The sequence below is a fragment of the Sorex fumeus genome, unplaced genomic scaffold (assembly GCF_029834395.1).
Source record: "Sorex fumeus unplaced genomic scaffold, SorFum_2.1 ptg000019l, whole genome shotgun sequence".
NCBI classification, from domain to species: Eukaryota; Metazoa; Chordata; class Mammalia; order Eulipotyphla; family Soricidae; genus Sorex; species Sorex fumeus.
The window spans coordinates 6876464-7164821 of NW_026606076.1; the positions used below are offsets into that span (position 1 = coordinate 6876464).

Below are 288358 nucleotides of genomic sequence, written 5' to 3' on the forward strand. Positions count from 1 at the left end.
GTCTGGCATATCGAATACTCTCGGTAGCTTGCCGGGCTCTCCGAGAGGGGCGGAGGAATCGAACTCGGGTCGGCCATGTTGGCCGCTTGTAAGGCGAACGCCCTACCCGCTGTGCTATCGCTCCAGCCCTATTTTTGTCAATGTTAAATGAGATGATTGATAACTAGTGTCTAAACTTGGGAGATCATGTTGTACTAAGTTCATTAAAATAAGAGGTTAAACTTGTGGGATGACTATTAGGAATATAGATGTGTGTCTTAAGTCAGAAAGATAATTGATGGAGATATCAGTGGGAAAAAGAAAAGGAATCCAGTTATAGAATGTTTGTAAAAGGAATGTGTATATGAGGTTTGAGGTTGGTTTAAGAAAAGGAACTGATCAAATTGTTTTGTTATAAGAAACTCTTTAAATCACATGCAGAATTGTTCTAGTACCTTTTCAGTAAGATCTAAGGAAAAGACGATAGGTGGATTATCCGGACTCCTGTTACAGTGCTCTTAGATAATTGAATTTTTCAAAAGTTGCAGGGAATCAAGGGTTTTGACATGGGATTGAAAACATGTTAAATGGTATGCTTTATCTCTACAGATTTTAGCTTCTTTTGACTAGGACTCACAGCAAACAGGTGTATTACATCTCTGTGAGTACAGTGAAATGCTTGCTTTTCTCTTCTTTTGCACCTTCAGTATGTTTTTGATGTTTCATGGCTCTATGTTGGTTTGCATAAATCCAGATAAGACTTTCCTCTCTGTAATAGGGTCTACCCCTCATGCAGACAGGAAAAACCAACTGTGGGACCCCAAGGCCCTCTTCCAGGGAACAGTCAGGGGATCTGTCTAAATGACAGGATCAGGGACTTAACAGGTACTGTTTCAAGTACCCTACAAACCTCAGGGCGACCCTAGAGGCAGGCCGGCTCAAGAAAAGACTGGAAATTATCACTGCTAATCTAGGACTCTGCAATGACTAACTCAGTCTGGGCCTACCCTCAGTGCCAAGGAAAAACCTGGAAACCTGGATTTCTCCCACCCCTGAAGAAGGGATGGGATGGACTCCTTTCTGCCAGGGCATCTCTGTGGAAAATGAGGCCCAAAGCCATATCCAGCTCAACGTGAAGGCTCAAGGACATCCATCCAGTTCATCGCGGGACATCTTCTGGCCAGGCCTGGGTAGCTCTGACGTGCCAGATAAGATTAATGCCACTTTTGGTGTGTCTCCTGTCTTTAGCCAATTCCCAGGACTCCTCAGTAAATAATGGGGTATCCCAAATGGAGAGTTCTCTAATTTTACTGTGTTTATGCAAAAGAACAAACCAGGTTTGTTAAGCTATCTTGCAAAGTTTTGAAATGAAGGTGGAGAGAAAACCATGTTTCTATAACTTGCTTTTTGTGAGAATCAGATTCTAATTCTACAGAGATGATTGAATAAATGTATCCTAATCTTGATCTAAAAGGTACCCCCTTTTTGGGAAATTTAGATAAAACTTGGTTTACTGACTGTAGAAAAACAGCCTAATCTATAAAGGAACTCAATGTTATACATGCTGTCACTAGTCTGATCAGAGCATTGGAAGCCAGAACTTTACTAGGGTGGAGCTCATCTCAAAGGGCAGAATTGCTTTCCCCCAGTCTGTGAATTGGTCAAAGTGTCAAGAAAGGGCATCTAAACTGGTTAAATTAGAATGGATTAATATCTAGTTCTAAAACACTGTGAATTTTCTTTCTATACTTTCTGTATTGCATCTCATTTTCTGTGAACAGTCATTTGGAGAGAACAAGGATGTTAACAGCTCTTAATTTTGTTGCATCATGGGATTAACACCAGAGAATGTTTCCTCTAAGCCAGAATGCTCTGCAGAAGAGGAACGATGGATATTGGAGGTTTCCAAAAGGAAGTTGATGGATGATTTACCAACAAGGAAAGTTGATAACTACTGGACCAATGCAGTGGAATATTATTAAAGGGTTATGCTTTAACACTAGTAAAAACCATCTTCCATGGGAAGGGACTCAGTAGCAAGTAAGGTAGAAGTAACTCAGAACTGTGCTTTCTGTGACATTAATGAACCTAGTGGAAATCTTGATTCTCCTCTCCTAACACCTGTTCAGCATCAAGGAACTTAGAGGAGGATCGCAGCTTGACCTTATGCAAATGATCAAATGTTCAAATGTTCAAGGCATAAATATCTGTTGGTTCTTATTGATAGCTTCAGTGTATGGGCAGAAGCTTTTCCAGTCTGCACTGAGAAAGCCAGAGAATGGATTGGTGTTTCTGTGTCCAGTAGAAAAATCTGGACACAGGAAGTCATTTTTCTATCAGCCAAACCTGTGGGTAGAGAACTCTGTCCTTACTGGGTCAGAAAGAAACTTCTACTCCTCCAGGGTCTAACCATTTCAAAGTGATATCCCTCAGTCTAATTGAACCGATCTTTTCTTTCAGATAACTTCAGGAACTCAACCAATTCATTGCTGAGGGCCACTAAAAAGCTGAGGTAGCATGAGATTTCACCCCTTGTGTAGGCAGGGCCAGCGCCCCATTGTCAGCATGAAGCAGCTCCAGAAGATGAACCTTCTGCCATTCTCCCTTAAAGATTCAAGGTGGTGGAATCTCTAGGGGGGGCAATAGGATGTAGGCAGGTAGACAGGGAAGGCCCCCTCCCAAGGCAATGAAGAATGGGGATTTATGTGTGGTGTTGGGAGAAAAATGCTACTTCTCTATACTGATTACACAGGGGTGGTCTAAGACTCCACGGCCAAGCTCGGGGAGAGCCTTGAGCAGCGCCGAAGAGAAAGGGAGGCCCAGGAAAGCTGGCACAAGTCCTGGTTTAACCAGTCTCCTTGGCTAGCTACCCTCCTGTCAGTGTCAGCTTCCACCTTGGAGAAGATGACCATCAGCTCCCGCTGCTCCAGCATGGCTCAGTGTCCCCCTCAAATGCTTCCATGTCCATCCCCAGGAACACCTCCTGATGGTAGTCCTGGTTGAAGTGCCCGTCCAGCTCGAGCTTCACCCCGGAGAGGTGGTTGGGGGGCAGGGTCTCGTGCTCATCTCTGCTGGTTCGGTCCTGAGCAGAAGAGTGGTTGGCAGGCTGTGCAAAGGTGCGCATCAACAGCCCGAGCTCCAGGAGCCAGAGGCAGCAAGCAAGCAGGTTGCCGAGTGGGGCCAGTCTACAGGCCATGATCGGCTGGGTCCAGCAGGAGCTGTGCGCCCCGCAGTCCCCCAGCAGACGGTGAGTGGCCCAAAACTGCTGTCTCACAACGCCGCTGGCACTTCCGAAGAGATGGCTTTGCGGTGACCCAGACGCCCAGCCAGCCCACTCAGGCCGCCGCCATCCTGCTTCCAGGCAGACTGGTTGTCATCCCCTTGCTCTTGGGGACTGTTGGTCCCTGGGTCCTCAACTGCTTTGTGAACTTTGTTAGGCACCAAAATAACACTGTCCAGCTACTGGTACTAAAACAACAGTATCAGATTTTAAGCCTGCTGAGGAAGATTCCTCAGTATGAAGTGGAGAAAGGGAGGAATGTGAGGGACAGACTCAAAATGGACTACCACCAGAATTAATTTAGCTTAGCTTAATAGGAACCTGCATTGCAAAATAACTTGTTTTTCAAGGAACAGGTCTAGATAAGCTTTTTCAGATCCACTTTATAGGAGCCTGCACTGCAAAATAGCTGGTTTTTCTGCCCCTGAGCAAGGAATTCAGATACAGGTACTCGAAGGGTGGGGGTCAGACCAGATAACCGGATGTCTCTCACAAGACCCATGTTGCAAGACCCACGACTGCCTTAAAAACCTGTCAGTTCCTAAGCACTGATGCAAACTGCTGATCTTTAAACTATAGGCTAAGAAGTGATGTACCCTTAATTGCATTGGTTAAGAAAGCATATGTTGTTACAAATCTATTGGCTATGAAATGCGCGGGCTTTGCTGTAACGGCCAGTGAAGGCCTATATAAGATCCCCTTTGAAGAAGTTCTGGGTCTTGCCTCACCTAACTGACCTGCGTGTCTGTGTAGGCGGCTTGACCCTGGCTAGCCAGTCTTACAATAAAACTTGCTTGCTGTTTGCAGTCTCTGGAGTCTCTTTGTCCTTAAAGGGAGATCACGATCTGCGCCCTAACAATGGGCAGTTTTTGTACCTCTTTATTTAGTTCTTATTTGATCACTGTCCTCCTGGCTTCCATCACCAAGACCATTATTTACAAGTTAACATGCACTTGACATACAGATGCCAATGCAATGGCATGGCTGCAGCCCAGGCGATAATCAGCAAGTGACATAGGCGGGCAGATAGGGAAGGCCCCCTCCCAAACCACTGTCACTGTCACTGTCCTCCCGTTGTTCATCGGTTTGCTCGAGCGGGCCCAGTAACATCTCCATTGGAGACTTTGTTGTTACTGTGTTTGGCATATCGAATATGTCACGGGGAGCTTGCCAGGCTCTGCCGTGCGGGCTAGGTACTCTTGGTAACTTGCCGGGCTCTCCGAGAGGGGCGGAGGAATCGAACTCGGGTTGGCAGTAAATTTCCTGGGAAGTAATAGCCCTGACCTCTTGGACAACTGGTGCCAGAACCAGTCCATAACAGACCCTGAGGAGACTGGATCCTTACAAAGATGACAGCAGCAGAGATAGACACCAAGGAAGGACCTGAAAGAGGTACATCAGAAACTCCAAAGCTGTCCCTTTGACAACTGACAACCCCCTAGGGCAGAACCTGCTGCAGCAACAAAAGGCCAGGAAAGGAATTTAAAAGAAGACCATCAGCCACTCCCAACCCCCTTGGCAACCTTTTTCAGCCACTCCCAACTCCCTTGGCAACCTTTTTAGCAACGAACTTTTACCTAGTTAGAAGCCTCTTGTAAGGGCAGGTTGGAGAAACTCTATAAAGTCCACCTTGAACAAAGGAAGCACACATATATGTTTCCCTACCCCTTGTGCTGCTTGTGCCCATGTGGCCAAGCACATGCAGTGCCTGAGCACATGTGTCACCCGCATCTCCCCCCACTTTCATACTTTCATGTCTAATGCTGGGATGTGTGTAGGGGCTCTCTCCACTCTTGGAGAAGCCCAGGTTGCTTCTCTCTCTCTCTCTCTCTCTCTCTCTCTCTCCTCTCTTCTCTCTCTCTCCTCTCTCTCTTCTCTCTCTCTCTCTCCTCTCTCTCTCTCTCTCTTTTTTGCTTTTGGGGTCACACCTAGCAATGCACAGGGGTTACTCCTGGCTGAGGCACTCAGAAGTTACTCCTGGCCTGGCAGTGCTCAGGGGAGCATATGGGATGCTGGGAATTGAACCCGAGTGGCCGTATGCAAGGTAAAGGCCCTACCCACTGTGTTATCACTCCAGCCCCCCAGGTTCTCTCTTGACCACGTTACTCTCCACTCTCTCCCACTTTGTATCCCTCCTTCCCTTCAAAACCTCCAAATAAAAACTGTGTCATTTCACTGCTTGTCTACTTCTGAAATTCCTTTCTGCGAGACAAGATCCCAGGAACCCTGGATCCCAGGTGGCAGAGGTGGATCAAGAGAAAGTGACCATCCTTCACCTCCCCACTTCACATGAGCCACCCATGGGGGCCACCTACATCACAAATACTTTTCCTTTATAGAACTGACATCATGGGAATCTTGTCACATAATAACAGGATTATTTCCTTCTTGGATACACTTTTTTTTTTTTTTTTTGCTTTTTGGGTCACACCACCTGGCAATGCACGGGGGTTACTCCTGGCTCTGAACTCAGGAGTTACTCCTGGTGGTGCTCAGGGGACCATATGGGATGCTGGGAATCGAACCCGGGTCGGCCACGTGCAAGGCAAACACCCTACCCACTGTGCTATCTCGCCAGCCCCTTGGATACACTTTTGTAGTACTCCTGACCCCCTTGTCTGAAGGAAACTTGCTTCACTGAGGGTGATTTATTGACTTTGATTGCTTTACATTAGGTATTGTTATTAGGGGATCAAATCTACTAGTATGAATTGTACTAGTAGATTTGATACTAACGCTTGAGGAGAACATCAAGGCCTCCCCACATTCTTTGCATGCAGATTTCTCTCCATTATGTATTTTTATATGCATAGTAAGGCCTGAGGGCAGAGAGAGGGCCTTCCCACAAGTCTGACATTATGAGGTTTCTCTTCACTATGAATTTTCCTGTACTTAAGTGACCAAGTTACAAACATAAGATTCCCTTCCCTTACTACAAACATAAGATTTCTCTCTAGGATGTATTTTCCTATGTTATTCGTCGATTGCCTCGAGCAGGCCCCAGTAACTAGCCCTGAGATTTTTAAGAAAGTGCTATATTCAAGGCTCTTTAGGAGAATGAGACCCATCATTATTACTGGTATTTGGCATATTGGGTATGCCACGGGGAGTTTGCCAGACTCTGCCGTGTGGGCAGGTTACATTCGGTAGCCTGCCAGTTTGTCCAAAGTAGGAATGAGATAATAAGATGTCATAATAAGATGTCACGCGACCTTGAATGTGGCCGCATGGTTCTGGGAGCTGGTTTTTATAGTCTCTGAGTCTTGGCCATTGATGGGATTAAACGGCACCATTTTCCTATGACTACAAGGAAAACCCTGAGGCGGATTTTAAACCCAGAGTATGGAACCCGAGGGGTAATGTAGTACAGTGGGTTGGGCACTTGCTTTGCATTCAGTCAGTCTGGGTTCAATTCTCAGAATCCCAAATGGTCCACTTGATGTCGGTGGGCCCCACGGGAGACTTATGTGAAACAGGGAGGAGAAAGACGGTCACTTTCTCCCCAACCGCCTCTGCCACCCGGGACCCAGGGTTACTGGGTTCTTGTCTCGCCTTGCAGAAAGGAATTTCAGGAGTAGAGAAGCAGTGAAATAAATAGATTTTATTTGGAGGATTTTTAAGGCGTGGAAGGGGAAAAAGTGAGAGAGTAATGTACTCAAGAGAGAACTTCTCCAAGGCTTCTCCAAGGGCGGAGAGAGCCCCTACACACATCGTAGCATTAGACACAAAAGCATGAAAGCACACATCTCAAGAGGGGAGATGTGGGCGACACATGTGCACATGTGCTCGGGCACCACGTGTGCTCGGCCGCGTGGGCGCAAGCAACACATGGGCTCCGGGCAGCATATGTGAGCCCTCCTTTGTTCAAGGTGGCCTTTATAGGGTTTTTCCAATCTGCCCCCACGTGGGGCTTCTTCCCAGGTAAAAGTTCATTGCTAAGGAGGTTACCAGGGAGGATGGGAGTGGTGATGGTCTTCTTTGAAATTCCTTTCCTGGCCTTCTGTTCCTGCAGGAGCTTCTTTGCAGGTCTGTTGCTGGAGCCAGGTGAGGGTCTTATTAGGCCTTAGTTCCTGTTTTCTGCAGGGCTGGCTTTTGCCATTGCTTTGAGAGGGGCCTTCCCTGTCTACCTGCCTACATCACGCTGAGCCGGGTCTGAGTGCAGAGCTAGGAAGGAGTAAGCCCTGAGCACTGCCAGGTATGGTGCAATAGCAAATACATATGTTATTGATGTAGGCAGGCAGGCCTGCCAAGCCAATGACAAAGATCTCTAGGGAAAAAAATTAGCCCCAGAATTGCAAGAGCTTGATAAAACCCTCAACCGAAAAGCAGGAAAAAGCAGAAACCAAAGCTTGATAAGATCCTCAGCAGAAAACAGGGAAAAGAAAAGAAAAGAAAAGAAAAGAAAAGAAAAGAAAAGAAAAGAAAAGAAACACAGGAACAGACCCTGAGGAGGCTGGACCCCTACAGAAATGATGAAATTCAGCAAAGATAATGACATAATTAAGGACTTGAAAGAAGTTCACTAGAAACTTCAAAGCTGTTCCTTCCATACAATACCTAATCAATCCCTACCTCTGTCAGAAAACTCCAGACTAAGGCATCCTTAGGAATATACATATAAAAGCCAGTTTTAAAGGCCATTTCAAGGCTTCTCAGTCTTTGGAGAAGCCAGCGCTGTGTTACTCTCTTTCTCCAACCATTCAAACTTCCAAATAAAGTCTGTTTTACTTCACTGCTTGTCTACTCCTGAAATTCTTTTCTACGAGGTGAGACAAGAACCTGAAAACCCTAGATAAGGCCTGGGGACTGGCCTCTTCCACCAGTCCTAGTCTTCCCAGGGAGACCTGGGTAGCAGAGGCGGATGGGAAGAAAGTGACTGTCTTTCTCCTCCCTCCTTCCCATAAACCGGTGGGGCCCATCAACATCAGTTTGGTGACCTTGGCAGGACATTGCAGTGAAGAAGGAAGAAAATCTGTGGAAAATCTGCTGTGGAGGTATGCTGTATGTCCTTGAAAATCTCTAGGGGGTTGGGGGAGGAATGTGATAACCTTTGTGTGAATGAATGTATGTGTGCATGACCACTCTGATAGGTCCTCCTATCGGGTGTGACTTTGTAGCTCCCTGACTTGGCATGGATCTCGAGTGGGCTGCCTGTGATTACACGGAGGACGTACAGTCAAGGGTGACACTGGCATAGATGCCGGTCACAAGTCACAATGCTGAACCAGTAGGATTAAGTCCTCTACCAGCCAGGCAAGCACCTGAGTGGTCTCTGCAAATAGGCACCCCTCCTTTGCCTGAATCGAGTCACTGTTCACTATCAGAGGGATGGAAGGGAAACCCACTAGTAAGAAGATCCTGGGAAATTTAAGGCAAGAGATCAGGTCGGGGCAAGGAAAATACTTTCCCCATTCAGTCTCAGTCTTACTAGAAAATCAGCTAGAGGTCAATTGAAATGCTAATGAAGCAGCCAGCAGGTTTAGCTCTAGGCAATTTAAGGCAGAAAAAAAAAAAGAGTAAAAGGCTGGTAAGAAGCCTGAGGAAGGCTGCAAGCCAGCAAGAGGCAATGGAAAATGTAGCAAACTAAGAAAAGCAAAACTTCTTCTCTTCCCACTCTCAATGTTGCAAGGTTTCCTGAAAACCCACGTCACTCTAGGGCCGGCTCCACACGCAAGCCGTGGTCATAATGGATGCCCGAGAAGGCCCCAGCGACACCTGGGGTAGCTCAGAAATCACTGATGGAGATGTCCTCGCTTGTGATTTTCTGACTCAGTAGGCAGACTTGAGGTAAACAGCACTTGGCTGACATGCAGTTGTAATCACGTTGAAAGGAGCTAGGAAGGCTAGGAAGGAGTTAAAATGATTGCTTGCTTGAATTAACTTGCAAAATTGCTTTCTGTAAACAGTTCAGCAGCCTTGGGGTTACAAAATTGGATTGAACCCAGTAGATGTGTAAGGTATGGGTTAGACATAACTATTTAAAGATAGAGTGTTTTGACCATCCTGGAAACTGAAACCATGTGACCGGGTCAAGATGTTTGGATCGAGATACTTCAAGAAAAACTGCAAAGAACCCAGCAGAACACGTATTGGCAAAATATGTGCAAAATATGTGGTCTTTGTTCTCAAACTGTAGAAAAGATGACCTGTTTCTGAGTTCGAGGCTCTCAGCCTCTGCCAGCTCTTGGGTATGTTGCAGAGCCCCAGCATGCTGGTCTGAATAAAACCCCCGCTTGGATTCCTGCAGGAATGTTGTTTGTCTGGTCTCTCCATGCCCCCCAGGGCTAGGGAACTCCCAACCCCAACAATGTCACACTGGAACCCATTAGAGCTACAGCAACCCAGGCAGAAGGGGACAAAGCCCCTTGGGAGAAATTCACTGTCACTGTCACTGTCACTGTCCTCCCATTATTCATCAATTTGCTTGAGTGGGCCCAGTAACATTGTGAAACTTGTTACTGTGTTTGGCATATCGAATACGTCATGGGTAGTTTGCCGTGGGGGCGAGATACTCTCGGTAGCTTGCCGGGTTCTCAGAGAGGGGCAGAGGAATCGAACTTGGGTCGGCCAGTGTTGGCTGCATGCAAGGCAAACGCCCTACTTGCTGTGCTATCTTTCTAGCCCTTGGGAGAAATTACCAGGTGAAAAGTTTACCAAGGAACTATCCTGTTTTTAGGTTTTTCCTTCTTTTTCACAGGTTATTGCTGGCACTCAGGAAATATGGGAAATTCTACATGGATACCCAAAGATTCTCCTTTGGGTTGCTAATTGCAACATCTGAAGAGACTCTAGCTAAGTAGTTTAAATGAGGAGCTTTTTGTTGACCTTTGTAACACCATGTGTTAGGGCACGACTCTGTTGTTTTTTTTTTTTTTTTTTTTTGCTTTTTGGGTCACACCCTGCGATGCTCAGGGGTTACTCCTGGCTCATGCACTCAGGAATTGCTCCTGGCGGTGCTCAGGGGACCATATGGGGTGCTGGGAATCGAACCTGTGCCAGTCACGTTGGCTGCGTGCAAGGCAAACGCCCTACCCGCTGTGCTATCGCTCCAGCCCCTAGGGCACGACTCTGGATCTCCCACCACAAGCAAGGACCACGCAGGAATGCAGTTAGCAAGCAGGTAGTTTATTGAGCTGGCTAGCCAGGGTCAAGCCATCAGGCAAGACCCCGAACTTCTTCAAAGGGGATCTTATATAGGCCTTCACTGGCTGTTACAGCAAAGCCCACGCATTTCATAGCCAATAGATTTGTAACAACATATACTTTCTTAACCAATCCATTTAAAAGTACATCACTCCTTAGCCTATAGATTCAAAGATCAGCCTTGTCAGCACAAGCAATGTTATAGCCGGTATCATTAAGCCTTAGGTAATCTCCCCCAACCACCCACGACATCTGCAGGGGTCTTTGCTAAGACAATACATTCCTGGAATGGGCAATCTACCCGCATCCTGAGTTATCCTTTACCCAAGACGTCTGCAGGGGTCTTTGCTGAGACAGTACATTCCGGAATGGTAAATATACCTGAATCCTGCCATACTTGGTTTTACAAGGAGTTATGCCCAGTTCACATTCCAAGTTCCCCCCCTCCCCCAGGTGCAAAGCAGCCAAGCAGTTTTACAGAAAGCAATGTTGCAAGTTAGCTGAAGCATACAAGAATTTAATGCCCTAATATGGATTCTTTCAGTGAGATATAATCCTCCGCCCTCTCGGAGAGCCTGGCAGGCTACCGAGAGTATCTCAGCTGGCAAGCTATCTGTGACGTATTCAATGTGCCAAGCACAGTAACAACAAGTCTCACAATGGAGACGTTACTGGGCCCGCTTGAGCGAATCGATGAACAACGGGATGACAGTGCTACAGTGCTATATGCATAATATATGTACATATACAAATATATGAAAATCTAGAATATACTCTGACCCTGAGAATGGACACGTACATTGGGTAAGGGGTAGCAAACCATACCAGTCACTTTGTAGTCTTTATTGGTCTTTTGGACAGATCTAAATCATTTTTGTCATTCAGCTATTAGATTAATGGGATTTTACTACTCTTAAATGCAAATATTTCCCTTTTTTTTCTCTAATATTAGTAAAGTGATAGAGTGGGATCAAGAAATGTGACCAAGCTTGTGACTAATTACAGATAAACTGAATGGCCTGCTGGGATGTGGGGAGCTTGGAGAGCTGTCCTATACTCCCACCATTTGTAAAACATTTCATTCAAGGGGTCCCTTCTAGCCTTTCAAGTGTCTATGAACAGTAAAGTTCATTTGAACTGTCTTCAATTGGGGCCAGATAGATAATACAGCAGGGTAGGGCGCTTGCCTTGCACAGGGCCAACCTGGGTTCAATTGCGGTATCCCATAGGGTCCCCTAGAGTATTACCAGGAGTAAAATTCTTTTTTTTTTTCCAAGTGGTTTGAACCTCTGTATTGGACTATTTAAAGAGTTAGGAAAGAAAGCAATTTCTATTATTTTCTTTTCTTTTTTATTAGTGAAACACCATGAGGTACAGTTATAGACTTACAAATTTTTGTGCTTGGGTTTCAGTTATACAATGATCAAGTAACCATCCCTCCATCAGTGCCCATTTTCCACCACCATGGATCCCAGTATCCCTCCACCCCCATCCCCCCCATCCCACCCTGCCTCTGTGGTAGGGCATTCCCCCTTGTTCTCTCTCTCTTCTTTTGGGTCCTGTGTTTTGCAAGAGAGGCATAGAGTGGCAGTCATGTTTGGTCTCTAGTCTACTTTCAGCATGCTTCTCCCACCCTGGGAGGATCCTCACAACACCCTTTATTTGGTGCTCTCTTCTCTATCTGAGATTCCTTTTCCCCTAGCACGGGAGTAATTCTTGAGTGCGGAGCCAGATGTGATGTAGCTAAGCAGGCAGATATGGAAACCCCCCTACCAAGGCAATGGCAAAAGCTGACCTTGCAGCAAATGGGGAAAAAAACAGACTCTAAGGCCAGTTAAGACCCTCATCTATCCCATACCCAGAGAAGCTCCTGCGGAAACAGAAGGCTAGAAAAGGAATTTCAAAGGAGACCATCACCACTCCCAATCCCCTTGGCAACCTCCTTAGCAACAGACTTTTATTTTATTTTATTTATTTATTTATTTTTTTGCTTTTTGGGTCACACCTGGCAATGCACAGGGGTTACTCCTGGCTCTGCGCTCAGGAATTAACCCTGGCGGTGTTCAGGGGGACCATATGAGATGCTGGGAATTGAACCCGGGTCGACCGCATGCAAGGCAAACACCCTACCCGCTCTGCTATTGCTCCAGTCCCAGCAACAGACTTTTAGAAGGGACCCCATGTTAGAAGCACCATGTGGGGGCAGGTTGGAGAAACCCTATAAAGGTCACCTTGAACAAAGGACGGGTTCGAATATGCTGCCCTAATCTCTGTGCTGTTTGAGCCCTTGTGGCAGAGCACATGCAGTGCCTGAGCACATGTATCACCCGCATTGTCCCTCTTGAGACGTGTACTTTCATACTTTCCTGCCTAATGCTGGGATATCTGTAGGGACTCTCGCCACCTTTGGAGAAGCCAGGGTTCTGTCTTGAACACGTTACTCACTTTCTCATCCTCCTTCCCTTTAAAACCTCCAAATACTCTCAGTATGTGTATTGCAAACCATAATGCCTAAAAATAGGGAGAGAGAGTATGGGGGAAATTGTCTGCCCAGGGAGGCAGGAGAAGAGTGGGAAAGGGTTAGTATATAGAGGAGATTGGTGGTGGGGAATGTGCACTGGTGGTGGGATGAGTGTTTGAACATTGTATAATTGTAACTCAAACATGAAAGCTTGTAACTGTATCTCACAGTGATTCAATAAAAAAAAAAGATTAAAAAAAACCCTCCAAATAAAATCTATTTTACTTCACTGCTTGTCTACTCCTGAAATTCTTTTATGCGAGGTGAGACAAGAACCCAGTAACCCTGGGTTGAGGTGGCAGAGGCAGATGGGGAGAAAGTGACTGTATTTCTCCTCCACGCTTCACATAAGTCACCAGTGGGGACATCATGAGCATCATTGGGTGTGACACAAATAAAAAAAAATTTTTTTCAATTTAAAACATAAACTTTCTCCATTCCACCACATTAAGAACCTTCCCAGGGGCTGGAGCAATAGCACAGCAGGTAGGGCGTTTGCCTTACACGCGGCCAACCGGAGTTCAATTCCCAGCATCCCATATGGTCCCCTGAGCACCGCCAGGGGTAATTCCTTAGCGCAGAGCCAGGAGTAACCCCTGTGCATTGCCGGATGTGACCCAAAAAGCAAAAAAAAAAAAAAAAAAGAAAGAACCTTCCCAGGTCATTTTCCTAAGATGCCATTTTTTTTTTGGTCACACCCCGCGATGCACAGGGGTTCCTCCTGGCTCTGCACTCAGGTCGGCCGCGTGCAAGGCAGACGCCCTACCCGCTGTGCTATTGCTCCAGCCCTCTAAGGTGACACTTTCAAAACTATCCTTTATGTATACACAAAGCTAATCGGAACCTGAATACAAAATTTGGTTGGGTGAGAAGATTGGTTCAATGTTCTGCGAACAGTACAGGATCAAGGTATTTTTTCTACACCCCCCTTTAACCCTCCTCCTCCCCGCCCCCACCACGTGACCCGCTTCCCCCTTGCAGCACAGATTCACCTCCGTGTGCAAACAGGTTCTCCTTGCACCTGCAGCCTGGCCCTTTAAGGCGCCAAACGCATGGAAGTGACGTCACAGACCGGGTCCTCCAGGCGTTTTTTCTTGCAGTCGCCGGCCAGGTCCCTGGGGTCAGGTCGCCATTGCTCACGTGGAAGAAGTAAGAAGGGGCGTCCTGGCGTGGCAGGGGGACTCTGAAGGCCGATTTTGTGATTTTGTGCCGGACAGGGGCGCCCCGCGCCTCCCCGGCTCCGCTCTGTGAGCCCTTCCCCACCTCCGCTTGAGGGGCGCTTTTTGCTGTTTTTTTTTTTTTTTTTTTTTTTGCTTTTTGGGTCGCACCCAGCGATGCACAGGGGTTACTCCTGGCTCATGCACTCAGGAATTACTCCTGGCGGTGCTCGGGGGACCCTATGGGATACTGGGAATCGAACCCGGGTCGGCCGCGTGCAAGGCAAACGCCCTACCCGCTGTGCTATTGCTCCAGCCCCTGGGAAGGTTCTTAATGTGGTGGAATGGAGAAAGTTTATGTTTTAAATTAAAAAGAATTTTATTTTATTTGTCCCGCTGGTTTTTCACTCGTGACCTATATCCAGGCGGTCCTGAAGCCGGCAGAGGCTTTAGGGGGACGCGGAGCTCTGGGGGGCTGCAGTTGGGGCTGTACCGTGGCGCAGGGATCGCGGGTGTGAGTTCGTGATCCTGGGGGGGTGGGAGGGGCTCTGTGACCACATCACCTCCAGCTCCGCGATGGGGCAGCGGAAAAAAAAAATTTACAGAGCAAATACTTAAATATAAACACGCAAATCTGCTTCGTAATTAAGTAAAATAAACTTCCGTGCTCGAGGTTTTATTTTTAATTTTTATATTTTTTGGCGCGAAGGTTTTTTTCTTTTTTTTTTTGCTTTTTGGGTCACACCCAGCGGTGATGCACAGAAGCTCCACCTGGTTCATGCACTCAGGAATCACTCCTGGCGGTGCTTGAGGGACCATATGGAATGCCCAGGATCAAACCCAGGTCTGCCCGGTGCAAGGCAAAATGCCCTACCTGCTGTGCTGTCGCTCCAGCCCCAGCACGAGGTTTTAAAATTCATTCAAGAATGAGACAATGAACCCAAAGGCAAAGGTAATATGAGCAACAAAAAGCACATTTTGTAACGCCTCAATGGGTCTTCCAAACTTTGTTAAGGCCTGAGTTTTAAATTTTCATACCTCTCTTGCCAATTGGAAACATCCAGTTTGGCTGTGCCAAATATTTACCAATCTATTACTCTTTTAAGATCATGTAATATATAGGGACATACGTAAGGATTTTGGAATTTTCAAGTTTTCCCCAGCGGCGTGGGTGCAGGGCTGAGCGTGGGAGGAACGGACCTTGGGTGTGCGGGACATGCAGAGGGCGGGGGTGGGGGTGGGGTGGGAGGGGTGTTGGTGTTGGCCGTCCGCCATCTGGACACTCCCAACACCGCGCAGTTCCCTGTCCTGGAGCTGTTGGCCCCTAAATTGCTACTGTAAAAACTTGTAATTCATTTCCAGTGGTATCGCTGCAGCCACACAGGACAAAAGACTCCCTTTACATCTGTCCTTTCATTGGCTGCCGTGATGGGTTGGGGCCACCCGGGGATGTGGTCCTGGCTGGTGGGTAGGGTTTGCCAATAAAAGTTCACTTTTGGGGATATTTTCAAGTGTTTTTGGGAGTTGGGGGAACTATATCCGGAGATGCTCAGGGCTTATGCTTGTCTCAGGATGCTCAGGAATTTTTCCTGACACTGCTCTGGAAGCCCTGTGGGATGCCGAGGCTTGAATTGGGTCAGCAAGGCAAGCATTCTACCTACTTAACTGTGTGACCTCAGCATTGGTGTTTTTTTTTTTTCCAGATAAATAATCTGCAACTTTACCTCCAAGTAGCAAAGCACCCCCACTCTTCATTTTTCCCTGACTGTGCAACGGCCCCCTGCTATTGGGGTGAGTACTGCAGGTAAAGGATTGGGTCTTTTACTGGGCCAGAGCGGGTAGGGCGTTTGCCTTACAGGGCGGCTGACCTGGGTTCGATCCCCAGCATCCCATATGTTCCACCAAGCGCCGCCAGAAGTAATTCCTGAGTGCAAGGCCAGGAGTAACCCCTGAGCATCGCTGGGTGTGACCCAAAAAGCAAAAAAAAAGGGGGGGGTTGGGTCTTTTTGTTTTTGTTTTTTTGAAGGAAGGTCATTTTTTTTGGGGGGGGGGAAGGGGAAATCTCTTCAGGGGTCACTCCTGGTGTGCTGGGAAGAAATTTACCTAGAAAGAGCCAGAGCAATAGTACAGTGAGTAGGGCACTTGCATTGCATGCAGCCATTTCCATCCTGAACCCTTGCTTCCCATGATCCCCAAATCTGTCAGGAATGATCCCTGAGTAAGTAACCAACCTCTGAGCACTGCCAGTTATGGCCTCAGAATGAAACACACACACGGGCTTCTGCACCATAGAAAACAGTCAGACTCAACTGTAATGCTCTTTAAATATTTCACGCTAGAATTTGTCTTTGCAAATTTTTCTTTTCCTGTTTGGTTAGAGTTTCTGTCTTGTTGTTGCTATAGTTTTGAGCCACATTGGAGGTCTTACTCCTGGCAGGGGTCAGGGTACCATAAGGTATTGTACTTGGTTCAGCTCACTGCAAGCTGATAATTGCTGCCCCCAATATGAAATATTTATAGTTATAAAGTAGACTCACTCCAGAAGAGCTTGCTGTCAGACACAGTTCATATCATGGTCCTTTGTTAACACCCTAGATATCAGGATGGTGTGTACATGGTTTTCAAATATATTCCTCCACAACTGGTGTGAGTGCTGAATGAGGCTCATGCAATATTTTTGTTTTGTTTGCAGGGGTACTGAGGGGGCAGGGCCACACCCAGTGATTCTCTGGGTTCCTCCTCATCTGCACTCCAGAATTGCACCTGGCAGTGCTTGGGAGACCACATGGGACTTCGGGAATCACACAGCCCTACCTGCTATCCCTTGACTCGCTGTCCTGTTACTCCATCCTGCTGCTTTGGTTTCTTTAATATTTATTTTTGTGCCACAGTGGAGGTGCCCAGGGCTTCCTCTTGGCTCTGTGCTCCGGATTCCCATCTGACAGGCATCACAGGCCCCCGGGGTATACTGCCCCCTATGCACCTTGGCAATTACAGTGACCTAGGCCCCAGGACATGCATTTCCCTTATTTTGTCCTTCCCGTTCTGGAGATTTCTCTGAAGATTCTCGCTTGCTCCATCACACAATCTCACATTCACTTGCTGCTGTGTCCTCAGTTCTGGGCATGCACCAGTCCCAGGGAGATGGAGCAAAGGATCTCTGGGCCTGGCAGAGGTATTGAAGTTCATGTCTCTTTTACCTGCTTGGAAAGGGATTTGGGGCAGGCCTGAACCATGAGTCAGAGGCCTACAGACACATATGTCCATGCACAGCTTAGAGTCACTTGCTGGACATTGAATGTCCTCTACTCATCCCATGAACATAGAATTTTGGGGGTACAGAGTATGTGTGTATGTGTTTAGTGTTTTGGGCCAAACCCAGCCTCTCTCTTTTATGTCCTGCAGGGTGTATGCTCAGGTGTTACTCTCTGCAGTGCTCACTGGACCAGTTATGGTGGGATTGGACCTGTGTGACTGAGCACTAGGTTGGCAACTCTGGGTCCTTCTTGTAGCAGATCTGGCTGCCTTAGAGTGATTTCTCAGGCCTGTCAGTCAGGAGTGTCTTTTTGGGGCTGGTTTCTCCTGAGGGCAGAGGCCCTGGGCCCCGTTCGGCCCTGGTGACTTCTGTCCTCATTGCCCAGAGAACGGCATGTGGACAGCCCTGACTCCTGGCCCGTGTATGTGCTGGCGTAGGCTTAGGATGTGGTGACCTCCCCTGAAGTGGCCCTGAGCCCCAGATGAGTGGATGTGCTTGAACTCCTCTCCGAGGAAGCTCTCCAGGCATGTGATGCTGGAGACCTACCAGCACCTATGGACAATTGGTGAGAGCAACGTGAGGCTGGGTCGCAGCTGTGTGTTCAACAGTAGCTGTGATTCTGAAGGGCGGGAATGTTTGACAGCTGTGTGGTAGCTGTTTCTTGAGTTCCTTCCCTGTTTTTGTCTTTGGTGCTCATCTGGTGATACTCAGGGCTTACTCCCAGCTCTGTAGTCAGGAATCACTCTTTGTGGGCTTGTGGGACCCTGTGGGGTGCTTGAGATGAACCTGGATCAGCCACATGCATCTTAAGCTCCCAATGCACTGCTTTGGCTCAGTGTAAATAGTTCCCTTCCTGTAAATACTTTCCTTCCGTTGCTAAATGACTTGACTTCTACATATAGCTTCCGTGTGTTGCTTTTGCTTTTGCTTCTGTGTTGGGGGCCCAGTCCACAGTCCTCCTGACTCTGTGCTAAAGGATCACTCCTTGGAGTGCCATGGGGGTGCCGAGCATTGAACCCACTTAACAGCTTTAAAGGTTGGTGCCCCACCCACAGTATTATTAAACCAGGCCCTCAAGTTCAAGTATTTTTGTTTTGTTTTCTTTGATTTGGCTTTATAGTTACAACTGGCAATGTTCAGGTTTTATTCCTGCCGTTGTATTCAGAAATTAGCCTGGCCGTGCTTGGGACCATAGGGGACTGCCTGGGGTCAAATTCATAAGTGTGTGCAGTGCATTTACCTTCCCCGCTGTAATATCTCTTCCACCACAGTTCATTTATTTCTTAGGGTTCACCCCATCAGACGCTGCTCTGTTTCAGTGCTCGGTGTCACTTCCAATGAATCTTGGGAGACTTTATCAGAACTAAGGGTTTGCTTCTGGGCTCTGCACTCAGGGATCACTCCTGGCTGGCTAGAGAGACTGTATGGAATGTCGGGGATTGAACCTGGATTGTCCCTGGCTGACTGAAAGGCCAGTACCCTGCCTGCTGTGCTGGCTGATTTTTTTGTTTGTTTTACCGTTTTAAAAAAATTGACTTGGTTGGAGAGGGGAAACAGGAGCGATAGCACAGCGGGTAGGGTGTTTGCCTTGCATGCAGCCAACCCGGGTTTGATTCCCAGCATCCCACATGGTCCCCTGAGCACCACGAGGAGTAATTTCTGATTGCAAAGCCAGGAGTAACCCCTCAGCTTCGCCGAGTGTGATCCAAAAAGAAAAACAAACAAAAAACAATAGAAAAAAATTGGGGGGGGGGTTCTTGCCATCTTTGGCCATTTTTGGATTTATTAAGGTCTTGGGTTTGAATCACTTAGTGATAACTACGAGAGGGGTTTGGGAATCTTCATATGGTGCCAGGCCTAGAGAGACAGCAGAGTGGGGAAGGTGAGTGTCTAGTAAACAGTGGATGCGGGTCCAGTATATTGTATTTCAGGTGGTCCCTGGGCACCACCAGAGGTGATTGCTGAGTAGAGAGTCAGGAGTAACCCCTGAATATCTTGTGCTGATATCAAACCCCTGTCGGGGTCTGAGCAATAGTAAAGTGGGTGAGGCATTTGCCTTGCATGCAGATGACCTGGGTTCAACTCCCGGGATTCCATACGGTTTCCCAAGAAATACCAGGAGTAATTCCTGAGTGTAGAGCCAGGAGGAACCCTGAGCATCGCTGGGTGTGACCCAAAAACAAAACAAACAGAAACCAAAATCAAACTCCATTGCAAGGCCTGAGCTGTGGTGTTTTCTGGGGGTCCGCATATTTCACTCTTAAATTAAAACACGGGTCTTATCTCTCTAATAACCAGAAATCTCTGACATATCGGGAGTGAAGATTCTGTTCATTGCCTTTTCAGTAGTGTCCCGATTTTTGTAGGGACACAGGGAGCTGTCCTGTTGCCTTTTTCTTGTCACTAATCCATGCCTCCTCTGTGGGATTCAGAGCATTCCCGGGTGAAGACTTCCATGATCTTTTGACTGGAAGGAGGAGCCCTGAAGCCAGGGAGGAGAGGCGTGTGCGTGTGCAGGTGAGTGTCTGAGGATCCTCCCTAGCTCAGGCTCTGGGCAGTGTGTGAAACGCGCTGCTGACCCCGGGGGCCTCAAGCTCCTGGATCTATGGGTCTGTGCCATGCTCACGGTGCCCTTCATTCCCTGGATTGTCCAACACAGAATGATCTGTACTTTGTTTCTTTGGTGTTGACATTATTCTTCACCTGTCAGTTATTGTTGGATACTAACCCTAAGTGCTTCAAGGCTTCATTAATGAATTGCCCCTTTTCCTCCTCCCAGAGAAGTTTGTCATGCCCTTGCTAACATCCCTGTCCACTGTCCTCCCATTGTTCATCGATTTGCTCGAACGGGCACCAGTAACGCTATTAACCCAAAGTGCTTCCTCAGCGAATTGCCCTCTTCTCCTCACAGGGAAGCTTACCATGCTTTTGCTAGCATCCCTAATCTGAGAGCTTTAGCCTTTCATTTGTATTTGGCCTCTCATTGTCTCAGTTCCCCAAGTCAATCTTGATTACTTACAAGCCAAAACTTTCTGGTAATTCTGAACTTTGTATTTGTATTGCTTTGTATTTGAAGTGCTTTGTATTTGTATCTGCTTTTCTATTTTTTTTTTCTTCAGCCTTTTTATGTTTTACTATAGAGCAATGTTTTTGGCTCAACACAGAAAGACCGTTAATGCTATGCTCCTAGTATTTGGGAGTTGATTGACTCTGAAATATATCTACTCCTGGGCATAATTGCTTGGTCATAATTACTTGACTCAGGCTTCAGTTGCTGTAGTTCCTAACACCCCAAAAGGGAGGTCCCACCCTGGGACTGGGATGGACCCGGGGTGAGTGGCAAAGCTACCTGGTATCGAAATGGGACAATCTAGAAAGCCTAAATGCATGATCTTGATGCCACCTGTTATGACTTAAGAGACAGGACCCCTCTGGGGAAGGACAACTGGTCTGAAAACTTCGTCTGGGATTTATGGAAAAAGCCTTGCTTGCTCTCAGAGCCCAGAGAACTAAGTTTTGGGATCCTTGTCTCTTACTGTTTATCCAAACAACTGCAAGTATTGATAACATATACAACTAGAGGGAAAGATAAAAGCAATGTAGATGTCCCTGGGAGACAAAGTGTCTGCTTCAGTTAATCTCCCCAAGAGAATTTCCTCTGCCAAATGTTTATCTCTGTGAATGACCAATCACACCTATGTCCTTACCTCATGCCCCCTCATCTGTTCTGTAACTCTGCTAGCCCCTCTGCATTAAAAGGGCTATTCGTACCACCTCATCTCCCTGTCTCTCTGTCTCTCTGTTGGGAAGGCCTGGAGAGTTGGGGAGGCGGCTCAGGGCCGCCGAATACACAAGGGTTGTCACAGCAACCCCTTCATTTTACCTTGCGAACTCACAAAGTATGGAAAATAACCCATGGGATTCTCAGCCCTGTCCCCCATCTGTGCCTCATCAACCTGGCTGTACATCCTGCAATGTCGGGGTGCCCTTTTCAGGAGTAGCTGAACGTCCCTGTGTCTGCTCTGTCATGCTTATCTTTGCCCTCAGATTATTAGCATTAGCGTGGTTTTTCAGTATATTAACAAACTTACCTTCATTTCGGGCCAGGAGTTGCTCAGCAGTTATTCCTGGCTGTTTTTAGGTATTATTTTTGGCGGTGCTCAGGAATTAGCCCCCTGTCAGCCTCATGCAGGGAAAATACCCTAACTGCTGTTTTCTCCTTCCACTAATAATTTTTTTTTTTTAATGTTCAAATAGTGAATGAATGAGGGAGTCCATAAGAAAGCTGATTGGAGCCAGAGAGGTAGAATAGCAAGCAGACTGCCTTGCAAATGGCCCACCCAGACTTAATCCCATGCATCCATATCGTCCCTCAGACATCACTGGGTCTGGTCAAAAATCAAAACCCAAAAGCTAGTTCGGGGATTGCCAAGCTTCTCGAAGTGATCCTCACAACAGGCCTTCCCTTTCCTGTTGTCCTGTTTGGTGCTGACACCTGTGCAGCCGAATCGAACTTCGGCCGGAGAGAGGGAATGAGAGCTGAAAGACCGGTAGGGGTATGAAATATACAGCAACTTTATTGCAAAGCTCTTTTTTTTTTTCCTTTTTGGGTCACCCCCGGCGATGCTCAGGGGTTACTCCTGGCTCTGTGCTCGGGAATTACCCCTGGCGGTGCTCAGGGGACCCTATGGGATGCTGGGAATCGAACCCGGATCGGCCGCGTGCAAGGCAAACGCCCTACCTGCTGTGCTATTGCTCCAGCCCCTCATTTTCTTTTATTGTATGTAGTGAACACTCTGTGGGAGAGCCAAGGGTTACAAGTTGTGCATGCTACGTTATCTGTTATTCTGTTTTGCAGCTGCGCATGCGGGCACTTCCTTGAACTCTCTCAGGAATGAGAATGTGGCTCTTGGCCCGGCGAAGGTGGATCAGGTGCAGCCTTCCCTTTGGCCCCCCCATTAACAGGGTCAGCTGCTAGGGCATGGTGCTCCTACACACCCAGTTTTTCCTCTGCTCATTCCCTTCTCAGGGAAAACAAGCAGGGCTACCAACGCCAGTCCCCAACAGTTTGGACTGTGAGAACCATAAAGATATCCACTACCTGGCACTGGAGTTGTAGTACAGTGGGTAGGGTGTTTGCCATGCACGTGGCCAACCCTGATTCGATCCCCAGCATTCCATATGGTCCCCCTGAGCACTGCCAGGAGTAATTCCTGAGTGCAGAGTCAGGAGGAACCCCGGAGCATTGGCCAGGTGTGACCCCAAAAAAGCAAAAAAAAAAAAAAAAAGATATCTTCCACCTGCTTGGCCTCTTTCAAATGCATTCCATTTGACCCTTGACTAATTACATATTACATATTGTAATATGTAATTAGATATTCCATTACATATTGTGTTTGATTTTAGAACTCAAACCACAGCTTTAGGATTTGGCATTGCCACAACTTGATTTGGGAACGAGGTCACTGAATGCAAGTGTGCTGGTAAGATTCACACGTTTGAAATAAATACTGTTATGCCGAGGGATGCTCAATGCACGTAATGTTTGTTACTTGAAAGGTGGGGGTCTGGGCTCATCCCTGCTACCACACATAGGGTCTCTGGATCCTGCAAGGAGGAAATCTTAAAGCTAACTCTGGGAGTAGAGCTCTGTCCCTTAGCAGTACTGGGTGCTAAAATCAGTCCATTTAAAATCAAAATAAATTCTTCTTAATTCTTTTTTATTCAATTTTTTTTAACTTTTTTTTTTCTCCCTTTTTCTGTCACACCTAGAGGTGCTCAGGAGTTACTCCTGGCTCTGCTCTCAGGAATTACTTTTCACTGTGCTCAGGGGATTATGTGAAATGCTAGGGATAGAACCCAGGTCAGCCACGTGCAACGCAAATGTTGTTTCTGCTGTACTATCACTCTGTCTGCAATTCCAATTATTTTTATTTATTTATTTTCCTTTTTTTTTTTTGCTTTTTGGGTCACATCCGGCAATGCACAGGGGTTCCTCCTGGCTCTGCGTTCAGGAATTAACCCTGGTGGTGCTCAGGGGACCATATGGGATGCTGGGAATCGAACCCGGGTTGGCTGTGTGCAAGGCAAACGCCCTACCCGCTGTGCTATTGCTCCAGCCCCTCCAATTATTTTTAATACAGAAGAAATACTGTGATTTTTGACTGATTGAAAGTAAGCACAGGTGGTAATTGTTTAAAAGAACTGATTTGTCAGCCTTAGTAATAGTGCAGTGGGAGGGGAATTTGTTTTGCACAGGGATGGAAACCTAGGCTCCATCCCCAGCACCCCATGTGGTCCCCAGAGACCCACACCAGTGATTCTTGAACATCACTTGGTGTGGCCTCCCTCAAAATAAATGCAAACTGCAAAAAAAGAACAAAAACCGTCATTGATCCTGGAGAGGAATCTGCTTCTGGTGAGATGTTTTTAATGGCCCAGGTGCTCTATTTCATCTGTGTGGGGATGCAGCATTACCTTCACACATGCATCAGTATCTCCACACTGAGCGAGAACTGAACCCAGACCCGGGTGTATTTAATTTTGCTTGAAACTAGTGCTTTAGTGTTCTGCAGAGGGACTTAATTTCCGCTTAATGTACCTGTTCATTCAGTTGGTGATCACGATCACGATCACGACCATCCTGTTATTCGTCGATTGCCTCGAGCCGGCCCCAGTAACGTCTCCTTCGTCCTAGCCCTGAGATTTTTTTTAAAAAGTGCCATATTCCAGGCTCTTTCAGAGTTAGGAGAATGAGACCCATCATTGTTACTGGTATTTGGCATATTGGGTACGCCACGGGGAGTTTGCCAGACTCTGCCATGTGGGCTGGCTACATTCGGCAGCCTGCCAGTTTGTCCAAAGTAGGAATGAGATAATAAGATGTCGCACGGCCGCAGGAGCTGGATTTTATAGTCCCTGAGTCTTGGCCGTTAATGGGATTACACGGTGCCAGGGGGCCAGTTGGTGGGTGTGACCCCCGCCTACTGGAATTTGGAGGATCTGGGTGGAGGATGCTCAGCCCCGATCCGAGTAGGCTTGGGGATCTCAGCCCCGGGACCGGCTTGCCTTTGTTCCTCTGCCGGTACCTTCATGTGTGCGGAGAGTGATCTCAGCATGGTGGTGACTGGTTCTGGAGGTCTTTGGCTGCCGGAGCCCTGGTCGGGGTGGGGAGGGGAACTCAACCCGCTCCCCTCCAAGGGTCCCAGCAAGGACAGCCAGGTGCGGGGGCAGGAGACACTGCAAAAACAAAACAAAACAAAACAAAAACCCCACATAGCTTAAAGACCCTGCATTATTCAGTTTTATGCATTCATCATGCAGAAACATTACGTCCTTCCATGGAAAAGCCATACCTGTGTCAGGAGTTGCATTTGTGTGGTGGAAATGTTAGAAACCAACCTGCAGGACTCATTTTCTTCTGACACGGAACCATAACAAATAGAACAATAATTCTAATCCTCCTCTGTTGTTCTACAGGGAAGCAGCCAGCCAAGGTTGGATGTCTCTGATCCTGCACACTGTGGCTGTGTCTTAAGTGAGCAAACGTGTCCTGATCTCCATGAGGATTCCAAGACAGGGTGGATGTCTTCTGAGGGTGAACAGAGTGGAGAAGATGTTCATGCTCTGAAGAAGCCCTCCCCTGGGAGAAATTCCTTCTTGCATCCAATCCATAGACACAACTTCCCCCAGTGAGGCAACCCCAGACAGTGAGGGATGAGCAATTTTATAATGTGTCTATCACACCAACAGGCCCACAAGACAAATCACTGTGGACTGAACCTGTCCCAAGTAGAAGGAATGTGGGGAAGCCTTCCCGTGTTCTCAGCACTGTTAAGTTCTCTTAGAAACCCACAGTGGACAGAATCCACAGGACTGTCAACAGCAAGGACAAACTTTGAGTCAGGCGTCACCCTGGTGTGACCATTCGAACCTCCACATGGGAGAGAAGTCGTATGTATGTAAGGAATGTGGGAAGGCATATTGTCATTCTTCAAGTCTTCATAGTCATAAGAAGATTCATACTGGAGAGAACCTCATGTCTGTAAGGAATGTGTGAAGGCCTTTCAACCTGGAAACCTTCATAATCACAGGAAAATTCATAAATGTCAGACATGTGGAAAGGCCTCTCTGCTCTCAGGCCTTACTGTGCATTTGAAAATGCATGGGGAGAAGTCTTACATATGTAAGGAATTTGGGAAGGCTTTGATTCATTCCTCTGGCCTCACTTGGCATATGAAAATTCATACTGGGGAGAAATATTGTTTATGTAATGAATGCGGGCAGGGCTTCATGTTCCCCCCAAGCCTTAGTAAACATAGTAAAATTCATACTAGATGACTTGATCCCCTAGGAATCACCCCTAAGATCAGAAGAGGCCCTACAGTAAAGCAAATTTCCTTTGTGTGGTTTTTTTTTGGGGGGGGGGTCACACCCGGCGATGCTCAGGGGTTACTCCTGGCTCATGCACTCAGGAATTACAGGCAGACCTTCATTCTTCAGAACTTGTGTTATGTTTTGGGTAGCCACATCCCACTGTGCTCAGGTCTTACACCTGACTGAGCTCAGTGATCCTGGGGGTGGGAGGTGGGGGTGGGGATGCAGATATCCGCATGTGGTACTGGGCTTAGAATCCCACTCAGTCTTGTGCAAGCAAACACTTAACAGCTGGATCATTTCTGTACTCCTTGCATCATATTTGTCTTAGTTTTACATAAGCATCGAAGATAAATATTTTAATTATTTTTTTTGCTTTTTGGGTCACACCCGGCGATGCTCAGGGGTTACTCCTGGCTCATGCACTCAGGAATTACTTCTGGCGGTGCTCGGGGGACCATATGGGATGCTGGGAATCGAACCTGGGTCGACCATGTTGGCTGCGTGCAAGGCAAACGCCCTACTCGCTGTGCTATTGCTCCAGCCCCGAAGATAAATATTTTAGAAAAATAACATGAAAACAGCCCTGGGAAGGCTCTTTAATAGGATGGATTGGAGACAGTTTAAATGAATTTTACTGTGCATCACTGTCATTATCATCCTGTTATTCATCTATTTGCTCGAGCAGGTGCCAGTAACGTTTCCATTTGTCCCCGTCACGTGCTAGTGTAGCTTAATGGCATATTGGGGGCTCTTTCAATTCTTTCAGGGAATGAGGACCATCATTGTTACTGTTTTTGGCATATGGAGTATGCCACAGGTAACCTGCCAGGCTCTGCCGAGTGGGCAGGATACTCTCAGTAGCCTGCCTGGCTATCTCAGAGGGATGGAGGCTTTTGGGGCAGCCTTTAATCACCTTTACAGGTGTTCCCAGTCAGGCATATATGCGGGCAGGATACTCTCCGTAGCCTGTGGGTTCTCAGCGAGAACTAGACAATAAGAGGTCAATGCTGCATGCTTCCAGGAGCTTGGTTTTATAGTCCCTGGAGCTTGGCCGTTGATGGGGTTACATGGCAGTTGGTGGGTGTCACTCTCGCTGCTGGAAGATGGGGGATCTGGCTGGAGGATGCCCAGTCCCAAACCAAGCAGGCTTGGAGACCTCAGCCTTGGGTCCCACACACCTGGGTTCCTCTGCCAGTTCCTTCATGTGCGAGGCTTGTCCAAGTGTGTGGAGAGTGGTCCCAGCATGGCTGTGACTGGGTCCTGGAGGTCTTTATCTGCCGGGGCTCTGGTTGGGGCGGAGAGGGAAACTCAACCCCCCAACCAAGGGGCCCCAATTACTGTGCATAAAAAGACATTTTCAGGTTTTTGGAAAAGAAGGAACTAGCCCCAGAAATTAAATGTTTTACAAATAGTGGCAACATAGCAGAGCCCCCAAACTCCCCCATCTCAGCAAACAATTCCATTCAATTGTGATTACTACTAATAAAGGGCCATCACATTCTTGGTTCCCGCCCCCTAATTTCAGTAGTATTAGGAGAAAACAAAACTTTTGCCTTTGGAAGCAGTTAAATCCTAAAAATCAAGTAGTCAGAAAGGATGTTAAAAATGATTTAGGTTTGGTGGAGTTCATGCAAAATTCAATCAGCCTAGTCAGTGGCTGAATAAATAGCAGTACTCCTACATAAAAAAAAAAAAAAAGATGATTTAGGTTTGTCTGAAAGGCCAAGTAAAAGGCCCTCCCGTTGATCGTCGATTTGCTCGAGCGGGCCCAGTAACATCTCCATTGGAGACTTTGTTGTTACTGTGTCTGGCATATCGAATACTCTCGGTAGCTTGCCGGGCTCTCCGAGAGGGGCGGAGGAATCGAACTCGGGTTGGCCATGTTGGCTGCGTGCAAGGCAGATGCCCTACCCGCTGTGCTATCGCTCCAGCCCCTTGTCTGAAAGGCCAAGTAAGGCTACAAAATGATCTGTATGTTTTGCTGCCCTTTCCTGGCTTTCCATCCCATTTTGCTGTCCGAACTTGAGGCCGTCCCTACTTCCCCCAGGAGGAGAAGTTGCCGCTGTTCTCTGTCCAGCGTGAAGGGACGGCACCCTCTACTGGATAAACAGGTGATGTCGCATCTCTGCCGCCTCCCTTGGGATTGGCGGAGACAGAGAGAGGAAAAATGAAGGTCAGATTAGCCTTGTCCTTCCCCAGCGCTGGCCCCTGTGGTGGGAACCCCTTCTGATCTGCAGTGCCCATGGCCCAGAATAGAGGACGCTAAGGAGCGTGAGGGTCAGAGCAGGGTCAAGGGTATGGTGACAAGATGGGCCCAGGCATCCAGCACCTGCATGCACAGCTCGTCAGCTCTGCAGGTCTGGAGGCGGCACAACAGACTGAGGACCGTGGCCCTTGGCTCTCCTGAGGGTCTGACCCTTGCTTAGGTCATTCCTGACAAGTTCAGGCCGAGCTCCCTCTCTGTCCTTGTTACCTTTTACTTTTTTTCTAAATAGTGTGTTTAGAGGGCTGGAGCGATTAGCACAGCAGGTAGGGCATTTACCTTGCACACGGTCGACCTGGGTTCGATTCCTCTGTTCCTCTCGGAGAGCCCGGCAAGCTACCAAGAATATCCCGCCCACACGGCAGAGCCTGGCAAGCTCCCCGTGACATATTTGATATGCCAAAAACTAACAAGTCTCACAATGGAGATATTACTGGTGCCCACTGGAGCCATCAATGAACAGTGGGAGGACAGTGCTACAGTGCTTTTCCCCCCAGAAACTCATTGTTGACCTCTGCCCTACCCACTACCTGCTTGAATCAACCTGCGTCCTTTTCCTGATGGACTTGTGTGTGAGAACATGGGTTCAGTTTGACTGGACAGTACTGCCCCCCTTGTGTGACCGGCCACTCCAGCAGCTTCCTTTCCACTCTTTTACCCAAGTCCATCCCCCTTTCCGCACAGATTCACCTGGGTGGGCAAAAAGATTCTCTCCACACCTGGAGCCTGGCCCTTAAAGGCAGCTCGTGGAAACGGAAGTGATGTCACAGTCCCTGGCCTTAGGATGTATTTTTTTTTTCCCCCTGACAACAGTCATGTCAGTCAGGCTGTCACTGGTCAAGTTGGCAAACGGGTGGAAGGGGGAATCTGAATCCAGGTTTTATCACAGCGACCTGTGAGCGCCTGAGCAACCTGACTCCACAGTGAGCACTGGTGCCGCATCAGTTTGGGGGGCGCTTTAGTGCTTATTTTTCACTTGTTCCCCCGATATCTAGGAGGCAGGGACCAAGGCGTGGCGGAGGCTTTGGAGGGTGCAGGGGTCGCGGGTGTGCGTGCATGATCCTGTGGAGGCCCTGTGGCCACCATCGCCTCCAGCTCCTCGATGGGGGTATGGGGGTGGGGTGGGGCTGAGCCTTGGGAGTGCGGGATCTGCGGGGGGGGGGGGGGGAGGGTAGGGGATTGGCTTCTTGACCCTCCCAACACAGGACTGCGCTGGGCCCTGTCCTACAGCCTTTGGCCAGGACATCAGGAGTGTAGAACCTCTAAGCTCTGTTGGGCAGGGCCTCAGTCCCCTTAATTCAAGAGACCCAGTTGTCGCCTGTCCTTTCATTGGCTGCCATATGGGGCGGGACCACCCGGTGGAGTGATACTGGCAGGTGGGTGGTTTTTCCAAACCTTTTCTTTTTTCTGTGTTGTTTTGATTTCTGTACGACATCTTTGTGGTTTACTCAAGAATTCCTGCGGTCGGTGCCTGGGGGACCTTATGGATAACTGGGGTTAATCTGGGTGGATTGTGTGCAAGGCACTCACTTTACTGTCTTTTGCCCACTCTGGCGTCATACTCTGGGTTTGCAGTCCTGTTTGTGAAACTGCCTCCTGGGCAGTTTTTCTTGGTAGATGAATGTTCACTGCTCCCGTGTATTCAAGGGGGTAGTGTTCATTGTACAGTGCTCTCTGATATTCTCACTAGCCTTTACCCCTGCTCCAGCGGCTCTCTAACTCTGGGTTACTGACAGGCCAGTTCCTCTCTGCATCTCCAGTGATGCTGGCTTCAGCATCACTGCTTTCAGCATCCTGGTGATTGATTATTTTCCCCAGAATCTCATTGTCCCCTTTAAGGCTCTGACCGGAAATGAAAATGACGTCATGCAATCCGGGTCTTCCCCCTCACCCCCGCTCCCCCCTCACCCTCCACCCCCTACCCCCCAATGGTGTTGGCAGTTTGGGTCCCAGGTGCCATTCAGGGTGAGGAGCGGGTTTGAGGCGGGTTAGGTGCTACTAGGGGGATCAGGCCCTCCTGGAGGGCCGGTTTCCTCGCTGACCGCCGGGTGGTCAGTCTGAGCGCCCTGAACCCCCGCTGTCTCCGCCTTGTGAGCCCCGGGTTGCTCTGTGAAGGTGACCAGGGGTGGGGGAAGGAGTGGCGGCCCCTCACCCTGTGATGAACTTAGTGCTGCTACGGAAAGACTTATTCATTGATTTTTAAAGGAAACAATGTAATTTGTTTGTTTGTTTGCTTTGCTTTTTGGGTCATGCCCGGGGATGCACAGGGTTTACTCCTGTTCATGCACTCAGGAATTACTCCTGGCAGTGCTCGGGGGACCATATGGGATGCTGGGAATCGAACCGGGTCAGCGGCGTGCAAGGCAAACGCCCTACCCGCTGTGCTATTGCTCCATCCCAACATTGTAGTTTTGACTGAACAGAACTTACGTAGAAAGTTGCATAAGTTGTGGGGTTACTCCTGCCTCTGCGCTCAGGCATCGCTCCTGGCAGTGCTCAGGGAAGCATTTGGGATGCTGGTAATAAAATCTGAGTTGCAAAACAAGCTCCTCGCCCGCTGTAATCTCTCTCCAGCTGCTTTGTGTAGGACATTTTAAATTTATCATTATCATTTTTAATTGTCGTTTTGGGGCCAGAGCACACAGGGCTTCCTACTTACTTTTGGGTCTGAGCTCAGGCATCATTACTGGCAGTGCTGGGGGGGAACCCTTATGTGCTGTCACAAATTGAACCGGCTTAGCTGCTGGAAAGAAAAAGCACCCTATCAATTGTACTTTCTCTGCTAACCCTCTATGATTTCATTTTTCCCCAGGGGGAAAAAAAAATCTCTGCTTCACCTGCTGAGTTTCTGAACATCCCCCACTGTCCATTCTCTCCCAGGCCAGGGGCGCCCCCTGCTGTTGAGGTAAGCAGAAAGGGGGTTTCCAGGGACCAGCTGCAACAGGTTTTAAATGTTTCCTTCTAGGCAGGTAGGCGTTTGTCTTGCTCTCAGATGACCCTGATTGGATCCCCTGCATCTCACAGGGCCCCTTGAACATCTCCAGCTTTGGCACAAAACCAAAAAAAAAAAATCGAAAAATAAATAAAGGACTGGAGTGTAGGACACGAGCCTTTCACTCAGCTAGCCTGCTTTTTTTTTGGGGGGGGTCACACCCAGCGATGCACAGGGATCACTCCTGGCTCTGCACTCATGAATTACTCCTGGCAGTGCTCGGGGGACCATATGGGATGCTGGGAATCGAACCCGCAAGGCAAATGCCCTACCCACTGTGCTATTGCTCCAGCCCCTAGCCTGCTTTTTTTGTTTGTTTGTTTGTTTGTTTTTCTTTTTGGGTCACACCCGGCAATGCACAGGGGTTACTCCTGGCTCTGCACTCAGGAATTACCCCTGGCAGTGCTCAGGGGACCATATGGGATGCTGGGAATTGAACCCGGGTCGGCCGCGTGCAAGGCAAACGCCCTACCCGCTGTGCTATTGCTCCAGCCCCCCTAGCCTGCTTTTGATGCCAGACGCCAGGAATTTTATAGAGTCCTCTGATTTTCCACATGTGGCACGATGCTCCTCACTCTCCCCAAAACAAAAGTCTCACTCCAGAATTTAAGAATTTGTCTTGAGACGCGAGCATTTGTTGAATTTCATTTTTAGGGGATAGGGGTATCTCTCCTGCCTCTTTATGTTGTTGGTTTTCCTCTTTTTTTTTTTTTTTGCTCTTTTCCTTTTTTTTTTTTTTTAGCACTTTACTTTTCTTTTTTTTTTTTCTTTTTTTTATTAGTGAAAAACCATGAGGTACAGTTATAGGCTTACAAATTTTGTGCTTGGGTTTCAGTTATACAATGATCAAGTGCCCATCCCTCCACCAGTGCCCGTCATCCATCCCCATGGGTCCCAGCATCCCCCCCACCCTCATCCCCCCCCCCCCCCCGTCCCATCCTGCCTCTGTGGCAGGGTATTCCCCCTTGTTCTCTCTCTCTTCTTTTGGGTACTGTGTTTTGCAAGAGAGGCTTTGAGTGGCATGGAAAGTATCATGTTAAGCGAAATGAGTCAGAAAGAGCGGGATAGACACAGAAAGATTGCATTCATCTGGGGAACATAAAGCAACAAAAAGGGAGAGTGACACACAGGAATGGCTGAGATTAGTACCAGGAATTTTGCTCCATGAATGGAAGGCCAGCCACAGGCTCTAGGTGAAAAGGAAGCTCCTCTTTTACTATGAACTTGGAGCTGGTCAAGGACGTTCCCCCTTTTTCTGTTGTCTCTGGATGCAGGGAAGCCATGCCCTGTCCCTCACTCATAAAGCAGGTGCTCACACCTCAAAGCTCCTCTCTCTGGGTCTATCTCATTACTCGGGGAGCAGATGGGGTAGGATTTGGGGCCACACCTGGTCTTGCTTGAGGGCTGCACCCTGCTCTGTTCTCAAGATACTAGGGGACACTGCCTACCAGGGAAGGCCCCATGCTTCTAGCTGGTCCGTATCTGCTTCAGCTTGGTGTGCTCACTGCTGCCCCTCTGTTCATACCTTCATTGGAAGTTCTTACATGTGAACATTCTGGAATACTTTAAATAAGAGGCTGTCAGGAGGAAAAGGAGTTGGAGACTGAGCAAAATTATGAACTTTCACCATTAAGATTTCTTTTGGACCAAGTGTAATTTTCCTCTCCTTTTCTTTTACACAAAACCAAGTACCAAGAGGTGTAAAATCATACAGTCTGTGAAAACCTGGGCTATCACTTTTACCATTAAGATTTCTTTTGGGGGACTGGAGCGATAGCTCAGCGGATAGTGCATTTGCCTTGCACGTGGCTGACCCGGGTTTGATTCCCAGCATCCCATATGGTCCCCTCAGCACTGCCAGGAGTAATTCCTGAGTGCATGAGCCAGGAGTAACTCTGTGCATCGCCAGGTGTGTGACCCAAAAAGCCATAAAAAAAAAAGATTTCTTTTGGACCAAGTGTAATTTTCCCCTACTCAAAATCAAGTACCCAGAGGTGTAAAATCATACAGTCTGTGAAAACCTGGGCTGTAAGCTCTGAGTTCTGCTGGTTGTGGCCTCCAAAACAGTCAGATCAAAGAACTGACTCTTGAGAATATATTGCTGGATTTTACACCTCTGTTGTTGGCAGATAATTTCATTTTTGCCATTATTTGGTTCTGTAGGGGAGTGGAGTTGGGGGTTTCTGCCAAACTGTAGTGCTCAGTAATCACTTCTTGGAGATTCAGGGTATGAAATTGAGTCTGCCACATGCATGGCAAGTGCCCTGCCCATTGCCCTCCCTTTCCATCCCTGCAAACCTTTGAAATTTCAACCTGTGCTTCTGGCTCAGAGTCACGCTGAGAGCTTGTAGGTGCCAGCAGCCCTGCCATGGCCTTTACCAGGTGGGCTTTATTCTGCGACCTGTCATGCCAGTCTGTGTCCTTTCTCACAAGGTTCACAGAATTTATATAGAATTTGAACTCCTGGGGTCAGAGATGAGCCAGGAATGAGGCCTCGGTCTTGCAAGCAGCCTGCCACACCAGTAAGTCTCTGGCACAATGCAGGGTGCTCAAGTACCACTAGGAATAAGCTCAAAGTTCTGCCAATTGTTGCCCCGAGTTCCAAACCTGTGTCCTACAAAACTGCCTTTCAGAAGTTGACACATTAACAGATACTTTTATTTTTCTGTTGGATTTTGGGTCCTATTCTTGGTTGCTGCTTTTGGTACCCCGTTGTTTTCTGGGGGCTGAACCCAGGTCAGCCATGGGTTCAAGGCAAATCCCCTATCAGACTGTAGCTCCATTCTGTAAATTTAGTGATTTATTTTTGACTGAAGGCCACACCTGGCAATGTTCAGGGGTTCCTCCTGGATCTGTGCTGATTGGTTTCTCCCATGTAAGGCTCCGGGACCCTGTGGGGTGATGGGGAGTGAACCTGGGTCGCCTGCCTGCCAGGCATGCACCCTGTGCTCCGTGCTATCTCTGTGATCATCGCCAAAGTGCTTTTATGTTGGGGAATTCCAGGACGTTGTGGAATTAGATGTTCTTTTTCCTAGTAAGTATAGTTCACTTTTTACTTCTTGTGTCTTTGGTTTGGGGTCACAGACAGTAGTGCTCTGGTCTTATTTCTGACTCTGTGCTCAGGAATCACTCCTGGGGGGGCTTGGGAGACATGTGGGATGCAGGGGACTGAACCAGGATCAGGTGTTTGCAAGGCAAGTGCCCTCCTTAATATGCTGTTTCTCAGGCCCACAAACTAATTTTTATTTGTTCCACTAGATTTTTGTTTAGATCTTGTAACTTTTTTTTTTCTTTTTGGGTCACACCCAGAAATGCACAGGGTTACTCCTGGCTCTGCACTCAGGAATTACTCCTGGCAGTGTTGGGGGACCATATGGGATGCTGGGAATCGAACCTGGGTCGGTCACATGCAAGGCAAACACCCTACCCGCTGTGCTATCGCTCCAGCCCCTTTTGTAACATTTTCAGTTAGAGTGGATTTGAGAGATAGAACAGCAGGTCAGCTGCTTGTCTTGCCTTCCCTGAGAGCGATGGGCAGCCTGGATCTCAGCCTGCTTCTGCCTTCACTAGAGAGGAAGAAGCATCTGGTAATGTCTTCCCTGGGAGGGTCTGTGAGCTGGTGCGCGAGGGTTCAACCAGAAAGGGTATTTCCTACTCTAATGCATGGACTTCTGGTTAGGGCATGGGGGTTGTGCTGGTCTCTGTGCTCATGGCTCTGACTTTTCTAGGTCTTTGTCAAAGCCTCGTTGGTAATCCTCGAGAATAATAGGCTGTAGAGGATGGTGTTGTGCTGTCTGAAAGACTGTTCCCAGGTAGGAGGAAAGTGACACAATGAGACAATGCAGTGATAGGAGCACACAGGCTTCCAGGGCCATCTGTCTTAAGTTGTTTCAGGAAGCAACCCTGGGATGAGTCTCCTGGTCAAAGTGCCTGACTTTCTGCTGTATGAGGCCACTTTGTCTTTGTTTGTTTAGTTGATTTTTGGCTTTGAGGTGACACACAGCTGCGCTCAAGGAGTATTCCCATGTCAGTGGTCAATTATCAGGTCTTGGGGACATTATGGGGTAACTGGGGTTCAATACTGACTTCTTGAGATTTTGTTTTGTGTGTGTGTGTGGGGGGGGTGGTTAGGGGCAGGGCCTCACTCAGTGATTCTTGGATTTACTCCTGATTGCACTGTGGCATTGCACCTGGCAGTGCTCTGGGGACCATTTGTGACAGGGAGATAGCCAGCCCAACTTGCTATCCCTGGACCGTCTGTCCTTTTTTTTTTTTTTTTTGCTTTTTGGGTCACACCCAGCGATGCACAGGGGTTACTCCTGATTCATGCACTCAGGAATTACTCCTGGCGGTGCTCAGGGGACCATATGGGATGCTGGGAATTGAACCCGGGTCAGGCTGCAGGCAAGGCAAATGCCCTACCCGCTGTGCTATCACTCCAGTCCCCCCCCCCCCCCCCGTCTGTCTTTTTACTGCGTCTGATTTTTTGGTTTCCTTTCGTATTTACTTGTTGTGCCTCAGTGGAAGTGCTCAGGGCTTCTTCTTGGCTCTGTGCTCCGGATTCACACCTCATGGGCATTTGGGCCCCTGGGATGTGCTGGCCTCATATGTGCCCTGGCAGATACAGTGACACCAGGTTCCAGGTCATGTGTTTTCCCTATTTTTCCCTATTTGTCAACACCTTCTCAGTTACACAGTCTCCCATTCACATGCTGCTGTGTGTGCAGTTCTGGACATGTGCAAAGGATCTCTGGGGACAGCAGAGGTGTTGGGTGTTAAGTAACTTTCACCTCCTTTGAGAAGGATTTGGGGTAGCCCTAAACTGTGAGCTTACAGTCCTACAGTCACATATATTCACGCACAGCTTTGAGTCTCTTGCTGAATATTGAGTATCCCCTTCTCATACCTAATATCATGCGATGTGGGGCGCAGGGGGTGTATATTTATTTACTGTTTGGGGCCACACCCAGCGTCACTCTTTTTATCCTGCTGGGTCTATGCTCAGTTGTTACTCTGCAGTGCTTGCTGGACCAGTGGTTGGCAGTAGTTGGCCAGGGGTGTCTTTGCACAAGGCCAAACTTCTAATATAACATCCTCACATTGCTGCAGATCTGGCTGCCTTAGAGTGATTCCTGGGACCCGTAAGCCAGGAGTGTTTGTGGAGGTTGGTTTCTCCCGAGAGAAGAGGGGAAACACCCTAAGCTCCTCACGGCCCAGAAATCAGGGTGGGGACCAGCCATGATTTTGTGCCCCTCTGTGTGCTGACTCAGGACTCAGTGACCTTCCCCGACGTGGCTGTGAAGTTCACCACAGAGGAGTGGATGTGCCTGAATGCCTCTCAGCGGGAGCTCTACAGGGTCGTGATGCTGGAGATCTACCAGCACCTTCGGGCTGTTGGTGAGAACTGCGTGGGGCGCACCCAACCAGCACAGACCAATGTGGTCTCCTGGGAGTGTGGTTGGGTCTGTGTGTTCAGCAGGGTGAACTGAATAGTTCCTTCCATTCTTTCCATTGCTAAATCAATATACTTCTTGTATACACAACTTCACTGTGTTTGGTTTGGTTTTGCTTTTATTTTGGGGCCAATCCATATTCCACCTGGTTCTGTGGTAAATGATTACTCCTCAGGGTGCTCAGGGACCCTGGGGCTGCTGTCAATTGAACCTGGTTGCCACCTTCAACGGTTGGTGTCTTACCCCCATTACTATTGCACATTGCCGTGAAGTTCAAGAATTTTGATTTGTTTTGGTTTGGTTTTGGGGTTTCATCCAGGAATGCTCAGGGATTACTCCTGGCTGTGTATCCTCGAACTTCTCCTGGGTGGGCTACAGAACTATATGAGCTCTTGGGGATCAAACCTGTGTGTGTGTGTGCACAATGCATGTGGCATGTGTGCAACCTGCTGTAATATCTCCCCACCATAAATTTATTTATTAGGGCTTCACCCCATCAGGTCCTGTTCCATTTCAGTGTTTGGGGTCACTTCCAATATTTCTTGGGAGACTTCAGCAGGATTCAGGGTTTGCTCCTGGGCTCTGCACTCAGGGATCACTCCTGGTGGCCCAGGGGGATTGAACCTGGATTGTCTGTGAGCAAGGCAAGTGTCCATCTGCTGTGCTCTCTGTCCGAATATATATATATATATATAGAGAGAGAGAGAGAGAGAAAGAGAGAGGGAGGGAGGACATAAGATTTATATATATGTTAACCTTAACTTTAAAAAAATGATGGGGGGGGTCCCGCCACCTTTGTCCATTTTTGGGTTTACTGCACTCAGTGACAACTTTTAGAGAGGTTCAGGAAACTCTGTATAGTGCCAAGGGCAAAGAGATACTACAGCGTGGGGAGGGCAATTGTCTTGCAGGCAGTTGACACAAGTGCAATATCTGGCATCCCATATGGGCCCCCTCACCACCAGGATGTGATTCCTGAGTACAGAGTCTGGAGTAACCCTGAGCATCGCTGGGTGTGGCTTCAAAACAAAATTACACATTGTGCTGGGATCAAACGCATGTTGCCTATGTGTGACACCAGGGCTATACTGTTTGTGGTATTTTCTGGGCTCCTGTATTTCACTCTTAATTGAAACCTGGGTCCTCTATCTCTGATAACCATGAATCTGCAGTATATCAGAAGTCTTAACTTCTGTTCGTGCTTTTTCAGGAGATTGCCAGGTTTTCTTAGGGACACACGGGATTGGCCTGTCGCCTTTTCCTTGTCACTAATCCGTGCCTCCATCTCTGGGAAGCAGGGCATTCTGGGGTGAAGCCTGAGGTTATCTCCTGGCTGGAAGGAGCAGCTCTGAGGCCAGGGAGGAGAAGCGTGTGTGCAGGTGAGTATCTGAGGACCCTTCCTGGCTTGGGCCCTGGGCAGTGTGTGGGTGCTTTGAATGCATGAGAAATGTGATGCTGACCCCAGGGGCCTCAGGCTCTTGGATCCAGGCATCTGTGCTGCGCTCACACTGCCCTTCACTCCCTGGTCCATCATGGAATGATCCTGTGAATTGCTTTCTTGGGTTTGTCGTTATTCTTCCTCATCTGTCAGATATGGAGAATAGCCCATGAGATTTCCGGCCTTTTTTTAACCCCCATCTGTGCCTTACTGTCCTGGCTATACAGCCTCCAATGTTGGGATGCCCTTTCCAGGACAGCAGGATGTTCCTCTACTCACTCTGTTCTGCCTCTCCTTGCCCTCGGATCAGTACAGTGGTTTTTAAATATAGTAAAAAATCATTTTTGTTTGGTTTTGGACCCAGCGATACTAAGGGTTTTTGTTGGTGATACTCAGGGGCTACTTTTGGCTGTGCTCAAGGATCAGCCTCACAGAAGGCAAATGTCATACCTGCTGTTCTCTGTGCTTTCCACTACGATATATTTCTTTTGCCTTTATATTTAAATTGCGAATTGTTGAGCCCATAACAAAGCTATATTGGGCTGGCGCTATGGGACAGTGGGGAGGGCACTTGTCCTGTGCTCAGGTGACCTGGTTTCAATAACGAGCATGCCATATGGTTCCCTAGCATTCCTGGGTCTGGCATACAAACAAACTCAAAAAGCTACTGTGTGATTGCCGGGGCTGGAGTGATAGCACAGCAGGTAGGGCGTTTGCCTTGCACGTGACCCGACCCTGGTTCGATCCCCATCATTCCATATGGTCCCCTGAGTACGGCCAGGAGTAGTTCCTGAGTGCATGAACCAGGAGTAACACCTGAGCATCGCCGGGTGTGACCCCAAAAGCAAAAAAAATATATATATATATAGTGTGTGATTGTCATGTTCCTCACATTGATTCTCTAAATGGATCTTCCCTTTGCTACTTGGAATATGAGAACCATAGAGACGTCCTCCTCTTGCTCTGCCTGTTCAGCTCTGTTTCATTCCCCTAATTCTTACCTTGTGGATTATGTTTGATTTCAGAACTCAAACCTCAGCTTCAGGATGTGGCTCTGCCAAAGTTTGATTTCAGAAAGAGATCATCAAATAAGTGTGAGCTGGTAAGATTTGCACATTCAGAATCATTTTTTTTTTTTTTACTTTCTGGGTCACACCCGGTGATACACTGGGGTTACTCCTGGCTCTGCACTCTGGAATTATCCCTGGCAGTGCTCAGGGGACCATATGGGATGCTGGGAATCGAACCCGGGTCAGCCACGTGCAAGGCAAACACCCAACCCACTGTGCTGTCACTCCAGCCCCCAAAATAAGTATTTTTATGCTGGCTGGATAGCTCAGTGAACCAAGCATAGGATTAGAAAGGTGGGGGTTCAGGCTCCGTCCTGCCACCACCTTTATGGTCTCCTGACATGATGGAGAGGAACTTGGAGACTAATTCTGGCAGTAAAGAACCCATAGCCCCACTGGGGATAAAATCAGTAAGTTCAAAAACTAAAGAAATTCTATTATTCTATTATAAATTCAGTTATACTATTTTCACACTGAAGAAATACTGTGGTTTGTCATTTGATAGAAAGTAAGTGCAAGTATTCGATTGTTTCAAAGGCTGATTTATTGACCTTGGTAATAGTGCAGAGAGAAAGGCACTTGATTTTCTTTTATTTATTTATTTATGTAATTTTTTCAATTTTTATTAGTGAGACACCATGAGGTACAGTTGTAGACTTACAAATTTTTGTTCTTGGGTTTCAATTATACAATGATCAAATACCCATCCCTCCACCAGTGTCCATTTCCCACCACCATGGATCCCAGTATCCCTCCTACCCCCCATCCCCCCCATCCCACTCTGCCTCTGTGGCAGGGCATTCCCTTTTGTTCTCTCTCTCCTCTTGGGTGTTGTGGTTTGCAAAAGAGGCATTGAGTGGCAATCATGTTTGGTCTATAGTCTACTTTCAGCATGCTTCTCCCATCCTGGGAGGATCCTCCCAACATCCTTTATTTGGTGCTCCCTTCTCTTATCTGAGCTCCCTCTTCCCCTAGCATGTGTGGTTGGCCTCCAAGCCATGGAGGAAACCTCCTGGTACTAATCCCAGCCACTCTTGGGTGTTAGTCTCCTATTTTGTTACTTTATATTCCCCAGATGAATGCAATCTTTCTATGTCTGTCCCTCTCTTTCTGACTCATTTCGCTTAGCATGATACTTTCCATGTAGTACCACTTGTATGTAAATTTCATGACTTCATCTTTTCTAACTGCTACATAGTACTCCATCGTATAGATGTACCAAAATTTCTTTAACCTTAAGTCATCTGTTCTCGGGAACTCAGGTTTTTTCCAGATTCTGGCTATTGTAAAGAGTGCTGCAGAGAAAGGCACTTGATTTTCATGGAGATAGAAACCTGGGCTCGATCCCCAGCATGCCATATGGTTCCCAGAGCCCCAGCAGTGTTGGTTCTGAGCACTGTTTGCTGTGGCCCACCCTAAAATAAATACAAACAAGAAAACAAAAAGAATAGAAAAAAGTCTTTGATCCCGAAGAGGAATGTACTTGTATTGAGATGTTTTCAAAGGCCCCTGTGGTCCGTCTCAGTTGTGTGGGATGAAGCCTTGGCTTCACACATGCATCCTGGTCTCCACACTGAGCCTGAACAGAACCCACACTTGGGTCTCTTATTTTCACTTGAAATTGGTGCTTCGGTTTTCTGCAGAGGGAGTTAATTCCATTTAATTTGTATGTTCAAGGAGTTGCAAAACATTTATAGAGCTTAGTGACTCCCCCTACCGCATCCGTCACTTTTGCAAGTCTGCCTTGCAGAAACATTAAGTTGTTCCATGGAAAATCCCTGCATATGTTGTGAGTTGCAGTCATGTGGTGGAAGTGTCAGAAAGCACAGCTGCAGTACTGGATAGCTCTAGGCTTCTGAGGTTTAACAGTGGTTTGTCCTTTCTCTCCCGCTGGGAGCTCAGTTTTATTGAATTACATTTATAGTGCTCCCGATGCACTCCAATTCCATCAGGGAATTCCCAGTCCTTTGTGTCTTTCCTTTATGTATTTTCTCCTTTGTGTTCTTCCCCTATCTGTTAATCACAGATATCTCTAAATCAGACTGTTTAGCTTGTAAGTCAAATCTTACTCATGGCTCTGTATATGTATAGCACTGTAGCACTGTCCTCCCGTTGTTCATTGATTTGCTCAAGCAGGTACCAGTAACGTCTCACAACAAATTGTGAGACTTGTTGTTACTGTTTTTGGCATATCGAATATGTCATGGGTAGCTTGCTAGACTTTGCCATGTTGGCGAGATACTCTCGGTAGCTTGCCAGGCTCTCCGAGAGGGGCAAAGTAATCGAATCCATCCATATCAGCCATGTGCAAGGCAAACACCCTACCTGCTGTGCTGTCACTCCAACCCTATATATATATGTAAATTAAATGTTGCTTTTCTGTTTTCTTTATGTCCTTTGCGTAGTTTACTCTAGAGTAATGTCATTTTTGTATAGACACAGTAAAATAGTTAATGCTATGCTTTTGTGATATGAGATTTAACTGACTCAGAATAATGTTTCCCCCTGGGCATCGGTCATATTTACTTGACTTAGGCCTCGGTTTCCCTTATTTCCTAGCACCCCAAAAAGCGGTTCGCACCAAGGGACTTGGATGGACCCAGGGCAAGCCGTAAGCTATTCTGGTTTCGAGAAAAGGACAGCCTAAGGGCTATAAGAAGTATGATAAATTATGAGCACAGTCATGGAATAAATTCTGACATAACCCAAAAAGAACTAATTGAATTAGGATTCTGTTGGGGTGAGAAAAAACTAAACCTGGCCTGAGGACTGTAGTTTGGGAAATACAGTGAGAGTCTTCAGAAAAAGCCACCCTTTAAGCTTGGTCTAGGGTGTAGATTAAAGCCTTTATCTCGTATTGAGTTCATACAAAAATGACTAGAAATATTAACAAGTGACTCTAATATGACTGTTTAAATGCATTACTAGCAACGGAAATGAGAGAGCAATGTACCCTTAGATAGAATCCCACCCTTTTTGGATCTCCTAGGAGGAATCCAGAGTGGATTCTAGAGTGCTGGAGCCCCAAGATGCTATTCTGTCCTTGGGTGCATCTCCTGGAGGAAGTTCCCCTGAAGTTTCTTTACGTGTGTGCATTGTTTCTGTTAATGTTCCACCACACCTATGTGTAATTGCTGCCCCCTAAGCCTTCATGATTTCTCTATATAACACTGTGAGATAGGGATAAATCGCCACTGATTATCAACAGCTGTGGACTCCATTTCTTCATTTAACGACTGGCTGAGGCCACAGTGATTGACCCCGAATAGAGCAGGGGACCAAAGATCTCTGTGTGACAGTGACTCAGAAGAAGGACACTACAGGGATTGATTTTTTTTTTTTTTTAGACGTGGAGAATCTCAAGAAATAAAGCAGTAATTGGAATCCTCTGCTGTTCTACAGGGAAGCAGCCAGCCCGAGTGGAATGTCTCTGATCTTGCGATGTGTGACAAAATCTCAAGTAAGCACTCGTGCCCTCACCCCCATGGGGGTGGCGAGACAGCCCGTATGTCCTCTGTTGGTGATCAGAAGAAAGAGCGTGTCCTCGCTCCAAAGAAGCTCTCCCATAGGAAAAGCTCCTCGAAGTCTGTTCAGCACAGACCTCAAACACAAACCCCTCCAGCAGGGCAGCTCCTAGACTGTGGGAGGGGAGCACTGTTTATAGCGAGTCCCTCATATCGACAGGGCCGTAAACAAAGTCACTGCGGACTGAACCCATCCATATGTAAGGAGTGTGGGGAAGCCTCCCCATGTTCTCAGCACCCTGATATTCCTTTAGGAACTCACAGTGGACAGAATCCCAGGGAAAGTCAGCAGCGAGGGCAGACCTTGAGTCCAGCATCACCCCAGTGTGACCACAGGAACATCCACACAGGAGAGCAACAGTATGCATGCAAAGAATGTGGGAAGGCCTTCCCTTACCCCTCAAACCTTTTTCGACATAAGAGAGTTCATACTGGAGAGAAACCGTACACATGTGAGGACTGTGGAAAGGCCTTTACTTGACCCTCATGGCTTCCTGCGCATAGGAGAATTCATACCGGAGAGAAACCTTATCTGCGTGAGGAATAACCTTATCTGGGAAGACCTTTGTTTTCTTTTCCAGCCTTTCTGAGCATAGGAGAATTCATACAGGAGAGAAACTTTATTTATGCCAGAACTGTGGGAAGTCCTTCACTTTCTTCTCATGCCTTTCTCGGCACAAGAAAATGCACTCTGGAGTGAATCCCTAGGTATGTAAGGAGTGTGGGAAGTCCTTTGCTCATCCCGCAAGTATTTTGAGGCACAGAAAATTTCGTAGTGGAGAGAAACTTCATGTTTGTAAGGACTGTGGGAAAGGTTTTGTTTACCCCTTATTCCTTATTAAACACAAGAAATTTCATAGTAGAAAGAAGCCTTATATATGTAAGGAATGTGGAAAGGCCTTTACTTGATCCTCAAGCTTTGCTTTGTATGTAAAAACTCATCCTGGATTGAGACCTTTCACTTGTAAGGAATGTGGGAAGGCTTTCACTAGATTTTCATACCTTACTGCACACAAGAAAATTCATAGTACAGAGAAATCTCATAAATGTAAGGAATGTGGAAAGGCCTTCACACGGTCCTCACGTCTTACTCTGCATATGAAAACTCACACTGCAGAAAAGCCTTATGTATGTCAAGAGTGTGGGAAGGCCTTCACTGGATCATCAAGCCTTACTATGCATAAGAGAATCCACACTGGAGAGAAACCGTATGTATGTAAGGAATGTGGGAAGGCCTTCATTCGCACCTCCAGCCTTTCTAGGCATAAGCGAATTCATACCAAAGAGAATCCTTTTGTATGTAAGGACTGTGGGGAGGGCTTTCCTGATACTTCAAGCCTTTATAAACACAGGGACGTTCATGTGGGAGAGAAACCATATGTTTGTAAGGATTGTGGGAAGGCCTTCTCTACAAGTGGGTACTTTAATATGCACAAGAAAATTCACAGTGGAGAGAAACCTCATCAGTGTCAGATATGTGGGAAGTGCTTCACGTTTCGCTCAAACTTCGGGAAGCATATGAAAATTCATAACAGAGAGAAGTCTTACATATGTAAAGAATGTGGGAAGGCCTTTCTGTTCCCCTTACACCTTAATAGTCATCTTAAAATTCATACTGGATGAGTCGATCCCCTCCTAATCTCTAAGGTCAGAGCAAGCCCTCTCAATAAAACAAGTTTCATTTGGATAAGGGGCTGAGAGTGCTACAGAAGTACAGCCAGGAAGGAAATAACCCTGGTAGCATGTGACAAGCTTCCAGTGATGTCAGTACTATAAGGGAAAGGTACTTCCCCAGCTGCTGCTATGCCAGTGTCCTGGCATTTGGACTTCACATATATGTTAGCTTGTAAATCATGGTATTGATGATGGAAAGCCAGTAGGAAGGTGACTAAATAAAAAAGCAAAGAAAATCCCCCTCCTTTGTGATTGCCAAGGCTCACTGCTGTCTCATTCTTTGCTCTGACTCTGGCTTGGCTCAGAGGTCGTGGTTTGTGGAGGTTATGACATAGATCAACCAGGATGTTGCAGCGAATTCCTTTGAAATTGGAAAAACACAGAAACCGCCATTCTTCAGGCCCTCCTGTGTTATGTTCTGGAAGCCACACCCAGCAGTGTGGTTCAGACCGTATTCCTGGCTCTGTGCTCACGGTTCCAAATCTGGGGGGATCAGGGAACCTTTTGGGATACTGGGGTTGGAGTCCAGGTCAGCTGTATGCAAGCAAGCACCTTATCTGCTGTATTATTTCTGTATCTCTTGTGTTCCAGTTGTTATTAGATTTATATAATTAAAAATTACAAAAAGCATCTTAAGAAAATGGTTCTGACATGGTCCTTTAATGCAGTGGGTTGGAGACAATTTAAATGAACTTTACTGTGCATAGAAGGACATTCGCCAGTTGTGGAAAGGATGGAAGGAGTCCTTGAATCCAATGTATGGGATGTCAGGGATCAACATGAATTGGCCATGAGCAAGGCAAGTGCCCCACCTGCTGTACTCTCTTTTGCTTTTTGGGTCATACCCGGCGATGCACAGGGGTTACTCTTGGCTCACGCACTCAGGAATCACTCCTGGTAGTGCTCGGGGGACCATATGGGATGCTGGGAATTGATCCTGGGTCGGCCGCGTGCAAGGCAAATGCCCTACCCGCCGTGCTATCGCTCCAGCCCCCCAGATATATAAAAAAATAACTAGCGGGTCTTGCCATCTTTGTCCATTTTGGGGGTTAATTTTATTAAATTCTTGGTTTTACTGCACTCAGTGATAACTTTGACAGGTGCTCAGGAAACTTGATACAGTGCCAGGTCAAAGAGATAGTACAGAGGGAAGGGCAATTGTCTTGCAGGCAGTTGACGCGGTTTCAAAGACCAGGAATCCATGTGGTCCCCGAACACTACTAGAGTTGTTTTTTTTTTCTTTTTGGGTCATACCCGGCGATGCACAGGAGTTATACCTGGTTCATGCACTCAGGAATTACTTTTGGCGGTGCCCAGAGGACCATATGGGATGCTGGGAATCGAACCTAGGTCGACTGCGTGAAAGGCAAATGCCCTACCCGTTGTACTATTGCTCCAGCCCCTAGAGTTGATTCTTGAGTGCAGTCAGGAGTATTGCCTGAGATCACCAGGTGTAGCCCCCAAACAACAAAAACAGAACTATGTACTGGGATGGGATCAAACCCATATTGGCCATCTGCAGGGTTGGGGCTACACTGTGGTATTTTCTGAGGGCTCCCTATTTCACTCAAACTGAAATCTCCATCTTTTGATTCCATTAACCGCCAATCTGGGACATATCGGAAGTACAGGTTCTGCTTATGCCTTTTCAATAATTGGCCTGTAATTAGAGACATATGGGGTTACTCAAGATTACTCCTGGCTCCAAACTAAGTGAGCACTTGTGATGATGATGCTCAGGGGACCCAATCCAAGTCAACAGCATACAAGGCAAGAGGCTAAGTACTGTATTACCAATCCAGTCCCATGTTTGAAATTATGATTTCATATTTCAATTTGTGTTTTTGAAACTGCCTACTGTAGTTATCCTTGTAGGTGAATGCCCGATGCTCACATGGAGCATTGACTGTTTTAAAAAATTTTTATTAGTGAAGCACCTTAGGTACAGTTTACAAATTTTTGTGCTTGGGTTTCAGTTATACTTTGCTCCTGTTCAAGTGTCTCTCCAGCCCTCTGGGCTGCTGCTGGGCCAGTTTCTCTCTGCAACTCTAGGACTGAGTTTGGAGTCACTGCTTTCACCCCACCTTGATATGATTGTCCACTGTCTGTCCTCCTGAAAGAATCCATATTAGGGCATCAAATTTTTGTGTGCTTCAGCTAACTTGCAACAGTGCTTTCTGTAAAACTGCTTGGCTGCTTTGCACCTGGGGGAGAGGGGACTTGGAAAGTGAACAGGGCATAACTTCTTTCTAAACCAAGTGTGACAGGATTCAGGTGAATTTACTGTCTCTGAAATGTATTGTCTCAGTAAAGCACCCTGCAGATTTGGGTAAAGGATAACTCAGGATGCGGGTGGTTGGGGGAAATTGCCCTTTCCTGGAATGTATTGTCTCACTAAAGCACCCTGCAGACTTGGGTAACTCAAAACGAGGATGGTCAAGGGAGATTACCTAAGGCTTAATGATTCCGGCTATAACCTTGCTTGTGCTGACAATCAATGTACGTAAATGCTGATCTTTGAATCTATAGGCTAAGGAGTGAGATAATTTTAAATGGATTGGTTAAGAAAGTATATGTTGTTACAAATCTATTGGCTATGAAATGCGCGGGCTTTGCTATAACGGCCAGTGAAGGCCTATATAAGATCCCCTTTGAAGAAGTTCAGGGCTCTCAGCCACTGCCCATTTTTGGGGTATGCTGCGGAGCCCCAGCATGCTGGTCTAAATAAACCCCGTTTTTACTCCTGCAGGAATTGTGTCTATCTGGTCTCTCCGCACCTCCCAGGGCTAGGGAACTCCCGATCCCAACATTTGGAGGTTCCACCGAGACCACCAAGGACCCTGCCCCAGGGACGCCGGATTGAGCCGCGGTGTAAGTTAAGGCGCCTCTTTCTCTCTCTTTGTTTCTCCGGTACCGTTTTACTGTAGTTACCGATCGGTGGCACAAGCACAGTGGTGTGCAGCACAGTGGTACAGTGGTGTGCAGCACACTGGTGTGTGTGTGAGCCTTGTGTCTGACAGACGTGTCGGGAATAGACATGGGCCGCAGCCCTGGGGGACGCCCTGGAGGTGGATGAGGGCCAGGGACGCCTGGAGGCCTCTTTTGTGGTAGCCTCGGAGAGGCTACATCTGGTGTGTCAGGAATCATCGGCCGCTCTATTACTTCTCTATTCTTCTTTCCTCTCCAAAAGGCCTTGCGCTTGCGTCATTCTTTTTTGTAGGTTGGATCACGCTCGTCTTTTTTCTCTACCGAGACACCGTCTTTGGAACCATGGGTCAATCTCCGTCCACTCCTCTCTCACTCACTCTCTCCCACTGGTCAGAGGTCTGCTCTCGTGCTCAGAATCTTTTTCTAATTGTTAACGTTCCAGGTTGGTTGGCCCCCCGAGGGATCGTTCCACTTGCCGTTTATCTTCCAGGTCAAGGGAGTCATCTACCAGCCTGCTCCCCGGGGGTACCCGGACCAGGAGCCTTAGGCAGGAGTCCCGGGCTGGGGGGAGAAGGGGCCCCCACTTACTCTGCTCCTCCTCTGCCCCTGAAACCCGAACTCTCTATTGCCACTCCCAGGCCAGCACTGGCCTTTCCCTACTTCCGATCTCTTCACTTGGAAGAACTAAACCCTCTGGAGGTGAAAAATCATGTGCATGCCCTTTGGGCATATTTGGGAGTCCCAGGGTGACTGGTGAGTGTGGTGCACACCCGTGTGAAAGAGTGGACCGGTCCGAGCGAGTGCCTAAGTGTGATCTGTGCGTGTATCCATAGTGTGTGTATTTATTATCTTTCTCCTAATTCTGTTTATTAAGATTGTTTAATACGGGTCAGAATTGATCACTTCTCTGAGATCCACAGGAAAGCTCAGGATCTGGGCTTGATGATCAAGAAAGGTAAATTTGACACTTATTGTTCATCAGAATGACCTTCCTTCGGTGTGGATTGGCCCCCACGAGGTTCCTTCTCTCCAAACCTTGTGGCTCAGATAAAGGAGGTAATCTGTGGAAGATCTGCTGTGAAGGTATGCTCCCTTGGAAATCTCTAGGGGGACTGGGGGAGGAATGTGATAACCTCTGTGTGAATGCTTGTGTGTATGAGCACCGTGATAGCTCCTCCTATCGGGCGTCACAATGCTGAACCACTAAGTTCTCCGCCAAGCAAGCATCTGAATGGTCTCTGCAAAGAGGCACCCCTCCTTTGTCTGTCTTGTGTCACCATCCACTATGGGGGGGACGGGAGGAAAGCCCACTAGTGAGAAGATTCTGGGAAACTAAGGCAGATCAATTTACAGGCAGAAAACCCTTTTCCCCACCCAGTCTCAGCTAGAGGTCAATTCAAATGCTAATGAAGGCAGTCCAGATGTAAGGCAGAAAGAAAAAAAAAAGGGGGTAAAAGGCAGGTAAGAAGCCTAAGAAAAGCAGCAAGCCAGCAAAAGCAGGGAAGATGTAGCAAGCTGAGAGAAGGCAGAACTGTTTTTTTAAGGAGCAGAGTTTTTAAGACCACAGCACTAAGTTCGGCTCAGGCACACAGCTGTGGGTCTGCCCAAAGCCAGGCCCACCCAGGTGGAGATGAGCCTCTGAATAAAGGCCAATTTAAGGGAGGTTAGAGTCCCCTTAGGAGAGGCAAAAGTGATAGACCTGGAGAAAAGTTTTGTCAAGGAACCATCCCTTTTCATAGATTATTGCTTGCAATTAGGAAATCATCTGAGGAGCTTCCAACTAGGTAGTTTTAGATAAGGAGATCTTATTGACCTCTGTAACACCATGTGGCTTGAGTATAGTGGGGAAAGATAGCCAGTGAATGGCAGTTTGCATTACCAGATCATTTTGCAGTCAGATCTTTGCAGGTAACAAAAGAAATAGGAGAGTATCAAAGCAGAGGAGGCAGGAAAATGCAAGATCTTATGATTAACTGTTTGACATCAGAAACAAAGAAGCCTATCCCCATGTCTGATAGGAAGGTACTAGTTCCCTGCCTCAGAATTAGCCTTGGCGAAAATATGGTAACATCTTTGTCATAGTTTATTTTGCCAGCTTATATCAACAAAAGCGCTTTCTTGACCCATTTTTAACAAGTGGGAGACTGACTGGTTAGGCTGGGAAATGAGGAGCAGAGTTCCCAATCAGCCGCCCTGGGAACTGTCCCTTCCTTTCTCAGTCCATCAGTTTCTCCCTGCCATTTTTTTGAAGGGTCAGATTGATCCATCAACTACAGATAGTTCATTGTCTTGTTTGTCTGTCTGTCTGTCTGTGTCTGTCTATCTGTCTGTCTATGTGGAGTACTTGAGTGTTGGAACCAGGCTGAAATCAGAAGTAGAAATTTTAGAGAAGTTAGTGACATGCAACCCAGTTATTTAAGAAATGCAGTTGTTTTAGGAACCTGTTAGACAAGGGTTAATCCTTATCAGAAGTTTGAGCCTACAGAGAAAGCAGAATTCTCAATCTAAATTTCTTGTTAGAAGAACATTGATGATTATATTATTAACAGTTGAAATCCTTTTTGAACTTAAGAATCTTGTACTATCTAGAAGAGCTATGGAACTAGAGCCTGAAACTAAAGGGAAATAAGAGTTCAGAGAAAGCAAGAACTTATCTTACAAGCCTCAGCTAACTTTTATGAAAAATTTGTAAGAGGCAGTTCCCCTTTTCTCACAGAACCTAGCAGGTCTTAGATACGGAGATCTCAGGTGCTAGCCAGGCCTGATCTTTGGGTTGTAGATTCGCAGCTCTAGGCAGGCTAGTCTTTGGTACGAGAGTGGAGAGAGGATTGGAATAAACTGCAACTAAGATCAAGCAGCCTGGCCATAAGGTTTCCTTCCTTTTCCTGCCCATCTCCATCTACCTCCCTGGAGTGGGGGAAACTACAGAACGCTGGTGGTGGGAAAGATAGATTGTTGCCATCCTTTTAGTGCTCACACAACAATTCAAATATTTTCTTATGCTGATATCAAAGTTTGGTTAAAAAAAAAATCCAAAGGGCTTTTTCTGTGTCTGAAAGCATGTTTGTATTTTTGTGGAATTGTTAAAAAGCATCTGGTGTACAAAGCTCATGATTTTAAATAATTAAGGTACAAGAACTATTGAAATTAAGCCAAAGAAGGTTTTATCATGTTTTATAAAAATTGATTGTTTATAGGTCTTATGCTGTTATGTTAATGTACATATTTGTATCTGCATTGGATTAGAATATTTGACCTAGAAGGAGTTAAAATAACTATGAGACATTAAAACTGGTTTAAAAGTAATGGTTTAGTTTAATCATGAGTTTCTAGAGTTATAAAATTGATTGCAAAGTTTGTCCTACCAGTGCTCTATCTGATCTCTGAGACTCTTGGTAACAAAAATTTCTAGGGCTACTTAGTAATAAGTTGTATTGAATTAGTCTCAGATGTCAGCCTGACAATTTGAAGCCATAGCATTGCTTGTCTAGTGCTTGAAAGTGCATGCTATTATTTTGATAATTTTATTTTATGCCAAGCTTTGTCTCCAGGTATCAACCTAGCCCTGACCTGAGATGCTTTCTGTTTCATGGTAATATATGAGTGTTTTAATCTTTTTGTATTTTGTGTTTTCCTGTAAATCAGAATTTTAAGATGTCTCCTGGTTAATTTCTAATGTAAAGTGATCTTTTGCCCAGTGGATATACCTTGTAAAAGCTTTAATTGTGAGCATTTTTAAGGCATTTTGAATATCTATGGAACTGATCTAATGCTTTTGAAATAGTACTGCAGAGTACAGTTTTGTCATGTTAAGTGAGATGGTTGGTAACTTGTGTCTAAATTTGGGAGATCACATTGTACATTGTACTACTATAGATGTATGCCATAAGTCAGAAAGATAATGGATGGAGATATCGTCAGTGGGAAGAAAGGAAAGGAATTCTGTTAAAGTGAAATTGATTTTTAAATGAATGAAAGTTACAGAATGTATGTAAAGGAATGTGTAGAAGGTTTGAGGTTGTTCTAAAGAAAAGGAACTGGTCAAACTGTTATAAGAAACGCTTTAAATCACATGCAGAATTCTTCTAGCACCTTTGTGGTAAGATCTATGGAAAAGATGATTGATGGATTATCTGAACTCCTGTTACAGTGCTCTTAAGATCATTGAATTTTTCAAAAGTTGCAAGAAATCAAGGGTTTTGACATGGGATTAAAAACATGTTAAACGGTATGCTTTATCTCTACAGATTTTAGCTTCTCTGACTAGGACCCACAGCAAACAGGTGTATTACATCTCTGTGAGTAAAGTGAAATACTTGCTTTTCTCTTCTTTTGTACCTTCAGTATGTTTTTTGATGTTTCATGGCACTATGTTGGTTTGCATAAATCCAGATAAGTCTTTCCTCTCTGTAATAGGGTCTACCCCTCATGCAGACAGGAAAAACCAGCCATGGGACCCCAAAGCCCTCTTCCAGGGAAACAGTCAGGGGATCTGTCTAAATGACAGGAGCAGGGATTTAACAGGTACTGTTTCAAGAACCCTACAAACCTCAGGGCGACCCTAGAGGCAGGCTGGCTCGAGAAAAGACTGGAAACCATCACTGCTATGGAGAATGAGGAATCTAGGACTCTGCAATGACTAACTCAGTCTGGGCCTACTCTCAGCGTCAAGGAAAAACCTAGAAACCAGGATTTCTCCCAGCCCTGAAGAAGGGATGGGATGGATTCCTTTCTGCCAGGACATCTCTGTGGAAAACGAGGACCAAAGCCACAACCCGAAGGCTCGAGACATCGCGGGACATCTTCTGGCCAGGCCTGGGTAGCTCTGACGTGCCAGATAAGATTAATGAAGATTAATGCCACTATTGTTGTGTCTCCTGTCTTTAGCTGATCCCCAGGACTTCTCAGTAAATAATTGGGTATCCCAAATGGAGAGTTCTCTAATCTTACTGTGTTTATGCAAAAGAACAAGCCAGGTTTGTTAAACTATCTTGCAACGTTTTAAAATGAAGGTGGAGAGAAAACCATGTTTCTGTAACTTGCTTTTTGTAAGAATCAGATTCTAATTCTACAGAGGTGATTGAATAAATATATTCTAATCTTGATCTAAAAGGTACCCCCTTTGGGGAAATTTAGATAAAACTTAGTTTACTGTCTGTAGGTAAAACAGCCTAATCTGTAAAGGGAACTCAATATTATACATGCTGTCACTAGTCTGATACGAGCATTGAAAGCCAGAGCTTTACTAGGGTGAAGCTCATCTCAAAGTGCAGAATTGCTTTCCCCCGGTCTGAATTGGCCAAAGTGTCGAGAAAGGCATCTAAACTGGTTAAATTAGAGTAGATTAATATCTAGTTCTAAAATACTGTGAATTTTCTTTCTATACTTTATTGCATCTCATTTTCTGTGAACAGTCATTTGGAGAGAACAAGAATATTATCAGCTCTTAATTTCTGTTGCATCATGGGATTAACAACTCCTGGACCAATGCAATGGAATATTATTAAAGGGTTATGTTTTAACACTAGTGAGAACCATCTTCCATGGGGAGGAACTGAACAGCAAGTAAGATAGAAGTAATTCAGAACTGTGCTTTCTGTGCCATTAATGAACCTAGTGGAAATCCTGAGCCTCCTTTCCTAACACCTGTTCAGCATCAAGGAACTTAGAGGTGAATTGGCAGCTTGACCTTATACAAATGATCAAATGTTCATACGTTCAAGGTATAAATATCTGTTGGTTCTCATTGATAGCTTCAGTATATGGGCAGAAGCTTTTCCAGTCTGTACTGAGAAAGCCAGAGAATGGCTTGGTGTTTCTGTGACCATTAGAAAAATCTGAATACAGGAAGTTATATTATCAACCAAACCTGTTTGTAGAGTTAATCCTTTTCATTGTTTTAATGATAGAGATGGGTATGGCATTATGTTGCTTTGGTTTCTGTTGCTTTAACTCTTTTTAAGACCTCATCGAGAAATCTCTCACATCCCTGTTCGAGATAGTCTCCCAAAACCTGAGAGGACTCGACCTTCGACCTGTTGTTCCTCAAGAACAGAGGGCTTTGCTCTGATCTGGTGGAGGGATGCTATTTCTACGCAGACCACACTGAGGTTGTCAGAGACTCTATAGCCAAGCTACGGGAAGGCCTTGAACGACGTCGGAGAAGCCTGGGAGAATTGGTTTGAGTCTTGAAGATCCTCCTAATTCGGGGCAACAATACCGGACTCTACCCACTGAGGGAAGCTACTCTTAACCACGGGTCCTTGAATTAGGCCCCGACCCCCCCACGATCTCTAGGATTAGAGATGCTCATGAAAAGAAGTGGGGAATGAAAGAATCCATATTAGGGCATCAAATTTTTGTGTGCTTCAGCTAACTTGCAACATTGCTTTCTGTAAAACTGCTTGGCTGCTTTGCACCTGGGGGAGAGGGGACTTGGAAAGTGAACAGGGCATAACTTCTTTCTAAACCAAGTGTGACAGGATTCAGGTGTATTTACTGTTCCTGAAATGTATTGTCTCAGTAAAGCACCCTGCAGATTTGGGTAAAGGATAACTCAGGATGCGGGTGGTTGGGGGAAATTGCCCTTTCCTGGAATGTATTGTCTCACTAAAGCACCCTGCAGACTTGGGTAACTCAAAACGAGGATGGTCAAGGGAGATTACCTAAGGCTTAATGATTCCAGCTATAACCTTGCTTGTGCTGACAATCGATGTAAGTAAATGCTGATCTTTGAATCTATAGGCTAAGGAGTGAGGTAATTTTAAATGGATTGGTTAAGAAAGTATATGTTGTTACAAATCTATTGGCTATGAAATGCGCGGGCTTTGCTATAACGGCCAGTGAAGGCCTATATAAGATCCCCTTTGAAGAAGTTCGGGGCTCTCAGCCACTGCCCATTTTTGGGGTATGCTGCGGAGCCCCAGCATGCTGGTCTAAATAAACCCCGTTTTTACTCCTGCAGGAATTGTGTCTATCTGGTCTCTCCGCGCCTCCCAGGGCTAGGGAACTCCCAATCCCAACACTCCCATTGTTCATCGATTTGCTCGAGCGGGCCCCACCTGCTCCATTTTTTTTGAGACTTATTGTTACTGTGTTTGGCATATTGAATGTCACGGGTAGTTTGCCAGGCTCTGCCCTGTGGGCGAGATACTCTCAGTAGCTTGCCGGGCTCTCCAAGAGGGGCGAAGGAGTTGAACCTGGCTCGACCAGAATGGCTGCCTGCAAGGCAAACGCCCTACCGCTGTGCTATGGCACCACCCCAAAAAACTCATTGTCCCATGCTCCACCCTCCTCCCTAAGTGCCAGTTAAACCTCAATCAACCTACTTGTATTTTTCCTGATGTGTGAGAGCATTGGGTCAGTGTTTGACCAGTGCAGCAACAGAGCACTTTTCCATACCCCCAGCCCCCACTCTATGACCAACCACTCCAGCAGCTGCCTCTCCACTTCTTTATCCCAGCCCATCCCCCTGGAGGCACAGATTCATTTAGGTGGGCAAAAAGGTCTCTCGAGTACCAGGCGCCTGGCGCTTTAAGGCTCCTGAGCGGAATGGGTGTGACGTCACAGACTTCCCAGGCATTTTCGGGGTCCAGACCCTGTCACGTGGATCAGCCCGCCTTTGGTCACGTGGGAGAAGGAGGAAGGTGCGGGCTGTTGGGGTGCTGATGGGGGGCTCTGAAAGACGATTTTTGTGGCTGGACCCGAGCGGTCCGCACTGTGAGAGGCGGGACGGGCCAGCTTGGGCGCTTTTCGCTCCTGTTTTTTTTTTCTTTTTTTCCTCCTGTTTTTTTACTAGTTAGCCGATATCCAGGTGGTTCCTGAGACACGGCAGAGGCTTTAGGAGGGACGTGGAGATCTGGCGGGTGCAGAGGGGGCTGTTCCGAGGCGCAGGGGTCGCGGGTGTGAGTGCGTGTTCCTGGGGGCCCCCCTGCGGCCACGATCGCCTCCAGTTGCTCGATGGGGCAGCGGGCGGGTGGGCGCGGGGCTGAGCGCGTGGGCTGCGGACCTGGGGGTGCGGGACCTGGGGAGGGCGGGGGCTTGGCGGTTCCGATCCTCCCAGAACAGGACTGAGCTGGGTCCTGTCCCGGAGTCTTTAGCGCCTAAATTGCTGCTACAGTACTTCCGGATTCACTTTCATGGGTAGTGTTGCAACACTATCTCTCATTGCAAGAGATCCTGTTTCCATCCGTCCTTTCACTGGCTGCTGTGATGGGACCAGGTCCTTGTCGGTGGGTGGGGTTTTGCCAATGAAAATTGACTTTTTGGGGAGCTTTTTTGTTTGTTTGTTTGTGTGTTTGTTTGTTTCATGGGACTTGGAGGGCTATACCCAGAGAGGATCAGGGCTTACTCCTATATCTGCGCTCAGGAATTGTTCCTGCCTGTCACTTGGGGGCCATGTGGGATGCTGAGGCTTGATTGGGGTCAGCAAGGCAAGCATACTACTGCTTTACTGTCTGTCAGACCCCAACATTGGTGTCTTTTCCAGACCAGGAATTTCTGCTCTCTCACCTGAAGTAGGAAACCACCCCCAACTCTTTCATCTTTCCCTGACTGCGAAGACTTCTATTGTCTATTGGGTGAGTACTGCAGATAAAGGGTGTTTTTTTTTTTTTTGAAGGAAGAGGTTGTGTGTGTGTGTGTGTGTGTGTGTGTGTGTGTGTGTGTGTGTGTGGAGTGGGAGATTTTCCCAGGGTCACCAGTGTACTGGGAAGAAATTTATTTAGAAAACGCCAAAGAGATAGTGTAGCAACTAGGGCGCTTGCCTTGAACGTAAGCAACCCAGGTTTGAACCCAGCATAAGACAATACTCAAACCTGGCAGGAAAGATCTCTGAGTAATCCCTGAGCACCGCCAGTTCTTGGGAGGGATGGAGGAAGGGAGGGAAGGGGGGGAGGGAGGGAGGAAGGAGAGATGAGAGGAAACAAAAAAAAATGGGATTTGGCAGCATTTCAGGAAAGGGGCTTTAAGTACCTACTGCTCAACCCTTTAAATGTTTCTCACTAGAATTCTGGCAGGGGACAAGGGTCCTTATGGGGTGCTTGGGTTTCGAACCTGGGTCATCCAAGTGCAAGGCAAACACCTTACCTGCTGTATTACCTCTCCAGCCTCCAAGAGACAATATTTATGGTTAAAAAGTAGATTAACTGGGGCTGGAGAGATAGCACAGTAGGTAGGGTGTTTCCCTTGCACGCGGCCAACCCGGGTTCGATTCCCAGCATCCCATATGGTCCCCTGAGCACCACCAGGAGTAACTCCTGAGTGCAGAGCCAGGAGTAACCCCTGTGCATCGCCAGGTGTGACCCAAAAAAGAAAAAAAAAAGTAGATTTACTCCAAAAGTTCCAACTGTCACACACAGTTAACCTCGTGGTCTATCTAAATAACCTGAATATTAGGATAATTTTTCTATACAGCATGCTGTTGGTAAGTATATACTTGCACAACAGGAGTGAGTGCTGGATGAGGCCTATGCAGATGTGCTAATTTAGGATTACAGTAAATCATGACCCAGATGGACCCAGGTCCAGTGGGTTAGAGCTGGAATGGTGCTTGAGATTCACCTGAGCTCAGAAGTGACCCTGGTCCCCAGGAGAGAATGCCCAGGTACATGTCCCCATCCACTCTGCAAGAGGACGGCTGACAGTTTGTCCATGCCAAGTCTATGTCTAGCCCCATGGCAGATGCACTTTTCAGGCTGTGGTCACTGGGGCCTGCAGGGGCTGCCTCTGCCCAGGAGTTCCTGGCCTCAGAGTTAGTCCCTGACCTTAGGGACCTTCCTGTGGGTCCCAGGTTTCCTGTGGCTCAGACAGGGCTGCAGTTCCCTCCCCTGTAGGCTGAGCTGAGCGCTCTCTGTCCCCTGGAGAGGCAGAAGCATCTGACAGTATCTCCCTTGGATAGGTCTCAGAGCCAGTGTCCAAGGGTCTGGTCGGTCACAACACAACATTTCTGGCTTCAATGCAGGAACTTTTTTTTTAAATTTAATTCCTTACAAGCGGCCAACATGGCCGACCCGAGTTCGATTCCTCCACCCCTCTCGGAGAGCCCGGCAAGCTACCGAGAGTATTGGATATGCCAGACACAGTAACAACAAAGTCTCCAATGGAGACGTTACGGGGCCCGCTCGAGCAAATCGACGATCAACGGGAGGGCCTTTACCTTTACCTTTATAAAGTTGTTCACGTTGATTTATTGCATTCCATATTCCAACACTAATTCCACCACCATTACACTTTCCACCACCATTATTTCCCATTTTCCCAACCACCACCCAAGCTGATGTCCAAGGGTCTGACCAGTCACAACATTTCTGGCTCCAATGCAGGAACTTTTTTTTTTTTAATTTAATTTTATTTTTATAAAGTTGTTCATATTGATTTATTGCATTCCATATTCCAACACTAATTCCACCACCATTACACCTTACTACCACCATTATTTTCAATTTTCCCAACCACCACCCAAGCCTGCCCCAATAGCAGGCCCTAGATAATTTATTTTGCATGGCTTATTATGATTAATTCACTCAAAATGATCAAAAACGATTTCCTTAAAGTTTGTGGGGCTGGAGCAATAGCACTGCAGGTAGGGCGTTTGCCGTGCATGCGGCTGACCCAGGTTCGATTCCCAGCATCCCATATAGTCCCCTGAGCACCACCAGGAGTAATTCCTGAGTGCATGAACCAGGAGTAACCCCTGAGCGTCGCCGGGTGTGACCCAAAAAGAAAAACGAAAAAGGAAGTTTGTGAAGATTGTATTTCACCAGGAGTCATTGAGTAATCTCTTATTTTTTATAAGTAATCTCTTATTTTTTATAAGAGATTACTAGCATGTTGTTCCAGCTTAAGCCTTGGGTATTAATATTTTCTTAATCAAGATTGGTTGCTTTTTACTATACATCTCATCTAATTCGATGTGCTACTCCTGGTTCATCAATGGTTAGAGTGACTCTGACACTGTCCTCTGGTTGTTCATTGATTTGCTCGAGCGGGCCCAGTAACGTCTCCATTGGAGACTTTGTTGTTACTGTGTTTGGCATATCGAATACATCACGGGTAGCTTGTCAGGCTCTGCCGCGTAGGCGAGATACTCTCGGTAGCTTGCCGGGCTCTCTGAGAGGGGCGGAGGAATCGAACTCGGGTTGGCCATGTTGGCTGCATGCAAGGCAAATGCCCTACTGCTGTGCTATCGCTAGTGTATGAGATGAATTTTTTTTTTTTGCTTTTTGGGTCACACCCGGCGATGCACAGGGGTTACTCCTGACTCTGCACTCAGGAGTTACTCCTGGCGGTGCTCAAGGGACCATATGGGATGCTGGGAATCGAACCCGGGTTGGCCGCGTGCAAGGCAAATGCCCTACCCGCTGTGCTATCTCTCCAGCCCCATGAGATGAATTTTAGAATTTAGGAATTCTAAAATTTTGATGGGTGATACAGCTGGGATCAATTTTTTTGTTTTTTATTATTATTTTATTATTTTTTATTTTATTTTCTTATTATTATTTTAAAGGTAAAGGTAAAGGCCCTCCCGTTGATCGTCGATTTGCTCGAGCGGGCCCAGTAACATCTCCATTGGAGACTTTGTTGTTACTGTGTCTGGCATATCAAATACTCTCGGTAGCTTGCCGGGCTCTCCGAGAGGGACGGAGGAATCGAACTCGGGTCGGCCATGTTGGCCGCTTGTAAGGCGAATGCCCTACCCGCTGTGCTATCGCTCCAGCGATATTATTTTATTATTATTTTATTTATTTTATTATTTATTATTTTACTATTATTATTATTATTTGCTTTTTGGGTCACACCCGGCAATGCTCAGGGGTTACTCCTGGCTCATGCACTCAGGAATTACTCCTGGCGGTGCTCAGGGGACCATATGGGATGCTGGGAATTGAACCCAGGTCGGCTGCGTGCAAGGCAAGCGCTCTACATACTGTGCTATCGCTCCAGCCCCTGGGATTAAATCACTATTATTATTATTATTATTTTTTGGTTTTTGGGTCACACCCGGCGATGCTCAGGGGTTACTCCTGGCTCATGCACTCAGGAATTGCTCCTGGCGGTGCTCAGGGGACCATATGGGGTGCTGGGAATTGAACCTGTGTCGGTCATCCTGGCTGCGTGCAAGGCAAACGCCCTACCCACTGTGCTATCGCTCCAGCCCCTGGGATTAAATTTTTAACTTTGGGGTCTGTATCTCTGCAGCTCACTCATCTCTTTTAAGATGACTTCTGTTCAGGCAGTAGGCGGGGCTGGTTGTGTTCCTCTTTGATACTCACAGCTCTGACTTCTCCAGGTCTTTGCACTGAGCTTGCTGCTAATCCCTGGGAAAAACAAAGGCAGAAGATGGTGATGCATCCTCTGATACACCGTCCCCAGGTAGGAGAGAGTGACAAGATAACATATTGTAATGACAGGAGCACACAGGCTTCCTGGGCCAACAGTCTTGGGTGGTTTCAGGAAAGAGATGTGGGATATGGCTCCTGACCTGAGTGACCAGCTCGGCAGTTTGAAGCCACTTTTGTTCTTGTTTGTTTTGTTGGTTTGGGTTTGGGTCACAGTAGTGGTGCTCAAGGATCATACCCAGCTCAGTGCTCAAGGATCACTCCTGTAAGGACTGGTGGACCCTATGGGGTGCCAGGAGCCCAAGGCTGATCTTGGATTTTTTTGTTTTGTTTTGGGTGGTTTTGAAGGGGATGAGCTACACCTTGGGGATTCTCAGGGGTTACTCCTGGCTCCGCACTCCAGCATTGCACCTGGCAGTGCTTGGGGGACCATATGAAATGGTTGCGGACACCAGCCCTACCCATTGTCCCTGGCCTGATGTCTTGTTACCCCATCATGCTGCTTTGTTTTCTTCTGTATTTATTTTTGTGCCACAGTGGAGCTTCCTCTTGGCTCTGTGCTCCGGGTTCACACCTGATGGCATCAGGGCCCCCGGAGTGTGTGAGTGTCCCATATGTGCCCTGGCAGCTACAATGACTCAGCCCCAGGACATGCCTTTCCTTTCTTTTGTCCTTGTCACTCTGGAGAGCCTCGCCTACTCTGTCATACAGTCTCACTTTCACACGCTGCTGTGTGTGCAGCTCCAGGGATGCTCTGGTCCCAGGGAGACAGAGCAAAGGATATTTAGGACTGAGTCACTGCTTCCCAAGACAGATTTTGGGCAGCCCTGAACCAGGAGTTGTAAGTCCTACAGGAACATATGTTCCACAGAGTTTTGAGTAACTTGCTGAACACTGAGCATCCCCTTTTCATTTCTAGAAAAAGAGTTTTGTGTGTGGGGGGGGAGGGATAGGGAGGGATGTTTAGTATTTGGGGCCTCATCCAGGATCACTTTATTGGTCTCTTTGGGTTTGTGTTCAGTTGTTACTCTGTAGTACTTGCTGGACCAGTGATGCTACCTTTGGCCCTGGGGTGTCTGTGTGCAAGGCTGACACCTAACAGGAACTGTGTACTATAGATTTCTCACATTTTATCAGATTCAGCTTCCTTAGAATAATTTCGGGGGCCTGTCAGCCAGGAATATTGAGTGGAGGCTCATTCCTTCTGAAGGGAGACACCCTGAACCCCTCTAGATTCCTGGCCATCCCCTCCTCATTGCCCAGGGAATGGACTGGGGAGGGATCCTGACTCTTGCCCCTATATGTGTCCTGACTCAGGATGTGGTGACCTTTACTGATGTGGCCGTCACCTTCACCCCAGAGGAGTGGACGTGCCTGGCCACATATCAGAGAAAACTCTACAGGGACGTGATGCTGGAGACCTACGAACATCTGCGGGCCATTGGTAAGAGCTGCAGGGGAATTTGCCAGGACAGACCCGCGAGGGATCTTAGGGGCTGGGCAGGAGCTGTGTGGCCATAATTCTGACAGGCCAGTATGTGTGACAGCTGTGCAGTTTGCTGTTTCTCTATGTCCTTTCCTTTCCTCTGTTTTTATTATTGGCCACAACTCATGATACTCAGGGGTTACCATAGCTCTTTACTCAGGCATCACTTTAGATGGGCTTTGGGGTCCATATGAGATGCAGAGCATTGAACCAGACCAACCACATGCAAGCAAAGTGTCCTTCGCATTGTACTGTCGCTTAGGTTCCTGTGAATAGTTCTTTCCATTGCTAAATTAACTTCTTGTACTACCCTTCACTTCAATGTGTTTATTTTGGTTTTGTTCTGGGTTTTGATTTGGGGCCACAGTCCACATGCCTCCTGACTCTGTGCTGAAAGATCACTTGTGGCAGTGCTCAGGGGCCCACGGAGGTGCTGTGGATTAACCCAGTCAGTAGCTTACTGAGGCTGGTACCTTACTCTTTGTGTTACTGTACCAGACCCCCAACTTCATTTATTACTTTTTTTGTTCTGTTTTGATTTGGTTTGCGTGCTAGACCCGGCCATGTTCAGGGATTATGCCTGGTTATTATTGAGGAATTTCTCCCGACAGTGCTCTGGGACCATATGGATGCTAGGGATCAAACCTGTATGTGTGGGTCAGGCATATGCCCGCCCTGCTGGACTATCACTCCAGCCACTAGTTCATTTCTTTCTTAGGACCTCACCCCATCAGTCGCTACTCTATTTCACTGCTTGGGGTCACTTCCAGTAGTTCATGGGAGACTTCAGTAGGATTCAGATTTCATTCTTAAAATGAAACCTGGATCTTATGTCTCTGATATCCACCAATCTGGGGCATATGGAAAGTCGAGAGTCTGTTCATGCCTTTTCTGTAGTTTCACCACTTTTATTAGGAAACACGGAGTTGGCCTGTCACTTTTTTCCTTGTCTCTAATCCGTACATTGTCTCTATGGGAGCAGGGCATTCTGGGGTGAAATTCTGTTCATACTTTTTCAGAAATTTCCCTGAAATTATGTCAGGGAAACTAGGGTTTACTTGTCACCTTTTGTCACTAATCTGTGCCTCTGTCTCTGGGAGCAGGGCATTCTGGATTGAAGCCTGCAGTGATCTCCTGGCTGGAAGGAGGAGCCCTGAGGCCAGGGAGGAGAGGTGTGTGTGCAGGTTAGTGTCTGAGGACCCTCCCTGGCTCGAGCCCTGGGCAGTGTGTGGGTGCTCTGAGCGTGTGTGAAATGTGCTGTTTACCCTGGGGACCTCAGGACTGGAGCGATAGCAAAGGGCTGGAGCGATAGCACAGCGGGTAGGGCGTTCGCCTTGCACGCAGCCAACATGGCCGACCCGAGTTCAATTCCTCCGCCCCTCTCGGAGAGCCCGGCAAGCTACCGAGAGTATTCGATATGCCAGACACAGTAACAACAAAGTCTCCAATGGAGACGTTACTGGGCCCGCTCGAGCAAATCGATGATCAACGGGAGGGCCTTTTTTACATGCATGAACATTGGTGAAAGAACAATAGGGATTCAGGAGAAAGTGTGAGTTTCTGTAGCAGGGATAGATCAAAAATAAGGGATATTTTTCTTTTTTTGGATCACACCTGGCGATGCACAGGGATTACTCCTGGCTTTGCACTCAGGAGTTACTCCTGGCAATGCTCAGGGGACCATATGGGATGCTGGGAATCGAACCCGGATTGGCCGCGTGCAAGGCAAACGCCCTACCCGCTGTGCTATCTCTCCAGCCCCAAGAATAGTGGGTTTTTAAGTGGGGCTGGAGCGATAGCACAGCGGGTAGGGCGTCTGCCTTGCACGCAGCCAACATGGCCGACCCGAGTTCGATTCCTCCGCCCCTCTCGGAGAGCCCGGCAAGCTACCGAGAGTATTCGATGTGCCAGACACAGTAACAACAAAGTCTACAATGGAGACGTTACTGGGCCCGCTCGAGCAAATCGATGATCAACGGGAGGGCCTTTACCTTTACCTTTACCCTGGGACCTCAGGCTCCTGGATCCAGGCATCTGGAACGCATTCACGCTGCCCTTCACTCCCCTGGACTCTCCATCACAGAATGATCCTCACTCTGATTTCTTGGTTTGTCGCCTCATGTGTCAGGACTGTAGCATAGCACAATGCTTCCCGGTCCTCAGTCCCCCTGCCTTATCAGCCTTGCTGTACAGCCTGCGATGTCGGGTCCCTGTCCTTATGCAGCAGGATACCCTTCTGCCCTTGCTGTCATGCTTATCTTTGCCCTCGGATAATTAGCTTGGCTTTTTAGAATATTAACAAAATTATTTTGTTTTGGTTTTGGGCTGTTCAAAGGTATTACTTTTGGCGGTGCTCAGGCATTAGCCCCTGTCAGCCTCTTGGAAGGCAAATGCCCTACCTGCTATTTTCTTCTACCCATTAAGGAATATTTTTTGACTTTATGTTTAAATATTGAATGAGGGAAGCACATAACAAAGCTAAATTGAGCCAGAGAAATACAGAGAAATAGTACACACAGGTGTGCTTCCCTTGCACAGAGCCAACCCAGGTTGAATCCGGGCATCACATATGTTCCCTCAGTTATCACTGGGTCTGGTCAAAAAAGAAAACTCAAAAAGGTAATTTGGGAATTGCCAAGCTGCTCAGGGCAATCCCCTCAACGGATACTCATTTGCTGTGGGCCCCTATGGACTGTGAGAACCATAGAGATGTCCTCCACCGCCTCAGCCTTGTCCAACTACATTCCATTCGATGAATTCTTTTTTTTTTTTAGTCACACCTGGCAATGCACAGGGGTTACTCCTGGCTCATGCACTCAGGAATTACTCCTGGACGGTGCTCGGGGGACCATATGGGATGCTAGGAATTGAACCTGGATCGGCCGCATGCAAGGCAAACGTCCTACCTGTTGTGCTATCGCTCCAGCCCCTCCATTTGACAAATTCTTACACTGTGTTTTGTGTTTGATTTCAGAACTGAACCCACAGCTTCAGGATTTGGCATTGCAGCAATTTGTTTTGGGAATGGGATCACCGGATATGAGTGAGTTGGTAAGATTCACACTTGAATCTATATATTTTTAGGCCGGCGGGATACTCAATGGGCTAATCCTGAGACTTGAGAGGTGGGGGTCTGGGCTCCATCCCTGCCACTATAAATATGGTCTCTGGGTCCCATAGAGAGGAAATCCCCATCCTAATACTGAAGGAGAGGGTCCTTAGTCCCACTGGGTGCAATTATTATCATTATTCATTTTTGGTCACACCTAGCAATGCACAGAAGTTACTCCTGGATCTGGACTCAGGGATTACTCCTGGCAGAGCTCAGAAGACCATGTGGGAAGCTGGAGTTCCAACCTGGGTTCCCATATGCAAGGCAAACGCCCTCCCCACTGTATAATGCTCTCCCCAACTCCTTTTTTTTTTTTTGGCTTTTTGGGTCACACCTGTCGATGCCCAGGGGTTAGTCCTGGTGGCTGTATACTCAGAAATTACTCCTGTTGGCACATGGGGACCATCTAGGATGCCAGGGATCAAACCCAGGTGCCCCTAGCAAGACAAGTGTGATCCCTTCTATACTATTACTCCCTATTACTTTTAATACTCATAAGTTTCGGGAATTACAGTGCAGTGCAAATGTTAGAAACCAACCTGCATGACTCGATTTCCTTTTACATGGACACTGAGGCATAGAGCAATAATTGGAATCCTTCTCTACTGTTCTTAGGGAAGCAGCCAGCCCCGGTGGAATATCTCTGATCCTGCGCAGTGTCACAAAGTCTCGAGTGAGCAGTCGTGCCCTCAGCCCCATGGGGATGCTGAGACAGGCAGGATGTCTTGTGAGGGTGATCAGAGTGGAGAGAGCAACCTCACTCCGAAGAAGCCTTCCCCTGGGAAAAGCTACTCTGAGAGTGTTGCACTCAGTCCACGGACACAAGCCCCTCTGGGGGGGCAGCCCCTGGTCAGTGAGACAGGAGCACTGTTTGTAGCGAGTCCCCCATGCCAACAGGCCCACAGACAAAGTCACCATGAACAGAACCCATCTAAGTGTAAGGAGTGTGGGGGAGCCTCCCCTTGTTCTTGGCATCATGGTGATACCCACAGATATGAAGATCCCCAGGAATGTCAGCAGCAGGGACAAACTGAAAGTCAAGCGTCACCTGAGTGTGACTGCCTGAACCTCCACACAGGAGAGAAAGTATACTTGTGCAAAGAATGTGGGAAGGCCTTCGATGAATATGCACACCTTATTATACATATTAGAATTCATAACGTAGACAAACTTTATGCATGTGAGGAATGTGGGAAGGCCTTCAATAAACGCTCAGGTTTAAGGCTGCACAGGAAAATTCACAGTGGAGAGAAACTTTACCTGTGTGAGGAATGCGGGAAGGCCTTCACCCTATCCTCGCATCTTAAGAAGCACAGGAAAATCCATACAGGAGAGAAACCTTACTCGTGTCAGCACTGTGGGAAGGCCTTCACTTTCTGCTCGAACCTGTCTCGGCATAAGAAACGTCACACCGGAGAGAAACCGTATATGTGTAAGGAGTGTGGGAAGGCCTTTGCTTATCCCTCAAGCCTTTGTTATCACAGGAGAATTCATGCTGGAGAATGGGAGAATGCCTTACGTCACTTCCCAGGGCTTTCTGCACATAGGAAAATGTATGCGGGCATGAAAACTTACTCATGTCAGGAGTGTGGGAAGGCCTTCAGTGAATCCGCCAGACTTACTAGGCACATAAGAATACATACTGGAGAGAAGCCTTTTGTATGTCAGGAGTGTGGGAAGGCCTTTAGTAGAGCCTCAAGACTTACCGTACATCGGAGAATTCACACCGGAGAGAAACCGTATATATGTAAGGATTGTGGGAAGGCCTATATTAGCAACTCCAGCCTTCACAAGCATAGGGGATTTCATAGTGGAGAGAAACCTTTCGTATGTGAGGAATGTGGGAAGGCATATTGTCGTTCCTCAACCCTTCATAGTCATAGAAAAATTCATACTGGAGAGAAACCTCTTCAGTGTGAGACGTGTGGGAGGGCCTTCAGTCTGCCCTCTAGCCTTACTAGGCATATGAAAATTCATACTGGAGAGAAGCCTTATATATGTAAGGAATGCGGGAAGGCCTTCATTTATGCCTTAAACGTTACTAGGCATATGAAAGTGCATACTGGGGAGAAACCTTATGTTTGTCAGGAATGTGGCAAGGCCTTCTCTCATTCCGCATACCTGACTAAGCACAGGAAGATTCATAGCGGAGTGAAGCCTCATGAGTGTAAGACCTGTGGGAAGGCCTTCGTTCGGCTCTCAGGCCTCACTAGGCATGAAAGAATTCACACTGGAGAGAAGCCTTTTATATGTAAGGAATGTGGGAAGGCCTTCATTGAATCCATAGCTGTTACTAGGCATATGAAAAGTCATATTGGAGTGAAAGCTTATGCATGTAAAGAATGTGGGAAGGCCTTTGTGTTTCCCTCAAGCCTTAGAAAACATAGTAAAATTCATACTGGATGAGTTGGTCCCCGAATAACAATCCCCATCATCAGGACAGGCTCCATCAGTGAGACATGTTTCATTTGGACCAAGGGAATTAGGGGTGCTACAACGTGCATCCAGGAAGGAAATCCTGGTAGCATTTGAGAAGCTTCCTGTGATGCCAGTTCTATAAGGGAAAGAGAAACATTCTGATTGTCATCCTGGTCACAGCTATTCCTGTATCGCAGCATTTAGACTTCACGTGTATATTAACTTGTAAATAATGGGTCTTGGTGATGGAAGCCAGGCGGAAGGTGACTAAATAACTAAATAAAAATGTACAAAACCCGCCTCTCCCTCAGGCTATAAAGGTTCACCAAGGTCTCATTTTTTTTTGCTGTGATTCTGGCTTTGCTCAGAAACTGGTTGTGGGGGTTTATGGCAGAGATCCACCATAGTGGATCCTTTGAAATTGGATAAACAGCCAAATCCCCATTTTTCAGGCCTTCCTGTGTTAAGTTCCAGGGAGACACACCCAGTTCTGCTAACGTTAAGTTGCCTACTCGGGGAATCATGAAGTTCTGTGGTTGGTGTCCAGGTCTGCCGTGTGCAAGCAAGCACCTTGCTAAAAGCCGTAGCATCTCTGTACTCCTTGTATTCAAGTTCCCGTTAGAGTTAGACAAACATTAAGGATGAATATTTTGGAAAGTATCATCTTTAGAAAATGACCATGGCAAGAGTTTTTTAATGGGGTGGGTTGGAGAGAGTTTAAATGGACTTTGCTGTGCATTGGAAGATGAATGTCAGTTCTTGGAAAGCATGGATGGGGCCAGGGCCCCTGGAAACATGTTTTTAAAGTAGTGGGATTGGGGCTGGAGCAATAGCACAGTGGGTAGGGCGTTTGCCTTGCATGTGGCCGACCCGGGTTCGATTCCCAGCATTCCATATGGTCCCCCGAGCACTGGGAGTGATTCCTGAGTGCAAAGCCAGGAGTGACCCCTGAGCATCGCGGCGTGTGACCCAAAAAGCAAAAAAAAAAAAAAAAAGTGGTGGGATTATCAGAGACCACAAATTTCCCCCATCTCAGCAGGCAATTCCATTTAGCTGGTGACTGACCAATAACTGGTGGTCGCATTCTTGGATCCCATGCCCCTCATTAGAGTCGTATGGGGAGAAACCAAACATTTGCATTTGGAAGCAGTAAAATCCCAACAATCTAGTAGTCACCAGAATGAAAAAAATCATTTAAGTCTGTTCAAAAGGCCACACAAGGCTACAAGATTACCAGTATGTTGTGCTCCTATGTTGCTCCGTGTATGCCTCCATTCTAAGGATTTGTCCATACACAGGGTCTTAATTTGAACTCAAGAAGCTTTAGTGACAGTGCTCAGGGGATCCAATCCAGATGAACTGCATGCAAGATAAGTGCACAAACCCTGTACTGCCCCTCAGGGCCCATACTCTGGGTTTGAAATTGTCTTTCTGAAACTGCCTTCAGAGACTTTGTTTTGTTTTGTTTTACTATTCTTTTTGTTTAATTTTCTTTTTGGATCACACCCAGAATTGTTCAGGGGTTACTCCTGGCTCTGCACTCAGGAGTTACTCCTCGTGGTGCTTGGGGGACCATAAGGGATGCCGAGGATTGAACCTGGGTCCGCTGCATGCAAGTCAAACGCCCTACCCGCTGTGCTATCGCTCCAGCCCTCCGGAGTTTTTCCTCAGATGCAAGTGATCACTGCTCCCAATTATCAAGGGGGTAGAGTGTTACCCTACAGTGCTCTCTGATTTTTTTTTTCTTTTTGGGTCACACCTGGCGATGCACAGGGGTTACTCCTGGCTCTGCACTCAGGAGTTACTCCTGGCTCTGCACTCAGGAGTTACTCCTGGCGGTGCTCAGAGGACCATATGGGATGCTGGGAATCGAACCCGGGTTGGCCACATGCAAGGCAAACGCCCTACCCGCTGTGCTATCTCTCCAGTCCCCTGCTCTCTGATATTTTTAACTGCCTTTTGCTCCTGTTCCAGTGTCCCTCCAGCTCTCTGGGTTGCTGCTAGGTCAGTTCCTGTCAGCATCCCCTGCGCTGGCTTCGGAGTCACTGCTTTCACCCCATCTTGATTTATTACTCCGCTGAAAAATTCATTGTCCTCCCTTACCCGTTCCCTACCTGCCTGCTAGTATTCCTTGAGCCATTCCTGTTGTGTTTTTCCTGATGGACTATGTGCATTGGTTCTATGTTTGACTGACCAGTACAGGATCAAGGGACTTTTCCTTACCCCCCAACCTCCACTGCGTGACCAAGCACTCCAGCAGCTGCCTCTCCACTCCTTTACCCTAGTCCATCCCTCTTGCAGCATAGATTTACCTAGGTGGGCAAAAAGGTTCTCTCCACACCTGGAGCCTAGCTTTAATGGAAGTGACACCCCAGGATGGGGCCATGTAGGTGTGTCATTCCCAGGACTTGTCGGTCACGTGGGAAAGGGCACCAGGATTCATTCAAGTGGATAAAGGAGGAGCTGGCAGCACCCCTCCCCATCCCGCGGCAGGGGCACTGTGAAGGCTGATTTTGTGGCAGGATGGGGGAGCCTCCCCCGAGCGCCCCGGGTGCGGATCCTGCAGAGGGTGGGGCTTGGCCATCCCGACCCTCCCAACACGGGACTGCGCTGGGCCCTGACCTGGAGCCTTTGACCCCGACATCTCTGCTGTAGAACCTCCAGATTCCCTTTGAGTGGTGGAGCATCAGCTTTGCAAAGGCAAAGGAGCCCGTTTCCGTCTGTCATTTTCATTGGCTTCCGCGATAGGGCGGGGCCATGTGGTCATCTCAGGTGGCAGGCGTGGGGGGGGGGGTGGGGGGTTTGGCAAAAGAAAATGAACTTTTTGGCCTTTTTTGGGTTATTTTGATTATCTTGGGAGGGAGGGAGGGGGGACCACACCTGAATATGCTCAAGGCTTACTCCTGGTTCTTATTCCTGGTACTGTTCTGGGTTCCAAATGGGATGCAGAGGCTTTACCTAGGACAGCAAGGCACTCTTTCTACCCACTTGACAGTCTGTCTGACCCCAAATTTGGTTTATTCCAGATTACGAATTTCTATCCCCTCAGATCAAGTAGAAAACCACCCCCCCCCACTCTGATCTCCCTGACTAGGGGACCTTGGCTATTGGGGTGAGTACTGTGGGTAAAGGGCTTTTTAGTTTTTTCGAAGGAAGATAGTTGGGGTGGTTTTTGTATATGTGTGTTTGTGTGTGTATGGTGAGGGGGAGCATTGCTCAGGGGACACTTTTGGGGTGCTGGGAAGAAGTTTAGAAAGGGGCAGAGAGGTAGTACAGCTGACCTTGCACGGGTCTGACCCTGGTTTGATCCAGTTCATTCCAGTATTCACCAAACCTGCCAAGACTGATCCTTGAGCACAGAGTTAGGAATAATCCCTGAATACTGCCAGTTCTAGCCCCAAATCAAAAAATAAACCCATGCACAGAAAAAATGTGAGAGCAGAGGAAGAGAACAAGGATTCCGGACAAACCATAGTATTCTGGAGCATAGAAAATGTTGAACATTGGGGTTCTAAAGACCCAGTGTTTGACTCTTTATATGTTTTATGCTATAATTTGTTTTTGCACTTGAATTTTTTTCCTCGCTTGGTTAGAGTTCACTTTTTGTTGTTGCTGTATTTTGGGACCCCACCTCACAGTGCTCAGGCCTTACTGCTGACTCTGTGTTCATGGGTCACAGCTGTCAGGGTCCAGGGGATCATCAGGGTACCCAGTTTTTGTACTTGGGTCAGCCAAGTGTAAGATCATCTTGGCCCCAGTTAAAAGTAGACTCCAGAATTCTAGAGTCTTATCCTGGGAGTTAAAGGCCCTTAGCCTTACTGAGTGCTGAAACTGAAAGAAATTCTATTATGTTTCATGTCAATAAAATACTTTAATTTTTTCCTCTATTGAAAGCAAGCACAAGTGGTAATTGTGTCAAAGAACTGGTTTGTCAGCTCACGTTGTGTATTCAAAAAATGAATATGAAGCCTGTCTCTTTCTCTCTCTCTCTCTGTCTCTGTCTCTCTCTCTCTGTCTCTCTTTCTCTCTCTTGCTCGCTCGCTTTCTTGCTCTCTCGCTGCCTGCATTGGATGGTCTGACTTGGGCTGCTTCCCCCACCCTGGGGTGGCTGATGGCCATGGGTGAATGAAGGAAAGAACAAGGGCCAGGTTGGTTGGTATCAACTGCAGTTTATTCCAGTCTCATCTCCATTCTCCTCTGATTCTCCTTCCCCAAATCTCCTTCATTCCTCTTGGATTCTCCTTCTCGGATTCTCCCTTGATTCTTTCCCTTGTCCACTCTTACAGCCTTAGTTATCTTCCAAATCATGAGGGGATTGGGGTAGCAATTACATATAGGCAGGTCATACAATCAACAGATGTAAGGTTCCCTCCCTCAGAGGAAGCTTCTTCTAGGACAAACTCTCATTTAGTAAGAAGACCCACCTAAGGGCGAAAATGCCATCTAGGGGTGCGTTTCTCCTTCCTTTAGTCCAATAACCATATAAACACTATCTTAATTCTGTATCACTGTATCACTGTCCTCCCGTTGTTCATAAATTTGCTCGAGTGGATGCCAGTAACGTCTCCGTTCGTCCCAGCCCTGAGATTTTAGCAGCCTCTCCTTACTCGTCCTTTCCAACAGTGCCATATTGGGGGCTCTTTCAGGGTCAGGGGAATGAGACCCATTATTGTTACTGTTTTTGGCATATCGAATACGCCATGGGGACCTTGCCAGGCTCTGCCGTGCAGGCAGGATACTCTCGGTAGTTTGCCAGGCTCTCTGAGAGGGATGGAGAATGTAAATTCTCTAAAATAAAAGAGGAAAACTGTAAGGTCGAAGTGACAGTACAGCAAAGAGAGTGTTTTCCTTGCATGTGACTGACCTAGGTTTGGTCCCTTGGCACCCCATATAGTCCCCCTGAGTCCTCCAAGAGTGATCCCTGAATTCAGAGCTAGGACTTGGCCAGGCTAAGTTCCCTTAAAAGAAATAAAACAGGGAGTGTGGGGCTAGAGCCATAGGACAGCAGGGAGGCACTGGCCTTGCATGCAGCCAACCCAGGTTCGATTCCTGTATCCCATAGGCTGTCCTCAGCCCCACCATGTGTGATGCTTGAGTGTAAAGCCAGGAGAAAGCCCTGAGCACTGCCAGGTGTGTCCCCAAACTAAAACAAATCAAAAGCAAACTTCACCTGCTCTTCACAGACTCATGCTTGTGCTCTGGCTACTCTTGGCTCAGTGCTTAAGACACAACACACGGGATTGGCATGAAATCAGGGTCAGCTGCATGCAAGGCAAGTACTGTACTTCCTGTATTATCTCTCTGGCTCCTGCACACACTTTTTTTTTGGGGGGGGGCGCACACCTGGCTGTGCTCAGGGGTTATCCTGTCTCTGCTCCCAGGAATTACTCCTGGCGAGCTCTGGGGACATTATGGGATGCCAGGCATTGATCCCGGGTCAGCTGAATGCAAGGCAAGCACCTTACCCACTGTATTATCTCTCGGCCCCTTCTTTTTCTCTCTTTGTATTTTCTGTTTTGTTTCTGGGCAACACCTGGTAATGCCTACGGGTTACACCTCGCTCTGTGCTCAGGAATTATATCTGGCAGTGGTCAGGGGACTATATAGGATGCCGGGGATTGAACCCAGGAAGCCATGTGCAAGGCAAGCTGTACTATTGCTCCAGCCTCCCTCCCTTTTTTTTCAGTTTAGGGGCTATACCAGTGCTCAGAGATCACTCCTACTAGGGCTCAAGGGACCATATGGGGTGCAGGGGTGTGCCCGTATATTTTCTGATAAACCTCCCACTTTTCTTTGCCAAAACAATGAGTAATTGGCAAATAATTTTTGCAGGAAGATGGATTTGAGGGTCACACCCAGAGAGGCATCTACTTGCCCCTAAACTGTTTGGGGATGGCGATCAAACTGGGGGTAGCCTTGCACACAGCCAATCCAAGTTCGATCCCCAGCATCCCTTATAGTCCCCCAAGCCCCACCAGGAGTAATTCCCGAATATAATCAGGAGTAACTCCTGAGCATCTCTGGGTGTGACGCCCCCCTCAAAAAAAAAAAAAGTTGTAAAAGAATTAACCAGTAGATGGGGCCAGAGAGAGAATGCAATGAGGAAGCTGCTTGCTATTCCTAACCCAGGGTGAATCCCCAGCACCAAGGATCCTGAGTACCACTGGGTGTGGCTCTACACACACACACACACACACACACACACACACACACACACACAAGAAATTAATTTACCAGTGAGGAAGGTGCTGGCTTTGGGCTGAGTACAGTGGAGAGCACTTACCTTGCACGTGGCTGCTGACCGGGGTTCAATCTCCAGCATCCCATATGTCTGCCCCCCCCCGCCCCCCAGTTCCACCAGAAGTGACCTCCAGGCTCAGAGCCAAAAGCAAGCCCTGAACTCTGCCAGGTGTATTCCCCTCCCCCCCCCCAAATGGTACAGGGGCTGAAGTGATAACACAGCAGACAGGACATTTGCCTTGCATGCGGCCGACCCAGGTTCAATTCTGAGCATCTCATATGGTCCCCTGAGCACCACCAGGAGTAAGTCCTGAGTGCATGAGCCAGGAGTAACCCCTGTGCATCACTGAGTGTGACCGGAAAAAGAAAAAAAAATTTTAAAAATGGTACAAAGGGCACTTGTTTTACTTACAGCTGCCCCCGATCTTAATTCTACTCCTTAATAATATTAGTCATTTTGTATGGACACAGTAAGAGATACTATTGAGCTTATAGGATTGCTCTCCTGGGGACATCTCACTATAGATATCAGACTATAGTGCTCAGGGCAGATTAGTTTTTCCTAACCCTAGCATGGTCCTAATGTAGTTGTTACTCTTTAGATCATGGCAGAATTTGTCCATGACCATGCTCTTAACTTATATGACACTTTGGCCTGGCCCGTTTCGACGCCAGGGAAGTCACATGCAGTCCCTCATTGGGACCCTGCTTTTGGGATGCTAGGAACTAAGGGCAACTGAGGTTTAGGTCGAGAAAGCAGATGCCAAGGTGTGAATTATTATTCGGAGTCAATTAACTCCCAAGTTATAAAGGCATAGTATTAACTGTCTTCCTGTGTCTATACAAAGAGGACTTTGCTCTAAATTAACTATACAAAGGACATAAGGAGAAAAGCAGTATTTCACTCAGAGGTTTCTGAGGAATCAGAGTCTGATTAGGAGAAAAAAGTGATAGGGAAGCAAAGCACGGAGAAGGAAGTTATAGATAAACACAGAGGAATGAGAGTGCCTCAGGAGCACTGTGGTAAACCTAACTTCCCGTGGAAAGGGAGGAAGGACATACCAATGTTAAAATGTTTAGAGCTATATTCCAAGAAAAAGAGGAATGGGAGTGCCTCTGGAACATTGTGATGGGTGTAATCCAATAAACTTAAACTCCCTGTGGCAAGGGAGAATGGACATACCAAAGTTAAACCTAAAATGTTTAGAGTTACATTCTAACACAGGTGAGAGTGTATTAGTGGGAAGATAGGGGAAGTTGAAGATAGGGGAGGTTGTGCTGCATCATCCCAGACTCTCAGAGAGAAGATCGTCAGCACTAATAGGTCCTTTGAAGGCCCTCTGCGGATATCCCAGGGACTTGTCGGGGCCACCACACCATCAAATCTCGGATGAAGTCCAAAATTTGGAGTGTTTATTCACACCAACTGGTGGGCTGTCCTGCTAGGCAAGAGCAGCAGCCTCCCAGCAGAAGCACAGGCTAGAAAAAAGTTAGAAAAAAGCACATTCTGGTGCACCTGTTATTTTCATAAGCACCCACAAAATTTATTTAACTCACCAGGCCCACATCTTGGTATCCTATAAATTTATGTAAGCATGGTGAGGCAAGCATAGTTACAAGAGTAAGGAAAAGCAGCTACTGATGTTTTATCACCTCACTTTTGGGGAACCCTAACCTATTGTTCCTATTTGCACTCTGTGACGATCTGGCACCCTAGTGTAGTGGTTCAGGAAATTCAGTATGTTTATGGAATAACTCCGCTAACCAAGAAGTAAATTTGTAAACTAAATTTCATATTCTTACTGTAACAAACACCAAATCATCATAGCTGAACAATAGACCAACATGTCTGAAAAAGAGGCTTTCTCCTGCACACCTGCTATACAGTTTTTCTTGCCTGCTGGTTCAAATTTTGAAGGATTCTAGCTTAATAATTCATATAGTACTAAAATATTGGGGCTGGAGCGATAGCACAGCGGGTCGGGCATTTGCCTTGCACACTGCTGACCCAGGTTCACTCCTTCCGCCCCTCTCTGAGGGCCCAGCAAGCTACCAAGAGTATCTCATCCGCACGGCAAAGCCTGGCAAGCTTCCCGGGACATATTCAATATGCCAAAAGCAGTAACAACAAGTCTCACAATTTGTTGTGAGACGTTACTGGTGCCTGCTCGAGCAAATCGATGCACAACAGGAGGACAGTGCTACAGTGCTACTAAAATATTAAAAGACTATTCAGCTGCACAGCAGTTAAGGGACTTTCTGTTCATGTGTCTGATCTATGTAGAACCCTGTTGAATTCACGGCACTGTAGACCTTGAGCACTGTTTGAAGAGTTGCTGAGCACAGCTCTCAAGGAATAACTGGAGAGCACCATTTGCTCTGAACACACACACATACAGACACAGGATTTTTTACTTACACGAATATTTTTTCCCAGTCATCACCAATCCCTGAGTCCCCTTCTGGGCCACCCCGACCCCATTCTGGGACATGTGATTCACTTAGTTTCTAGCTCTACTCCGATCATTGTGAAAAGGAACAGTTGAAGCTACTCAAGACCTGGACTTTCAGTGCGATATAAATGAACGTGGGGACTCAAGAGAGTTGGTCTTGGTTGGCTGTTTGCAAAGTATCTTTGTGAATTTTATTTCCTTCGTGAAAACAAAGACTCTCTGCTCGACATGCTATCTGTTCAGTCTGTCACTCTCCATCTGGCGACCCCCCATCTGTCCGGGTCATCGGATCCTATCCCAGAAACGGGGGAAAAAAATGAACCTTTCTGACCAGGAAAGTACCTGGTGAGAAATATTTGGAGCCTGGCCCTTTAAGGCTCTGGGCAAACGTGCAGGTGACGTCACGTAATCCGGGTCCTTTTTTCCCTGGGGTCTTGGCGTTCGGGGCGGAAGTGCTAGTCCGCCGCGTTGCTGGGGAAGGTGAGGAGCGGGTGAGGGGGCACCCAGGGGGGCAGGGGGGGTCCGGGAACGTCGGTTTCCCCGCCGCCCGCCCGAGTGATCGCTCTGAGCGCCTGAACTTCCGCGGGCACCGCCTGGTGGGCGGCGGGGTCGCCCCGGGACGGTGGCCCGGGGTGGTGGGACGCACCGATCGCTCCTGCCGAAAGGTTTCTTTTATTTGTAAACTGATTTTGGGGGGAAAACGGTCGTTTTTACTAAGTAGAACTTATTTAGGAAGATGCATAAGGGGGGAACGCGGCCGCCGGGGTTCGATCCCGGCCCCCCACAGCGTCCGATCACGGCCTGGAGTGAGCCCAGAGCCCGGAGTAACCCCTGGGCAAAGCCCCCCAGACCCCCCAAAAAAGGTGGGTGGGCAGAGGAAGCACGTGGTCGAGGAGAAAAACGAATTGGAAGCGCTAAGGTCGTTCTGAAAGTTCCAGAAACAAGGACAATAACCGAACGAACAAGAGAAAAAAATTTTTTTTAAAATTTTATGTGTTTTAGACCCTTTCCCGGTGGCGCTCAGATCCGAGGGGATCCGAGGACCCTTTGGGGTGTCGGGATGCGGGGCCAGCGCCCTCCCTGCTGACCCATCGCTGGCTCGGGCCCCTCACAAAGCAGGAAGTGTCAGAGCTAGAGGGAGCCTCAGTCTCCCCCAGATATGATGTGGCGTCTGAGGGCAGCTCAGCGTTATCTTAGTTTCGGGGCGACGACCAGCACCTGGTCAGTCACAGGGGTAGTGGGTCATCCCAGCAGTGTCCCCAGGACATCCCGTTCCTGGCCCCCTGTCATTCCTTAGGCTGATTGTGGAGTAGGGCTAAAGCATGGGATTCCCTCATCAAAGGGACCTGGGGGTGCATTCTTTTTCCTCGTGGGGGGTGTTGAGCCCCAACTGGCAGTGTTCAGGGGTCACTCATGGGGTACCCCATATCTGGGTCAGCAGCATGAAGGAAAAAACACCCTCCCCTCTGTTCTGTCGTTCTTGGGGGGTGGCCGGGCTGGATGGGGGGAGGGGCTGGGAATATTCTTCATGTGCTTGGGGGTCAAAAGCATTTGGCAGAGCCTTTGATTTTCACTGGTTCTTGTGCATTCAATGGGTTCTTGGAGTTCAGGGAGGTGGGGAGCTTCTCTTTGCTTTTTCCTTTCTTTCTCTTATTTTGCATTTTGGTTCACACCCAGCGATGCATGTTGGTTAGTCCTGTCTCTACATTCAGCAAGCACTCCTAGTGGTGCCAGGGATGCCCAGATGAAACCCAGATCGGCCGCCTTCAAAACAAATGCTCATTTGTCTATGTTGTCACTCTGGCCCCAAGATGTAGACGTTTAATACAACTCATTGTTGGGGGGTGGGTCCAGAGGGGTGCATCAGTGTTGTGCCATGCCACAGCGCGTCTTGCAACCAAATGTGCAATCTTAGCAGGAAGTAGCTGGGAGACTTCTAGAGTGTGCCCTAAACCCTCTAGTAATGCAATTTAGGATCAGTATTGACCACACACCTTTATTCATTTAAATGAATTATTTAGTCTGGAGGAGTACAGCTGCAAGACTCAGTTACTTCTCTTGCCTCTGCATTCAGGGATCACTCCTGGCTGGGTGCAGGGAACCATATTGGGATGCCAGGATTCAAACTCGGTTTGGCCAAGTGGAAGACAGGCACCTCACCTGCTATATGATCTCTCTGATCCCTTTACATAGAAATGTATTTATAGTTTATTTTATTGTAGTTTTTTGGGCCACAGCACCACTCAGTGCTCAGGGCATACTCTTGGTTCTGAGCTCAGGCATCATTTTTAGCAGTGAATGGGGTGAGTGAGCGTATGCACTATTGTTGCATATTGACTCCGGTTTAGCTGCTTGAAAGAAAAGCACCCTGTCAACTTACTATCTTTGCTAACCCTGTATGATTATATTTCCTCAGAAAAAAGAATTTCTGCCTCACCTGTCAAGATTCCAAGCATCCCTCACTGTCCATCTCTCCCAGACCAGGGGTGTGCCCTGCTGTTGAAGTGAGTACTTGCAGAAAGGGGTTTTCCAGGGACCAGCTGCAATAGGTTTTAAATGTCTCACTCTTAGGGGTGGTCAGTAGTATAGTCAGGAGGGCGTTTGTCTTTCTTGTGGTGACTAGGGTTATCCCCGATATGCCATAGGGTCCCCTGAGCATCACTAGGTTTGGCTGCAACCTCCCACTCCAGAATTTATCTTGACCCATGAGCATTCTTTGAACTTCTTTTTGGGTGTTGGGGTATTTCTCCTATCTTTTCCTCCCCTGTTTGCTACAAACTTGGAGATAGTCAGAGTCTGTCCCCCGATTTCTGTGTGTCTGGGATGCAGGGGGATCCATGCCATGTCTCCCAAAGGTAAAGCAGGTGCTTAGTCCCCTGAGCTCCTCTCCCTGGGTCTGTCTCACTACTTGGGGAGCAGATGAGGTGAGATTTGGGACCATACCTGGCAGTGCTTGAGGTCTGTGTCCTGCTCAGGGGACTAGGGGTACCAGGGAAGGCCCTCAGGCTTTCAATTGGTCAATATCTGCTTCAGTCTGGTGTATTCTCTCCTACTCCTCTATTCATACCTTAATTGGAAGCTCTTAAATATAAACATTCCATTTTTTTTTTTTTTTTGGCTTTTTGGGTCACACCTGGCGATGCAGGGGGGTTACTCCTGGCTCTGCATTCAGGAATTACCCCTGGCAGTGCTCAGGGGACCATATGGGATGCTGGGAACCGAACCTGGATGAGCCGCGTGCAAGGCTAACACCCTACCCGCTGTGCTATCTCTCCAGCCCCAAATATGAACATTCTTGAGTCCTTTGAACAAGAGGCTGTTAGGAGGAAAGGAAGCAGTTGGGTGGAGGCTCTGAGTGAAATTATGGACTTTAAACTTTCATTTGGGATAAGTGCAATTTTTTTTTTTCTCTTTTTGGGTCACACTGGTGATGCTCGCTCAGGACTTATTCCTGGCTCTGCACTCAGCCTCTGTACTCAGGAATCACTCCTGGCAGTGCTCGGGGAACCATATGGGATATCAGGGACCAAACCCAGGTCAGCTGTGTGCAAGTCAAACGCCCTGCCCACTGTACTGTCACTCTGGCCCCAAGTGTAATTTTTAATCCCCATTTTCTTTTATAAAATCATGAACCCATAGGAGTAAAATCATATAGTCTGAAAACCTGGCCTGTAAGCTCTGAGCACTTCTGGGTGTGGTCCCAAAACAAAACAAAAAACCCAAAGGACTGACCCTTGCGAATATATTACTAGATTTCACACCTCTGCTGTTGGCAGATAAATTCCTCATTGCCTTTATTTGGGCAGGAGGGGGATTGTCTGTGCAGGCTTTTGCCAAACCCAGCAGTGCTCTGGGATCACTCCTTGGTGATTCCGGATGTGAAGTTGAGTCTGTCGCCTGCATGACAAGTGCCCTGCCAATCACTGTGTGCTCTTTCTGGCCCCTGCAAACCTTTGAAATTACAGTTTGCACTTCTGGCTCAGGTTTGCCCCGGGAGGCCGCAGGTGCCAGCAGCCCTGCCTGGACCTCTACCAGCTGGGCCTCATCCCTGTTTCCTGTCTGTATCCTTCTCATAAGGTTCACAGTACTTACATAGACTTTGAATTCTTGGGGTCAATGATAGGCCAGGAGTGCAGGCCCTGGCCTTGCAAGCAGCCTGCCACGGTACAATCTCCTGCATAACACAGGATTCCTCAAGCACCACCTGGGTGAGCCCAAAGATCTGCCACCTGTGGCTCCAAAACCCAAGTCTGACCTGCATTCTCCAAAACTGGCTGGTGGAGGTTGAGTCATGAACAAAAAAAAATTTTTTTCTGATCATACCCTGTAGTTGCTGCTTTTGGTACCAAGTGTGGTGCCAGGGACTGAACCCAGGTCAGCTGTGTACAAGGCCCATACCCTACCAGACTGTAGTTCTGGCACCTCAATTTATTTTTGGTTGGCCACACCCGGAGGAGTTTACTCCTGGCTCTGTTGTCATCGATCACTCTAGGTTTGGGGATCCTGTTGGGTGATGGGTATTGAACCCTCGTCAGCTGTGTGCCAGACAAGCCCCTTGTGATCTGTGCTACCTCTGTAGCCATCATAAAAATGCTTGTATGCTGCGTAAAGTCCAGAAAGTTGTGTTCTTTTTTCTGATTAACTACACAATTCACTTTTTACTTGTGTGTTTTTGTTTTGGGGCCACAGCCAGCAGTACTCTGGGTACTGGAGTAACCTGACTCTGCACGCAGGAGTCCCTCCAGGTGGACTTGGGGGATCTTATGGGATCTGGGGGATTAAACCAGAGTCAGCTGCGTTCCAGGCAAGTGCTCTCCCCAATATGCTGTTACTCTGGCCCGGGGCCTAATTCTTCTGTGTTGCACTATATGTTTAGATATCATAACATTTTCAGTTCAAGTAGATCTACGACCCGGGAGGTAGGAGAGCAGGTCAGCTGCTTGCCCTGCCCTCTCTAAGAGCAATTTCAGACTCCAAAGCAGAAACTTCTGGTCAGGACCTTGGGGTTTGTGCACCTCTCTTACGCTCACAGTGCTAATTTTTCTAGATTTTTGCATGGAGCTTCCTGCGGATTTTTGGAAATTATAGGTGGGAGAAGATGATGTCATGCTGACACACTGTCCACAGGGAGGACGAAAGTGACAAAATGTTATGATGCAGTGACAGGAGCACATAGGCCTTCAAGGCTGACTGTCTCTAGAGTTGTTTCAGGAGGGAGCAGTGGCTCTACTGTTTTTGAGGCTGCTTTTGTCCTTGTTTATTTGTTTTGTTGTATTTGGGTTTGGATCTTACTCTGTGTAAACTCAAAAAGGGGCATGGTACACAGTAGTGGTGGCTCCATCTCTCCCGCTGCCCACGTTCGGTTTGGTAGTCTCACCCTTCTTCCCCCACCCCGGGGAGGTCGATGGCGATGGGCAGGCAAAGGAAGGAACGAGGGCCAGACTGGTTGGTCTTAGTCGCAGTTTATTCCAATCCTCTCTCCGTCCACATCAGTCTCTCTTCTCCACCTCTGCCTCCGCTTCTTCCTCCCTCATGCTACTTCATTCTCCTTCTCCATCGCCCCCTCATCCTCCTTCTCTGGAGTCTGGATTCTGATCCCTCTTTCTCTTCCTTCTGATCCCCCAGCCCACTCTTACAGTCTAGTTAAATCCCAAAGCATGAGGGGTTGGGGTAAGAATTATACATAGGTGTGGTCACAATCAATAGGGGTAGAATTCTTTCCTTCAGGGAAAGCCGCACCTAGGACAGATCCTCTCTCAGCAGGACAACCCACCCTAGAACTGAATCCTATGGGTATGTTTCTCCTCTCCTTGTCCGACAAGCATATAAGCATATATAATATAAATCATTTTGTATGGATACAGTAAGAAATATCTTAAACTTATAGAATTGCCCTCCTAGGGCCATCTCGATCTCAGACTACAGTGCTCAGGCCAGATAGTCTTTCCCACCCCTAGCAGGATCCTAGTCTCGTCGTTACTTTGGATCATGACAGCATTTGTCTATGATCAAACTCTTAACTTATAGTTAAGAATCGTGGCACTTTGGCCTGGCCCATTTCGATGCCAGGGTAGCTCACCGTTTGTCCTGGGTCTATTCAGTCCCTCGTCGGGACCCTGCTTTTGAAGTGTTAGGAACTAAGGGCAACTGAGGCTTAAGTCGAGAAAGCAGATGCCCGGGAGTGAATAATATTCAAAGCCAATCAAATCCTAAGTTACAAAGCATAATGTTAACGGTCTTCCTGTATCTATACAAAAAGGGCATTGCTTTAAAGTAAACTATTCATAAGGCATAAGGAGAGGAGAAAGGCAATATTTCACTCATACATATAAAATCATAGACTTCTGAGGAATCTGACCTTACAAATTTACAGAGTCTGATTAGGGGGAAAGCTGATGAACTGGTTGGGGAGGAGAACATAGGGAAGAATGTTTACAGATAAACACAATGGAATGGAAATGCCTCAGGAGCACTGTGATGGGTGTAACCAGATAAACCTAAGCTAGTGGAGGAAGGACAAAGCATTGTCATCCTACAGTACTCCATTGAGGAGTACTCCCAGCTTAGTGCTCAAGATTCATCCCTGCCAGTTCTCGTACTCTGTGTGGTGCCGCAGATCCAAGACTGACCTCTTTGACTTTGTTTTGTTTGGGAAGGTTGGGGACCACACCTAGTGATTCTTGGGGTTTCTCCTTGCTCTGCACTCCAGCATTGCCCCTGGCAGTGCTTGGGGGACCATATGGGACGCCAGGGTCACCAGCCCTATCCGCTCTTTTTTCGGATTTATTTTTGTACCACAGTGGAGGTGCTCAGGGCTTCCTCTTGCTCTCTGCTCTGGATTCACCCCTAACGGGCATCATAGCTCCTGGGCCACATGGCCCCATATGTACTCTGTCCACTACAGTGACTCGGAACTGAGGACATGCGTTTCCTCTGTTTTGTGCTTCCTGCTCTGGAGAGCCTCACCTGCTCAGTCGCACATCCTCACGTTCACTCACTGCTTTGTGTGCAGTCTGGGCATGTGCCAGTACCAGGGAGATGGAGCAGAGGATCTTTGGGTCTGGCAGAAGTATTGGGGGTCAGGTCACTTTTGCCTGCTTTGAGAGGAATTTGGGGCAGCCCTGAACTTGAGTTTAGAGTCCTCTAGGCGCAAATGTCCACACACAACTTTGAGTTGCTCACTAGACATTGAGTGTCCTCTTCTCATCCCTAGTGATTATGGGCCCTGGGGGTCGTGTGTTTTGTGTTCAGTGTTTTGGCCCAAGCCTATCATTGCTTTTTTATTTTTATTTTATTTATTTATTTATTTTTCGCTTTTTGGGTCACACCTGGCGATGCTCAGGGGTTACTCCTGGTTCTGCACTCAGGAATGACTCCTGGCAGTGCTCAGGGGACCATATGGGATGCTGGGAATCGAACCTGGGTTGGCCGCATGCAAGGCAAATGCCCTACCCGCTGTGCTATCACTCCAGCCCCCATCATTGCTTTTTAAAAAATTTTTTTTTAATTTTACATTATTTTTATAAAGTAGTTCACAATATTTGATTCCATTTAATATTCGATCACCAATCCAACCACCATTACACCCTCCCACCACCATATTTTGGATGTTTCCATCCTGTACCCCAACCCCGGCCCCAAAACAGAACCAAAATAATTTATTTTGCATTCTATCTTATGAATAAACCACTGAAAATGCTCCAAAAAACTTTCGTTAGAAGAGAGTGTGTAAAGATTGTTGTATTTCACCCAGGGGCTATTAAGCCCTTACATAAGCGATTACTGATATGTTGTTAAGGGTTGAGTCTTGTGTGCTTATATCTCTCTCTCTCTCTATCTCTACATTAATCTGTAAAAATATATTTCCCTCTAAAATTGGTTGCCTTTGGGGCTGGAGTGATAGTACAACGGGTAGGGCGTTTGCCTTGCATGTGGCCGACCCGGGTTCGATTCCCTGCATCCCATATGGTCCCCTGAGCACCGCCGCCAGGAGTAATTCCTCAGTGCATGAGCCAGGAGTAATCCCTGTGCATCGCCAGGTGTGACCCAAAAAGCAAAAAATAAATAAATAAATAAATAAATAAAATTGGTTGCCTCCTACTTTAAAACCACATCAAATGTGGTACACTACTCTTGGAGTATGAGTAGTGTGAGGTATGAGATGTCGTGTTCGCGGCCGCATGGTCGAGGGATAGGTTTATTCGTGGGAGGCCTTCATCTCTCAGAACTTACTATCATAAGAGAAAGCATACTGGAGAGAAGCTGGTGTTCTCTGGCCCTATTCCTGACTCTGAGTTCAGGCATCCATGCCTGGGGGACTCTGGACCATTATGGGGTACTGTGGTTAGAATCCAGGACGGCCGTGTGTGACTAGCTCCTTACCCCCTGTATAGTAAAGTAAAAGTAAAGGCCCTCCCGTTGATCGTCGATTTGCTCGAGCGGGCCCAGTAACGTCTCCATTGGAGACTTCGTTGTTACTGTGTCTGGCATATCGAATACTCTCGGTAGCTTGCCGGGCTCTCCGAGAGGGGCGGAGGAATCGAACTCGGGTCGGCCATGTTGGCCGCTTGTAAGGCAAATGCCCTACCGCTGTGCTATCGCTCCAGCCCACCCCCTGTATCATCTCTGATATTGTTATATTTGTGTATGTATAAAGGATAAATAATTTTCCAAAGTGTCATCTCAGGAAAATGGCCCTGGCAAGGTTCCTTTATGGGGTGGAATGGGAGATAATTTATTTTTTTAATTAAATTTTTTTTTTTGTCTATTTGGATCCTACCTGATAATGCTCAGGGGTTCCTCTTGGCTCTGCACCCAGGTATTTCTGTTGGTGCTCCAGGAAACTCTATAAGATCCTGTGGATTGAACCCAGGTCGGCTGTGTGCAAGCAACACCCTTCCCCGATATACAGTTGTTCTGGTCTCAATTGGAGACAATTTAGATGAACTTTACTGTGCATAGAATGTCATTTGAAAGGATGGAAGGGGATTTATGGTGAAATCTTTTTTTTTTATTTTAAAAGCAATCATTTATTAACTGATCAGCACGGGAGTTTTGACCTGCTCCGTTTCCGACCTGGGCCGGTTCACCCCTCCTTAGGCAACCTGGTGGTCCTCCGCTCCCGGAGGGTCACCATATTGATGCCGAACTTAGTGCAGACACCCGATCGGCATAGCGCACTACAGCCCAGAACTCCTGGACTCAAGCGATCCTCCGGCCTCAGCCTCCCGAGTAGCTGGGACTACAGGCGCGCGCCACCACGCCTTTCTGGGCTGGAGCGATAGCACAGCGGTAGGGCATTTGCCTTGCACGCAGCCAACATGCCTGACCCGAGTTCGATTCCTCCGCCCCTCTCGGAGAGCCTGGCAAGCTACCGAGAGTATCTTGCCCGCACGGCAGAGCCTGGCAAGCTCCCCGTGATGTATTCGATATGCCAGACACAGTAACAACAAAGTCTCCAATGGAGACGTTACTGGGCCCGCTCAAGCAAATCGATGATCAACGGGAGGGCCTTTACCTTTACCTTACCATTTATTAACTGACCAGATTATAAAAATATGGTAGATACCTTAGTTCATCCGTCTAATCAGCCGGTTGATATGGTCTTCTCTGTTGCCAGCATCTCCACCTTCTACAAAATGGGTGGCCTTTTTCTTCATCCCACTCCGGGGAGAAGATAATTTGAAGGGCCAGAGGAAGTTGTTTGCCTCTTTGAAGCGCTTCCCAACAGTCTAGATCTCATGAATCAGATCCTCCATGCAGACGATGCCCAGAGTTTGCACGATCAGTGCATTATCTCTTAGGGCAATTCGCTTCTTGTGGAGTTTGCCATAACCACGCTTGTAGATCAATTCATTTACTGACTTCAGGTTTGGGTACCCCCATGCAATATAGGGTTCCACGATCCTTACATGTTAATCGAAGCCTGGTTGAGTTTAACAGAGGTACCATTGAAGATCTGGCGAAGGCGGAGAAGCTGTAGCACCTTTCAGACCTAGGGCTCACCCCACTGATACCTCTGATTCTGAGGACAAAAGCCAATTTGGGTTCTGCAGGGATGTAAAAGTTGCCAGCTTTCCTCGCCATCCTAGCCATGCGAACCTCTGTCCTGTACATCTGCCTATACTCCTTGTGATAATGCTTAGCTTGTTCGTAGATCATCTTCCTTCTCACCTTTCAAGGCATCTTTTGAGCAAACTTCTTTTGCAGGCGTTTGATCTTCAGCTCTGCAAAATTCTTTCGCTTTTTCTTCAGGGTTTCTGGCACATCAGGAAGCTTCTTTTCCTTCTCTCCGGTGGCTGCTGCTGCCAGCTTAGCAGGGACCCTCATTTTCTTCTCTTCTGCGCCCTCCATGGTTCCAGTCGGAAAAGGTAAAGGTAAAGGTAAAGGTAAAGGCCCTCCCGTTGATCGTCGATTTGCTCGAGCGGGCCCAGTAATGTCTCCATTGGAGACTTTGTTGTTACTGTGTCTGGCATATCGAATACTCTCGGTAGCTTGCCGGGCTCTCCGAGAGGGGCAGAGGAATCGAACTCGGGTCGGCCATGTTGGCCGCGTGTAAGGCGAACGCCCTACCCACTGTGCTATCGCTCCAGTCGGAAAAGAGGATGATGAAATCTTTTACAAGTGGGAATATGGGTCAGCTCCCAAGCTCCCCAGATCCCGGCAGGCCATTCCATTTACCTGTGAATACTCAAAAGGTTGGTCACATTCCTGGATCCCACCCATGTCACTTCACTAATCTTAGAAGGAAAAAAGGAAACATTTATGTTTGGATGGAGCAAAATTCCATCCATCTATTAGATGGTGCTCAGGGGACCATTTGGGATTCTGGACATTGAACCCAGATTGACTGCATGCAAGGCAAGCACCTAACCCACTAGCCTGATACTCTCAGTTTGACATCGTGTTTCTCAAACTGCCTCCTTGGGTTTTCCTTGTAGCTGAGAGTCCACTGTTTGTGTGTTGTCAAGGGTTAGAGCGTTGGCCGGACTGTGCTCTCTGATATTCTTACCAGCCTTTGCTCCCGTTCCAGTGTCTCCAGCTCTCTGGGTTTCTACGAGGTCAGTTCGTCTCTGAATCCTGAAGGCTGGCTTCAGAGTCGTTGCCTTCAGCCCCATCTTGATTAATTACTTCCCCAAGATATTCATTGTCTCATACCCCACCAGCTACCTTCCTGAAGAGTTTGATTTCTTTTGACCTGAGAACTCTCGTGGCATAGAGCAATATTGGAATCCTTCTCTGCTGTTCTATGTGGAAGCAGCCAGCCCTGGTAGAATGTCTCTTTCTGCACACTGTGATAAAGGCTTAAGTGAGCAGTGTTGCCCTCATCCCCATGGGGATGCTCAGACAGGTCCATTGTCTTCTGAGGGTGATGAAAATGGTGAGAGTATGCTCGCTCTGACATAGCCTTTCTCTGGGAAAAGATCCTTGGATGTGTTCAGCTCAGTCAACGGACACAACCCCTCCATAGTGGGACAGCCCCCGTCTGTGGGAGAGGAACACTGTTTATAGTGTGTCTCTCACACTGACAGGCCCACAGGCAGTCATTGTGAACTGAACCTGTTCACGTGTAAGGAATGTGGGGGAGCCTTCACATGTTCTCAGCACCATCACGTTCCTTAGAAACCCACAGTGCTCAGAATTCCCAGGAATGCCAGCACTGAGGACAAACTCTTGAGTCCAGTGTCACCCCGGTGGGACTATGTGAATATCCACACAGGAGAGAAAACGCTTAAGTGTAAGGACTGTGGGAAGGCCTTCGATGGATCCTCTTACCTTATACACAGGAGATTTCATACTGGAGAGTCCGCATGCATGTAAGGAATGTGTCGAGGCCTTTATCTGACTCATATGCCTTAGTATGCACAGGAAAAGTCACACTGGAGAGAAACCATATGCTTGTATGGAGTGGGAAGTCTTTGCTTGTTCCACAAGCCTGAGTGCACAGGAAAACTCACACTGGAGAGATAACTTACATGTGTGAGCAATGTGGGAAGGCCTTTGCTTATCCCTGAAGTCTTAGTTTTCACAAAATTTGTATCGGAGAAAACCCTTATATATGTGAGGTAGGTGGGAAGACCTTTCATGTCTTCTCAGGTTCTTTCTGAGCATAGAAGAGTTCATACAGGAATGAAACATTATTTATGTCATGACTGTGGGAGGGTCTTCTCTTTCTAATCAAACTTTTTGGTCCACAAGAAAACGCACACTGCATGGATCCATATATATATGTAAGGAGTGTGTCAAGGCCTTTGTTTATTCTGCAAGCCTTTTGAGGCACAGAAAATTTCATACTGCAGACAAACCTTATGTTTGTAAAGACTTTGGCAAAGCCTTTACTTCCCCTTAACTCCTTATTAAACATAGGAAAATTCATACTCGAAAAGAACAATATATTAGGGTATGCGAAGATCTTAACTCAATCCACAAGCTTTGCTTTGCGTATAAAAATTTATCCAGGATTGAGGCCTTACATATGTAATTACTGCAGGAAGACTTTCATACTATTAGCATAACTTTCTGAACAGGAAAATTCACAGTGGAGAAAAACCTAAGTGTAAGAAATGTGGGAAGGTCTTCAGTTTGCCCTCAGCCCTTACTACGCATATGAAAAGTCATTTTAGAGTAAAACCTTATATATGCCAGGAGTGCGGAAAGGAGAGCCCTTTACTGGATCCGCAGGCCTTACTGTGCATAGAATTCACACTGCGGAGAAACTATATATAGGAACGATAGCACAGCAGTAGGGCGGTTTGCCTTGCACGCAGCCAATGTGGCCGACCCGAGTTTGATTCCTCCGCCCCTCTCGGAGAGCCCAGCGAGCTACCGAGAGTATCTCGCCTGCACGGGAGAGCCTGGCAAGCTACCCGTGACGTATTCGATATGCCAAACATAGTAACTACATATATATATATATATATATGTACACACACACACATATATCCACAACACATATATAATCACGTACATATATGTAAGAACAACATGGGAAGTCCACCATTCGCACCTGCAGCCTTTAAAGGCATAAGAGAATACTGGAAAAAATCATGTGGGTAAGGAATATAGGAAGGCTTTTGTGTTCCCCTGAAGCCTTAGTAAATATAAAAGTTATGTTGGATCAATCATTTCCCTAATAACAATGACCGGGGTCAGAACAGGGCCCTGAGGTAAAACAATTTTAGTTTCAACAAGTGGGTGGGGGATTAATACAGAAGTACAATAAGGAAGGAAATAATCCTGTTATGTGTGACAGCTTCCTGTGATACTAGTACCATAAGTGAAAGGTACTTGCTGATTATCACCTGGACCATGGCTATGACAATGTCCTGGCATTTGGCCTTCACGTTATGCTAACTGGTAAATAATGAGTCTTAGTGATAAAGCAAGGTGGAAGGAATTAAATAAAATGTAAATAGGTGGGGGCTGAAGTAATAGCAGAGAGTGTAGGGCGTTTGCCTTGCACGTAGCCGGCCCAGGTTCAATTCTCAGCATCCCATATGGTACCCTGAGCACCACCAAGGGTAATTCCTGAGTGCAGAGCCAGGAGTAAACCCTGTGCATTGCCTGGTGTGACCCAAAAAGCAAAAATAAATAAATAGATAAATAGGTGCAAAAATTGCATTTTGCTGGGTACTGTCAAGGCTCACCATGGTTTCATTCGTTGCTGTGACTCTGGCTTGGCTCAGAGGTCCTGGATTGCGGGGGATCATGGCAGAGATTAACCATGTTGCTGCAGAGAACTTTTTGACCTCGGATAGACAGCCAAACCTCCATTCTTCAGGCCCTTCTGTGTTATATTTTGGGGAGCGACATCCCGCTGTGCTGTCCATATTTGGTGTCCAGGTCAGCCGCGTGCAAGGAAGCACTTTACTTGCTGTAGCATATCTGCACTCCTTGTATTCAGGTTTCCATTCGATTTACACAAACATTGAGGATAATGTTTTGAGACTTTTACTTTGAAAGCAGTAAAATCCTGACAATCTAATATTCACCAGAATGGTAAACACCATGTAGATATGTGCAAAAGGCCAAACCAGGCTGCAGAGTAACCAGTGTGGTTTGCTGCCTGCTAGCCCCTCCTTTCTGGGGGTTGGTCTATATGCTGTGTTTTATGTACTTAATTATATATTTTTGTTTTTGGGGAAACCTGACAGTTCTTAAGGGTTACTACTGATGGTTCCCAGGCCACCATTGGGGATGTCAGGGACTGAACTCAGGTTGACCAATTTCAAGGCAAGTGCCCAACCCACTGCACTACCCTTCTAGCCACGTATTTTTTTTCTTTTTTGGGGTCATACCCGGTGATGCATAGGAGTTACACCTGACTCTGCAATCAGGAATTACTCCTGGTGGTGCTCAGGGGACCATATGGGATGCTGGGAATTGAACTCAAGTCAGCTGCGTGCAAGGCAAACACCCTATCTATTATCACTCCAGCCCCTGGCCACATACTCTTGGTTTGAAATCTTGTTTCTGAAACTGTCTCCTAGGGTTTTCCTTGTAGGCAAGAGTCCACTGCTCTCGTGTTGTTAAGGGGTAGAAGCCTTTCCTCCTGTTCCAGTGTCTCTCCAGCTCTCTAGGTTGTTACTAGATCAGTTCCTCTCTGCATCTGCAGGGCTGGCTACAGAGTCACTGCTATTACAGGATTGGGGGACTTCTCCTTCTTCCAGACCCCCACTTTGTGACTGATCACTAGCCACCACCTCTCCACTCCTTTATGTGAGCCCATTCCACTTGCAGTACACTTTTTTTTTCTTTTCTTTTTGGGTCACACCCAGCGATGCTCAGGGGTTACTCCTGGCTCTGCACTCAGGCATTACTCCTGGCAGTGCTTGGGGGACCATAAAGGATGCCGGGGATTGAACCTGGGTCAGCTGCATGCAAGACAAATGTCGTGTCCACTGTGCTATCGCTCTGGCCCAGCCAGCAGTACACATTTACCTGCTTTGTTCTAGTGGTTTCCTGTGCACCTGATGTCTGGCTGCTTGCAGAAGTGTAAGTGACATCACAGCAGGGCTTTTAGGGTGCTTGCTTCAGACACTGGATCAGGGCTCCATTTGTCACGGGGTGAAGGGAGCAGTGGCTGTCTTGCGTTGAAGGGGGTCTGTGAGGGCTGCTTTTGTGGCAGGACACAAGCGGCCTCCCGTTAGCACCTCACGCCTCCCAATCTCGTCACTGTGAGTGGAGGGGCAACGCCAGCTTGGGGGGCACTTTCGCGCTTCTCTTTCAGTCATTCCTTTGGTGCAGCGGTGACTTTTTGGGGACGCGGAGCTTTGATGAGTATAGCGGGGGCTGTACTGGAGCGCAGCGATAGAGGGTGTGAGTGCGTTATCCTGGGGATCCACTGCGGCCACAGTCTCCTCCAGCTCTGGAAATGGGCACTGGCGGGTGGGCGTGGGCATGAGCGCGGTGGTTACAGAGAGGGGAGGGGAAGGGGCGGCGGTCCCGACCCTCCCAACACTGGGCTTCGCTGGGCCCTGTCCTGGATCCTTTGGCCGAACATTGTTTTTGTAGAACCTCCAGGTTCACTTAGAGGACTGGAGCGATAGCACCGCGGTTAGGGCGTTTGCTTTGCATGTGGCCCACCCAAGTCCTATCTCCAAGCTCCACCAGGATGGATTCCTGAGTGCAGAGCCAGAAGTTTCTCCTTCGTATCCCCGGTGGAGGCTCCAAAAAAATAAAAGACCTGTTCATTTTTGAGGGACAGGGTGGCAGCTCCCCAAAGGCAAATGACCCTGTATCCCTGGGTCACTGTTCAGTAGTAGCCTTGATGTCCAGGGCCATCCTGGGGACGCAGTCCTAGGGATGGTTGTGGCTTGCAAATGAAAATTTGCTTTTGTGCTATTTTTGGTTGTATTTTGGGCAAATCTGTGGAAGATCGAGGCTTACTCCAGGGACAGCACTGTGGAATTATTTCCGTCGGTGCTTTAGGGTTAATATATTTCATATGTTTATTTAATACATTTTATATATTTAATATAAATAAAATGATATATTTAAAATGTTTAATATATGTAAAATGTACATTCTCCCTCCCTCTCGGAGAGCCTGGCAAGCTACCGAGAGTATCCCACTTGCACGACAGAGCCTGGCAAGCTCCCCATGGCATATTCGATATGCCAAAAACAGTAACAATGGGTCTCATTCCCCTGTCCCTGAAAAGAGCCTCCAATATGGCACCATTGGGAAGGATGAGTAAGGAGAGGCTGCTAAAATCGCAAGGCTGGGATGAATGGAGATGTTATTGGCTCCTGCTAGAGCAAATAGATGAACAACGGGATGACAGTGCTACAGAGATATGGTGCTTTAGGGGTCATATGAAATGTCAAGGATTGATTTGGGTCAGCAAGGGAAGTGCCTCTCCCAGGTTACTGTCTCTCTGGCTCATTGTTTTTCCTAACATGTAGAATTTCTGTACCTTAAGATCAAGTTGAGTTGCACCCTGACTCTTCATCTCTCCCTGATCAGGCTACCCCCGACTGTTACACTGAGTACTGAGAGTTGTGTTCAAGTAATGTAGCATGCGTGGAGTGCATTTGATGGCCATGATTCATCTCCCCACCCTGGCCGATGAAGGGTGACAGAGGATCGAAGAAGGAAACAGGGTTCAGGCTGTTGTGATCTGTTGGATTTTAACCCAAAGTGTTTTAGGCTTCATCTGTGAATTGCCCATTTTCCTCCTCTCAGAGAAGCTTATCATGTCCTTGCTAACATCCCTAATTTAGTTAAAAGTTTATCTTTAACCTTTTCTTTGTATTTTACCTCTGGTTGTCTCAGTTCCCCAAGTCAGTCTTGATTACTTATAAGCCATAACTTTCTGGTAATTCTCAACTTTGTATTTGTACTGCTTAGTAGTTGAAGTGCTGTGTATTTGTACCTGCTTTCCTGTTTCCCCTGTAGCCTTTTTATATTTTACTTTAGATCAGTGTTCTTCGGTTAAAAACACAAAAAGACCATCAATCCAAGGATTTGGGAGTTGATTGACTCTGAAATATATCTACTCCTGGGCATAATTGCTTGGTCGTAATTACTTGACTCATGCTTCAGTTGCTGTAGTTCCTAACTCCCCAAAAGGGAGGTTCTGCCGTGGGACTTGGATGGACCTGGAACAAGTGGGAAACTACCCTGGCATCCAAATGGGACATTGTAGAAAGCAGAAATGCATGATCTTGATGCAAACTGTTACAGCTTAAGAGACAGGACCCCCATAGGGAAGGACAAGCTGAACTGGCCTGAGGACTTAGTCTGGCATTTAAGGTAAGAGCCTTACTTGCTCTCAGAGCCCAGAGAATTAAGTGTTGGGATCTTTGTCTCTTAATGTGTTTATCCAAACAACTGCAAGTGTTGATAATGTATACAACTAGAGGGAAAGGTAAAAGCAATGTAGATGTCCCTGGGAGACAGAGTGTCTCCTTGGGTGAATCTCCCCAAGAGAATTTCCTCTGCCAAATGTTTATCTAGGGCGTTTGCCTTGCACGCAGCCAACATGGACGACCCGAGTTTGATTCCTCCGCCCCTCTCGAGAGCCCAGCAAGCTACCGAGCAGAGCCTGGCAAGCTACCCATGATGTATTTGATATGCCAAACACAGTAACAACAAAGTCTCCAATGGAGACGTTACTGGGCCCGCTCGAGCAAATTGATGAACAATGGGAGGACAGTGACAGTGACAGTGAAATGTTTATCTATGTAAATGATCAATCACACCTATGTCCTTACCTCAACCCCCCCCCCCCCCTTCAGATGTTCTATAAGTATGGTAGGTGCTCCGCATTAAATGGGCCGTTTTCACCATCAGTCTGTGGTTCCCCGTCTCTCTGTCTTTCTCTCTGTTGGGAAAGCCTGGGGAAGTGAGGAGGCGGCTCTGGACCACCAACGCTTCACAGCACCCCCGCATTTTACTTCGTGAACTCACAGTGATCAGTTGCTCTTCATTCCCATTCTTCTGCCTATCTATACCAGTCTCCCACTGCCCCTCACTCCCTCTCTTCACCCTTCTCCCACAGCCTTTATTTCTCCAGCCCATTCCCCAGGAGTAGGGGTAGCAAATACATAGAGGTGTGGTTGTACAATCAATGGATGTAAAGCCCTTCCCTCAGTGGAAACTTCTCTTTGGACAAAAATCTCTCCCTGCAAGGAGATCAGCTCAAGGGTAGAATTTCATCTAAGGACGTGTTTTCCTTTTCTTAGTCCATATTCATTTAAACAATCTTGACTACTTAATCTTTCTGTTCATTTTGAAGGGTCACTGTAGGAGATCTATTAAGCTTACAGGGTGGCTCTATTGGGGATATTTCCTATAGATCCCAGACTACACTCCTCAGGACAGGTTAGTCCTTCCTAATCCCAGCAGGATCCTTATCCAGTTGCTTATGTTTGGGTCATGACGAAATTTGTTTTGGTGCTTACCTGTCCGTTTTCAATGCCAGGGTAGCTCACAGCTCTCCTGGGTTCATCCAGTCTCTTGCTTTTGGGGTGCTAGGAACAATGGGCAGCTGAGGCTTAAGTCTCATAAATATGACAATGCCCAGGAGTAAATAGTATCTGGAGTCAATTAACTCTGAGTTACAAAAGCGTAACATTGTCTTCCTTTGCTATAGAAAGCTGAGCGCTTGGGGCATGGCCATCCCGATCTTCCCAACATGAGACTTCACTGGTCCTTGTCCAGGAGCTAAATGGATATTTGTCTAAAGTAAACTGCAGAGGACATAAAGAAAAGAAAAAGTCAAAATTTCACTTACAAATACAAAATCCAGAGATCTCTGAAGAATCTGACTTTACGATTAACAGGTTCTGGTTAGGGGAAATGGATGATTAGTGCATAGGGGAAGCAGAGCACCTGGAAGTTAAAGATGAGTACTAAGGAAATGGGAGTGATTCAGGAGCATTGGGATGGGTGTTACTCAGTAAGCCTAAGCTCCTTGTAGCAGAGGAGAAATGATGGACCAATGTTAAACCTAAATTGTTTAGAACTCTAATCCAACAAGAGTAAAGGGTTGTGTTTTTTTAAGCAAGAAAGTTTTGGTTTTTCAGGAGTAAGGGCATTTGCTCAGGGATCACCCTGGGTGTGCTAGGAGCACATTTTCTTAGGGCCAGAGCCATAGTACAGCGAGTAAGCACTTTTAAGCATTCATGCGATCAACCCAGGTTCCATCCCCTGCATCCCATATGGTCCCTACCAGAGTGATCCCTGAGTGCCAAGCTAGGAGTAAGCCCTGAATCTGCCGGTTGTGACCCCAAAATAAAAATCACACAAGGACACACGTATACACACAGACACACACACATACGCACACACAAGAAAGATGCAAAGGCAGAGAAAGAACAATAGGGATTCAGGAGAAACTGAGTTTCTGTAGCAGGGAAAGATCAAGAATGAGGGATTTTAAGGACCAGCTAGTTGACACTTTGAATGTTTCACTCTAGAATTTGTCTTTGCATATCATTTTTTTCCCCCTTTGGTAGAATTTGCTTTTTTTGTTATATTTTTCACCACAGCTGGCAGTACTCAGGGTTTACTCTTGGCTCTGAGGTTAGGGATCACTTGACAAGAGTCAGGGTCACATTGGGTGTCTAGATATCGTTGGTTCAATGTTTGGTGACGACTACAGGATCAGGGGGCTTCTCCTTACCCCCAGGCCCCCACTGTGTGACCGTCCACTTGAGAAGCTCCCTCTCCACTCCTTTATCCTAGTCCATCCCCCTCGCAGCACAGACTCAGCTGGGTGGCACAAAGGTTCTCAGTGCCTTTTTGGGCACCTTATGGAAACAGAAGTGATGTCATAAAACTGGTATTCCTGATTCATTTTCCATCTCTGACACAGACACTGGGTGGGATCAGGACGCTATTCCTTCCTTGGCAAAGGATAAGTAAATTTACGCCGCTTCGTGGAAGGGGGACTCTGAAGGTGGATTTTGTGGCAGGACACGAGCAGCCTCCCCATCTCCACACGGTATGCAGAGGGGCCGGGCCAGCTTGCGGGGGGCACTTTTGTTATTGTTTTTCACTTGCTCCCCGATATCCAGGTGGTTTCTGAGGTGCGGTGGAGGCTTTAGGGGGACGTGGAGCTTTGGGGGGTACAGTGGGGGCTTTACCGGTGTGCAAGGGTCGTGGATGTGAGTGCATGATTCTGGGGGGCCTCTTCAGCCACGATCGCCTCTAGCTCTGCGATGGGGCAACAGCAGGTGGACATGGGGCTGAGTGGAGGGCTTGGCCATCCCGACTTTCCCAGCAGTCTCATGTTTGAACCATTGGCCCTGACCAATGACTTCTGTAGAATCTCCTCCACCTAAAGGAAAGAGACCTGTTGCTGGTCATCTTCATTGCCTGACGTGATAGCCAGAGTCGTGTGTGGGGAAGGGAACCTGCAGGTGGTAGGGGTTTGCCAATGAAAATTTATTTTGGGGCTTATTTTTGGTTCTTTGTTTTTTGGGGGGGAGGGCACATACCCGGACATTCTCAGGGCTTACTCCTGCCTCTAAGCTCAGGTATTATCCCTGGCGCTCTTGGGGGCCATATGGGATGCAGAGGATTGATCAGGTCATCTAGTTAAGTGCCCAACTCACATTACTGCCTGTCCAGCCATAATACTGGTGTTTTTTTTTTTTTCAAATCAGAAATTTCAACTCCCTCACGTCAAGTTGCAAAGTACCCCTGACTCTTCATCTCTCTCTGCGCAGACAACCCCTGGCATTGGGGTAAATACTGAGGGTAAAGGGGTTTTTAATGTTTGTTTATTTTGAAGAAAGATTTATTTATTTATTTTGTGAGGAGGGAGAGCTGTGTTCAGGACTCACTCCTGGTATTTTTGGAAGAAATTTACCGAGGAAGGGGCAGAGCAAAAGTTCTGGGAGTAGGGCACTTGCCTTGCATACAGCCAACCCAAGTTCTCTGTCTTGCATCTCAGTGGTCCCCAAATCTTCCAGTATTGAAACCTGAGTGCAGAGCTAGGAATACCCCCTGAACACTCCTGATTCTGACTCAGAGAAGAAAAACGCGCGCACACACACACACACACGCACACAGAAAATGTGTGATCTCAGAAAAAGAGAATAATAAGGGTTCATGGAAAACTGTGGAAATGCCAGAAAAACAAAGTTTTAAGGATCTGCTCTTTGACTATTTAAACGTTCTTCACTCTCATTTTGTGCATGAATTCTATTTTTTTGTTGTGCTTCATTTTTGCCTTTTGGTTGTTGCTGTATTTTTGGTCACAATCTACAGTGCTCATGTCTTACTCCTGACAGTTCATATAATGGTCCTTAGTAGACTCCTTGGTTATTTGGATTATTTTGGTATACAGCCAGTTGTTTGCGCTGTTTTCTAGTATATTCCTGCACAATAGGAGCCAGTGCTAGAGGAGGTTCGTGCAAATGTGCCATTTCGGGGTTAGAGTAAATCAGGACCCAGATGGGCTCAGGTCTAGCGGACAAAGCAGGGCTGTGCCTCTGACCCAGCTGTACCCAGAAGTCACCTTGGTCCCTGGGACAGAGTGCCCGGGCGCATGTCGTTTTCCACCCTGCAAGAGAGTGGCTGAAGGTTTGTCCACTCTAAGTCCGTGTGGCTTTCCCCATGGCAGAGCCACAGTCCAGGCTATAGTTCCCAGGGGGCAGCACTGCTGCCAGTCTGCAGGGCATGCTGGTACTCGGGAGCCGCTGTGCTCAGAGTCAGCCTCTGGCTGGGCCTGTAGGGACTTTCCTGTGGGGTCCAGGGGGACATCCGGGGCTCAGGCAGGGCTACTATTTCCTTCCTTGTAGCCTGAGCCCAGAGCTCCTGTCCTGAAGGGCAGCACAGGTGCGAACACATTTTGCATTCCCAGAGGAGACAGGAGCTTCTGCCATTGTCTCCCTGAGGCAGGAGTGTGAGCCTGTACCTAAGGTGTGGCTGGTCCAATCTGGGGGGTGAAGGAAGGTGCTCTTTTCTGGTGCTTACCATTTTGACTTCTCCAGGTCTTTGCACGGAGCCTCCTGCTGATCCTCAGAACAACAGAGGCGGGAGAAGATGGTGACGCGCCTTCTGATAAACCATCCCCAGGTAGGAGGAGAGTGACAGAATGACAGGAGACAGTGACAGGAGCGCATGGGCTTCCTGGGCCGTCTGTCTCAAGTTTCTTTAGGAAGGATTCCTGGGATGAGACTTCAGATCGGAGCGCCCCACTCTGCTTTTTCACCTCACTTTTGTGTCTGTTTTGTTGTATGAGGAATACTAGAATACTGAATACAGCTCAGTATTCAGGAACACTCCTGCCAGGTTTTGTGACCATATGGGATGCTGGGGGTCCAGGGCTGGCCTCTTGGCTTTTCTGTTTTATTTGGGGGGCACAACAAGTGAATCTCAGAATTATTCCTTGCTCTGCACTCCGGCATTGTAACTGGCAGTGCTTGTGGGACCATGTGGGAAGGCGGGGATTCCCAGTCCTACCTGCTCTCCCCGGAACTGCTGTCCTGTACTCCATCCTGCTTCGTTGTATTCTTTTGTATTTATTTTTGTGCTCAAATGGAAGTGCTCAGCCATCCTCTTGGCTCTGTGCTCTGGATTCACAACTGACAGGCTTCAGAGCCCCCTGGGTGTGCTAGCCCCATATGCACCCTGGCAGGAGGAGAGGGACAGAATGGCACCCTGGCAGCTACAGTGACTTGGGCCCCAGGACATGCATTTTCCCTATTTTGTCCTTCTCACTCTGGAGAGCTTCTCCTGCTCAGTCACACAGTCTCATGTTCACACTGTTTTGTGTGTGGAGCTCTGGGCATGCACCAGTTCCCAGGGAGACAGAGCCAAGGATCTCAGAAGCCGGTAGAGAAGTTGGAGTCAAGAAACTTTTACCTTCCTTAAGAGGGATTTGGGCATCCCTGAACCTTGAGTCCCTACAGCCACACATGTCACACACACATCTTTGAGTCGCTCTTTGAATATGGACTGTCCCGTTCTCATCCCTAGTGATCATGAACCGTGGGGCTGCAGGGGTGTGTGTTCAGGTGTTCAGTGGTTTTTCCCGCACTCAGGGACCCTCTTTTTGGTCCTGCCGGGTCTGCGCTCAGGTGTTCCTCTCTGCAGAGCTCACTGGACCAGTGGTGTTAGAATTGGCCTTAGGGTCACTGTGAAAGGGACATACCTCCAAGAACCTTCTAGAATAGCGTCCTCCAACTTTAGCAGATCCCACTTTAGCCTTAGTGTGATTTCTGGGGCCCGTCAGTCATTCAGGAGGGAGTGCACATGGAGGTTGGTTCATCCTGAGGGGAGAGGCCCAGAGATATCTAGGGCCCTGGGGTTCTGGCCTCACAGCAGTGGGAATGGGGTGGAGATAGGCCCTAACTCCCACCCCCTGTGTGTGCCGGCTCAGGATGTGGTGACCTTCCCTGACGTGGCTGTGAACTTCAGCCTGGAGGAGTGGAGGTGCCTGGACACTTCCCAGCGGAAGCTCTACAGGGATGTGATGCTGGAGACCTATCAGCACCTGCGGGCCGTCGGTGAGAGCATTGTGGGGCCGACCTTGTCTGGACAGACCCACGTGGGCTACCTGGTGCTGGGCCGGGATGTTGGACAGCTGTGTGGTAGCTGTTCCTCTAGTTCCTTCCCTGGTTCTCTTTTTAGGGCTCACCTGAGGATACTCAGGGCTTCCACTCAGTTCTATCCTCGGTAATCACTCTTGTGGGGTGATTGGGATTGACTTGGGTCAAGTTTGTGCATGAGAAGCTCCCTACGCACCATGCTATCGCTCAGGTCCCTTCCAATGCTAAATTTATTTACTTTGTGTACTACACATAACTTCAGTCTGTTTAATTGGTTATGCTATTTTCTTTGTTTTGGGGGCACAGTCCACAATTCTCCTGGCTCTGTGCTAAAGGATGACTCCTATGAGTGCTCAGGGACCATGGGGGTGCCGAGGATTGAACCCGCTTGGCAGCTTAAAAGGTTGGTGCCTCACCCCCAGTACTCTTGCACCAGGCCCTCAAGTCAAAGCTTTTTTTTTTTTTCCTCTCAGGGATTAGGGATTATTCCTGGCTGTGTATTCAGGAATCACTCCTGGCCGAGCTCTGGGACCAAACAGGCTGCCTGGGATCAAATCCACATGTGTGTGCAGCACTGTGTCCTGTGTGCTGTACTATCTCTCCCACCACAGGGGCTTTGGTATCTTGAGACTCACCCCATTAGACGCTGCTGTATTTCTGTGCTCGGAGTCACTTCTAATTATTCTTGGAAGACTTCATCAGGACTCAAGGTTTGCTCCTGGCTCTGCACTCAGGGATCACTCCTGGCTGGTCTGAGGGACAGTAGAGAATGTCGGGAATCGAACCTGCATTGGCCATGAGCAACTCAAGTGTCCCATCTGCTGTGTGGGTTTTTTTTTTTCCGCTTAAAAAAAAATTGGGGTCTCTTGCCACCTTTGGCCATTCTAAAATGATTTATTAAGCACTTGATTTTACTGAAATCAGTGATGACTTCATGAGGGGCTCAGAAAACTACATGTGGTACCGGACCTAGAGAGATAGTACGGCGAGGAACGTGATTGTCTTGCAAGCAGCACACGTGGGTTCAATCCCCGGCATCCCTTGTGGACCCTGAGCACCACCAGCGGTGATTCCTGAATACAGAGTCAGGAATAATCCCTGAGCATAGCCCGGTGAGACCCCAAAGTAAACAAAAACAAATACATGTTATGCTGATCAACCCCCTGTCAGCATATGCAAGACCGGGGCTATACTGTTTGTGGTATATAAAGATACATTAATAGGTATATAAATAGGAAGTGCACCCTATTTCACTCGTAAATTGAAACTTGGTTTTATCTCTCGAAAACCACAAATATGTGATGTTTTGCAAACTGAAATTCCGTTCATGCTTTTTCAGAAATTTCCCTGAAATTATGTCAGGGAAACTAGGGTTTACTTGTCACCTTTTGTCACTAATCTGTGCCTCCGTCTCTGGGAGCAGGGCATTCTGGGTTGAAGCCTGCAGTGATTTCCTGGCTGGAAGGAGAAGCCCTGAGGCCAGGGAGGAGAGGCGTGTGTGCAGGTGAGTGTCTGAGCATCTTCCCTGGCTTGGACCCTGGGCAGTGTGTGGGTGTCCTGAGTGTGTTTGAAACAAGCTGCTGACCCCGGAGGCCCTGGGCTCCTGAATCCAGGTGTCTGTGCCACGCTCATGCTGCCTGTTACTTCCTGGACTGTGCATCGTAGAATGACCCCACCTTTGCTTTCTCAGCTTCGTCATTATTCTTGCTCATCTGTCAGTCCATGGGAGTCACAGCTCCTGGTCTGCCCGTCTGTGCCTTACCAGTTTGGCTGCACAACCACGTCGTCACTGCACCTGAAAAATATTTTTTATCTGTTTGTTTAAATACTAAAGAGGTGAGCCCATAACAGAGCTAGTTTGGGCCTGAGCATTAGTACAGGGGGAAGTGCCTTGCAGTGCCTGCGGGTGACTTTGTTCAGTAACCAGCATCACATATGGTTCTCCGAACATCTTCGGGTCTGCTCAAAAAACAAAACCAAAAGCTAGTTTAGGATTGCTAAGATCCTCACAGTGATCTTCTAACCAGATCTTCCCTTGACTGTTTGGACTTTGAGGACCACAGAGATGTCCTCTAACTACACTGCCTCATTTTGCTCTGTTTCTTTTGACACATTCTTAAATTGCATTTTGTGTTTAGTTTCAGAACTGAAACCGCGGCTTCGGGACTTGGCATTACAACATTTTGATTTGGGAAGGGGGTCACCAAGTACGAGTGAGTTGGTAAGATTCGCTAATTCGGAATAAATATTATGTCAGCGGGGTAGCTCAGTGGACCTAGCATGTGATTGTTAAGGTGGAGGGCTGGGCACGGCAGGGAGGAATTCCTAAGCCTGATGCTTGGAATAGAGAGCGCTTAGCTTCACCAGGTGCTGAAGTCAACCGTGTATAAAAAACTGACTTTTCATTTGCTTGACATCGGTAATTGTTTAAAAATAAAAACTAGTTTGTGGGCCCTAGAGATAGTGCAGTAAGAAAGATACTTGCTTTGCACAGGGATAAATGGTCCATGTTCAGCACTCCTTATGGTCACCAGAGACCCGCCAAAAGTGATCCCAAAGCACTGTTTGGTGTGCCCTTTCCACCCCCAGCCCCCAATAAATAGAAACTACAAAACAAAAAGAACCAAAAAAAGTCGTTGATCCTGAGAGTCATCCACATATGGTGAGATGTTTGCAATGGTCGTATGGTCTGTCTCAGCAGCGTGTCACCCCTGTATCACAGATTCCACACTGAGCTTTAACCAAACACATGTGGATGTATTTTATTTTCTCATGAAACAGATGCGTCAGTTTTCTACAGAGGGACTTATTTCCAGTTGTACACCTTCATTAAGTTAAAGGGGGGAAAATGTCACAGAATTTAATGACCCTGCATCCATCAATTTTGCGTGTCCAACTTACAGTAACATTCAGTTATTCCACAGTAAGACAGTCCACATGTTGGCAGTTGCATTTGTGTGGTGCAAATGTTAGAAACCACACCTGAAAGGCTCAGTTTTTTTGACAGCAAGACTCTCAGTAAATACGTCAATAATTGCAATCCTTCTCTGCTTTTCTACAGGGAAGCAGCCAGCCCCAGTGGAATGTCTCTGATCTTGCGCTCTGTGACAAAGTCTCAAGTCAGCAATCATGGCCTTATTACCGTGAGGATGCTGTGACAGGCGGGATGTCTTTTGAGGGTGATCAGAATGGCGAAAGTGACCTCACTCTGATGAAGCCTTCCCCTGGGAAAAGGTCCTTGGAATCTGTTCTTAGTCCACGGACACAACCCCCTTCAGTGAGGCAGCCCCTGGACTGTGGGAGAGGAGCACTGTTTATAGCGAGTCCCTCACGCCAATGGACCCGCAAGCAAAGTCACCATGAGCAGAACCCATCTAGGTGTAAGGAATGTGGGGGAGCCTCCCCGTGTTCTCAGCACTGTGGTGTTCCCTTAGAAACCCACAGTGGACAGAATCCCCGGAAAATTCAGCACCGAGGACAAACTTTGAGGCAAGGGTTATTCCGTTGTGACCATATGGATGTAAATGTAACTGCAGGAGAGAAACCTTATGCTTGTGAAGAATGTGGGAAGGCCTTCGATCGATCCTCATATCTTATTTTACATAGGAGAATTCATACAGGAGAGAAACTTTATGCATGTGAAGAATGTGGAAAGGCCTTTATTCAATCCTCAAGCCTTAATTATCACAAGAAAATTCATGCTGGTAAGAAGCCTTATCTGTGTGAGGAATGTGGGAAGGCCTTTGTTTTCTTCTCACGTCTTTCTGAGCACAGGAATCTTCATACTGGAGAGAAACCTTTTGTATGTAAGGAATGTGGGAAGGCATATGGTCTTTCTGTAAGCCTTCTTAAACATAGGACAATACATACTGGAGAGAAACCTTATGTTTGTAAGGAATGTGGAAAGGCCTTCTCTCAATCTGGATCCCTTACTACACACAGGAAAATTCATACTGGAGAGAAACCTCATAAGTGTCAGACCTGTGGGAAGGCCTTCATTCTGCCCTCAGGCCTCGCTAGGCATGTGAAAATTCACAGTGGAAAGAAACTTCATCAGTGTCAGACATGTGGGAAGGTCTTCACTAGGCTAACAGGCTTTCACATGCATGTAAGCATGCATACTAGAGTATGTCTGCCTAACATATGTCCAGAGTGTGGGAAAGTCTTTACTACATCCTCAAAACTTAGGGTACATAGGAGAGTTCACACTGGAGAGAAGCCCTATATATGTCAGGAGTGTGGGAAGGCCTTTACTAGAGCCTCACAACTTACTATACATAGGAGAATCCACACTGGAGAGAAACCTTACGTTTGTGAGGAATGTGGGAAGGCCTTCTCTGATTCTGGGTGCCTTACTAAGCACAGGAATTTCCATAGTGGAGAGAAACCTCATCAGTGTCCAACATGTGGGAAGGCCTTCACTCTGTCCTCAGGCCTTACTGCACATAAGAAAATTCACAGTGGAGAGAAACCTCATCAGTGTCAGACATGTGGGAAGGCCTTCACTCTGTCCTCAAGCCTTACTACACATATGAAAATTCATACTGGAGAGAAGCCCTATATATGTCAGGAGTGTGGTAAGGCCTTTGCTAACTCCTCAAGACTTATTGTACATAGACGAATTCACACTGGAGAGAGACCATATATATGTAAAGAATGTGGAAAGGCTTTCTCTCAATCCTGGAACCTTGCTAAGCACAGGAAAATTCACAGCGGGGAGAAACCTCATCAGTGTCAGACATGTGGGAAGGCCTTCAGTCTGCCCTGTTCCCTCACTAGGCATATGAGAGTTCATACTGGAGAAAAACCATATATATGTCAGGAGTGTGGAAGGGCCTTTGCTAGATCCTCAAGACTTAAAGTACATAGAAGAATTCACACTGGAGAGAAGCCATATATATGTAAAGAATGTGGGATGGCTTTCTCTCAGTCCTGGAATCTTACTAAGCACAGGAAACTTCATAGTGAAGAGAAACCTCCTCAGTGTCAGACATGGGAAGGAATTTCAGTCTGCTCTGTGCCCTCACTAGGTGTATGAGAGTTCATACTGGAGAGAAGCCTTATCTATGTCTGGAGTGTGAGAAGGCCTTTGCTAGATCATCAAGACGTAAAGTACATAGAAGAATTCACACTGGAATGTGGGAAGGCCTTCACTCTGCTCTGTGCCCTTACTAGGCATATGAAAATGCACACTGTAGAGGACTCTTACATGTAAGGAATATGGGAAGAGCTTCATGTTCCACTCAAGCCTTTATAAACATATAAAAATTCATACTGGGGGCTGGAGCGATAGTACAGCGGGTAGGGCGTTTGCCTTGCATGTGGCCAACCCGAGTTCGATTCCTGGCATCCCGTATGGTCCCCCGAGCACTGTCAGGAGTAACCCCTGTGCATTGCCAGGTGTGACCCTCCAAAAAAAAAATCATACTGGATGATTTGATAACCTCACAACAATCCCTAAGGTCAGAACAGGCCCCTTAGTACAGCAAGTTTCCTTTGGACAAGGGGTTCTGGGGTGCTACAAAAGAGCGTCCAAAAAAGAGATAATCCTGCCTGCTTGGGACAGCCTTCTCCTGATGTCAGTACTGTAAGGGAAAAGGACCTGCTGATTATCACTGGGGCCGCAGCTATGCCAGTATCCTGGTGCTTGGACGTCCATGTATTTTAACTTGTAAATCACGGATCTTGGTGATGGAAACAGGAGGAAGGTGACTAAATAAATAGTTGCCCCTTGCTTGGAGCTGTCACAGCTCACCACTGTGTCATCATTTGCTCTTACTCTGGCTTGGCCCAGAGGCCCCCTGGGGTGCGGAAATTATGGCAGAAATCAATCACAATGCTGCAGTGAATCCTTATGAAAGTGGATACGTTCATTCTTCAGAACTTCCTGTGTTCGGTTTGGGGGAGCCATGCCCCACAGGGCTTAGGCGTTACTGCTGGCTCTGAGCTCGGATACATAACCTGGGTGGGCACAGGTATCCTTAGGGGGGCTCGGAATCCCTTCAGCCATGTGCAAGCAAGCAATTTATCTGCTGTATCATTTCTACAAACCTTGTATCCATATTTTTGTTAAATATACATATGCACTAAACATTAATATTCACAAAAAGTGAGTGGCCCTGGCCAGGCTCTTGATAGGGTGAATTGGAGAATGTTGAAATGGGCTTTACTGTGCACAGAAAGACATTTGCTGCTGCTTTGAAACTATGGAAGGGACCCCTCGAATCAAATGTTTTCCACATGGTGGGAACATGGGAGAAACCATATACATGTACAGAATGCGGGGAGGCCTTCATTTACATGTCCAGCCATGGTCAGCATAGGATATTCCATACTGGAGAAAAACATTTTCTATGTCAGGAATGTGGGAAGGCGCTTGTTTTTTTTTTTCTTTCTAATTTTTATTAGTGAAACACCGTGAGGTACAAGGCCCTTGGTTTTTCCTCAAGGCTTCATTATCATAGAAAAATAAATATTAAAGAGAAACCTTATGTTTGTAAGGAAGGTGGAAAAGATTTCTCTCAATTCGGTACCTTTCCAAGCACAGGAAAATTCAGTGAATTTTCTCATCAATGTCAGAAATGTGGGAAGGCTTTTGCTCTGCCCTCACACCTTACTGAGCATGTGAAAATTCATAGTGGATAGAAGCCTTATATATGTAAGGGATGTGGGAAGACCTTTATTCACTCCTCAGGCCTCACTAGCCATATGAAAAAGGCATACTGGAGAGAAACTTTTTGTGTGTAATGAATGTGGGAAGACCTCTGAATCTGGGTCCCTTTCTAAGCACAGGAAGATTCACAGTGGAGAGAAACATTATCAAAGTCAGACATGTGGGAGGGTCTTCACTCTGCCTTCAGTCCTTACTGCACATATGAGAATTCACACTCGAGGGAAGCCTTATGTATGTGAAGGGTGTGTGAAGGCCTTTTCTACATCCTCAGGCCCTACTGCTCATATTAAAAGACTTACTGCAAGAAAACCTTATGTACGTAAAGAATGTGGGAAAACCTTGTTTCCTCTCATCTTTGGAAACATGGTAAAATTCATATCGAATGACTAATAAAAATTTACAATGTCAGAACAGGACCTCTCAGTAGAACCTCTTTTGTTTGGCCAAGGGAGTGGGGAGTGCAGAAAGTGTACTTCGTGACTGCTACAAAAGTGCCACAAAGCACAATGTTTTGAACATCTCAAATCTACAGAATCCCCAGAACTCTGGCCGGGAGTAAGAGAATGTTTGGGGTCCTTCCAAATGCACAGCGGGTTGGGTGTTTGCCTTGCACGTGGTTGACACGGGATTGATACCCAGCATCCCCTCTGGTCCCCTGACCACCGCCACAAGTAATCCCAGAGTACCGAGCCACGGGTAACCCCTGTGCAACATCCCGTGTGACCCCAAAGAGCAAAAATGTATGGAGGGGGAAGATGTGTGAGAATGACCGTGATGGGGAAAAGGGTCAGGAAAGGGAAACAAAACTCTGAGAAATCTCTTGGCTTGCCTTGGCCAACTTGGGTTCCATCCCCAGCACCATAGAAAGCCTTGCACCCCCCACAGCTTTAGTTCTGCTTTGGCCACCCCCAAATAAAGGCAGGGCACTGGTGTGGCAGTGTTGGGGGCTGCAGAGTTGGGCAAGGATCAGGGGGTCTCTCTGCAGAGAGCTTGGAGAGTCCTAGGGAGCTTCAGTAAGTTCCGGAAGGGGGTGGAGGGCCAGGGGTGGACATTCCTGAGAGAAAGGACCTTGGGCAGGGACAGAAACACTCCACAGTGCCGACTTGTGGCGGCGGAGAGGAAGTATCACGTCCCAGGTTTACAGGGAAGATTTCCAGAGCTGGGTTTTGCTTCAGTGATTAAGGATCAAACCTCAGGCAATAGAGCAGGAGGAAAGTGGGTAGAAAAGCGCTCCCCTTGCAGCAGTTAAACCGGGTCCGAACCCAGGTACCGCATATAGTTCCCTGAGCACCTACAGGAGTAATTAAGGAAAGAATAGCCAGGAGTCATCCCCGAACATTGCCGGGTGTGGCCCCCAACCAGAAACTAGCAAACGAAAACCATAACCTCAGTTTCTTTATCAGCGGATTCCTTCACCTCAGGCCTGGAGTAACAATGAGTTGAGTCTTGCTTCGACCTCATCAGCTACACATAGAACAGAGACAGGACTTTTATTGAAATGTGGGGTGACCAAGACAGGAAACCTTTCAGATGGGGTTCTTCAGGATAGAATATGGGGGAGGCAATGCTTTGTGTTGTTCAACACAGGTCAATTCTGTAGGGTCCCTGAGTGCTCCTAGAAGTTCTGCTGTGGCCACCAGCCCCTCTCCCCAATATGGAACCCAGTGTCACTTGCCAGAGAGTCAGTATGGTGGGTGGGGAGGGGACGAAGATCATGTTTCTTTATGTTGCTTCAAACCCCACTAGGAATAGCAAATTCTGGACACCTAATTAAGAAACCAGAGACTCTTGTGGGGTCAGTCAGTGTGTGTGGGGGGGGGGGGGGCTCTGGAGAGCAGCAAGCATCTGGTTGGGGAGGGGCATACAGAGTAATGCTCAGGGGTTGGTCCTGCCCATTGTTAAATATTCCTGTCGGTGTGCTGGGGTATATATGGGGAACAAGAGTTCCAAACCGATGCAAGGCCTTACCCACTGTTATCCCACTATGGTCCCAGGCTGCGTGCTTGGTTCTTAATGACTCCCAGCATTGAAGACAACCCGAGGGCTGGAAATCTTAAGGGTGGGGAACTTGGGCAACGGCAGTTCTGCGTAATCGCCACGAGATGGCGCTGTGGGGGCGTTTTCGTCCCTCCTAAGGCCCATTCTGTAAGAAATTTCCACCCTTGGGTTTGCTTCCCTGTTAGGTGTGGGGTAATTAAGGATTAAGCATGCAGCCAGGGGCGAGCAACAGTTGCAGAGCCCTTTAGGGCACTTGTTTTGTTTTCTGCAGACTTGGGTACCTTCCCCGGTATCCCATAAGATCCCCCAATTATCCCAAGAGTCATTTCTGAGTACAGAGCCAGTAGTCACCCCTGAGCATCGTCAACTGTGACCCCCAAAACATAAAAAAGGAAAGAAATCAGAGCAGCCTCAATCTGATGACGGCAGATTCCTTCGGATGCAACCTTAGTGGGGTACCGAGATGAATCTTTCTTCCAAACCCCTCATTATCACAGAACGGGAGGAGAATACCCTCAGAAATTTGGGGTGTTAGGTTGTGAGCTGTACAATAACAGGACACTTTTATGAAGTAGTTCAGCCAGAGAATTAACAGAGAGGGTTTAGAACTTGCTTAGAGAACGTAATGTTTTTATTTAAATTAAAAAAAAAAATTCCACCAGGAGCGAGCGATAGCACAGCGGGTAGGGCGTTCGCCTTACAAGCGGCCAACATGGCCGACCCGAGTTCGATTCCTCCGCCCCTCTCGGAGAGCCCGGCAAGCTACCGAGAGTATTCCATATGCCAGACACAGTAACAACAAAGTCTCCAATGGAGACGTTACTGGGCCCGCTCGAGCAAATCGACGATCAACGGGAGGGCCTTTACCTTTACCTTTACCTTTAAAAAAAAATGAAAACTTGGGGCCTGCAGGGATAGCACAGCGGGTAGGGCGTTTGCCTTGCACGCGGCCGACCCGGGTTCGATTCCCAGCATTCCATATGGTCCCCTGAGCACCGCCAGGGGTAATTCCTGAGTGCAGAGCGAGGAGTAACCACTGTACATTGCTGTGTGTGACCCAAAAAGCAAAAAAAAAAAAAAAAAAAAAAAAAGCTCAACGGATTTGGTGTATTTAGAATTTCCAGGGAAGGAGATTGGCTGCTGTGGCTCATTATTACCATTTTAAATAAAGTTCTTCCCAACCTACCCCAAGTTCCTCTGACGGCAGGTACCCAAAACTTCTGGAGATGTTGGAGTTGAATCTGGCCTCCGCCAACCTCCTTATGGAAAACAGAGGACTTGGGACTTTCTGTTTGTATCACTTAATCACTTAACTTCCCGTTAATCGTCGATTTGCTCGAGCGGGCGCCAGTAACGTCTCCATTTGTCCCTGTCGCGTGCTAGTGTAGCCCAATGGCGTCTGTTCGCTCTAGGAACATGAAGAGCCTCAAAACGATAGTTCATGATCTTGATGAAGAAGTCTAACCATCTGGTAGGTGGGCGGCCACACAGTCTTTTGACATCCTGTGGAATGCAGTCGGTAACAGCTCTAGTCCAGCGGTCGTCTTTAAATCTCCTTACGTGACCAGCCCATCTGATTTTTGACACCTTGGCAAATGAGACCGCGTCCCTGATTCTTGATAGTCGACAGAGGTCGGAACTCCGGATTCTTTCTCTCATTTGAGTGAAACGTGATATTCCAAGCATAACTCTTTCAATTCCTCTTTGGGAGACCTGAATAGCGTTCTCATCCTGTTTGCGTAGGGCCCAGGTCTCTGAGGCATATGTTAATGCAGGAAGAACAGTGGAATCAAAGAGATGTGCCCGGAGCCGGAGGTTCTTCGTCCTCTTAGCTATTTCTTTGACGCTCTTGAAGGCGTTCCAAGTCACTCTTCCTCCTGCGCAGCTTGGGTGCCAGGTCATTTGTCATGTTGACTTCTTGACCTAGGTACACATAGCTGTTGCATTCAGAGATGGTCGTTCCGTTGAGAGCGAATGGGGCGTCAGGAACGAGGCTGTTTCTCATAAACATTGTCTTCATAAGATTCAGCTGTAGTCCTACCTTTCCACACTCACGGTCAAAGTCGGCCAGCATTTGTGCCGCTTGGCTGATGTTTGGTGTTATTAGAACAATGTCATCAGCAAAGCGGAGGTGGTGTAGTTGCCGACCATCTATCTTCACTCCCATTCCTTCCCATTCCAGTCGTTGCATGATGTTCTCAAGGGTGGCACTGAAGAGTTTCGGTGAAATGGTATCACCCTGCCGAACCCCTCTCTTGACATCAATGATTACCTCTTTGTAGAATGGTGAGATCCTGGTAGTGAATCCGCAATACAGCTCACAGAGGATCTTGATGCATTGAGCTTGAATACCCTGATTGGCTAGGGCTTCAATGACCGCTTCCATCTCAACAGAATCAAAGGCCTTCTTTAAATCAATGAACGTTAGACAGAGCAGCATCTTGAACTCCCGAGAAACCTCAATGAGCTTGGTTATCGTGTGGATATGGTTGATGGTGCTGAATCCTTTGCGGAACCCTGCTTGCTCGCATGGTTGTCCTTCATCTAATGTTCTGCCAATTCTATTTAGGATGACTCGAGTGAACAACTTGTAGGTGACAGACAATAGGCAGATCAGGCAATAGTTGCCAATGTCATGGATGTCTCCCTTCTTGAACAGTAGTACAGTCCTGCTGGTTTTCCATTGGGACGGAACCTTGGATTCAGACAGGTGACGTGTGAAGAGCCGAGCCAGTGTATTGATGAGTATTGACGGCAGATTCTTCAGGTGTTCAGGTCTGACCTTGTCTGGGCTGGGTGCTGTTCGTTTCTTTACTGACAAAATGGCGTGTCGGATTTCGGAAGGGAGAACATTGGGAACGACATACCATCCTGTGGAATTTGGTATGTCAGCAAGTGGACATGGCTATCGAAGAGATTTGAGTAGAAGTCATGGATAATCTTCCCATTGCCATTCTGGAGGATGTGATAGATCCATCAGGACGTCGGAGGGCAGTCATCCTGGTCTTATAGTTGGCAAAGGACAGGCGGGCGTTACGAATACTTTTTTCCGGCTTCTGCCGCATCTACCAGCACTTCTGCTCTTCTGTCTTTTAGGTCTTCCTTGATCGCATCTCTGCACTGCTTTGCGAACTCGGACGTTAGCTTGCGGTTGCCTGAGGAATGCGCCAAATCACATTGGCGAATAAGCTCAAGAGTTTTCGAATACAGGCAATTTTTTGTGGCTATCTCTCTCTTGGCGTTCCTCGCACAATCATGGAGGTGCTGAACCAGTTGATTGTATTCCTCGTCAATGTTGTCAACAATGGCATCTTCCCATGTTGCCGCAATAGTGCCAAAGAGCTCCCAGTTGGTGGTTGTTCTGAGAGTTCTCTTTTTAAACTTTGCAGCCCTTTCTCTCTGTTCTGTGAAGTAGAATTTTGCACGAAGGAGACGGTGGTTCGATCCCGTTCAGAATTTTGGGACAACAGCAACATCGGTCAGGCAAAACTGTCGATTGAATATGATGTGGTCTATTTTGTTGTGGAATCGTCCACCGGGAAACTCCCATGTCCAACGTTTAGATTCGGCCTTCTGGAACTGTGAGTTACCATAGATGGTCTTGGTCGACATGATGAACTCAGACAGTCTCTCACCCTGTTCATTCCATTCAAAGCCATGGGTCCCGATGTGAAGTTCTTCAGCTGATCTTCTTGGTCCTATCTTGGCATTAAAATCACCCACAATGATCTTGTAGAAGGTGTGGTCTTCTTTATAGAACTTCTCTAGCTCCATGTAGAACTTCTCAATTTCTCTTTCGTCATAATTAGATGTTGGTGCGTAGACAATAAAGATAGAAACTGCCGGCAGTGAACCACATCTATTCAAATGTAAACGTCCAATTCGACTCATAGTGATATACATAGAAAAGCACACGTGCACATACAGACATGCACACACAAAGATGTACACAATGACATAGACACACTCAGAGACACATAGACACAGCACAGAGACACACACGTACACTAAGACACAGAGATACATACATATAAACAGACTCACACCAATGCAAACACAATACACTAACACAAACATATACATACATGTGCACATAGAGTCAGCACAGAGAAAGACATATACATAGACACGGAAGAAACATGCACACAGACATATACATAGGCAGACACACAAACACATGCATACACAGACAAAAATACACATGCACCCACAACAGACATATACAAACACAAATGCACACTTAGAGATGCATACACACACATGTATACACAGACGGAGTTCAGCACACACACAAATACAGACATATATACAGACACAGACATTCACATCTAAACACAAAGACACACATATAGACATATTCAAAGACACACACCTGATCACAGGCAGACACACTGACACACACCTGAATACCCAGACAAACATAGACATATGCACAAACACACAAGCAATTCCACACATATGGACATATACAAAGACACACATCCACATGCACAGACACACATATTGACACAGACCCACATATATGCACAGACACACAGATGTAGACACAAAATACACAATGTACACACAAACATACAAAGAAACAGACACACATGGATAGACACAAACAACAACACACAGAATCACGTGCATATGCACAGACATATACACGATATTAAGACAAATATAGCATAAAGACCGACACACAGCCACATATAGACCTATATCCCAACACAATCACATGCACACACGGAGACACACACATCCACATGCACACACAGATACACTCTGGCATAGTCACAAACACACATTGATACACACAGAGGCATATATACACAGACATATACATATGCTGTATACACACAGACGTAGACACAGACACACAGACATAAACACATGCACACCAACACAGAAAAAATATATACAGATGCACATGCACATACAGGTACATCGACACACAGATATATACACAAAGATACACACATGCAGAAACATACACACATGTTCCCACAAAGACATACAGACACATACCGAGATATACACACTTATGCACAGGCAGACACACATCGAAATATACACAAACGCAGACATACACACAAACATGCACACACACAAACAGACACACAGCGAAACTCATGCACACAGAGAGATATGTGCTATAAAACATATGCATACCACACAGAGATATAGATACATGTACACACAGCAAACATATGAACAGAAAATATGCATATACACAAAGACATGCACACACGTAGACACACAAACACACAGAAGCCACACTTGCACACAGACATACACACAAATAGACACACACATATACAGAGACACAAATATACCAAGACACAAACACACATGCAGACACAGACACAGTGATACACATACAGACATACATAGGCACACATCCACATGTGTGCACACACCATACTGACAGACATATGCATAGGTAAAACATGTACACACATCCATATACACAGAGACACAAATACAAACATGAACATACACTAAAACACAGAGATACAGATATATGCATAGACACATAGAAATGCACAGACATATACACAGGCGGTACACACAGATAAATACACATGTACACACACTGATATAGTCATAGAAATAGTCAAAAATATATACATAGACAAACATACATGTACACACAGATACACAGACACATACACCCAGAGAGACAAATGCAGAGAATGACACACATACACAGACACATCCACATTAACACACACATACATGTACAGACACGTATGCACAGATAAATGCGCACACCAACACAACTAGACATACACAGACACATGTGCATACAGACAGGTGTATACATAGAAGTACACGTGCACACACAGTGACACAAAGGCATAAAGATACATACATGCACACGCACTAACATAAGAGACAAACACAAAGACAAACACATTTTCTTAGAAAAATACAGACACATGTGCATATACACAAGCACAGATATATACACAGACACATAGAAATATAGACCCACAGATCCATACACAGACACATACCAAGAGATATACATAATCACAAACAGACATATATACAGAGACACTTACATTCCCAAACACACAATGTGGACTTGCACAGATTCACAACATGCACACAGAACAGACATACATAGACATACAGGAATACAGACAGCCACACAGACAGTGCATAGACACCTGTGCACACACACAGACTTACACACAGATACACACATGTGCACATGCTGAAGAGACACAAAGACACACATGCATACAAAGACACAATGGCACAGACAGATACACAGTCATATACACAGACACATTCAGACACACAACATGCACATACACAATTACACAGATACATAGACTCACAGTCACACCCAGTGCACACACAGATATACACACAGGCATATAAACAGACACACACCCACGTGCAACACAGTCACAGCACAGTCTTATACACAGACTCACAACATGTGCACAGACAAATACACAGATACACACATGCGCACAGACACATGCACACACATATACACAGACATGTGTACACACAGACACAGATGTGCACATACACTGACACAGACACATAAAGACACATATATACATAGTTACACAGAAGACGCAGATCTATACAGATGTAAACACAGATCCACAAAGGCATATACACGGACACACTCAGGCATAAATACAGACACACACAAACACATGCACACACAAAGGCACCCACAGAAATGTACTCTGAAATACACACATACATACATATATATAGACAGACATACACAGACATACAAATATATATATAGACAGACACACCCAATACACATACACAGGCATATGCCAAGACACACGTAATCACACACCGACATACACAGACTCACAGAGACATAAACATAGACCCACATGCAACAAATCACAACACGGACTTATACACAGACTCTCAACATGCACACAGACACTAACAGACATATACAGAGACACACACAGAAACACATGTGCACAGACACATGCACACACAGAGTCATATACATAGACAAACATGCACACATACAGACACAAACATGTACAGACACATGAGTATGAACTGATACACGGAGACACAGAGACACACAAAGACACACATGGACATATACATAGATACAAAGACATACATATATACATTGACACCCAGATACAATACCATATGCAAAACATAAACACACAGAGACATATAGGCAGGCACATATAGAGATACAATACATATTCACAGACACATGCAATGCACACAAAGAAAAACATACATATGCCAAGAGACATATAATTACACACAGATACACACACAGACTGACAGAGACATGCCACACAGTCACAACACGGACTTATGTGGAGACTCACAACATGCGCACACACAGACACAAATAGAAACATAGACAAATATACATATACTTAGAGACAGCCACATACACATGCACACCAATACATGTGCACACACACAGAGACACACATGCGCACATTAACATAGAGACACAAAGATAAAGACACATATACATAGACACAAAGGCTTACTTACATATTCAAAGACAGAATGACATGTAAACACAGACACATATATAGATAGACACACAAAGACACACAAATATATATACACAGGCACACCCATTGCATACACAGATGCACAGGCATATACCAAAACACACAAATATCATAAACTGTCAGAGATACACACACAGACTCAGACACATACACGGACACACACCCACATGCAACACAGCCACAGCATGCTCTCATACACAGGTACTCACACATGCACAGACATGCATACAGAGATACAGACATATACCAAGAAACACTCATAATCACACACAGATACACAGACTCACACAGACACATGCCACATGGTAACAAAACAGATTTATGCATGACTCACAACATGCGCACACACAGACAAAAATTGGCATACACAGGCATAGACATCCACACATGCACGCACACTGACAGATAGACATAAAGGCACACAAAGACACACACATACACAGAGAGAAAGATACATATGTATATATATATACAGACAATGACACAGATATGCACATTCATATTCACAGACACACAAAGACAGACACATTCATACACAAAGGGCATACACAGGAATAGACAGACACATATATACACAGATACCTAGTGCATACACAGATATACACATATACATATGCAAAGAAGAACATGACACAGAGATATACACAGAGACTCAGAGACATAGAAACAGATGCACACACATGCTCACAGACACGTGCACACACAGACATGTGCATAGACACACACATATGCACATGCTGATATAAGACACATAGATACACAGACACACCAGATATGTACAAAGACACACAGGCATGCTTAAACATAGACACACATACACAAGACACAGAGATGACATACATGCACATATAAGCACACATGGACATTACACAGACATACAGACATAAACAGACACACAAATATATATACAAGGACACACCTAGTGCACACACAGATACACAGAGAGACATGTACCAAGACACATGACACATACATAATTTCACAGAGAGATACACACAGACTTACCTAGACATATTCATACTCAGACCCATGTGCATAGACACATTTGCACACAGAGGCATATACAGATACACACAGACATATATACAAAACACATATGGTACATACACACAGAAACACACAAAGACTTACATATATATACATAGAAACAAAGGCACACACATATGTATATAAACACACAGAGACAATGACACAGACATATAGACAGACACACATATATGCACAGACACACCCAGTGGACACATAGATACACAGGCATCTACCAAGCCATACACACGCACTGACAGAGTCACAGACACATGTAGAGATACATACACACAGATATATACACAGGTGAACACATGCGCACAGACACAACATACAGATGCACAGATACAGAGACACAGATACATAAGCACAATCACACTGACATGGACATAGACACACATATATACAGACAGAGACACACAAATGCACATGCACACAGAGACACATTTAGACATATACAGACACAGACACACAGCATATACACAGACACACAACAGATACACACAGACATATACATAGACACACACCCACATACAGAGACAGGCACATATGTTCACATACAAACAAAAACACAAACACATAGTGACACACAGATATATACATAGACACAAGTTCACAATCGCACAGAAACACATGGGCATATGCTCGGACACACACATGCACATGGACACATGAACATAGACATATAAATATACAGATATATACCCACAAATACACACATGCCCATACACACAACACCAACACATGTGGGATACACACATGTGGGCACACAGAAGATAAAATACATATACAGAAACACATTATGTACACAGAGACACAAATATGTCTACACATAAACACACTGACATAGACACACACATATGCAAAAGACACAGAATATATATAGACACAAACACATGCACACACAGACATATACAGAGACACACACAAATACACCTGTACACACAAAACACAGACAGATACACGGATACTCACATATGGTTAAACAGAAACACACATGCACACAGAGAATCACATATTCACTCACAGAGAGATATACAGATGGACACATACATACACACAGACATGCACATATATTCACAGATACAACATCACACACATATACATAGACACACAATGGTACAGATATATAGACACACAGGTATAAATTCAGACAGACCACACACAGACACATAAAAGCACAAACAGAAATGCACAGACACACAGAAATAGACACACAGACACACAGTAAATTTATACAGACACCCCAGTGCACGGACAGATACACAGACAGACATAAGCACACACATAATCGCACACAGACTCACCCAGATATATACACAGACACACCCACATGCAACACACAACACGTTCTTACACACAGACAACATGTGTACACACGGACACATAGACACAGACTGTCACATATATAAATATGTCACACAGATGCGCATACACAAGCATTCATAGACATTTGCAGACACAACAATGTGCACATACTGACACAGGGACGCATAGACACAAAGATACACATATATACATAGTCACAGACACTAGACACAAACATTCACAGAATTATACTCAGACACACATATGTGCACACACAAACCCACACAGACATATAGATAGACACACAGACACTCAATAAATTTATACAGACACATCCAGTGCACACACAGATACACACGGGCATATGCGAAAATACATATGCACAGAGATACACACGCAAAGACTCAGACACATACACAGACCTATACCCACATACACCAACTCACAATAGGGATTTAAACAGACTCACAACGTGTGCACACCCAGACAGAAACAGACATATACACAGACATACAGACATAATCGTAGCCACACACACAGACACACAGACATGTGCAGACACAGACATATACGTACAGGCACATGTGTATACAAACACACAAATATAGATACAGATACACACATATCCACACACTGACACAGACACAAAGACACACAAAGCTATGGATACAGACATATACACTGACACACATGCACACACAGACAACAGATCCGCACACACTAACTCATATACACAGACATAGATACATACAGATACAAACATGCACACACTCAGACAACACATATACACAAACATAAACACATGCACACACACAGTGATACCGTAACACATAGAGACATATACACAGACACTGAGAAACACAGAAGCAAACAGATGTATACACAAACAGGTATATTCAGACAGACACGGACACAAACAGAGACATATACACAAACACAAAGACATGTACATAGACACATGTATACAGATAGCAACACACATATACATAAACACACAGCCACATGCACACACAGATATATACATGGACACACAGACTCACAGACACACAATCAAATGTACACATAGAAACACATGCATACATACAAGTGACATATATATGTATATATGTATACATACACACATATACGAAGATACACAATGGCATGACACATGTGTACAGAAACATACAGACCCATGCACAAAGAGACACATACAGACATATATAGAGACACACACGTGCACACACAGAATGACACAGACATACACACAGACACCAGGCATACACACACTCAAAAGACATATACATAGATACAGCAACACGCACACACAGACATATACACAAGCACAACACATATATAGCCATAAACACATACATACAGAGACATATACTCAAGCATATATACTCATAAGCACACACAGACAACACAGATATATGCACACATATTTGCACAAGTACATGAACACACAGAGATACAGACTCACATAAACATATACACAGACACATTGCATGCAACACAGTCACAACACGAACTTTTGCCACAATCATAACATGCACACACAGATGCACAAGACATGTACACAGCCACACACACATGTAAACACACAGACATATACACTGACTAAATACACACAGACACACACGTATACAGACACATACATGCACATACACTGATCGAGTCACATAGACACCCAAGCGCAGACATACTTATAGACGCCACATATATACAGAGTCACATCCACAGTGACACTAACATACACACATGGGCATATACATAGACACACACAAACAGACATGCAAATATATACACACAGAAACACCCAATACACACACAGATACACATAGTCATCTTTAAAGACACACACACAGACTCAGACAGATGGCACAGACACACACCCACTACAACAGTAACAACACGGATTTATACGTACTTACAACATGCAGGCATATACACAGACATACAAAGAAATAGACACACACATGTGCACACACATAAACATGTAAACTGACACACATGCACACACACTAACACACATAGACACACAAGACACACAGACATATTCACGAACACAAATTCACACATATATACATAGAGACACAATGATACAGACATACAGACACACAGTCATATATGCAGACCACACACACACAAGCACATAGACGTATACACAGATATGCACAGACAGAGATATATAGACAGACACACAAATATATATACACAGACACACCCAATGCACACACAGATACACAGACAGGCATATGTGAAACCATACACATCATCACACACAAACTCACACAGACATATACACAGACACCCACATGCAACACACAACTCGGTCTTATACACAGATAACATACCCACACACAGACATAGGCATATGCGGACACACACATAGATACTGTCACACACAGGCGCACACAGACATACAAGACATTCATAGACAAATGTGCACATACCGACTGAGACACATAGACACAAAGATACACACATATATACATAGACACAGCCACAAGACAGAAGCATACACAGACACACACATGTGCGACCGCAAGCCCACACAGTCATATACAGACACACAGACATATAGCAGACACACAGACACACAGTAAATTAATACTGACACACCCAATCCGCATGCACATGCATATGCATAGACACACATATGCATAGACACACAGAGATACACGCAGACTCAGACATATACCCAGAATCATACCCATATGCAACATGTCACAACAGGGTCTTATACACAGACTCACAACATGTGCACATTCAGACAGACAGAAACAGATATCTACACAGGCACACAGAAATATACATAGCTACACACACATGTGCAAACACACAGAGACATACATAGACACATGCTTACACAGACACATACATATACACAGACATACACATGTTCACACATTGACAGACACAAAGACACAAAGCCATGTACAAAGACAGAAGCGTGTATACAGACACACATATACACAGATATATAGCTAAACACACAGAGACACAGATATATACACTCTGAAACACCCAGTGCACACACAGATACACAGGCATACACACAGACAACACCCACAAGCAACACAGTCACAACACGAATTTTTACACAGACTCACGATGCATGTACCCTCAGACACAAACATATATACAGACACACAGACATCGCACACATACAAGCATACACAGACGTAGATGTATACACAGACACACCCAATGCTTGCAAAAATAAAACACTGAGACATATAAAAAGACACACACATATGTAGACATAGGTACAGATTCACAGGCACCCTAATGTAGCACTGTCACAACTTGTACTTATACACACAACATTCACACACATAAAAATTGACATATTCAGAGATACACATAGACATAGAGACAGCCATACACATATGTGTGCGGACACATATACACAGACATATACAGATGCACACTTATACACAGACACAGATGCACACACAGACACACACAACATATACAGAAACACATGTACACAGAATTATGCACAAATGCCTACACTTACAGAAAAAGACAGACATACAGATATATAAACAGACGCACACAAATACCACACACATACACAAACACACATATGCAGGCACACAACAGACATACACACAGACATATCTAGACACTCATGCATGTGCACACACTGACACACAGACAGACACAGACACACAGACACATACTACACTGGTGTGTGTGTCTGTGTGTCTGTATATGTACATACATACAGAAACACATGAGTACATGCACAGACAATAAATATATGTACACAGGCAAACAGGCACTGATAGGCATACAGACACACACCTAGAGACACATGAACATATATACAGACACACATGTATACACAGACACAGAAATAAACATGCTATATATACAACAGACATATATACAGAATTAGACATACACAAACATATACACAACACATAACATATGTACACCCACTGACACAGTGAGGCACACACAGACACAAAAGCACACAGACATATACACAGACACACAGATACACAAGATATATACATAGACACACAACACACATGAGCAGTACACAAAACACTCACATGCAGATATATACACAAACACTACACAGATTTAGAGACATAGAGCCAGAGACACATATATAAAGACATGCCCTTGCGTACACACAGACATATACACAGGCACATACATGCTCACAGACATATGCAGATAGAGGCACATGGATATATACACACAAGACATACACAAACATATACACACAGACATATACACAGACACACAGAAACACACATGCGCATACAAACACACAGAGAAGATGGATAGACTTACATACAGACAAATGCTCACACAGACACAAACAGACATATTTACAGACAATGTACTACAAGAGCAAACACAGACATACACTGACACCGATGCATACATGACATAGATATGCACAGACACAGACATATAGAGACATACGCACACAAGATACACACAAGACATATACACAGATACACATACACACATATACACATAGACATCTACACAGACACACATGTACGCAGACACAGACATATACACAGATACAGAGACACAAACATATATATAGACTCAGAGAAAATGGACTCACATAGACACAGACATGTACATAGCCACACACGGACCTTCACACATGCACACACAAACATACTGATACATACAGACATTTACACAAAAGCACACATACCCAGACATACAAACACAGGCAAATAAACAGATGAAAACATGTGTGCACACACTTATGCACACACAGATACACAAGACACACACCCACATGCATATAGAGAGACATACAAAGACATGTACACACACAGAAGCACAAAGTCATATACAGACAGAGACACAGATATTTGCATAAACATACAGATTCATGAACAGACACACAGATATATTCACAGACATGCAGACATAGACAGACACAAACAGACATATACAAAAGGAGACAGACACACAGACATATACAAACGCACACAAACAGACATATATGCACAGAGACCCACACAGACATACAGAGACACAGTTCACACACAAGCACACAGAAACAAACAAATATACAAAGACAATCAGAGACACACAGATCTATGCATAGACACAGAGACACACACACATAAGCAAACATCTAGACAGACACAGACGTAGACAGACACAGACACACACAGACATACACACAGACACACCCAATGCATGCACAGATACACACACAGAGACTTATATAAAGACACACACATGCACACATAGACATAGATACAGACAGACTCACACAGACAGACACAGACATTATCCCACATGCAGCACAGTCACAGCATGAAATTATGTGCAGGCTCAAAACATGCACACACAGATACAAAATTGATATACACAGAAACATATGGACATCCACACACAGATGTGCAAGACACATACTCACAGACATATATGCAGACACATTTCTACACAGACACAAATACACATATAGACATATACACAGGCACATAGATACACAGAATTATACACAGATGCATACACTCGTGCACAAAAAGACACACAGACACAACAGACATATACAGAGACACACACACATAACCACACACAGATATATATATATATATATATATATATATATACTCAGACAGATACAGAGACACATGCAGATACACAGAGCAGACATGTACACACAGAATGAGACACAGACCTAATCCACACACACACGCATGTGCACACACTGACAGAGACATCCAGACACACAGAAACACATACAGACACACATAGAGACAAACAGACATATACACAGACACTATATACTTAGACACCTGCACACATAGAGCTACAAACATGCACACACACACGGACAACAAAGACATGTACACAAGCACACAGACATGTTTGTATGTCTTTTTGTGCATAAATCTGTATGTCTTCAGTATAGGCATCTGTGTATAATTCTGTGTATCACACACAAACATACACAACATATGCAGAGTCAAACACATGCACTCCCACAGAGACATCAAGAGCACAGTTTACATACAGATATATACATAGCAACACAGACACAGAGACATATACAGACACACACAGATGCATAAACATGCACACATAACAGACACACATACAGAATAGACACACAGACATATACACAACACACACATGTGCAACCACTGACAGACACACAGATATATACTTAGACATACAACACACACATGTGCACAGACACATGAACACACAGACATATAGACACACATACTCATATATAGATATATATGTACTAATGCACATATATATACAAATACACATGCACTAAACAGATGTGCAGACACATACCCAGAGACACACACATATTTAGACATACCCTTGTGTACCTACAGACAGACATATACACAGACACAAACACATGCAAACAATCAGACACATACATACAGACATATACACAGAATACACACACGCACACAAAGACATAACACAGGCACACATATGCACACAGACATACACAGACTTACACACACATGCACACAGACGTATTTAGGCACAGTACGCGTGTGAACACAGACTTATACACTGACACAGATGTACACATGACACCGAGACCCACATGCACACAGAAACCCACACAAGGACACATACACTCAGATACAAGCATACACACATACACTTAGACATTTATACAAAGCACAGAGTGCACACACAGATATACACATATACTTAGACTCACACACCATATACATAGATGTATGCACACACAAACATACTGACACACAGACATACAAAAAACACAGACACACACAGATATATAAACCCAGATACATAAGCACAGATGAACAGATGTGCAGACACAGACACAGAGAGACTCGCAATCACATACACACCCACAGAGACACACACACACACACATAGACATCCAGACATATGAACACACATAAAGATACATACATGGACATATAGACACAGACATACACAGGTACACAAAAAAAGATACACAGACACAGTGTATACACAAGCACTAATAAATACAAATATACACAGACACACAGATATATGCATAGACACAAACACATGCACACACAATCAGAGACATACACAAACATACACAGACCAAAACAGATCCACACACATGCACATACACAGGTACTCAGAGACATATACAAAGACACAGAGACGTGCACAGGCATCTACACAGATACAGAGTACAGTCACGCTGACACACACAATGCGCACAAGCAGACATACAGACACACAGACATATACACAGAGAACACACACATGCACACATGGAGACATACACAGAGAGACATATGGCGTGTGTGCACAAACAGGCATAAAGACACACATACATTTTCACAGACAAACCCACTTGCACACACACAGACATACACAGACATATGCACATACACACAGACATATACACGGACACACTGCAAACAGACACAAATAGATATGTATACAGACATACAGATATAAACAGAGACAGATAGGGTCATATACATAGACACACAGTCACACTCACACAGGCAACATAAAAGTCACAAACATACACAGACAGACAGACACAGATATATACACATACATGCAGACATATTCACAGAAAAATACTGTAAACATACAGACCCAAATACATCCTCAGACACACATGCAGACACAGAGAAACACAGACATATAGAAACACACATGTACACATATACATACATACACACAAATATACACAAGTAACAGATATATACACATGGACTCTTGACACACAGACATATTCACAGAAATATACCGACATGCACACACACATAGACAAAACACGAACATATACACAGACACATACAAAGGTACAAACACATGCACTTACACAGATATATACACAATCTCATATGTTCACATACAGCGAGACTCACAGGCACACATGTACACAGAGACATACAAACAGACATACACAAACACATACCAAGGTGTATACACACTCACACCCAGATATATAAATAAGAGAGACTAGTCTGAATTTAGGCTCCATTTTAGAATCTTACACATTGATTTTAAAGAATAATTTGCACATTTTAATATTTAAAATTTGCACTGTCACACTGTTGTCCACTGTTCATCGATTTGTTCGAATGGGCTCCAGTAACATCTCCATTTTGAGATTTGTTGTTACTGTTTTTGGCATATCGAATGCGCCACAGGGAGCTTGCCAGGCTCTGGCATGCGATTGAGATAGTCTTGGTAGCTTGCCAGGCTCTCCAAGAGGGAAGGAGGAATCATGTCTGGGTCGACCGCATGCAAAGCAAACGCCCTACCCACTGTGCTTTCGCTCCAGTCCTACATTTTAATATTATTATTAATATTTCAGTTTTTTAACTCATACATGGTGGTGGTCAGGGCTTACTGCTGGCTCTTCTCAGGAGTCACTCTTGGTGAGGAGGGGGTCCTGGGGGTTGTCGGGGATTGAACCTGGGTCTGTTGCATGTAGGACAGACAGACGCCTTCCCCACTCTCCTGTGGTTCCGACCCTAGTCCCGATCTGTATACTTGACTGGGTCTTCTAAGCTGCTCTATAAGCTGTGTGCTGAGTGTCCCTTCCTTGCAGTGGGGTCTGTGTGCCAGAGTCTTCGTGCTTTCTCCCCCAACTGCAGACTCACCTCATGCCGGAGTGTATAGAAAAGAGGCAGCCGTTTCCTTGTCATGGGAGGCCCGGTCTTTTGGGTCCCCCTGAACGAATCTTTCTTCTCCTAACTTGACTCAGAAGGTAGGTAGAAAAGTCTCTTTTTCCTCAAGAGGTGGTTGTGTTTTCTTTTAGTGGGGGATACGGGAGTAATTCTGGGTTACACATATATACAGAAAAACACAGACACACAGACATGCACACACAGAGACACACACAGAGACTCACCGATATATAAATAGACATGCACACACAGGCATAACCAAATAGACACAGACATACATGCAAACATTAACACAAAACACACACAAACATGCACATACACAACACAGACATATACAAAAGAGAGAGACAGATATATAGATACACACATATGCACATAAATATACTCCCATTCGCACAAACACTTGAAGACACAGATACAGACAGGCATATACAGACACCCATATGCACACACACCCTTTTGCATATACACATATATACAGACATACAAAGAGACAGAACAGATCCATAGGCAGACACATGTGGACATGTACACAAATACATATACAGAGACACAAAGATGTATACACACTGACACACAAAGATACTTACAGACATGCACAGACAAAACCCACATACATATACATGAAGACATGCAAAGACATATGTACAGACACATGTACACACAAACACACAGACACACATGCATCACACAGACATGAACAGCCATATAAACAGATACTCAGATATATACACAAGTATACACATACACACAGAGAGACAAACAGACATTTACACAGACATACTCAGTTGTCTTAGAAATAGCTAAGAGGACGAAGAACCTCTGGCTTCGGGCACATCTCTTAGATTCCACTCTTCTTCCTGCATTAACATACACCTCAGAGACCTGGGCCCTACGCAAACAGGATGAGAACGCTATTCATGTCTCCCAAAGATGAATCGAAACAGCTATGCTCGGACACCATTGGGCCACACTAGCACGCGACAGGGACAAATGGAGATGTTACTGGCGCCCGCTCAAGCAAATCGACAATTAACAGGAAGTCAAGTGATCAAGTGATACACAATTGTTAAAACACAGACATATAGACAGAAACAGAGACACACAGCTGTATTCAGAGACACATAGGCATATATACAGAAACACATGCACACACACAACACAGACAATTACAGAGACACACACGTAGATGTACACACAGAAATGCGTGCACAGTCACATACAGAGACATGGGTATATACAACAGAGACACACACATGGGCACACACAGACAGTCATACACAGACACACACAGATGCACACATACATAGACAAAGACATGCACACATAGACATATACATAAAAGACACAGATACATAGACATGCACACAAAGGCAACAGATATATACATCGGCACATACAAGGTTACATACATGCAGACACAGACTCACAGATTTATACACAGACTCACAGACATACACAGATACAAAAGACATACACGCAGAAACATACACGGCCAAACACAGATACACACACCAAATGCACACAGAGACAACAGACAATACAGAGACACATGTACATAACATACAGATACACAGGGAGACATAAATATATACATAGACATACAGACTTATGCACACAAAAACACACATGCTCACACAGACATACAACAGATGCACTCACAGACACATACAGGCATACACACTAACAGATACATAGACATGTACAGACACACAGACATTTACTGAGAAACACATAGATATATACACAGACACACCTAGACACACACAGGCACACACACATGCACAAATGGACATAACTCACATAGACAGAGACACACATGCTCACATACAGACATAAAAGCAGACACATAGTGACACAGATATATACATAGACACAAGGTCTCAATCACACAGACACACATGGACATATGTTCAGACACTCAGATGCACACAGATGTATAAATACACAGATACACACAGATCATTTTCACACACATAACACAGACATATACACACAGGAATGTACACACATGTGGACACACATGCACACGCTAGACAAAACACACATACAGAGATACTTCGTGTATACAGAGACACAAAGACATATACTGACAAACACCCTGACATATACACACACATACGATCACAAAGACACACAAAGATATAAACAGACATATACAGAAACACTAAAATACACCTGTACATACCAGACATATACACAAATACACACATATGGACAAACACACCTACTTGTACCCACAGCAGGCAGTGGAGGCAGAGTGGTGAAAAAGAAAGGAGGCAACATAAGAACAGGAGGTGGAATTGGAGGTACGGAGCCAGAAGAAGGAGTTGGAGGAGGAGGAAGGAGAAAACAGATGGAGGAGGAGGTGATGCTGGGAAGAAGAAAAGAAGAGCAGGACAACGTCGAGAAGAAAGATGTCAGAAGAAGATGAAGGGGACATCAGAAGAAGTGTCTGTGGGAACAGAAATTTGAAGAAAAGATGAATCGGAAGTAAAAGAGGAGACAGAAATGGAGGAAACACAAAGAAGTTAGAATCAGAGGAGGTGTAGGTGCATAGGAGATGAAGAAAATGGGCAGAGGATGGGGTGGTGGAGGGAAGAAGAAAAGAAGAGGACGAGTTTGAGGAGACGTAATTCGAAGAAAAGAAGACGGCATAGAGGAGTCGAGGCAGTGAAAAAGAACCCCTCAATGGGGCTGAGTGATAGCACAGCGGGTAGGGCATCTGCCTTGCACGCGGCCGACCCGGGTTCGATTCCCAGCATTTCATAGGGTCCCCCGAGCACCACCAGGAGTAATTCCTGAATGCATGAGCCAGGAGTAACCCCTTAGCATTGCCAGGTGTGGCCCCAAAAGAAAAAAAATAACCTGTCAATGACGAGGAGGTATAGAACCAAGAGGAGGAGTTGGAGGAGGAGGAGGGAGAAAACGGGTGGAGGAGGTGGTGGCAGGAAAAAGAAGAGAAGAGAAGGATGAGTTCTAGGACAAGAGGAATTGAGAAGAACTGAAGGGCTGCAGACTATGGGGGTTGCAGTTGAAAATGGAACAGGGGAACATCAAAACAAGAGGACTGGAGGGTACGGAGGAAAAAGGAGGAGGTGAGGAGGAGGAGGAGGAGGGAAGAAAAAGAAAGCAGGCGGAGGAGGAGGTGGTGTTGGGAAGAAGAAGAGCAGGACGACGATGACGAGGAGAACTTGGCCAGAGGGTGAAAGGGACCTGAGAAGAAGGGGCGCATGTGGGAATTGGCATTTGAATTTGTGAATGGAATCTGTGAGGAGGAGGGACAGGGACGTATGGGGAGAAGGAGACCCTGAAGGAAGAAAAGACGGTGCGGAAGTAGAAGAGGAGACAGAAAAGGAGGAAACGCAAAGGTGTTAGAACGACGGAGGCGGAAGAGCATAGTAGATGAAGAAAACAGGCGGAGGACCAGGTGGTGGAAGAAGAGTAGAAGCGGACGGTTTCGAGGAGAGGTAAGTGGAAGAAAAGATGTCAACCTAGAGGAGGTGAAAAAGAATCCCTCAGTAAGAGGAGGACTAGGAGGTACAGACCCAAAAGATGATGGAGGAGGAGGACGGAGAGGGAGAAAACTGGCGGTGGAGGTGGTGGAGGAAAGAAGAGAGAAGAGGAGGAGGCGTTTGAGAATGAGGGGTAAGTACAAGAACTGGAAAGCAGGAGACAATGGAGACTCATGACGTCACTTCCGCTGACTGTTAGCGCCGTGCGCATGCGTGGTGGGAGCCCGAGCAGGTGCGTTAGAAGCGCGGTGTGGAGCATCGGGGATGGTATGCGGGGCCTGTCAGGGCGCGGGCCGTCAGGGGTGTGAGAGCCTGTGAGGGGCGCGGAGTCTGTCAGGGCGAGGGGCATCAGGTGTGTGAGACCCTGTCAGGGACGCGGGGTCTGTCAGGGCGGGGGACATCAGGTGTGTGAGACTCTGTCAGGAGCATCGGAACGAGTCAGGGGCGCGGAGTCTGGCAAGGAGTGGGGCGTCAGGGGTGTGAGACCCTGTCAGGGGCGGGGGCTCTGTCCGGAAACGGGGCGTCAGGTGCGTTGAAACCCGGGGCGCAGAGCGTGTCAGGGGGCGCGGGGTCTGTCAGGAAATGGGGCGTCAGGGGCGCCAGAGTGCGTCACGGGCGCGGGATCTGTCAGGCTGCGGGCTGTCAGGGGTGTGAGACCCTGTCTGGGGCGCGGGGTCTGTCAGGGCGCGGGACATCAGGTGTATCAGGGGCGCAGGGTCTGTCAGGAAACGTGGCGTCGGGGGCGTCGGGACGCGGACGTCAGGGGTGTCGGAACACGGGGCCGCAGAGTGCGTCAGGGATCGAGGGCTCTGTCAGGAAATGGGGGTCAGCCGTGTCAGAAAGTGGGCTCTCAGAGCCAGGAGAGCCACCGAAAGCCCCGAGAGTCACCGCATTTGGCCCAACTCCCCCGCCTCCACGAGAAAGGAGATGCCAGTCGGGGTCCCACTGTAGCTGACAGATGTGCCTACAGGGGTGCCTGCGAGGGGGCGCAGAGAGAAAAGAGCCCCTTTGTTTGGGCCTTCAGACTCAGGGCGCCTTGGAGCTCCCAGCAGCACCAGGGGGAGGAGTCTGAGTCCCCAGCCTTGCTGCCTGATGGAACACCTGTGTTGGGGGATTTGCAAGGGAAAGGGGAAAGCGAGGGCTGGAGGGGCTTTGGCCTGGATCCCAGGTGCATCCCTTTGCACGGGAAGTGCCGCTGTTTGCGCTCTGGCTGGGATCCCCAGTGGTGGGGCCCGCCCTGAAGTCACCGTGTCCAGTGGTGCCTGCCCTCATTCCAGCCCGTCTGCAGTTACAGAAATTAACGGTGGCAATCCAGACCAGTTCCATTCAGGCTGAGGCATTTTCTCTGTTTGGAGCATTTAGGGCTCTGATACCAGGGGCTCTTTGCCAGGGTTTCCCCATTTCCTAGGCACATACCTTGTTGTTTGGGGGAAGAGTTGAAGAGAAGGATAAATCCTCACTCACCCTGATTTGGGATGTCACTTTGCACAAGCTGGACCCACGCATCCCCCTGGGTCCACAGAGCCTTTGGCACTGTGGGCAGTGGAGTGAAATGTTTACTCGGTGGGTGTTTATAGCAGACTCTCCCCTCTGTTCCCTGGGAGCCAGCAAAGCTAACCCCCACCCTGTCTCCCTGTTAGAACAGCCTGTTATCTCTCAGCCTCCCAAGAGAAAGGGCTGGCCAGAAGGCTGGGACATAATTTAATTCATCACCCTAAAGTATGGCCTTGGGGAAACGACACACTCCCTCGGTTTCCAAGGGAGCCCAGAGCTGTGTCGCTATGGGGACCCTGAGACTCCCTGCAGTCAGCGGGCAGCTCCACTGCTGTCTGAGGCTGTGCACATCCACAGCATATGGTGGAGAAAGCCATTCCCGAGACCAGCCTGGCAACTTGCCTTCATCTCTGGGCTTTGCCTCCAGTTGAATTTCTGCCTTGTTGCCAGCTACTCCTCTTCCTTTACCTGCTGTGGCAGAGGAGACACAGGGCACTGCCCACTGTACCGGCATGCCCAAACATGGGCAATGTTGGAACAAGTGTCTGTGTTTGCTTGGTTGGTTTTGTTTTGGGGACATACCCAGTGATGCTCAGGGCTCACTACCGACTCTGTACTCAGGAATCACTCCTGGCGGTGTTTTGGGGGACCATATGGGGTGCCAGGATAGAACCCCGGTCAGCAGTGTGCAAGGCAAGTATCACATCACTCCAGCCTTGAGCGCATGTTTTAATACGGTTTAAAAGCAGCAGAGGCCAGGGAGATAGTAGATTGGGGAGGGTGCTTGCCTTGCCTGTGACCAATGTGGATTCAATCTCCCGCATCCCACATGGTCCTCTGGGCCCCTCCAGGAGTGACTGCTGAGCACAGAACTAGGAATAAGCCGTGAGTACTTATTCCACCGCCACCAAAAACCAAAAATTAAGAAACAAACAAAATCCAAAACCGACCTCGTCTCCCCCCAAAATTGGGCAGTCAAGCAGACTTGGGGATTGAGATGGACCTGAGCCCCGGTTTGACACATGGAAGCACCAGGTTCCATCACTGGTATGTCATGTTCCTTTAATCAGGAGTGGCCCCCGGCTCAGAAAATAGAGCCATAAAAGCAGAAGTGACTTGCAACAGACTTCAAGTCGTGGTTCTCACCTTGTGAGTTCTGCCTTCTGCAGGAGACTTTGTGGCAGTGTCTGGGACAGTTTTGGTGGTAACAATTGGATGGGGAACTCCTTTTGTCATAGGGATGTTGCTCAAGGACTCAGGAAGCACAGGCTGACCCATAACAAAGAATCCTCCAGTCCCAAACACCAGTAGTGTCGGAGTTGGCTTCAGTGAAAAAATATTAAAAAACAAAAACCAAATTTGTATCTCCCCCTACCCCCAGTTCCATCCCACAGCCAGAATCATGTGGTGTGATTTCTTCTCAAGGAGACGCTCCCCTGTGTTCCAGTTTAGAGTATTTGTCAGGGGAGAACAGCGCCCCCAAGGTGATAATGGGGGTGTGTGTGTGCTTGTAGGTTTGGATTTTTGGGTCACAGTTGGCGCTGCTCAGGATTTCTTCTTGGCTCCATTCTCAGGGGCTATTCCTGGCTGTGTGTTTAGGAATCAGTCTACTTGGCTCAGGGCAGCAGATGAGATGCTGGGGGTCGAACTCACGTTAGCTAGTGCAAGGCAAGCACCCTCCCCACTGGACTAGCACTATATCCACTACGGATTTGTTTCTTATGAAAGGAGTCAGGACATTGACTTCTTTGAGGTTCCATAAAAGGAGAAGAAAAAAGAAACGGGGTGTTGGCAATGTCTATGGGGGTACAGTTTGGTTCTTCATCTTCACTGCATGTTAAAATCCCCGGGAGCTTTCAAACTGCGCTGTTTGTCCACATCCCAGGCCAAAGAAATCTGCATCTGCACGTCAAGGCCCAGGGCCCAGATATTGTCATGTAGGGTAGGACCCAGGGGACCAGAACATTTCAGTATGTGTTTGTTGTGTGTGTGTGTGTGTGTGTGTATTGGGGTTGGGAGGATAGGGCGGGCTCAAGGGTGTGCACAGTTGACAAGAACGAGCACAAGCTGCATCCTGGATGGTTTCTGCTTTCTCTGGTGACAGTGACAAAACCGAGAGATGGGGCCAAGGAGCAACATTTCTAAGAAACAGAAGTCTGTGCAGGAGGGAGCACGGCAGGGTGGAGGTCCTGGGCGGATGTGGGTCAGGAGTGCCAAGTGAACCACAGGGCTGGGGTGGAACACTCAGCACTGATGGAGAAGGGGAGCCAGGAGGAGGAGAGGCTATGGGCTCAGACAGCACCTTTGTCTCACACTTCTTTCTTGCTTTTGTTTTTGGGTCATCTCTGGCCTTGCTCAGGGCTTGCTTACTTCAGCCTCTGTGCTCAGGGAACACTCCTGGTGGACTCGGGGGACAGTGTGTGATGCAGGGGATGGAACGCAGGTTGGTCACGTGCACGGCAAGCATCCTAACCACTGTCCTATCGCTGTGGGCCCCTCGAAACTATTCTGATCCTCACTTCCCTGGCGACCTGCCATGCATCCAGGAAGCTGGTTTAGAAGAGGGGAGTGGGTTTAAAAGAGGGGAGGGGAGTGGCTTGCGAATCACAGGGACATGAGTCTCTCCTCCAGGAGTTGAGTAATAGACACCTGTGCACTGTCACCCTCAGCTGTATGAGGGCTGTCTCCTCTCACCCCCACCGCGCCCTCTGCCCTCTGCCCCCTGCCCCCTGTGCACTGCAGCACTCTGGTGTATGAGGGCAGTCTCCCCATCCCTACCCCAAGCCCTGCTCTCTGCTTTCTGTGCCCTGGGCACTTCAGCGGTCAGCTGTCCCAGGGCAGTGTGCCTCTCCCCTTCTGCTGCCCTTCCCAACCAGGAGCAGCATCTCATCTGTGCTTCTGTTGGCTGGGAGCTGAGTGGTGGCCACTGAGGAGTGACCATCGTTGGTAAAAGTGGCAGGGGTGCAGCAGTAGGGGTGATTTCTGTGGGGTCCCTTAGTGACAGTTCTTCTGCTGTATCTCAGAGACCTACTCGGGGCCTGGAGATGCTGGAAACTTCTAGGCTGCACACTAGCTTTAGCAGTGGACATTGGAGTCTGGGGCATCATGTCCAGGTTGTGCTTGGTTGAGGCCGGCGTCTGGGTAGCACGGGCTCAGGGCCAGAACCAGTCCCTTCCCATTGGCGACCAGCACCGTGTGTCTTGGCCAGTGCCTGAGTCTGTTCCGCAGACAGAACGTTTCCAAAATCAGGTGGGCAGGAGGGAGAAAACGTCACTCAAGTGATCCCTTGGTTGTGAATTCAGCAGTAGCACTGTAGCACTGTCCTCCCATTGTTCATCTATTTGCTCGAGCAGGCCCAGTAACATCTTTATTGTGAGACTTGTTGTTACTGTCTTTGGCATATCGAATACGTCCTGGGTAGCTTGCCAGACTTTGCCATGCGGGCAAGATACTCTCAGTAGCTTGCTGGGCTCTCCGAGAGGGGTGAAGGACAGGCCGGCCATATGCAAGGCAAACTCCCTACTGCAGAGCTGTCGCTCCAGTGTAGGTGGAAATTCAAGGTGAAAAAAAGTGAAGGTGATCCCACAACCACCACCATGTAGAATCATTCAACTGCCCAGCTTTATGATTAAATCTCGAAAGGGGGTTTTTGGGAAAAGGAGCACAATGGGGGAGGGAAGTGGTGGGATTGGATTATTGAATGCCCATAACCAATGCCTCATGAACAGCTCTGTAAACCATGGTGTATAAATAACGGGAGGAAAGTGAAAGTGCTAAGTCAAAAAATTGCAGGCCAGGAGCTGACTCAGTGGGGGCCCGGCAGCTATGCTTGCTGGTGGTAGGTTCGAGTCTAGCACTTGATATGGTCCCCTGAGCCCATCATTATTATTATTGTTTTATTATTATTGCTGTTGTTGTTTTTGGGTTCTTACTCAGCAGTGTTGTGGGACCCGGGCCACACCCAGTGGTGTTCAGGGACCACCAGGATGGTGATCCTGGAAGAAAGGAATTCAAATGTGCCAAGGACCAGAACCAAGGCATCACACACACCTCATGTGCTCCCTACTATTTGCTGCATCACACAGCTTGTTGTTGCTTTGTATTGGAGGGTTGGTGGCTTGGGCCATGCCTGCCAGTGCTCTGGAGTCCTGACTCTGTGCCTAGGAGCTACTCCTGGCGGTGCTCAGGGGCTGGCTGAAGTGACTGCATGCAAGGCTGGCGCTTGCCTTGTGTGGAGCAGCCCCAGGACTGTGTTCCCTTGTCTCGGGAACCGCATCAAGCCCTGTGTGCTTCCTCACCTCAGACACCCGTGTCCCTGCTGTGTGGCCCCACATCACAGCCCCTTTTCCCTGCCTGTGTGACCTCAACTAAAAGCTCCCTGTCCTGCCTCTTTGACCCCACACCAGCGTCCCAACCCCTGCCTGTGAGGCCACAACAGAGTCACTACTCTTGCCTGCATGAGCTGACCTCAGCGGCCCCCGCCTGAGTCCATGGTACCCCACCTCAGATGTCCTGGTGCATGCCTTTGTGACCTCACTTAAGAGCGACTTGTACCTGAATCTGTGACCCCACAAAGACCCCCACATGAGAGCCATTGTCTCTTGCACCGACCTGCTTCAGAGATCTGGTCCTTGACAGTGTGACCTCACCTCGTATCCCCCTCTCCTTGCCTGTGTGACTTCACCTCAGAGCCCAGGTTTCTGCCTGTGTGACCTCACCTCAGAGCCCTCTGTATAACATCACCTCACAGTCCCCTCCATCCCTGCTTGTGTGACCTCACATCACAGCCCACTGTCCCTTATGTTTGTGATTCAATCAGTGTTGCTTGTCCCAGCTTCTTTGTCCATTTAGAGTTTGATTTCGCCTGTAATGCCCAGAGAAGAACTGTGACCCTTGCAGTCCCTTACCTGACCTTACCTCAGAAACCCGTGCCCTTACCTTTGTTACAACCCCTAGGACCCCATGTTTTTGCCTCTGTGACCTCCACAGGGACTTTTGAGCGTGACCTTTGGTGACACACTTCAGATCCCCATGACTCTGCTTGTGTGACCCCACTTCAGACCTTCTTATCTCTGCTTGTGTGACCTCACCTCAGAGCCCAGTGCCCTTCCCATGTGATCCTACCTCAGAGACCCTTGTCCCTTCTCTTGTGACCTCCCACCTCAGAGCCTTGTATCTTGCAGTTGTGTCCCCATATCAGAGCCTTGTATCGTGCCTGTGTGATCAGAACTCGAACCTCATGTTCTTACTAGTGTGATCATCCACCTCAGATCCAGTCAATGCCACCTACGATCCCCACAGCCTTGCCTGTGAAACCACAACTGAGCATCCCATGTCCCTGCTTTTATGACCTCACCTCAGAGTTGTATGTCCCTGCTTGTGTCACCTCACCTCAGAGCCGTGTACCCTGCTTGTTTATCCCCACTTTAGAGTACCACGTCCCTGCTTGTGTTTGAAGTCCCTGGTCTGCGAGTATACCTCAGTGCGCATATTCCTGACATGTGGCCCACCTGAGTCATTTGCTCCTGCCCGTGGATCCCACTGTAGTGCCCCATGTCCTGCTTGTGTGACATCTCCTCAGAGCCCTGTCCCAACTTGTGTCGCCTCACCTCAGAGCCTTGCTTTTGTGACCCCCCCCATCCCAGAGTTCCATTTCTCCACTACTTTGACCAACCTCAGAGCCCTGTGTCCCTGCCCATGTGACCTCAGATTCCCATGACTCTACATAAGAGACCCTACCTCAGAACTACGTACCCTGCTCTTTGTCCATAATCAGAGCGCATGTCCCTGCTTGTGGGACCCCCCACTTAGAGTCCCACATCATAGACACGTAACCTCCCCTGTGTTCTGTGTCCCTGCCTGTGTGATCTCAGCTTAGATCTCTGTGTCAGAGCTGATGTCAGTGCCCTATGTCCCAAACATGTGACCACTCCTCAGAGACCCTTGTTCTTACTTGTGTGCCCCCTCCGCAGATCATGAGTCCCCAACCATGTGATCCAACCTCAGAGCCCTATGTTCCAGTGTGTGTGACCCTTCCTCAGAGTCCTGTGTCCTTCCAAACTTGAGCGCATCTCAAAAGCCTGTGTCCCTGCCTATGTGACCACACTTCAGATTCCCATGACCCTTCATGTGCGACCACACTTCAGAGCCATGTACCCTGCTTGTGTGTCCCTACTTCAGAGTGCCACATTCCTGCTCGTGAGACCCACAACTGTCTGATGGATCTGTTCTGTGAGGCTGCCTCGATGCCCTGTTTCCCTGACAACTGACCCCTCCTGAGTCATTTGGCCCTGCTAGTGTGATCCTTTCTCAGATCCCCTGGCCCTGGCCCTGTGACCTGTCTCCAGAGCCCTCTCTTCCTGCTTGTGTGACCCTTGCTCAGAGCCCCGAGTCCCTGATTGTGTGACTTCAACTGAGAGCCTCTTACTCTACTCAAAAACCCTTCAACCTCAGAGACCCATGTACTCATCATGTGACCCCCCCAATTTCTTTTCCTTGCCGGGTGATGCCATCTTAGAGCCCTGTGTCCCTGCTTGTGTGACCCCCACTTCAGAACCCATGTCCCTACCTATGTACGCCCTCTTCAGAGACCCGTGCCTCTACTTGTGTGACCTCACCTCCGAACCCCTGTCCCTGCACGTTTGACCCTTGTTGAAAGCCCCTTGTCCCTCTTTCTCAGAGTCCCATGTCCCTGCCTGTGTGACACCTTTTCAGAGCCTGTGTCCTTGCCCATGTGACCTCTTCTCAGACTCCGTGACCCTCCCTGTGTGACCCCTCCTCAGAAGCCCAGGTTTGTCCTCTGTGACCATATTTCAGAGCTCTGTGTCCCTCCCCTGTCACCACACCTCAGAGCCCCATATTCCTGCTTGTGTGACCTGTTTTCCGAACTCCTTGTCTCTCCCTGGGTGACCTCTCCTCTGAGCACCAAGTCCTATTCGTGTGACCCACCTAAGAGCCCTGTGTTCCTACCCTGTGACACTCCGTAACCATCCCTTTGTGACCCTCTGCTTTGTGTCCCTCCCCTGTCACCACACCTCAGAGGCCCATGTACCTACTTATGTGACCCCTCTTAAGAGGCATGTGTACCTCCTTGTGTTACCCTTCCTCAGAGCCTCCTGTCCATCCCTAGTAATACCCCCTTGAGAGCCCTGTGATGCTCCCTGTGTGACCCAATCTCAGAGGTCCGTGAACCTAATTTTGTGACCCCCTCCTCAGAACCCTGTGACCCCCCTCAGGAACCTGTCTTTCCCTGTGTGACCCTTTATCAGAGCCCCATGTCCCTTCCTGTGTGACCCCACCTGAGAGCCTCTGTACCTTCTTGTGCGACCCCTCCTCAGGGCCCTGTATCCTTCCCTGTGTGAGCCCACCTCAGGGCCCCTGTGCCCCCACTTGTGCCACCCCACGTCTGAGTCCATGTCCCTTCCCTGTGTGACCCCACCTCAGAACCGTGACCTTGCCCAGGTCCCGGAGGGCCGGACCGTGGCCCGCCAGCCACTTGTCCGAGAGGAGCAGACCACATCAGGAGGAGGCGAGTGTCCCATCCGCAGGTGATGCTCAGGTTCTGTCAAGGTCAGGATGAGCCCTGGCCTGTGCGGAGCTCAGTCACCCCCTTGAGTCCCTCCCATCCCCTGGGTTTGAGTTCTCCACGCCAACCACTGGCCCCCGGGTCCCAGTCAGCGCGGCCCCTGCAGTGTGGGCTGCTGACGTCGGGGCAATAATCTGTGCAGTCCTCGGAGAGAGGCGGGGGGGGGGGGCCCTGGAGTCCCCCGCCTGCGGCCTAGATGTTTTAAAACAGCTACTGATCCCTCCTCTCCCTACCCCTCCCCTAGGAGTTGATCGAAGTACTTTCAAGTTTTGAACCAGCCCCACTCATGCTCAGGGTCACCTCTGACTCTGCTTTCAGGAGTTACTCCTGGGGGCTGGGGCCAGGTATGGGATGTCAGGATGGAACCTTGTGCCCGCCCACTGTTCTCGGGCACCAGTCCCGCCCCTGTAGTCTCAATCCCAGTGTTGGAGGTGTTTGGAGTTTGGCCTCATGGGGAGCGAGCCCAGGGCTGTCTCTGCCATGCGGATGCCCTGCCGAGCCCCCAGCCCCATCTCTTCCCCTGTTCCTCAACCATTCTGCTGCTTGTCTGGAGCGCACGGTGGTGCTTTAGGTGGGGGAGTGGCCTGGCCTTGGGCAGGGCTGAGTGAGGCTGAGGTTCCCCCGGATGGGCAAGGGCCCTCAGCATGGAGGAGAGGGGAGCCGCGCTGAGCATCTCAGTGCTCAGCATGGGGAGCACTGCAGAGCACTCGGCTCCTCCCTGCCCTCCCTCACCCTGACGGGGCGATGCTCACTCACCTACTCGGAGGGAAAAATCACAGTGCAGGCGCCACACAGGTTGCAACCACTTTATTATAGAACAAACATTATGCTATTGTATTTTCTAAGTTAAACTCTCGGCGAACATATTTCATCGTGTGAATCATACAAAGGAGTTGATCTAAGGTAATTGAGTATTCTCAGCTATTGACCTTATGTGATGACAGTCCCAGTACACTTCTCGTGACACTGTAGGACCAGTGTTCCAATGTTAACCAGGGGAGAAAACTCTGGGGCAGTGGGGAGATGGGTCGGGAGGGAAGGGTGGAGTGGGTGCCCAGATGGTTTCGGGCAAAGCACATGTCCATGGTGGGCAGCAGAGATGGGTACCAGATGATCACGGGGAGACATTTCTGGAACAATATGGATGGTAATATGAGGTGCTGAGAAACCTTTCAGACTGGGGCCCCAGGGTGTCTGAGTGGGGGTGTATGTCCGTGAGGCCTCAGGCCAGAAGGGCCCCATGGGGCAGTAGACCCTGAGCCCTGTGTCCCCTAGCGCCTAAACTTCGGGGCTGGGCCACCCTGACCCTGCTGCCCATATGGGGCAACAAGTGATTGCCAGTGCCACGCCAGGCGGGTGGCACCACCGCTCGAGCCCTGCTGGGGTGCGGTCACGTGTGGAGGCACACGCTGCCATGCAGGTGGGACCTGGTTGGCGCGACCTATTTGTGCCCCCTGGTGCCACACTCGACCCATGGCACTGCTGGTCAGGCCCTGCTGGGATGCGGGCACATAGGGGGGCACACGGTGCCACGCAGGCGGGACCTGGTTGGGGGGAGCCACAAGTGGCTGCTGATACCACATCAGCCGGGTGGCACCACTGGCTGAGCCTTGCTGCGCTGCGGGCACAGGCTGCTTCAGAGTAGCAGGAGCCACAAGTGACCGCTGGTACCATCCCTGCTGGGTGGCACCACTTTTCAAGCCCTGCTGGGGTGTGGGCACATAGCGGGGCACAGGGTGTGACACCTGTGGGATCTGGGTGGTGGGTGCAGGCACAGGTGCCCCCTGGGTACCGCTTGGCCCTGGTGCCTTGGGAGGCACGAGCTGCCTCGGGGGTGCAAACTGGAAGGCTGGCCCGCCCTGGGGACCACTTAGCCCCAGCATGTTGGGAGGCCCGAGCTGCCATGGAGGTGCGAATTGGAAGGCTGGCATGGGTACAGGTGCACCTTGGGTGCCACTTGGTCCCGGCACATTGGGGGGCACGGGCTGTGGCGCTGAAGGGAGCTGCATGGCAGGCACATGCACAAGAGCTCCCTGGGTGCCATTTGGGCCCGGTCCAGCGCCCGGCTGGTGTCTCTTACTTTGTGGGCCTTGCAGCTTCGCCCGGTTGTTTCTCTTCCTCTTCAAGGGCTGCTGCGATATCCCTGCGGCCTGGACGCGGGTCGCCTGGCCCTGGGGTGCAGCCACTGCGGCGCGTGGCTGGGTCACGGGGACGCTGGGTTGATCCACCTCCATCTCGCTGAGTGGTTCCCCTTGGGATTCAGCTTCCATATTGCTGAGTGGTTCCCCTTGGGATTCAGCTTCCATGTCGCTAAGTGGTTCCCCTTGGGATTCTGCATCCATGGACTGAATGCTGCTCCCGCAGGACACAGCTTCCATTGATTCCACGTCACTAAGACAGGCCTGCGTGTCCTTGGTGGACACAACCTGGCCATCATCAGGGGCTTGTGGCCCCCTTATGGCTGCGGGTGCAGCTGGGGCGGGCACTGCCGCCGGGGGCGGAGGTGGAAGGGTCTCCTTCTGGGGCGCTGGGGCTCCCTTCTGGGCTGCAGCGGGGGTCACCACGCGGCCATGAGGGGTCTTCTGGCCTAGCAGGGCCTGACAGTGATGCGTGCCCCTCTGGAAGCAGGGGGCTTTCCGTGGACAGTAGACCACTGCCTCGCCCCAGTCCTCCTCCTGGCGAATGGGCCATCCATGCTGGTCAGAGGGGACTAACTGCGGGCCCTGGGGTCGAGCCCTCTGGCAATAGTGACCCTGGCCAGAGTGCGGGCCAAGCTGGCTATGGGAGAAAGGCCCCTGCCCATAGGCCCCCGTGGGCTGGCCACTGGGCCCTGGCCGTGGGTAGTAAGTTGGTGGGCCGTGTAGATAAGGCCCCGGGTTGTAGAGATAAGGGGCGTGGGGCTGAGGCTGCCCCAAAGAGCTGGGCCCACAGAATCCCCGTGTGCATGGCGCCTGGGCTGGTCACGGCATCCCCAGGTCCTGGTGGAACCACATGTTGTTCAGTCTCTGCGTCATCTCGGGTCAGGACTCTGCAGATCACAGGCCACACTCAGACCCTGGCAGCCCAGAGACGCACACTCCCTCCCTGCCAGTGGGGCCCTTCCTCCACCTTTGGGGTCCCCAGGGGTCACACAAAAACCATTTTATTGTTTGGTCGACTTTGGGGCTACACCTCATGGTGCCCAGGGCTAAGTCCAGGTCTGCCTCAGGGGTCCCTCCTGGTGTGTCTGGGGGCCCATCTCTGGAGCCTGGGAGCGAGTTCGACTCATGCAAGACATGTGCTGTCAGCCCAGAAGACACCTCCTATCTGGGGAGATCCATCCTCCTCCCTACAGGCTCCCTCGACTCCTCCCTCTGGACTCCCACCTTCCTCCTTTGGGATTTCCCACCCTCCTCCATGGGGACTCCCACCCTCCTCCATAGGGGCTTCTTTACCCCCATCTTGGACTCCCACCCTCCTCCCTGGGGACTCCCTCCCTCCTCCCTAGGGGATCCCTGGACACCTCCATCTGGACTCCCAACCTTCTCTCTGGGGACTCCCACCCTTCTCTAGGGGATCCCCTCCCTCCTGCCTCAGGTCTCCCACCCTCCTCCCTAGCAACTCCCAGGCCTCCTCCCTGGGGACTCCCACCCTCCTCCCTACGGGCTTCTCTACCCCCCTCTTGGACTCCCACCCTCCTCCCTAGGGACTCCTTGGAGTCTTCCATCTGAACTCCCACCCTCCTTCCTAGGGGCTCCACTCTCTCCTCCCTCGGACTCTCACCCTCCTTCCTAGGGGCTCCTTGGACTCTTCCCTCTGGACTCCCACCTTCCTACCCTGGGGTTTCCCTCCCTTCTCCCTCGAGACTCCCGTTCTCCTCCCTAAGGACTCCTTGGAGTCCTCCCTCTGGTCTCTCACCCTCCTCCATGGGGACTTCCTCCTTCCTCCCTAGGGGCTCCCTGGAAACCTCCATCTAGACTCCAAACCTCCTCCCTGGGGACTCCCACGCTCCTCTAGGGGCTCCCCTCCCTCTTCCCTCAGGACTCCCATCCTCCTCCCTAGCAACCCCCAACCCTCCTCCCTGGGGACTCCCACCCTGCTTCCTAGTGACTCTCACCCTCCTCCCTAGGTGCTCCCCGCACTCCTCCCTGAGGACTCTCCACCTCCTCCCTAGCTGTTCCCCATTCTCCCTGGGAATTCCTATCATTTTCCTAGGCGCTCCCCTCACTCCTCCCTTAGGGTCCCCCCTCCTTCTGCCCTGGGGCTGCCACGCCCCCTCCCCTGGGGCCTCCCTCCCTCCGGCTGGTCCCGTTTCCCTGACCCCTGGTCCCCATCCCCACAGTCCCAGGTCTCTGCCCCCCACCTCGGCACTCACCGTGGGCAGAAGGGTCACAAAACGGGTGATCAAGCTGCGGGTTGGTGCAGGTCTGTAGCGGAATAGTCAGCAGACAGCCCCAGGCACTGGGCACCAAGCTGGGCCTGGTCTGTCATGGGAATTCAAGTCCCGTGTTGGCGACTAGCGTCCCAGACTAGTGTCCCAGCGGAAGTATGCCGGTGTGGCGCGTCCCTAGGAACCAGTGTTCCTTCCGGGATACCCTTAGTGACATACCCTTAGTGACCCACTGAAAATGGCCCACTGAAAATGCGTGATGAGAGTAGACTATAGACCGAACAAGATTGCCACTCAATGTCTCTTTTGCAAACCACGGCACTCAAAATGAGAAAGATAACAAAACGAATGCCCTGCCACAGAGGTAGGGTGGGATGAGGGGATGGGGGGAGGGAGGGATACTGGGACTGGTGGTGGTGGAAAATGGGCACTGGTGGAGGGTTGGGTATTCGATCATTGTATAACTGAAACCCAAGCCCAAAAATTTGTAAGTCTACAACTGTACCTCATGGTGTTCCACTAACAAAAATAAAATGGCCCACTGACAAGAGGAAACCATTCATCTGACGTAGAATCAATATCTAAGTCATATAAGGCACTGGTAGAACTTCACAAGAAAAAAGAAATCCAACCTCATCAAAAACTGGGGAGAAGAGATGAGCAGAAACTTCCTCAAAGAAGAAATACAACCAGCCAAAAGGCGTGTGAGAAAATGCTCAACATTGCTCATGATCAGGGAGATGCCACTCAAAACAAGATGTCATCTGATGCCAAGAGACTGGCACACATCCAGAAGAACGATAGCAACCGGGCCTGGAGCGACAGCACAGGGGAGGGCATTGACCGACCTGGGTTGAATCCCCTGCACAACCATGTGGTCCTCAGAGCACCGCCAGGAGTAATTCCTGAGTGCAAAGTCAGGAATAACCCCAGCACCACCAGGACTAATAATTCCTGAGTGCAGATATAGGTTATTCCTTGCATCTCCAGGTGTAACCCTGAAAGCCAAAAACAAGCAAACCAACCAGAGCAAGCAGTGCTGGCATAGATGCGGGGAAAGGAAGCCTCGTGCTCGCTGCTGGAGCAATGTCAACTGGCCCGGGATTTTAGGGAGACAACAGGGACCTTTCTCAATAAACTAGGAATTGCACTTCCATATGACCCAGCAGTAGCACTCGTGGAAGTATACCGAGATTTTGGACCTGGTATATATACTGGGGCCCAAAACCACAATGCAGAAAAGACTTCTACGCTCCTGTGTTCATTGCAGCGCTAGTCACAGGAGCCAAAACGTGGAAGCAACCCAAGTGCCCAAGAGCCGATGAGTGGATCGAGGAACCCTGATACACAGTGAAATACTACTCAGTCATAGGAAAGATGAAGTCATGTCATGTGCTACCACATCAGTGGCTCTGGAGAGTTTCAGGCAAAGTGAAATGCGTCAGCGGAAGAAGCACAGACATGAATGGTGTTCCTACCATGCAGGATATGAAGAAACATAGTCAGGGAATAACACAAGGCAACCAAAACAGAGAATGAGAACCAGTTTCCAGCAGGAAACTTTTCCAGTTGTAGGGGCTGGGGGCAGAGCAGAACAGGCTACAATAGGCCATTGGCGGAGGGCAACGGTCACTTGGAGCAGAATGGAGTGCTGAAAAGAGGCAGAAAGTGCCTCCACGAGAGACAGGCTCAGGACAGAAACTGGGGACACTGGTGGAGGCATGTGAGCACTGGTGGGACTGGGATAGAACATCCTATGCCTGAAATTCAATCATGAGTAACTTTACAATTCACCGTGACTGAAAGAGAGAGAGAGAGAGAGAGAGAGAGAGAGGAAGGAAGGAAGGAAGGAAGGAAGGAAGGAAGGAAGGAAGGAAGGGACACCGTCATTTTGGCTACAAAAGGATAAACCTGCTGTGAATACTAGACAAACAAATTCTCTTCTATTGTGTATGATTATAGAGAACAGCGTGTAGGGTAGGTAACCATCTCTGAAGCAATCGCCTTAAAGACACATGCCAGGAGCACCCAGTGCAGAGTCTGATGTGGGTTCCCAGTGTTCCCGTAACCATCAGGGACGTTGTGAGAAGGTTCATGCTGATGCTCGGTGTGGTGGGGAAGGGCAGCCATCGATGGGGTTGCAGGGCAGAGGGCGCACCCATCCCCTTCCCCGCCAGCCCGCGCTGGGGAGGCACAGCCCCTGGCACCAGAAGAACAGCCTACATCTTCCCGGCTGCAGCCTCTTCCCACACAGACCGGTGTGTGGACACGGTGTTCAGGGGGCAGTGAATGCGCCTGCGCGGGCATCCCCTCCAGGTGTGCGGGGGCGCACGGAGGCGGAGACTGCCGCCATCTGCCCCCTACCCGGGGGCACAGAGGTCCCACGCCATGGACATTGTGGCCACTTCTGGGTTGGACACCCCGAGAAAGTGCCCGCAGCATCCTCATCCATGGGTGCAGGACTGAAGGCACAGATACGCCAACCCGCAGCTGACCAGGCTCCGGAGCCTCAGCAGGGCTGGAGCCCCCAAACACTTGGTACTCAGTGCTCAGGGCTGGGCTCAGCTGGCCCGGCCACACTCGATACTCAGTGCTCGGGGTCAGGGTGGGCTCAGCTGGCCTGGCTCACCCAGAACTTCTGGAATTGGTGTTGGGGCTCCCTTGCCTCAGACAAACATACAAGCCAAGGAGAGAGACCCCCTAGGATGGATGTGGGACCGTATCTAGTGCCTTTACAGCCCCATGCACGGATTTCTCCCACTGAAGACAAGTAATGGCCTAATAGCTTTCTTGGCAAGACACGGTAAAATTGCTTCTGGTTTCTTGGCATGTGGGGGTGTGTTTTCCTTCCTTTTCAGTGCTCGCATTCATTAGTCTGTTTCTTGGTTTCACAGGTATGCCAGTGGCTGGGCCTTCTTCCTGGCTTTCCTGTTGAGTTTGCTGTGCTTGTGGGTGTGGCAGTGTTGTCAGTTGGTGGTGGTGGTATTTGTGTTGCTGGTGGTTGTGCTGTTGGTGTTAGTGTTGTGGGTGTATTTTCCATTGTTGGTGGTGTCAAACCGGGCCGGGATCTCCCCAGAGGACTCACACGAAGACAAGTTACAATGCAATAAGCAAAGGGTTTTTATTGGCTAGCTCGGCTAGCTCAAGGTAGGGCCCTCATCAAGCTCACCGACACAGTGGCAGCTTTCTCAGAACAAGTGGCCCTGAGTCTCAAAATCCCATAGCATTATGTAACAGGGATTTTCCGCAGACTACCATTTCAGCTGCAGTATGAGGGGCTTCTCACTACTTAGCTGATTGGTTATAAGTTGGAGTTACAGAGGGAAGCTTCCCTACCTGCACCTGATTGGTAACCCTTCATTGACCTCACCAAGGCTATCTCGCTTCAGGAAAATCATGACTCAGTTCCAGGTATCGGTGCCCAATTCGCAGGAATTCCAGAACTGAAACCTAGGCCTAGCTTCTTCTGGTTTCTGTAAGAGCCTGTCATGGCGCTGCCTTTGCTTCTCTGTCTCTCATTCCCCCCTTTTCTTTTATTTTGCCAACGGCATGGTCAGGATCATGGGGTAGGGACCTCTCCACTGAGGTTCAAGGATGGCAGTCTAATGTCACCAAACCTAGACCAGGTCTCCCAGTGAGTATAGGTGAGGAGTTACCGATGTCTCCTTTGCTTTGATATTGCCCTCAAAGCCCCGTATGGAGCTGGACCTGAATAGGGTCCAGCTAGGGCCTGTCATAACCTGAGGAGAGAGTGACCCTGCATTTCAGGCTACACTTCCTCTTTTAGACTAAGTTGGAATGAATGGTGGCAGCTGACCAAGAAGAATTTCAAAGGGAGTGCAGTTCTTCCAGTAGGGGGCTCTCACACCCACAATATAGACAGGTAGGAATCTACCTACCTATATCCCCTAAGATTTCACCACCTGAAATCTTTAAAGGGAAAATGGTTGAAGATCCGACTTCTGGAGTTTTTTCCTCCTGACAAAGGGATGCTGACCGTGACTCACAAGGGGTGAAACCTCATGATGACTTAGTTTTAATGGGCCCCATACAATGAATGGGTTGTTTTCCTGGAATCATCGACCTCTGAAATAAAAGATCAGACAGATTAGGCTGAGGAATATTATTAGAGAGGATTAGATCCTGGAGGAGTAGAAGGTCTTCTCTGGCTTACTGAGGGCAAAATGGTTTCTCGTTTCAGAGAACATGAAAGTTAACAAACACAACAGTCACCAAAGCAGCATAATGTCATACCCAGTCTTACCATAAAAATGAAAAGTAATAGCTCCTTTACTCATGCATTTGTTTGATAGGAAATGACTTCCTGTGTCCAGATCTTTCTAAATTACATAGAAACACCAAGCCACCTCTCTGACTTTCTCAGTACAGATTGGAAAAGCTTCTGCCTATCCATGAAAGCTATCAATAAGAACCGATGGATATTTATAACTTAAACATTTGAGCATTTGATCCTTTGCATGAAGTCAAGCTGCCAGTCGTCCCCTGGATAAGTTCCTGATGTTGAACAGGTGATTTTAGGAGGGTGTTAGACCCGAGATTTCCAAGACTTGTTGGTGTTGTTGGTGTTTGGAGGCCCAGCCATCAGGGACAAGGAGACCAGGCCATGTCAAGGGTCAGCTCTAGGGCCTGATGCATCTCCAACCGTTCGATCCACTCCCCGACTCTGCTTCCTGTTTTTAATCAAAGTAGCACTGTAGCACTGTCCTCCCGTTGTTCATCGATTTGCTCGAGCGGGCACCAGTAACGTCTCCATTGTGAGACCTGTTGTTACTGTTTTTGGCATATCGAATATGCCAGGGGGAGCTTGCCAGGCTATGCCATGTGGGCAAGATACTCTCGGTAGCTTGCTGGACTCTCCTAGAGGGGCCGGAGGAATAGAACCTGGGTTGGCCTCGTGCAAGGCAAATGCCCTACCTGCTGTGCTATCGCTCCAGCCCATTAATCAAAGTAGTCTCTTCAAAACTAGGGAGAGATTTATTTATTTATTTATATCATTTCTGATATAAGGTGCCTGAATATGTGGTGCTGCTCAAACCCTACAGTGCTAGGGATTACGGGGCTATCCTGGCAGTGCTTGAGACTCCTGGACTATACTCAGCCATGATGCTGGGAGAGAGTTGAGTAGATCATGAAGTGCCAGTGATCAGACTGGAGTCAGCCACATAAAAGGCGCCCACACCTCAAGCATTGGATTATCTGACCCAATGATAATGGATTTTTATCTGTTCATACATTATTCAAAAAAGCAGAGAATGTATATTAGATAATATATATGGAAAAGTTTTGTGTTCTTGTGTCCTTTTTTTAATCACATCACAAATTATAATAGGGCAAAATATGTCATTGATAACAGAAATTCATAAAAACAAGACAGCTTTGACATGCTCCTAACCAGACAAAATTTTGTAAAAAATCTGCAAAGTAGAACCATTTATTCACTTAATCACTTAATCACTTAACTTCCCATTAATCGTCGATTTGCTCGAGCGAGCGCCAGTAACATCTCCATTTGTCCCTGTCGCGTGCTAGTGTAGCCCAATGGCGTCTGTTCGCTCTAGGAACATGAAGAGCCTCAAACCGATCGTTCATGATCTTGACGAAGAAGTCTGACCATCTGGTAGGTAGGCGGCCACGCGGTCCTTTGACATCCCGTGGAATCCAGTCGGTAACAGCTCTAGTCCAGCGGTCATCTTTAAATCTCATTACGTGACTAGCCATCTTATTTTTGACACCTTGGCAAATGATACAGCGTCCCTGATTCTTGATCATTGACGGATGTCGGAACTCCGGATTCTTTCTCTCATTTGAGTGAAACGTGATATTCCAAGCATAGCTCTTTCAATTCCTCTTTGGGAGACCTGAATAGCATTCTCATCCTGTTTGCGTAGGGCCCAGGTCTCTGAGGCATATGTTAATGTAGAAAGAACAGTGGAATCAAAGAGATGTGCCCGGAGCCGGAGGTTCTTCGTCCTCTTAGCTATTTCTTCGACGCTCTTGAAGGCGTTCCAAGCCGCTCTCTTCCTCCTGCACAGCTCGGTGCCAGGTCATTTGTCATGTTGACTTCTTGACCTAGGTACACATAGCTGTTGCATTCAGAGATGGTCGTTCTGCTGAGAGCTAATGGGGCGTCAGGAACAAAGCTGTTTCTCATAAACATTGTCTTCATAAGATTCAGCTGTAGTCCTACCTTTCCACACTCACGGTCAAAGTCATCCAGCATTTTTGCCGCTTGGCTGATGTTTGTTGTTATTAAAACAATGTCATCAGCAAAGCGGAGGTGGTGTCGTTGCCGACCATCTATCTTTAGTCCCATTCCTTCCCATTCCAGTCATCGCATGATGTTCTAGAGGGTGGCACTGAAGAGTCATCGCATGATGTTCTAGAGGGTGGCACTGAAGAGTTTCAGTGAAATGGTATCATCGTGCCGAACCCCTCTCTTGACATCGATGATTACTTCTTTGTAGAATGGTGAGATCCTGGTAGTGAATCCACAATACAGTTCACGGAGGATCTTGATGTATTGGGCTTGAATGCCCTGATTGGGTAGGGCTTCAATGACCACTTCTGTCTCAACAGAATCAAAGGCTTTCTTTAAATCAATGAACGTTAGACAGAGCGGCATCTTGAACTCCCAAGAAACCTCAATGAGCTTGGTTATCGTGTGGATATGGTCAATGGTGCTGAATCCTTTGCGGAACCCGGCTTGCTTGCATGGTTGTCCTTCATCTAGTGTTCTGCCCATCCTATTTAGGATGACTCGAGTGAACAACTTGTAGATGACAGACAATAGGCAGATCGGGTGATAGTTGCCAATGTCATGGATGTCTCCCTTCTTGAACAGTAGTATGGTCCTGCTGGTTTTCCATTGGGACGGAACCTTGCATTCAGACAGGTAGCGTGTGAAGAGCGGAGTCAGTGTATTGATGAGTACTGACAGCAGGTTTTTCAGGTGTTCAGGTCTGACCTTGTCTGGGCCGGGTGCTGTTTGTTTCTTTACCCATGAAATGGCGTGTCAGATTTTGGAAGGGAGAACTTGGGAACGACATATCTATCCTGTGGAATTTGGTATGTTGGCAAGTGGACATGGCTATCGAAGAGATTTGAGTAGAAGTCATGGATAATCATCTCCATTGCCATTCTGGAGGATGTGATAGATTCATCAGGACGTTGGAGGGCAGTCATCTTGGTCTTGTAGTTGGCGAAGGACAGGCGGGTGTTACGAATACTTTTCCAGGCTTCTGCCGCATCTACCAGTGCTTCTGCTCTTCTCTTTTTGAGGTCTTCCTTGATCGCATCTCTGAACTGCTTTGCGAGCTTGGACATTCTCTTGCGGTTGCCTGAGGCATGCGACAAACCACATTGGCGAATAAGCTCAAGAGTTTTCGAAGACAGGCAGTTTTTCGTGGCTATCTCTCTCTTGGCGTTCCTCGCACAATCATGGAGGTGCTGAACCAGTTGATTGTATTCCTCGTCAATGTTGTCAACAATGGCATCTTCCCATGTTGCTGCAATAGTGCCAAAGAGCTCCCAGTTGGTGGTTGTTCTGGGTGTTCTCTTTTTAAACTTTGCAGCCCTTTCTCCCCGCTCTGTGAAGTAGAATTTTACACGAAGGAGACGGTGGTCCGGTCCCGTTCGGAATTTTTGGACAACAGCGACATCGGTCAGGCAAAACCGTCGATTGAATATGATGTGGTCTGTTTTGTTGTGGAATCGTCCACCGGGAGACTCCCATGTCCAATGTTTAGATTCTGCCTTCTGGAACTGTGAGTCACCATGGATGGTCTTGGTCGACATGATGAACTTAGTCTCTCACCCTGTTCGTTCCATTCTAGGCCATGGGTCATTCAAAAATGAATATCATTATACCCAGCGGGATAGCTCAGTGGAGCAAGCATATATATGAAAGGTGGGGGTCCGGGCTCTGTCCTCACCATCACATCTGTGGTCTCTGGACACTGCAAGGAGAAAATCCAGAGTCTCATCCTGGGAGTAAAAGGCACTTAGCCTAACTGGGTACTGAAACTGAAAGAAATTCTATTATTTTTCATATCAATAAAGTACTTTGATTTTTCTTCTATTGAAAGCAAACACAATTGGTAAATGTTTCAAAGAACTGGTTTGTCAGTTCATGTTGTGTATTCAAAAATCAATATGAAGCTCTCTCTCTCTCTCCTCTGTCTATTCTCTCTCTCTCTCCGCCCTCCCCCCCATACCCGGCCTGAAGTTGATGATCTTGGGCTGCTTCCCTCACCCTTGGAGAGCTGATGGCCATGGGTGGATGAAGGAGGGAATGAGGGCCAGGCTGGTTGGTATCGATTGCAGTTTCTTCCAAGCTCATCTCAATTCTCCTCTGATTCTCTTTCCATGAATCTCCTTCATTCCTCTTGGACTCTTCCTCTCAAATTCTCTCTTGATTTTTCCTTTGTCCACTCTTACAGCCTTAGTTATCTCCCAAATCATCAGGGGTTTGGGGTAGCAATTACACATAGCCGAGGTCATACAATCAATGGATGTATGGTCCCTCTCTTGGGGGAAGCTTCTTCTAGGACAAACTTTTTCAGCAAAAAGACCCACCTAAAGGCAAAATGCCATCTTTGGGTGTGGTTTTCCTTCCCTTAGTCCAGCATCCATATAAACATTCATCTTAATTCTACTCTTTAATAATATTAGTCATTTTTTTTTGCCTTTTTGGGTCACACCCAGCAATGCTCAGGGGTCACTCCTGGCTCTGCACTCAGGAATCACTCCTGGCGGTGCTTGGGGGACCATATGGGATGCCGGGGATCGAACCCGGTTCGGCTGCGTGCAAGGCAAACGCCCGACCCGCTGTGCTATCGCTCCAGCCCCTAATAATATTAGTCATTTTGTATGGACACAGTAATAGATACATATAGCTGGGGACATCTTACTATAGATCTCAGACTATGGTGCTCAGGCCAGATTAGTCTTTCTTAACCCTATCATGGTCCTAATCTAGTTGTTACTCTTTGGATCATGACAGAATTTTTCCATGACCATGGTCTTAATTTATATGGTGCATTGGTCTGGCCCACTTTGATTCCAGGGTACCTCACAGCTACCCTGGTCCCATCCAGTCCCTCATCAGGAGCCTGCTTTTGGAGTGCTAGCAACTAAGGGCAACTGAGGCTTAGATTGAGAAAGCAGATGCCCAGGTATGAATTATTATTTGGAGTCAATTAATTCCCAAGTTACAAACTCATAGTATTAACTGTCTTCCTATGTCTATAAGAAAAGGATATTGCTCTAAAATAAAAGGACATTGCTCTAAAGAAAAAGGACATTGCTTTAAAGTAACTATACAAAGGACATAAAGAGAAGAGAAAAGCAGTATTTCACTCAGATTTCTGAGGAATCAGTACTTATAAGTTAAAAGAGTTAAAAGATTCTGATTAGGAGAAAAAGGTGACAGATCAGTTGGGAAAGCAAAGCACAGAGAAGGAAGTTACAAAGAAACACAGAAGAATGGGAGTGCCTCAGGAGCACTGTGGTAAAACTAAGCTCCCTGTGGCAAGGGAGGAAGGACATATCAATGTTAAACCTAAAGTGTTTAGAGCTATATTTCTAACAGAATAGTGTAGTAGTTCGGCTGGAGTGATAAAACAGCAGGTAGGACGTTTTCCTTGCACGCGACCCTCGAGTCTGACCCGAGTTCGATTACTCCGCCCCTCTTGGAGAGCCCGGCAAGCTATCGAGAGTATCTCGCCCACACGGCAAAGCCTGACAAGCTCCCCATGACGTATTCGATATGCCAAACACAGTGACAACAATCTGACGATGGAGACTTTACAAGGCCTGCTCAAGCAAATAGATAAACAGTGGAAGGACAGTGTAGTAGTGGGAAGATGGGGGAGGTTGAATATAGGGGACGTTGTTCTGCGTCCAGCCTTCTACACCATTCCAGAGTTGACTCACGGGACCAGAGAGAAGATCGCCAGCACTAACAGGTGCTTTGAAGGCCCTCTGTGGACATCCCAGGGACTTGGGATGTTGGGTCCCCACACCATCAAATCTCGATGAACTCCAAAATCTGGAGTGTTTTTTTCACACCAGCTTGCAGGCTGTTGTGCTAGGAAAGCAGCAGCCTCCCAAGAGAAGCACAGTCTGTTGGTTAGAAAAAAGCACATCCTGACACACCTATCTTTTTCATAAGCAACCACAAAATTAAATTCACCAGGCCTACATCCTGGTACCCCGTAAATTTATGTAAGCACAGTGAGGCAAGCATAGTCACTGAAGCCAAGAAAAGCGAACACACAAATAAATCAGCTATTGATATTTACTACCTCACTTTGGGGGGACCCTAACCTATTGTTCCTATTTGCACTCTGTGACGATCTGGCACCCTAGTGGAATGGTTACAAGAAATTGAGTATGTTTATGGAATAATTCTGCTAAGAAGCAAACTTGTAAACTAAATTTCATATTCTTACTGTAACAAATACCAAATCATCATAGCCAAAAAATAGATCTACATGTCTGAAAAAGAGGCTTTCTTCTCCTGCACAACTGCTATACAGTTATTCTTGCTTACTGGTTCAAATTTTGAAATATAGCTTAATAAATCATCAAGTACTAAAATATTAAAAGACTATTTGGCTGCACAGCAGTTAAGGGACTTTCTGTTCATTTGTCTGATTCATGTAGAATCACTGCTACGTAGACTTTGAGCACCGTTTGAAGAGTTGCTGCACATAGCTCTCAAGGAATAACTGGAGAGCACCCTTTGCTCTGAACACACACAAATACAGACACAGGAATTTTTGTTTACACAAATATCTTCCCAGTCATCACCAATCCCTGAATCCCCTTCTGGGCTACCCCTGACCCCTTTCTGAGCCACGTGATTCACTTAGTTTCTAGCTCTCTCCTATCTTTGTGAAAATAAACAGTTGAAGCTACTCAAGACCTGGACTTTCAGTGCGATATAAATGAACGTGGGGACTGAGAGAGAAGGTCTGGGTGGCTGTTTGCAAAGTATGTGGATTTTATTCCCTTCGTCAAAACAAAGACTTCTGATCGACATGCTAGCTGTTCAGTCGTCATTCTCCATCTATCCCAGACCTGGCAAACATCAGATGTCCCGATCACCTGATCCTATCCCAGAAAAGGGGAAAAATGAACCTTCTGACCAGGCAAGTACCTGGTCAGGAATATTTGAAGCCTGGCCCTTTAAGGCTCTGGGCGCACTGCCGATGACGTCACAGAATCGGGACGCTCTTTCCCTGCGCGTCTTAGAGGTCGGGGCGGAAGTGCTGGCGGGCCGGCTTCGGTGCGGAAGGTGAGGAGCGGGTGAGGGTGCACCCAGGGGCGCAGGGGGGTCCGGGACGGTCGGTTTCCCGCTGGCCCCCCAAGTGGTCGCTCTGAGCACGTGAACCTCCGCGGTCTCCGCCTTGTAAGCGGCGGGGTCGCTCCAGGACGGTGGCCCGGGGTGGCGGCCCCTCACCCGGGACGCACCGAGAGCTGCTGCCGAAAGCAGCAGCTTTTAAATCTTATTTAAAAATTGATTTTGAGGAGAAAAAAGGTCGTTTTTACTGACTAGAAACTCAGAAAGTTGCATAAAGGGGGAACGCGGCCGGCTGGGTTCGATCCCGGCCCCCCACCGCTTCCCGGGACCAGCCTGGCGAGAACCCAGAGCCGGGGGCCAGTGATGGGGTGGGTGGGGGCAGGGGCAGGGCACATTTTTGTGCTTGGGGCTCGAAAGCTTTTGACAGATCCTTTGCTTTTCACTTGTTCCTTGTGCATTCAGGGGGTTCTGGGAGTACAGGGAGGTGGGAAGCTTTTCTTTACTTTTTCTTTGTTTTTTTTTTTTTTTTTAAATTTTGCTTTTTGGGTCACACCCAGCGACGCACGTGGGTTCCTCCTGGCTCTCCCTTCAGCAAGCACTCCTCGTGGTGCCAGGAACCATAAGGGATGCCCAGAATGAAACCCAGCTTTCCTGCCCTTGAAACAAATGCTCTTTTGTTTATGCTGTCACTCAGGCCCCAAGGTGCAGAGATTCAAGACAACTCAGCGCTGGGAGGCGGGGGATCGGCAGGGGCTGCATCAGGGCTGTGCTATGCCACAGCGGGTCTTGCAAGCAAGTGTGCAGTCTTACCAGGAAGTAGCACAGAGACTTCTAGCTTGTTCCCTAACCCCTCTAGTAATGCAATTTAGGATCCGTATTGGCCACACCCCTTTATTCATTTAAATGAATTAATTATTTAGTCTGGAGGAATAGAACTGCAAGACTCAGTTACTTCTCCTGCCTCTGCACTCAGGGATCACTCCTGGCTGGGTTCAGGGAACCTTATTGCGATGCTAGGATTCAAACTTGGTTTGGCCAAGTGCAAGACAAGCACCTCACCTGCTATACTACTCTCTCCAATCCCTTTACGCAGAAATATATTTATAATTTATTTTATTGTACTTTTTTGGGCCACAGCACCACTCAGTGCTCAGGGCTTACTCTTGGTTCTGAGCTCAGGCATCATTTTTAACAGTGCTGGGGTGGGTGAGCATATGCACTGTTGCATATTGATTCCGGTTTAGCTGCTTGAAAGAAAAGCACCCTATCAACTTACTATCTTAGTTACCCGTGTATGATTATATTTCCTCAGAAAAAAGAATTTCTGCCTCACCTGTCAAAATTCCAAGCATCCCTCACGTTCCGTCTCTCCCAGACCAGGGGTGTGTCCTGCTGTTAAAGTGAGTACTTGCAGAAAGGGGTTTTCCAGGGACCAGATGCAATAGGTTCTAAATGTTTCACTCTTAGGGGTGGTCAGTAGTATAGTCAGGAGGGCGTTTGTCTTTCTTACAGTGACCAGGGTTATCCCCGACATGCCATAGGGTCCCCTGAGCATCACTAGGTATGGCTGCAACCCTCCTCCTCCAGAATTTGACTTGACACACGAGCATTCTTTGAACTTCTTTTTGGGTGTTTGGGTATTTTTCCTGTCTTTTCCCCCCTGTTTGCTACAAACTTGGAGATAGTCAGAGACTCTCCCCCCTCGACGTCTGTGTGTCTGGGATGCAGGGGGAGCCATGCCATGTCGCCCTAAGGTAAAGCAGGTGCTTTGCCCGCTGAGCTCCTCTCCCTGGGTCTATCTCACTACTTGGGGAGCAGTTCAGGTGAGATTTGGGACCATACCTGGCAGTGATTGGGGTCTGTGCCCTGCCAGGGGACTAGTGGATAAGGGGTACCAGGGAAGGCCCTCTGGGCTTTCAGTTGGACAGTGTCTGCTTCAGTCTGCTGTGTTCCCTCTTACCCCTCTATTCATACCTTAATTGGAAGTTCTTAGATATGAACATTCTTGAGTCCTTTGAACAAGAGGCTGTTCGGAGGAAAGGAAGCAGTTAGAGGCTCTGAGCGAAATTATGAACTTTAAAATTTCATTTGGGATAAATGCAATTTTTCTTTTTTTTTTTTTCAGCTTTTAGGGTCACACTGGCGATACTCAGGGGTTGTTATTCCTGGCTCTGCTCAGCCTCTGCACTCAGCAATCACTCTTGGCGGTGCTCGGGGAACCATATGGGATACCAGGGACCAAACCCAGGTCAACCATGTGCAAGTCAAATGCCCTTCCCGCTGTACTGTCACTCTAGCCCCAACTGTAATTTTTCGTCCCCTTTTTCTTTTATAAAATCACGTACGCATTGGAGTAAAATCATACAGTCTGAAAATCATGGGGCTGCAGCAATAGCACAGTGAGTAGGGCGTTTGCATTGCACGCAGCCAACCCAGGTTCGATTTCCAGCATCCCAGATGGTCCCCTGAGCACCACCAGGGGTAATTCCTGAGTGCAGAGTCAGGAGTTACCCATGTGCATCGCCAGGTGTGACCCAAAAAGCAAAAAACAAAAACAAAAAAAAGAAAACAAGCAAAAAAATAGAGTTTGAAAACCTGGTCTTTAAGCTCTGAGCACTTCTGGGTGTGGTCACAAAACAAAACAAAAAGCCGAAGGACTGACCCTTGCGAATATATTACTAGATTTCACTCCTCTGCTGTTGGCAGATAAATTCCTCATTGCCTTTATTCGGGCAGGAGGGGGATTGGCTGTGCGGGCTTTTGCCAAACCCAGCAGTGCTCTGGGATCACTCCTTGGCGGTTCAGGATGTGAAGTTAAGTCTTTTGCATTCATGATAAGTGTCCTGCCACTCACTATCAGCTCTTTCGGGCCCCTGCAAACCTTTGAAATTGCAGTTTGTACTTCTGTCTCAGGTTTGCACCCGGAGGCCCCGGTGCCAGCAGCCCTGCCTGGACCTCTACCAGCTGGGCCTTATCCCTATTTCCTGTCTGTATCCTTCTCATAAGGTTCACAGTACTTACATAGACTTTGAATTCCTGGGGTCAGTGATAGGCCAGGAGTGCAGGCCCTGGCCTTGCAAGCAGCCTGCCACGCGGTACAATCTCCTGCATAACGCAGGATTCCTCAGGCACCACCTGGGTGAGCCCAAAGATCTGCCACCTCTGGCTCCAAAACCCAAGTCTGACCTGCATTCTCCAAAACTGGCTGGTGGAGGTTGAGTCATGAACAAAAAAAATTTTTTTTCTGGTCATACCCTGTGCTTGCTGCTTTTGGTACCCAGTGTGGTGCCAGGGACTGAACCCAGGTCAGCTGTTTAAAAGGCCCATACCCTACCAGACTATAGTTCTGACACCTAAATTTATTTTTGGTCGGCCACACCCGGCCGAGATTAGAGTTTACCACTGGCTCTGTTATCATCGATCACACTAGGTTTGGGGATCCTGTTGGGTGATGGGTATTAAACCCTCTTCAGCTGTGTGCCAGACAAGCACGTTGTGATCTGTGCTATCTCTGTAGCCATCATAAAAATGCTTTTATGCTGGGAAAAGTCCAGAAAGTTGTGTTCTTTTTTCCGATTAACTACACAATTCACTTTTTAGTTGTGTGTTTTTGTTTTGGGGCCACAGCCAGCAGTACTCTGGGTACTGGAGTAACATGACTCTGCACTCAGGAGTCCCTCCAGATGGGCTTGGGGGATCCTATGGGGTCTGGGGGATTAAACCAGAGTCAGCTGCGTTCCAGGCAAGTGCCCTCCCCAATATGCTATTACTCTGGCCCGGGGCCTAATTCTTCTGTGTTGCACTATATGTTTAGATATCATAACATTTTCAGTTCAAGTAGATCTATGACTCGTGAGATAGGAGAGCAGGTCAGGTGTTTGCCCTGCCCTCCCTGAGAGCAATTTCAGACTCCAAAGCAGAAACTTCTGGTCAGGACCCTGGGGTTTGTGCACTTTTGTCATTCTCACAGCGCTGGCTTCTTTAGATCTTTGCACGGAGCTTCCTGCTGAATCTCGGGAATTATAGGTGGGAGACGATGATGTCACACTGTCTGAACCACTGTCCACAGGGAGGAGGAAAGTGACAAGTTATGATGCACTGACAGGAGCACATAGGCCTTCAGGGCTGTCTGTCTCTAGAGTTGTTTCAGGAGGGAGCACTGGCTCTACTGTTCTCGAGGCTGCTCTTGTCCTTGTTTATTTGTTTTGTTGTATTTGGGTTTGGATCATACTCCACTGAGGAGTACTCCCAGCTCAATGCTCAAGATTCACACCTGCCAGGTCTCGTACTCTGTGGTGCCGCAGATCCAAGACTAACTTCTTTGGCTTTGTTCTGTTTGGGAAGGATGGAGACCACACCTAGTGATTCTTGGGGTTTCTCCTTGCTCTGCCCTCCAGCGTTGCCCCTGGCAGTGGGACACCAGGGTCACCAGCACTGTAGGATAACACTCTTTTGTCCTTCCTCAGGTAGCTTAGGTTTGTCAGGTCACATCCATCTAAGGACACTGAACTTGTATTGTAAGCAATGTCCTTTCTGTGTGGACACAGGAAGACAGTTAATATTATGCTTTGTAACTTGGGAGTTGATTGACTCCGAATACTATTTACTCCTGGGCATCTGATTTCTTGACTCAGTTTCCCTTAGTTCCTAGCACTCCAAAAGCAGGGTCCCGACAAGGGACTGAATGGACCCAGGGCAAGCAGTGAGCTACCCTGGCATCGAAATGGCCCAGGCCAAAGAGCCACGATATTCAACTATAAGTTGAGGGCATGATCATGGACAAATGCTGTCATGATCCAAAAGTAAGTAACGACGAGACTAGGACCCTGCTGGAGCTAGGAAGATTAACCTGGCCTGAGGACTGCGAAATGTATAGTGAGATGTTCTCAGGAAGAACCAAACTAAATTTATATCTCTTACTGTGCTCATACAGGATGACATTGCTAGAAATATTAGAAGTAGATTTATTACAACTATTTAAGTAGATTACTAACTGAGGGAAGAACACACCCTTGTTGGGATCCCACCCTTGAGCGGATCTCCTAGTAATCTGAAGTAATCTCTGTAGATGAGATTTTATCCTTGAGTTAATTTCCGGGAGGAGTGGTCTTACCTCTCTTTGTTGATTCGTCAGTATTCAACCCACCTTTATGTCACCGCCTTATGTGACTACTATATAAACTAAGACGTAAGCTCGGAGAGGGGAGTCACAAGCGAGAGAGCTTGGGCTCCAGAGATCCAGAGTCAGAGCCAGAAGGAGAGAGGTTCCAAGACTGGGGTCCAGGAGAGAAGGAGGCAGAGAAAGACAGGAGTGAAGAGGATTGGAATAAACTACTATTGATATAGACCGGCCTGGCCCTTGATTCTTCTTCCGTCTGCCCTTGGCCAACAGCCATTCCGATCCAGGCCACACACAGCGGCTCAAGAGCACTGAACACAGGCGGTGAGACAGTGCCATCCAGTGAGCCCGTGAACACAACCTTCAGCGTGATAAGATTTTACACAGCACTATCCGCTCTTCTTTCAGATTTATTTTTGTGCCACAGTGCGGGTACTCAGAGTTTCCTCTTGCTCTCTGCTCTGGATTCACCCCTAAAGGGCATAAGAGTCCCTGGGCCACATGGCCCCATATGTGCCCTGTCAGCTACAGTGACTCGGGACCCAGGACATGCGTTTCCTCTGTTCTGTCCTTCCCACTCTAGAGAGCCTCACCTGCTCAGTCTCACAGTCTCACGTTCACTTGCTGCTTTGTGTGCAGTTCTGGGCATGTGCCAGTACCAGGGAGATGGAGCAGAGGATCTTTGGGTCTGGCAGAAGTGTTGGGGGTCAGGTCACTTTTGCCTGCTTTGAGAGGAATTTGGGGTAGCCCTGAACTTGAGTTCAGAGTCCTCTAGGCACAGATGTCCACACACAGCTTTGAGTTGCTTGCTGGACATTGGGTGTCCCCTTCTCATCCCTAGTGATTATGGGCCCTGGGGCTCGGGTTTTTTGTGTTCAGTTGTTTTGGTCCAGCGGTAGGGCGTTTGCCTTGCATACAGCCAATGTGGCCAACCCGAGTTCGATTCCTCCGCCCCTCTCAGAGAGCCCGGCAAGCTGCCGAGAGTATCTCGCCCGCAAGACAGAGCCTGGCAAGCTACCCGTGATGTATTTGGTGTGCCAAACACAGTAACAACAAGTCTCACGATGGAGACGTTACTGGGCCTGCTCGAGCAAGTCTATGAACAACAGGAGGACCGTGACTGTGACTGTTTTGGTCCAAGCCCGTCATTGTTTTTTTTTTAAAATATTTTTTAAATTTTACATTATTTTTATAAAGTAGTTCACAATATTTGATGACATTTAATATTCAAGCTCCAATCCCACCACCAATACACCTTCCCACCACCATATTTTGGATGTTTCCATCCTGTACCCCAACCCCTGCACCAAAGCAGAACTGAAATAATTTATTTTGTATTGTTTCTTATGAATAAACCACTGAAAATGCATGGAAAAAACTTTCGTTAAAGGAGAGTGTGTAAAGAATCTTGTATTTCACCCAGGGGCCATTAGGCCTTTTTATAAGCGACTGCTAATATGTTGTTAAGGCTTGAGTCTTGTGTGCTTATCTCTCTCTCTCTCTCTCTCTCTATATATATATATATATATATATATATGTATATCTGTAAAAATATATTTCCCTCTAAGATTGGTTGCCTTCTACTTTAAAACCACTTCCAATGTTGTACCCTACTCTTGGAGTATGAGTGGTGTGAGGTGTGAGATGTCGTGTTCGTGGCTGCACGATCCAGAGATAGGTTTACTCGTGGGAGGCCTTCATTTCTCAGACCTTACTAGTCATAAGAGAAAGCATACTGGAGAGAAACTGGTGATCTCTGGCCCAACTCCTGGCTCTGAGTTCAGGCATCCATTCCTGGGGACTCTGGATCATTATGGGGTACTGTGTTTAGTAACCAGATTCGGCTGTGTGACTAGCTCCTTATCCCCTGTATCATCTCTGTTATTGTTATGTTTGTGTATGCATAAAGGATAAATATTTTCCAAAGTATCATCTTAGGAAAGTGGCCATGGCAAGGTTTCTTAATGGGGTGGAATGGGGGATAATTTATTTTTTATTTAAATGTTTTTTGTCTATTTGGATCCTACCTGATAATGCTCAGGGGTTGCTCCTGACTTTGCATCCAGGTATTATTTCTGTTGGTGCTCCAGGAGACGCTATAGGATCCTGGGGATTGAACCCAGGTCGGCTGTGTGCAATCAATACCCTTCCCCAATGTGCAGTTGCTCTGGTGTCAATTGGAGACAGTTTAGATGAACTTTACTGTGCATAGAATGTCATTTGAAAGGATGGAAGGGGATCTATGATGAAATCTTTTACAAGAGGGAATATGGGTCAGTTCCCAAGCTCCCCACATGCCGGCAGGCCATTCCATTTACCTGTGATTACTCAAAAAGTTGGTCACATTCCTGGATCCCACCCATGTCACTTCACTAATCTTAGAAGAAAAAGAGGAAGCATTTATGTTTGGATGCAGCAAAATTCCATCCATCTATTAGATGGTTCTCAGGGGACCATTTGGGATTTTGGACACTGAACCCAGATTGACTGTGTGCAAGGCAAGCACTCAACCCACTCGCCTGATCCTCTCAGTTTGACATCATGTTTCTGAAACTGCCTCCTGGGGTTTTCCTTGTAGCTGAGAGTCCACTGTTTGTGTGTTGTCTAGGGGTAGAGCGTTGGCCGGACTATGCTCTCTGATATTCTTACCAGCCTTTGCTCCTGTTCCAGTGTCTCCAGCTCTCTGGGTTTCTACTAGGTCATTAAGTCTCTGAATCCCGAAGGCTGGCTTTAGAGTCGTTGCTTTCAGCCCCATCTTGATTAATTACTTCCCCAAGATACTCATTGTCTCATACCCCACCAGCTACCTACCCGCAGAGTTTGATTTCTTTTGACATGAGAACTCTCATGGCATAGAGCAATAATTGGAATCCTTCTCTGCTGCTCTACATGGTAGTAGCCAGCCCTGGTGGAATGTCTCTTTTCTGCACACTGTGATAAAGGCTCAAGTGAGCAATTTTGCCCTCATCCCCATAGGGATGCTCAGACAGGTCCATTGTCTTCTGAGGGTGATGAAAATGGCGAGAGTATGCTCGTTCTGACAAAGTCTTCCCCTAGGAAAAGATCCTTGGATGTTCAGCTCAGTCAGTGGACACAACCCCTCCATAGTGGGGAAGTCCCTAGTCTGTGGGAGAGGAATACTGTTTATCGTGTGTCTCTTACACTGACAGACCCACAGGCAGTCATTGTGAACTGAACCTGTCCATGTGTAAGGAATGTGGGGGAGCCTTCACGTGTTCTCAGCACCATCACATTTCCTTAGAAACCCACAGTGGACAGAATTCCCAGGAATGCCAGCACTGAGGCCAAACTCTTGAGTCGAGCATCACCCTGGCGGGACTATGTGAATATCCACACAGGAGGGAAACCGCTTAAGTGTAAGGATTGTGGGAATGCATTCAATGGATCCTCATACCTTATACACAGGAGATTTCATACTGGAGAGTCCGTATGCATGTAAAGAATGTGTCGAGGCCTTTATCTGACTCATAGACCTTAGTATGCACAGGAAAACTCACACTGGAGAGATAAGTTATATGTGTGAGCAATGTGGGAAGGCCTTTGCTTATCCCTGAAGTCTTAGTTTTCACAAAATTCGTATCGGAGAAAACCCTTATATATGTGAGGTAGGTGGGAAGACCTTTCATGTCTTAACGGGAAGGCTCTCGGTTTTTCCCCATTTAGGATGATGCTTGCTGTAGGCTTGTGGTAGATGGCTTTAACTATATTGAGGAAAGTCCCCTCTATACCCATTTTGGCTAGGGTTTTCATCATAAAGGGGTGCTGGATCTTGTCAAATGCTTTCTCTGCATCTATTGATATGATCATATGCTTTTTATCTTTTCTTTTGTTGATATGATGGATTATGTTGATTGATTTCCGAATGTTAAACCATCCTTGCATCCCTGGGATGAATCCTACTTGGTCATGGTGTAGGATCTTTTTGATGAGTAGTTGAATTTTATTTGCTAGTATTTTGTTGAGTATCTTCGCATCCATGTTCATCAGGGATATCGGCCTGTAGTTTTCTTTTCTCGTGGTGTCTTTGTTTCCGTTTGGTATTAGAAAGATATGGGCTTCATAGAAACTGTTTGGGAGAGTTTCCGTTTTTTCAATTTCCTGGAAAAGCTTGAGAAGGACTAGCAGTAGGTCTTCTTTAAATGTTTGGAAAAAAATCGCTAGTGAATCCATCTGAACCTCGGCTTTTGTTTTGGGGAAGACTTTTGATTACAGTCTCAATTTCATTGATGTTAATAGGTCTATTCAGATACTCTAGATCTTCTTGATTCAGCTTTGGGAGAGTAGAGGAGTCTAGGAATTTATCCATTTCTTCTAGGTTCTCTTGTTTTGTGGCATATAGACTTTCAAAGTAGTCTCTGATGATCTTTTGGATTTCTTTGGTTTCTGTTGTGATATCCCCGTTCTCATTTCTGATTCGGTTTATTAGGATTCTCTCTCTCTCTCTGTTTCTTTGTGAGTGTTGTTAGTGGTTTATCTATCTTGTTTATTTTCTCGAAGAACCAGCTCTTGGTTTCCTTGATCTTTCGGATTGTTTCTTTGGTTTCCATGTCATTGATTTCTGCTCTAAGTTTTATGATCTCTTTCTTTTTGCCTGATTTAGGCTCCTTCTGTTGATCCTTTTCTAAGGTCTTGAGCTGTGAGGTCAAGTTGTTTATGTGCATCCTTTCTACAGGCCTAAGATATGCTTGCAGAGCTATAAATTTTCCCCTAAATATGGCTTTCGCTGCATCCCATATGTTCTGGTAGCTCGTGTCTTCATTCTCATTTGTTTCTAGGTATCTTTTGATTTCGTCCTTGACTTCGTTCCTGACCCACTCGTTGTTCAGCATTGAGTTGTTTAATTTCCAGTTGTTTGATTTGTTTCTCCGTGTCTGTGTGTGATTCACTTCTATCCTCAGTGCATCATGGTCTGAAAAAATGGTTGATACTATTTTTATCTTCCTTATCCTGTTGAGGTATGTTTTGTGGCCTAGCACATGGCCTATTTTGGAAAACGTTCCGTGTGCACTGGAGAAGAATGTGTATTCTTTCTTTTTGGGGTGTAAAGCCCTGTATAGGTCTATAAGCCCTTTCTCTTCTATTTCTTCTTTCAAAGCCAATGATTCCTTGCTGGGTTTTGTTCTTGTTGATCTATCCAGAGGTGATAAGGCGATGTTGAAGTCTCCAAGTACTATTGTGTTGCTAGCAATGTCCTCAAAATCTGTGAGCAGTTGTTTTAAATATTTAGCTGTTCCCTCATTAGGTGCATATACATTTAAGAGTGTGATTTCTTCCTGTTGTACGTATCCCTCCATGAAGAGAAAATGGCCTTCATTGTCCCTTCTAATCTTTTTCAACGTGAAATTAATGTTGTCGGATACTAGTATGGCCACCCCAGCATTTTTAAAGGAGTTGTTTGCTTGCAGGATTGTTTTCCATCCTTTGTCTTTGAGTCTGTGTTTGCTCTCACTGTTGAGATGAGTTTCTTGTAGGCAGCAGAATGTTGGGTTCTGTCTCTGTATCCATTTTGCCACTCTGTGTCTCTTAAATGGTGAATTTAGACCGTTGACATTGAGAGAGATTATTGTTATGGGGTTTTGTGTCATCTTTCTGTAAGGGTGTGTTGTGGTTGTAGGGTTTGTCTTGTCTGATAGTAGCCCCTTTTGCCCTTGTTTTAGGTTTGGTTTTGAGTCTATGAAGTTCCTGAGCTGCTGTTTATCTAGAAAATAGTGTACCGTTCCTCTGATTTTGAGTGAGAGTTTAGCTGGATAGAGTATTCTTGGTGAAGCATTCATTTCAGTGAGATTTTTTTACTATATCTCCTTTGGGCTTGGAGTGTTTCCTCTGATAGGTCTGCTGTGAATCTAAGGGGAGCTCCTTTGTGTGTGATTTCCTTCTTTGACCTTGCTGCTTGCAGAATTGTGTCTCTGTCGGCAGCATAGATCTTTTTTTTTCTTTTTGGGTCATACCCGGTGATGCATAGAGGTTTCTTCTGGTTCTGCAATCAGGAATTACTCCTGGTGGTGCTCAGGGGACCATATGGGATGCCAGGAATCGAACCCAAGTCAGCTGCGTGCAAGGCAAACGCCCTTCCTACTGTGCTATCACCCCAGCCCCTGGCCACATACTCTTGGTTTGAAATCTTGTTTCTGAAACTGCCTCCCAGGGTTTTCCTTGTAGGCAAGTGTCCACTGCTATTGTGTTGTTAAGGGGTAGACGCCTTTGTTCCTGTTCCAGTGTCTCTCCGGCTCTCAGGGTTGTTACTAGATCAATTCCTCTCTTCATCTCCAGGGCTGGCTACAGAGTCACTGCTAATACAGGATTGGGGGACTTCTCCTTTCAGACCCCATTTTGTGACCAATCACTCTAGCCACCACCTCTCCACTCCTTTATGTGATCCCATTCCACTTGCAGTACACTTTTTTTTTCTTTTTGGGTCACACCCAGCGATGCTCAGGGGTTACTCCTGGCTCTGCACTTAGGAATTACTCCTTACAGTGGTTGGGAGACCATAAAGGATGCCAGGGATTGAACCTGGGCCAGCTGCATGCAAGACAAATGTCCTGTCCACTGTGCTATCACTCTGGCCCAGCCAGCAGTACACATTTACCTGCTTTGTTCCAGTGGTTTCCTGTGCACCTGGTGTCTGGGCCTTTAAGGGTGCTTGCAGAAGTGGAAGTGACATCACAGAAGGGTTTTTAGGTGCTTGCTTCAGACACAGGATCAGGTCTCCATTTGTCACACGGGTGAAGGGAGCAGTGGCTGTCCTGCGTTGAAGGGGTCTGTGAGGGCTGCTTTTGTGGCAGGGCACAAGTCACCTCCCGTTAGCGCCTCACGCTTCCCCATCTCGTCACTGGGAGTGGAAGGGCGACGCCAGCTTGGGGGCACTTTCGTGCCTCTCTTCCAGTCATTCCTGTGGCATGGTGGTGACTTTTTGGGGACGCGGAGCTTTGATGAGTATAGCAGGGCCTATACCAGGGTGCAGGGGTTTAGGGTGTGAGTGCGTGATTCTGGGGATCCACTGTGGCCACAGTCTCCTCCAGCTCCACAAATGGGCAGTGGTGGGTGGGCGTGGGGATGAGCGCGGTGGTTAAAAAGAGGGGAGGGGAATGAGAGGCGGTCCCGATCCTCCCAACACTGGGCTTCGCTGGGTCCTGTCTTGGAACCTTTGGCCCGACGTTGTTGCTGTAGAACCTCCAGATTCACTTAGAGGACCGGAGTTATAGCACCGTGGTCAGGGAGTTTGCTTTGCATATGGCCCACCCAAGTTCGATCTCCAAGCTCCACCAGGACGGATTCCTGAGCGCAGAGCCAGAAGTTTCTCCTCCATATCCCCAGTGGAGTGTCCAAAAAAATAAAAGTCCTGTTCATTTTTTAAGGGACAGGGTTGCGCTCCCCAAAGGCAAACAACCCTGTAGCTCTGGGTCACTGTTCAGTAATTGCATTGATGTGCAGGTCCATCCTGGGGACGCAGTACTAGGGATGGTTGCGGTTTGCAAATGAAAATTTGCTTTTGGACTAGTTTGTTGTATTTTGGGCAAATCTGTGGAAGATCGAGGCTTACTCCAGGGACAGCACTGTGGAATTATTTCTGTTGGTGCTTTAGGGTTAATATATTTGATATGGTTATTTAATACATTTTGATCACTTGATCACTTGAATTGCCGTTAATCGTCGATTTGCTTGAGCGGGCGCCAGTAATGTCTCCATTTGTCCCTGTCAAGTGCTAGTGTAGCCCAGTGGCATCTGTTCACTCTAGGAACATGAAGAGCCTCAAACCTATCGTTCATGATCTTGATGAAGCAGTTTGACCATCTAGTAGGTGGGCAGCCACGCGGTCTTTCGACATTCTGTGGAATCCAGTCGGTAACAGCTCTAGTCCAGCGGTCGTCTTTAAATCTCATTATGTGACCAGCCCATCTGATTTTTGACACCTTGGCAAATGAGACAGCGTCCCTGATTCTTGATCGTCGACGGAGGTCGGAGCTCCGGATTCTTTCTCTCATTTGAGTGAAACGTGATATTCCAAGCATAGCTCTTCCAATTCCTCGTTGGGAGACCCGAATAGCGTTCTCATCCTGTTTGCACAGGGCCCAGGTCTCTGAGGCATATGTTAAAGCAGGAAGAACAGTGGAATCAAAGAGATGTGCCCGGAGCCGGAGGTTCTTTGTCCTCTTAGCTTTTTCTTCGACGCTCTTGAAGGCATTCCAAGCTGCTCTCTTCCTCCTGCACAGCTCGGGTGCCAGGTCATTTGTCATGTTAACTTCTCGACCTAGGTACACATAGCTGTTGCATTCGGAGATGGTCGTTCCGTTGAGAGCAAATGGGGTGTCAGGAATGAGGCTGTTTCTCATAGACATTGTCTTCATAAGATTCAGCTGTAGACCGACCTTTCCACACTCACGGTCGAAGTCGGCCAGCATTTTTCCCGCTTGGCTGATGTTTGTTGTTATTAAAACAATGTCATCAGCAAAGCGGAGGTGGTGTAGTTGCCGACCATCTATCTTCACTCCCATTCCTTCCCATTCCAGTCGTCGCATGATGTTCTCGAGGGTGGCCCTGAAGAGTTTCGGTGAAATGGTATCACCCTGCCGAACCCCTCTCTTGACATTGATGATTACTTCTTTGTAGAATGGTGAGATCCTGGTAGTGAATCCGCAGTACATCTCACGGAGGATCTTGATGTATTGAGTTTGAATGCCCTGATTGGGTAGGGCTTCAATGACCGCTTCTGTCTCAACAGAATCAAAGGCCTTCTTTAAATCAATGAACGTTAGACAGAGCGGCATCTTGAACTCCCGAGAAACCTCAATGAGCTTGGTTATCGTGTGGATATGGTCGATGGTGCTGAATCCCTTGGGGACCCTGCTTGCTCGCATGGTTGTCCTTCATCTAGTGTTCTGCCAATCCTATTTAGGATGACTCGAGTGAACAACTTGTAGATGACAGACAATAGGCAGATTGGGCGATAGTTGACAATGTCATGGATGTCTCCCTTCTTGAACAGTAGTATAGTCCTGCTCGTTTTCCATTGGGACGGAACCTTGCATTCGGACAGGTAACGTGTGAATAGCCGAGCCAGTGTTTTGATGAGTATTGACGGCAGATTCTTCAGGTGTTCAGGTCGGACCTTGTCTGTGCCAGGTGCTGTTCGTTTCTTTACTGACGAAATGGTGTGTCGGATTTTGGAAGGGAGAACATTGTGAATGACATATCCATCCTGTGGAATTTGGTATGTCGGCAAGTGGACATGGTTATCGAAGAGATTTGAGTAGAAGTCATGGATAATCTTCTCCATTGCCATTCTGGAGGATGTGATCAATCCATCAGGACGTCGGAGGGCAGCCATCTTGGTCTTGTAGTTGGCGAAGGACAGGCGGGCGTTACGAATACTTTTCCTGACTTCTGCCACATCTACCAGCACTTCTGCTCTTCTCTCTTTGAGGTCTTCCTTGATCGCATCTCTGCACTGCTTTGCGAGCTCAGACGTTAGCTTGTGGTTGCCTGAGGCATGCGCCAAACCACGTTGCCGAATAAGCTCAAGAGTTTTCGAAGACAGGCAGTTTTTTGTGGCCATCTCTCTTGGCGTTCCTCGCACAATCATGGAGGTGCTGAATCAGTCGATCGTATTCCTCGTCAATGTTGTCAACAATGGCATCTTCCCACTTTGCCGCAATAGTGCCAAAGAGCTCCCAGTTGGTGGTCGTTCTGGGAGTTCTCTTTTTAAACTTTGCAGCCCTTTCTCACCTCTCTGTGAAGTAGAATTTTGCACGAAGGAGACGGTGGTCCAATCCCATTCGGAATTTTTGGACAACAGCGACATCGGTCTCGTAAAACCGTCGATTGAATACGATGTGGTCTATTTCATTGTGGAATCGTCCACCGGGAGACTCCCATGTCCAACATTTAGATTCGGCCTTCTGGAACTGTGAGTTACCATGGATGGTCTTGGTCGACATGATGAACTCAGGCAGTCTCTCACCCTGTTCGTTCCATTCAAGGCCATGGGTCCCGATGTGAAGTTCTTCAGCTGATCTTCTCAGTCCTATCTTGGCATTAAAATCACCCACAATGATCTTGTAGAAGGTCAAGATCACCGACACTACGTCCACTACCCAGCCGCTGCCACACTCCAGGTCGCTTTCCGGACCTGCATGGCAGCTCCTGCCGAGACTCACACACGACTGAAGACCCACAGAACAAGATAAGCGGAACCCTCTGAGATCTTGGACTCCAGGCTCAATGGACCCAGGGACAGAGATTCTCTGCTTGCTCCCACCAACCACAGGTGACAAAGGGATTATAATCAGGAGCCCCACCCTACCCTGCCCTGTCTGCTTCCACCAACCACCAGAGACCCAGAGATTGGATTGCGCACAGAAGACCCACCCTACCCCTACCGGGACCAGATAAATACCCCACTGGAAGACCTCCACTACGGACACTACTTCCACTACCCAGCCTCCGCCACACTCCAGGTCGCTTTCCGGACCCGCGTGGCAGCTCCGGCTGAGACTCATGCACGACTGAAGATGCACAGAACAAGATAAGCGGAACCCTCTGAGACCTTGGACTCCAGGCTCAAGGGACCCAGGGACAGAGATTATCCACTTGCTCCCACCAACCACAGGTGACAAAGGGATTATAATCAGGAGCCCCACCCTACCCTGCCCTGTCTGCTTCCACCAACCACCAAGAGACCCAGGGATCAGATTTTGCACAGAAGACCAGATTAATACATTTTATATATTTGATATAAATAAAATGATATATTTAAAATGTTTAATATACGTAAAATGTACATTCTCCATCCCTCTTGGAGAACCCGGCAAGCTACCGAGAGTATCCTTCCTCTACGACAGAGCCTGGCAAGCTCCCCGTGGCATATTTGATATGCCGAAAGCAGTATCAAAAATGAGTCTCATTCCCCTGACCCTGAAAGAGCCTCCAATATGGCACTGTTGGGAAGGATGAGTAAGGAGAGACTGCTAAGATCTCAAGGCTGGGACCAATGGAGACATTACTGGCACCCGCTAGAGCAAATGGATGAACAACGGGATGACAGTGATACAGTGCTTTAGGGGTCATATGAGATGCTGAGGATTGATTTTGGTCAGCAAGGGAAGTGCTCCTCCCAGGTGACTGCCTCTCTAACTTCAAATTTTTTCTAATATGTAGAATTTCTGTACCCTAAAATCAAGTTGGGATGCACCCCAACTCTTCATCTCTCCCTAATCAGGCTACCCCCGACTGTTATGCTGAGGTACTGAGAGTTGTGTTCAAGTAATGTAGGATGCGCAGAGTGCATTTGATGGCCATGATTCATCTCCCCACCCTGGCCAATGAAGGGTGACAGAGAATGAAGAAGGAAACAGGGCCAGGCTGTTGTGATCTGTTAGATTTTAACCCAAAGTGTTTTAGGCTTCATCGGTGAAGTGCCGGTTTTCCTCCTCCCAGAGAAGCTTATCGTGTCCTTGCTAATATTCCTAATTTAGTTCAAGTTTATCTTTAATCTTTTCTTTGTATTTTACCTCTCATTGTCCCAGTTTCCCATGTCACTCTTGATTACTGATAAGCCATAACTTTCTGGTAATTCTCAATTTTGTTTTTGTACTGCTTAGTAGTTGAAGTGCTGTGTATTTGTACCTGCTTTTCTATTTCCCCTGTAGCCGTTTTATATTTTACTTTAGATCAGTGTTCTTCGGTTCAACACAGAAAGACCATCAATCCAAGGTTTTGGGAGTTGATTGACTCTGAAATACATCTACTCCTGGGCATAATTGCTTGGCCATAGTTACTTGACTTAGGCTTCAGTTGCTGTAGTTCCTAATACCCCAAGAGGGGGGGTCCTGTCGTGGGACTGGGATGGACCCAGAGCAAGTGGCAAAACTCCCCTGGCATCCAAATGGGACATTCTAGAAAGCAGAAATGCATGGTCTTGATGCAAACTGTTACAGCTTAAGAGACAGGACCCCCATGGGGAAGGACAAGCTGAACTGGCCTGAGGACTTAGTCTGGGATTTAAGGTAAAAACCTTACTTGCTCTCAGAGCCCAGAGAATTAAGTGTTGGGATCTTTGTCTCTTACTGTGTTTATCCAAACAACTGCATGTGTTGATAATGTATACAACTAGAGGGAAAGGTAAAAGCAATGTAGATGTCCCTGGGAGACAGAGTGAATCTCCCCAAGAGAATTTCTTCTGCCAAATGTTTATCTATGTAAATGATCAATCACACCTATGTCCTTACCTCAACCCCCCTCTTCAGATGTTCTGAAAGTATGGTAGCTGCTCGGCATTAAATGGGCCGTTTTTACCATCAGTCTGTGGTTCCCCGTCTCTCTGTCTTTCTCTCTGTTGGGAAAGCCTGGGGAAGTGAGGAGGCGGCTCTGGACCACCAACGCTTCACAGCACCCCCGCATTTTACTTCGTGAACTCACAGTGATCAGTTGCTCCTTGTTCCATTCTCCGCATCTATAGGAGTCTCCCCCTGCCCCTCACTCTCTTTCTTCGCCCTTCTCCCACAGCCTTTATTTCTCCAGCCCTTTCCCCAGGAGTGGGGGTAGCAAATACACAAAGTTGTGGTTGTACAATCAATGGATGTAAAGCCCTTCCCTCAGTGGAAACTTCTCTTTGGACAAAAATCTCTCCCTGCAAGGAGATCAGCTCAAGGGTAGAATTTCATCTAAGGACGTGTTTTCCTTTGCTTAGTCCATATTCATTTAAACAATCTTGACTACTTAATCTTTCTGTTCATTTTGAAGGGTCACAGTAGGAGGTCTATTAAGCTTATAGGGTGGCTCTGTTGGGGATATTTCCTATAGATCCCAGACTACACTCTTCAGGACAGGTTAGTCCTTCCTAATCCCAGCAGGACCCTTATCCAGTTACTTATACTTGGGTTATGACGGAATTTGTTTTGGTGCTTACCTGAGCTTCTGCTTATCTAGAAAATAGTGTACCATTCCTTCGAGTTTGAGTGAGAGTTTAGCTGGATAGAGTATTCTTGGTGAAGCATTCATTTCAGTGAGTTTTTTCACTATATCCCACCATTGCCTTTGGGCTTGCAGGGTTTCCTCTGATAGGTCTGCCATGAATCTAAGGGGTGCTCCTTTGTATGTGATTTCCTTCTTTGACCTTGCTGCTTGCAGTATTGTGTCTCTATCGGCAGCATCGATCATTCTAACTATGTTATGTCTTGGAGTGTTTTTGTTAGGGTCTCTTTTAGCTGGCACCCTTTGGGCTCCTTGAATCTGAATGGCTGCATTGTCGAGCTCTGGGAATTTTTCAGCAATGATTTGTTGAACCGTGACTTTTTCATTGGGATTGTTTCCCTCAGCTTCTGGTACTCCAAGGATTCTAATGTTGTTCCTCTTGGAATCATCTCCTAAGACTCTGATTCGCTCTTGAGCTATTTTGAGGTCTCTTGCCATTGTTGTTGCCAGTTAGCTTGGTGCAGCTGTTCCTCCAGCTCACTGATTCTGTCTTCGGCTGTGGTCATTCTACTGTTGAGGGCACAGATTGAGTTTTTTATTTCATCTACGGGATCTTTAATTCGTGACATTTCTGTGTGTAACTTTCCAATTTCTGCTCTCATTTCACCAGCCCTACCCACTGTCCCTGCACCCGCTGTCCTGTTAGTCCATCCTGCTGCTTTGTTTTCTTTCATATTTTTGTGCCCTAGTGGAGTGCCTAGGATGTCCTCTTCGCTCTGTGCTGCAGATTCACCCCTGACAGGCATCAGGATCACCAGGGTGTGGTAGCCCTGGAGACACACTGGCAGCTACCATGATTCAGACACAAGTCATCTTTTCCTTTTTTGTTTTTGTTTTTTTGTCCTTGATCTGGGGTGCCTTGCCAATTCAGTTACACAGGCTGTGCTTGGATTTTCTGTTCATGACCTTTCAGTAATTTGACGCACTATATCAGGGGCACACGGGTTCTCTTGTCACCTTTTCCTTGTCACCAATCCATGTCTCTGTCTCTGGGAGCAGGGCATTCCAGGGTGAAGCCTTCGGTCGTCTCCTGGCTGGAAGGAGGAGCCCTGAGGCCTGACAGATGAAGAATAACACCAGAGTCAAGGAAGCAAATCGCAGGGTCATTCCATGATGGACTGTCCAAGGTAGTGAAAGGCCAAGAGAGCAGGGCACAGATGCCTGTATTCAGGCGCCCAAGGCCCCAGGGGTCAGCAGCACATTTCACATGTGCTCAGGGTACCCACACACTGCCCAGGGCCCGAGCCAGTGAGTTTCCCTGACACTCACCTGCACACATAGCTCAACTCCCTGGCCTCTGGGGAGTCTGTCATGGAATGACCCTGTGATTTGCTTTCTTAACTCTGTCGTTATTCTTCCTTAAAAAAAAAAAAAAACTACAAATGAAATAAATGAATTGATAAAGGCGAGGGAGCCAAAGGTGACCATAAATTGCGCTATGACTCAGGAAACGCACTGAAGTGCGTAGGTTACGTTCTGCTAAGATTGCACGCTTGGTTGTGAGATTCCCTGAGACCCAACACAGACCTCATGCGCCACCAGGCTCTGCATTCTCTTACATCTTCCTGTGGGACCTCCAGAACCTATTAAGGAGTGGGGAGCATGTGAAAGTTAAAAAGCTCCACCAAATACTATTGAGCCCCAAGCAAGTAAAGAATCGTCCCCCGGAGCCACCACAGGGCAGGAGGCTAGTACATCAAGAGGACATTTGCCTTGTATGCTGCTGACCAGGATTGAAGCCAGCATCAAATAGGATCCCCTGAGTGCAGAGCCAGGTATTAGCCATGAAAAAAATATTTTTCAAAGGAAAATAGAGGGGCTGGAGCAATAGTACAGCAGATAGGGCACTTGTCTTGCACGCGGCCTACCCGGGTTCGATTCCCAGCATCCCATATGGTTCCCTGAGCACCCAAGGGCTAATTCCTGACTGCATGAGCCAGGAGTAACCCCTGTACATTGCCACGTGTGACGTAAAAAGCAAAAAAAAAAAGGAAAGAAAAGAAGAGCACTTTTCATTTCACTAATATTCGAGGGGAAAAAAGCATGAAACTTTCTGCTTTTGGAAGTCGTAAAAATCCCAATATCTTGTAGTCACTAGGATGCTATAAATCATTTAGGTTGTCGAAAAGGCTAAGTAAGGCCTTTTGACCAGGAAAGTTTGCTAATTGTAAGCTCGGTATATATCTCCATTCTAGGATGGGTCCTTATGCTCTTTCAATAATATCTTTGATTTTGGAAGCACACCTGACACTTCTGGTGGTGCTCAGGCAACCATTTGGGATGCCAGGGATGGAACGCAAGTTGACCAAGTTCAGAGCAAGTGCTAACCCACTGTACTCGTCACTCCTGGACCATACTCTGGGTTTGAAAATGTATTTCTGAAGCCTCCCCATCGAACTTTCCTTGCCAGTGACTTTCCATTACTCGTGTGTTGTCAGGGGTAGAGCATTAACGCGTAAAGTGCTCTCAGATGTCCTTATCAGCCTTTCTTTCCAGTTTCTGTCCACCTCTCAGGTGGCTGCTCTCTGGGTTGTTCCAGTTCCTCTCCAGGGCTGGCTTCCCAGTCACTGCTTTCACCCCCATCTTGATTTGTTACTTCCCTGAGAAACTCCCTGTCTGTGCCCCACCCACTCCCTACCTGCCTGTTTTACCCGGATCTACTCTGTTGCAGTTTTCCTGATGGGGCCTTGTGTGTGAGAGCATTGACTCCATACTTGAGTGGCCAGTAAAGCATCAGAGGACTTATTCTTTTTTTTTTTTTTTTTTGCTTTTTGGGTCACATCTGGCGATGCACAGGGGTTACTCCTGGCTTTGCACTGAGGAGTGACTCCTGGCGGTGCTCAGGGATACCATATGGGATGCTGGGAATTGAATCCGGGTTGGCCGCCTGCAAGGGAAACACCCTACCCGCTGTGCTATCTCTCCAGCCCCCCCAGTGGACTTCTTACCGGAGCTCCTGCACTGACCAGCTGCTCCAGCAGCTGCCTCTTCACTACTTTATGCAAATCCATCCCCCTCCCGCCACTGATTCACCTTGGTGGGGATATTGGTTCTTTGCAAATCTTGAGTCTGGCCCTTTAAGGCTGCTTGTGCACTGAAAGTGACATCACAGGATGATGGTTCTCTGCACATCTGGTATCTGGCCCTTTAAGGCTGCTTGCAGCACCGGAAGTGACATCACAGCGGGGCCCTTCCTGGTGCTTTTCTTCCTGGAAACGGGGTCAGAGAGTCCTTGTTCACGTGGGTGAAGGACCAAGTAAGGCCCCAGTGAGGATGGGGACTCTGAAGGCCGATTTTGTCTTGCTGCAGGTCCGAGGTGGCCTCCCCGTGAGTGCTCCGAGCCTCCCCGTCTCCACACTGAGCCGCAGGACCGCCCCAGCCTCTCGCGCTTGTTTTTCTTGTGTTCCCCGATATCCAGGCGGTTCCTGAGGTATGTTGGAGTCTTTTGGGGGGCGCCGAGCTTTGGGAGGTTCCTAGGGGGCTGTAGTGGGATGCAGGGGTCGCGGGTGTGAGTGCGTGATCCTGTGGGGCCGCTGTGGCTACGGTCACCTTCAGCTCTGCATTGGGGCAGCCGCGGGTGGGTGCGGGGATGAGTGCGGGGGCTGCGGGCCTTGGGGTGCAGGACGGCCGAGGGTGGGGGCTTGGCTGTCCGCACCCTCCAGCTGAATCATGTTGGGACCTTGCCCAAGTTTCTCTGCTGCAGAATCTTCTGATTCACTTTGAGGCGCCGAGCCACAGCCCCCCCTAAAGGCAAGAGACCCTGTCCAGCTTTTTCATCGGCTGCCCTCGGGGGTCAGCCCGGGGCGGCGGATCTGCAAGTGGCCGGGGTTTCCCAATGATAATTTCCTTTTGGGGCTATTTTTGGCGTGGGGAATGTGGGGTTCTGCATTCCCGGAGATACCCTGAGGGTTTTCTCTGGCTCTGGCCTCAGATGTTATTCCTGGCAGTGCTCTGGGGGCCGTGGGGATGCAGAGGATTGATTCGTGTCAGCAACGCAAGCATCCTAACAGATTTACTGTATGTTGGAATAGGAATATCTGCTTCCTCGCATCAAGTTGCAAAGTGTTGCCCAGGCCCCTGGCTATAGAGTTGAGTACTGGGGGTAAAGGGTGTGTGTGTGTGTGTGTGTGTGTGTGTGTGTGTGTACTAGCGTAAAAGACTTTGTAGAATTTTTTTTTTTAATTTATTTGCTTTTTGGGTCACACCGGCGATGCAAGGGTTTCCTCCTGGTTCTGCTCTCAAGAATTACTCCTGAGGTGCTGAGGGGACTATATGGTGTAGGGTGATATTGCTTTGTCCTTCTTCCACAAGGAGCTTAGGTTTATCTGGTTACACCCATTACAGTGCTCCTGAGGCACTTCCATTCCATTGTGTTTATGTGTAAACAATCTTCCCTATGCTCTCCTCCCCACCCAGTTAATCAGCTTTCCCCCTAATCAGACTCTATTAATTTGTAAGGTCAAATTCTTCAGAAATCTATGATTTTATATGTATGAGTGAAATATTGCCTTTCTCCTCTCCTTATGCCTTATTACTTTAAAGCAATGCCCTTTTCGTATAGATACAGGAAGACGGTTAACATTATGCTTTGTAACTTAGGATTTAATTGGCTTTGAATAATATTCACTCCTGGGCATCTGCTTTCTTGACTTAAGCCTCAGTTGCCCTTAGTTCCTAACACCCCAAAAGCAGGGTCCCAACGAGGGACCGAATGGACCCAGGGCAAGCGGTGAGCTATCCTGGCATCAAAATGGGCCAGGCCAAAGTGCCACAATTCTTAACTATAAGTTAAGAGTTTGATCATAGACGAATGCTGTCATGATCCAAAAGTAATGACGAGACTAGGATCCTGCTAGGGGTGGGAAAGACTATCTGGCCTGAGCACTGTAGTCTGAGATCGAGATGGCCCTAGGAGGGCAATTCTATAAGTTTAAGATATTTCTTACTGTATCCATACAAAATGATTTATATTATATATGCTTATATGCTTGTCTGACTAGGAGAGGAGAGACACACCCATGAGATCCTGCTCTAGGGTGGGTCTTCCTGCTGAGAAAGGGTCTGTCCTAGGAGTGACTTTCCCTGAGGCTAAGAATTCTACCCCTATTGATTGATTCTACCCCTATGTGTAATTGTTCCCCCAATTCCTCATGGAAAGAGATATAATGAGACTGTAGCATGGGCAAAAGGAGGCAGAGGCAGAGAAGAGAGACTGTTGTGAATGGAGAGAGGATTGGAATAAACTGCGACTAAGACCAACCAGCCTGGCCTTCATTCCTTCCTTTGCCTGCCCATCGCCATCGACCTCCCCGGGGTGGGGGAAGAAGGGTGAGACTACTGAACGCGGACGGCGGGAGAGATAGAGCCACCACCATTGTGTGCTGTGCCCCTTTTTGAGTTTACACAATATGGCATGCTTGAACTCAACTCAAGTTGACCACTTGCAAAGCAAAACGCCCTACCCACTGTCCTCCCATTCCAGCTCCTGTTTTGTTTTTTGTTTGTTTGTGTATTTTAGAAGAGAGGGGCTTCCTCAGGCAATCATAGCCCAGAATGTGGCTCTATCACGGGGGTGGGGGGGGTGGAGGGCAACCCTGCTTCTGGCCAGAAGGGGGCGCTGATACATGGGATATCCTGGCCTCAGAGTCCGGTCCTGGCTGGGCCTGTGAGCACTTCTGTGGGATCCGGGAGGAGTCCCCAGACCAAGGCAGGGCCGACTTTTCTCTCTTGTAGCCAAGCCCAGAACTTGTGTCGCAAAAGGCAGCACACAGATTCCAACCCATTTTGCTTCTGCTGGGGAGAAAGAAACATCTGACAAGTGTCCCCCAGGCGGGTCTGTGAGCCAGTGCCCGAGGGTGTGGCTGGTCAGAACTTGGGGATTTTGCTCCTGTCCAGTGCTCACAATTCTGACTTCTCCTCCAGGTCTCTGGTCTTCTGGAAAAACAGGCAGGAGAAGATGGTGAGCTGCCATCGGACACACCAACCCCAGGTAGGAGTGACAAAATGAGGTGATGCAGTGACAGGAGCGTCAGGCTTCCCAGGCTGTCTGTCTCTGACTTGCTTCATGAAGGATCCTGCCACCTTGTGAGAGCACCTGGCTCTCTGTAGTATGAGGCCACATTTGTGTCAGTTTCGTTGTCTTTGGCTTTAGGACCACAGCATCGCAAAGATTACTGATGCTCACGGATGACTCCTGACATGTCTCAGGGACCATATGGGGTGCTGGGCATCAAAGGCTGGTGTCTGGGTATTTTGTTTTGTTTTCGGAGCCACACGCAGTGATTCTGGGGATTATACTCTAGGCTCTGCACTCTGGCATTGTACCTGGCACTGCTTAGGGGACCCTATGGGATGGTGGGGATCACCAGCCCTACCCACTGTCCTGTTACACAGTCATGCTGCTTTGTTTCTTTTCGTATTTATTTTTGTGCCACAGTGGAGATGCTCAGGGCTTCCTCCTGGCTCTGTGCCTGATGTGCATCATGGGTCCCTGGGTGTGCTGGACCTGTTTGTGCCCTTGCAGCTCAAGTGACTGTGGGATACAAGGGGTGTATGTTTAGTGATTTGAGCTGAAAGCAGGGTCACTCATTTGGGTCCCAGTGATTGTGTGCTCAGTTTTTACTCTATGCAGTGCTCATAGGAGCAGTGGTTGAATTCCCTGGGGTCAAAAGCAAGTCTGCCACCTTCAGGAACCTTCTAGAAGAGCATCCTCACATTTTCATAGATGCAGCTGTCTTAGAGAGAAGTTGGGACCCGTCGGCCAGAAGTTCAGGTGGAGGCTGGTTCCTCCCGAGGGGACAGACCCTGAGACCCTCTAGGGCCCTGGGTTCCTGGCCTCACAGCCCAGGGTACAGGGTGGGGACAGACCCTGATTCCTGCCCCCTTTGTATGCTGGTTAAGGGCACGGTGACCTTCCCCGACGTGGCCGTGATCTTCACCCCAGAGGAGTGGATGTGCTTGGATGCCTCTCAAAGAAAGCTCTACAAGGACGTGATGCTGGAGACCTACCAGCACCTGTGGGCCATTGGTGAGAGCAGTGCGGGGCTGACCTTGTCTGGACCGACCCATGTGGGCTCCCTGTGCTGGGCTGTGACTGTGTTTCCAACATTAGCTGTGACTGTCCTGGCGAGGACAGCCATGCAGTCGCTGTTTCTCTAGCTCCTTCCCTGGTTTTCTTGTTGGTGCTGACCTGGTGATGCTTGGGGTTTACTCTAAGCTCTGTCCATAGGAATCACTCTCTGTGGGTTTGCATGAATCTTGAGTGTTGGGGATCGACCCAGGTTAGCCCCGTGCATGGCAAACTCTTCATGTGCTAAGCCATCACTTAGGTCCCACTAAAAAGTTCCTGGTTCCTGCCAATGCTGAGTTCTCTGATCACTTCTTGTACTACACATAATTTCTAGTATACGTTTGGGTTTTGCTTTTATTCGGGGCACAACCTGAATCCTCTTGTCTCTGTGCTGAGGGAACACTCCCAGGGTTGTTCAGGAGCCATGGGATTCTGAGGATTGAACATGCTTGGCAGCGTAAAACCTTGCTGTCTTAATCCTGGTACAATTGCACCAGGCCCACAACTTCAGTTAATTTATTTTTATTTTTATTATTTTTTTCAAATTTTTTTGTTTTTTAAAATTTTTATTAATGAAACACCACAAGGTACAGTTGTAGACTTACAAATTTTCATGCTTAGGCTTCAGTTATACAGTGATCGAGTTCCCATCCCTCCACCAGTGCCCATTCTCCACCACCACTAATCCCAGTATCCCTCCCATCCCCATCCCACTGCCCACCCTGCCTCTGTGGCAGGCCATTCCCTTCTGTTTTGTTTTGATTTGGTTTGGGGTTATACTTAAAAATATGTAGGGATTATTTCTGGCTGTGTATTCAGTTATTCATCCTGGTTGTGGTCCGGGGCATTGTGTGCTGCTGGGGATCAATCCTGTACGTGTGTGCAGTGTCTGTGTCCTGCCTGCTGCAATATCGCCCCCAACCCAGTTCATGTACTTCTTAGGGCCTCACCCCATCAGATGTTGGTGTATTTCAGTGCTCGCGGTCACTTTCAGTGGTTCTTGGTTCATCCGGAGTCAGGATTTGCCTCTGGATTATGCAGTCAGGGATCACAGCTGATGGCTTGAGAGATCCTGCTGAATGTCAGGATCGAACTTTAATTGACTTTGAGGAAGGCCAGTGCCTGACCTGTTGTGCTGTCTGTCTGGATCCTTTTATGTTTATTTTTATAACCAATTTGTGGCTTTGGTCGTCTTTGGCCAGCTTTGGATTTGTTAAGCTTTGAGGTTTACTGCACTCAGGCATCAGTTCGCGCAGGCTCAGTACATTGCATGTGATGCCGAACCTAGAGTGACAGTACAGCGAACACGGTGCTTGTCTTGCAAGTTCTGGACGTGCGTTCTATTCTCACCATCCCATAATGGTCCTCAAGCAACACCAAAGGTGATTTCTGAGTACACAGTCAGGGAGAAGCCTTGAGCATCCCCAGGTGAGGATCCCAAACTAGAGAAAAAAATACTACGTACTGTGCTGTGATCAAACCCCTGTTGGACCTTTAAGACCCAAGTTATACTATTCGTGGTGTTTTATGGGGCCCCATATTTTATTCTTAAATTAGGACCTGGATCTTAGATCTTGGATAACCACAAATCTAGAACATTTCAGATGTGCAGATTCTGTTCATGCCTTTCCAGTAATTTACTCCATTTTCATAGGGATACATGCGGTTTACTTGTCATGTTTTCCTTGTCACTAATCCATGCTCCATAACTGTGAGGTTCAGGGCATTCTGGGGTGAAGCCTGCGGTGATCTCCTGGCTGAAAGGAGGAACCCTGAGGCCGGGGAGGAGAGGCATGCATGCATGTCTTGTAGGATTGGCAAGCTTTTCACAGCAATCCTTTCCAGGGACCTTCCCTTTTCTGTGGGATACTTTGGACGGTGAGAACCAAATAGATGTCCTCAGGCTGTACTGCCTGGTTAAGGATGTCCCATCCCATTCGAAGAATTCTTTTTCTTTTTTGGGGGGTGGGTGTCACACCCAGCAGTGCACAGGGGTTACTCCTGGCTCATGCACTCAGGAATTACTCCTAGCAGTTCTCAGGGGACCATATGGGATGCTGGGAATCGAACCAGGGTAAACCGTGTGCAAGGCAAATGCCTTACCCGCTGTGCTATTGCTCCAGCCCCTCCATTCGAAGAATACTTACGTTGTATATTGTGTTTCATTTTAGAACTCAATGCATGGCTTCAGGATTTGGGAACTCAATCACCGAGTATGGGTGAGCCGGTAAGATTTGCAAGTATGGAATCAATATTATAATACTAACAGAAAATGTCAGTGGACCAGCATGTTGTTTTTAAAGTGCAGGGTTGGGAATGGCTGGAAAGAAATTTAGAGTATGATGCTTGAGTTTGAGGACCCTTATCTTCACTGGGTGCTGACATCTCTGCTCAAAACCTAAAGAAAATTGTAATATGTTTCACGTAAATGCCTTGCTTTTTCATTCGATTGAAAGTTTCTACAAATTGTAATCGTGAAAATACCTTGTCTTTTAAACTGCTCCATCCACATTGCCATGTGTTTCATAGAGACCTACCGGGAATAATCCCTGGGCACTGCATGGTGTACCCCCACCCTAAATGAAAACAAAATACAGAACAGAAAAAGTCATTGATCCTGAAAAGAATCTGCCTGTGGTGAGATGTTTTCAATGGCCCCTGTGGTCAGTGTCAACAGTGTGGGATGCAGCTTTTCTTAACAAATGCATCCCCGGCTTTACTCCACATTGAGATAGAACTGAACCCAGAATTTAGTGTGTTTTATTTTATCTTGAATCGGGTGCATCAGTATTCTGTAGAGGGAGTTATTTCTGCCAGTTCATTGAGTTAAAAAAATATTTAACAAATTAATGGCCCCTCATTCATCAATTTTCCATGTGTGTCTTACAGAAACATTAGGTTAATCCATGGTATTTCTATCCACTTGTTGGGAATTGCGTTGGTGTGGTGCAAATGTTAGAAATCTATCTGCAGGTATCAATTTCTTTTGACGTGGAGACGCTTAAGGCAGAGAACGATAATTGGAATCCTCTGCTGTTCTACAGGGAAGCAGCCAGCCCGAGTGGAATGTCTCTGACCCTTCACACTGTGAAAAAGTCTCGAGTGTGGATTTGTGCCCACAGCCACACGGGAATGCCAAGGCAAGCAGGATAGCCTCTGAGGGTGATCAGAATGGAGAGAGCAACCTCACTCTGAAGAATCCCTCCCCAGGGAAAAGTTTCACAGAGTCTGTTTTTCTCAGTCCATGGACGCAAACCCCAACATTGGGGCAGACCCTTGAATGTGAGAGAGGAGCACTGTTTATAGTGAATCCTTCACACCGAAAGGCCCACAAGCAAAATCACCATGGATTAATGCTGTCCAAGAGTAAGGAATGTGGGGGAGCTTCCCCGTGTTCCCAGGAATGTGATGTTCACTTAGAAACCCACAGTGGACAGAATCCCCAAGAGTTTCAGCAGCAAGGGCGTGGTTTGAATCCGGCATCACCCCAATGTGATGCCATGAACATCCACACAGGAGGGAAACCACATACATGTAAGGACTGTGTGAAGGCCTTCACTCGACCCTCAGACCTCTTAACACATTGTAGAATCCATACTGCAAAGAAAGCATATGTGTGTGAGCAAAGTGGGAAGATCTTTGCTTACTCTCCAAACTTTTCTAGACACAGGAAAATTCATACTGAAGAGAAACCTCATAAATTTAAGGCAGGTAGAAAGGCCTTCACTCAATCCTCAACGCTTACTGGGCATATGAAAACTCACACTGAAGAGAGGCCTTATATATGTAAGGAATGTGGGAAGGCCTTTAGTTATTCCTCAGTCCTTACTCGGCATATGAGATTTCACAATGGAGAGAGGCCTTATGGATGTAAGGAATGCGGGAAGGCCTTTATTTATTCCTCAAACCTTAGTCGGCATATAAAAATTCACAAAGGAGAGAAGCCTTATGGATGTAAGGAATGTGGGAAGGCCTTTAGTTATTCCTCAGTCCTTACTTGGCATATGAGAATTCACACTGGAGAGAAGCCTTATGGATGTAAGGTATGTGGAAAGGCCTTTGTTAATTCCTCAAGACTTACATGCCATGTGAGAGTTCACACTGGAGAGAGACCATATGCTTGTAAGGAGTGTGGGAAGGCCTTTGTTGTATCCTCAAGCCTTACTCGGCATATGAGAATTCACAATGGAGAGAGGCCTTATGGATGTAAGGTATGTGGGAAGGCCTTTGTTGTATCCTCAAACCTTCTCTGCCATATGAGAATTCACACTGGAGAGAGACCATATGTTTGTAAGGAATGTGGGAAGGCCTTTGTTGTATCCTCAGGCCTTACTCGGCATATGAGAATTCACACTGGAGAGAGACCTTATGTTTGTAAGGACTGTGGGAAGGCTTTTGTTTCTTCCTCAGACCTTAATATTCATGTGAGAATTCACACTGGAGAGAGACCATTTGTTTGTAAGGAATGTGGGAGGGCCTTCCATCAGGCCTCCAGCCTAATTGCACATAGGGCAGTTCACACTAGGGTGAAATCTTATACATGTCAAGAATGTGGGAAGGCCTTTGTGTTTCGTTCTAGTCTTAGGAAACATCATAAAATTCATAGTAGATGACTCAATGCCCTAATAACAATTTTTAATGTCAACACAGGCCCTTTTCAGAAAGTCTGTTTTCTTTGTACCATGGGATGCTGTGCTACAAAAGTGCAGCCAGGGAGGTAATAATCCTGTCTATGTGTAACAAACTTTTTGTGATGTCAGTCTATAAGGGAAAGTCTATGCCAGGGTCCCCGAATTTGAACTTGATGTGTATGTTAACATGTACTTTTCAGATTTCTCGTGAAAGCTAAGAGGAATGTGAATAAAATTCAAAAAAATTCCCCTTTGCTCAGGGCTGTCAAGGTCAAGAGTGGCCGAGAGTTGTACCAGGAACTGTCTTATTCTTTGTTGTGACTCTGGCTGGACATTATTTTTTTGCTTTTTGGTTCACACGCAGAGATGCTCTGGGGTTACTCCTGCCTCCCCAATCAGTAGTTACGCCTGGCGGTTCCTGATTACCATATGGGATAGCAGGGATTGAAACTGAGCTGCCTCGTGCAAGGAAAAAGCCATCCCCTCCGGACTACTGCTCCAGCCCCTGTGACTTGGCTTTGAGGCCCTTGGTTTGGGGGATTTTGGCAGAGAAACAGCCACACCTTCGTTCTTCAGGGCCTCCTGATTCATGTTCTTTGGAGCCACATCCAGCTGTGTCCTACTCACTCTCAGCTCAATCATCCATACCTAGGGGACTCAGGATCATTATGGGGTACTGTCGTTGGAATCCAGGTGGGCTGTGTGACCAGCTTCTTCCCCCATGTCATCTCTGCCTCCCAGGTGTTCAGGTACTGGTTAACGTTGTGTCAGTATAAAGGATAAATGTTTCAGAAAGTGTTATCTTAGTTAAATGGCCCTGGCAAGGTTCTTTAGTGGAGTGCCATGAAGGCAGGTTTTTTAAAATTTTAAACTTTGTTTTTCCCGTCTTTTGGGGTCATACCCAAAATACTCAGGGATTACTCCTGGTGGTGCTCCGGGAACCCTGTTAAACCTGGTGCAAGACAAAAGTCCTGTCTGTTGTACCTATTCTTTGGCCCCTATTGGAAACAGTTTAAATGAACATTACTGTGTGTAGAAAGACAGGAAATGATGGAAGGGGCCTCTTGAATCAAATGTCTGACAAGTGCCGGGAATATGAGTTAGCTCCCCACAACCCAACAGGCCATTTTGTTCACTTGTGATTTTTCACAAGGTTGGTCACGTTCCCCATGAGTTAAATAATAATATAGGGAAAAAGTAAGTGTTATATTTAGAATTAGTAATTAGCAATTAGTCACTGCTATCACCACATCTTGATTACTTCCCCAAGATACTTAGCATCCAGTGAATTGTACCAACCTTCCTGTTTTACCTTGAATCAACCCAGCTGCGTCTTCCGTGATGGACTGTGTGTCAGAGCATTGGGTCATTGTTTGACTGAGCAGTACAGGATCAGGGGTCTTTGTATCCCCAGCCTCCCACTGTGTTGCCCACCACTCTCCACAGCTGACTCTCCCCACCTTGTTCCTTCCATCCCCCTTGAAGCACAGATTCACCTGGGTGGGCAAAACAGGATCTCTGCATCTGGACCAGGGCCCTTTAAGGCTCAGGTTCAGGCAGCAGTAGAAGTGGCGCCCCAGGCCAGGGAACTTCGGACATTTTTTCTCTTCCCGTTGTGGTTGCCTGACTCAGACTGCTATTGGTCTCATGTTAGAGGAGGAAATGGCAGCCTTCGTGGAAGGTGGACTCTAAAGACCTATTTTTTGCCAGAACGCGAGTGGCGGTCCGCAAATGGCCAGTGCCTCCCGTTCTCAACACTGTGATCGCCGGGGCTGCTCCAGCTTGGGGGGCCCTTTTTGTGCTTGTTTTTCTCTTATTTCTGATATCAGCCATTTCCTGAGGCATGAGGGATGCTTTAGGGGAACCCAGAGGTTTTAGGGGGTGCAGGGGTAGCGGTGTGTGTGGGTGATCGTGGGGGTCCCCTTTGGCCACCATCACCTCCAGCTTCATGAATGGTCAGCAGCAGGTGGGCGTGGGGCTAAGCGCAGGGACTGAGCTCGGGGCCTGCGGGACCTTCAGAGGGCAGGGCTTGGCTCTCCCCACTATCCCAGCATGGGACTTCGCTCTGCCCTGTTCCGGAGCACTTGGCCCTGGCATCACTCATGTGGAACCTTCAGATTCACTTCAAAGGGCAGGGCCCCAGCCCCCCTGTAGTTGCAGACCCAGTTGTCGTCTGTCCTTTGACTGTTGTGATATGGCAGGGCCATGTGGTGGTTCAGTTCCTGCCGGAGGCTGCAGTTTGCAAATGAAACCTTTTCAGTATCGTTATTTTGGTTTGGCTTGTGTACCACATTCAGAGATCCTCAGGGTCTACCTCAGGGTTCTTTTTTTTTTTTTTTTTTGCTTTTTGGGTCACACCCAGCGATGCACAGGGGAAACTCCTCACACTGCACTCAGAAATTACTCCTGGCGGTGCTCAGGGGAACATATGGGATGCTGGGAATTGAACCCAGGTAGGCTTCATGGAAAACAAACGCCCTACCCGCTATGTTATCTCTCCAGCCCCTGTCAGGGTTCGGAAACTACATCCTGGGTTTTCCTTGTAGATTAGTGTTCGCTGCTCGCGTGTTGTCAATCATGGACCATTGACTGGACAGTGTTCTCTGATGTTCCTACGAGCCTTTGCTCCTGTTCCAGCATCTCCCCAGCTCTCTGGGCTGCTGCTAGGCCAGTTCCTCTCTGCTCTTGTGCTGGCTTCGAGTCACAGCTTTCATCCTACCTTGATTGATGATTTCCTGGAGAAAGTTATTGCCTCATGCCCCACCTGCTCCCTATCTGCCTCTTTTACTTTGAATGAACCCCCTTTACGATTTTCCCTATGGACTGTGTGTGAGAGCATTGGCTCATTGTTTGCCCAGTACGAGACCAGGGGACTTCTTACCCGTCGTTAGCCCTCCACTGTGTGACCAGCCAGTACAGCAGCTGCTCTCCACCTCTGTGTGAGCCCGTCCCTCTTGCACGACAGATTCTCCTGGTTTGGCATAATGGTTCTCTCCACACCTGGAGTCTGACTCTTTAAGGCTGCTTGCGGAAATAGAGTGACATCACAGGGAGCCCTTCCTGGTGCTTCTATTCCTGGAAACTGGGTCAGTGTCGTTGTTCACCTGGGTAAAGGACAGAGTCGGGCCCCTGTGAGGAAGTGGGACTCTGAAGGCCGACTTTTTTGGCAGAACAGGGGTGATCTCCTGTGAGCAGCTGGCGGTTCCCCATCTCCACACTGAGCTGCGGCTCCTTGTCAGCTGGGGGCACTTTTGCACTTGTTTTTCACTTGTCCCTGATATCAGGCAATTCCTGAGGCACAGCGGATCTTTGACAGGGTACAGAGGAGGAGGATGTGAGTGAATGATCCTGGGCCAGGATCATCGACAGCTCTGCGATGGAGCATCGGCGGGTCGGTACTGGGCTGACCATGGGGGCTGTGGTTATTGGGGATGACAGACCTGTCGAGGGCAGGGGCTTGGCCATCCTGACCTCCAGCTGATCTATGTTGGGACCTTGGCCCCAGTCTCACTGCGGTAAAATCTCCAGATTCACTTGGGCAGAGTTGCAGCTCCCGCAATGCCAAAATTCCCTGTTACCATCCAGCTTTTTCAATGGCTTCTGTTGTATGATGGGGCCATCTGGAGCAGTGGATCCATAGGTGAATGGGGTTTTATTTGGGGGGGGGCTATTTTTGGTGTGGGGAATGGGGGGCTCTGCATGCCTGAATATACCCTGAGGGCTTACTCTGGCTCCTGGCTCAAGTATTTTTCCTGGAGTGCTCTGGGGGCCATAGGGATGCGTAGGGATGCAGAGGATTGACTGGTGTCAAGAAGGCAATCTTCTTATTAGTTTTACTGTCTGTTGGAACAGGAATTTCTGCTTCTTCACATCAAGTTGCAAAGCCCTGTCTAAACCCTTGTCTATTGAGGTGAGTACCTGGAGTAAAGGGTGTGTGTGTTTATGTGTGTTTGTGTGTGTAGAAAGTGGGTTTTTTAAAGAGGAGAAGGGCTGTCTCCGTGATAGAGCCACTATTCTGGGCTATGGTTGTGCTGGGCAGCCCTGCTGCCAGCCTGCAGGTGGCGCTGATGCACGTGATCTGGCCTCTGAGTCATCGACTGGCTGTGCCTGTGAGAGTCTTCTGTGGGACCCAGGGAGGAGCCCTCAGGCCAAGGCAGGGCTGAGTTTTCTCCCTTGTAACCAAGGCCAGAGCTTGTATTGCGGAAGGCAGCACAGATGTCAACCCATTTTGCCTCCCCTGGGAGGCAGAAGCATTAGGCAGTGTCCCCTAGGTGTGTCTGTGAGCCAGTGCCCGAGGGTGTGGCTGGTCAGGTCTGGGGGTTGTGCTTCTCTCCAGTGCTCACTGCTCTGACTCTTCTTCCAGGTCTCTGATCCTCAGGAAAATCAGAGTCAGGAGAAGATGGTGACATGCCATCGGACACCCCATCCCTAGGTAGGAAGAGAGTGACAAGAGAAGGTGATGCAGTGACAGGAGCGCTCAGTCTTCTTGGGCCTAATGTCTCTGATTTGTTTCAGGAAGGATTCCGCATTGTGCCTCCTTGTCGGAGGGCTCGACTCTTTCTGTATGAGGCCATGTTTGTTTCAGTTTTGTTGTTTTTGGCATTTGAACCACACCCAGCTTAAAGAGTACTCATACCTTAATGCTCAAGGATGACTCCTGACATGTCTCAGGGACCATATGGGATGCTGGGGGACGAAGGCTTGCATCTGGGTATTTTGTTTTGTTTGGAGGGCTACACCCAGTGATTCTGGGGATTATTCTTGATTCTGAACTGTGGCGTTGCACCTGGCAGTGCTTGGAGGACCATATGGGAACATCGGGTTCACAGCCCGACCTTCTGTTCTATTACTCCATACTGCTGCTTTATTTTCTTTCCTGTTTGTTTTTGTGCCACAGTGGAGGTGTCCAGGCCTTGTTTTCTCTGTGCTCTGGATTCCCACCTGATGCACATCTCAGGTCCCCCAACTGTGCTGGCCCGTTTTCGCCCTGTCAACTGTGATGACTCGGATCCTAAGACATGTGTTTCCCCTATTTTTTCCTTTCTGCTCTGAAGAGCCTTGCCTGCTTGGTCACACAGTCCCGCATTCACTCGTTTTTCTGCAGTTCTGGGCATGCGCCATATTTTTGGGTCATACACAGAAATACTCAGGGTTTACTACTGGTGGTGCTCTGGGACCCTGTTAAAGGGAAAGCAAGAGAAATGTCCTCCCTGCTGTCCTATCTCTTTGGCCCCTACTGGAAACGTTTAAATGAACTTTACTGTGTGTAGAAAGACGTTTGAAAGGATGGAAGGGGCCCCTTATTTCAAATGTCTGACAAATGTTGGGAATATGGGTTAGTTCCCCATATCCCAACACTCCCCAGGATCCCCACCTCCCAGCCCGCCCTTCCATTTACCTGTGACTATTCACAAGGTTGGTCAAGTTCCTGGATTCCACCTGTGAGTTCAATAATATCAGAGAAAAAAAATAAGCATTGTATTTGGAATTAGCAAAGTTCCATCAATCTCGTAGTCACCAGAATGATAAAAAGGATTCAGATCTGTTTAAAAGCCAAAAAAGGCTCCAAGGTAGGGTCGGAAAATATACTCTAGGTTTTTATGTGTACATACATGTAGATAGATATAAATTTGATATATATAATTTATATGATTTTTATTATGTATAATACAAATACTTCATATATTGTATATATGTATATTTAAAAAAACTGTCCTCCTGTTGTTCATCAATTTTTCTAGAGCGGGCCCAGTAACATCTCCATTTTGAGACTTCTTGTTACTGTGTTTGGCATATCGAATACGCCACGGGTAGTTTGCCAGGCTTTGCCTTGTGGGCGAGATACTCTCAGTAGCTTGCAGGGCTCTCCGAGAGAGGCAGAAGAATCGAACCCGGCTTGGCCGGGCTGGCTGCGTGTAAGGCAAATGCCTTACCACTGTGCTATCGCTCTCTCTCTCTCTCTCTCTCTCTCTCTCTATATATATATATATACATATATGTGTGTGTGTGTGTGTGTGTGTGTATGTATGTTCGTTGGTGGTACAGACCTGGCAGTGCGCAGGGATTACTCCTGGATTTCACTTTGATGGTGCTCAGGGACCGTTTGGAATTCTGAGGATTGAACCCAGATTGACCACATACAAGGCAAGCGCCCACGCCACTGTACTACCCCTCTTGTTCATACTCTGAATTTGAAATTGTGTTTCTCAAACTGCCTCCTGTGTTTTTTCTTGTAAGCAAGAGTCCACTGGTCAGGCGTTTTCAAGAGGTAGCATGTTGGCTGGACAGTGCTCTCTGATGGTTTTACAGGCTTTTCCCCTTTCCAGTGTCTGTCCAGTTCTTTGGGCTGGTGCTAGGCCAGTTCCTCTCTGCATCTCCAGGGCTGGCTTCAGAGTCACTGCTTCACCCATTCTTGATTACTTCCTCATGAAACTCAATGTCAGGTGCCTTGTACCAACTTGCCTGTTTGACCTTGAATCAACCCACATGTGTTTTTCCTGTGTGAGAGCATTGTTTCAATGGTTGACTAAGCAGTATAGGATCAGGCTTATTGTCCGTACCCCAAGCCCCCCACTGTGTGACCCACCACTCCAGCAGCTTCCTTTCCACTACTTGATATCCAGTCCAGCCACCTAAAAGCACTGATTCACCTGGATGGGCACAGAGGGTCTCTCTGCATCTGGACCATGGCCCTTTAAGGATCCTGGCGGGTGCGGAAGTGATGTCACAGAACTGGTACTTTCAGCATCATTTCTTTTTTTTATTTATTTATTTATTTATTTATTGAGTCACCATGGGAAAGGTTACAAAGCTTTCAGGTTTAGGTCTCAGTCATGCAAATATCAAGCACATTTCCCTTTACCAAAACTTATTTTTTACCATGAAGAACCCCAATAAAACCCCACCCCCCACCCCTCCCAGTCCCTGTGGGGCAGATGAATTCTAGTTAACACTCTATCTGCTTTGATTAGATTCATTGTTTCAATAAAAGATTCACCACTATTATTTAGAGTTTACCAGCCCCCCCAAGTCAGACATGCTGACAAAGCATTGTGAAGTGATTTGCTGTCTACAGCTGGGTTCAAGAATTATATGTTGGTTTTGGATTTCTGCTATTTTACTTATTGACCCTGGAAGTATTTCTACTGAAAGTCAGATAGTTAAGAAATTGGTTTCTGTGCTCTGGAGTCGTGGCCGTGCTGGAGAGCCGCTCGCGGGGGGCAACTGGTGACCTCGGTAGGGCGTGAAGGACGGACCAGAACGCCCCCCTTCCCATGAGGTTTTAGTCGCCCCCACACCCCCGGCTCATACCTGCTATCCACAAGGCTCCCATGCGGCCGCCATCCTTCTTTCCAGAGAAGAGAGGGCGAATGGGGCAACACCCTTTCTCCTCCGGCAGACTTGATGGCCTGGATTAACGCATGGTCCGTTCACTTTTCTGCTCCAAGCTGCCGGGTTCTGCATTAAGTCCTTGTGCTTCTGGGGCCGTGGCCGTGCTGGAGAGCCGGTCGTGGGGGGCAACTGGTGACCTCGGTAGGGCGTGAAGGACGGACCGGAACGCCCCCCTTCCCATGAGGTTTTAGTTGCCCCCACACCCCCGGCTCATACCTGTGGCCACAAGGCTCCCATGTGGCCGCCATCTTTCTTTCCAGAGGGAGGAGGGTGGAAGGGACCAACACCCTTTCCCCTCCGGGCAGACATGATGGCCTGGATTAACGCATAGTCCATTCACTTTTCTGCTCCAAGCTGTCGGGTTCTGCATTAAGTCCTTGTGCTTCTGGGGCCGTGGCCGTGCTGGAGAGCCGCTCGTGGGGGGCAACTGGCGACCTCGGTAGGGCGTGAAGGATGGACCAGAACGCCCCCCTTCCCATGAGGTTTTAGTCGCCCCCACAGCATCATTTCTATTCTAGTTGTGGTTGCCTGGCTCAGGCCGCCATTGGTCTCGTGGGTAGAGGAGGAATTGATGACTCTTTTGACAGGGGGACGGTGGAGGCCCATTTTGTGGCAGAACACCTGCAGCCTCCCAGTCTCCTGCACTGTGAGTGGCAGAGCTGGGGTACCTGGGGGCGTGATTCGTGCTTCTTTTTCACTTGTTCCTGATATCTAGGTGGTTCCTGAGGTATGGCAAAGGCTTTAGGGGGACCCAGAGGCTTTGGGCAGTGGAGTGGGGGCTGTGCCGGGATGCAGGGTTTGCACGTGTGAGCAAGTGATCATGGGAGGTTCCCTGTAGCTAGATCACCTCCACGTCGGGGAAGGGTCAGAAGTGGTTGGATGCAGGGCTGAGACACCTGCCCAGGGCGGGGCTTAGCCCTCTCAAACCTGACAGCACTGGCCTGTGCTTGGCTGTTTCCAGAGCCTTTGGCCCTGGCATCACTAGTGTAGAACCTTCAGATTTACTTCAAAAGGCAGGGCCCCAGTCCCCCTGCAGCAGGAGACCCAGTTCTTCTCTGTGCTTTGATGGACTGTTGTAATGGGAAAAGGCCACCCAGTGGCTCATTTCCTGTGGGTGGGTGAAGTTTGCAAGTGAAACTTTTATTTTTTGCTTTGTGGGTCACACCCGGCAATGCACAGGGGTTACTCCTGGCTCTGCACTCAGGAGTTACTCCTGGCGGTGCTCAGAGGACCATATGGGATGCTGGGAATCGAATCCGGGTCGGCCACGTGTAAGGCAAATGTCCTACCCGCTGTGCTATCTCTCCAGCCCCTATGTGTCGTTTTTTTAAAGAGAAATAGTTGACTTCTGTGGTGTGTGGTGTTGTTGGGGAAAGCCTTGATCAGGGTCACTCCTGATGCGGTGGAAATAATTAACTTAGAAAGGTCCAGAGCAATAGTACAGCCAGTACGATGCTTGCCTTGTAAGCGTCCAACTCAGGTTCGATCTACGTCTGTTATTTCACATAGTCCCTGAGCCCCAGTAGGACTAAGCTCTGATCCCAGAGCTGCAATAACCCCTGACCACTGCCAGTTGTGGTCCAAAATTGAAACACCTGGACACACACAGATATACACACATACGATGTGAGAACAATGAAAGAGATTACTAGTATTTAAGAGAAAATATGGAATTCTGCTGCATAGAAAAAAACAGGTAAACAGAGAAGGAGGCTTAAGGACCTGCTTCAAATGTTTCACTCTAGAATTTGTCTTTACACATGAGTGATGGATATTAACCCTAAGTGTTTTAGGCTTGATCAGTGAATTGCCAACTTTTCTTCCCCTCAGAGAAGGTTGTAGTACTCCTGTGAGCACCCCCAATCCCCTGAGTTTAACTTTAACTCATAAAGTCAAACATTCTGGTGACTCTGGTTTTGTATCTGTAGTCATTTCTTTCCCCTCTCACCTATATAATCTATAATCTATAGAGCAACGTCTTTGCTTCAAAAAGGAAAAACGTTAATATGAAGTGCTTAATATTTAAGGGTTACTTGACTTTAAAATATATTTACTCCTGGGCATCCATCATAATTACTTGAATTATGCCGTATTTTCTAACCCCCAAAAAATGGATCCCACCGAGAATCTCTGGTTTGACCTGTGGCAAGCATCAAAGCTAATTTGGCTTCAATATGGGACAGTCTAGAAATCATAAAGCATTGTCTTGTTTCCAAGCCTTCATGACCTAAAAGATCGGACCCCATGGGGTAACTGGGCCCAGGACTCCGTGTGGAATTTATGAAAAAGCACAGTCATCTTTTAACATTAATTCCTGAACCTAGAGAAGTAAGTTTTGAAATGTTTCTTACTGTGTGTATCCAGATAACTGCACATATTAATAAGAAGTGAACTTAATTCTTTAATATGTGCAAACAGAGAAAGCGCAAAGCAATACAGATCTTATAACCCCTGAGTGAATTTCTCAGACAGAGTGTCTTCTTGAGTTAATTCCCCCCCAAATAATTTCCTCTGTTGAAAAGCTTGACCTCTGTAAATGGTAAATCACAATACATGCAGTCCGGTACCTTGATCACCCTCAGATGTTCTATAAGTATGTGTTGGAGTACAAGGAGCTTAGGTTTATCAGGTTGCATCCATCACAGTGCTCCCGAGTCACTCCCATTACTTTGTCTGTAACCACTTCTATGCTCTTTTCCCCAACCACTTTGTAAGGTCTCATCCTTCTAGGACACTGAACTTGTACTGTAAGTTAATATTGCCTTTTTCCTCTCCTTATATCTTTTGAATAGTTTACTTTGATACAATGGCCTTTTTGTATAGATATAGGAAGACAATTAATATTATGCTTTATAACTTAGGATTTAATTGGCTTTGAATATTATTCACTCCTGGGCATTTGCATTCTATACTTAAGCCTCAGTTGCCCTCACTTCCTAGAACCCCAAAAGCAGGTTCCCAACGTGGGACTGGATGGAACCAAGGCAAGCCGGTAAGTTATGTGCTACCCTGGCATCGAGATGGGCCAGGCCAAGGTGCCACGATTCTTAACTATAAGTTAAGAGTTTGATCATAGGCAAATGCTGTCATAATCCAAAAGTAATGACGAGACTAGGACCGTGCTGCTAAGAATAGGAAAGTTATCTGGCCTGAGCACTGCAGTCTGAGATCGAGATGGCCCTGGGAGAGCAATTCTATAAGCTCAAAGTATTTCTTACTGTGTCCATAAAAATGATTTATATTATGTATGCTTATATGTTGGTCGGACAAGGAGAGGAGAAATACATCCAGGGAAATCTGTTCTAGGGTGGGTTGATCTTTCCTAGAAGCAGTTTTCCTGTGTGTCCTGACTAGCTTGGATGAGACTGAACCTTTCTCCCCTTCAAACTGCCTTCAGTAAATGATTTCAGTATATTGAGGCAGTTTCCCTTATCTCACAGGAACCTAGCTGGTCTTAGGTAAGCAGATCTCAGGTGCTAAGCCAGGCCTGATCTTGGGGATGTAGATAACTGGCTCCAGGCAGGCTGATCTTCGAGATGTAGGCTCCAAGCTCTAGCAGACTCGTCTTTGATGTGTTAATCCAAGTAGCTTGTAAGAGGTGAGTCCAAGATTACTGGCCTGCGGATGTAAAGAAACAATGTGGATGTAAAGAAACTATGTATGTTTGCTGCCTCCATGTTCTTTCTGTAACTCCTTTTGATGATATCACTATATTGGCCCTTTAGAGGTACCATGATGTATATAAGGGGATTTTGGGTGCTCTTTGGGGGCTCTCTCGGGGTGCATGTGCTTGAGGACTCCTGAGGCCTCCATGACATACATTTCTTGCATGTAATAAATTGCTGCTAAGACCAACCAGCTTAGCCCTCATTTCCTTCCTTCGCTTGACCATCGCCATAGACCTCCCTGGAGTGGGGAAAGGGCCTGAGACTACCGAACGCGGGCGGCGGGAGAGATAGACCGCCGGCTTTTTATTTTTTGTGTGTTTACACAAGTATGCTATTCGGTTCTGAATTAAAGGTCCACTGTGCACTGGCCATCAATTGTTGTGGTCCCCGTGTCTTTGTTTCTTGGAGAGATGGAACACCAAACGCCTCATACCATAGGACCTACTGACTCACTATTCTTCACATCTGGCAACCTGGGAAGAGCGCCTCAGAATTCACACTTGAGTATTTGTTGTTGTTTCGTTTCATTAGAGTTACCTTTTGAAGTTGCTGTAAGGTAAAGAAGTTGCTGTATTTTTGGTAAACACCCTGCTTTGTCTGTGCCTTATTCCTGCCTCTGCGCTCAGGGATCACTTCTGGAAGGGGTCAGGGGCCCATATATGTTCTAGAGTATTGAACCTGGGTCAGTCAAGTGCGAGTTGAATGTTTTACCTGCTGTATTACCACCCCAATCCACAAGATATAATAATCATGGTTTAAAAGTAGACTCACTCCAGAAATTCCAGTTGTCAGACACACGTAAAATCATGGTTCATAGTGAACATCCTGGATATTTGGATAATTTCGTGATACAAGACACTGTTTACATGGTTTTCAGAGCTATCCCTGCAAAATAGGAGCAAGTGATGGATGAGGCTCATGTGCAGATTCGGGATTACAGTAAATCATGACCAGGATGGCCTACGTCCAGCAGATCAGACATGGGACTGCCTGGGGCTCACCTGAGCCCAGAAGTGACCTTGTTCCCTAGAAGAGAGCTCGCAGGCACATGTTCCCAACCATTCTGCAAGAGGGCCGCTGAAGTTTTGTCCACGCTGAGTCCCTGTGGCTGGCCCCACAGCAGAGCCACTAATGGACCTACTGTCACTGTCACCTGCAGGGGCCGTCTCTGCATGGGACCTCCTGGCCTCAGAGTTAGTCCCTGGCCTTAGGGACCTTCCTGTAGGGCCTATAGTGGATTCCCAGGGCTTGGGCAGGGCTGCAGTCTCCTTCCCTGTAGGCTGAGACTAGTCCTCCTGTCCCAACAGGCAGCCTGATCACAATCCACTTCTCAGTCCCCTGGAGAGGCAGGAGCATCTGACAGTGTATCCCTGCGGATGGGTCTGTGAGCCAGTGTCCAAGCGTCTGGCAAGTCACTACATTTTTTGCTTCAATGCAGGGACTTCTGGTCAGGTGAGGGACGGGGCTGGCTATGCTCCTCTGGTGCTCACGGCTCAGGTCTTTCCACGGAGCCTCCTGCTGATCCACAGGAAAAACAAACGCAGGACATGGTGATGCACCCCCTGCCATACCATCGTCAGGAATGAGAGCGACAAGATGACTCAGTGCAGTGACAGGAGCGCACAGGCTTCTCAGGTCTTGGGTGGTTTCAGGAAGGAGACTTGGGATGTGGCCCTGAGCCTGAGTGTCTGGCTCTCTGCTGGTTGAGGCCATGGAGCCTCAAGCTCCTGGATCCAGGCATCTGTGCCAAGTTCGTGCTGCCCTTCATCCCCCTGGACTGTCCATTATGGAATGATCTGCGCTTTAATTTCCTGGCTTTTTCGTTCATCTTCCTTATCTGTCAGGTGTGTAGAATAGTCCATGGGAATCTCGGCCTTTAGTCTTCCTGTATGTGCCTCACCAGGGTGACTGTTCAGCCTGCAACTCCGGATCCCCTTTTCCGGAGCAGCCAGACCCCCTCTGTCCTCTCTAACACTATGGTTATCTTTGCCCTTGGATCATTATATGTTTTTGAGTAACTAAGAAGTTTATCCTTGTTTAGGTTTTGGGCCCAGTCATAGTCATACGTGACTCCTCGTGGGTCTCAGGTGTAACTCATGGCCGTGCGCTCAGGAATTGTACCGAGGTGTTCAGGGATCTGAGACCTGAACCTGTCTGCCTCAAGATAAGCACATGGTCTCTCTGCTGTTCACTCGTGTTTCTTTTAGTTATATTTTTGCCTTTGTTTTTAAATAGAGAAGGAGTCCATATCAAAATTAATTTGGGTCACAACATGTATAGCAGGGAGCGCACTTGTATTTTAGGCTGCTGACCGATTTTTGATCCCCTGCATTCCATATGGCCTCATTATCCGGTCTGGTCAAAACACAAAACCCAAAACCTATTTTAGGTAATGCCAAGCTCCTCACAGTGATCACCCAAAAGATCTACCCTTTTCTGTGGGCCTGTTTGGACTGTGAGAACTATCAAGATGTCCGCTATCTTCTGGGCCTCATTCTACTATGCACGGAGTAACTCTTAACATTCTGTTTTATTTGATTTCAGAACTCAAACCCCAAATTTGGGATTCAGTATTACCACATTTTGATGCAGTACAACAGGATCATCGATTACGAGTGAGCTGGAAAGATTTTCATGTTCAGAATAGATATTATTATGCGGGTGGGATTTTCATTGGACCAAGCATGTGGCTTGAATGGGGGCACCTGGCATCCTTTGCCGTCAGCAGATCTCCAGACTCTGGACACCGCAGGGAGGAAATCCACAGCCTTATGCCAAGAGTCATAGGTTCTTAGCCTCATTGGGTGCTAAACTCAGTAGTTTTAAGATTTAAAGACATTCTGTTTTTTTAAATACCAAAATAATACTGAGTTTTTCTTTTATAGAATCTAAGCAAAGTTGGACATTGTTGAAAAGAACTGGTTTGTTGGCCGTAGTAATAGTGTAGTGGGAAGTGCACTGTTTTGTCCAGGGGTGGAAACCAGATTCTATACCCAGCACCCAATATGTATGGTCCGCACAGCCCCAGTAGGAGTGATCTATGAGCACTGTTTCGTGTGACACTCCCCCAACAAATAAATACAAACAAAAAACCCAAAAACCTCATTCATCCTGACATTAACTCAATTAGGTTCGATGTCTTCAATGGACCCTGTGTTCTCAGCTTTGTGGGGATTCAGCTTTGCCTTCGTACATGCATCCCGAGCTCCATACTGAACCCAGACTCGGGTGTATTTTCATTTGCTTGAAACTGGTGCTTCCATTTTCTGTATGTGTTCTTCATTGTGTTGAGAAAGAAATGTTAATGATCAACACTTCTGATCAACACTTCTGTCAATTTTGTCCTTCTTGCAAAAAGATTTTGTCATTCCAGGAAAAGCCATACATGTGTCGGTAATTGTATTTGCCCGGTGGAAATGTTAGACACGAAACCTGCAGGGCTCGACATTTGTTTGACATGGAAACTCTCAAGAAATCAAGAAATGATTGGAATCCTCTGCTGTTCTCCAGGGAAGCTGCCAGCCTCAAAGGAATGTCTCTGATTCTGTGCTTAATGACAGTCTCTAAACACTGCAATCAGGGATGATTTAAGCACACCCTGTACAGTCCATGTCTGCATCCAGTGTTCTGCATTGCACAGATGAGTGACATCATTTTGTTTGTGTTTCTTTTTCTGGATAACTTCACACAATACGGTATCTTTTTATTCTAACCCTGTTGCTGCATAAAATCAGTAATTCTAAAACCTAAAAAAAACTTCTTTGTATTCATTTGTCTTTTTGCTTTTTGGATCACACCCAGCGATGCTCAAGGGTTACTCTGGGCTCTCCACTCAGTAATTATTCCTATTTATGCTTAGGGACCATATGGATGTCAGGGATTGAACCCGGGTCGGCCAAGTGCAAGACAAACACCCTACCTCTCTACTATGGTACTGACACCCCTAAAACCTTTTAAATACAGGTGTAATACTGTGATTTTACATTTGATAGACAGCAAAGTCAAGTGGCGATTGTTGAAAAGAACATGATGGTGCAGCACTGTTGATTTTTCATTAGGAAGGGCACTTGTTTTGCACCAGAAAAGGAACCTGGACTCCATCCCAGCACCCCACATGTCCCCCAAAGCCCCAGAAGCAGGAGTCCCTGCGCAGTGCTCCATGTGACCCTCTCCCCACCTAAGTAAACAGAACAAGAAACAAAAACCTCATCGATCCTCAAGAGGAATCTGCTTCAGGTGAGATGTTTTCACAGTGTCTGTCTTGGGTGTGTGGGGATGCATCTTTGCCTTCGCACATGTATCCTTTTCTCCACACTTAGTGAGAATCAAACCCAGTCTCAGGTCCCTTTTATTTTCAATCTAACTGGTACTTCATTTTTCTGCAGAGGGAGTTATTTCTACTTACTGTGTCTTTTCACTGAGTTGAAAAAAAATTATAGCTATGTGACCCGCATTGGTCAAGTTTGCTTGTGCGACTTATTGAAACATTAGTCATTGCTTGGAAAATCCACTCACATGTCAGAATTTCAACCGAGGGGGTTAAATGTTAGAAACCAACCTGCTGTTGTAGAATTTTCTGGAGAAGGAGACTCTCAGGCAAAGCACAGTAATTGGAAGCCTTCTCTGCTGTTCTTCAGGGAAGCAGCAGCTTGGGTGGGTTGTCTTATCATGCACACTGTGACAGAATCTCGACTGACCAGTTGTATCTTCAGCACCATGAGGATACCAAGACAGGTGGGATATCTTCTCTGGGTGACCAGAAGGAAGTGAGCGCCCTTGCTGCAAAGAAGCTCTCCCCTGGGGAAACCTACTCAGAGACTGTTCTGCTCAGTCCATGGACACAAACCGCCCCAGGGGAGAAGCCCCTGGATGGTGGGAGAGGTCACAGTTTATAGAGAGTCCTTCACACTGACATTCTCATAAGCAAAGTCACCATGGTACAAACCCGTCCAAATGTAAGGAATGTGGAGGAACCTTCCCAGGTCCTCGACACCTTGACGTCTCCTTTGAAACCCACAGAGGTGGACAGAATCCCCAGGAATGTCAGCAGCAAGGACAGACTTTGAGTCCAGCATCACCCCAGTGTGACCATGTGAACATCCACACAGGACAGAAACCATATACTTGTCAACAATGTGGGAAGGTCTTCCATCAATCCTCATACCTTATTATACATAGCAGAGTTAATACCGGAGAGAAACCATATGCATGGAAGGACAGTGGGAAGGCCTTTGCTTCTTACTCAAGCCTTTTATTTTTTATTTTTATTTATTTATTTATTTATTTTTTGCTTTTTCGGTCACACCTGGCAATGCACAGGGGTTACTCCTGACTCTGCACTCAGGAGTTACTCCTGGCGGTACTCAAGGGACCATATGGGAAGGTAGGACTCAAGCAAGGCAAATGCCCTACCCGTTGTGCTATCTCTCCAGCCCCTCAAGCCTTTTTTAAGCACAAGAAAATGCATACTGGAGAAAAGCTTGTTATATGTGAGGTTTGTGGGAAAGCTCTTCGGTACCCGTCACTCCTCATTACACATAGGGAAATTCAGAGTGGAGAGAAACCTCATAAATGTTGGTGTTTGGTAACGCCTTCACTCAATCCTCAGCCCTGACTATGCATGTGAAATCTCATTCTGGAGAGAAGCCTTATATATGTCGGGAGTGTGTGAAGGCCTTTACTTGATCCTCAAAGCTTACAGTACATAGGAGAACTCACACTGGGGAGAAACCACATACATGTACAGAATGCGGGGAGACCATTGTTTACATCTCCACCCACGTACTACATCCTCAGATACTGCTCGTATCAAAAGGCTTACACAACAAAACTTTATGTACGTAAAGAATGTGGGAAAACCTTGTTTCCCTCTGATCTTTGGAAACATCGTAAGATTCATATTGAATGACTAATAAAAAATTACAATGTCAGAACAGGACCTCTCAGTAGAACCTCTTTTGTTTGGCCAAGGGAGTGGGGAGTGCAGAAAGTGTACTTCGTGGCTGCCACAAAAGTGCCACAAGCACAATGTTTTGAACATCTCAAATCTACAGAGTCCCCAGAACTCTGGCAGGGAGTAAGAGAATGTGTGGGGTTCTTCCAAATGTACAGTGGATTGCGTGTTCACCTTGCACGTGGTCGACATGGGGTCGACATGGTAGCATCCCATATGGTCACCTGAGCACCGCCACTAGTAATCCCTGCGTACCGAGCCAGGAGTAACCCCTGTGGAACATCCCATGTTACCTCAGAAAGCAAAAAATGTGTGGAGGGGGAAGATGTGTGAGGATGACCATGATGGGGAAAAGGGTCATGAAAAGGAGACAGAACTCTGAGAAATCTCTTGGCTTGCCTTGGCCAAGCTGGGTTCCATCCCCCACACCATAGAAAGCCTTGCACCCCCCCCACACCTTTAGTTCTGCTGTGGCCACCCCCAAATAAAGCCAGGGCACAGGTGTGGCAGTGTTGGGGGCTGCAGAGTTGGGCAAGGATCAGGGGTCTCTCTGCAGAGAGCTTGGAGAGTCCTGGGGAGCTTCAGTAGGTTCTGGAAGGGGGAGAGGGCCGGGGTGGACATTCCTGAGAGAAAGGACCCTGGGCAGGGACGAACACGCTCCATAGCGCCGTCTTGTGACGGAGGGGATGAGGCGCGTCCCGGGTTTATGGGGAAGATTTCCAGAGCTGGGTTTTGCTTCAATGATTAAGGATCAAGCCTCAGGCAATAGAGCAGGAGGAAAGTGGGTAGAAAAGCGCTCCCCTTGCAGCAGTTAAACCGGGTCCGAACCCAGGCACCGCATATAGTTCCCTGAGCAACTACAGGAGTAATTAAGGAAAGAACAACCAGGAGTCACCCCGGCATATTGCCGGGTGTGGACCCCAACCAGAAACTAGCAAACGAAAACCATAACCTCAGCTTTTTTGTCAGCGGATTCCTTCACCTCAGGCCTGGGATATCGAGCTGAATCTTGCTTTGACCTCACCAGTACACATAGAACAGAGAAAGAACTTTTATTGAAATGTAGGGTGATGAGGCATGGGGGTGACCAAGAGAGGAAACCTTTCAGATGGGGTTCTTCGAGATAGAAGATGGGGGGCGGGAGGCAATACTTTGTGCTCAACACAGGTCAATTCCCGGCATTATGTAGGGTTCTCGAGTGTCCGCAGTAGGTCTGCTGTGGACACAGACCCCTCTCCCCAATAAAGAACCCAGTGTCACTTGCCCAGAGAGTCAGTATGGTGGGTGGGGAGGGGACGAAGATCATGTTTCTTTATGTTGCTTCAAACCCCACTAGGAATAGCAAATTCTGGACACCTAATTAAGAAACCAGAGACTCTTGTGGGGTCAGTCAGTGTGTGTGTGTGGGGGGGGGGTTCTGGAGGGCGGCAAGCATCTGTTTCGGGGGGCGGGGCACACAGTAATGCTCAGGGGTTGGTCCCGCCAATTGTTAGATATTTCTGTTGGCGTGCAGGGGTCTATATGGGCTGCAAGAGCTCCAAACCGATGCAAGGCCACTGTTATCCCACTATGGTCCCAGGCTGCGTGTTGGATTCTTAATGAGCCCCAGCATTGAAGCAAACCCGATGGCTGGAAATCTTAAGGGTGGGGAACTCAGGCAACGGGAGTTCCGCTTAACCGTCACGAGATGCCGCTGTGGGGCGGTTCCACAGCGTAAAAATTTCCACCCTTGGGTTAGCTTCCATGTTAGGTGTGGGGTAATTAAGGATTCAGCATGCAGCCTGGGGCATGCAGCAGAAGCAGAGCTCTTAGGGCACTTGTCTTGTGTTCTGCAGACTTGGGTACCTTTGCCGGTATCCCATAAGAACCCCCAATTATGACAAGAGTCATTCCTGAGTACAGAGCCAGTTGTCACCCCTGAGCATCATCAGCTGTGCCCCTCAAAACATAAAAAAGGAAAGAAATCAGAGCATCCTTAATCTGATGTCGGCAGATTCCTTCGGTTGGAACCTTAGTGGGGTACCGAGATGAATCTTGCTTCCACATCCCTCATTCTCACAGAATGATTGGAGAATACCGTTAAAAATTTAGGGTGTCATGTTGTGGGGTACACAATAACAGGAAACTTTTATGAAGTAGTTCAGCCAGAGAATAAACAGAGGGGGTTTAGAACTTGCCTTACTCAGAGAGAGAACATGACATTTTTATTTAAAATTTTCTTTTCTTTTTGGGTCACACACGGTGATGCACAGGGGTTACTCCTGGCTCTGCACTCAGGAGTACTCCTGATGGTGCTCAGGGAACCATATGGGATGCTGGGAATTGAACCCGGGTCGGCCGTGTACAAGGCAAACGCTCTGCCCGCTGTGCTATCTCTCCAGCCCTTTATTTAAATTTTTTAAAAAATGGAATCTTGCCTTCCTTGTGGCAAATGAGCTTCAATCCTAGGCATTTCTAATGTTCCCCAGAACCTTGCGGGCCCACATCAAACCCCCATAAAAAATTAACAATCCTAAGAAACTCACTTTCCTGTGCCCCACCCACTCCCTAACTGCTTGTTTTCCCCAGATCAACCCTGTTGCAGTTTTCCTGATGGCCTTGTGTGTGAGAGCATTGACTCCATATTTGACTGGCCAGTAAAGCATCAGGGGGGACTTCTTATCCGAGCTCCCACGCTGACCAGTTACTCCAGCAGCTGCCTCTCACTCTCTTATTCGACTCCATCCCCCTCAAGCCACAGATTCACCTGGGTGGGGATAATGGTTCTCTTGCACATCTGGTGTCTGGCCCTTTAAGGCTGCTTGCAGCACCGGAAGTGACATCACAGCGGGGCCTTCCTGGTGCTTCTCTTCCTGGAAACGGGTCAGAGAGTCCTTGTTCACGTGGGTGAAGGACCAAGTAGGGTCCGAGTGAGGAAGGGGACTCTGAAGGCCGATCTTGTCTTGCTGCAGGTCGGGGGTGGCCTCCCATGAGTGCCCCACGCCTCCCCATCTCCACACTGAGCCGCAGGACCGCCCCAGCCTCACGCGCTTGTTTTTCTTGTGTTCCCCGATATCCAGGCGATTCCTGAGATATGATGGAGTCTTTTGGGGGTGCCAAGCTTTGGGAGGTTCCTAGGGGGCTGTAGTGGGATGCAGGGGTCACGGGTGTGAGTGCGTGATCCTGGGGAGCCGCTGTGGCCACGGTCGCCTTCAGCTCTGCTTTGGGGCAGCCGGGTGGGCGCGGGGCTGAGCGCGGGGGCTGCGGGCCTTGGGGTGCAGGAGCTGCCGAGGGCGGGGCCTTAGCCTTCCCGAACCTTCCAGCTGACCCATGTTGGGACCTTGCCCCAGTTTCGCTGCTGTAGAATCTCCAGATTCACTTTGAGGCACCGAGCGCAGCCCCCCAAAGGCAAGAGACCCTTTTGCCGTCCAGCTCTTTCATTGGCTGCCCTCGTGGGTCAGGCTGGGATGGTGGATCTGCAGGTGTCTGGGTTTGCCAATGATAATTTCCTTTTGGGGCTATTTTTGGCATGGGGAATGGGGGGCTCTGCATTCCCGGAGATACCCTGAGGACTTACTCTGGCCCTGGCCTCAGTTGTCATTCCTGGCAGTGCTCTGGGGGCCGTGGGGATGCAGAGGATTGATTACTGTCAGCAACGCAAGCATCCTAACAGGTTTACAGTGTGTTGGAATAGGAATATCTGCCTCCTGACATCAAGTTGCAAAGTCCTACCCAGACCGCTGGCTATCGAGGTGAGTACGGGGGGTAAAGGGTGTGTGTGTGTGTGTGCGCGCGCGCGCTTGTGTGTGTTCATGTACTGCTGGTAAAAGTGTATGTCTGTAGAAAGTTTTTTATTTTTTTTTTTGCTTTTTGGGTCTCACCCAGCCGATGCTCAGGGGTTACTACTGGCTCTGTACTCAGGCATGACTCCTGGCGGTGCTTGGGGGACCATGTGGGATGCTGGGAATTGAATCCGGGTTGGCCGTGTGCAAGGCAAACACACTACCCACTGTGCTATTGCTCCAGCCCCTGTAGAAAGTTTTAAAAAATTTTTATTTATTTGCTTTTTGGTTCACACCGGTGATGCAGGGGGTTCCTCCTGGTTCTGCTCTCAAGAATTACTCCGGTGGTGCTCAGGGGACCATATGGGATGCTGGGAATTGAACCCAAGTCGACTACTTGCAAAGCAAACCGCCCTACCCACTGTTCGACCACTCCAGCCCCTGTTTTCTTTTTTTAAGAAGACAGGGGCTCCCCCATGCAATCATAACCCAAATGGTGGCTCTCTCACGGGGCCAAAAGGGGGCGTGGATGCACGGGATTTCCTGGCCTCAGAGTCCGTCCCTGGCTGGGCCTGTGAGAACCTTCTGTGGGATCCGGAAAGAGTCCCCAGACCAAGGCAGGGCCAACTTTTCTCACTTGTAGCCAAGCCCAGAACTTGTGTCGCGAAAGGCAGCACAGATGCCAACCCATTTTGCTTCTCCTGGGGAGACAGAAGCATTAGGCAGTGTCCCCCAGGCGGGTCTGTGAGCCAGTGCCCGAGGGTGTGGCTGGTCAGAACTTGGGGGTTTTGCTCCTGTCCAGTGCTCACAATTCTGACTTCTCCTCCAGGTCTCTGATCCTCGGGAAAAACAGAGGCAGGAGAAGATGGTGAGATGCTGTCGGACACACCAACCCCAGGTAGGAGTGACAAAATGAGGTGATGAAGTGACAGGAGCATCAGGCTTCCCGGGCTGTCTGTCTCAGTTGCTTCAGGAAGGATCCTGCCACCTTGTCGGAGCACTTGGCTCTCTGCAATATGAGGCCACGTTTGTGTCAGCTTTGTTGTATTTGGCTTTAGGACCACAGTAGCTCAAAGATTACTGGTGCTCAGGGATGACTCCTGACATGTCTCAGGGACCATATGGGGTGCTGGGCATCAAAGGCTGGTGTCTGGGTATTTTGTTTTGTTTTCGGAGCCACACGCAGTGATTCTGGGGATTATACTCTTGGCTCTGCACTCTGACATTGTACCTGTTACTGCTTAGGAGACCCTATGGGACAGCGGGTATCACCAGCCCTACCCACTATCCCCATCCCATTGTCCTGTTACACAGTCATGCTGCTTTGTTTTCTTTTGGTATTTATTTTTGTGCGACAGGGGAGATGCTCAGGGCTTCCTCTTGGCTCTGTGCTCTGGATTTCCACCTGATGTGCATCATGGGTCCCCGGTGCGCTGGCCCTGTTTGTGCCCTGGCAGCTAAAGGAACTCGGGCCTCAGGATACATGTTTCCACTGTTTTGTCCTTCTCGCTCTGGAGAGCTTCTCCTGGTCTATCACACAGTTCAGCATTCATTGGCTGTTCGGTTTGCGGTTCTGGGTATGTGCTGGTCCCAGGGAGACAGAGCAAAGGATCTCTGGGGCCATCAGAGCTGTTGGGCTTAAGACACTTTGAGAGGCATTTGGGGTGGCCCTGAACCATGATCAGAGTTCAACAGGCACATATGTGCATGCACAGCTTTCAGTCGGTGGCTGGACATTGAGTGTCCCCTTCTCCCTAGAGCATGGGCTGTGGGATGCAGGGGGCGTATGTTTTGTGTTTTGAGCTGAAAGCAGGGTTACTCATTTGGGTCACAATGATTGTATGCTCAGTTTGTACTCTCTGGAGTGCTCATAGGAGCAGTGGTTGAATTCCTGGGTTCCTGTGCAAGTCTGCCACCTTCAGGAACCTTCTAGTAGAGCATTCTCACATTTTTACAGACGCAGCTGTCTTAGAAGTTGGAACCCGTCTGCCAGGAGTTCAGGTGGAGACTGGTTCTTCCCGAGGGGACAGACCCCGAGCCCCTCTAGGGCCTGGGGGTCCTGGCTTCACAGCCCAGGGAACATGGTGGGGACAGACCCTGACTCCTGCCCCTCTTTGTATGTCGGCTCAGGACACGGTGACCTTCTCCGACGTGGCTGTGAGCTTCACCCCAGAGGAGTGGACATGCCTGGATACCTCTGAGAGAAAGCTCCACAGGGACGTGATGCTGGAGACCTACGAGCACCTGTCAGCCATTGGTGAGAGCAGTGCGGGGCTGACCTTGTCTGGACAGACCGGTGTGGGCTCCTTGTGCTGGGCCGTGACTGTGTGTCCAACAGTAGCTGTGAATGTCCTGGTGAGGACAGTCATGCAGTAGCTGTTCCTCTAGTTCCTTCCCTGGTTTTCTTGTTGGTGCTCACCTGGCGATGCTCGGGGCTTACTCTAAGCTCTGTCCATAGGAATCACTCTTTGTGGGTTTTAATGAATCTTGAGTGTTGGGGATCGACCCAGGTTAGCCCCGTGCATAGCTAGTTCCCCACATGTTGTACCATCGCTCAGGTCTCTCTAAAATGTTCCTGGTTCCTGCCAATGCTGAGTTCTCTGATTATTTCTTGTACTACACATAATTTCTATGTATTTTGGTTTTGCTTTTATTTGGGACACAACTTGAATATTCTTGTCTCTGTGCTGAGGGATCACTCCTGAGGGTGCTCAGGGGCCATGGGGTGCTGGGGATTGAACAGGCTTGGCAGCCAAAAAGGTTGCTGTCTTAATCCTAGTACTATTGCACCTGGCCCACAACTTCAGTTAATTTATTTTTATTTATTTTATTTTAGTTTAGTTTTATTTTTTTTTTCATTTTTATTAGTGAGGTACTGTTGTATACTTACAAATTTTTGTGTTTGGGTTTCAGTAATACAGTGATCAATTACACTTCCCTCCACCAGTGCCCATTCTCCACCACCACTAATCCCAGTATCCCTTCCACGCCCATCCCCCCAGTCCACCCTGCCTCTATGGCAGGGCATTCCCTTTTATTTTGTTTTGCTTTGGTTTGGGGTTATACTTACAAACACTTAGGGATTATTTCTGGCTGACTATTCAGTTATTCATCCTGGTTGTGGTCCGGGGCATTGTGTGCTGCTCGGGACCAATCCTGTACGTGTATGCAGTACACGCGTGCAGGTGAGTGTCTGAGAACCCTCTGTGTCCGCCTGCTGTCATATCGCACCCAACACAGTTCATTTATTTCTTAGGGCCTCACCCCATAAGATGCTGCTCTATTTCAGTGCTCGTGGTCACTTCCAGTGGTTCTCTGTTGATCAGGACTCAGGGTTTGCCTCTGAACTATACAGTCAGGGATCAAGCAGATGACTCAAGAGACCCTTCTGAAAGTCAGGATCGAACTTTTATTGACCTTGAGCAAGGCCAGTGCCTGACGTTCTGTGCTGTCTGTCTGCATCTTTTTATGTTTATTTTTATAACCAATTTGGGGCTTTAGTCGTCTTTGGCCATCTTTGGATTTGTTAAGCTTTGGGGTTTACTGCACCCAGGCATCAGTTCACGCAGGCTCAGTACATTGCATGTGATGCCGAGCCTTGAGTGACAGTACAGTGGGCATGGTGCTTTTCTTGCAAGATCTGGACATGCATTATATCCTTACCATCCCATGTGATGCTCAAGCACTACGAAAGGTGATTTCTGAATACACAGTCAGGGAGAAGCCTTGAGCATCCCCAGGTGAAGATCCCAAACTAGAGAAAAAAATACTATGTGCTGTGTTGTGATCAAACCCCCGTTGGGGGGAAAAACCTGTTGGCCCTTTGCAATGCCAGGGCTATACTATTCGTGATGTTTTCTGGGGCCCCATATTCTCTTAAATTCAGACCTGAATCTTAGCTCTTGGATAACTCCAAATCTGGAGCATTTTAGAAGTACAGATTCTGTTCATGCCTTTCCCGTAATTGACTCCATTTTTATAGGGAGACATGGGGTTTACTTGTCACGTTTTCCTTGTCACTAATCCATGCTCCATCTCTGAGAGGTTCAGGGCATTCTGGGGTGAAGCCTGCGGTGATCTCCTGGCTGGAAGGAGGAACCCTGAGGCCGGGGAGGAGAGTCATGCGTGCAGGTGAGTGTCTGAGAACCCTCCGTGGCTCAGGCCCTGGGAAGTGTGTGGGTGCCCTGAGCACATGTGAAACGAGCTGCTGATCCTGATATCCTTGGGTTCTTGGATCTTGGCATCTGTGTTCTATTCACGCTGCTCTTTGCTCCCACGGATTGTCTGTCATGGAATAATCTTGCGCTTTAATTTCTTGGCTTTGACATTATTTTTCCTCTTCTTCCAGAATTTCCATGAAATTCTCACTTCTTGGTCCCCCTGTCTTTTCCTTACCAGCCTATTTGTAGAGCCTATAATGTTGCTATACTTTCAAAAAATTTTGCCTCTTTTATTTAGTTAATAAGTGAGGCCATAATAAAGCTATTTTGGCTCTGAGTGATAGTAATGCAGGAAATGCGTTTGTCCTGCACACTGTCCACCTGGTTCAATAACCAGCATCCCATTTAGTTCCCTGAGCATCACTGCGTATGTTCCACAAACAAAAAAGAAAAAAATGTTTTGTAGGATTGCCAAGCTTTTCACAGCAATGCTCCTCAGGGACCTTCCCTTTTCTGTGGGATCCTTTGGACTGTGAGGACCCTAGAGATGTCCTCCAGCTGTACTGCCTGGTTAAGGATGTTTCATTCAAGAATTCTTACATTGTATATTGTGTTTTGTTTCAGAACTCAAAGCATGGCTTCAGGATTTGGGAACTCAGTCAGTGAGTATGAGTGCGCCGGTAAGATTTGCAAGTTTGGAATCAATATTATAGTACGAATGGAAAATGTCAGTGGACCAGCATGTTATTTTTAAAGTGCAGTGCCGGGAATGGCCAGAAGGAAATTCAGAGTATGATCCTTGAGGTCGAGGACCCTTATCTTCACTGGGTGCTGACATCTCTGCTCAAAACCTAAGGAAAATTGTAATATGTTTCATGTAAATGTCGTGCTTTTTCATTTGATAGAAAGTATCTACAAATGGTAATCGTGAAAGGAGCTGGTCTTTTAAACTGGTCCATTCACATTGCTCCATGTGTTTCACAGAGACCTACCGGGAATAATCCCTGACACTGCATGGTGTACCCCCTCACCCAAATGAAAACAAAATACAGAACAGAAAAAGTCATTGATCCTGAAAAGAATCTGTCTGTGGTGAGATGTTTTCAATGGCCCCTGTGGTCAGTCTCAGCAGTGTGGGATGCAGCATTTCTCCAAAAATGCTTTCCGGGCTCTGTTCCACAGTGAGCTAGAACTGAACCCAGAGTTTAGTGTGTTTTATTTTTCTTTTGAATCTGTTGCATCAGTTTTCTGTGGAGGGAGTTATTCCTGCCTGTTCATTGAGTTGAAAAAAATATTTAACAAATTAATGGCCTCTCATTCATCAATTTTCCATGTGTGTCGTACAGAAACAGTAGGTTAGTCCATGTTAATGCCATCCACCTGTCGGGGATTGCATTGGTGTGGTGCAAATGTTAGAAACCAATCTGCAGGTATCAATTTCATTTAACATGGAGACTCTTAAGGCATAGAACGATAATTGGAATCCTCTGCTGTTCTACAGGGAAGCAACCAGCCCGAGTGGAATGTCTCTGACCCTTCACACTGTGAAAAAGACTCGAGTGTGCATTTGTGCCCTCAGCCACACCGGGATGCCAAGGCAGGCAGAATGGCCTCTGAGGGTGATCAGAATGGAGAGAGCAACCTCACTCTGAAGAATCCCTCCCCAGGGAAAAGTTTTACAGAATCTGTTTTTCTCAGTCCACAGACACAAACCCCAACATTGGGGCAGTCCCTAGAATGTGGGAGAGGAGCACTGTTTATAGTGAGTCCTTCACACCGAAAGGCCCACAAGCAAAGTCACCATGGATTAATGCTGTCCAAGAGTAAGGAATGTGGGGGAGCTTCCCCGTGTTCCCAGGACCGTGTTGTTCCCTTTGAAACTCACAGTGGAGAGAATCCCCAGGAGAGTCGGCGGCATGGGCATGGTTTGAATCCAGTGTCACCCCTTTGTGATGACATGAACATCCACACAGGAGGGAAACCACATACATGTAAGGACTGTGCAAAGGCCTCCAGTAGACCCTCAGACCTCTTAAAACATTGTAGAATTCATATTGGAGAGAATGCATATTTGTGTGAGCAATGTGGGAAGCTCTTTGCTTACTCTTCACACTTTTCTAGACACAGGAAAATTCATACTGGAGAGAAACCTCATAAATATAAGGCACATGCAAAGGCCTTCACTCGATCCTCAACCCTTACTGGACTTATGAAAACTCATACTGAAGAGAAGCCTTATATATGTAAGGAATGTGGGAAGGCCTATATTTATTCCTCAAACCTTAGTCGGCATATAAAAATTCACAAAGGAGAGAAGCCTTATGGATGTAAGGTATGTGGGGAAGCCTTTTGTTATCCCTCACAACTTACTTGTCATATGAGAAAACACACTGGAGAGAAGCCTTATGGCTGTAAGGTATATGGAAAGGCCTTTGTTGCATCCTCAGGACTTACCCGACATATGAGAATTCACACTGGAGAGAGATCTTATGTTTGTAAGGAATGTGGGAAGGCCTTTCTTTATCCCACAAGCCTTACTCATCATATGAGAATTCACACTGGAGAGAAGCCTTATGGATGTAAGGTATGTGGGAAGGCCTTTGTTGAATCCTCAAGTCTTACTCAGCATATGAGAAAGCACACTGGAGAGAGACCTTATGTTTGTAAGGAGTGTGGGAAGGCCTTTGTTTCTTCCTCAACCCTTACTGATCATGTGAGAATTCACACTGGAGAGAGACCTTTTGTTTGTAAGGAATGTGGGAAGGCCTTCCATAAGGCCTCCGGCCTATATGTACATAGGGCAGTTCACACTGGAGTGACATCTTATATATGTCAAGAATGTGGGAAGGCCTTTGTGTTTATTTCTGGTCTTAGGAAACATCAGAAAATTCATATTACGTAAGTCAATGCCCTAATAACAATTTTTAATGTCAAAACGGCCCCCTTTGGTAAAGTCTGTTTTCGTTGTACCATGGGATGCTGTGCTACAAAAGTGCAGCTAGGAAGGAAATAATCCTTTAGTGTGTAACAAACATTTTGTGATGTCAGTTTATAAGGCAAAGGTTCCAGCATTTAAACTTGATGTGTATGTTAACATGTACTTTTTGGATTTTCTGGTGAAAGCCAGGAGGAATGTGAATTAAAAGGCAAAAAATCCCCTGTGCTCAGGGCTGTCAAGACTCACCACTGTCTCATTCTTTATAGTGACTCTGGCTTGACTCTCTTTTTGCTTTGTGGTTCACACCCAGCGATGCTCAGGGGTTACTCCTGCCTCTACAATCAGTAATTACTCCTCGTGGTTTCTCAGTACCATATGGGATGGCAGGGATTGAAACTGGGCTGGCCCCATGCAAGGAAAAAGCCCTCCCCCTGGACTATCGCTCCAGCCCCTGTGACTTGGCTTTGAGGCACTTGGTTTGGGTGATTATAGCAGAGAAACAGCCACGTCTTCGTTCTTCAGGGCCTCCTGATTCATGTTCTTTGGAGCCACACCCAGCTGAGTCCTACTCCTCGCTCTCAGCTCAGTCATCCCTACCTGGGAGACTCAGGATCATTATGGGCTACTGTGGTTGGAATCCAGGTGGGCTGTGTTCAAGCTCCTTTCCCCATGCCATCTCTGCCTCCCATGTGTTCAGATACTGACTAGCTTTGTGTAAGAATTAAGGATAAATGTTTCAGAAAGTGTTATCTTAGTTAAATGGCCCTGGCAAGGTTCTTTAATGAAGGGCCGTGAAAACAGTTTGTTTTTAAATTTTGAATTTTTTTCCCGTCTTTTTGGGTCATATCTTGAAATATTCAGAGAATACTGTTTTTAGAAAGACATATGAAAGGATGAAAGAGGCCCCTTGCATCAAATGTCTGACAAATGCCGGGAATATGGGTCAGCTCCCCACATCCCAGCAGGCCGTTCCATTTATCTATGATTACTCACAAGGTTGGTCACATTCCTGGATCCCCCCACCAAGTTTAATAATATTAAGTGTTGTATTTAGAATTAGCGAAGTCCCCTCAGTGTAGTAGACACCAGAATGATAAAATGGATTCAGATCTGCTTAAAGGACAAAAACGACTCCAAGGTGCCCAAAACGGCTTGCTGCCCATTAGCCTCCATTTTTAAGGTTGGAATATATGATGATGTTGGTGCAGCCTGGCAGTGCTCAGGGCCTACTCCTGGCTTTGCAATTCAATGGTGCTCAGGGGACCATTTGGAATTATGAGGGTAGAACCCAAATTGACCACATGCAAGGCAAGCGCCCAAGCCACTGTACTAACCTCTTGCCCCATAGTCTAGATTTAAAATTGTGCTTCTGAAACGGTTTTTCTCTTAGGCAAGAGTCCACTGGTTTGGTGTTTTTAAGGGGTAGTGTATTGACCAGACAGTGCTCTCTGATGTTCTTACCAGCCTCTCCTCCTTTTCCAGTGTCTCTCCAGCTCTCTGGGATGTTTCTAGGCCAGTTCCTCTCTGCATCTCCAGGGCTGGCTTTGCAGTCACTGCTTTCACCCCATCTTAATTACTCCCCCAAGAAACTCAGCATCCAGTGAATTGTACCAACCTTCCTGTTTTACCTTGAATCATCCCAGCTGCATTTTTCCTGATGGACTGTGTGTGAGAGCATTGGGTCATTGTTTGACTGAGCAGTACAGAATCAGGGGTCTTCTTATCCCTACCCTCCCACTGTGTGACCCACCACTCTCCACAGCCACCTCTGCACACCTTTATCCAGTCCATCCCCCTTGATCACAGATTCATCTGGGTGGGCAAAAAGGGTCTGTGCATCTGGAACAGGGCCCTTTAAGGCTCAGGTTCTGGCAGCAGTGGAAGTGGCGTCCCAGGTCAGGGACCTTCAGATATTTTTTCTCTCCCCGTTGTGGTTGCCTGATCAGGCCGCCATTGGTCTGGTGGTAAAGGAGGAAATGGTGGCCCTTTGTGGAAGGGGGACTGTGAAGACCTATTTTTTGTCAGGACGTGAGTGGGGGTCCGTGAGAGCCCAGTGCCTCCTGTTCTTCGCACTGAGTGCCAGGGCCACTCCAGCTTGGGGGGGCCCTTTTGTGCTTGTGTTTCTCTCATTTCTGATATCAGCCATTTCCTGAGGCATGAGTGATGTTTTAGGGGAAACCAGAGGCTTTAGGGGGTGCATGCGTTCCGGTGTGTGTGGGTGATCGTGGTGGTCCCCTTTGGCCAGCATCACCTCCAGCTCCATGAATGGTCAGCAGCAGGTGGGCGTAGGGCTGAGCTTGGGGCCTGCGGAACCTGCAGAGGGCAGGGTTTGGCTGTGCGACCCTCCCAGCATGGGACTTTGCTCTGCCCTGTTTCAGAGCACTTGGCCCTGGCATCACTCACTCGTGTAGAACCTTCAGATTCAGTTCAAACGGCAGGGCCCCAGCCCCCCTCTTGTTGTCTGTCCTTTGACTGTCGTGAAATGGCAGGACCACATGATGGCTTGATCCCTGTCGGAGGCTGGGTTTTGCAAATGACACTTTTTCAGTATCATTGTTTTGATTTGGCTTGTGTACCACATCCAGAGTTGCTCAGGGTCTACTAATTTTTTTTTTTTTGCTTTTTGGGTCACACCTGGCAATGAAAAGGGATTACTTCTGTCTCTGTAGTCAGGAGTTCCTCCGGGCAGTGCTCACGGGACCCTCTAGGTTGCTGGTGGGAATCAAACCTAGGCAGGCTGCATGCAAGGCAAACGTCCTACCTGCTGTATTATCTCTCCAGCCCCACTCAGGGTTCGGAAACTGCCTCCTGGGTTTTCCTTGTAGATGAGTGTTCACTGCTCGCGTGTTGTAAATCATAGACCGTTGACTGGACAGTGTTCTCTGATGTTCTTACGAGCCTTTGCTCCTGATCCAGCGTCTCTCAAGCTCTCTGGGCTGCTACTAGGCCAGTTTCTCTCTGCTCTTGTGCTGGCTTCGAGTCATTGCTTTCGCCCTACCTTGATGGATGATTTCCTGGAGAAGCTCATTGTCCCATGCCCCACCTGCTCCCTATTTGCCTCTTTTGTTTTGAATGAACCCCCTTTGCTTTTTTCCTGATGGACTGAGTGTGAGAGCTTTGACTCATATTTGCCCAGTAGGACTTCTTACCTGTCACTAGCCCTCCACTGTGTGACCGTCCAGTACAGCAGCTGCCTCCATCCCTTTATGTGAGCCCATCCCCCTTGCGCCACAGATCCACCTGGGTGGGCATAATGGTTCTCTCCACATCTGGAGTCTGGCTCTTTAAGGCTGCTTGTGGAAGCAGAAGTGACATCACAGGGGGCCCTTCCTGGTGATTCTATTCCTGGAAACTGGGTCAGTGTCGTTGTTCACGTGGGTAAAGGACAGAGTAGGGACCCTGGGAGAAAGTGGGACTCTGAAGGCCAACATTGTGGCAGAATGGGGACAATTTCCCGTGAGTGCTTGGCAATTCCCTGTGTCCACACTGAGCTGCGGGTCCTCGCCAGCTTGGGGGCACTTTTGCACTTGTTTTTCACTTGTTCCCTGATACCAGGTGGTTCCTGAGGTGCGGTGGATCTTTGACGGGGTCAGGGGAGGAGGATGTGAGTGAGTGATCCTGGGGGGCTCCTGCGGCCACAATCGCCTCCAGCTCTGTGATGGAGCACCGGCGGGTGGGTATGGGGTTGAGTAAGGGGGCTGTGGGCCTTGGTGGTTAGGGACCTGCCAAGGGCAGGGGCTTGGCCATTCTGTCCTCCAGATGACCTATGTTGGGACCTTGGCCCCAGACTCGTTGCTGTAAAATCTCCAGAATCACTTTGGGCAGAGTCGCAGCTCCTGCAATGCCAAGAGACCCTGTTACTGCCCAGCTTTTTCAATGACTTCCCTGGTATGATGGGGCCATCCGGAGCAGTGGATCCGCAGGTGACAGAGATTTTAGTTTCCTTTTGGGGCTATTTTTGGTGTGGGGAATGGAGGGCTCTGCATGTCCGAAGATATTCTGAGGGCTTACTCTGGATCCTGGCTCAAGTATTCTTCCTGGAGTGCTCTAGAAGCCATAGGGATGCGTAGGGACGCAGAGGATTGAGTGGTGTCAAGAAGGAAAGTATCTTGCTAGTTTACTGTCTGCCAGAACAGGAATTTCTCCTTCTTCACATCAAGTTGCAAAGCCCTATCTAGAGCCCTGTTTATCGAGGTGAGTTCTGGGGGTAAAGGGTATGTGTGAGTGTGTATGTGTGTGTGTAGAAATTGGGTTATTTTAAGAGGAGAAGTGCTGTCCCCATGATAGAGCCACATACTGGGCTATGGTTTTGGGGGGCAGCCCTGCTGCCAGCCTGCAGGGTGCGCTGAGTAATGTGATCTGGCCTCTGAGTCAGCCTCTGGCTGTGCATGTGAAAGCCTTCTGTGGGACCCAGGGAGGAGTCCTCAGGCCAAGACAGGGCTGAGTTTTCTCCTTTGTAACCAAGCCCAGAGCTTGTGTAGTGAAAGGCAACACAGATGCCAACCCATTTTGATTCTCCTGGGGAGACAGAAGAATTAGGCAGTATCCCCCAGGCGGGTCTGTGAGCCAGTGCCAGAGGGTGTGGCTGGTCAGGGCTGGGGGTTGTGCTCCTCTCCAGTGCTCACTGCTCTGACTCCTCCTTCAGGTCTCTGATCCTTGGGAAAATCAGAGGCAGGAGAAGATGGTGACATGCCATTGGACACCCCATCCCTAGGTGGGAGGAGAGTGACAAGAGAAGGTGATGCAGTGACAGGAGCGCTCAGTCTTCTTGGGCCAAATGTCTCTGAGTTGTTTCAGGAAGGATCCTGCATTGTGCCTCCTTGTCAGAGGGCCCAACTCTTTCTATAGGTGGCCATGTTTGTTTCAGTTTTGTTGTTTTTGGCTTTTGAACCACACCCAGATTAAAGAGTATTCATACCTTAATGCTCAAGGATGACTCCTGACATGTCTCAGGGACCATATGGGATGCTGGGGGACGAAGGCTTGCATCTGGGTATTTTGTTTTATTTGGCGGGCTACACCCAGTGATTCTGGGGATTATTCTTGGCCCTGCACTCTGGCGTTACACCTGGCAGTGCTTGGGGGACCATATGGGAAGATTGGGTTCACAGCCCGACCTTCTGTTCTATTACTCCATACTGCTGCTTTATTTTCTTTCCTGTTTATTTTTGTGCCACAGTGGAGGTGTCCAGGCCTTCTTGGCTCTGTGCTCTGGATTCCCACCTGATGCACTCATGGGTCCCCTAGGGTGTGCGGCCCTGTTTTCACCCTAGCAACTATGGTGGCTCAGATCCCAGGACATGTGTTTCCCCTATTTTGTCCTTTCTGCTCTGGAGAGCCTTGCCTGCTCGGTCACACAGTCCCGCATTCACTCGCTTCTCTGTTTGCAGTTCTGGGTATGCACCATCTTTTTGAGTCACACCTAGAAATACTCATGGATTACTCCTGGTATTTCTCTGGACCCTGTTAAAGGTAATGCAAGAGAAATGTCCGCCCTGCTGTCCTATCTCTTTGGCCCCTACTCAAAATAGTTTAAATGAGCTTTACTGTGTGTAGAAAGATGTTTGAAAGGATGGAAGGGGCCCCTTGATTCAAATGTCTGACAGATGTTGGGAAAATGGGTCAGTTCAGCACATCCCAACACTCCTCAGGCTCCCCACATCCCAGCAGGCCCTTCCATTTTCCTGTGATTACTCACAAGGTTGGTCGGTTCCTGGATCCCACTCGTCAGTTCAATAATATCAGAGAAATAAAATAAGCATTTTATTTGGAATTAGGAAAGTTCCATCAATCTCATAGTCACCCCAATTATAAAAAGGATTCAGTTCTGTTTAAAGGCCATAAAAGGCTCCAAAGTGACCGGAATGGTTTGCTGCCTATTATCCTCCATTCTTAGGGTCGGAATATACTCTAGGTTTTTATGTGTACATACATGTACATAGGTATAAATTTGATATATATTTAACTTCTATGATATACATTATGTATTATACAAATACTCCATATATATTATATATATATAAAAAAAACTGTCCTCCCGTTGTTCATGTATTTTGCTCTAGCAGGCCCAGTAACATTACATTTTGGGACTTCTTGTTACTGTGTTGACATATCAAATACGCCACAGGTAGCTTGCTAGGCTTTGCTGTGCAGGCGAGATACTCTTGGTAGCTTGCCTAGTTCTCCAAGAGGGGCGGAGGAATCAAACTCGGGTATGCTATGTTGGCCGCTTGCAAGGGAAACGCTCTACCCACTGTGCTATCGCTATGTTTGTTGGTGGTACATACCTGGCAGTGCGCAGAGCTTTGTCCTTGATTTTCACTTTGACGGTACTCAGGGGACCATTTGGAATTATGATGATTGAACCCAGACTGACCACATATAAGGCAAGCACCCATCCCACTGTACTACCTCTCTTGTCCATACTCTGGATTTGAAAGTGTGTTTCTGAAACTGCCTCCTGTGGTTTTTCTTGTAGGCAAGATTCCACTGGTCAGGCATTTTCAAGAGGTAGCATGTTGGCTGGACAGTGCTCTCTTATGGTCTTAACAGGCTTTCCCCCTTTCCAGTGTCTGTCCAGTTGTTTGAGCTGGTGCTAGGCCAGTTCTTCTCTGCATCTCCAGGTTTGGCTTCAGATTCACTGCTTTCACCCCATCTTGATTACTTTCGCACGAAACTCAGTGTCAGGTGCCTTGTACCAACCTGCCTGTTTGACCTTGAATCAACCCACATGTTTTTTTCCCCCTGATGGACTGTTTGTGAGAGCATTGTTTCAGTGTTTGACTAACTGGTACAGGATCAGGGCTCGTGTCCTTACCCCAGGCCCCCACTGTGTGAACCACCACTCCAGCAGCTGCCTCTCCACTACTTTATCCAGTCCAGCCCCCTTAAAGCACTGATTCACCTAGATGGGGACAGAGGGTCTCTGCATCTAGACCATGGCCCTTTAAGGATCCTGGCGTGTGCGGAAGTGATGTCACAGAACTGGTACTTTCAGCATCCTTTCTTTTCTGTTGTGGTTGCCTGGCTCAGGCTGCCATTGGTCTCGTGGGTAGAGGAGGAATTGGCAGCTCCTTTGACGGGGACTGTGGAGGCCATTTTGTGGAAGGATACTAGCGGCCTCCCAGTCGCCTGCACTGTGAGTGGCAGAGCTGGGCCAGCTTTGGGGCGCTTTCTCCCTTGTTTTTCACTCGTTCCTGACATCCAGGCGGTTCCTGAGGTATGGCAAAGGCTTTAGGGGGACCCAGAGGCTTTGGGCAGTGGAGGGGGGCTGTGCCGGAGTGCAGGGTTCGCACGTGTGAGCAAGTGATCGTGGGAGGGTCCCCTTAGGCAGGATTGCTTCCTGCTAAGGAAAGGCTCAGAGGTGGGTGGGTGCTGGGCTGAGGGACCTGCACAGGGCCGGGCTTAGCCCTCTCAAACCTGCCAGCACTGGGCTGAGCTTGCCTCTTTCCAGAAACTTTGGCCCTGGCTTCACTAGTGTAGAACCTTCAGATTCACTTCAAAGGGCAGGCCCCCAGCCCCCCTGCAGCAGGAAACCCAGTTCTCCTCTGTCCTTTGATTGGCTGTTGTGGTGGGAAAAGGCCACCCAGTGGCTCATTCCCTGTGAATGGGTGAGGTTTGCAAGTTGAAACTTTTTCTTTTCTTTCCTTTTCTCGTCTTTCTTTCTTTCTTTCTTTCTTTCTTTCTTTCTTTCTTTCTTTCTTTCTTTCTTTGCTGTCACCCCACTGTTCATCGATTTGCTCGAGCGGGCCCAGTACTGTCACCATTGGAGACTTTGTTGTTACTGTGTTTGGCATATTGAATACATCACAGGTAGCTTGCAGGCTCTGCCGTGCGGGCGAGATACTCTCAGTAGCTTGCCAGGCTCTCCGAGAGGGGCGGAGGAATCGAACTTGGGTTGGCCTTGTTGGCTGCATGCAAGGCAAATGCCCGACCGCTGTGCTATCGCTTCAGCCCAATTTATTTATTATTTTTTTTGTTTTGGGTCACACTTAGCGATGCACAGGGGTTACTCCTGTCTCTGCACTCAGGAATTACTCCTGGTAATCCTCAGGGGAGCAGATGGGATGCTGGGAATTAAATCTGGGTCGGGCGCATGCAAGGCAAATGTTGCGCCGGCTCTGCTATTGCTCCAGCCCCTTCATTGTTTTTTTTGCTTGGCTTGTGTACCACATCTGGAGATGCTCAGGGTTTACTTTTGGCTCTGCATTTGGGAATTCCTGTTGATGGTACTCGGGCATCATATGGGCTTCCAGGGATTGATCTGGGTTGGCAACGTGCAAGGCAAATTCCCTTACCCGCTTTACTGTCTCTTGTCCCAACTTTTATGTCTTTTTTTCTAGGTCAAGAATTTCTGCTTCCCAAGGGACAGTTGCAAAGCACTATGAGCACTGTTTCGTGTGACACTGTCCCAACATATAAACATAAACAAAAAAATCCTCATTGATCCTGACATTGATTCAACTAGGTTAGATGATTTCAATGGCCCCTACATTCTCAGCTTTGTGAGGACTCAGCCTTGCCTTCGTACATGCATCCCGGGCTCCATACTGAGCTACAACCAAACCCAGACTCGGGTGTATTTTTATTTGCATGAAACTGGTGCTTCCTTTTTCTGTATAGAAATTATTTCCACTTAATGTGATCTTCATTGAGTTGAGAAAAAAATGTACACACGTTTAATGACAACACTTTTGTCAATTTTGCATGTCCTTCTTACAAAACTATTTGGTCATTCCAGGAAAAGCCATATATGTGTCGATAATTGTATTTGCATGGTGGAAACGTTAGACATCAATCCTGCAGGGTTCGACATTTTTTTTTGACATGAAGACTCTCAAGAAATCAAGAAAAATTCGGAATCCTCCTCTGCTCTTCTCCAGGGAAGCAACCAGCCTCAATGGAATGTCTCTGATCCTGGGCACTGTGACAGTCTCGAGTGAGCAGTGGTGTCTGCATCACTGTGGGGATTTTGAGACAGGCAGGAAGTCTTCAGATCGGAAAAGTCCCAGAGCTGTTAGCAGCATGAACACAATTTGAGTCAGCCGCCACACAAGTGTGATCATCTGAATATCCACAGGAGAGAAACTGTAGACATGTAAAGAATGTGGGAAGGCTTAGATCGATCCTCATACCTGATTATGCATAAGAGAATTCATACAGGAGAGAAACGCTATTCATCCAAGGAATATGGGAAGACCTCAAGACTTGGTATGCATAGGAAAATTCATTTAGAGAAAACTTATTCATGTAAGGATAAGGAATGTTCGAAGACCTTTATTTCCTTCTCAGGGGTTTCTGTGCATAGAAAACTCATGCAGTAGAGAAACCTTACTCATGTAAGGACTGTGGGAAGACCTTTACTTTGTACTCAGAAGTTATGGACTGTTGGAAGGCATTCACTTACCTCTCACTCCTTACTACATATAAGAACATTCATACTGGAAAGAATACTTATGTATGTAAGGCAAGCAGAAAGGCATATATTATGTCCTCAAGCCTTAGTGATCACAGAAAAATTCATATGGCAGACAGTTTACATATGGAAGGACTGTGGGAAGGCCTTCCTTCAAAATTGATGTCTTACTAAAAAGAAAATTTCATACCAGAGAGAAGCTCCATACATGTTAAAAAGGCCTTTGTTCTACATTCAAGCCTTAGTGTGCATAGGAAAATTCATAGTGGAGAGAAGTCTTACATATGTCAGGAATGTGCGAAGGCCTTCACTCAACCCTCAACTCTTACGATCCATAGGAAAATACAAACTGGAGTGAAAGCTCATGTTTGTAAATGTAGGAAGGCCTCTGCATACCTCTCTAGCCTGTGTAGTCATTGTAAAATGCACATGGGTGAGTTGACCCCGAAGAACTGTCCCCATGTTCAGAACAATCCCCCTAGGGAAGACCAGTTTTATTTAGACCAGGAAGGTTAGGAGGGGGCTATAAAAGTGCAGCCCAGAAGCTAAGAATCCGGCATGACAAGTTTCCCGTGACATCATCCTGTAAGGGAAAGGTACTCGGTGATTATCACCAGGGCTATAGTTACGCCAGTGTCCCGGCATTTAAACTTCACAGTGTGTTAACTTGTAAATAACAGTCTTGGTTATGGAAGCCAGGAGAAATGTGACTAAATAAGTACCAAATATAAAAGGAAAAACCTCTTGAAGCAACAAAACCTTTTAAAAATTAATGAGACAATCTTATCAACCCTACAACCAGATATAACAATATTCACATGAATTTGTTTTCACCACCTATTGATATTAATATTGCAAACTTGTTATCTCAAATTTTATTTTATTCATTTTTTTTGGCCTTTTGGGTGACATCCGGCAATGCACAGAGGGTACTTCTGGCTACGCACTGAGGAATTATTCCTAGAGGTGCTTGGGGGACCATATGGGATGCTGGGATTCGAACCTTCGTAGTCCGCATGAAAATCAATTGCCCTATTCTGGAGGAAAGGGCAGCTCAGATAGAGAAGGGAACACCAAATAAAGGGTGTTTGGAGGATCCTCCCAGGAGGGGAGATGCATGTTGAAAGTAGACTATGGACTGAACATGATTGCCACTCAATGCCTCTTTTGCAGACCACAACACCCAAAAGGAGAGAGAGAACACAGGGGATTGCCCTGCCACAGAGGCAGGGGGGGATAGGGGGATGGGGGTGGGAGGAATATTATCCATGGTGGTGGAAAATGGGCACTGGTGGAGGGATGGGTATCTGATCATTGTATAATCAAACCCAAGCACAAAAAATTGTAAATCTACAACTGTACCTCATGGTGTTTCACTAATAAAAAAAATTAAAAAATAAATAAATAAAAAAATATACATGATTACTTTCCAAAAAAAATTATATTCACTTTAGAAATTACATGACATGCTGTAGAAGGGTTGAGAAAATGAGATATAATTTTAAAAAATGTTCATTTTAATTTGGGGCTAAAAAAAAATCAATTGCCCTACCCACTAAACTATCGTTCCAGCCCTGTCTCATCGATTTTAATATACAATTGTATCAACAATTGGTGTTTTCTTTTTCTTTAGAAAGGTAAAGGTAAAGGCCCTCCCGTTGTTCGTCGATTTGCTCGAGCGGGCCCAGTAACGTCTCCATTGGAGACTTTGTTGTTACTGTGTCTGGCATATCGAATACTCACGGGCGGGCGAGATACTCTCGGTAGCTTGCCGAGCTCTCCAAGAGGGGCGGAGGAATCGAACTCGGGTTGGCCATGTTGGCTGCATGCAAGGCAAACGCCCTACCCACTGTGCTATCGCTCCAGCCCTAATAACCACCCCTCACTCTGGACGTCAAGGTTCACCGCTGGACCATTCTTTGCTCTGATCCTGGCATGGACCAAAAACCCTGTTTTCTGGGGGGTTTTGGCAGAGACCAACCACAGTGCTGCACGAAATCGTCTTCAATCAAAAATCAGCCAAACCTTCATTCTTCAGGCCTTTCGGTGTTTTATTGTAGGGCGCTGTGCTCAAGCCCTACACCTGGCATTAAGCTCAGAGCTACATACCTGGGGGAATTCTCATATGTTGTGGAGCACTGAGGTTGGAATACAGGTCGGCGTATCTGATAAGCACCTTTTCCAATGTTGCATCTTTGCATATCTCGTATTCTGGGATTTTTATTTTTTGTAGACTCAACTCAGTATTGAGGATGTGTATTTCCAAAAACTATCATCTTAAGAAAATGTTCCTGGAAATCTTCTTTATTAGGGTGGATGGGAGACAGTTTAAATACATTTTATTGTGCATAGAAGAACTTGTGCCAGTTTTTTGAAAGGGTAAAAGGGGTCCTTGGAGTGAAATATTTTACAAATGGTGGGGTCATGGGAGGGAACTCAAGCTTTCCCCCATCTCAGCAGGCAGTTCCATTCAGCTGTGCTTACTGACAGTAGTGGGTGGTCACATTCCTGGATCACACTCCTTTCTCATTTTAGTACTATTAGAGATAAGGAAACCAGAAACATTTACTTTTCTTTTGGGGGGGTAGGGTCACATCTGGCGTTGCACAGGGGTTACTCCTGGCTCTGCACTCAGGAATTACCGCTGGCGGTACTCAGGCGACCATATGGGATGCTGGGAATCGAACCCGGGTTGGCCGCGTGTAAGACAAATGCACTACTTGCTGTGCTATCACTCAACCCCAGAAACATTTACTTTTGGAAGCACTAAAATCCTAACAATTTAGTGGCCACTCGAATGCTAAAAGCCACTTAGATAGCAAGGCTATAAAATGATCAGTAAGATTTGCTAACTCTGAACTCTGTGTATACCTCCATTCTGGGATTGGTTCTTATGCTAGGTTTTATTATTTTAGGTAATATTTTTTATTTGGGGGCCACACCTGGCACTTATTAGGGGTTACTCTTAGTCAACATTTGGGATGCCAGGTATGGAGATCAAGTTGACCTAGTCCAGTGCAATGTACTGTTCCCACCTGATCCATACTTTGTGTTTGAAAATGTGTGTTTCTGAAGCCTCCCCATGGAACATTCCTTGTAGGTAGGTGTCAATTGCTTGCGTGTGTCAGAGGGTAGAGCATTGAACCTATAGTGTTCTAGATACTCTTAGCAGCCTTTTTCTCCTGTTCCAGTTTCTCTCCAAATCTCTGGTGCCTGCTCTCAGGGTCGTTTTGTTCCTCTCCAAGGATGGCTTCAGAGTCACTGTTTTCACTCCCATCTGGATTATTACTTCCCTGAGAAACTCACTGTCCCCACCTGCTCTCTATCTGCCAGTTAGTGAAACAACCTGCTTCATTTTTCTTGATGGAAACGTGCGTGAGCGCATTGGTTTGATGTTTGACTGCCCAGTGCAGGCTCAGGGCACTTCTTACTCCCCAAGGTCCCATGGTGTGACTGGCCTCCCCAGCAGTTGCCTCCCCCTCCTTTTTTTGAGCCCTGCCCCTTGCAGCTCAGGATCCCCGGGGTGTCCCGAAAGGATCTCTCCGCACCTGGAGCCTAGACCTTTAAGGCTGCGGGTGGGAACGGAAGTGACGTCACAGACAGGGCCTTCCGGGTACCTGTGTTCTTGCTGACAGAGATGGTTTCAGTCAGTCCCACTATTGTTAGGTGGGTGTAGGATGGCCTGGAACTGGCTGGAAGCGGTTCTTGAAGGCCAATTTTGGGGCAGAACGGGGGCGACTCTCCGTCTTTGCACTGTGAGTGACTCGCTAACGTGGGGGACGCTTTCACACTAGTTTCTCACTTGTTCCCCGACATCCAGGTGTTCCTGAGGCGTGGCGGAGGCTTTAGGTGGATGTGGAGTTTTGGGGGCGCGGTGGGGGCTGTACTGGGGAACAAGTGTTGTGGGTGTGATTATGTGGTCCCGGGGGGCCGCTGCGGCCACTTTGGCCTCTAGCTCCGTGATGGAGCAGCAGCGGGTGGGCGGGGAGAGGCTGTATGAGCTTGGTGCTGAGCACGGGGGTGTGGGACCTGCACAGGTTGAGGGGCTTGGCTGTCCGACCCTCCCGGCAGTCCCATGTTGAATTTTTGGCCCTAATCTCCTAACTGTAGAACCTCCAGATTTGAAGGGCAGAGCCCCAGCCCCCCCCCCCCCCCTCGTGCCCCCGATGGCAAGGGTCCCCTTGCTGTTCATCATTTTCATTGCAGTCCTGTTGGTCCGTGACATTCGGGAGCAGTGGACCTGCAGGTGGCTGGGGTTTGCCAGTGAACATGTTCCCTTGGGGCTATTTTTGGTTTGGGGGTTCTTGGGGGGGGTGCGTGAGGGGGCATCCCCGGAGATGCTCAGGGCTTCCTCTGGCTCTGAGCTCAAGAATGATTCCTGCTGGTGTTGCTGCGGGACATAGGTACGCGGAGAATTTACCGGATCAAGGCAAGTGCCCTAAAGTCTTCGCTGGGACTCTAGCGAATTTTTTGTGCTCCATGGAGGAATCTGAGGATCATAGAAGGCTGCCATTTCCACTGCTTTCACTCCATCTTGATTACTTCCTCACGCAACTCAATGTCAGGTGCCTCTTACCAACCTGCCTGTTTGACCTTGAATCAAATCACATGTGTTTTTCCTGATGGACTGTGTGTGAGAGCATTGCTTTAATGTTTGACTGACCAGTACAGGATCAGGGGTCTTCTGCTTATCCCCAGGCCCCCACTGTGTGAGCAAACACTCTAGCAGCTGCCTCTCCACTCCTTTATCCAGTCCATCCCCCTTGCAGCACGGATTCACCTGGTGGGCACAGAGGGTATCTGCATCTGGACCATGGCCCTTTAAGGCTCCTGACAGAAGCAGAAATGATGTCATAGATGGGCCCTTCAGAAATCCTTTCTATTCTAGTGGTGGTTGCCTGGCTCTGAACGCCATTGGTCTCATGGGTAAAGGAGGAACTTGCTCCCGGCTTGACAGGGCAGCTGCGAGGCTGATTTTGTGGCAGAACGCAAGTGGCCTCAGTTGAGCGCATCTTGGCACTTTGAGTGGTGGGGCTGCGCCAGCTTGGGCGGGGGTGGGGGGCTTCCGCGCTTGTTTTCCACTGTTCAGGATTTCCAGACGGTTGCTGAGGTGAGGTATGGCGAAAGCTTTCAGGGGACCAAGAGGATTTTGGTGGTTCAGCGGGGGATGTGCCAGGCGCAGGGGTCACAGGTGTGAACAAGTGATCGTGGGGGGTTCCCTTTGGCCAGGATCTCTTCCAGCTCCTGGAAGAGTATATATGTTCTAATATATTGAATCTAGGTCAGCCAAGTGTAAGGTGAATGTCTTACCCACTATATTACCACTTCAGGCCCCAAGATAAAGTATTCACGGTTTCTAAGTAGACTCACTCCAGAAATTCCAGTTGTTAGATACATGTAACATCATGGTTCATAGTAAACACCCTGGTTATTTGGATAGATTTGTGATACAACACACTGTTTACATGGTTCTCAGAGCTCACTTGATCACTTGACTTCCCGTTAATCGTCGTTTTCTCGAGTGGGCGCCAGTAACGTCTCCATTTGTACCTGTCGCATGCTAGTGTAGCCCAAAGGCGTCAGTTCACTCTAGGAACACAAAGAGCCTCAAATTGATCGTTCATGATCTTGATGAAGAAGTCTGACCACCTGGTAGGTGGGCGGCCACTCGGTCTTTTGACATCCCGTGGAATCCAGTCGGTTAACAGCTCTAGTCCAGCAGTCGTCTCTAAATCTCATTACGTGACCAGCCCATCTGATTTTTGATGCCTTGGCAAATGAGACAGCGTCCCTGATTCTTGATCATCGACGGTTGTCAGAATTCCGGATTCTTTCTCTCATTTGAGTGAAACATGACATTCCAAGCATAGCTCTTTCTATTCTTCTTTGGGAGACCCGAATAGCATTCTCATCCTGTTTGCGTAGAGCCCAGGTCTCTGAGGTGTATGTTAATGCAGGAAGAACAGTGGAATCAAAGAGATGTGCCTGGAGCCGGAGGTTCTTCGTCCTCTTAGCTATTTCTTCGAGGCTCTTGAAGGCGTTCCAAGCCGCTCTCTTCCTCCTGCGCAGCTCGGGTGCCAGGTCATTTGTCATGTTGACCTCTCGACCTAGGTACACATAGCTGTTGCATTCGGAGGTTGTCGTTCCATTGAGAGTGAATGGGGTGTCAGGAACGAGGCTGTTTCTCATAAACATTGTCTTCGTAAGATTCAGCTGTAGTCTGACCTTTCCACACTCACGGTCGCAGTCGACCAGCATTTGTGCTGCTTGGCTAATGTTTGTTGTTACTAGAACAATGTCATCAGTAAAGCAGAGGTGGTGTAGTTGCCGACCATCTATCTTCACTCCCATTCCTTCCCATTCCAGTCGTCGCATGATGTTCTCGAGGGTGGCACTGAAGAGTTTCGGTGAAATGGTATCACCCAGCTGAACCCCTTTCTTGACATCAATGATTATTTCTTTGTGGAATGGTGAGATCCTGGTAGTGAATCCGTAATACAACTTACAGGGATCTTGATGTATTGAGTTTGACTGCCCTGATTGGCTAGAGCTTCAGTGACCGCTTCTGTCTCAACAGAATCAAAGGCCTTTTTAAAATTAATGAACGTTAGAGCGACATCTTGAACTCCTGAGAAACCTCAATAAGCTTGGTTATCATGTGGATATGGTCGATGGTGCTGAATCCTTTTCAGAACACAACTTGCTCGCATGGTTGTCCTTCATCTAGTGTTCTGCCCATCCTATTCAGTAGGACTTGAGTGAACAACTTTTAGATGACAGACAATAGGCAGATTGGGTGAGAGTTGCCAATGTCATGGATGTCTCCCTTCTTGTACAATAGTACAGTCCTGCTGGTTTTCCATTGAGATGGAACCTTGCATTCAGACAGGTAGCGTGTGAAGAGCCGAGCCAGTGTATTGATGAGTACTGATGGCAGGTTCTTCAGGTGTTCAGGTCTGACCTTGTCTGGGCCGGGTGCTGTTCTTTTCTTTACTGACGAAATGGTGTGTCGGATTTCAGAAGGGAGAACATTGGGTATGACATATCCATCCTGTGGAATTTGGTATGTCGGCAGGTGGACATGTCTATCAAAGAGATTTGAGTAGAAGTCATGGATAATCTTCTCCATTGCCGTTCTGGAAGATGTGATAGATCCATCAGGACGTCGGAGGGCAGTCATCTTGGTCTTGTAGTTGGCGAAGGATAGGTGGGCATTACAAACTTTTCCCGACTTCTGCTGCATCTACCAGTACTTCTGCTCTTCTCTCTGTGAGGTCTTATTTGATCGCATCTCTGCACTGCTTTGCAAGCTCGAACGTTCACTTGCGGTTGCCTGAGGCATGCGCCAAACCACGTTGGCGAATAAGTTCTAGAGTTTTCGAAGACAGGCGTTTTTTTGTGGCTATCTCTCTCGTGGCATTCTCAGAGGTATTCCTGCAAAATAGGAGCAAGTGCTGGATGAGGCTCATGTGCTGATTGGGGGATTTCAGTAAATCACGACCAGGATGGGTCCTGGTCCAGAGGGACAGAGCTGGGATTACCTGGGGCCTACTCGAGCCCAGAAGTGACCTTGGTCCCTGGAAGAGAGCGCCCAGACCTGTGTCCCTTCCCCTTTGCAAGAGGGCAGCTGAAGGTTTGTCCCTGTTGCTGGCCCCACGGCAGAGTGAACAATGGTGCTGTGGTCACTGGGACCTGCAGGGGTTGCAGCTGCGTGGGAGCTCCTGGCCTCAGAGTTAGTCTCTAGTCTTAGGGACCTTACTGTGTTGTTCCCAGGGTAGAGTCCCAGGCTTGGGCAGTGCAGCGTTTTCCTCCCCTGTAGACCTCAACTGCTCCTGTCCTGACAGAAGCTGGGTCACAACACACTTCTCTGTCCCCTGAGAGACAGGAGCATCTGGCAGTATCTCCCCATGGATGGTTCTGTGAGCCAGTGTCCAAACATCCGGCTGGTCACTACCTTTCTGGCTCCAATGCAGGGACTTCTAGTCAGGTGAGGGCCAGGGCTGGTTGTGCTCCTCTGATGCTCACAGCTCAGGTCCTTGCACGGAGCCTCCTGTTGGTCCACAGGAAAAACAGGCAGGAGATGGAGAGATGGCCTCTGCCACACCATCTTCAAGCAGGAGAGTGAGAAGATGACGCAGTGCAGTGACATGTAGCACAGGCTTCCAAGGCCGATAGTATCTGATTGTTTCAGGAAGGAGACGGGGGATCCGGTTCCTAGCCTAATTGATCAGCTCTCTGTTTGAGGCCACTGTTTTATTTTTTTGTTGATTTGAATGGGCCATGTTAGTGGTGCTTAAGGATCATTCCTCTCAGGACTGGGGAACCGGCCATATAGGGTGCCAGGGATCCAATACTGATTAGACTTATTTGTTTGTTTGTTTGTTTTTGAAAGATGTTGAAGGGGAGGGGTCAAACCCAGTTATTCTCAGGTTATTTCTGATTCTGTACGAAGGATTTCCATCTGCCAATTCTTGAGAAACTATAAGGGATGGCGGTATTGCCAGCCCTAACCGCTGTCCACAGACCCAGAGTCCTGTTACTCCATCCTGCTGCTTTGTTTTCTTTATTGTTAATTTTCATGCTACAATGGAGGTACTCAGGGATTCCTCTTGGCTCTGTGCTCCAAATTCACTCCTGACAGGCATCAGGGTAACCCGGATGTGCTACTTATATAGGTACCCTGATGGCTACAAATGTCTCAGGCCCCAGGACATGTGTTTTTCCTATTTTGTTCTTCCTGCTCTTAGAGCCTCACCTGCTCAGTCACAGTCTCATGTTCCAACAATGCTCTGTGTGCAGTTCTGGGCATGTGCCTGTCCCAGGGATTTGGAGCAGAGCACCTTAGGATCGAATCACTTTTACCATCTTTGAGATGAATTCGGGGCATCACTTATATATGTAAGGACTGTGGGAATGCGTTCATTTACTCCTCCTCATTACACATATTAATATTCATAATGGAAAGAATAATTACATGTATCAGCAATGTGGAAAGGCCTACATTAACCTCTCAAGCCTTAGTATCATAGGAAAATTGATCTTGGAGACAGACTCTCTCTATATATATATATAAGGCCCGTGAGAAGGCTTTCACTCAAACTTGTTGTTTTACTAAGCACAGAAGAAAAATCACATTGGAAAGAAACCACATAAATGTCTGACATGTGGGAAGGTCTTCACTCTACACTGTAGCCTTACTATGTGTTTTAAAAGTCATAGTGGAAAGAAGTCTTAAATATCTAAGAAAAATGCAAGATCTTCACTCAACCCATAACACTTACTAACCATATGAAAACATATACTGGAGAGAAATCTTAAGTTCGTTAATGTGGGAAGGTCTTTGCAAACCTCTCAAGCCTTTTAGACGTCATAAAATGCACACTGGATGAGTCAATCCCTAATAACTATCCCCACATTCAGACGAGTGCCCCTAGGGAAGATAAGTTTTGTTTGGACTGGGAGTGTTAGGGGGCTGCATGAGTGCAGCCAAGAAGGAAGTAATCCAGGTAGCGTGTGACAAGCTTCCAGTGATATCATTACTATAAGTAAAGGTACTTGCTGATTATCACCTGAGCTCCAGCTTTAGCAGTGTCACAGCATTTGTACTCACGTGTATGTTAACTTGTAAATAATGGGTTTTGGTGATGAAAGTTAAGAAGAACGTGACTAAATAAAAATTAAAAATACATAAACACCTCTTGAAGCAACAAAAAGCTTCAAAGATTCTTAGAGTCTTAAAAATGCTGCAATCAAATATAACAATGTTCACAAAAATTTATTTTCTATATCTATTGTTATTGCAAGTTTGTTTTCTCATCAATTTTTTTGTTTTTGTTTTATTAGTGAAACACCATGAGGTACAGTTGTAGACTTAACAAGTTGTTGTGCTTGGGTTTCAGTTATACAATTATTGAGTACCCATCCCACCACCAGTGCCCATTCTCCACCCCGACAAATCCCAGTATCCCTCCCACCCCCCATCCCCCATCCCACCCTGCCTCTGTGGCAGGGCACTCCCTTTTGTTCTCTCTCTCCTTTTGGGTGTTGTGGTCTGCAAAAGAGGCAGTGAGTGTCAATCATGTTCAGTCCATAGTCTACTTTCAACATGTATCTCCCCTTCTAGGAGGATCCTCCAAACACCCTTTATTTGGTGCTCCCTTTTCTATCTGAGCTGCCCTTTCCCCTAGAGTGCCCGGCTGACCTCTAAGACATGGAGTAATCCTCCTGGTACTGATCTCAGCTATTCTTGGCTATTAATCTCCTATTTTGTTACTTTATGTTCCCCAGATGAATGCAATCTTTTTATGTCTATCCCTCTCTTTCTGACTCATTTCGCTTAGCATGATACTTTCCACATGGTACCACTTGTATGTAAAATTCATGACTTCATCTTTTCTAACAGCTACATAGTACTCCATTGTGTAGATGTACCAAAGCTTCTTTAACCAGTCATCTGTTCTTGGGCACTCGGGTTTTTTCCAGATTCTAGGTATTGTAAAGAGTGCTGCAATGAACAAACAAATGCAGATGTCACTTCGACTATACAGTTTTGCCTCTCTGGGATATATTCCCAGGAGTGGTATTGCTGGGTCAAATGGGAGCTCAATTTCTAATTTCTTGAGAATGGTCCATACTGTTTTCCAAAAGGACTGAACCAGTCGGCATTCCCACCTACAGTGAAGGAGTGTCCCTTTCTCGCCACATCCGTGCCAGCACCAGTTGCTTTTGTTCTTTTGGATGTGGGCCAGTCTCTGAGGTGTGAGATGGTATCTCACTATGGTTTTGATCTGCATCTCCCTGATGATTTATGATGTAGGGCATTTTCTCATGTGCTTTTTTTGCCATTTGAATTTCTTCTTTGAGATAGTTTCCATTCATTTCATTGCCCCATTTTTTAATGGGGTTGGATATTTTCTTCTTGTGGAGTTCAACCAGAACTTTATATATCCTTGATATCAACCCCTTGTCAGATGTGTATTAAGCGAATATCCTTTCCCATTTTGTAGTCTGTCTTTGTATTTTGGTCACTGTTTCTTTTGAGGTGCAGAAGCTTCTTAGTTTAAGATAGTCCTATTTATCTATCTCTGTTTTCACTTGCTCGGCTAGTGGTGTGACATCTTTAAAGATACCATTTGCTTCAACGTCATGGAGGGTTTTGCCAGCTTTGTCTTCAATGTACCTTATGGTTTCCGGTCTGATGTTGAGGTCTTTAATCCATTTTGATCTTACTTTTGTACATGGTGTTAGGCAGAGTTCTGAGCCCATATTTTTGCATGTAGCCGTCCAGTTTTGTCAGCACCATTTGTTAAAGAGGCTTTCCTTACTCCACTTCACATTTCTTGCACCTTTATCAAAGATTACATGATCATATGATTGAGGGGGAGATGTCAGTGTATTCAACCCTGTTACACTGGTCTGCAACTCTGCCTTTGTTCCAGTACCATGCTGTTTTAATTATTACTGCTTTGTAGTAGAGTTTGAAGTTAGGGAGGTTGATTTCTCCCATTGTCTTTTTTCCCAAGAATTGCTTTAGCTATTCGTGGGGGCTTATTGTTCCATATGAATTTCAGGAGTGTTTGCCCCATTTCTTTGAAGAATGGCATGGGTTCCCTTTTAGGGATTGCATTGAATTTGTACAATGCTTTGAGAAGTATTGCCATTTTGACAATGTTAACTCTCCCGACCCATGAGCAGGGGATATCTTTCCATTTCCTTGTGTCCTCTTTTATTTCCTGAAGTAGCGTTTTGTAGTTTTCTTTTTACAGGTCCTTTACTTCCTTAGTTAAGCTGATTCCTAGGTACTTGATTTTCTGGGGAACAATTATGAACAGGATTGTTTTTTCATGTCATTTTCTTCTCTCTCACTGCATATGAAAGCCATGGACTTTTGGGTATTGATTTTATAGCCAGCAACTTTACTATACAAGTCTATTGTTTCTAGGAGTTTCTTGGTGGAGATTATAGGGTCCTCTAAGTATAGTATCATATCATCTGTGAATAGTGAGAGCTTGATTTCTTCCTTTCCTACCTGAATGCCTTTAATATCTTTTTCTTGCCTAATTGCTATTGCAAGTACTTCCAGTACTATATTGAACAGCTGTGGAGAGAGTGGACATCCTTGTCTCGTCCCTGATCTTAGAGGGAAGGCTCTCAGTTTTTCCCCATTGAGGATGATGCTTGCTGTAGGCTTGTGGTAGATCGCTTTAACTATGTTGAGGAAATTCCCCTCTATACGCATTTTGGCTAGGGTTTTCATCATAAACGGGTGCTGGATCTTGTCAAATGCTCTCTCTGCATCTATTGATATGATCATATGGTTTTTATCTTTTCTTTTGTTGATATGATGGATTATGTTGATTGATTTTCGAACATTAAACCGTCCTTGCATCCCTGGGATGAATCCTACTTGGTCATGGTGTATGATCTTTCTGATGAGTAGTTGGATTCTATTTGCTAGTAGTTTGTTGAGGATCTTTGCATCTGTTTTCATCAGTGATATCGGCCTATAATTCTCTTTCTTTGTGGTATTGCTGTCTGCTTTTGGTATCAGGGTAATATTTGCTTTGTAGAAACTCTTTGGAAGTGTTTTTGATATTTCCGTTTCGTGGAAACTCTTAAAGAGGATTGAGAGAAAGTCCTCTAAGTATTTGAAAGAATTCTCTAGTGAATCCATCCGGGCCAGGACTTTTGTGCTTGGGGAGACTTTTTATTACCATCTCAATTTCCTTGATGGGGATAGGTCTGTTCAGGTATTCCAGGTCTTCTTGGTTCAGCCTTGGGAGTCTGTAGGAGTCTAGAAATTTATCCATTTCCTCGAGGTTTTGATGCTCCCTGGCATAAAGCTTCTCAAAGTACTCCCTGAGGATCCTTTGAATTTCTGTAGTTTCTGTTGTAATGACACCCTTTTCATTTCTGATTTGGTTTATTAAAAAGGTTTTCACTATCCCTTTCTTTTTGAGTTTTGCTAGAGGCTTATCAATCCTGTTAATTTTCTTGAAGAACCAGCTCTTGGTTTCATTGATCTTTCGGATTATTTTTTGGGTTTCCATCTCGTTAATCTCTGCTCTGAGTTATTATTTCCTTTCTCCGGTTCGGGTTGTGCTCCTTTTGTTGGTCCTTCTCCAAGCTCTTAAGCTGTGAGATTAGGTTATTTATGTGGGTTCGCTCCTCCTTTCTGAGGAATGCTTGTAGAGCTCTAAACTTTCCTCTTAACACAGCTTTTGCTGTGTCCCATAAGTTTTGGTAACTCGTGTCCTCATTTTCATTCGTTTCTAGGAATCTTTTGATTTCCTCTTTGATTACCTTTCTAAGCCACTCATTGTTCAATAGTGCACTGTTTAATTTCCAGGTGTTTGATTTAGTTTTCTGTTTTTGTGTGTGATTTACTTCTAATTTCAGTGCATTATGGTCTGAGAAGATTGTTTATAAAATCTCTAGGCCCCGTTGATCATCGATTTGCTCGAGCGGGTCCAGTAACGTCTCCATTGGAGACTTTGTTGTTACTGTGCCTGGCATATCGAATACTCTCGGTAGCTTGCCGGGCTCTCCGAGAGGGGTGGAGGAATCGAACTCGGGTTGGCCATGTTGGCTGCGTGCAAGGCAAACGCCCTACCCGCTGTGCTATCGCTCCAGCCTCTTCTTAATTTTATGGAGGTATTTTTTGTGGCTCAGCATGTGGTCTATCTTTGAAAATGTTCCATGTATGCTTGAGAAGAATCTGTATTCAGCTTTTTGAGGATGAAGTGTCCTGTATATATCTACTAAGTCCCTTTCTTCCATTGTTTCCCTCAGATGAAGTATGTCCGTATGAGTCTGGTTGATGTATCAAGAGGTGATAAAGCGGTGTTGAAGTGTCCCAATAATATTGTGTTGATATTGATGTCTTTCTCCAAATCTATGAGTAGTTGTTTTAAGTACTTTGCTGGTCCCTCATTAGGTGCATATACATTTAGTATTGTAAGTTCTTCCTGTTGTACAGAACCTTTGATTAGTAAGAAATGGCCTTCACTGTCTCTTGTGAACTTCTTCACTCTGAAATCAATGTCGTCTGATATTAGAATGGCCACCCCAACTTTTTTATGGGAGCTGTTTGCCTGGAGGATTGTTTTCCAGCCTTTGACTCTGAGTCTGTGTTTGCTTTGACTATTGAGATGTGTTTCTTGCAGGCAGCAGAATGTTGGGTTCAATTTTCTAATCCATCCTGCCACTCTGTGTCTTTTAATTGGTGCGTTTAGCCCATTGACATTTTTTCATTTTTTCATCATTTCATCATCCTGTTATTCGTCGATTGCCTCGAGCAGGCCCCAGTAACGTCACGTTCATCCTAGCCCTGAGATTATATTCAAGGCTATTTAGGAGAGTGAGACCCCTCATTGTTACTGGTATTTGGCATATTTGGTACACCACGGGGAGTTTGCCAGACTCTGCCCTGTGGGCAGGCTACATTCGATAGCCTGCAAGTTTGTCCAAAGTAGAAATAAGACAATAAGATGTCATAAAAAAAAAAAAAAGTTCTGTTAAGATGTTGCGCGGCCGCAAATGCGGCCGCGCGGTTCCGGGATCTGGATTTTATAGTCTCTGAGTCTTGGCCGCTGATGGGATTACACGGCGCCAGGGGGCCAGGTGGTGGGTGTGACCCCCGCCTACTGGAATTTGGAGGATCTGGGTGGAAGATGCTCGACTCCAATTCGTGTAGGCTTGGAGGTCTCGGCCCCGGAACCCGCGTGGCTTTGTCCCTCTGCCAGTACCTTCAGGTGTGCGGAGAGTGGTCTCAGCATGGTGGTGGCTGGTCCTGGAGGTCTTCGGCTGCCGGAGTCCTGGTCGGGGCGGGGAGGAAAGCTCAACCCGCTCCCCTCCAAGGGGCTCCGGGAAGGAACACCCAGGCGCGGGGGCAGAGACTGCACTGGTCTCGTCCGGGATCTGGATTTTATAGTCTCTGAGTCTTGGCCGCTGATGGGATTACACGGCGCCAGGGGGCCAGGTGGTGGGTGTGACCCCCGCCTACTGGAATTTGGAGGATCTGGGTGGAAGATGCTCGACTCCAATTCGAGTAGGCTTGGAGGTCTCGGCCCCGGAACCCGCGTGGCTTTGTCCCTCTGCCAGTACCTTCAGGTGTGCGGAGAGTGGTCTCAGCATGGTGGTGGCTGGTCCTGGAGGTCTTCGGCTGCCGGAGTCCTGGTCGGGGCGGGGAGGAAAGCTCAACCCGCTCCCCTCCAAGGGGCTCCGGGAAGGAACACCCAGGCGCGGGGGCAGAGACTTTGACATTGAGAGAGGTTATTGTTATGGGGTTTTCTCCCATTGTTCTTTTGAAATTTGGTGTATTTGAGGGGCCTGTCTTGCCTTAATTAGCCCATTTAGTTGTTCTTGTAACCATGGTTTTGAGTCTATGAAGTTCCTGAGTTGTTGTTTGTCTGTGAAACTGTGTGTTGTTCCTTCTGTTATGAATGAGAGTCTCGCTGGGTAAAGTATTTTTGGAGAGGCATGTATTTCATTGAGTTTTTTCAGTATATCCCACCACTGTTTTCGGGCCATGAGGATTTCATCAGAAAAACCAGCTGTGAATTTTAAGGATGCTCCTTTGTAGGAGATTTCTTTCTTTGATCTTGCTGCTTTCAGAATTGTTCTTTATCTAAGGTTTTGGTCATTTTGATCAGGATGTATCTTGGGGTATTTTTATTCGGATTTGTTCTAGCTGGTACCCGTCGGGCCTCCTGAATGTGGTCACAAGTTTTCTTCAGCTCTGGAAACGTTGTAGCAATGATGTCTTTGACAGTTTCTTCTTCATCAAGGTTTTCTTCCTGTCCCTCTGGAACTCCAATAATTCTTATGTTACCCCTCTTGGCTTCATCACTATCTTCTCTTCCCATCTGTTCCCGAATTGTGAGTCTCTTCCATTTTCTGCTCTTTTCTGGAGACTCTCTGAACTTCATCTTTGAGCTCACTGATTCTGTTCTCAGCAGCTGTTACTCTGTTGCTGAGGCCTTCCACTGAGTTTTTCAATTCGCCTACCAGGTTTTTCAGGTCTGACATTTCCGTTTGCATTTTCCTCATTTCTGCCTTCAAATCCTCTTGTCTTTTATTGGCATTGCTTTCCATTGTTTCTTTTAGTTCCCTAAGCATCCTAAGTATCTCCCTTCTGAATTCCTTGTCAGAGTGGTTGTCTAACACTACAGTACTGTTGGTGTCTTCTGGGCTAGCCTCTTCAATAAGAAAGTTTGGCGGGCTTTTGCGTTACTTTACCATTGTGACCAGTGTGGTTTAGTCCTTCTCGTTCACTGTTACTATTCTGCTTGATATGCAGAGTGAGTTGAGATAGGCTTAACAAGTTATTGGCTAATGTGTTTCTAGTGGTTGAGCTAACCTAGAGAAGGTTTCTTCTAAGAGGGTAACTTATGGATCCTATGGGATATGTAGTGGGAGAATAATTCGCGGCCACATTAGCGGCCACGGCTCTGGAAAGGGTCCCAGGCGCTGGGCACTGGGCAGTACCTGTTCAAATGAGGAGAGAGTTCCCAGAGCCGTTCAGCTTTGATTCCGCGAGATGTGCCTCAGTTCCCTGTCCCGCAGATCCAGAGGGAAAACCGGCTGTTCTAGTGGATCAAACTAGCTGCGCATCCCCGTCCCCTTTTTCTGTATTTTTCTATACTGCAGAAATTCATGTTTTTTTTTTGTGAATACTACTCCTCTCTCTCATTGCTCTCACATCCTCTGTGTGTGTATGTGTGTGTGCATGCACATACATTTCACTTTTAGACCACAACTGGCAGTGCTCAGGGATTATTGCAGCTCTGGGATCAGGGTTCGGTCCTATGGGGCTCAGGGAATATATGGATTACTAGACATAGAAAGACCTGGGTTGGCTGCTTGCAAGGAAAGTACCCTACTTGCTGTACTATTGCTCTGGCCCTTTCTAAATGAATTATTTCCACCACATCAGGAGTGACCCTGAGAAAAGCTTCCCCAACACCACCACCCTCCCTGGAAATCAACTATTTCTCTTAAAAAAGAAAAACAAAACTTTACCCCCAGTACTCACAACAGCTGGGGGTCGTCTGGTCAGGGAGAGATTACATGTGTGGGGTGCTTTGCAACTAGACCTTAGGATGGAGCAATTCTGGACCTAGGGGAAAATATACAAAAGCTGGGACTAGAGACAGTAAAGTGGGTAGGGAACTTGCCTTGCATGCAGCCAACCGAGATCAATTCCCAGCATCCTTTATGTTCCCTGAGTACCACAAGCAGGAATTCCCGACTGCATAGTCGAAAGTAAACCCTGACAACCTCCACATGTGGCACAAGAGCCAAACCAAAATGATATTTATGAAAAAGTTCCATTTGCAAACCCCACCCGCCTGCAAGGACAGAGACACTGGGTGGCCCCTCTCTATCACCGGGTGGTACCGCCCCATCAGGGTAGTCAATCAAAGGACAGAGGACATCTGGGTCTCCTGCTGCAGTGCGGCTGGGGCCCTGCCATTTTAAGTGAATCTGAAGGTGCCACACTAAGGATGCCAGGACCAAAGGCTCCAGACAGGGTCAAGCACAGTCTGGTGCTGACAGGTTCGGGAGGGCCAAGCCCCGCCCTCTGTAGGTCCTGCAGCCCCAGGCCCACTGAACTCTGAACCATTTAGGAGCTGGAGGAGATTCTGGCCAAGGGGACCCACCAGGATCACTTGTTCACACCTGCGACCCCTGTGCTTGGCACAGCACCCATCGCCCAAAGCCTCTGGGTCACCTGAAAGCTTTCACGTTACCTCACCTCAGGAATTGCCTGGAAATCCTGAACAGTGGAAAACAAGCGCGAAAGTGCCCCCCAAGCTGACGCAGCCCCACCACTCACAGTGCCAAGATGTGAGGCGCTCACCTGAGGTCACTTGCGTTCTGCCACAAAATGGGCTTCTCAGTTGCCCTGTCAAGCCGGGTGCAAGTTCCTCCTCTACCCATGAGACCAATGGCGGCCAGAGCCAGGCAACCACCACTAGAATAGAATTTCTGAAGGGCCCATCTATGACATCATTTCTGCTTCGGCCAGGAGCCTTAAAGGGCCATGGTCAAGATGCAGAGACCCTCTGTGCCCACCCAGGTGAATCCGTGCTACAAGGGGGATGGACTGGATATAGTAGTGGAGAGGCAGCTGCTGGAGTGGTGGATCAGACAGTGGGGCGCTTGGGGTAAGGACAAGAGCCCTAATCCTGTACTGGTTAGTCAAATATTGAAACAATGCTCTCACACACAGTCCATCAGGAAAAACACATGTGGGTTGATTCAAGGTCAAACAGGCAGGTTGGTACAAGACACATGACATTGAGTTGCGGGAGGAAGTCATAAAGATGGGGTGAAAGCAGTGGAAATGGCAGCCTTCTATGATCCTCAGATTCCTCCATGGAGCACAAAAAATTCCCTAGATGCCCAGCCAGGGGCCTCAGGAGCTCCTGAGTACCAACACCCCCTGCAGGCAGGCTGCAGTGCTGCCCCTGGGAACTACAGCCTGGAATGTGGCTCTGCCATGGGGAAAGCCTCTGGGACGTAGGGTGGACAAACCTTCAGCCACTCTCTTGCAGGGTGGACAAGGACATGTGCCTGTGCACTCTGTCCAGGGGAACAAGGTCACTTCTGGGTCCAGATGAGCCTGAGGCACAGCCGTGCTCTGTCCCGCTGGACCTGGGCCCATCTGAGTCCTGATTTACTCTAATCCGCATCAGCACATCTGCGTGAGTCTCATCCTCTGCTCGCTCCTGTTGTGCAGGAATATATTTGAAAATGGTGCAATCACCCAGGTTTATAGAAAATAAATCCAAATAACCAAGGCATTTCTTTACTAAGGACCATAATATGAACTGTGCCTGACATTTGGAACTTCCCAAGACTATTTATACTGTAAATATTCCATTTTGGGGGCAGAGTGGTCTTATACTCAGCTGACCCAAATACGATACTTGGCCACGCTTGGCCCTGACTGCAGTGATGTATGAGCTGAGTCAGAAGTAAGGGCAGAGCACTACAGGGAGTGGCCAAAACTAGAGCAACAACAGGACAACTCTTACGAAGCAAAGCAAACAAACAAACAAAAATCATGTGCAAAGACAAACTAGCGAGGAACATTTAAATAGTAAAAGAGTGGGTTCTGAAAACTCTGTTTTCTGGTATTTCCATACTTTCCCAGAATCCTTATTATTCTCTTTTCTTGCAATCACAAGTTTCCTGTGTGTACAAGTGTGTGTGTGCATGTTTCCTTTGAGCCAGAACAAGCATTGCTCAGAAGGTATTTTTAACTCTGAACTCAGGGTTTCACTTCTGGAAGTTTTGGGGATCACTAGGATGCAGGGAACAGAACCCATGTTGACTGTGTGCAAGGCAAGTATTTGCTGTACTTTTGCTCCGCCCCTTCCTATATAAATTTCTTCCAAAAATACCAGGAGTCCTGTACAAAGTCCCCCCTCACACACACACACACACATATAAACAAGAAGTATCTTCCTTCAAAAAAAAAAAGAAAAAAATTAAAAAACAACAACAAAAATCTTTACCTTCCGTATTTATCCCAATAGCTAAGCGTCACCTGCTCAGGAAGAGATGAAGAGTGGAGGGTGCTTTGCAACTTGACATGAGGGAGATGAAACTTGTGATCTAAAAAAAATCCACCAATATTATGGTTGGACAGACAGCGAAGGCTTTAGGGCACTTGCCTTGACCCGGTAAATTCTCCACGTACCTATGTCCCACAGCAACACCAGCAGGAATCATACCTGAGCTCAGAGCCAGAGGAAGCCCTGAGCATCTCCAGGGATGCCCCCCCCAAAGAACCCCCAAACCAAAAATAGCCCCAAGAGAACATGTTCACTGGCAAACTCCAGCCACCTGCAGGTCCACTGCCCTCGAATGTCACAGACCAGCATGGCGGCAATGAAAATGATGAACAGCAAGGGGACCCTTGCCATCAGGGGAGAAGGGTGAGGGTGGCCTGTGGCTCTGCCCTTCAAGTCTGGAGGTACTGCAGCTATGAGATTAAGGCCAAAACTTCAATATGGGACTACCGGGAGGGTAGGGACAGCCAAGCCCCCTGCCCTGTGCAGGTCCCACACCCTCGTGCTCAAACCCAAGCTCATACAGCTCCCCCCACTGCCCCATCATGGACCTAGAGGCCATCGTGGCCTCAGCGGCCCCCAAGACCACACACACCCGCAACATTGCATCTCAGTATAGCCCCCACAGCACCCCCAAATCTCCGCGTCCCCCTAAAGCCTCCGCCACGCCTCAGGAAAACCTGGATGTCGGGGAACAAGTGAAAAACCAGGGTGAAAGCGTCCCCAACGTTAGCGTGTCGCTCAAAGTGCAGAGACAGAGAGTCGACCCCGTCCTGCCCCAAAATCAGCCTCCAAAAACCGCCTCCAGCCAGTCCCGGGCCGCCCTTCACCCCGTAACAATAGTGGGACTGACTGAACCATCTGTCAGCAAGAACACAGGTACCAGGAAGGCCCTGTCTGTGACGTCACTTCCGTTCCCACCCGCAGCCTTAAAGGGCCAGGCTCCAGGTGCAGAGAGTTCATTTTGGGACACCCAGGGGATCCTGTGCTTCAAGGGGCAGGGTCACAAAAAGGAGGGGGAGGCAACTGCTGGGGACCCCAGTCACACCATGGGTTTCTGGGGAGTAAGAAGTGCCCTGATCCTGCACTGGTCAGTCAAACATTGAACCAATGCACTCACACACGTGTTCATCAAGAAAAATGAAGCAGTTTGATTCACTAATTGGCATGTAGGTAACAGGTGGGGACAGCGAGTTTCTCAGGGAAGTAATAATCCAGATGGGAGTGAAAACAGTGACTCCAAAGCCAGTCTTGGAGAGGAACAGAATAAACCTGAGAGCAGCCACCAGAGAGTTGGAGAGAAACTGGAACAGGAGAAAAAGGCTGCTAAGAGTATCTAGAACACTATAGATTCAACGCTCTACCCTCTGACAACACGCCAGCAGTGGACACCTACCTACAAGGAATGTTCCACGAGGAGGCTTCAGAAACACACATTTTCAAACACAAAGTATGGATCAGGTGGGAATAGTACATTGCACTGGACTTGGTCAACTCAATCTCTATCCCTGGCATCCCAAATGTTGACTAAGAGTGAAAGAGTTACCCCTAATGAGTGCCAGGTGTGGTCCCCAAATAAAAATATTATCTAAAAACATAAAATCTAGCATAAGGACCAATTCTAGAATGGAGTTATACAGAGTTCAGAGTTAGCAAATCTTACTGATCATTTTATAGCTTTGCTATCTAAGTGGCTTTTAGCATTTGAGTGGCCACTAGATTATTGGGATTTTAGTGCTTCCAAAAGTAAATGTTTCTGGGGCTGGAGTGATAGCACAGCGGGTAGTGCATTTGTCTTGCACGCGGCCAACCCAGGTTCGATTCCCAGCATCCCATATGGTCGCCTGAGCACCGCCAGTGGTAATTCCTGAGTGCAGAGCCAGGAGTAACCCCTGTGCATCGCCAGGTGTAACCCCCCCCCCCAAAAAGCAAAAGTAAATGTTTCTGGTTTCCTTATCTCTAATAGTACTGAAATGAGAAAGGAGTGTTATCCCGGAATGTGACCACCCTGTATATCAGTAAGCACAGCTGAATGGAATTACCTGCTGAGATGGAGAAAGCTTGAGGTCACTCCCATAGCCCCACCATTTGTAAAATATTTCACTCCAGGGACCCCCTTAACCCTTTAAAAAAACTTGCACAAGTTCTTCTATGCACAATAAAATGAATTTAAACTGTCTTCCATCCTCCCTATGAAAGATTTCTAGGAACATTTTCTTAAGATGACAGTTTTTGGAAATAACATTCTCAATACTGATTTGAGTCTTCAAAAAATAAAAATCCCAGAATACAAGATATGCAAAGATGCAACAGTGGAAAATGTGCATGCCAGATATCCTGTATTCCAACCTCAGTGCTCCACAACATATGAGAATTCTCCCAGGTATGTATCTCTTAGCTGAGAGCCAGGTGTGGGGCCTGAGCACAGCGCCCTACAATATATCACAGAAAGGCCTGAAGAATGAAGGTTTGGCTGATTTTTGATTGAAGACGATTCCGTGCAGCACTGCGGTTGGTCTCTGCCAAAACCCCCCAGAAAACAGGGTTTTGGGTCATGCCAGGATCAGAGCAAAGAATGGTCCAGCGGTGAACCTTGACAGTCCAGAGTGAAGGGTGGTTATTTATTTACTTTACTAAATTAAAACACCAATTGTTGATACAATTCTATATTAAAATTGATGAGACAGGGCTGGAACGATAGTTAAGTGGGTAGGGCAATTGCCTTGCATGCGGCTGACCCGAGTTCAATTCCCAGCATACCATATGGTCCCCCAAACACCACTAGAAATAATTCCTCAGTGCATAGCCAGGAGTAACCTCTGTGCATTGCCAGATGTGACCCAAAAGGCCAAAACAATAAATAAAATTTAGGAGATAACAAATTTGCAATATTAATATCAATAGATGGAGAAAACAAATTTATGTGAACATTGTTATATCTGGTTGTAGGGCTGGTAAGATTGTCTCATTCATTTTTAAAAGCTTTTGTAGCTTCAAGAGGTTTTTCCTATTTATTTTTGGTACTTATTTAGTCACTTTCCTCCTGGCTACCATCACCAAGACTGTTATTTACAAGTTAACATACACGTGAAGTTCAAATGCCGGGACACTGGCATAACTATAACCCTGCCCTGGAGATAATCACCGAGTATTTTTCCCTTATAGGTTGATGTCACGGGAAGCTTGTCATGCTGAATTCTCAGCTTCTTGTCTGCACTTTTGGAGCCCCCCAAACCTCCTGGTCTAAATAAAATGTGTCTTCCCTGGGGGATTGTTCTGAACTTGGCGATAGTACTTCGGGGTCAACTCACCCCATGTGCATTTTACAATGACTACAAAGGCTAGAGAGGCACACAAAGGCCTTCCTACATTGACAAACATGAGTTTTCCCTCCAGTATGTATTTTCCTGTGGATCGTAAGAGTTGAGGGTTGGGTGACGGCCTTCGCATATTCCTGACTTCTCTCCACTATGAATTTTCCTATGCATACTAAGGCTTGAATGTAGAGCAAAGGCCTTTTTAACATGTATGGGGTTTCTCTCTGGTATGAAATTTTCTGTTTAGTAAGACATCAACTTTGAATGAAGGCCTTCCCACAGTCCTTCCATATGTAAGCTGTCTGCCATATGAATTTTTCTGTGATCACTAAGGCTTGAGGACATAATGTAGGCCTTCCTGCTTGCCTTACATACATAAGGATTCTTTCCAGTATGAATGTTCTTATATGTAATAAGGAGTGAGAGGTAAGTGAATGCCTTCCAACAGTCTTTACATATATAAGGATTCTCTTCAGTGTGCGTTTTCCTGTGCTTAGTAAGTTCTGAGTACAAAGTAAAGGTCTTCCCACAGTCCTTACACGAGTAAGGTTTCTCTCCTGCATGAATTTTCCTATGCACAGAAACTCCTGAGAAGGAAATAAAGGTCTTCATACATTCTTTATCCTCTCATGAATAAGTTTTCTCTAAATGAATTTTCCTATGCATACCAAGTCTTGAGGTCTTCCCATATTCCATGGATGAATAGTGTTTCTTTCCTGTATGAATTCTCCTATGTATAATCAGGTATGAGGATACATCTAAGGCTTCTCACATTCTTTACATGTCTACAGTTTCTCTCCTATGTGGATATTCAGATGATCACACTTGTGGGGTGGCTGACTCAAATTGTGTACGTGCTGCTAACAGCTCTGGGACTTTTCCCATCTGAAGAATTCCTGCCTGTCTCAAAATCCCCACAGTGATGCAGACACCACTGCTCACTCGAGACTGTCACAGTGCCCAGGATCAGAGACATTCCACTGAGGCTGGTTGCTTCCCTGGAGAACAGCATAGGAGCTTTACAATTATTTCCTGATTTCTTGAGAGTCTCCATGTCAAAAAAAATGTCGAACCCTGCAGGATTGATGTCTAACATTTCCACCATGCAAATACAATTATCGACACATATATGGCATTTCCTGGAATGACCAAATAGTTTTGTAAGAAGGACATGCAAAATTGACAAAAGTGTTGTCATTAAACATGTGCATATTTTTTTCCTCAACTCAACGAAGAACACATTACGTGCAAATTATTTCTATACAGAAAAAGGAAGTACCAGTTTTAAGAAAATAAAAATACACCCGAGTCTAGGTTCGGTTGTAGCTCAGTATGGAGCTCAGGATGCATGTACGAAGGCAAGGCTGAGTCCCCACAAAGCTGAGAATGCAAGGGCCATTGAAATCATCTAACCTAGTTGAATCAATGTCAGGATCAATGAGGATTTTGGGGGGTTTTGTTTATGTTTATATGTTGGGACAGTGTCACACAGAACAGTGCTCATTGTGCTTTGCAACTGGCCCTTAGGAAGCAGAAATTCTTGACCTAGAAAAAAAGACATAAAAGTTGGGACGAGAGACAGTAAAGCGGGTAAGGGAATTTGCCTTGCACGTTGTCAACCCAGATTAATCCCTGGCATCCCATATGATTCCCGAGTACCATCAACAGGAATTCCCAAATGCAGAGCCAAAAGTAAACCCTAAGCATCTCCAGATATGGTACACAAGCCAAACCAAAAAAATAATGAAGGGGCTGGAGCAATAGCAGAGCCGGCACAACATTTGCCTTGCATGCGGCCAACCCAGATTTAATTCTCAGCATCCCATCTGGTACCCTGAGCATCGCCAGGAGTAATTCCTAAGTGTAAAGCCAGGAGTAACCCCTGTGCATCCGCTGGGTTTGACCCAAAAAGAAAAAAAAAAAAGAAAGAAAAAAAGAAAAAAAAAGAAAGAACAAAGAAAAAAAGTTTTACTTCCAAACCTCACCCACCCACAGGGAATGAGCCACTGGGTGGCCTTTTCCCATCACAAAAGCCAATCAAAGGACAGAGGAGAACTGGGTTTCCTGCTGCAAGGGGGCTGGGACCCTGCCTTTTGAAGTGAATCTGAAGGTTATACACTAGTGATGCCAGGGCCAAAGGCTCTGGAAAAAGCCCAGCTCGGCCCAGTGCTGGCAGGTTTGAGAGGACTAAGCACCGCCCTGTGCAGTTCCCTCAGCCCCGCACTCACCCACCTCTGAGCCTTACCGGAGCTGGAGGCGATCCTGGCTAAGGGGACCCTCCCACGATCAATTGCTCACACTTGCAAACCTTGAACCCCAGCACAGCCCCCACTCCACTGCCCAAAGCCTCTGGGTCCCACTAAACCCTTTGCCATACCTCAGGAACCTCCAGGATATTAGAAACGAGTGAAAAACAAGGGCAAAAGCACCCCCCCCATGCTGTCCCAGCTCTGCACTCACAGTGCAGGAGACTGGGAGGCTGCTAGTGTCCTGCCACAAAATCAGCCTCCACAGTCCCCCTGTCAAACGAGCTGCCAATTCCTCCTCTACCCACGAGACCAATGGCAGCCTGAGCCAGGCAACCACAACTAGAATAGAAAGGATGTTGAATGTACCAGTTCTGTGACATCACTTCCGCACCAGACAGGATCCTTAAAGGGCCATGGTCCAGATGCAGAGAGACCCTTGTCCCCATCCAGGTAAATTGGTGCTTTAAGGGGGCTGGGCTGGATAAAGTAGTGGAGAGGCAGCTGCTGGAGTGGTGGTTCATACAGTGGGGGCCTGTGGTAAGGACACGAGCCCTGATCCTGTACCAGTTAGTCAAACATTGAAACAATGCTCTCACAAACAGTCCATCAGGAAAATAAAAAACATGTGGGTTGATTCAAGGTCAAACAGGCAAGTTGGTACAAGGCACCTGACATTGAGTTTCGTGAGGAAGTAATCAAGATTGGGTGAAAGCAGTGACTCTGAAGCCAGCCCTGGAGATGCAGAGAAGAACTGGCCTAGCACCAGCCCAGAGAGCTGGACAGACACTGGAAAGTGGAAAAGACTGGTAAGACCATCAGAGAGCACTGTCCAGCCAACATGCTACCTCTTGAAAACGTCAGACCAGTGGACTCTTGCCTACAAGAAAAACCACAGGAGGCAGTTTCAGAAACACACTTTCAAATCCAGAGTATGGACAAGAGGAATGGTACAGTGGGGTAGGCACTTGCCTTGCATGTGGTCAATCTAGGTTCAATCCTCATAATTCCAAATGGTCCCCTGAGCACCATCAAAGTGAAAATCAAGGAGTAAGCTCTGCGCACTGCCAGGTGTGTACCACCAACAAACATGCATACATATATATAATATATTTATACACACACACATATATAAAACATATATATGGAGCGATAGCACAGTGGGTAGTGTGTTTGCCTTGCAAGCAGCCAACATAGCGTACCCGAGTTCGATTCCTCCGCCCCTCTCAGAGAGCCCAGCAAGCTACCGAGTGTATCTCACCTGCACAGCAAAGCCTGGCAAGCCACCCATGGCATATTCGATATGCTAAACACAGTAACAAGTAGTCTCAAAATGGAGATGTTATTGGGCCCGCTCGAGCAAAATAGATGAACAAAGGGAGGACAGTTTTTTTGACATATGTATATAATATGGAGTATTTGTATTATACATAATATATAACATATAAAATACATATATATCAAATTTATATCTATGTACGGCAGAGTGTCCTGCCCCCGTGCCTGGCTGTCCCCGCCGGGGCCCCTTGGAGGGGAGCGAGTTGAGTTTCCCTTCCCACCTGACCAGGGCTCCGGCAGCCGAAGACCTCCAGAAGCAGTCACCACCACGCTGAGACCACTCTCCACACGCATGAAGATACTGGCAGAGGAACAAAGGCATGCGGGTCCCAGGGCTGAGATCTCCAAGCCTGATCGGATCAGGGCTGAGCATCCTCCACCCAGATCCTCCGTATTCCAGTACGCAGGGGTCACATTCACCAACTGGTCCCCTGGACAAAATGGTAGGCTACCGAATGTAACCTGCTCACATGGCAGAGTCTGGCAAACTCCCCATGGTGTACCCAATATGCCAAATACTGGTAACGATGATGGGTCTCATTCTCCTAACCCTGAAAGAGCCTTTAATATTGCACTTTTTGAAAAATCTCAGGGCTAGGACGAAGGAGACATTACTGGGGCCTGCTCAAGGCAATCGACGAAGAACAGGATGGTCGTGATCATGATCGTGATATCTATGTACATGTATGTATACATAAAAACCTAGAGTATATTCTGACCTAAGAATGGAGGATAATAGGCAGCAAACCATTCCAGTCACTTTGGAGCCTTTTTGGCCTTTAAACAGATCCGAATCCTTTTTATCATTTTGGTGACTATGAGATTGATGGAACTTTGCTCATTCCAAATACAATGCTTATTTTTTTTCTCTGATATTATTGAACTGACGGGTGGGATCCAGGAACTTGACCAACCCTGTGAGTAATCACAGGTAAATGGAAGGTCCTGCTTGGATGTGGGGAGCCTGGGGAGTGCTGGGATGTGGGGAACTGACCCATATTCCCAACATTTGTCAGTCATTTGAATCAAGGGGCCCATTCCATCCTTTCAAACATCTTTCTTCTCTTAGTACTCTTCATAAGCTTTTGCTTGTGATTTTTTAAAAATTTTATTAGTGAAACACCATGAGGTACAGTTGTAGACTTACAAATTTTTGTGCTTGGGTTTCAGTTATACAATGATTGAGTACCCATCCCTCCACCAGTGCCCATTATCCACCACCACTAACCTCAGTATCCCTCCCACCCACCAATCCCCTCAGTCCCCCCATCTCCCACCCGCCTCTGTGGCAGGACTATCTACCACCACTAATCCCAGTATCCCTCCCACCTCCCAATCCCCTCAGTCCCCCATCCCCCAACAGCCTCTTTGGCAGGGCATTCCCATTTGTTTTCTCTTTCCTTTTGGGTGCTGTGGTTTCAGAAGAGGCGTTGGGTGGCAATCATGTTTTGTCTATAGTCTACTTTCAGCATGCATCTCCCATCCTGGGCGGATCTTCCGAGCACCCTTTATTTGGTACTCCCTTCTCTATCTGACCTGCCTTTACCCCTAGAGTGTGCGGCTGGCCTCGAAGTATGTAAATTTAGTGACTCTATTTTTTCACCATGACCACCATTTTTTCATCATGACCACCACGACCAAGTGGGATTCATCCAGGGGATGTGAGGATGGTTTAACATTCGGAAATCAATCAACATAATCCATCATATCAACAAAAGAAAAGATAAAAATCATATGATCTTATCAATAGGTGCAGAGAAAGCATTTGACAAGATCCAGCACCCGTTTATGATGAAAACCCTCGACAAATTGGGGATAGAGGGGACTTTCCTCAATATAGTTAAAGCCATCTACCACAGTAAGCATCATACTCAATGGGGAAAAACTTAGAGCCTTCCCCCTAAGATCAGGGACGAGACAAGGATGCCCACTGTCTCCACTACTGTTCAATATAGTACTGGAACTACTTGCAGTCATGATTAGGCAAGAAAAAGATATTAAGGGCATCCAAATAGGAACGGAAGAAATCAAGCTCTCATTATTCGCAGATGATATGATACTATACTTAGAGAACCCTAAAACCTCTACCAAGAAATTCCTAGAAACGATAGACTTGTATAGTAAAGTTGCAGGCTATAAAATCAATACCCAAAAGTCCATGACTTTCCTACTCAAATAGTCAGAGGAAGAAAATGACATGAAGAAAACAATCCCGTTCACAATTGTACGCCAGAAAATCAACTACCTAGGAATTAGCTTTACTAAGGAAGTAAAGGACCTGTACAAAGAAAACTACAAAACGCTGCTTCTGGAAATAAAAGAGGATACGAGGAAATGGAAAAGTATCCCCTGTTCATGGATCGGGAGAATTAATATTGTCCAAATGGCAATACTTCCCAAAGCACTGTACAAATTCTCACCAATTTTAATCCTAAAATTTTATTAGCAGTTGGAGATTTTTCTCTTTAGTAAATTAAATACATACATAACCACCCTCACTCTGGACTGCCAAGGTTCACCATTGTCTCAGTCTTTGCTCTGATTCTGCCTTGGCCCAGAGGCCCTGTTTTGAAGGAGTTTATGGCAGAGATCAATCATAATATTGCCGAGAATCATTGTAAATCAAAAATCAGGCAAATCTTGATTTTTCCCGCCTTCCTGTCTTATGCCTGAGGGAACTGTGGTCAGCTGTGGTCACCATCGTATGGAGTGGGATGGCAAAGTGTGTGCAGGTTACAGGTGATCCCCGACTTGCTGGAGTATCTCCCCAGTTGTGAGATACTCACAACTGTGAGGTTATTATGAGTCCAGCTTAATTTTTTTCCTTTGTTTGTTTCATCTTGGGGGCCAGCTGGTGATGCACATGGTGACTCCATGTTCTGCACTCAGGAATCACTGCTGGTTTGATCCTCGACATCCAATATGGTCCCCAGGCATGACCAGGTGTATTTCCTCAGCCCAGAGCCATGAATAAACCCTATACATTGTTGTGTGTGACTCAAAACAAACCAATTTGTTTTGCTTTTGCTCTTGGTATTGTTTCAAGGACACACTTGGAATTTTTATTTTCTCTCATTTGAAACTTTTAAATTCCATTCATTTATATTTTGGCTATTGGACCACACTCAGTGGTGTTCAGGGGTTACTCCTGGCTCTTCCCTCAGTATTTACTCGTGGCAGTGCTCAGGGACCATATGGGATGCTAAGATTCGAACTCCGGTGGTTTGGATGCAAGCCCTGCCCGCTATGCTGTCATTACAGCCCCTAACATCATTTATTTCTTAGAGTCTCACACCCTCATCCCAGCATTCCATCAGTGTCTGGGGTCACTTCACGTGATCTTGGGAGATCAGGTGGCGCCCAGCATCAAATCAAAAGTTCCTGCATGCAAAGCATGTTTCCGAATCCTGTGCATTGTCGCCCTGCCTTCATTGGACTCTTTTAGGGTTTTTAAAAATTTGTTTTGGGCCAAACCAGCAGGACTCAGGGTTTGCTCCTTGTCTCTGCACTCAGGGATCATGCCTCGCTGGTGGTGGACAGTATGGGATTGTCAGGGTTCAAACCTGGTCCGACCATTGTCAAGACCATTGCCCCACCTGCTGTAATACCAGCTACCCTCTGCTTCCATCCCCTTTGTTTTTAGCTTAATATAAATTTGGGGGGCTTTCCATCCTTGTCCTTGCTTGGATGCTTGGGTTTATTCCTGACTCTGCACTCAGTGAGAGTGAACTCAGGGCCTCCAGTTGCTGGTATCCTGGACACAGGGCCCAGCTATCATTGTTCTCGTGGGTAAAGGACAAAGTAGGGTCTCTTCCTGAAAAGCTGACTGTGAAGGCCAATTTTGCGGCAGGAGACAAGGCCTCCTGTGAGCACCCCACACTTCCCTGTCTTTGCACTATAAGGCGGGTGTCTGCACCAGCTTGGGGAGCACTTTCACACTTTTTTTCACTTATTCCCTGAAACTGGAGAAACAAAGAGATGGGAACCACAGATTGATGATCAAAATGACCCATTTCATGCAGAGCTGAAAGCATACTTACAGAACAACTGAAGGGGTTGGGATACAGGACTGCATTTAGCCGTGAGGGTCATTTGCAGACATAAAATGTTGCAATGGAGGTAATTCTCTTGGGGAGATTAACTCAAGAAGACATTCCGTCTGACATCTCTGTGGGTTTTATTTTTTCCCTGTAGTTGTACATATTCAACAATCAGATTATTTATGAACACTTACAGTTATTTGGATTAGTTACAACCTCATCCCTGAGGGCAAGTAAGGGTACTACTGTAAGTTGTCAGGCTGGTTCAGGTTTTCCTACCCCTTGGAGGTCCGTTTCCTTAAGTTACAAGACTTTCATGAAGACTGTGCTTTTATGCTTTCTAGACTGTCCCTTTTTGATGCAAGGTAGCTTTGCCGTTCTCCCCAGGTCCATCTAAGACCCTAGATGGGACCCCCCTTTGTTGGGTGTTAAGAATTATGGCAATGGAAGCTTTGTCACTAATTTGTGATTCGAGCTCTGTGGGGGTAGGGCATTCCCTTGGTGAAGGCTTCAGTGACCTCCTGGCTGGAAGGAGGATGTCTGAGACCAGGGAGGAGAGGCATGTGTGCAGGTGAGTGTCTGAGGACCCTCCCTGGCAGAGCTCTGGGCAGTGTGGGGGTGCCCTGAGTGCAAGTGAAAAACGCTGCTGACCCCGGGAGCTTCGAACTCCTGGATCCAGGTCTCTGTGCTGTGCTCACACTGCTCTTCACTTGTCTGGACTCTCCCTCAATTATAATCCTGCACTTTCGTTTCTTGGCGTTGTTATTATTTATCCTGATGTGTTAGTGCATACAATTCACAGCCCTTGGTGTCCCGCCCCCCCCCCCCCCCAAGTCTGTACATTAGTAGCCTGGCTGCACAGCCTACATTGGTCGGGTGCCTGCAAAATATCTTTCGCATTTTTCTGTAAATAGTGAAATGAGTGATCCCGTAACAAAGCTAGTTTGGCCTTGAGTAATATTATAGTGGGGACTGTGCTCACCGTGCACTCAGCCGACCTTGTTCAATAACATGCATCCCATATGTGTCCCGAACATCACAGGGTCTGGTCAAAAAGCAAAACCTGAACATCTTGTGTGGATTGCCATGCTGCTCAGACTCATCGTCTAATCAGATCTTCTGTTTGCTGTGGGCCTGTTTGGATTGTGAGAACCAAGGAGATGTCTTCCACCCACACTGCCTCATTCAACTACATTTCTTTCAATGAATTCTTATACTGCGTATTGCATTTGATTTCAGAACTCAAACCGCAGATTCAGGATTTGACACTGCAGCAATTTGATATGGGAATGGTGTTATTGAGTATGAGTGACTGGTAAAATTTGGAACAGATATTATGCTGACAGGATACTCAGTGGACCAAGCATGTGATTTTTAAAGTGGAGGGCTGGGCACTACAGAGAGGAAATCTAGAGCCTAATGCTTGGGGTTGAGGCCATGAGCTTCACTGGGTGGTGAAATCACTGCTCAAAACCTAAAGAAATTTTATTTTTTTCCTGAATCAAAAACTTGATATTTCATTTGATTGAAACTGGTAAATGTTTCAAAATAACTAGTTTGGGGCTGGAGCAGTAGTACAGTGGGTAATGATCCTATGGGGTGCAGGGGGCCCAAGGCTGATCTTGGGGTTTTTGTTTTGTTTTGGGTGGTTTTGAAGAGGATGAGCCACACCTGGTGATTCTCAGGGGTTACTCCTGGCTCCGCACTCCAGCATTGCACCTGGCAGTGCTCGGGGGACTGTATGAAATGGCTGCGGCCACCAGTCCTACCCATTGTCCCTCTCCTGATGTCCTTCCTGTTCCTCCATCATGCTGCCTTGTTTTCTTCCGTATTTATTTTTGTGCCACAGTGGAGGCGCTCAGGGCTTCATCTTGGCTCTGTCCTCTGGGTTCCCAACTGATGGAATCAGGACCCCCAGGGTGTGCGGGCCCCATAAGTACCCTGGCAGCTACAGTGACTCAGTTCAAGGACATGCGTTTCCCCTCTTTTGTCCTTTCTGCTCTGGAGAGCCTTGTCTGCTCTGTCACACAGTCACATTCACACGATGCTGTGCACAATTCCAGGGATGCTCCTGTCCCAGGGAGATGGAGCAAAGGACCTTTGGGACTGAGTCACTACTTTCCAAGACAGATTTTTGGCAACCCTGAACCAGGATTTCTGAGTCCTACAGGCACATATGTTACACAGAGCTTTGAGTACCTCGCTAAACATTGAGTTTCCCTTTTCATTCCTAGGACAAGAGTTGTGTGTATGGGGGGATGCTTAGTGTTTGGGGCCACATCTAGGATCACTTTATTGGTCTCTTTGGGTCTGTGCACAGTTGTTACTCTGTAGTGCTCACTGGACCAGTGGGTTTGGCCATGGGGTATCTGTGTGTAAGGCTGACACCTAACAGGAACTTTGTACTATAGATTTCTAACATTTTATCAGATCCAGCTTCCTTAGAATGATTTCTGGGGCCTATCAGCAGGAATTTTGAGTGGAGGCTCGTTCATCCTGAGGGGAGACACCCTGAGCTGAACCCTTCTACATTCCTGGTGGTCTCCTCCTCACTGCCAAGGGAATGGGCTGGGGATAGACCCTGATTCCTGCTCCTATATGTGTCCTGACTCGGGATACAGTGACCTTTACCCATGTGGCCGTCACCTTCACCCCAGGAGTGGATGTGCCTGGCCGCATATTAGAGAAGCCCTATAGGGACGTAATACTGGAGACCTATGAATATCTGCGGACCGTTGGTGAGAGCTGCGTGGGAGCATGTGCCAGGACAGACCCATAAGGCTTCTTGGGGACTGGGCTGGGTCTGTGACCATTACTCTGACAGGCCAGGATGGTTGACAGATCTGCATTTTGCTGTTTCTCTACATCCTTTCCTTTTCTCTATTTTTGTTATTGGGCCACACCTCATGATACTCGGGGATTACCACGGCCCTTTACTCAGGGATCACTTTAGGTGGGCCTTGAGGTCCATCTGAGATGCAGGGCATTGAACCAGATCAACCACATGCAAATGAAGCATCCTCCGCATTGTACTGTCGCTCAGGCTCCTGTAAAAAGTTCCTTCCATTGCTAAATTAACTTCTTATACTACCCTTCACTTCAGTGTGTTTGCTTTGGTTTTGTAAACTTGTAAACGAAATAAATTTCATATTCTTACTTGAGCATTCTTACTGTAACAAGCACCAAATCATCATAGCCAAACAATAAAAAGGTAAAGGCCCTCCCGTTGATCGTCTATTTGCTCGAGCGGGCCCAGTAACGTCTCCATTGGAGACTTTGTTGTTACTGTGTCTGGCATATCGAATACTCTCGGTAGCTTGCCGGGCTCTCCGAGAGGGGCGGAGGAATCGAACTCGGGTCGGCCATGTTGGCCGCTTGTAAGGCAAACGCCCTACCCGCTGTGCTATCGCTCCAGCCCCATAGCCAAGCAATAGATCAAGAGATCAACATGTCTGAAAAAGAGGCTTTCTCCGGTACAAATACTCTACAGTTATTCTTTACCACTGGTTCAAACTTTGAAGAATTATAGCTTAATAAATAATCTAGTACTAAAATATTAAAAGACTATTTAGCTGCACAGCAGTTAAGGGATTTACCGTTCATTTCTCTGATCCATGTAGAATTCACAGCTATGTAGATCTTGAGCACTGTTTGAAGAGTTGCTACGCACAGCTCTCAAGGAATAACTGGAGAGCACCCTTTCCTCTGAACACACACAAATACATACACAGGAATTTTTGCTTACACAAATATCTTCCCAGTCATCACCAATCCCTGAGTCTCCTTCTGGGCTACCCCTGACCCCTTTCTGAGCCACGTGATTCACTTAGTTTCTAGCTCTTTCCTATCATTGTGAAAATAAACAGTTGAAGCTACTCAAAACCTGGACTTTCAGTGCTATATAAATGAACGTGGGGACTCAGAGAGAAGGTCTGGGTGGCTGTTTGCAAAGAATGTGAATTTTATTTCCTTCGTCAAAACAAAGACTTCTGATTGACGTGCTATCTGTTCAGTCCGTCACTCTCCATCTATCCCAGACCTGGGAAACATCAGATGTCCTTATCACCTGATCCTATCCCAGAAACGAGGAAAAATGAACCCTCCTAACCAGGCAAGTACCTGGTCAGGAATATTTGAAGCCTGGCCCTTTAAGGCTCTGGGCGAACGTGCAGGTGACGTCACAAAATCCGCGACCATTATCCCCCGGCCTCAGCGTTCCGTGGGAAAGTGCCGGCGCGTCGCGTGGTTGTGAAAGGTGAGGAGCAGGTGAGGGGGCACCAAGGAGGGCAGGGGGGTCCCCGAAGGTCGTTTTCCCCGCCGCCCGTCCGGGTGGTCGCTCTAAGCGCCTGAACCTCCCCGTTCTCCGCCTTGTGGGCGGCGGAGTCGTTCCAGGACGGTGGCCCGGGGTGGCGGCCCCTCACCCAGGATGCACCGAGCGCTCCTGCCAAGAGGTTTATCTTGTTTATAAATTGATTTTGAGGGAAAAGTGGTCGTTTTTACTAAGTAGAACTTATTTAGTAAGATGCATGAGGGGGGGAACGCGGCCGGCCGGGTTCGATCCCCGGCAGCCTACAGCGTCCGATCACGGCCCAGAGTGAGCCCAGAGCCCGGAGTAACCCCTGGGCAAAGACCCCCAGACCCCCCAAAAATGTGGGTGGGTAGAGGAAGCATGTGGTCGAGGAGAAAAACGAATTGGAAGCGCTAAGGTCATTCTGAAAGCTCCAGAATCGAGGACAATAACTGAACAAGCAAAAGTGGAAAAAAAGTTTTAATTTTTTTAATGTGTTTTAGACCCTTACCCGGTGGCTCCCAGGACTCCCTCCCTGGGGATCCGAGGACCCTTCGGGGTGTCGGGATGCGGGGCCAGCGCCCTCCCTGCGGACCCATCGCTCGGGCCCCTCCCAAAGCAGAAAGCGTCAGAGCTAGAGGGAGCCTCAGTTTCCCCCAGATCTGATGGGGCGTGTGAGGGCAACTCAGCGTTATCTTAGTTTCCGGGCAATGACCAGCACCTGGTCAGTCACAGGGGTGGGTGGGTCATCCCAGCAGTGTCCCCAGGACATCTCCAGGACTGGCCCCCTTTCGTTCCTTAGTCCGATTGTGGAGCAGGGCTAAAGCGTGGGATTCCCTCATCAAAGGGACCTGGGGGCGCATTCTTTTTCCTCGTGGGGGGGTGTTGAGCCCCACCTGGCAGTGTTCAGGGGTCACTCCTGGGGTTGCTCAGGGTACCCCATATCTGGATCAGCAGCATGAAGGAAAAACACCCTCCTCTCTGTCCTGTCGTTCTTGGGGGGTGGCCGGGCTGGATGGGGGAGGGGTGCGGTATATTCTTTATGTGCTTGGGAGTCAAAAGCATTTGGCAGAGCCTTTAATTTTCACTGGTTCTTGTGCATTCTATGGGTTCTGGGAGTTCAGGGAGGTGGGGAGCTTCTCTTTCCTTTTTATTTATTTATTTTGCATTTTGGGTCACACCCAGCGAGGCATTATGGTTACTTCTGGCTCTAAATCCAGCAAGCACTCCTAGTGGTGCTCGGAACCATAAGGGATGCCCAGAATTAAACCCAGGTTGGCCACCTTCAAAAGAAATGCCCATTTGTCTATGCTGTCACATGGGCCCCAAGGTGTGGAGCTTTAAGGCAACTCAGGTTGCGGTCTGGAGGGGTGCATCAGGGTGGTGCTATGTGTAAGCTCACACAAAGTGGGCTCGGCACACACAGCGGCGGTGGCTCTATCTCTCCCGCCGCCCGCGTTCGGTAGTCTCACCCTTCTCCCACCCCGGAGAAGTCGATGGCGATGGTCAGGCAGAGGAAGGAACGAGGGCCAGGCTGGTAGGTAGGTATTAGTCGTAGTTTATTCTGATTTTCTCCTCATCTCTCCTTCTGTCTCTGCCCCCATGCTACTTCATTCTCCTTCTCCATCCCCCTTCATCCTACTCTTCCTTCTGATCCTCTCTGAACTCTCTTCCTTCTGCCCCCAGCCCACTCCTACAGTACAGTTAAATCCTCTCTCCATGAGGAATTGGGGGAACAATTACACATAGGTGTGGTCACAATCAATAGGGGTAGAAATCAATAGGGGTAGAAATCTTAGACTCAGGGAAGACCACTCCTAGGACAGATCCTTCCTCAGCAGGAGGACCCACCCTAGAGCATAATCCCATGGGCATGCCTCTCCTCTCCTTGTCCGACAAGCATACAAGAATATAAAGGTAAAGGTAAAGGTAAAGGCCCTCCCGTTGATCGTCGATTTGCTCGAGCAGGCCCAGTAACGTCTCCATTGGAGACTTTGTTGTTACTGTGTCTGGCATATCGACTACACTCGGTAGCTTGCCGGGCTCTCCTAATATAAATTATTTTGTATGGATACAGTAAGAAATATCTTAAATTTATAGAATTGCTCTCCTAGGGCCATCTCGATCTCAGACTACGGTGCTCAGACCAGATAGTCTTTCCCACCCCTAGCAGGATCCTAGTCTCATCGTTACCTTTGGATCATGACAGCATTTGTCTGTGATCAAACTCTTAACTTATAGTTAAGAATCGTGGAACTTTGGCCTGGCCCATTTCGCTGCCAGGGTAGCTCACTGATTGCCCTGGGTCCGTTCAGTCCCTCGTCGGGACCCTGCTTTTGGGGTGTTAGGAACTAAGGGCAACTGAGGCTTAAGTCGAGAAAGCAGATGCCCGGGAGTGAATAATATTCAAGGCCAATCAAATCCTAAGTTACAAAGTATAATGTTAACGGTCTTCCTGTATCTATAGAAAAAGGATATTACTTTAAAGTAAACTGTTCATAAGGCATAAGGAGAGAAGAAAGGAAATATTTCACTCATACATATAAAATCATAGATTTCTGGGAAACTGATCTTATAAATTAACAAAGTCTGATTAAGGGGAAAGCTGATTAACTGGGTGGGAAGGAGAGCATAGGGAAGACTGTTTACATGTTTACATGTAAACACAATGGAAGTGGGAGTGCCTCTGGAGCACTGTGGTGGGTGTAACCAGATTGATGGGTGTAACCAGATTAATGGGTGTAACCAGATAAATCTAAGCTTCTTGTTGAAGGACAAAGCAATGTTACCCAACAGTGCTACAGTGGGTCTTGCAATCAAATATGCAGAATAAAGCAGGAAGTAGCTTGGGCACTTCTAGAGTGTGCCCTAAACCCTCTAATAATGCAATTTAGGATCACTATTGGCCACCACACCTTTATGCGTTTAAATGAAATAATTATTTAGTCTGTAGGAAGTACAACTGCAAGACTCAGTTACTTCTCCTGCCTTTGCACTCAGGGATCACTCCTGGCTGGGCTCAGGGCACCGTAGGGGATGCCGGGATTCAAACTTTGTTTGGCTGAGTGCAAGACAAGCACCTCACCTGCTATACTGTGTCTCCAATCTCTTTACACAGAAATTTCTTTTTCTTGGATTTTTCGGGTCACACCCAGCGATGCTCAGGGTTTACTCAGGCTTTGCATTCACGAATCACTCCTGGCAGTGCTGGGGCACCATATGGAATTTCAGGAATCGCACCCGGGTTGGCCTCATGGAAGGCAAACTCCCTACCTGCTGTACCATCGTTCCGGCCCCAGAAATGTCTTCATTACTTAATTTATTTTAGCTTTTTTGGCCACAGCAGCACTCAGTGCTCAGGGGTTACTCTTGGTTCTGAATTCATGTATCATTTTTAGCAGTGCTGGAGTGGGTGAGCCTATGTCCTGTTGCATATTGACCCTGGCTTAGGTGCTTGAAAGAAAAGCACCCTATCAACTTATTAGCTTTTGTAAGCCTATATGATTACATTTTCTCAGAAAAAAGAATTTCTGCCTCACCTGTCCCGATTCCAAGCATCTCCACTGTCCATCTCTCCCAAGACCAGGGGTGTGCCCTGCTGTTGAAGTACTTGCAGAAAGGGGTGTTCCAGGGACCAGCTGCAATAGGTTCTAAATGTCTCACTCTTAGGGATGGTGCAGTAGTACAGCTAGGAGGGTGTTTGTCTTTCTTGCGGTGACCAGAGTTATCCCTGCCACAACATCACTAGGTGATATTGTCCCCTGAGCATCACTAGGTATGACAACAGCCCTCCCACTCCAGAATTTGTCTTGACACATGAGCATTCTTTGAGCATCTTTTTGGGGTTGGAGCATCTGTCTTTTCCTCCTTCCCCCCACTCCATTTGCTACAAACTTGGAGGTAGTCAGAGACTCTCCCCCTCTTGTGTCTGTGTGTCTGAGATGCAGGGGGAGCCATGCCATGTCCCCCAAAGGTAAATCAGGTGGTCAACCCTCTGAGCTCCTCTCCTTGTGTGAATCTCACTACTTGGGGAACTGGTGAGGTGAGATTTGGGGCCACACCTGGCAGTGTTTGAGGTCTGTGCCCTGCTCTGTGCTCAGGGGACTAGTGGACAGTGGATACCAGGGAAGGCCCTCTGGGCTTCCAGGTGGCTGGCATCTGCTTCAGTCTGGTGTGCTCTCTCCTGTTTATACCTTCATGGAAAGTTCATACACGTGAAGTTTCTTGAGCCCTTTCAACAGATGGCTGTTAGGGGAAAATGAAGGAGTTGGAGGCTCTGAGCAAAATTATGCACTTTAAAATCTCGTTTGGGCTAAATTTAATTTTTCTTTTGTTTTTTTCTCTTTATTGTTTTTGGGACACAGCGGTAATGCTCAGGTGTTATTTCTGGCTTGGCACTCAGGAATCACTCCTGGCAGTGCTTGGGGGACTGTATGTGATGACAGGGACGGAAAATATGCCCTGCCAACTGTACTATCACTATGGCTCTAAGTGTAAGTTTTCATCCTCTTTTTCTTTGATAAAATCACATACCCATAGGAGTAAAATCATAGTCTGAAAACCTGGCCTGTAAGCTCTGAGCATTTCTGGATGTGGTCCCAAAACAAAACAACAAACCCAGAGGACTGACCTTTCAGAATATATTACTAGATTTCACACCTCTTCTGTTGGCAGATAACGCCTCATTGCCTTTATTTGGGGAGGAGGGGGATTGGCTATGCGGAATTTTGCCAAACCCAGCAGTGCTCCGGGATCACTCCTTGGCAGTTCAGGTTGTGAAGTTAAGTCCTTTGCCTTCATGACAAGTGCCCTCCCACTCACTGTCAGCTCATATGGTCATACCTATGGTTGCTGCCAAAAGGTACCAAATGGTACTCAGTGTGGTGCCGGGGTATACAGGTCAGCCGTGTACAAGGCCAGTGCCCTACCAAACTATAGTTCTGGCACCTAAATTTATTGATTTATTTTTGGTTGGCTTCACCCAATGGAGATTAGATTTTACCCCGGCTCTGTTCTCATTGATAATGCTCGGTTTGGGGACCCTGTGAAGTGATAGGGATTGAACCCTGGTCAGCTATGTGCCAGACAAGCAACTCATGGTCTGTGCTATCTCTGTAGCCATCATAAAAATGCTTCTTTGCTAAGTCGAGAAAGTTGTGTTCTTTTTTCTGATTAACTACACAATTCCCCCCCTTTTTTTTTTTGCTTTTTGGGTCACCCCCAGTGATGCACAGGGGTTATTCTTGGCTCATGCATTCAGGAATTACTCCTGGAAGTGCTTGGGGGACCATTTGGGACGCTGGGAATCAAACCTTGGTTGGTCGTGTCCAAGGTAAACACCCTACCCGCTGTGCTATCACTCCAGCCCCCCAAAGTTCTCTTTTTGCGTTTTTGTGTTCGGATCACAGCCAGAAGTGCTCTGGACTTACTCCTGATTCTGCACTCAGGAGTCAATCCAGGGAGGCTTGGGGCATCCTATGAGAAGTGGGAGTTTGAACCAGATTTACACGTTAACAGATGTTCCCGGTCTCTCCTGGCGGCTCTTTCTCACTGTCCTCATTTGGTGCTCTCGAGCCACTTCTCCACCCTGGACAGCTGTTGCTTTGGACCGATGAAAGTAGAATAAGGACCAGACTGGTTGCTGATTAGTTGCCGTTTATTCAGTCTCTTGTCTCTCCCAGCTCTATCCAACCCTCTCTCTAACTCGCTCTCCACGTGCTCTCTGTGACTCCTCTCCAATCTCCCCAGCCACTCTTACTCTCATCTCTCAGCCTTCTCTCTAAGTTGCAGCCTTGTCCTCTAACTCTGTGTCTCTTCTTTTCTCACTGTATCATTGTCATCCTGTTGTTCATCGATTGACTCAAGCAGGCCCCAGTAATGTCTCCTTCGTCCTATCCCTGAGATTTTAAGAAGTGCCACATTTGAGGCTCTTTCAGGGTCAGGAGAATGAGAACCATCATTGTTACTGGTTTTTGGCATAATGAATACACCATGGGGAGTTTGCCAGACTCTGCGGTGTGGGCAGGATACTTCTGGTAGCCTGCCAGTTTTTCCAGAGTAAGACTAGATAATAAGATTTCGTGTGGCCACGCACTTCCCAGAGCACTGTTGTATAGTCTTTGGGTCTTGGCCATTGATGGGATTACACGGCACCGGGGACAGTTGGTGGGTGTAACGCCTACATACTGGAAGATGGGAGATCTGGGTGGAGGAGGCCCAGTCCCGATACGAGCAGCTTGGAGATCTAAGCCCCAGGTCCTGCACACCTGGGTTCCTCTGCCGGTTCCTTCATGCGTGAGGCTCGTCCGAATGTGTGGAGTGTGGTCTTAAGCATGGTTGTGGCTCAAGCCAGAGGTATTCACCGGGGCTCTGCTTTTGGCGGGGAGGGAAACTCAACACACCCTCCTCCAAGGGGCCCCAGTAAGACCGCCAGACGCGGAGCCAGGAGACTGCGCTATTCTCTTCCAGGAGCAGGGTATTATAGTCTCTGGGTCTTGGCCATTGGTGGGATTACATGGCACCGGGGACAGTTGGTGGGTGTAACATCTACATACTGGAAGATAGGGGATCTGGGTGGAGGAGGACCATTTCTTTTCTCAGTCTCCTTCATTCCCCCTGTCTCCCTGAAACTGCTGTTTTTCTTCTCTCACCACGACCCTAATCCACACCTCCCCACGGGAAGCGCCATGAAAAATGGTTTTCCAGACTTCCCCATCACCTGCAGCCCATGAAGGAAAACCAGCCCTTAAGGTGTGTTACTCCTCTCCTTAGACCAGCAACTTATTTGACATATTTAGTTTTACTTCCTAATGATTACCATTCTGTATGGACACAGTAATATACACTTTTAGGGTTGTGGGTGACACTCCTGGGGACTTCTCACCACAGATTCAGACCACAGTGCTCAGGCCGGATCAATCACTCCTAATCCCCGCAGCATCCAAGTCTAGTTATTACATTTTGTTTCATGACAGAATTTGTCCATGACCAGGCTCTTATAGATAAGCATTATGGTACTTTGTCCAGGCCCATTTCGATGCCAGGGTAGCTAGCTCACCACTTGCCCTGGGTCCATCTAGTCCCTCATCGGACCCCTCTTCTGGGGACCGAGGGATTAAGGGAAACTGAGGCTTCAGTCAAGAGAGTAGATGTCCAGAATGTAATACTATCTGGAGACCATCAACTCTCAAGCTCAGGCTTGTCTTTGTAACTGTCTTCCTGTATCCATACAAAAAGCAATTGCTTTGAAATAGCTAACCATGCAAAGGACATTAAGTAGAAGAGAAAGACAATATTTCTCAAAAGTCAAAGTCTGATCAGGAGACAAATGTAATTGAAAGGTTATGGGCAATCAACAGACATAAGCTCTCACCGCCAGGGAGCAAGGGCAGACCACTATTATCCTATAATACCTGGTGATCCTCAGTGGTTTCTCCTGGCTCTGCACTCAGGTATTATTTCTGATGGCGCTCCGGGAAACTCTACAGTTTCCTGGGGATTGAACCTAGGTTGACCATATGCAAGCAACACCCTACCCAGATCTACAGTTGCTCTGGTCTCAGTTGGAAAGTTTAGATGCACGTAACTGTGCACAGAATGTCGTTTGAAAGGATGGAAGGGGCGCCTTGATGAAATCTTTTATAAGTCAGAATATGGGTCAGGTCCCAAGCTTCCCACATTCCAGCAGACCATTCCGTTTACCTGTGATTACTCACAAGGTTGGTCACATTCCTGGATCCCACCCGTGTTACTTTACTAATATTAGAGGTAAAAAAAGGAAACATTTATGATTGGATAGAGCAAAATTCCATCCATCTATGAGTCAGGTGGTGCTCAGGGGACCCTTTGGAATTCTGGACATTGTACCTAGATTGACTGCATGCAACGCACTGTACTAGCCTGATACTCTCAGTTTGAAATCATGTTTCTGAAACTGCCTCCTGGGGTTTTCTTTGTAGCTGAGAGTCCACTGCTCGCGTGTTGTCAAGGGGTAGAGCGTTGGCTGGACCTTGCTCTCTGATGTTCTTACCAGCCTTTGGTCCTGTTCCATGGCTACAGCTCTCTGGGTTTCTACTAGGCCAGTTCCTCTCTTAATCCCCAGGGCTGGCTTCGGAGTCATTGCTTTCATCCCCATCTGGATTTATTACTTCCCCAAGAAACTCATTGTCCCGTATTCTACCAGCTACGTACCTGCAGAGCTTGATTTCTTTTGACATGAAAACTCTCATGGCATAGACTAATAATTGGAATCCTTCTCTGCTGTTCTACATGGAAGCAGCCAGCCCTGGTGGAATGTCTCTTCCTGCACACTGTGATAAAGGCTCAAGTGAGAAATTTGGCCCTCATCCCCACAGGGATGCCGAGACAGGTGGGATGTCTTCTGAGGGTGATCAGAAGATCACTCTTCCCTTGTCCTCAGCACCATCACTTTCCCATAGAAGCCCATATTGAACAGAATCCCCAGAAATGTAAGCACTGAGGACAAACTTTTGAGTCCAGCATGACCCCGGTTGGACTATGTGAACATCCACACAGGAGAGAAACCGTTTAAGTGTAAGGACTGTGGGAAGGCCTTCAATGGATCCTCATACCTCATACCTTATACTATTCAAACTTTTGTCCATAAGAAAACGCACATTGCAGTGAATCCATATATATGTATATATATATATATATATATATATATATATATATGCAAGGAGTTTGGCAAGGCCTTTGCTTATTTACAGTCCTTTTGTGACACTGAAATTTTCATACTGGACACAAACCTTATGTTTATAAAGACTTTGGAAAAGCCTTCACTTTCCCCAAACTCCTTATTAAACATAGGAAAATTCATACTCGAAGAAAACATATGTAGGGGTGTAGGAAGATTTTTGCTCAATCCTCAAGCTTTGCTGTATGAGAAAAATTTATCCTGGATTGAGGCCTTATATATGAAATGACTGAAGGAAGATTTTGATTCAGTTTGTCTTCAGCCCTTACTTCGCATGTGAAAAGTCATTTTGCAGTGAAACCTTATATCTGTCAGGAGTGTGGGAAGGACTTTCCTGGATCCTTGGGCCTTATGCATAGGAGAATTCACAATGGAGAGAAGCTATATATAACTATACATATTTATATATGTAAGAATATATATATTTATGTAAGAACGTGGAAAGCCCATTATTCGCACCTGCGGCTTTAAAGTGAATCCTGGAGAAAATCCTGTAGATAAGGAATATAGGAAGGCCTTCATGTTACCTCCAGCTTTAGTAAATATAAAAGTTATGCCGGATCAGTCACTTCCATAATAACAATGGTCGGCGTCAGAACAGGGCCCTGAGGTAAAACAATTTTAGTTTCAACAAGTGGGTGGGGGATTGATACAAAAGGACTGTAAGGAGTGAAATAATCCTGTTATGTGTGAAAGCTTCCTGTGATACTAGTACCTAGGTGAAAGGTACTTGCTGATTATCCCCTGCCCCACGGTTATGACAATGTCCTGGCATGTGGAGTTCCCAGTATGTTAATTGGTAAATAATGGTTCTTAGTGATAAAGCAAGGTGGAAGGAATTAAATAAGAAGTAAATAGGTACAGACATTGCATTTTGCTGGGTACTGTTAAGACCCACCATGGTTTCATTCTTTGCCGTGACTCTGACTTGGCTCAGAGGCCCTGGTTTTCAGAGGATCATGGCAGAGATCAACCAGGATGCTGTAGTGAGCCCTTTTGAGGTTGGATAGACAGACAAACCTCCATTCATCAGGGCCTTCTGTGTTATGTTCTGGGAGTCACATCCCGCTGTGCTGCCCATAATTTGTGTCCAGGTCAGCCACATGCAAGGAAGCACATCACTCACTGTAGCATATCTGCACTCATTGTATTCAGTTTTCCATTGGATTTACACAAACATTGAGGGTAAATGTTTTGAGACTTACACTTTGGAAGCAGTAAAATCCTAACAATCTATTATACACCAAAATGGGACCATATAGATCCAGATGATTGAACCTGGGTCAACTGCGTACAAGGCAAACACCGTATCCACTGTGCTTTCGCTGCAGCCAAGGAGCCTTACACATTTACCTTACACATTTGTTATGCAGGTGAAGGGAGAAGAGGCTGTCCCATGTGGAAGGGGTCTGTGAAGGCCGATTTCATGGCAGTACACCAGTGACCTCCTGTGAGCGCTCCGCCCTGCGCCTCCCGGTGTCTGCACTGGGGCGGGGCCAAGCCAGCTCTAAGGACACTTTTAAACTCATTTTTCAACCAATATCCAGGTGGTTCCTGAGCCTGCCAGGGTTTGGTGGGGGATGCGGAGCTTTGGTGAGTGCAGTGGAGGCTGTGCCGGGTTGCAGGGGTCGCGGGTGTGAGTGTGTGGTTCTGGTGATCCCCTGCAGCTCCGCCGTAGGGTGGTGGCGGGTGGGCGCTGGGCCGAGTCCGGGGGGGGGGGGAGGGGGGCGTTGGGCCGTCACTACCCTCCCAGCTCGGGGATGTGCTGGGCCCTGTCCTGGACGCATTGGCCAGGAGCTCCCTGCTGCAAAAGCTGCAGATTCTCTTAGAGGACCGGAGAGATAGCACAGTGGTTATGGGCGTTTGCTTTGCACCTGGCCCACCCAAGATCGACCTCCAAGCTCGACCAGGACGGGTGCCTCAGCGCAGAGTCAAGTTCCTCGTCCATATCGCCGGTGGTACCTCCAAAACTATAAAAGGACTGTTCATTTTTGAGGGGCAGGGGGGCAGCTCCCTAATGCAAATGACACTGTAGCCCTCCGTCACTATTCATTAGTAGCCTTGATTTCCAGACCATTCCTTGGGCCTGGTTCTAGGGTGGTTGCGATTTGCAAATGAAAATTTACTTTGGGGCTATTTTTGTTTGTATTTTGGGCACATAAGTGGAATCTCAGGGCTTACTTCAGGAGCAGCACTCTGGAATTTTTTTTTTTAAGTTTTTTGTGGGTCATGTGAGATGCCGAATATCTATCGGGGTCAGCATGGGAAGCGCCCCTCCCAGCTTACTATCTCTGACTCCACATTGTTGTTTTTTTTAACGTAGAATTTCTGTATCCTAAAATCAAGTTGAAAATTGCACCCCGACTCTTCATCTGATCAGGCAAAATTCGGCTGTTACACTGAGTACTGAGAGTTGTGTTCAAATAATGTATGGACATGAGCTGCGTGCATTTGGTGGCAATGATTGATCTCCCCACCCTGGCCGGTGAAGGGTGACAGAGGATCGAAGAAGGAAACGGGCCAGGCTCTTGGTGATCTGCTGGATATTAACTTAACAATGTTTTAGGCTTCATCTGTGAATTGCCCCTTTTCCTCCTCCCAGAGAAGCTTATCATGTCCTTGCTAACATCCCTAATTTAGTTAAAGATTATCTTTAACATTTCCTTTGTATTTTCCCTCGCGTTGTCTCAGTTCCCCAGGTCAGTCTTGATTACTTATAAACCATAACTTTCTGGTAATTCTCAACGTTGTATTTGTACTGCTTTGTAGTTGAAGTGGCTGTGTATTTGTACCTGCTTCCCTGTTTCCCCTATAGCTTTTTTATGTTTTTACTCTACAGCACTGTTCTTTGGTTAAACACAGAAAGACCATTAATGTTTATACTCATAATATTTGGGAGTTGATGGACTCAAGTATATCTACTCCAGGGCATAATTGCTTGGTCATAATTACTTGACTCGGGCTTCAGTTGCTGTAGTTCCTAACACCCCAAAAGGGAGGTTCTGCCGTGGGACTTGCATGGACCCGGGGCAAGGGGGAAAACTATCCTTGTTTCGAAATGGAACATTCATGAAAGCACGTATGCATGGTCTTGATGCAAACTGTTACAACGTTAGAGACAGGATCCCCATGGGGAAGGACAAGGTGAACTGGCTTGAAGACTTAGTCCGGGATTTACAGTAAAAGCCTTGCTTGGTCTCAGAGCCCAGAGAAGTAAGTGTTAAAAGCCTTATTTGCTCTGGGTGCTGGAGAGATAGCACAGCGGGTAGGGTGTTTGCCTTGCACGTGGCCGACCGGGGTTCGATTCCCAGCATCCCATATGGTTCCCTGAGCATCCCCAGGAGTAACTCCTGAGTGCAGGGCCAGGAGTAACCCCTTTTATCACCGGACGTAACCCAAAAAAGCAAAAAAAAAAAATTTTAACGAGCCTTATTTGCTGTCAAAGCCCAGAGAACTAAGTGTTGGGATCTTTGTCTCTTACTGTGTTTATCCAAACAACTACAAGTGTTGATAACTTTTACAACTAGAGGAAAAGATAAGAGACAGAGTGTCTCCTTGGGTGAATCTTCCCATGAGAATTTCCTCTGCCAAATGTTTATCTGCGTGAATGATCAGTCATTCCTATGTCCTTACCTCATGTCCCCTCAGATGTTCTCTCCGAATGGTAGCTGTTCTGCAATAAACAGGCCATTTTCATCATCAGGCTGTGATTTTCTGTCTCCCTGTCTCTCTTTCTCTGTTGGGAGGGGCTCAGGAGGTGAGGAGGCAGCGCTGGACCACCAACACCTCACCGCACCCCCACATTTTATGTTGTGGACTCACAGTGATGAGTTGCTCTTTATTCCGTTCTCCTGCGTACGTGTACCAGTCTCCCACTGCTCCTCATTCCCTCTCCTGACCTGTCTTTCACAGCCTTTATTCTCCAGCCCATCCCACAGAGTTAGGGGTAGCAAATACACAGAGATGTGGTTGTACAATCAGGATGTAAAGCTCTTCCCTCAGGGGAATCTTCTAAGCCAAAAATCTAACTCCACGGAGAGATCAGCTCAAAGGCAGGATTTTCTCTAAGGACATGTTTTTTCTTTGCTTAGTTAATATTCATTGAAACAGTCATCTTAAATTTACACTTACTCGTTCTGTTCATTTTGAATGGACACAGTAAGATATCTATTAAGTTTATAGGGTGTCTCTATTGGGGATATTTCCTATAGTACCCAGACTACACTCCCCAGGACAGGTTAGTCCTTCCTAACCACAGCAGGATCCTTATCCAGTTGCTTATGTTTGTGTCATAATGGAATTTGTTATGGTGCTTACCTGTCCCTTTTCAATGCCAGGGTAGCTCACAGCTCTCCTGGGTCCATCCAGTATCTTGCTTTTGGGTGCTAAGAAAAAGGGCAACTGAGGCTTAAGTCTCATGAACATGACAATGCCCAAGAGTATATACTATCTGCAGTCAATTAACTCTGAAGTTACAAAAGCATAATATTGCCTTCCTTTGTCTATACAAAGCTGAGGGTTGGGGGCATGGCCATCCCAATTGTCCCAGCACAATCTTCCCAACCTGGGACTGCACTGGTCCTTGTCCAGGAGCAAAAAAGATATTTGTCTAAAATGAACTGTAGAGGATATAAAGGAAAGAGAAAGCCAACATTTCACTTCCAAATACAAAATCCAGAGATCTCTGAAGAATCTGACTTTAAAATTCACAGGTTGTGGTTATGGGAAATGGGTGATTAACGTTTAGTGGAAGCAGAGCACAGAGAAGTTAAAGATGAATACTAAGGAAATGGGAGTGATTGGGATGGGTGTTAATCAGTAAGCCTCAGCTCCTTGTAGCAGAGGAGAAATGATGAACCAATGTTAAACCTAAATTGTTTAGAATTAGAATCCAACCAGGGTAGAGGGTTTTGTTTTTTTAAGCAAGAAAGTTTTGGTTTTTCAGGAGTTTTATTTTATTTTATTTTTTTTTGCTCAGGGATCACCCTGGGTATGCTAGGAGCACATTTACTTAGGGCCGGAGCCATAGTACAGTGAGTAAGGACTTAACCATCCAAACAATCGACCCAGCTTCTATCCCCACCATCCCATATGGTCTGTACCAGAGTGATTCCTGCGTGTAGAGCTAGGAGTAAGCCCTGAATATCCCGGTTGTGACCTCGAAACAAAAATCACACAAAGTCACACATATATACACATATATATGCACAAACAATGCTGAAAGAACAATAGGGATTCAGGAGAAATTGTGAGTTTCTGTAGCAGAGGTAAAGGTAAAGGTAAAGGTAAAGGCCCTCCCGTTGATCGTCGATTTGCTCGAGCGGGTCCAGTAACGTCTCCATTGGAGACTTTGTTGTTACTGTGTCTGGCATATCGAATACTCTCGGTAGCTTGCCGGGCTCTCCGAGAGGGGCAGAGGAATCGAACTCGGGTCGGCCATGTTGGCCGCTTGTAAGGTGAACGCCCTACCTGCTGTGCTATAGATCAAAAATAGGGGATTTTTTTTCTTTTTTTGGATCACAGCTGGCGATGCACAGGGATTACTCCTGGCTTAGCACTCAGGAGTTACTCCTGGCAATGCTCAGGGGACCATATGGGATGCTGGGAATCGAACCCGGGTTGGGCGCGTGCAAGGCAAACACACTACCCGCTGTGCCGTCTCTCCAGCCCCAAGAATAGGGGGATTTTTTTTTTTTTATTTATTAGTGAAGCACCATGAGGTACAGTTGTAGATTTACAAATCTTTGTGCCTGAGTTTCGGTCATACAATGATCAAATACCCATCCCTCCACCAGTGCCCATTTCCCCCCACCCCCCCTCCCACCCTGCCTCTGTGGCAGGGCATTCCCCTTTGTTCTCTCTCTCCTTTTGGGTGTTGTGGTCTGCAAAAGAGGCATTGAGTGGCAATCATGTTCAGTCCATAGTCTACTTTCAGCATGCATTTCCCCTCCTGGGAGGATCCTCCAAACACCTTTCATTTGGTGTTCCCTTCTCTATCTGAACTGCCCTTTCCCCTAGAATATCCGGCTGGCCTCTAAGTTATGGAGTAATCCTCCTGGTGTTGATCTCAGCTATTCTTAGGTATTGATCTCATATTTTGTTGCTTTATATCCCCCAGATGAATGCAATTTTTCTATGTCTATCCCTCTCTTTCTGACTCATTTCGCTTAGCATGATACTTTCCATATTGTACCACTTGTATGTAAATTTCATGACTTCATCTTTTCTAAGAGCTACGTAGTACTCCATTGTGTAGATGTACCAGAGTTTCTTTAACCAGTCATCTGTTCTTGGGCACTCAGGTTTCTTCCAGTTTCTGGCTATTGTAAACAGTGCTGCAATGAACAAACAAGTGGAGATGTCACTTCGACTATACATTTTTGCCTCTCTGGGGTATATTCCCAGGAGTGGTATCGCTGGGTCAAATGGGAGCTCAATTTCTAATTTTTTGAGAAACGTCCATACTGTTTTCCAAAAGGGCTGAACTAGTCGACATTCCCACCAACAGTGAAGGAGTGTCCCTTTCTCGCCACATCCGCGCCAGCACCAGTTGCTTTTGTTCTTTTGAATGTGGGCCAGTCTCTGAGGTGTGAGATGGTATCTCATTGTGGTTTTGATCTGCATCTCCCTGATGATTAATGATGTAGAGCATTTTCTCATGTGCTTTTTTGCCATTCGGATTTCTTCTTTGAGAAAGTTTCTGTTCATTTCATTACCCCATATTTTGATGGGGTTGGATGTTTTCTTCTTGTGGAGTTCCACCAGTATTTTGTATATCCTTGTTATCAACCCCTTGTCAGATGTGTATTCAGTGAATATCCTTTCCCATTCTGTAGACTGTCTTTGTATTTTGGTCACTGTTTCTTTTGAGGTGCAGAAGCTTCTTAGTTTAAGATAGTCCCATTTATCTATCTCTGTTTTTACTTGCTCGGCCAGTGGCGTGGCATCTTTGAAAGTACCATTAGCCTCAATGTCATGGAGGGTTTTGCCAACTTTGTCTTCAATGTACCTTATGGTTTCTGGTCTGATGTTGAGGTCTTTAATCCATTTTGATCTTATTTTTGTACATGGTGTTAGGCAGAGTTCTGAGCCCATTTTTTTGCATGTAGCTGTCCAGTGATGCCAGCACAATTTGTTAAAGAGGCTTTCCTTACTCCACTTCACATTTCTTGCAGCTTTATCAAAGATTAGATGATCATATGATTGAGGGGAGATGTCAGTGTATTCAACCCTGTTCCATTGGTCTGCAGTTATGCTTTTGTTCCAGTACCACGCTGTTTTAATTATTACTGCTTTGTAGTAGAGTTTGAAGTTAGGGAGGTTGATTCCTCCCATTTTCTTTTTCCCAAGAATTGCTTTAGCTATTCGTGGGGGCTTATTGTTCCATATAAATTTCAGGAGTGTTTGCTCCATTTCTTTGAAGAATGTCATGGGTATCCTTATAGGGATTGCATTGAATTTATACAATGCTTTCGGTAGTATTGCCATTTTGACAATGTTAAGTCTCCCGACCCATGAGCAGGGGATATCTTTCCATTTCCTTATGTCCTCTTTTATTTCCTGAAGTAGCGTTTTGTAGTTTTCTTTGTACAGGTCCTTTACTTCCTTAGTTAAGCTGATTCCTAGGTACTTGATTTTCTGGGGGCACAATTGTGAACGGGATTGTTTTTTTCATGTTGCTTTCTTCTCTCTCACTGTTTGCGTATAGGAAAGCCATGGACTTTTGGGTATTGATTTTATAGCCTGCAACTTTACTATACGAGTCTATTGTTTCTAGGAGTTTTTTGGTGGAGGTTATTGGGTTCTCTAAGTATAGTAACATATCATCTGCGAATAGTGAGAGCTTGATTTCTTCCTTTCCTATCTGAATGCCCTTAATATCTTTTTCTTGCCTAATCGCTATTGCAAGTACTTCCAGTACTATATTGAACAGCAGTGGAGAGAGTGGGCATCCTTGTCTCGTCCCTGATCTTAGAGGGAAGGCTCTCAGTTTTTCCCCATTGAGGATGATGCTTGCTGTAGGCTTGTGGTAGATGGCTTTAACTATGTTGAGGAAAGTCCCCTCTATACCCATTTTGGCTAGGGTTTTCATCATAAAGGGGTGTTGGACCTTGTCAAATGCTTTCTCTGCATCTATTGATATGATCATATGCTTTTTATCTTTTCTTTTGTTGATATGGTGGATTATGTTGATTGATTTCCGAATGTTGAACCATCCTTGCATCCCTGGGATGAATCCTACTTGGTCATGGTGTATGATCTTTTTGATGAGTAGTTGGATTCTATTTGCTAGTAGTTTGTTGAGGATCTTTGCATCTGTGTTCATCAGGGATATCGGCCTGTAATTCTCTTTCTTTGTGGTATCTCTGTCTGCTTTTGGTATCAGTGTGATATTTGCTTCGTAGAAACTATTCGGAAGTGTTTTTGATATTTCAATTTCGTGGAAAAGCTTAAAGAGGATTGGGAGTAAGTGTTCTTTAAAGATTTGGAAGAATTCACTAGTGAATCCATCCGGGCCAGGGCTTTTGTGCTTGGGGAGACTTTTTATTATCATTTCAATTTCCTTGATGGTGATAGGTCTGTTCAGGTATTCCAGGTCTTCTTGGTTCAGCCTTGGGAGTCTGTAGGAGTCTAGGAATTTATCCATTTCCTCGAGGTTTTGATGTTCCATGGCATAAAGCTTCTCAAAGTACTCCCTGAGGATCCCTTGAATTTCTGTAGTTTCTGTTGTAATGACCCCATTTTCATTTCTGATTCGGTTTATTAGGGTTTTCTCTCTCCCCTTCTTTGTGAGTTTTGCTAGAGGCTTATCGATCTTGTTAATTTTCTCAAAGAACCAGCTCTTGGTTTCATTGATCTTTCGGATTGTTTTTTGGGTTTCCATCTCGTTAATCTCTGCTCTGAGTTTTATTATTTCCTTCCTCCTGTTCGGGTTGTGCTCCTTTTGTTGGTCCTTCTCCAAGCTCTTAAGCTGTGAGGTTAGTTTATTTATGTGGGCTCGCTCCTCCTTTCTGAGGAATGCTTGTAGAGCTATAAACTTTCCTCTTAAGACAGCTTTTGCTGTGTCCCATAAGTTTTGGTAACTCGTGTCCTCATTTTCATTCGTTTCTAGGAATCTTTTGATTTCCTCTTTGATTTCCATTCTAAGCCACTCGTTGTTCAATAGCGCACTTTTTAATTTCCAGGTGTTTGATTTAGTTTTCTGTTTTTGTGTGTGATTTACTTCTAATTTAAGCGCATTGTGGTCTGAGAAGATTGTTGATACGATCTCTATCTTCTTAATTTTATGGAGATATGTTTTGTTTCTCAGCATGTGGTCTATCTTGGAGAATGTTCCATGTACGCTTGAGAAGAATGTGTAGAATAGGGGATTTTTAAGGACGAGAAATTTGACTCTTTTAGTGTTTCACTCTCGAATTTGTCTTTGTACAATCATTTTTCCCCCCCTTCGGTAGAATTTGCCTTTATTCTTGTTATATTTTTCACCGCAGCCTACAGTGCGCAGTGTTTACTCTTGTCTCTGAGCTCAGGGATCATTTGACAAGAGTCAGGGTAACATTCTGTGTTTAGATATCATTGGTTCGATGTTAGGTGACAATGCAGGATCAGGGGACTTCTCCTTACCCCCAGGCCCCAGTGTGTGACCGACCAGTCCAGCTTTTGCCTCTCCACTCCTTTATTCGAGTCCATCCCCCTTGCAGCACAGATTCACCTGGGTGGCAAAAAGGTTCTCAATGCCTAGTCTCTGGCTCTTTTAGGTACCTAATGGAAACGGAAGTGATGTCATAAGTGATGTCATAAATGTCATGGTTCATTTTCCATCCCTGACATAGACACTGGGGCTTTTGCTCAATTGGCAAAGGACAAGTAAATTTGCGCTCCATCCAGAAAGGGGTTGTTAGGCATTCAAATGAATCAATGCTCTTGGCCAAGTTTGTGTTGACAAGGACACCGACGCCTCCAACACCTCTTTTATCGCATGTTCCGAGGAACAATTCTTCTCCAGTGTCGAAAACGGCATGGTGAGATTCGTGTCTTCTTGTCTCGGTCAGACCAATGATGTCGTACTTTATCATTCGCGCTTGTACCATCAGGTCCTCGATGGATGCATCTGATGCTAGCGTACGTGCATTGAAAGTACAGACGATCATTTTTGTCTTCCTTCGTTGTGGCAGCCTAGGTCGGCCTTGAGATTTTGTCGGCCTCTCCTTTCTCATCCTTCTCAGTGCTGCCATGTCGGTGAAGCCTTCAGGGTCAGGTGAATGAGACCAGTTGTAGTTACTGGTTTTGGCATATCGAATACACAGCGGATAGCTTGCCAGGCTCTTCCGTGCGGGCGGAATACTCTCGGTAGCTTGCCAGTCTTTCCGAGAGGTATAGAGGCTTTTGGGGTGACCTCTAATCACCCTTGTAGGTGTTACCATATTTGAACCCTATCAAATATGGTACGACAATTCCAGAAGACGGGTATTTAGTGTCTTATGATGTGTCGCGCGGCCGCTTGCGGCCGCGCGGGTCCGGAAAGCGTCCTGGAGTGTGGCGACGGCTGGGTAGTGGAAGTAGTGTTCTACATGGAGCTAGAGAAGTTCTATAAAGAAGACCACACCTTCTACAAGATCATTGTGGGTGATTTTAATGCCAAGATAGGACCGAGAAGATCAGCTGAAGAACTTCACATCGGAACCCATGGCCTAGAATGGAACGAACAGGGTGAGAGACTGTCTGAGTTCATCATGTCGACCAAGACCATTCATGGTAACTCACAGTTCCAGAAGGCAGAATCTAAACGATGGACATGGGAGTCTCCCGGTGGACGATTCCACAACGAAATAGACCACATCATATTCAATCGACGGTTTTGCCTGACTGATGTCGCTGTTGTCCCAAAATTTCGAACGGGATCGGACCACCGTCTCCTTCGTGCAAAATTCTACTTCACAGAGCGGGGAGAAAGGGCTGCAAAGTTCAAAAAGAGAACTCCCAGAACGACCACCAACTGGGAACTCTTTGGTACTATTGCGGCAACATGGGAAGATGCCATTGTTGACAACATTGACGAGGAATACGATCGACTGGTTCAGCACCTCCATGAATGTGCGAGGAACGCCAAGAGAGAGATAGCCACAAAAAGTCGCCTATCTTCGAAAACTCTTGAGCTAATTCGCCAGCGTGGTTTGGCGCATGCCTCAGGCAACCGCAAGCTAACGTCCGAGCTCGCAAAGCAGTGCAGAGATGCGATCAAGGAAGACCTCAAAGAGAGAAGAGCAGAAGTACTGGTAGATGCGGCAGAAGCCGGGAAAAGTATTCGTAAAGCCCGCCTGTCCTTCGCCAACTATAAGACCAAGATGACTGCCCTCCGACGTCCTGATGGATTCATCACATCCTCCAGAACGGCAATGGAGAAGATTATCCATGACTTCTACTCAAATCTCTTCGATAGCCATGTCCACTTGCCGACATACCAAATTCCACAGGATGGATATGTCGTTCCCAACGTTCTCCCTTCCGAAATCCGACACGCCATTTCGTCAGTAAAGAAGCAAACAGCACCCGGCCCAGACAAGGTCAGACCTGAACACCTGAAGAACCTGCCGTCAGTACTCATCAATACACTGGCTCGGCTCTTCACTCGCTACCTGTCTGAATGCAAGGTTCCATCTCAATGGAAAACCAGCAGGACCGTACTACTGTTCAAGAAGGGAGACATCCATGACATTGGCAACTATCGCCCGATCTGCCTATTGTCTGTCATCTACAAGTTGTTCACTCGAGTCATCCTGAATAGGATTGGCAGAACACTAGATGAAGGACAACCATGTGAGCAAGCAGGGTTCCGCAAAGGATTCAGCACCATCGACCATATCCACACAATAACCAAACTCATTGAGGTTTCTCGGGAGTTCAAGATGCCGCTCTGCTTAACGTTCATTGATTTAAAGAAGGCCTTTGATTCTGTTGAGACGGAAGCGGTCATTGAAGCCCTAGCCAATCAGGGCATTCAAGCCCAATACATCAGGATCCTCCGTGAGCTGTATTGCGGATTCACTACCAGGATCTCACCATTCTACAAAGAAGTGATCGTTGATGTCAAGAGAGGGGTGCGGCAGGGTGATACCATTTCACCAAAACTCTTCAGTGCCACCCTCGAGAACATCATGCGACGACTGGAATGGGAAAAAATGGGAGTGAAGATAGATGGTCGGCAACTACACCACCTCCGCTTTGCTGATGACATTGTTTTAATAACACCAAACATCAGCCAAGCGGCACAAATGCTGGCCGACTTTGACCGTGAGTGTGGAAAGGTAGGACTACAGCTGAATCTTACGAAGACAATGTTTATGAGAAACAGCCTTGTTCCTGACGCCCCATTCGCTCTCAATGGAACGACCATCTCCGAATGCAACAGCTATGTGTACCTAGGTCGAGAGGTCAACATGACAAATGACCTGGCACCCGAGCTGCGCAGGAGGAAGAGAGCGGCTTGGAACGCCTTCAAGAACGTCGAAGAAATAGCTAAGAGGACGAAGAACCTCCGGCTCCGGGAACATCTCTTTGATTCCACTGTTCTTCCTGCATTAACATATGCCTCAGAGACCTGGGCCCTACGCAAACAAGATGAGAACGCCATTCAGGTCTCCCAAAGAAGAATAGAAAGAGCTATGCTTGGAATATCACGTTTCACTCAAATGAGAGAACGAATCCGGAGTTCTGACATCCGTCGACGATCAAGGATCAGGGACGCTGTCTCATTTGCCAAGGTGTCGAAAATCAGATGGGCTGGTCACGTAATGAGATTTCAAGACGACCGTTGGACTAGAGCTGTTACTGATTGGATTCCACGGGATGTCAAGAGACCGCGTGGCCGCCCACCTACCAGATGGTCAGACTTCTTTGTCAAGGTCATGAACGATCGGCTTGAGGCCCTCCATGTTCCCGGAGCGAAGAGATGCCATTGGGCTACACTAGCACGCGACAGGGACAAATGGAGACGTTACTGGCGCCCGCTCGAGCAAATCGACGACTAACGGGAAGTTAAGTGATTAAGTGATCCAGAAAGGGGGACTCTGAAGGTGTATTTTGTGGCAGAATTCGAGCAGCCTCCTATGAGCACCCCACACCTTCCCATTTCCACACTGTGAGCGGAGGGGCTGAGCCAGATTGGGGGGCATTTTTGTGCTGGTTTTTCAGTTGTTCCCTGACATCCGGGTGGATTCTGAGGTGCGGTGGAGGCTGTAGGGGAATGCAGAGCTTCGGAGGTGCAGTGGGGGCTGTATCAGGGTGCAGAGGTCACAGTTGTGAGTGCGTGATCCTGGGGGGCCTCTTGGCCACGATCGTCTCCAGCTCAGGATGGGGCAACAGTGGGTGAATGTGGGACTCAGCCAGGGGCTTGGCCGTCCCAACCCTCCCAGCAGTCCTGTGTTTGAACCATCGGCCCTAAGCTCGCTTCTGTAGAATCTCCAGATTTGAGGGGCAGAGCTTCAGCCCCTCCACCTAATGAAAGGAGACCTGTTGCTGGTCATCTTCATAGTCTGCCGTGAGAACCCGGTTCATGCGGGGGATGGGGGGAAGGGGACTTGCAGGTGGCTGAGGTTTGCCAATGAAATTGTATTTGGGGGGCTATTTTTCTTCTTTAGATTTTGGGGGAAGAGAGGGCACATACCCGGAGATGCACATGACTTACTCGAGTCTCTAAGCTCAGGTATTATCCCTGGCGCTACTGGGGGCCATATGGGATGCAGAGGATTGGTCGGTTCATCTAGTCAAGCACCCAGTTCACATTATTGCCTTCTAACTACAATACCGGTGTGTCTTTTTCTGGTTCATGAATTTCAGCTCCCTCACATCAAGCTGCAAAGCACCCCTGACTCTTCATCTCTCCCTGAGCAGACGACACCTGGAGCTTCCTGCTGATCCTCAGAACAACAGTGACAGGAGAAGATGGTGACACGGCTTCTGATAAACCGTTCCCAGGTAGGAGTAGAGAGATAGAATGACATGAGGTGGTGCCAGGAATGCCCAGGCTTCCTGGCCCTTCAGTTTTGAGTTTCTTTTGGACGAATTCCAAGATGAGACTTCTGATCGCACTGTCCCATTGTGCTGTTTGAAGCTCCTTTTGTGTCCAATTGTTTTGTTGTATTTGGCTTTGGGGCCGACCCGGTGTTGCATGAGGAGTACTCAAAGCTCAGTACTCAATGCTCATTCCTGACAGGTCTAGGTGACCAATGGGATGCTGGAGGTCCAAAGGTTTCATCTTGGGCTTTCTGTTTTATTTGGGGTGGCAGAGCAAGGATTCTCGCAATCATTCCTTGTGCTGCACTCTGGCATTGCCCCTGGCAGTGCTTGTGGGACTATATGGGATGTTGGGGATCGCCAGTCCCACGTGCTGTCCCTGGAACAGCTGTCCTGTTACGCCAACCTGCTGCTTCGGCTTCTCTTGCATTGTTTTTGTCATGAGCTGTCCTCTTGACTCTGCTCTGGATTCACAAGTGACGGGCCTCAGAGCACCCTGGGGTGTGTTGGCCCCTTTTGGGCCCTGGCAACTACAGTGACTTGGGCCTCCAGACTTGCTTTTCTCCTGTTTTGTCCTTCCTACTTTGGAGAGACTACCTGCTCAGTCATATAGTCTTACATTCACATAATCTTGTGTGTGGATTTCTGGGCATGCGCCAATCCCAAGGAGAAAGAGGCAAGGATCTCTGAGGCCAGTAGAGATGTTATGGTCAAGAAACTTCTACCTTCTTTGAGCGGGATTTGGGGCCGTCCTGAGCAGTGAGTTCCTACAGGCACACATGCCATGCACTGCTCTGAGTAGTTGTCTATATGGACTGTCGAGTTCTCAATCCTAGTGGTCCTGTGCTGTGGGGGTGCAGCGGTGAGCATGCAGTGTTTTTTGCTACACCCAGGGATAGTCTTTTGAATCTTACAAGTCTGTGTTCAGATGATCCTCTCTACAGTGCTCACTGGAACAGTGGTGCTCGAATTTGCCCTGGGGTTACCAGGAAAGGCAGATACATCCAAGAACCTTCTGTATAACGTTCTCCCACTTTAGCAGATCCAGCTGCCTTATGTGATTTCTGGGGCCCGTCAGCAATGCGTGTGCATGGAGGCTGGTTCATTTGGAGCGGAGAGGCCCAGCGACAATATAGGACCCTGGGTCCTGGCCTCACAGTAGTGGCAATGAGGCTAAGATAGACTCTGACTCCCACCCTCTCCGTGTGCTGACTCAGGATGTAGTGACCTTCCATGACGTAGCTGTGAACTTCACCCTGGAGGAATGGTCATGCCTGGAGGCCTCTCAGCGGAAGCTGTACAGGGACGTGATGCTGGAGACCTACCAGCATCTGCAGGCTGTCGGTGAGAGCAGTGTGGAGCCAACCGTGTCTGAAGAGACCCGTGTGGGGTCCCTGGGGTTGGGCGGCAGCTGTGTGTCCAACAGTAGCTCTGTGACGCGCTGGGATATTGGACAGCCGTGCAGTAGCTCTTCCCTCCCTGGTTTTTTTTTTTTAGGGTTCACCTGTGGATCCTCAGGGCTTTCTCTCAGCTTTGTCCTCAGGAATTACTTTTGTGGGTTAGCCAGACCATATGGGGTGATTCAGATCATCCCGTTTCGACTGTGTCCATGGGAAGATCCCTATCTGCCCAGTTATCGCTCAGGTCCCTTTAAATAGATCCATCCATTGGTGCATCAATTTACTTTGTGTACTACACGAACTTTGTGTGTTTAATTGGTTTTGCTGTTGCCTTTGTTTGGGGGCACAGTCCACAGTTCTCCTGGCTCTGTGCTAAAGGATGACTCCTAAGAGTGCTCAGGGGCCATGGGGTACCGTGGACTGAAACCTCTTGGAAACTTAAAATGTTGGTGACTCACCCCCAGTACTTTTACACCAGCCACTCAACGATTTTGCATTTTCTTTTTTCCTTAGGGATTAGGGATTATTCCTGCCTGTGTATTCAGGATCCACACCTGGCCTTGCTCCAAGACCATATGGGCTGGCTGGGATCAAAGGCACTTGTGTGTGCAGCGCTTCTGTCCTATGTGCTGTACTATCTCTCTTCCACCACAGGGGATTTGATATCTCGTCTCTCGATTCATTAGACACTGCCCTATTTCAGTGCTTGGATTTACTTCTAATGGTTCTTGTGAGACTTCAGCAGGACTTAGGGTTTGCTCCTGGACTCTGCAGTCAGGAATCACTCCTGGCTGGCATGAGGGACCCTAGGAGATATCTGGTATCGCAACTGGATTGTCCGTGAGAAACTCCTGCTGTGCTCTCTTTCTGGATACATTTTTCAGCTTAAAAAAATAAGGGTCTCTTCCCACGTTTGGCCATGTCCAGATTTATTATGCACTTAGTTTTACTGAAATCCGTGACGAGTTCATGAGGGACTCAGGAACTCCATGTGCTGCTGGGCCTAGAAAGACATTACAGGGAGGAAAGTGATTTTCTTGCAAGCGGCGCACGTGGGTTAAATCCCCGGCAACCCATGTCATTCCCGAGCATCAGCAGCAGTGATTTCTGAATACAGAGTCAGGAGTCACCCCTGAGCATTGCCAGGTCAGATCCCAAACAAGACAAAAACCAACAACATATTGTGCTGAACAACCCCCTGTCAGCCATACACAAGACCAGGTCTAGAGTATCTGTGGTATTTTCTTCGGTCTTAACTCTCGAATAACTAGAAATATGTGGCATTTTGGAAATGGACATTCTGTTCATGCCTTTCAGATATTTTCCCAGTTATATCAAGAAAACATGGGGATTTTCCTGTCACCTTTTCCATGTCATTTATCCATGCCTCTGTCTCTGTTGGGGCAGGGCACTCAGGGATGAAGCCTGTGGTGATCTCCTGGCTGGAAGGAGGATCCCTGAGGTCGGGGAGGAGAGGCGTGTGTGCGGGTGAGTGTCTGAGGACCCTTCCTGGCTCAGGCCCTGTGCAGTGTATGGGTGCCCTGAGCATGTATGAAACACGCTGCTGAGAACGGGGCCTTGGTCTCCTGGATCCTTGGGTCTGTGCCGCACTCACGCTGCTCTTCATTCCCCTGGACTGTCAGTCACAGAACGATCCTGTAATTTGCTTCCAGGGCTTTCAAATAAGTAAGACCATAACAGAGCTAGTTTGGATCTGAATGATAGTACAGCAGGGAGTGCCTTGCAGTGCCTGAAGGTGATCTGTTCAATAATGTGTTCAGTAACCTGGTTCTCCGAACATTACCAGGTCCGCTCAAAAACAAAAACAATATCTAGTGTAGAATTGCCAAGATCCTCACAGTTTTCCACTATCGAATCTTTTCTTTAGTGTGGGACTCTTTGGACTTTGAGAACCACAGAAATGTACTCTTAACTACGTGGCATCATTTTGATACATTTTTGGACAAGTGCTTGAATTGCATGTTTTGTTCAGTTTCAGAACTGAAACCGCGGCTTCAGGATTTGGCATTACAGCACTTTGATTTGGGAATGGGGTCAGCAAGTACGAGTGAGTTGGTAAGATTCACTAATTCAGAGTAAATATTATTATGCCAGCAGGAGTGGACCAAATATGTGATTGTTAAGGTGGTGGGCTGGGAATGGCAGGGAGGAATTCCAAAGCCTGATGCTTGGAGTATAGGACCCTTAGCTTTGTTAGTTGCTGAAATCAACCATGTATAAAAATACTGTGAGTTTTGATTTGCTTGACAGCGGTAGTTGTTTAGAAAGCTCATTTGTGCGCCCTACAGATGGTGCAGTGAGAAATATACTTGCTTTGCACAGGAATGGATGGCCCTTACCCAGCACACCTTATAGACACTATAACCCCACAGAACTGATCCTAGACACTGCATGGTGTGCCCTTCCAGCCACCCAACCCCCAATAATTAGGTTCCACAAAACAGAAAGAACAAAAAACTTCATTGATCCTGAAAGGCATCACTTGTGGTGAGAGCTTTGCAAAGGCCACGCGGTCTGTCTCAGCTGTGTGACGATGCAGCGTAGTCTTCACACCTGCCTCACAGGTTCCACTCTGAGCTTTAATCAAACCCACTGTGGATGTATTTCATTTTCTCTTGAAATGGATGTGTCCGTTTTCTATAGAAGGAATTATTTCTAGTTGTATTCCTTCATTAATTTAAAGGGGGGAAAGTCACAGAATTTACTGACTTACTATCCATCAATTTTGTGCATCCAACTTACAGTAACATGAAGTTATTCTGTAGTAAGACAATTCATACATCAGTAATTGCATTTGTGCGGTGCATATGTGTGAAACCACATCTGAAGGGCTCAGTTTTTTGACAGGAAGACTCAGTGAATAAGTCAATAATTAGAATCCTCTGTTGTTCTACAGGAAAGCTGCCACCCCGAGTGGAATGTCTCTGATCCTGCACTGTATGATAATGTCTCATGTGAGCAATCCTGCCCTCAGCCCCATGAGGACGACGAGACAGGCGGGATGTCTTCTGAGGGTGATCAGAATGGTGAGAGCTACCTCACTCAGAAGAAGCCCTCTCCTGGAAAAAGTTCCTTGGAGTGTGTTATTCTCAGTTCACAGACACAAAATTCCCCAGTGGAGAACCTACTAGGGATTGGAGCACTGTTTATAGTGAGTCTGTCACAGCAATATACCCTCAACCACAGTCCCGGTGAGCAGAACCCATCTACGTGTAAGGAATGTGGGGGAGCCTCCCCATGTTCTCAGCACTGTGGTGTTCCCTTAGAAAACCACAGTGGACAGAATCCCCAGAAAAGTCAGCCCCGAGAACAAAGTGTGAGTCAAGGGTTACTCCATCATGACCATATGAATTTAAATTCAGGAGCGAAACCTTTTGCATGTGAAGAATGTGGGAAGACATTCGAACAATCATCACATCTTATTATGCACAGGAGAATTCATACAGGAGAGAAACCTCATGAATGTCAGACATGTGGGAAGGCCTTTAATCACATATCTAGTGTTAAGAGACATATGAAAACTCATAGTGGAGAGAAGCCTTATATATGTCAGGAGTGTGGTTATTCCTTTACTCGATCCTCAGGCCTCAATATACATAGAAGTATTCACACTGGAGAGAAACCGTATATATGTAAGGAATGTGGAAAGGCCTTTGCTGTAGCCTCAAGACTTAGTGTACATAGGAGAATTCACACTGGAGATAAACCGTTTATATGTAAGGAATGTGGAAAGGCCTTTGCTGTAGCCTCAGGACTTAGTGTACATAGGAGAATTCACACTGGAGAGTAACCGTATATATGTAAGGAATGTGGAAAGGCCTTTACTCGATCCTCAGACCTCAGTATCCATAGAAGTATTCACACTAGACAGAAACCATATATATGTAAGTAATGTGGAAAGGCCTTTACTCGATCCTCAGGCCTCAGTATACATAGGAGAATTCACACTGGAGAGAAACCGTAATATATCTAAGGAATGTGGGAAGTCCTTTGCTGAAGCCTTAAAACTTTGTGTACATAGGAGAATTCACAGTGGAGAGAAACCATGTATATGTAAGGAATATGGGAAGTCCTTTGCTGAAGCCTCCTGATTTTCACCCGGGCTGCACCTATGCCAGTATTCTTGTGCTTGGAATTTCTTGTGTGTTAACTTGTAAATAATGGGTCCTGGTGATGAAAATAAGGAGGAAGGTGACTGAATAAACAGGTACAGAAACACCCTCCTGCTCAGAGCTGTCATGGCTCACTACTCTGTTATTGTTTGCTATGCTTCTGGCTTGGCCCAGAGGGGCTGGTTAGCGGGAATTATGGCAGAAATCAACCAAGGTGCAGCATTGAATACTTTGAAAATGGAAAAACAGGAATAACTCCATGCTTCAGTCTTTCCTGTGTTAGGATTTGGAATGCTTGAGCACCCTGCAAATCCCGGTTTGGAAACTTGAGCGCCAGGTCACGCCAGCTTCTATGGTGCATTCACGCTTGTTTCTTACTTGTTCTGGATATCCGGGCTTTAGTGGATGTGGAGCTTTTGAGGGGTGTATTGGATGCTGTTCTGTGGCTCAGGTGTCATGGGTGAGGGTGCGTTATCCTGAGGGCCCCTGCAGCCACGATCGCATCCAGGTCCAAGATGGCACTGGGGGGTGGGCACGTGGAATTCAGACCTTGGTGTGAGGAGCCTGCAAAGAGTGGGGGTCTTGGTCATCTCATTCCTCCCTACTCGAGACTGTGAAGGACCCTGTTTGGAGCCTTAGGACTGGACATAACACTTATCGAAACTCCAGATATGTTCACGGGCAGCCACCAAAGGAAAGGGACACTTTTGCCGTCGGTCATTTTCATTGGCTTCCGTTCAGGGTTTGGGACTTTGGGGCGTGTTTGGACAAGTGAGAGGTATTTGCCTCTGATAATTTACTCTTTGGATTATAATTTTTTTTTTGCTTTTTGGGTCACACTCAGCGTTTCACAAGGGTTTCTCCTGACTTATGCACTCAGGAATTACTCCTGGTAAAGCTCAGGGGACCATATTGTTGCTGGGATTCGAACCTGGGTTGGTCATGTGCAAGTCAAATGTATTACCCGCTCTGCTATCACTCCAGCCCCACTTTGGATTAATTTTAATAAGGTAAAGGTAAGGTAAAGGCCCTCCCGTTGTTCGTCGATTTGCTCGAGCGGGCCTAGTAACGTCTCCATTGGAGACTTTGTTGTTACTGTGTTTGGCATATCGAATACGTCACGGGGGGCTTGCCAGGCTCTGCCGTGCGGGCAAGATACTCTCGGTAGCTTGCCGGGCTCTCCGAGAGGGGCGAAGGAATCGAACTCAGGTTGGCCGTGATGGCTGCGTTCAAGGCAAAGGCCCTACCGTTGTGCTATCGCTCCAGCCCTGCTCGGTTGGCCTTCACAACTTCCCAGAGATATTCCCAGGAAATTTACTGCCCTTGCCTTGGAGCGATAGCACAGCGGTCCCTCTCGGAGAACCCGGCAAGCTACCGAGAGTATCTCGCCCGCACGGCAGAGCCTGGCAAGCCACCCGTGACGTATTCGGTATGCCAAACACAGTAACAACAAAGTCTCTAAGGGAGACATTACTGGGCCCGCTTGAGCAAATCGATGAACAACGGGAGGGCCTTTACCTTCTTAATTTTAATAGCTTTTTTTTAATTCAGGGGAGTTGGAAGGGATTCTTTAATGCTCAAGGTTTACTTCTGGTTCTGCAGCTCAGGAATTATTCTTCGGTGCTGCTGGGTTCCAATGGGATGGGGAGGTTTGAGCTGGATCAGCAAGGCAAGCATCCTACTCGCTTTACAGAGAGTCCAACCCCATTATTGGTGTTTTATTTCCATATATAGAATTTCTACTTCCTGGGTGTATGGTACCACCAGCAGGTCAACCTGTGCCTGTAAGGCGAGTGCATCAGCAGAATGATGGCACCATCAGACGTCCAGTTACTCCGAAATAGATGCTGTACCTTTGGCCAGACAACAAAAACTTTGGGCAAAGTCTTCCAAGAAAGTAAACGGCCAAAAGTTAGGTATGTGCGAGACACACCAACAAACCATTTCTGGCTCAGCTATATAATTGGAAGCAAGGTCTCTCTGGTTCCTGATAAAACTGCTTAAAGGCTATGATCCCAGAGACTCAGAGACAAATCTCAGAACCCAGCGGCTTTTTGCAGAGATGCTCCTTGTTCCCGCAATGAGCTACCAGTGACAGACCACCACAAGGGGGAAAGGGTGTGTATCTCCGCCTGATCCCACTTGGTGGCTCGGTGGCCACCATCTTCCAGAGGCCATTGGACAGACAGGTTTGGGCCTCCAGTGACAAGACATGCGGGGCCTCATGGGATTGGTGTGTACTCTGCCCTTTCCTCCCCACCTCAATGAGACCCCGAGTTGCTGCCCATGTACGGACTCTCTGGCTCTTGATCACTCAGCCATGATCCCAGAGTCTCAGTGACAAATCTCGGAACCCAGTGGTTTTCAGCAGAAATGTGTCTGGTCCCCACAGTAGGTTACCAAAGCTGGATATTTCAGGTGGGAATAGGTTTCGTGGCCGGCGGCTCAGTGGCCGCCATCTCTAATGGCTTCTGGATGGTTAGGTTTGGGACTGCTGTCAGGAGACATGCAGGGCCTAACTGGATGGTGGTGGATCCGGCCCTTTTCTCCCCACCCCAACGAAACCCCGAGTTGTCTGGCACCTATGATTGACCTCTGTGGCTCATGATCAAGGTGCGTAATGGCCATGATCCCAGAGATTCAGAGACAAATCTCAAAATCCAGCGCCTTTTAGCAGAAATGCGTCTGGACCCTGCAGTAGGTTACTGTCCCCAGTCCACCCCAGGGGGAATTGGTGCTGTCCTCCCAACTGCTCCCACTTGGTGGCTCGGTGGCCTCCATCCTCCAAAGGCCTTTGTAAAGTCAGGTTTGGGCCCTCACTCAGGAAGATACGTGGGGCCTCTCAGGATGGGGTGGAGCTGGCCAATTCCTCCCCACACCAACAAGAGCCTATGTCATTCCCATGAACCACCTCTCTGGCTCGTGGTAAAGCTGTTTAATGGCCATAATCCCAGAGACTCAGGAACAAGTCTCGGAACCCAGCAGGTTTTGGCAGAAATCCCTCCAGATTTATTTGTTAAAATTCAGAATTCCAAAATCATATGTTATTTATAACCAGCAATCGAAAAATAATTGTCTACTGTTGCGTTTTCGCATTATTATTAGGGGTAAAATCCCTAATAATAATGGTGGTCTTGTGTCAAAATATTGAATGTAATCAAAGTAGAGAGAAGAATGTGGAAATTATCTGCCCCACAGGTAGGGGGAGGCTGTGGAATGGCGGTATATTTGGGTTTTTAGTGGTGGGAAATGGGCACGGTGAGGGGACGAGTGTTTCATTGTATGTCCGAGAATTAATCCTGAAAGCTTTGTAATTGCTCTCCCATTTTTTCCGTTTTCTCCCATTTCTTTAGAAATGGCCAGAGCAATAGTAGGGCAAGTAGGATGCTTGCCTTGCATGTGGCCAACCCAGGAGTCCTCCAATCCACAGCATCTTTGAGTTGCTCGTTGGACATTGAGTATCCCCTTCTCATCCCTAGAACATGTGATGTGGAGGTGGCATGGGGTAGGGGTGTCTTCTCCCCGGAGCTGTTTATTATGGATAGATCCTGTGCTTTGCTTTCTTGACTTTGTTGTCATTCTTCCTTATCTGTCAGGTATGTCGAGTAGTCCATGTGTTTCAAGGCCCTTGTGTTTCCAGCTGTATAACTATCCTGACTGTACACCTAAAGGGTCGGGTGCCCTTTCTGGACTTCTCTCAGTCAATCTGACACCATGCATATCTTTGCCTTTCGATCATTGCCATGGTTTTTTGAATATGGGAAGAAATTTAGTTTTCTTTTTTGGGGGGCCTGCGGATGCTCAGCAGTTATTCCTGGTGGTTCTCATAAGTTGCTTTTGGCAGTGTTCAAGGATCAACCCCTGTCAGCCTCATGCAAGGCAAATGCCTACCTGCTGTACGCTTGTATGCACCAAAAATTGTTTTATTGTGTGTATGTTAAATTGTGGCTGTGAGGCCATAGTGAAATTAATTAGGACCAGAACAGCAGTGCATCACGGTGGGTTCTCGCCTTACAGATGCCACCTACCTTCGATGTCCACCATGCCCTATGGTATCCCAAGCATCACTGGGTCTGATTAAAAACAAAACCCAGAAGGCTTTTTTGGGGATTGCCGAGCTCCTCCTAGCAACACTT

At 47.3% G+C, this 288358-nt stretch overlaps 2 protein-coding genes, 1 long non-coding RNA gene and 2 pseudogenes across 3 annotated transcripts; 3 read left to right on the top strand and 2 right to left on the bottom strand.

Annotated features, from left to right (window-relative positions):
* Positions 1-14018: 14018 nt before the first annotated feature.
* Positions 14019-25711, top strand: LOC130022348 (uncharacterized). The gene is made up of 3 exons (XR_008792268.1): positions 14019-14072; positions 15784-15871; positions 24816-25711. It is a non-coding gene; the product is annotated as an uncharacterized LOC130022348 (long non-coding RNA).
* Positions 25712-55346: 29635 nt separating this feature from the next.
* LOC130022487 (zinc finger protein 26-like) lies at positions 55347-69469 on the top strand. The gene is made up of 7 exons (XM_056113259.1): positions 55347-55636; positions 59347-59429; positions 60713-60839; positions 61985-62065; positions 63856-63932; positions 64609-65005; positions 69438-69469. The coding sequence occupies exons 2-7, from the start codon at positions 59397-59399 to the stop codon at positions 69467-69469; spliced, it is 747 nt and encodes a 248-aa protein (XP_055969234.1). The 5' UTR covers positions 55347-55636; positions 59347-59396.
* A 15169-nt stretch (positions 69470-84638) lies between these two features.
* On the bottom strand, positions 84639-85457 carry LOC130022092 (60S ribosomal protein L7-like; annotated as a pseudogene).
* Positions 85458-95709: 10252 nt separating this feature from the next.
* Positions 95710-185553, top strand: LOC130022488 (zinc finger protein 120-like). Its single transcript, XM_056113260.1, has 6 exons — positions 95710-95813; positions 97052-97136; positions 98443-98569; positions 98918-99014; positions 180953-181017; positions 185516-185553. The coding sequence occupies exons 2-6, from the start codon at positions 97104-97106 to the stop codon at positions 185551-185553; spliced, it is 360 nt and encodes a 119-aa protein (XP_055969235.1). The 5' UTR covers positions 95710-95813; positions 97052-97103.
* Positions 185554-204209: 18656 nt separating this feature from the next.
* LOC130022557 (uncharacterized) lies at positions 204210-204320 on the bottom strand (annotated as a pseudogene).
* Positions 204321-288358: the final 84038 nt, after the last annotated feature.

Bases quoted from the DNA above. Each gene is read 5' to 3' on its own strand.
- LOC130022487 (XM_056113259.1), top strand. From the start codon at position 59,397: ATGGTGATGCATCCTCTGATACACCGTCCCCAG. The intron at 60,840-61,984 runs GTAAGAGCTGCA...CTCTGGGAGCAG, and splicing joins CGAACATCTGCGGGCCATTG to GGCATTCTGGATTGAAGCCT. The intron at 62,066-63,855 runs GTTAGTGTCTGA...GTTTGATTTCAG, and splicing joins GAGGAGAGGTGTGTGTGCAG to AACTGAACCCACAGCTTCAG.
- LOC130022488 (XM_056113260.1), top strand. From the start codon at position 97,104: ATGGTGACGCGCCTTCTGATAAACCATCCCCAG. The intron at 97,137-98,442 runs GTAGGAGGAGAG...GTGCCGGCTCAG, and splicing joins TTCTGATAAACCATCCCCAG to GATGTGGTGACCTTCCCTGA. The intron at 98,570-98,917 runs GTGAGAGCATTG...TTGGGGGCACAG, and splicing joins TCAGCACCTGCGGGCCGTCG to TCCACAATTCTCCTGGCTCT.